Source organism: Bubalus kerabau, chromosome 6 (assembly GCF_029407905.1).
Source record: "Bubalus kerabau isolate K-KA32 ecotype Philippines breed swamp buffalo chromosome 6, PCC_UOA_SB_1v2, whole genome shotgun sequence".
Classification (NCBI taxonomy): Eukaryota; Metazoa; Chordata; class Mammalia; order Artiodactyla; family Bovidae; genus Bubalus; species Bubalus kerabau.
Genome location: NC_073629.1, coordinates 105,092,850 through 105,379,888, shown reverse-complemented (window position 1 = coordinate 105,379,888; position 287,039 = coordinate 105,092,850). Strand labels below are relative to the sequence as shown.

At 50.5% G+C, this 287,039-nt stretch overlaps 2 protein-coding genes and 1 long non-coding RNA gene across 4 annotated transcripts; 1 reads left to right on the top strand and 2 right to left on the bottom strand.

Annotated features, from left to right (window-relative positions):
* The first annotated feature begins 32,861 nt into the window (after positions 1–32,861).
* On the top strand, positions 32,862–47,930 carry LOC129656291 (uncharacterized). Of its 2 annotated transcripts, none has more exons than XR_008716312.1 (3): positions 32,862–32,959; positions 46,586–46,675; positions 47,156–47,930. It is a non-coding gene; the product is annotated as an uncharacterized LOC129656291 (long non-coding RNA). The 2 variants fall into 2 exon arrangements; XR_008716310.1 differs by having other exon boundaries at positions 47,123–47,930.
* Positions 47,931–63,912: 15,982 nt separating this feature from the next.
* Positions 63,913–69,107, bottom strand: EDN2 (endothelin 2). The gene is made up of 5 exons (XM_055587002.1): positions 69,050–69,107; positions 68,535–68,697; positions 66,933–67,055; positions 65,778–65,876; positions 63,913–64,006 (listed from the first exon to the last, which is right to left on the bottom strand). Exons 1-5 carry the CDS (start codon positions 69,102–69,104, stop codon positions 63,913–63,915), a joined length of 534 nt encoding a protein of 177 aa, XP_055442977.1. The 5' UTR covers positions 69,105–69,107.
* Positions 69,108–99,898: 30,791 nt separating this feature from the next.
* Positions 99,899–279,179, bottom strand: HIVEP3 (HIVEP zinc finger 3). Its single transcript, XM_055586202.1, has 8 exons — positions 279,098–279,179; positions 202,884–203,081; positions 150,272–155,871; positions 145,765–145,910; positions 114,161–114,336; positions 107,752–107,838; positions 102,605–103,503; positions 99,899–101,067 (listed from the first exon to the last, which is right to left on the bottom strand). Exons 3-8 carry the CDS (start codon positions 155,330–155,332, stop codon positions 100,258–100,260), a joined length of 7,179 nt encoding a protein of 2,392 aa, XP_055442177.1. The 5' UTR covers positions 155,333–155,871; positions 202,884–203,081; positions 279,098–279,179; the 3' UTR covers positions 99,899–100,257.
* Positions 279,180–287,039: the final 7,860 nt, after the last annotated feature.

The window sequence follows — 287,039 nt, the reverse complement described above, 5'->3', positions numbered from 1 at the left end:
GGTGGAGGTTCCCCCCACCCTCCAGGTGCCCTAGGTCTTGAGGTTGGTTGGAGGTCACCTCAGGTAGGTAGGCTGTTGGTTTCTCAGGGCTCCGGCTCACCTCCTGCCCCTGCAGCCCAGAATGGGAGCCCCTGGGTGGGCAGGGTGCTCCTGAACTCCAGGGGAGGGGGCAGGACCCTGGCTCTGGCCCAAGGTGTGGGAGGCTGTCATGTAGATGAGCCAGCCCCGAAACGTCTGCCTTCAGGGCCTTACTAGGATGTGAGTGATACAGGTTGAGCTGTCAAGGTCACCAGCCACCAGAGAACAGGGTGAAGGTGAGAGTGCCCACTGTCAGCCCGGGCACCGTGCCCCCTGACCCCTGCAGGCTTGGGCCCTCTGCCCCAGGCAGTAGCTTGCTCCTGGTCTCGTCTCTGTCCTGGTAGCCTTCCCCTTTCTCTCCTCCTTCCCTTCTCTCCCTGTCCCTGCCCTGGGGGCTTTGGCTCGGTGACTTCCCTTCCATCTGGACCCTGATGGGGACAAGGAGACCTGGTTTGAGCCTCAGCTCGTGCCCCCCTCACACCCTCCCCCTGCCATCACAGCTCCTGAGCTCTGTGACCTTGGACAAGTGGCCAAACCTCTCGGATTCTCTGTTTACTTATCTTCAGAGTGCAAGTCATAGATCCTATCTCCTGAATGGATTGACTGCTGGTTGAGCACTTATCCTGTGCCAGGCACCACGCGGGTGTTTTGCACAAATTATCTTAACTGTTTGGGGTAGCTACCATCATCACCCTCATTTTGCCGAGGCTCAGAGAGGAAACGGAGGTCCAGAGAGAGGGTACCTACTTGTTCCTGATCGTGAACTTGTATGTGCAGAGCTGAGCTCTGGAGTTTCAAGATCTGGGTTCTTTGCCAGGCACCAGGGAATTGGGGGAGGGTGCAGGGCCTCGGGCAGAGGTGACCTCACCAAGCCAGAGGTCAGAGAGACTGGGACCTGGGTCACATGCATATACACAAGTTAAGATGCTGCGTTTTGGAGTCAGGCCTTAGTCTCCTCACCTGTGGAACGGGCAAGGGGAACCCTCCCTTGGGGAGGCTGTGATTGGTAAAGGGCAGAGTTTGGGATCAAATCCAGCCTCCCACATGCTCACCTGCCCCAAACAAGAAGGACTTCGGGGTTGCTTCCATTGAGATGGGGCACAATCCTGCTTTATGGAAACGGTTGCGTACATAAGCAAATATTGGCACGTTTAATCCCATTTGTCCTACAACACTATTACAAATCCTGAGATCTCTGCCCAAGGAATGAAAATGCCTGCACACATCATTTGAAGTCCCCACCCCAGGCCCTGAACTTCCCTCTTCTGAGTCATGCTTCGGAACCCCATCGGAAGAAGCTGCAGCTTGGAGTGGGGCCCGGGCTTGGCCCAGATCACGCAGCCCAGGGTGGCCGAGGTCCTGTCCTGTCTCACCCCACATGGCTTTCCCTCTCCCTGGGGCCTGAAGCAAGAGCAAAGCTGGCTCCCCGACCCTGAGCAGCTGCCTTCATTAGCATTCTGGGGTGTACCCACCCAGGTTGCCATGTGTGGCTGAGAAGTTCACAGCTGCAGGTTCTAACTCACCCTAATTGACCCCGCAGAGAATCCTCCCAACTCCGGGGCTTCTACAGCTTATTGGAGCTTTATTTTGGCTTAAGAAAAATAGTGCATTTATGCCAAACGTGCAGCGTTATAAATTGATGCTGCTTTGACTTACTGCAAAAAGGCTCTCGTGCTGAGTGGCCAGGGCTATAGCGCTCCCCCGTGTGGCCAGGCTCTGAGCTCAGACATTCCCCCAATAGCCCCATCTTCTAGAAGCAGCTGAGGTTCGGAGAGGGCCATGGTGCCAACAGCAGCTGGCCTGTACTGGCCACTTACTGCGGTTGAGCTCTGGGTTAAGTACTTCGCAGACAGAAAGTAAAATTGTCCACGGTCCAGATGCTTGTCACCGTCCGGTCCAAAGGCCAGCTTGGCCAGGAAGAAGACGTTCAGCACAGAGCCCATGAGCTTGTTCTGTTTATGGTGAATCTGAGGCTCTTGTGGGATCTCCAGAAAGGAGACCTTGGTTCAGAGGCTGATCAGCTGTTTACCCTGGGCAACTCTCTCTGTGCCTTGGTGCCCCCATCTGCAAATTGGGGATAATAATAGTACTTCCTTCATGAAGTTACTGTGTCATGATTAAGTTACTTGGATGGAGTTGACCCACACTGAAGATGCAGTTGAATCCCTGGGCATGGAGACAGGCCTTGGTGAGTTTGGGAACATTGGTACCGGGGCAGAGGGGGCGGTGGTGTGGGATGATCATGTGGGGCTAGAAGAGAGCTCCATCCTCTGTGGGACAGGATGGCAGAGGGACCTACTGGGGGAGTAAGGAGCAGCCAGGGGAACTTCACTAGGGCGTGGGGCCATGGAGACGAACAGGGGGCAGGGAAGAGGGGGAGAGCAGGGCGCAGCTCTCTGGCTCCAGCCTGGGATGGGAACCCAACTCTCTCGGGATGTAGCAGGAGTGACAGATGAGAAGAGTTTTGGTGGACTGCGGTGCAGAGGGCAGGGGGCTGAGGAGGCAGAGATGGGCACACAAGTAACGCTTGAAGAGCTCCACCAGCCTGGGGAGAAGGAATGGGGCCCAGTTGGAGCCATGTGCAGGGCTAAGAGAGTAGCTTGGAAGATCATTATCAAGAGGTGAGTGTGTTTCTTGATGGAAGGAAGAAGTGGGGAGAGACAAGGGAGGGGGACCCTGGGGCCTGGGGACAGATGGGATCCTCTAGGAGGAACATTGTGGGTCTGCCCCAGGCTGGGCCTTTGCAGAATGGGGTGGGAGATTTTTGAAGGTTGGTGTGCTCAAGACTCTGGGTGCAGAAAGGTCCCTCGGGGTATAGGCTGGATAGGGAGGGAGTCCAGGAGGAGGAAAAGGGGGTGAGATGAGGTCAGAGAGCGGGGTCAGGAGAGTGAAGCCAGCCCAACAGGGAAGGGTGGAGGATGGTGGACAGAGAAGCCAGTCCTGGGTGGGAGGGGAGGAAATATCAGGGGGCGGTTCTGGGGGCAGGCAGTGTCCAGGGTGGGGATGGCTGGGAGAGTGCAGAGGAGGAGAGGGCTGTTGGTGCTGACGGACCCCAGAACTGAGGGGCAGGGGGTGGCTGGGCACAGGGGTACGAAGAACATCACCTGGGGGTCCTTGAACGGGGAAGTCTGATTCTCATCACTGCTGGCACGATGAGGGGGAGCAGCCTCCTCCATGGCCCCCAGGCTCCCTCTGCACCTCAGTGTCGGTGGCCACTGGTGGAGAGAGGTGGCTGCCAAGCCTGAGTCCTGCTTCTAGAACCACACAGGAGGCCCTGAGAGGCCAGGAGGGTCAGGGAGCATTGGGGCTGGCCTCTCACTGCCCCATTAGGGGAAGAGGGTCTCAGAGGGGCGCAGTGAGGTCCTCAAGTTGCCTCGAGGCACAGGTGCCGGCCCTGGGCTGGGCTCCAGGCTGGTGATGCAAAAGGCAGCAGGCTGGGACCCTGGCTGGTGCCCCCAATTCCTCTAGCCAGGCTCTGCTCAGACTCTGAGCTCTGGGCTCCAGGTGCTGCGTTGGTGGCCCAATGGTCTGTGCCCAGTGTACCCAGAGGGTGGTGACCCCGCCGACTCTGGTCCCCATAGAATCGAGGAAGCCCTAGGGGGTACCCATCCTGAGAGAAAGGCAGGAAGGCTGGTGGAGGGCCTGGCTCCATGAACACCCATAACCAATCACAACCCAGTGGCGATTCCTTGATGAGCCCACCATGACTTTGTGATGACCAGGTGCTGGAGGGTGCTGGGAACCAGCCTGGACTCGCCCTTGGGGTGCCCACTCCTCCTACCCACACGGGGCCAGTTTCTCCCAACTCACGAGCTCCTCCTGGGCCCAGAATGGGAGGCCAGCAAGGGCCATTGTGCTACATTTTTCCTTGCGACTCAGCTCAGTGGTTACCTCCCCCAAGAAGACCCTGACACCCCTGATTGGTTAGGGGCCCTCCGGCCCTGAATGAGTCATGTGCACCTTGTCTGTCTCCCCTTGGGTGGTGGTCGGTCCATGGGGCTGGGCCTGGTGTTCACCTCTGCCCCAACTGAATAGGTGGGAAAGCTGTTGGGTGAACAGGAGAGGGACGGAGGTGGCCAGAAGCTCCTTTGGGAAAAACAGTTTCCTCAGGACATAGCGTGGTGAGGGGAGGGTAGATTCTGGGGCCAAAGTACTGGAACTAAGCTTTGTGGCCTCTGGCAAGTTCTTAACTTCTCTCATGCCTTCCTCCTTCATCTGTGAGTCAGAGGACGAGGATGCCTCATGGGTGTGTAAAGGGCTCACAGCTGGGACCTCTTATTCATTAATGTAATTGCCCAGAAAAGGGTCTGGTCTTTATGGCACAGGGTGACCTGGGGGAGCCAGAATCAGGCTTGGTCCCTGCCCTGAGGACTTGAGTGCTGCTAACCCCCTGTGAGTTGGTGCCAGGACTCTCTCCAAAGCTCTGCCAGTACCCAGCACCAGAGGGAATAACTTGCTCCATACCTACTGCTGTGTGACTTAGGCAAATCACTAAACCTCTCTTGAGTCCATTCTCTTCATTGGTAAAATAATACATCACCGTTATCATTCAATTAGTGTGTTCCTGGAGAAGGCAATGGCACCCCACTCCAGTACTCTTGCCTGGAAAATCCCATGGACGGAGGAGCCTGGTGGGCTGCAGTCCATGGGGTCGCTAGGAGTCGGACACGACTGAGCAACTTCACTTTCACTTTTCACTTTCATGCATTGGAGAAGGAAATGGCAACCCGCTCCAGTATTCTTGCCTGGAGAATCCCAGGGACGGGGGAGCCTGGTGGGCTGTCCTCTATGGGGTTGCACAGAGTCGGACACGACTGAAGCGACTTAGCAGCAGCGTGTTCCTGCGCTTACTCTGCAGACGTATACTGAAGCAGGTAGTGTTGCCATAAGTTGAAAAAAGAGCTAAAGTGTGGATGGGGTCTTACCTGGGGATGGACGCAGGTAGCTGCATCCCACGCCCCGGGATTCAGTCCCAGCTCCCAGACCCTCTCCCAGGCACAGCGCCACCGCGGGCCTCAGGCCTTGGCTCCCTGCAAGGTGAGGCTCGGGCGCCCTCTTGTGGTCGCAGACCTCGGAGCACCTCCCCTCCCGAGGGTCCAGAATCCCTGTTGCTGGGTGTTTTGAGCGGAGGGAGGAGCCCTGGGCACCATCCCCACCTCCCGCCCCGCATGGACTGCCCAGAAGAGGCGCCTGAGGCGCTGGAAGTGCGGCAGCCTGTTCCGGGCCACACTGTGAGCGGAGGGTGGCCCTGGCCTCCTCCAGCCTGGCATCCTCATCCTCCCCTGCCCCTCCTCTGCCCTCCCCTCTGCCCAGACCACCCTCCTAGAGGCTGCCTCTTCCTGGCAGGACACCCCAGGGCAGCCCAGGCCCAGCATCCTGGCTAGCTGGTGGGCAGGCCCTGGAAACTAACAGCTGGTGCGAGTGGGCGATCGGCGGCACTGCCAGGCCCAGGCACTTGCCAGCTGGCAGCCACAACGCCACCCCACACCCCACTTTAGGCAACCCTGCCCAGGGGGGTGCTATGGCCCCCTGGGCTGCTCCTTGCAGTCCCAAGTGTGTTAAGCTCAGATGCCTCGTGATGGAGGCAGGGCACACACCCTCTTGGACCCTCAAAAACAGGTCCTGAGCTTTCTTCTTAGGCTCAAGCTGAGCTGGGCTGCACCGAGGGGTGTGTAATAATGGACCAACCTAAGGGCCCCCTCTGGCCCTCAGCCCGTCTGAGCCGCAGGTGGCTGCGTGTGCTGTGTGCCTCTCTACATGGCCGTGTCCCTCTGTAGACACTCGTACTGCATTCATTCATTCATCAAATGTAAATTGAGCCTGTCCCAGGCTCTACTCCTGCTCACAGGTAGAGACAGGCCAGAGAACCGACAGGTGGAGAGCAAGGTGTTACGGGGCTCTTGGAGCCAGAGGGAGGACCAGCTGCCGGGTCAGGTCACAGCCTGCAGCATGTGAGGCGGGTGTTGAGAGGCAGCCGGGAGCTGGCCGGTGCCCGTCGGTGCCATGTGGTATGGCTGCTCTGAGCCGGGCGCTCAGCATGGCCCCACCCTGGTGCCCCATGGGGTCTTCTTGATGAAGGTCATGGCAGCCTTGCTTCCTAGGTGAGGAAAGAGCTCAGGGAGGTGGTGTGACTCATCCAAGATCACACAGTCACCAAACGGCCCACCCAGGATGCAGACCCAGACCTGGCTGATCTGGAGCCCAGGGTTTAAGTTGCTCTGTTCCAACCTCAGTGAGGTGAGTGGGAAAATCCCCCCAGTCTCCAAGGCCAGGTTGGGGAGGGCAATGGTGCTGACCTGGTTGAACTTGAGTTTTGGAAAGATTCCCTTGATAATTCATGGGGCACATGCATGTGAGAGAGAGAGAGAGAATAGTGTGCAGACCAGAGAAATGGGTGACAAGGACTTAGCAGCGATCCAGAGGGACAGTGGTGGTCTGGATTGGGTGGGATGGGGTACAGGGTGCAGGATAGATAGATTACAAAGGTTCGGGAGGTGACTTGGGCAGGACTGGGGGTGGGGTGAGCAGGAGGGAGGCAGCCAGTGTCTGACTTGGGAACCTGGGTGGTTGATGGAGTGTATTCTCTGAGGTGGGAGGAGCAAGTGTCCAATGGGACCAGTAGTGAGCTCAGCCTTGGAGCAGACACTTGGGGCAGAGCTCCAGCTCACTGGGAGTCCCATGTTCTTCTCTGGGCTGCCGCACACACAGCCATCCCTTGCCTGTGTTCCTGGGGCAGTGCCCAGCCTGGCACTGACAGGGCAGCATCAGGGTCTGGAGGGCAGTGGCTGTGTGTCTGTCTCACCCTGATCGCACCCGATCACTGCCATGCCTGGGCTCCCAGTGTCCTGGGGGCTGCAAGGAGCAGGGGATCCTAGGTGCCACTCTATCAGAGACTTGGCTCTGGCTAAACCCCTCTGCCAGAGGGGCAAGGACCCCCAGCGCTGGAACTCTCAAGGTGGATAATGCCTCATGCCACCCACTCTTTTCTTCCAGATTAGGCTCAGGTCCTTTCCTGCAGCCTCAAGTCCCTTCCGATGTCAACCTGGGATCCCTCTGGCTTGACGGTACATTGCTGGCACCTTAATCTCTCTCCCTAGTAGGCCCCACCAGCTTTTCTAGGGCTGAACTCTTCCCGCCCCCAAGTAGCATCACCCCACTTTCAAAGTGCCCATCTGCCATGAATACAGCAGAGTGCATCCTTGCCCCCTCTGAGCCTGTTTCCTCATCTGTCCAGTGGGCTCAGTTGGCTGGACCTGGCAGAGCCATGGTGGGTTGAGTCCCTGTGATGAGGAAAGGGTACAGCCCACAGAATGGGGATGCTCTTGTCTTCCTGTCAAGGTTCTTCCCTGCAGTGTTGGGGGGCCCTCGTCCTGCTACCCTTCCCCTACTCCACCCCGGCAGGCTGCAAGCAGCTCTTTCAGGCTAATTATTTTGGACCGACTTTGGAGGGTGGATTGAGCTCTCAGCCATTAGCTGAGAGCTGTGATGGGTACCAACCCTAGGCCCCCACCCTGGTGCCTGGCAGTTCTGGAAATGCCAGCGAGCCCAGGCCTTCCTCTTGGCACTGGGCTGTGACTGCCAGGCCGAGGTCACCCTGGGTGGACCTGCTCATCAGGCCAGGTGGTGTCTGCTGACCCATCTCATGTCCTGGAGGCCTCCCACACCTGCCCTCCTGGTTGAGAAGGGCACATGGCTGTCCTTATGGGTGGGGTCAAAGCTGAGGCATCCCGGTGGGGAGACCCCAGGCCCCTCTGCGGCCATCCCATCTCTCTGCTTCGACCTTCCTGTGTGTCTGAAATGGCAATAAAAGCCCTGAGTCCTCACTTGCCACAGCCAGCTCCACTCCGAGAGGGGAGTGCCCCTGGGAGGTCTTGTTCCTGTTTGTTTAGTGGGAGCTGAAGCTGCCTGCCTTACAGGGCCGGGGGGGAGGGGTGGGCACACCGACCCGCAAGCTGGCCCACAGCAGCGTCGTGGTGAGGGGCTCTGTGTGCCACACTCTGTCACAGATGGGGCTCAAGGCTCAACGCTGGCTTGGGAGAACGGTTCTGTCACTTCTGCGGGCCTCAGTTTCTTCCTCTGTAAAATGGGGGTGATGACACCACCCTTGGAAGGTGCTGTGAGGTTTCAGGCATAGAGGCTGCCAGGTCTGGAGGAGGTGCCCACGAAGACCAGCCTGGGTCCTGGGCTTTCTGACTTTCACCCATGCCTGCCTTCTTGGGTCTTGCCTCGGGTCTCCCTGTGGTCCCTGGCCATGGGGTGTGGAGAGAGCTCCCTGACCACACTCCCAGGGCCCCCCCAGGCTCTGGTAATGTGATAGGGGTAGGGTCAGGAGGTAGGAGCAGGCCAAGTCGGGCTCCTTGGGAGGGAGTCCAGGCTGCCTTAAGCCCTTCCGGTCAGTTTCTGGCTTCTGGGCGGGAGCTGTGCAGCCACCACCAAGGGGAGTGTCGGGAGGGGCTTCTCAGGGCCCTGGAAGACACCCACTCCCATAGATAGGTATGCCCTCCTCCAGAAGCCCACCTCTGCCTCCACACCCTAACCCCAGGGGCAACTGCCCACACCTGTGCCACAGCCCCCCAGCACTCCTGAAACATTCCTGACTGCATCTGGTTTTATAATTGCAGGTGGGTGACTCATTGGAAAAAACCCTGATGCTGGGAAAGATTGAAGGCGGGAGGAGAAGGGGACGACAAAGAATAAGATGGTTGGATGGCATCACCGACTCAATGGACATGAGTTTGAGTGAACTCTGGGAATTGATGACAGACAGGGAGGCCTGGCGTGCTGCAGTCCATGGGATCACAAAGAGTCAGAGCGCTCACGACTGAGCGACTGAACTGGGTGCACATACACTCACACACACACACACACACACACACACACACACACTCACACACTCCACAACTCTCCACTGTGAGAGCTCTTGTACAGGGCAGGGCTGTGTATCCCGCCTCCTGCCCGCCTCCCTAAGAGCTCTCTCATCCCAGGCTACACCTTCACCTTGGGGAAGGGCCTGGACAAACTGGCATGTCTGGGTTCCCATTTGCTCTCCCCCTCTCTGTGGACCCCGAGCCCATCCACACCTCTGACCTTCACAGGCCAGCCTGGCCCCCACTCTGGTCACATCAGGCGTGGTGGACAGAGCACCAGGAAGGTGCCTGGTGATTCTCGATGCACCCAGGCAGCTGGGAGAAGGGGCCCTCTGGCCTGTGGATCTGCGGGAAAAAGGAAATTTACAAAGAATGAGCACCCACGGGGTGCACTGTGAGCTCACCTGCTCTAACAGGTCCATGAGGCTGAAGGGGAGCCCCCACTTTACAGAGAGAAGCCTGAGGGGCAGGAGGGCCAGTGGACATGGACACACAGATGGGAGTGATGCATCCAGGGCTGGACCTCAGCGCTGCGTGAACCCAGATCCTGGGGGTTGGGATGGGAGGTTTCTGTGGAAGTTGGAGCCAGCTTGTTGTGTAGAGCTAGAGACAGGCTTTGTCTTCCTGGAGGAGGCTGTACTAGCCAGAGCTGCCCCTGGGGCCCCATCCATAGATAGTGAGTTCCCACCAGAAGATTCCAACAACATGCAAAGTAAATGACCACCATGCCCTCTGCAGTTGACAAGGAGTTCCTTCTTATCCCAGCGGGCTCATTTGCTCCCTGGCAACTCTGGGAGGCAGAAATCATCCTTAGTCCCATTTAGCCCTGGAGAAATGAACACCCGGAGAAGTCAGAGGACACCTTTTGGACTGAAAGGGCTATGCAGCTAAAGTAGCCATCTGTGGTTCCAACCAACAGTTCATGGGGTCACAGAGAGTCAGACACGACTCAGTGGCTGAATAAGAGCAATGGTTCCAATGTGTTAGCCACGTACAGTGCTGTAGCCAACTCTGGGCTGAAGGCCTCACCTGCATCACTTCACTTCATGTGTACAGCCACTCGAGGAAAGTAGGTGCCATTATCATCTCCACTCTCCAGATGAGAATACAGGCTCTGAGAGGGGAAGTAACTTGCCCAAAGTCACGCAGCTAGCCAGTGACAGAGACAAGACCGCCATGTGTCTGACCGTGAACCCCAAAGAGAAATCTCCAGCTGATGGGCTGCTTTTTCATACATGAAGCAAACGAGAACCTCTGTCTCCTCAGGAGCCTCAGTCCTCTTTCCAGGGCCACTGGGGTGACACCCGCATCCTGTGGGCCTTGAGCAGAAGGGAAAGTCTCGCAGGTATGCCCTCTGGCCATTTTGGGGACAAAGAACGTGGAGGGCTCCCAGGTTGGGGGGCGTGGTCTCCAGCTCTCACAGGCTTCAAGAATCATCCTGTAAAGAGGATCTTCAGATGGACAGCCTTCATCCAAAGGGGATAGTTCAGAACGTGGGAAAAGCTTCCCCCACACACAGGCGCTCATGGCAGGTGTATTCAGAATAGCAGAAGATGGAAACGACCTCAAGACTGTGAACCAGGGAGCGGCCTTTGGGCAGAGGAAGGACTCAGAGTGAGAGGAAAATGCTCACTTTAAAATCTTAACTGTGCTGAGGGAGACAGCAGAGAGTGTTCTAAAGCCCGAGGACAAACGGAAGTCACTAGAAGGCTGAAAGTGTTGGGGGAGACAGGGCTGTGTGGTTTCGCTTTGTAGTTGCATTTTCCCAATTTATTCTGTTAACCAGCAATAATGTTATACTGAGGGGGAAATACACCCTCATACACGCACACACACACACATACCTTCCTTTTTATGCAACTAAAACTGCTCCGGATGCAAACAAGAACCCAGGGTACCACTCTGGCGACAGCACAGGTTTTCCAGCTGCCAGATCCCACCTGGCAAAGAGATGTTTAGCCACTGATGTTGTCCTTCTCTGAGGCACACTGGACGTCTTGGTGAAACATGAGGACACAGGCTTGCCAGAAATTTCCTTCCCGGGCACTTGCCGTCTGACCTCAGGCTTGGCTGTGGGGCATCCTGGCAGTTCTCTTCCACATCTGATTCTTTCTTGTTCTCTCCCCAAAGTCCTTTTTAATGACAGTACCTTCCCCCTGCTGGATCATCCTGCAGGCTGGGGAAGGGGAGCTGTGGGTCTGGCATTATAGCTGGCTGATTCTGTGCTCTTGTGAAGGCAATCCAGTTTATCTGATGGCTTGATCAGGGAATTTAATTATAATTTGAGCATCTCAGGTCTGGGAGTCCCTTCCAATTTCAGCTGAGCCTCTGACCTCCCTTGTGGCCAGGAGAATCCAGCAGTGCCAGTGACCAAGACATAAGCCCAGAACAGTCTAGGGAAGACTTCAGCCCACTGCGTCTCTCTGCCCAGACAGACGCAGGGTCTCTTGTTGTGTTCCCAGATGCAGAGCTTCCTCAGCTGGAAGGTCTGCTTCAAGGACCTGCAGGAAATCCTCAGGGGAAACTCAAGATACATCAGGAGGGCATCTCAGCTGAGCTCCTGCAGCCTCAGCCCCGGGCAGGGACTATGCTTCTGAGAAGTTGCAGCACCTTTCAGCAGAGCAGCTTCTTGCCATGTTTGTGTGGGCTAGTCTTATGGATTCCCTGGAGAGAGAAGCCTTGGGGTCAGTCTCTGTGATGGAGCAGGTGGAGGTGAGAAGCAGAGAAAGGCCCAGAATGCTCTGTGTCCAATGCTTAACTCCTCCCCCGCATTTAAGGAGAGGGAGCCTGGGGCTTGGTATGAGCCTTGGACCTTGACCTTGCCTGAGGTCATCCAGGCTGCAGCAGTGCCAGGGTTATCAACCAAGACATTAGGCTTCTGATGGTGGGGATCAGGACCCCAGAAGGGCCCTTCATCACTGACAGCTTTCTGTGAACTGAGGATTCTTTTGGTCTCAGATGAGCCCATTATCAAGAAGGAACAATCAATCTGCCCTGAGCTAGTATGTGCTCTAGAAAGAATATAGGCTTTGGAGTTTGATGGGCCTGATATATACTGTGTGATCTTGTGCAAGTCACTTAACTTCTCTGAGCCTTTCCTTTGCTGTAGCTGGGTACCAATACCAACCTCACAGGGTTAGTTTGTAGCAGAGGAGCTTTCTTTATGAAAGAGAAAGAGAAATCATATAGTAAATCATTTAAAGTGTTTCCTGTATTCTCCTCGTGGCATCTGGGACTAAGAGGGTGGAAAGGGACTTCCTCAGAGGCCCCGGGAATTAAGTAGAAAGCCTGGATGTGAACCAAGCCTTGTCAGCTCCAGAGTCTCTGCGAGCAGCGGCCTTTGCAGGGAGGAGAGCACAAGAGTGGGAGATGCCCACCTCTGCCGCCAGCCCACTCCCTGACCTCCAGCCTTCAAGAGCCTTTGACTGCTGAGTCACAGGTCATCTTACCTGTGGTGGTAGCGGGGCCTTGTGGCTCAAGTAGCCCCAGGATGTGTCCAACTAGTGCAAGCCAGGACGGGCAGAACCCGGCCCCACCCGCCTGGAGCCAGCAGGAGGTGTCACTGCCTGGGTCTGTGTGCCTTCTCACCTGACACTTCTGTGCCTGGTACAGAGCCTGCCAGGGGGCAGGTGCTTGATGAACGCTTGATGACTTTGTTGAGCAAATGAAGCAAACCTGTCAAGTGGCCAAGGTCCCAGCTCCATCGCTGGTGCATTGCCTGGCATTCTGTCCCTGAGGCCCCTTCTTCCTGCGCTGAACCCCCTCCGGCTCTGAAGGAAGTGGGTACCCACCCCAACCTGTATGGGAAGGTAAAGGACCCTGGGTCAGTGGCTGGGGGTGGGGGGAGGGCGGGTGTGGGCATCCTCCTGCCAGTCCTGATGTCTGAACGCATTCTTTGTTTTTTATGAAGGACTCTGTCCATTTACTGGGGACTTACTGCACGCCAGGACCCCAGGCTGGAAGTGCGATGAGCATCTTCCTGTTATGGAGGTGGACTGAAGATCAGAGAGGAAAAGACTTGCCCAAGGCCGCACAGCAGCAACCAGGATTCCAATTCATCTGTCCTTGCGGATTCTGAAGGCTGGGCTCTTATTTATGACACCATACCGGGCCCCCTGTGCTGGGGTCGTGCTTCAACAGCCAGGTCTGATCAGTGGGTGCCTCTTCATTCCGTGCTCTAGGATCATGTTCTAGCCCTGGACTATAACCTCCGGACTTGCCTTAAGGCCTTCAGGCTCCTTGCAAACCACATGCTTGGATTTCTGTTGCGCCGGCGCCCCCTGCTGGCCAGGACCCCTTCTGCTTCGTTCTTGTCCCCGGCATCCCCACACACATATTTGACCCTCTAAGCTCTGCCCCCTCCTTGCTATCCCTTGGGGTCTGCAGGGAAGCAACTGCTTCTGTGCAGTTGGGCCTTCCCACCACACCTCCAAATCCCAAGGTTCACAGGACAGGGTTGGCCTTCTCCAGGGTGTGGTTTCTCCAGGCTGGGCCAGCAGTCACCCTCCCGTGGGCCACAGGATTCCTGTTCCCTCCCCACCTGAACTGGCTGCTGCTTCTTGGTCTCGGTCCCCTTTGTTCAGGTCTCTTCTGAACAAAGGGACCAGAGAGTCCAGCACCAACGGGACTGCCCCCAAAGGCCCTGACAGGAAGATAACTGAATAGACAGGCACGATGCGGGCAGGGAAAGACCTCTGTCAGCCTTCTCCCTTCCCCTGCTTGGGCTCAAGAGGCTGCCTGGCTCTGGAGGTGAGGGCAAGTGGAAGGGTGAAGACATGCTAGTGGGGATGCTCAGGTGGCCACAAAGGCTCTCAGAAGCTTCCTGGCAGACTCAATACCATCCTTCTCCCCATCCCCTCGGGTCTGCACCCCAGAGGCTCAGGCCCACTGAGGGGTTGATGGGGGATAGGAGGGACTGGGTAGCCCTTGAGCCCAGGGCTTCTCACTCTCTACCTCCCCTAGATGTGTACTAAACCCCTCCAGTCCTTGGAGACAGTGAGCTGGGAACCTGGCACCAGACATCCCTGGCTTCCTGCATTTTGCCACAAACTCACCTTGACTATCCTCTCTCTGGGCCTCTCTTTCCCCAGCTGTAAAATGGGGGCAGCAGCAATACTTTGGCCACGTGATGTGAAGCCCCGACTCATTGGAAAGGACCTTGATGCTGGGAAAGATTGGAGGCAAAAGAAGAAGAGGGTGGCAGAGGATGAGATGGTTGGATAGCATCACCAATGCAATGGACATGAACTTCAGCAAACTCTGGGAGATAGTGAGGGACAGGGAAACCTGGCATACTGCAGTCCATGGGGTCTCAGTTCAGACTGAGCGACTGAATAGCAACAGCACTCCTTCTTGAGTGTGAAGGGCCCAGCAGAGTAAGTTTGTATAATGCACAGAAGGAGCGTGAGATTAGTGGCCCTGACCGTGGGGAGGTGGGGCCCTTGCTCATCTCCAGGCTGCCTTCCTAGCCCTTTTCTCCTCTGCAGGGGAAGCTTCCCACCAAAGGCCTGTCAGATGCTTAAAGCTCCCTGTAGTCCCAGCTGTGTATGTGGGTGGCTCTGCTTTCTCCTCTGGGCCAGGTTCGAGCCAGAGAGGCATCCTGGGGCAGCTTGAAGTGAGAAAAACTCAGGGAGGGCAGATCTTGGTTCTGCCACTGTGGAACTCTATGTAAACAGTTTTCCAGTCTGAGCCTTAGTTTCCTCTTCTGGAAAGTGGGAACAGCGGCACCTGTCGTGTTAAAGGAGCTACAGAGAAGGTGTGGCTCCGAGTAGCTGCTTCAGGCCTGCACTCACCACACAACCCAGGTGGCGTCTCATTACCCCCTCACCCCTGGTCTCTAGCTCCAATGGACGCCAGTCTCTCAGAAGCATCTGCAGCTCAGCCTTTTCCCCTCCTCCCACACTGCCCCCAAGTTGGTGGTTAACCCCCATCTCATTGCACAAACCAGAAGCCTGGCAGGGGTTATCTTGACTCCTTCCTCTCCCTCCACTCCGTCCCCAGCTTGTCCCCCACCCCTGTCCTAGCCCTGCCCCGGGAGTTTCCATCCTCAACACATCCCTTTCTCAACACTCCTTCCTTGACTACCCGCTGGCACAGTGCTGGTCCCGGCCACCATCACCTGGACTATGGAGGAACCTCTCGGCAGGCCCCGCTTTCACTGGCTCCCTTCCAACCCTTTCCTCATATTGCAGCCAGTGGCATTCCCTATGTACACAGTTCCCTTGCTGAAAACTCTACAGTGGCTTTGCAGTGCTTTTAGGATAAAGATCAAATGCCCAAGCCAGAGGTCCTGCATCACTGGGGCCCTATGGCCTCCCTGCTGGATCTCAGGCTACCTCCTCACTCAGAGCTCCAGGCATTCTGGACTTCCTCTGCTGGACTGTGCCCATGCCAGGCACCCTGTCTGGGACGTTCTTCCCTGCTCCACTTCATCTAGTTGCTGTCTTCCACTCTCCAGATTGCAGCCCAGGCCCAGCATCTCCAGAGAGGCCTGTCTTGGGCCCCAGGTTGGGTTAAATGTCTTTGTCACAAGGTTTCACCAGCCTGGGGCCTCTTTTTTTATCTTGGAACATACCTCTGGGTGATCCTGTGGCGGGTCCTTGGCTCACAGAGACTGTAAACTCCCTAAAGGCAGGGCTGTGTCTATGTCTGCTGGTCACAGCATTCCTGGTCCCCACCTGCAATCCAGAACAATGTAGATGCTGGATAAATGCGATGGGGTCCTTGACCCTTCTGCGGCCCTCAGTCTGTGTCCTTGGTTGGCATGTGATGACGCCTGGGCTGGTTATCGGTTAGTGAGCTCACAGGGTGGTGGTAAAAAATCCAGTCCCAAATGCAGGAGTCTCAGGTTCTAGTCCTGATTCTGCTGGGTGACCCTGGACCAATTGTTGCCCTCTCTGAGTCTGTTCCCTTACTGTAACACAAAGGGGTTGTGTTATGTGAGCTCAGAGCAATCCCTTCCGACATGACTGGTCCAGGAAGACTTCTTGGAGAGCAGTCCTTTGCATGGGCCGATGGAAGGGCAGGATCGAGTGAGTGGGAAAGGCCTTTAGGGTGGGAGGAACAGTTGTGCAAAGATGAGAATGAGTGAATCACTTGTGGTTGGACAGAGGTAGGGATGGGACCCAGGGGAGACAGGAGTGGAAACGGAAGGAAGAGTGTGAGACAGGGCTGATACCCCCTGCCAGAGTCAGCTGGGGCCTCTGACTGAGCAGTATCTCCATCCCCTTCCTGAGAACTCTGGCCCAGATTGAAGGCACAGTAATTGCAGGGCCCCTTAATTACCTGCCCTGCCCAGCCCCTCCTCCCCGTCTCTGGCTGGTGGGTTAATTTCCTGCTCCCTGGAGCTGTCCTGTGAACAGTCTTGCCTTCCTGTAACTGACAGCTCCCTCATCAGATAGCAGGGAGGACGAGTCCTCTGGGGGAATGGGAGGCTCCTGCCTGCCGCCCTCCATTGCCGGGGAGATGGCATCACCACCCAGGAACGCCGAGCCCAGCCCCACTCCTCGTTCCCAGCTCTATCTAGTCTGGGATCTCGTGTCTGGCTCTGCCATCTCCAAACCATGTGCCGCTCCTGACACCCCCCGCCCCACACACTGTCCTCCAGAGCTGGCTCCTCAGTTGGTTTGGGTCTAAAGGGCTGTCCAGCTTGGTGACTGGAGCCCCTTTGGACCAGGCTTGAACCCTGGCTTCTGGGTTGAGGTTGGAGTGGGTGCTGGGGTCTTGGCTGGGGGAGGAGGGGCTGAGATGCTGGGCTGCTTATGCAGGATGCAGCAGGCTGAGTTTGCAGAGCTGATTGAGATGGGCTGAGATTTGCTGCCAGAATGAACCAGGATCCTGAAGCAGTGGGGACTGGGGAGCAGGGAGTGAGTGTCTTGCTCTGAACACTCAGCTGGCCTTGGAGGCCCAGTGTCCAAGCAGAAGGGAGAGATTGGGGCAGGTGAGACCAGCAGAGTACCAGGTACTCTCCCCCTACTCTTCAGCCACACTGGCCTCCTGTGTTTCTCTGTAATTCCAAGTTTGTCCCTGCCTCAGGGCCTTTGCACCTGCTGGCCTCTAGCTAGGAACTTCTTCAGCCTGCTCTTTGTATGACTATCTCTTTGCTGCTTTCAGATCTCAGCTCACATGTCACTTGCTCAGAGAGGTGCTCCCCAACCACCAGTCATTCTCCACTGTGTCACCTGGTTTTTTTTTTTTTTTAAACAGCATGTGGAACCATCTGAAAAGGCTGCCCACACTTATTTGTCTGTTTCTTTTCTGTTCCCCCCCTAGATTATAAATTCCATGAGAGTGGAGACTGTGTATTTGTCTTATTTGCAGTATCTCTCCAGGTCCTACCCCTGCATCTGTGCAGAGTCTGTGCTCAGTAAATATTGGGGCCCCACATTCCGGCCTTGAAAGTCAAGATGATTTGTCTTTTTGCAAACATGGGGGCCGTTTTCCATCTCTATGCTTCCATACGTGCCATTCCTTCTGTCTTGAATGCTCTTCCTTCAGCTTTTACCTGGAAAAATGGCTTCAAAACCCAGCGCAAATGGACAAGAGAGAAGGTTCAGCTCAAAGTGCTCCCATAAGTGCGGTTGTGTTACAAAGACAGATCTCTTGTCAAGTCTGTGCCCATTTCCACCATCGAGGAGTTGATTACCTTCTGAGTTAGCCTGCTCCACTGCCATTAGGAAGGTCTGTCTTCTTTTGGGAGTGGTGGCAGGCTTCCTGACTGCCAGCTCTGCAAAGTCACACCCTCCTTAGAGAGGGGATGGTGGGAGAGGTGAAGGGTGGGGATCAGAAACATGAGGACTGAGTGGACTCTGGTTGCTGAAGGAAGTTGGTAATGGAGGAGCCTGTTTCAACAAGTAATGAGCTCCCTGCCAATGGAGGTATACTTTCCCAAGGGTCTCACTTCCCCTCCCCAGCCCCTCGCTTTTCCCCAGGAGGAAGGAAAGCCTCCCTCGTCTCTGTCTCTCCCCTGTAGGGCTTAGTAAATAACACGACTGGGGAAGTTTCTATTAGGGTCTAATTTTAGTGCATCTTTCTGTGGGTTTAGGTCATTTCTTCAGACTCTGTCCTCAAGCAAAGACAGTGATTGGTTTTATAATTTTGAAAACAGATAGTCATTCATTTATCCATTTGTTTCCTAAACCTCCATTGTAGGCGGGTCTTGGGTCAGGTCCTGAGGTTCCAGACGAGGAGGTGTAACTGCAGTTCTGGAGTAAGTCCTGGAGTAGCTGGAGGGAGAGGGTGGGGCAGATGACTCCAGACAGTCTTGGTGCAGGGGGCTCCTGCTGAGGCTGGTGTGCAGGTGATGGTGGGGACTCATGGGGACACTGGGCGACTTCCCCTAAGTGTAGAGGAAAAGAAGACACAAGAGTAGGGAGAGAGAAAGGGAAAGAGCATCTCAGGTAGGGACAGAGAGAGAACGGTACATTTATTGCACTAAAAATAATTCTGTGTGTCTGAATATATATAATTCAAGGGTTATAACAACAACAATAATAGTGATAATTAAGGTCTCTCTAGGGCTTCCTGGAAAAATCCCATGGATGGAGGAGCCTGGTAGGCTGCAGTCCATGGGGTCGCGAAGAGTCAGATACGACTGAGCGACTTCCCTTTCACTTTTCACTTTCATGCATTGGAGAAGGAAATGGCAACACACTCCAGTGTTCTTGCCTGGAGAATCCCAGGGACCGGGGAGCCTGGTGGGCTGCCATCTATGGGGTCACACAGAGTCGGACACAACTGAAGTGACTTAGCAGCAGCAGCAGGGCTTCCCTGATAGCTCAGTTGGTAAAGAATCCGTTTGCAGTGCGGAAGACCCCTGTTCGATTCCTGGGTTGGGAAGATCTCCTGGAGAAAGGAAAGGCTACCCACTCCAGTATTCTGGCCTGGAGAATTCCATGGACTACAGTCCACGGGGTCACAAAGAGTCAGACATGATTGAGCGACTTTCATTTTCACTTTCAAGGTCTCTCTGGCTCCAAAGCACCAGCACTTACACATGTGCGGCCCTTGACGATTTACAAATCCCCTTCCTGATCCTTTACCTTATTTAGTCTTTCATTCAAATATTTCTTGGGCCCATGCTATATTTCATGCAATTTTCTAGGTGTTGGGGTAACAGCACTAAGCAGATAGATGAAGTCCTTGACCTCACAGAGCCTACTGTCTACTGGAGGAACATTAGTGGTACCTTCACAAATAAATGTCTCATTATACATTGAACTAAGTCCTATCCATGAGAAAAGGAGGGTGTGGGAGCACAACACGTCAGTGAGGCTGGAAGAATGGATATTGTTCCCATTTTCCAGATGGTGAAACTGAGGCCCATCTAGAGATGGTCAGAGATTTGCTCAAGATAACACAACTGGGTCAAGTTGATGGTAGAGATGGGATTTCAGCCTGGCATAGGTCACGTCTAATTTAGTGCTAATTACCCTACAAATCCCATAAGAGAGCTAGCTACTCGCTGGTCCTCCTCTCTTCCTACCTGCATGCATGCGCCTGCACACACACACACACACACACACACTCACACACACTCGACTGCCCAACAGAAAGAGTGGCCTAAGGTGCAGGGTCACTGAGGATCATGTGGTGGGACAGGAGGTTGGTGGCGACACCCCCGGAGCAGCTCCCGAGGCATCATTCCTGTGGCAAGACCTCATCTGTGTCTCTCTGGATCCTGCCTGGTCTTCTGGCTTCTGCACAGGTTCAATGAACATCCTGATGCCTGTGTGGTAAGTGTATTTTCAGTGTATGTCAAACAGAATTTCTCTCTGTTGTTTGCAAACAAGTACCCTGATTAGTACAAATCTTGGTGCCATAATTAGGGTGCAGGCACAGACCCCGAGGGAATCCTGGGAATCTGGGATTGGCTCCTGCCCTAGTTAGGGCTGAAGGCTGGGAGATAACAGCTAGCACAAAGGGAGGAGACAAAGAAGCCCATGGTCCCCAGTGCTGAAACAGCTAATTAAAGTGTCCCTTGTGGTCACCTAAAATGAAGTACCCATGGAAGGCAAGCCATCAGGGGCTTGGACAACCTGTGCCACAGAGAAGAATAAAGGGCAGGAGGAATTTGAGGACTGTGGGGTGGAATGTTTGTTTTTAATGGCACTGGATAGCTTAAGGAAAGAAAATAATGAACAAAAGTCCCTAGAGCCTTGATTGAAGGCGTGGACTGAAATTCAGGAACTTGCTATGACTGGGAAAGAGTCTCATCTTTTATTGAGGCAGGGCTGGTCTGTTTTGGTGAAAGAGAAAAGTGTTAGTTGCTCAGTCATGTTCGACTCTTTGTGACCCCAAGGACTGTAGCCTACCAGGCTCCACTGTCCATGGAATTCTCCAGGCAATAACACTGGAGTGGGTAGCCATTCCCTTCTCCAGGGGATCTTCCCAACCTACAACCTGGGTCTCCTGCGTTACAGCCAGATTCTTTACCTTCTGAGATACCAGGAGCTTCCCTAGTGGCTCAACAGGTAAAGAATCCACCTGCAATGTAGGAGACACAGGAGATGTGGGTTCAATCTCTGGGTCGGGAAGATCCCCTGGAGGAGGGCATGGGAACCCACTCTAGTATTCTTGCTTGGAGAAGCCCATGGACAAAGGAGTCTGGCGGGCTACAGTCCATAGGGTTGCAAAGAGTCGGACGTGACTAAAGTGATTGAGAATACACACACCTGGAAAGGTTTGTTCTGGTAGTTGCTGAAGTCTAATGGTTGAATCCTCAACCTTTGCAGGGTTCTTCCATAAAATTGAAAAAATTAATCCAAAAAAGGTGAGAATTGAGAATCAAAATGGAGCTAAGCCCGAGAATGACAGACTCAACAATCCAGACTCCCAAGCCCCAGGAAGTCCGCCATGTTTGCCAGATTGGCCCTGCTACCCTAGTAGACAAGACTGGCCTTAGTTAAAGACTTCTTGTCTAAGGGTGTTATCTTACAAAGGGAAACCAACATTCCTCACAGTCCCCCAGGCTTATGACTAGATCAGATTCCAGTATGTTCCTGGGGACAAATTACAAAGGCAAACCTTAGTGGAGAGAGTTTACTCGCTGACAGAATTATAAGACTTTGCTAATTTATCTTGGCCAATTTCTAGGGAATATATGTGGGGATGAATTCTCGATCTGGATGAATTTCCTGATGTTGCTGAGCTCTGGATTCAGTGTTCTGGTTTTAGGAGCTGAAAGAATTTCTTGATGTAAAAATTCAGAAGAAAGAAGAGTCCTCCTACTCTAAACTTTGACTCCTAAGAAAGCCTAGGAGTCCCTTCAGCAAGACCTTGGGGGAAAACACTGATGAAGGAAGAGCCAACCCCCTTGAAAAAGCCCTCCAATGGCTGTGCTCTGTGAGCTAGGCATCCTGGCAGAGCCTGCCATAGCTGAATGGGTCCCTGGTATCAATGGAAATGGGAGGATCGTAGTGTGGCAGAGACCATGTGGTGGCACTTCGAGGTTAGAGGCTGGGTGTGTGACCGTCATAGTGAGCAGAGCCTCGTGGTAATTGGAATGGTTCAAACAACAGGGCACTCTTTATTTTTTGGACATAGTTAATGATCATGGGTTTAAGGCCAGAAGAGGTGGAGAGCCCACAAAAGTCCTATGTTGATTCATATGATAAAATAGACGTGCATCTTATGAGTAGAAAATAAGCTGAACTATCACAATGAAAAATTTTCAGAACCTCCCCTAGTCAATAAGCAGAAACAGTCTGTTGTATAAAAGAGGAGGGGACCCCCTTGAAGAAACACTATGTAATAACACATTGGTAATAATTTAATTCCTTAAAACTTCTCTTGTCCTTCCCCAAAGGGATATATGTTCATGTTTCAAGGTAACAGAGTACAGGCAAAGACCCTAGATATTTTGAGAATTAGTAGATACTAGCCCTGAATGAAGGGGCTTCCCTGGTGGCTCAGAGGTTAAAGCTTCTGCCTCCAATGCAGGAGACCTGGGTTCAATCCCTGGGTCGGGAAGATCCCCTGGAGAACAAAAGGGTAACCCACTCCAGTATTTCTAAAGAAATTAGTTACCCCTGAGACTGACCTGATTACATTAGGGATTTATTTGGATCAGATGATAAATGGAATGTTGATCTGAGCCTCTTCCATAGCGCACAGCAGTACTATCTGTGGTTATTTACCCAGATTCCAAGTGTATAGAGAGAATAGATAACCCCAGAATTGGCAGATTCACTACACTGGCTCCCTGACCCGTGGAGCCTAAGTGAAGGCCACTGTAGGTTTTCAAACAACATCAAAATAGTAAGTCAGTGCAATGAGACTTCTTTGGTGGGACCACAAAGCCTAAGGCTAAGGTCAAAATTTTCTAGTTTGACCAATGCGTAAGATAGATAAGTCTTAAAAATTAACATGGGATTGTTATCATTAATATATATTGGTAACTCCAATTATAGTCCCACGATGCTTCAAGTATGGTTTTGTGGCTGTAACAAATTAATGCAAACCTAACACTCAGAGAATACTTTCACTCCTCTACGGTAATAATCGGAGGACGTCGGAAGCGTGTAGACTTCTCGCGGCAGAACGGCAGCGCGCCTCCCACTTTGCCCTGGCACCGTGTCAACTCTAATTTCGTGTCTGGCCTCTAACGAGTTAGTTCATAGGGACATCGATCATTTCATCATTCATCTAGAACACTGGTGATTTTTTGGCTGCCCAGTGCATTATGTGGGATTTTAGTTCCCTAACCAGGGATGGAACCCATACCCCATGCTGTGGAAGCATACGGTCTTAACCACTGGACTGCCAGAGACGTCCTGGTGATATCTTATTCATAGGGCACAGAGATCATAAGATCACAAGTATCTTGAAATACAGTTGTATTTGGAGAGGCATGGTGAAGGAAAAAATAGTCTGAGAAAATACAGGGAACTCAATTAAGCTTCTGGGAAAATATCAGCCTGGGAAATTCAGAATATCCCCTTCAAAGTGAAGAATAGGCGTGACACTCTACACTGCGGATCAGTAAGAAAGGGGCTTATCACTTGGTGGGCTACTTTGGGTTTTAGAGGCAACATCTACCACACTTGTGTCTTCTACTTCAAGCCAGCTCCTGAGTGAGCAAAAAAGCTGTTGGCTTTAAATGGGATCTGAGCTAGTTAAGACTTCAAGCCAAGTTTTTATAATACACTAGATTCAAAGGTACTGAAAATTTGTGGCAGATTGAGATGCTGCATGGAGTCTTTTGGCAAGACCAGAGAGCAGCATCATGGTTGGAGATGCTTCATTTTTGGAGCAAGACCATGCCTTCTCTGGCAAATGTTCACCTCTTGAGAAACGACTCTTGGCTTGCACCTTGGCACTAACAGAGGCTAACCACCTGAGCATAGACTATGATGCAATCGTTTAGTCCAAGAGAACAACTGTGTTATCAGGTCCACCTACCCATTAAACTGAGCGCACCCAACAGTACTCCCTCCTTCGGTGGAGATGGTAAAGTGGTCTGGACCCAAGCAGGTCCTGAAAGCACCAGCATGTTGCATAAGAGGTGGCTCACACCTGCTGGATACTGCATCTTTCTCAGCTGACACTTAACGCTCTCACAGGAATTCCCTATAGCCCATGTATGGAGGAGAAAAGCATTCTGAGCCTGCTTAACAAATGGCTCTGCGTGTTATGCTGGTAGAATGTGAGGCTGTGTAATTATAGCCCCGTTCAGAGGTATCCCTGGAGGACAGAACAGAGAAATCCCCCCAGTAAGCAGCACTTAGGTGTGTCTCACTGTCTCGGTCTGGAAGAACAGAGGCTTATGTTCTACAGTGATTTGTGGGAAGTGGCTAATGATTTGGTCAGAGGGACAGGGACTGGGAAGAGACAGGACTGAAGGGTTGGTGAAAGAGAAGCTTGGAGAAAAGGCATGTGATTGAACTCTCAGAATGGATCCAACATCATGAGTTTACTTGTGTCCTATAAAAACACTCACTCTAACGAAGCCTCAAGACCCTGGAAGAAAGGGCTTTAAGAAACAGGTGGTCAAGATGACCTCCTGTGGATGCCTGTTAGTGTCTTTTCCTGGTCACCCCAGGGCTTGCTTAATGGACTCAGTGACAAAGCAGCTGTGGATATCACGTGGTGGGGGGAGGCGACATCAGATTCTTTCCTTCATGGGAGGAACAGCAATTTTTCTTCATTGGAACAGCTACTTACTCTGGATTTGGATTTGCTTCCCCTGCCTGCCATAATTCTTCCAGCAGAACCATCTGCAGATTCTGTGAATACCTCATCCACTGTCTTGATATCCCATACAACATTGCTGTAGATCAAGAAATCCATTTTACAGGGACAGGAGTAAGCCAATGGACTGAAGATAATTGGATCCATTGGTCATCCCGGGTACCCCATTAGCAAGAAATCAATGGACCTATAAAATTATGAAATGACCTAATAAAAATCTTGGTTCCAGAGCCAAAGGGAATTAAAAGACACTGTGATGTTGGTGGTGGGGAAGGGGCATCCTATAAGATGCTATATTCACTCTTAATCAGCTGGCTATACATGGTACTATTTCTCCCAGAGCTAGAATACAGGGCCAGGGGCTGAGCAGCAGAAGCAGCAGTGGCAGTGCCCACAGTCCCGCCTACGGACCTGCCCCTCAGACTTGGGGTCAGAAGTTTTGGTGCCCAAGGAAGGAATGTTTCCACTAGAGGATGCAAGAATATTTGCATTCAAGTGGAAGTTAAGAACGCCAGCTGACCATTGAAAACTCCTTATGTCTTTGGGCAAGCAAGTAGAAAAGGGGGTTTTGGTGTGACTGGGGTTACTGATTCTGTCATGGGGAAATCAGCTTTCTGATTCTCAGTGGGGGCAGTGAGTAACAGAGGTGGAAATTGTCTTAGGCTAAAAGTTAACTGAAGACTGCATCACTGATTCAATGGACATGAGTTTGAGCAAACTCCAGGAGATAGAGAAAGACAGGGGATGCCAGTGAAAGACAGTAAGCCTGGCTTACTGAAGTCCATGGGGTCACAAAGAGTTGGACACGACTGAACAGCAACAGCTGAAGACTGGGGTAGCCTTAGTTGGGCGGGGCCTCCAAGGTTTCAGATCTTTGGGTGATTTTTGTGGGTAAAGAATTCTGCCCAGGGAAGAAGGAAACTGATCAATCAATTTTAACTATTATCTCATGGCGAGCAGCAGAAGGAGATCTTTAGCATTTGCCTCTATTTCCTTTGTCCCTCCATGTCATGTGTATGTTAATGAGAGTTTCTTAATGTCTGATGCGCATGCAGATCCTCTAAGGACCTTGTTAAAAATGCAGATTCTGAATTAGGAGGTCTTGTTTGAGGCCTGAGTGTCTATATTTCCAAGCAGTCTTTCCTAACCTCTTTATGTAAAGTCAAGTCACTCTCTAATTATCGTGCCTTTTTCCCCTTTCATGTAAGTGATCACAGTCTGCGATTATTTATTCATTTGTTTATTCCCTCATTTATTGCTTATCTTTTATGCTGCAGGCAAACTACATGAGGAAAGAGACCTTGAATTTCTTACTCTGCATTTTCAGCCCTAGGACAATACGTAGCATATAATAGGCACTCTATAAATATCTGGAATGAATAAATGTGTATAACTTATGTAATCACTTGGACTACTGTGTATACCTAGAAACACACAAGGGCACACACATATGCATGGGCACATAGAGTTGGAATTAAACCTAGTTAGAAGCAAACACACACAGAAGAGTATAGATATTCATATACACAAACACACAAATATGTGATTTGCATATATACATATATGTACATTGCAGCATAATACAAATGAGCATAAATGTGCACTTCCCCGAGGAAACCCGGGCACCTGAGTCTCAGGTACTGCTGGCCGGTTGCGGCTAGATCCTTCTTGGCCACCTTCCAGTCTCTTCTGGGTGGTCAGAGTTTCCTTAACAGGGGCAGAGAAAGAGCTTAAAGCATAGGTCCTTCACCTTCTTTCTGGAAGTACTCTGCTGATCCCCCTACCTCCACTGTCTTTCCCTGACCCCGGGTCTGAAACAGAGTGTGTCAGTTGGTGCCACTGGGTGCAGAGTGTGCCCTCCTTCCTGGGTGTCTGGGAGGTAGTGCTGGCCAGGTACAGAGTGGATGTCCAGTGGGTTCTCAGTTTGCAAATGGGAAGCCTGTGGCCAGAGAAAGGCAAAGCCACCAGCATCATCACTGAAAGCTTCTGAGGCCAGAATCTTAGCTGTTCTGAATGGGACTCGTTCCTTGTATGACTCAGGGCCCTGCTGCCTGCTCCTGCATGCCCCATCCCAGGCCTTTCTCTTATATAAGAGGGGTTTGTAGCTGCTGCCCAGTCCCCGGTCTGTTTTGTTTGCAATTATCTGACCAGGAAGCCCAGAAGCTGCTCTGAGCAAGTTTCAGCAGACAGACCCATGTCTCTGCCCAGAGATCCTTGCTCCTGATAATCCCCCAGGACGCCCTGCAGCTCACCTCCTCTTTGGAGCCCGCCCCAACAACCTGCTTTGCTTTGAGTCCCTGAGCAGCCACCACTCAGGCCTGACAAGCCTCCTTTAGCTATGGCTGGAGTACTTCCCAGGTGGGGCAGGAAGGGATAGATGGTCAGGGTGTGCTTATACAGGGCAGGAGCCTCGCAAGGGGCTCAGTTTCCCTAACCATTGAGAGTCCTGCTTTCCAGCAACCCCAGTTTTGTGCCTCCCACCCCACCTGCTCCTATAGTTACAGGACAGCCCTTTAGAATTTGGAGATGGGGTCTTGTGTCTCTCCTGGATTTTCTCCTCTCTCTTATGATCATCTCAACTTTTCATGCCATCCAAAGAGGACATGCTTTCAAGTACCTGTTAACCATCTACTCAATGATTCCTTCAAACAATATACAGGGTTCCACCATGTGCTCGGCCCTGTGCTGGGCCCTGGGGCTCAGCGGTGCACACTGCACATTATGTGCTGTCTCGTGGGGCAAACGTTCTCCAGAGAGAAGCAGATCAAAGGAATTTTAAAACCACAAGTAAAAATGAGGTTATGATCATTATGATAATATTCTAAGAAAGGAAGAAATATTGTCCAGATGTATAGATGTCATGGGCGGGGGAACACACTGTAGGTTCTGGGGCTCAGCGGCCTCTTTGAGGAGGAGATGGTTAAGCTGTAATCTGAAGGATACGAAAGAGTCGGTATGAGAAGGGCTGGCCCTGGGTCCTCAGGTTTCTGTTCAATCTCGTGGGGCACTGAGCAGAGATCATTCCAGTCCCGGGTCCAACACTTCCCAGCTGAGTGAACTTGCATGTGTCTTTGACTCCTTGGAATCTCAATTTTCTCACATATTTAGTGTCTATAATTATGCCTGCTTGTTGAGCTGTTATAAGGAACCAACGAGATAGTCAAGTTCTATGCTGTAACCAGAACCATGCACCTCACTAGTTTGGGAGGACTGGTCTCAAGTCTCTTCATTTTCCAGTTAATTGCTCAAATATCTGCCTGTGGAATTTAATGGAAGTTCAGTGTCTCCTGACTGAAGCCATTGCCGTCCCTTGTCCAGAAGGACCCAGAAGGTTTCTCTGTCCCAAGGGAAGACTCCTACTTCCAGTGTCAGGAAGAGAGAAACTAGTTCTCACCAGGCCTTCAGTGCTAACTTCTGCTGCTAACACATGGAGGCGCTGTGGAAGACATGCTCTGCTCACCTTCACAGAACCTTGTTCTCCTTTTCAGTGGAGCCTGTGCTCCTGCGATCTCCACACTTTGGGTCCAAGGTTAGCACTTTCTTAGCCATTGGCCTCAAAGCAAACCACCATGCCAGGCCAAGAGAGGCTTCTACTTCAGCCACTTGGGAAACCAGAACCAGCTCTCCTACCAAAATCCCAGACATCGTGCAGAATCTGGTCCTCCTTTCAGACCCTCCCTTCCCTCATGGAGAGGGGACCAGCTATTTGGAGTCTTTTCTAGACAATGGGTTATCCCAACTTTTAAGACACAGTACTGATCATAGAAGGGTTTCCCTGATGGCTCATTGGTAAAGAATCTGCCTGCAAAGCAGGAGACGTGGGTTTGACCCCTGGTTAAGGAAGATCCCCTGGAGAAGGGCATGGCAACACACTCCAGTATTCTTGCCTGGAGAATCCCATGGACAGAGGAGCCTGGCGGGCTGCAGTCCATAGGGTTGCAAAGAGTCAGACACGACTAAAGTGCCTGAGCATGCATGCCCCACGCAGGCCCTGATCATGGAAGCTTTTGAGGCCCCATGCATATTTGCCCAGTGATGCTTCTGAGGCCAGCTCTGTAGCCAATGGAGTAGTAGAAGCCTTTGTCAGGCCACGGGGACCTCCTGGCTTTGTGTTTGGGGAGTTAAGAGGAGCGTGCTTCCTCTACCCTGGCCGAGGGAGATGTATCTGAACAAGGAAGGTCTGTTCTAAGGGGCACCTCTGTTAGTACTTTGACAGAGAAGTAGCTGGCAGCCTCTCTCACCGTGCACCCCTAACACAAGCTTCTTCTTTCCAGGTACTCTGCTGTGGATGTAGCTTCCCACTCCGTCTTCACAAACCACCCAGTGGAGAAGGAGCTATTGCCAAGATTGACTGGAATGACATGTGATTTGAGCCAAGGAGAGAGTAGCTGCCTACTGGATGGCAAGCCTTCCTGTTTTTGTTTTTCTCCCAGTGCTGTTGGGCTCCCCTTCAGCCCTGAGAGCACACCTCCCTTGAAGATTGCTGGAGACCTGCCTTCTCGAGCCGGTGCAGCGGCCTTCCACACCTCCCTAAGCCTTGCCCCCTGCCCAGTGTTCATCCTCTAGATGGACCAGCCAGGTCTTCCCCAGCCTCAGGGAGAGGGAGGGCAGTGAGGAAGAGGCATTTGGAATGGGTGGAAGCAGGGATTCCATTTGGCAGGCAGGTGGGCAGGCAGAGCCCCTGGGCCGGGCTAAGGAGAGGCCAGAGTGCGGAACTCAGCTGGAGAAGGGGGAGCAGACAGTGCCTTGCCTCCCAAGTCCAGGCTGTGCCTATAGTGAACCCAGCCCACAGTCCCTTCCTCAAGGATGGATAGCAAGTGGAGGCCAGGCTCCACCCTACAGCATGGTGTCAGCAGTGGCTGGGCCACCTCCAACTGGCGAGGGCCCATTCGTGAAAACAATGTCCATTTTTTTTAGTCGTTGTTGGCTTCAAGACCCCCTAATCTGTGTTCTTCAAGTCAAGGTAGGGAACCAACTCCAAGGTCAGGGGTAAGTGAGCAAACTCCCCTTGGTTCTCTGAAAGATGTCAGCGAAAGAGGTAAAGAAAAAAGCACTGATCTGCTGTATGTTTTAGCAAAGTCAGGCCACCTCTGCTGGCTGCAGTGTTCTCTCCTCTCACATGACCTTTGAGGTTCCTTCTGGATCTTATATTCAATGTTATTATAATAATAACGACAAAAATCATCATAATCATAGTGATAGCCAACCCTTTGATATCTTGTCTAATTAAATCCTCCTAGTACTAACATTGTCCCCACTCTATAGCCAAGGGAACTGAGCTTAGAAAAGGTAAGTCAATTGTGCAGCGTCACCCAGTGGGTTAGGGCCAAAGCCTGGAATAAACCTGAGAGTCTCTGAGTGCAGAGCCCGACACACTTAACCCTTCTACTATGCCGTCAGATTTGCCTTTGGAACAGTGCTGAGATGATCTGACCAATGCTGGTCCATTGCTGGCCTTTTGCTGGGGAAACTTGACCCATCCCTCACTCTGGTTTTGTGCCCTATGGCTTTAAAAAACTTTTCCTCTCTTTCTGCTGTAGTTTCTGAAGAAACTGGCTGAGCTGGCTCAGAACCACCAGCTAAAAGAACTCCATGTGTGTAAGTCAAGCAGGCTCTTGCCTAAGAAAGCCGATGTGTGTGTGGAGGGGAGGGACCAGGGAGTAATTAAGGTGATATCTCGGAGCGGGAGACGTGCCTTCTTCTTGGGGAATATGACAGGCCCATCTGTCAACAAGGCCTTCATGACTCCCTGCTCTGGGCTGGGCACCATGGCGGGTACAGGGATGTCAAGAGCTTAGAGATCCCTCCCATTCTGGATGCTCTGACATGAAGACATCTCACCACCTTCTCCCAGCACCACCTCCCCCATACCCTGAAGCTCAAACTCTGTTAGGAGAGATAAGATTTATACACATGAAAGTGAAGAACAATGAGATGACTTGTGCCAAGTGTGTGGTCTATCTATGCATTAATAAGCATTTATTGAGTTTTCTTGGGACCAGGCACTGAGCTAGGCAAAGGGGAAACAGAGATGAAAGGCACCCAGGCTCCCCTCTGAACATAGGACCTGTGGGAAGGACAGGTTCTTAACCAATTAGGGCATGATAGAGGAAAGGAGCTTGGAGCTGCTCGGTGCCAAGTGCTGGGCTAAATACTTCTTGTGGATTTCCTTATTTAATCCCTACAGAATTCAATGAGGTGGAGACTCTTAACTGTTCCCATCTTACATGTGAGGAAATTAGGGTTTAGCAAAGTACTCACTCAAGATCCTGAAGTTTGTAAGAAGTGCAAGCAGGGCTTGAATCCAGAAAGGCCAAGAATCCTTTAACGGCTAAGTCCTCTTGTGCCAGATTACTCTTGTGTGGGTGGTGGAGATCTGAGAGTGTAGGCCGCAGCCAGATTATGGAGAACCTCAAGTGCCTTGTAATTTCATCCTGAAGTTAGGGAGGATGTCTTTCAATCCAAAAGAAGATGGGCTGTGTGGTCAGGGAACAGAAGCATCATTGGAGAATGGTGAGCTTGAATATCATTAGAGAAAGAAGGATGAAGGAAAAATGGGGGGAGCAAAGGGAGGAGAGAGGAGGCTCCCCAGTGTGGATGGGGAAGGTAGGTGTGAGGGGTTAAGGATGGAGAGTTTTGGAAGGGTGAGGCCTTGAATTCCAGCCTGGAGTTGGTCTCTGGGGCAGTCAGTGCTGGCTTTGTGGACTGCGGGTAGCTTGGGCAGGTGGGGATCTGGGATGCTGTGGGCCTGGCGCAGTGTGGCTCTAGGATGAGCAAGACAGACATGGCCCCTGGCCTTCATGATTTGCAGTCCAGGAGCCCAGACAGACATGAATCAAGCAACCACAAGCTCCCAGGGGTGAACGCAAACAGCCTGGCAGCTGTCGAAATCCTAGAGGCCCTGGGGGGAAGGCGGGAAGCAACCCTTGGCCTCATCTCTTAAGGATGGGTTGGTGGGGGTGCTGAAGGAGCAGCATTCTGGACAGAGAAAACAACAACAGCAAAGCCCCAGAGGCAGGATGAAATACAACAAATTGAAAGAAAAGCTGAAAAGCCAGAGTGGTTTGTGCTCAGAGAGCTGGCCGGGTGTGGGAGGTGGGTGGGAAGGGTGCGACCAGACGCCAAACATCTGGAGGTTTCACTGGAGAACATTTGGCAGACAGTGATGAGTTTTAAGTAGGGAAATGACATGAAAAGATCTGTGTTCTAGAAAGACCCCTCTGGCTGCTGTGAGAATGCAGTGCAGGGTATCTGTGGCTTTGAGAGACCTGTTAGGCCTCTCCACTAGGGGAGAAGTAGGGTGTTTGGATTGAGGTCGAGGTGGTGGACTCAGGACGCCTGGACAGGTTGTACAGGCTTCTGGAAGATGGACTGAGCAGGATGTGGTGACAGACTGGGTGTGGGGGTGAGAAAGAGGATGCATCAGGGACTCCTAGGTGTTCAACTTCAAAGACAGGGTGGGTGGTGGGGCTGGATGTAGAGCTGGGGGCTTGGGAGGGGAGATGGTTTTCACAAAAGAGAATCATGAGATGATTTGAGATATGCTCAGTTGGTGCTGCCTTAGAGACACCCAGTAGGGACTAAGACTCTGCACTCCCAATGGAGAGTTTAATCCCTGTCTTGATCCCTGGATCAATCAATCAATCCGGGTTCGATCCCTGGTCAGGGAACTAGATCCCACATGCTGCAACTAAGTGCTCACAAGCCTCAACCAGGACCCAGTGCAGCCAAATAAACAAATAAATAAACATTAAAAAGACAAGAGACATCCAGTAGAGGCAATAGGGTGCCCAGGCCTGGGCCTCAGGAGACAAGTTTGGGCTGGAGGTGGACTCTAGCAATCATTGGCCAGAGATGGAAATTCAGCCTATAGGAGGCCAAGGGAAGGAGCATGGGAAGACAAGAGGACCCAAGACAGAACGTCAAGGCTTGGATGGAGGAGGAGCCCAACAAAGGGCATTGAGAAGTTACTGGCAGGGCTGTGGGGAGACAGTGTCAGACAACCCCCAGGAGAGAGCGCTCAGAGGGGAAACTGAGGCAGACAGATCGGGCAGATTGAAGGCTACCCAGAGCCCAGCAGACCTGGGGGAAATGGAGTCGCTGCAGACCTGAACAGAAGACACAGCAGAGGCAACCCCATGGGTTGGCGAGTAGGAGATGAAGCCAAGGAGATGGAGCCTGGAGATAACAGGTCACCACCAAGAAATGGGGCCAGATTGAAGGAGAAGAGGGTAGAAGAAGGTTTGCTTTGTCTGCTCCCTGGTTGTTTTTTAAGATGGGAGGAACTGGGAATAGATAAAGGCTTTGGAGAGGGAGGTTCTGGTTTTCTCTTACAGAGTAGACCCTTGAGGCTAAGAACAACAACACAATCCAGAAAGTGAGAAAAGGCAGTCAGCTATTTAGCTGAGCAGCAAAAAGGCAAGCCAGCATTTGCCCTTTGGCTCTGCCAGGGAAGGTCAGATAAAGGCCTCTCCAGGGATGGAGAGAGAAAAGAGGTGGGGAGAAAGAGCAGCTAGAGGAGTGAGCTTTGCCCACGAGGAGGAGGAGGGGGTGTTCTCTGAAGGTACATAGGAATGTTCAACGTGGGGCATTAAAAGTGAGAATAAATAATAAAGATTCTTATATGGAGCAAAGGTTTTTCTTCTTGTATACACTGAGACTATCGCAATTAAAGTTTGGCGTCTGAACTCGGCTTTTGGTAGTGGCAGCTTGTAGGGAAAGAGTTCTGGCTTGGAAATCAGGAGATGTGGCTTCTGGTCTGTTCTGCTGTTAGCTGGGCTTTGGGCCCTTGGGCCTCAGTTTCCCATATGCGAGTTGAGATGGAGGTGAGTGTTTCTAATATCATGTGAAGTTGGTTTGACAGACTTGTGACCTGCCAGTGGCCTGGTGCTTAGGATGCTTGCTGTGTGGGACTGCATGAAGTAATAACAGCACCGATCCTGATAAATAACAGCTAAAGTGAAAGTGCAAGTCGCTCAGTCGTGTCTGACTCTTTGCGACCCATGGACTATACAGTCCATGGAATTCTCCAGGCCAGAATACTGGAGTGGGTAGCCTTTTCCAGGGGATCTTCCCAACTGGGGAGCAAACCCAGGTCTCCCACATTGCAAGAGGATTCTTTACCATCTGAGCCATAAGGGAAGCCCAAGAATACTGGAGTGGGTAGCTTATCCCTTCTCCAGCAGATCTTCCTGATCCAGGAATTGAACTGGGGTGTCCTGCATTGCAGGTGGATTCTTTATCAACTGAGCTATCAGGGAATCCAATAATAGCTAAATAATAGCTCTGTGATCTGCCCTGTGCCCAGACTTTTGAATCCCATGAAGGGATCACCATTCCCATTTTACAGATGAGAAAAGTGAGACTCTCTTCCCCAAGGTCACACTTCCAGGAAGTGGTAGGGTTGAGCTTCCCCTCTACCATGGCCCCACTGATTGGGGCAGACACATGGGTTACCTGCCATTCAGAGGAAAAGCATGCCCACTACCTGGAACTCTTTCCTTGACCACATTGCTAAAGGCAATGATCAAATTGGACTAGACAGACCAAATTCAGATTGGAATGAGCAGTTCCTGTGGCAAGAACATCCCAAGAATGAGAGTCACGGTTGGGGCAGAGGGGAGCAGTAGGGTTTGAGGTCAGAAAGCAGATCACAGAAATGCTGAATGTCAAGTCAAGTAGTCTGAATGGCACCTTGTTGACATGGGGAGCCAGGGAGGGTTTGGGAGGAAGGGTGAGCACCACTGACGGGATGAGGCTGGAGTCCTGCAGGGAAGGAGGGAAGAAAATAAACCCAGAGGGGATTTGTTGATGCATTTGGATGGGGAGAGAATAGAAGAACTGAGGAAGGCCTTGGCCTCTCCAGGTCCAAGGCTAAGCTGCCCCTTTCTTGGAAAGGGATGAAAAATCTGAGTAGGCCAGCTCCAGATCTGAGCCCATCAGAGAGATGAGTTAGGACATGTCTGAGGGTGTTGTGGGATTTTGTTGTCTGTTTACAAACTGATCTCCTGTCTTTGGCTGTAGCTGAAAGTTTTTGAAAGCTCTTAACCTGCAGCTGGCTGTGTCTCTCAGCTTCGCTGCCTCTGGGGTATCTCAGTGGGTCACCTGGCCTCTCCTCTTTCTGCCACACCAGGGTTCAATTCCAAGGATGCTGCGGGCCTCTGTGCCACTGACTCTGCAGAGCCTGAGGTCCCTTAGACCCTGGTGGAGGCTTGTCCTGGGCTCAGGCTCCCTGGAGCCCCCAGATGCCACATCAGTGTATTCTCTGCCACCAGCCTTGCCTGCTCAGGAGTCAAAGCTGTGCATCACTGAGGCCATATAATGCTCTTCCAACCTGGGGAGACTGGCAGCTGAGCCGCAGGCCCTGAGCCCTGCCTCGTGGCTGGTTATTAAGCTAGAACCAGAGGCAGGGGTTCCTCCTGCCGCTGGGACCCTCCAGGGCTGGGCTGGAGAAAGGCCCGAGACACAGGACACTGGGTTCCGGTTCTGGCCCTGACATCCCCACCGTGGAGCCCTGAGAAAGCCATTCCTCCCATGGTGGGGGTGGAGGTGGGGTGGCAGGTGAGGAAAGGTGGATTGGATGATGTTTACATTCTTCTCAGTGCACAGCCTTTGGGAGAGTGAACCAAGTCCTTTGTCCCACAAACATCCCTTGGCCCTTCTGTGTGGCCGCCTATGGGGCTGGAGCCATGTGGGAGGCCTGCCCTCAGGGCTGGCATGACCTCTGCAAAAGGCCTGGCTCCCAGTGTATCCAGTCACAGGACATAAAGAGGGGGTACCCGAAGGTCACCAGGGTTGGTAAAGGGAACTCTGAAAAATGCCAAAGACCCTCTCAGCCCCTCTGTTGACCTCTTCTCCTTCCTCCCTACCCCGTCCCAAGCCTCGTTCTCATCCCATCCCCACCATCCACTATGTAAAACCATGCTCTTCACCCCTCCTTCTCGGGGTGCTTTCTCCTCTTCTCCTGGTCCCCCCAGCCTTTCCTTCCTTGCCTTCCTCTGCTTTCTCTTCACCAAGGTTCAGCATCTCCTTGAGGGGCTGGCAGGGAGGGGAGACACTGAGGCCGCGGGGCAGAGGCAGGCCCCACGCAGAGGTACAAAGGACCAGAGCAGACGCTGCCTGAGTGGCCCTTAGGCCAGGAGCAGGCACTGTGTGTTGGGGGACTGAGTGTTGGGGCTTCTTGACTTAACCTCTGTTTCCCTGCCCAAGGGCCCCTTGTCCTCCTCCAGTACATGTGTCTTCAAGCCCAGACCCATTGCGTCCACCCCCCCAGACCAGTGTGTGATGAGGGGTCAGCAGGCAGAGCCCAGGTTGCTTCCTGCACAGGGAAAACCCGAGATAGCAGTGTTCCTGGACTCAGAGACCACCAGAACCAGAAACATCTTCAAGTGTGCCCTCCCCCCATTTTACAGATGGAGAGACTGAGGCCCAGAGAGAATTGAGATGTGTCCTAGCTGAGGTTTGCAGCCAGTCCTTCTAACGTTCAGGCAAAGTTTCCTTTCACGGCAGAATGCTGTCCCGGTGGTATCGACTGTGAATAGCAGTATTACCCGTGTCGCCATTGTTATTGTTACCACTGCTTACGTGGTGACACCATGCGCAACAGACAATCTTATTCTCATTTTACAGATGAGGAGCCCAGGAGGCTTGGGAATGGTAAATGACTCGCCTGCAGTTTCCCAGTCAGTAGGTGGCAGTGTGGGGAAGTGGTCCCAGAGTGTGCAGTCCCAGTTCCTGTGGTCAAACTCCAGTTCTCTGCTTATCAGCCGTGTGGTACTGGGTCACTTACTTGCCTTAGCTTCCTTTCTTGTAGAACAGAGCTACCTGGGGTGTGGCTGTGAACAGGCCTGGCCACACCACTCACGCCCTGGCCCAACACTGGCTGTGAGCCCTCAGCCAATCCTTCACACTCTGAGCTTGGAGGCCTCGCCCAGGATGCAGAAAGCAACATCCACTTTGCAGGGTTAGAGTGGGGCTTACAGTGGAGCAACTGGCAAGAGCTGGTGCTCATAACCACAGTCCATCTGAGCTGCCTAATTTCTAAAGTGAACAGAGCCCTGTCGTTGGGCATGCAGATTTCTTCCAGTGATCCACCATATTGTAAATAGGCCCGCTGTGAACAGGTTTTTGGCTCTCTTGGATTATTTCCTACGAGTAAAGTCCTGGGGGTTGAGTGTTGCATGGGTCAAAGGGCAGGGCATTTATGCTTCATATGAGCTTTTTGTTATGAGCAGAGCTCTGGCATCAGATGGACCTGGGTGTGAATCCCCCAGGGGAGCCATTTCCTAGTGTGTGGCCCTGGGCCAGTGACTTCACCTCCCTAAGCCTCAGATCTCTTATCTGTACATCAGGGATAATAAAATTGCCTGTCTCAAGGGATGACTGCTTGACATGGAGAATGTGCTCATAAACCTCACCTTTTATTGTGCTACCGACTTGCTCTGATCACTGTCTCCCCAGTTAATCGATAGGAAGACCAAGGCTGAGGGAGGGCACCAGCTGCCTGACCAAGATCACACTGTGCACAGTTGGTGGCACAGATGTATTTGGGGTCTGCTTCAGGCCCTCCTCTGGGAGACTCTCTGGGACTCAAGCAAGGACTGGAATTGAGAGGAGGTGAAGCTCTGGCGGCCTAAGACCCTATGCAGGTGACAGGTGGTAGGAATGCGGGAAAAGGAAGGGGACACTTAGATAAGAGTTCCACGTGGCTCTCTGTGTCCTAAACATGCCTGCTGACTCCTCGCCATTTCCTTTCCCACCTCCATGCTTCTGCCTGCAGTTTGCTCCACCCAGAATGGTCTGCGGTGGGCAGAGTCCCCTTCATCTTTTTCTCCATAGGGGACCACGCTCCTCAAGGAATGTCAACAGAGTAGAAGGAACTTGGGCATTTTGAAGCTGGTCTGGACCCTGTCGCTTTCTCTAATGGAGAAATGGAAGCACTGAAAGGAGATGATGCCCAAGGCCCCATAGTCCACGCATCCATCTGTTTCTTATTGGCCTACTAAGTGCTCAGTGCACGTCAAGTGCTTGGCCAGGAAGGATGGAGGTGTGGCAGAAGGAACACAGGTTTGGGGATCAAAAGACGCTCAAGCCCCTTGTCTGTCATTCCTTTGCAGGGCTCTGGGCTTGTGATGGCCCCCTCTGGGCCTCTTCTCCACCTGTAAGATGGAGGTGATAACCCCACGAATTTCGTGAGGCTGCCATGAGGAAGGGGTGGAGACATGGTGCCAGTGTGTGGTACACCTGTGGATGGTGGCCTGGTGGAGGGGCGGGGGCTCCTGGGAGGCAGGTGCCCAGGTCAAGGCTGGAGGCAAGCCCTAGCTCCTCCACCTTCCAGCTGTGTGACCTTGAAAAAGTCACCTCTCCTCTCGGAGCCCAAGTCCCTCCCCTGTGAACTGTCACCTCCTTAGAGAGAGCTTCCCTGATTCCTTTATCCCCAGCCTCCTCCCATCAGCCCCTTCACTTCCTCCATAGCACTGATCACAAGTTGCATTTACCTTGTTTCTTTCTTTTTTTTTGTTGCCTGTCTTCCCCTTCCAGAACAGAAGGTCCACTAGAGTGGAGATTTTTGTCTGCTGTATTGGCTGCTGCATCTCTGGGACCTAGCACAGCGCTGGCACATAGTAGGCACCCAATAAATAAATACCTGTCGAATGAATGGAGGGATGACTAAGTGGATGCAATGGAGTTAGTCATTCCAGCCTCCCAAGGTGGGTGGGGGTGGTTATAGATGAAAAAAGACAAGATATGGAATGTGCCTAGCCCAGCACACAGTAGGTTCAACCTGTAAGGATGGTTGGAGCTGCCACTATCAAACTGAACGTAAACTTGGCAGCTGCCTCCCAGAGAGCTGGGCCCTGGTGGAGGGCAGGGAGGCTCAGCAGCTCTCACAGAACGGCTTCCACTTCCTGGCTTCAGCCAAGCCCGCTAATTGCTCCCGTCTCCTTGGCAGCCTCGGCAGCTGTCTAATGAGTTTGCACCCAGCTGGCCCCTGCCCATCTGCAGGCAGACAAAGGCCCTCTGTCCCTGGGATCTGCCTCCTGCCCACCCACTGCATCCCTCACAAACCGAAGTCCCAGTTGCTAAGCTCCACGTCTGCGGTGGTGGAGGAGCCCGAGACTCCTACATGGACCTGGGGCCCAGAGCAGAGTGAAAGGAACATCTGCCTGGAGAGGAGGGCTCTGGGCCCAAGCCCAGCTCTGTCCCAGCTGCTGGGTGATATGGGAGACCATGGGATGTCATGATCAAGAGCACAGCGTTTGAAGCCAGACAATCCGGGTGGGAATCCTGCCTTCACCACCCACCAGCTGTGTGACCCTGGGAAAATCACATATGTCTTTAATCCTCATCCTCAAAGCAGGAAGAGATGATGTGAGTGAATGGGGGTAGGTTCTCAGAACAGCTCCTGGCACATATGAAGACCCACCCGAATTATTGGAGACCACCTTTTGGTCCAGCATCCTCACAGTCTTAGTCCTCCCACCTGTGAAAGCAGGTTGCTTAAGGGTTTTCCCAATGGCTCAGAGGTAAAGAATCTGCCTGCAATGCAGGAGACCTGGTTTGATTCCTGTGTTGGGAAGATCCTCTGGAGGAGGGAATGGCATCCCACTCCAGTATTCTTCCTTGGAGAATCCCACGGACAGATGAGCCTGGAGGGTTACAGTCCATGGGGTTGCAAAGAGTCGAACACCATGGCATGACTGATCTTTTAGACTAGGTCATTCTTTGCTGTGAAGGGCTGTCCTGTGCACTGTAAGATGCTCAGCATCTTTGAATTGGTGGCCTCCACCCATTCAACTGGGAGGTTTCCTGTCAAATTCTGAAATTCCCTGATTTGCTTCAGAAACCCCAGGATCTTCCCCATGATCTGAACCATTATAAAACAATCTTGGCTTAAAAAAACCCACTTGGAAGTGTTCTCACCAAAGTAACCTCCCTAATTTGGGTGCTCCAAAGCCTCAAGCTGCTGGTGGTGAGTATTAAGGCTGGGAGGATGATGGTGACTGTGGAGAGAAGCCAGAAGCTCAATTATGCAACAGCTATAGCAGGACACAGCCCTGAGCACCCTAGAAACTCCCAGACCTGTTCCCCGTAGCCTCCCATCTTTCCTTCTGAGACACAGCGCCGCCAGCCCACAGTCCTTGTGCCCCACCCTGCTTACATCCTGCTGTGTCCCCAGCCCCAGCTCTGCCAAGCCCAACTTCTCGACCCCACCACTCAGGCCCTGCGTTCCCCATGGTCCCACCTCCACCACGCCCTCCCCCTGCACTCCTGTGTCTGTCGAAGCCACTGTGCCTTGGCTGCTGCCAGCCCTCCTGCCCCGGGTGCCCTTTCTCCTCCAGGCCCAGCCCTGAGGTCCCTCTTCCTGAGGCTCTCCCAGGCTCCTCCATCAGGCTCTGCCCTGCTGGCCCAGGCTCCAGAGCCAACCCTGAGCTCACTACACAGCTGGAACACATGTCTGCCCAGCATGGCATCGGGTTTATTTATGAGGCTGTCTGTCTGCCCCGGGTCCCGGGAGCCCTGGGGCAGTGCCCTGTCTGATTCATGGCCCAGTGCAGGGGCTGGCCAGCATCGGGAGCGCGTGCTGAGCGGTGCTGACGGCAGCTGGCTCTGGGAGGAGGCATCAGGAGGTCTGGTTGGCACAGAGCTCAGGCCCAGGGGTGGCGGGGGCTGGCTGCTGCCAGGGTTGCTGGAGCGGACTGAAACCCTCACAGCTCTCTCTCCTTCACAGGCTCACTCCCCCTCCCCACCACCCCAAGTCACTGACTCATTCACTCGGTAGCTTCTTCCCTTGCTCATTCATGCATCCGCCTGCTCCTTCACGTATCCCTCACTAACGGCAGCTCATCCATTCATTTCTCCACTCACTCCTTTATTCATCTGACAGATCGTTCCTGAGCTCTGATATTATGCCCAGCCCTGGTCTCTGTAGAAGCCCTGGACGCAGAGACCTGGGCCCCAGCCCAGTTCTGAAGATCTTCTGTTCAGCAGTGGAGGTGGTGGTAGAGGCAGGGGCCGCAGACAAATAAACATGTGGCTGCAGCGCCCAGTAGGATCACGTGACAGGCAATGTGCCCACAAAGGGATCTGAGCTGGCTTCACAGAGGAGGTGACGTTTGAACTGGGCTTAGAGATTAAGCGGAGAAGGCATGGCAACCCACTCCACTACTCTTGCCTGGAAAATCCCATGGACGGAGGAGCCCCGTAGGCTGCAGTCCATGGGGTCGCTACGAGTCAGACACAACTGAGCGACTTCATTTTCACTTTTCACTTTCACGCATTGGAGAAGGAAATGGCAACCCACTCCAGTGTTCTTGCCTGGAGAATCCCAGGGACGGGGGAGCCTGGTGGGCTGCCATCTATGGGGTCGCACAGAGTTGGGCATGACTGAAGTGACCTAGCAGCAGCAGCAGTTAGAGATTAAGAAATACCAAGGAAGGGCTGGGGAGGCTGGGCCTAGAGTCTGGGGAGGGCGAGGAGGAGAGATGACAGAACAGGAGAAGAGACAGCATCTGCAGGTCTTGGGGATGGTTTGGCTAGGTGACTGATAGGGTAGAAGGAGGGACAAGAATCCAGCAACCACCTTTCATGCACATCTAGTGAACCCACAAATACACTGTCAGTGCCCAGACAGCATCCCAGAGTCTGGGGTGTAAGAATGACCCAGATACTGCCTCCAAGAGCTTACACTCCAGTGATGGGAGCAGGTGACTGGAATAGCAAATCGAGCATGTAATGCTAGAGGGCGATAGGACGGTGGAGCAGGGGTTACTTGTTAAATCCTGTGAACAAGGAGGACCTCTCTGAGCGATGCTTCATCTGGCGAGGGCATCTGTACAGACCACTGCTGGGAACTTGACCTGCTTGTTGGGGAAGGGGCTGGTGACCATTCAATATCACGTCCCCAGCTGGCATCGGGCCGAGCAGCTGTGCGACCCATGGCAGTTACTGTGGCTGCTTTCATCTGGCCATTGGCCCACCTGCTGTCCCCTGCCCCCCACTGTCCTGCAGCAGGGACCTGCCTCATCTCTGAACCTGATGCCCAGCACAGGGCCTGGCGCATAGGGGTCTGACTGGGGCAAGAGACCCGGGGTATCTGCTGCCCATCCAGGCAGAGGTCAGGGTGGATAAGGAGGTTTGGGACATTTGAGGGTTCTGGATACCCATGGGGAACAGGATGTCTTCTAGTGGGTGCCCAGCCCTTAACGGAGGAGGTGAGCATGAAGGAATCCCAGACCTACCCCAGGCATGTCTGGGCAGGGGAGTGCTGAGGCCCCCTATACTAGCCTTTCTGAGAGTTGAGGTTCTAGAATTGAGGCTCGCACTGAGGCTTTTTCTGATCCTGGAGCCAGAGGCTTTAGAGAGGGATGGAGTCCAGGGACCAAGCACAGGGAAAGATCCAGGGAAGAGAGGGTGGTGGACAGGCGTGAGCGGGTGCTGGCAAATGGTCTCTTCTTCAGCTCTTTCATCTTTCTTTCTCCTCTCCCCATGCGTTGAGCCCAGAGCCCAGCCTCTCCAGCTCTTACTGTGGGGTATGGGGTCAGCCCTGCGGTTTCTTCTGGTCAGGGAAGAGGCTCTTTCCACTCACTCTGAGGTTCCTGGCTTCACCAGCTTGGGGGAAATGCCAGAGACAGGCCAGCTGAGCTCGGAGATTGCATCAGGACTAAGCCGTGAAGAGAACCCCTAGGGAGTGACGGGGACCCTGGGGCAGAGCAGGGGGCTCTCGGGGCACTGGGGGCTGGGCTGTGGTCTCTGGCCCCCAGAGCCTGGAGACCCCTCTGGAGATACTGAAGGTCCTCATCTCTGTCCAAGGAGGAGGTGGCATCCTTCTTGCAGGAGGAGCATAAACACAGGATTGGAGTTTGCAAGGAGGCCCTTCAGACCTCACAGAGGCATGCGCGCTTTGTGCCAGAGATCCTGGGCTGGAAGGGAGGAGCCAGACTGTGGCTGACTCAGAGCTGCAGCCCCCTCTCCTGACCCCAGGAGACACCAAAGTCCTGTTAACTACACCCTGGCAAAGATCTGGCAAGGGTTTCCTGTGGCGGGGAACATGCTCTCAGCTAGATCAGTATAAGCTGTTGAAACCAAAAATCTAAATTGTAAAGAAACATTGTGACTATTCTTCTTAAGTCATTGTCTGCTCCACAAATAAACTTTCTGCAGGATTGACAGCTGAGCCATGGACGGCACCTGGGGAATTCTGGATGCCTCGGATGACTCTAATCCTCAGGATTTTAAATTACAAGTGTAATACATGCTTACTCTAGAAATTCAAACATTACAGTGATACCAGCCTAGAAAGGGAGACCCATATCCCCCAAGTCCTCTTCAGCTGCTCCTGCTCACAGTTTAGAAGTTCTTCCCCCAGGTTTTTTGTGTGCATGTTAGGGTAACGTGGATAATTTCTTTGAAATACAGTAATGTGTATTTTTTCTCAAGCTTCCTTATGTGAATTTTCCTCCTATTGAGCCAGAGGCATCCATCTGCCTTAGGAAGGATTAAAAATTGCTACAATAATAATGTAAGAGGAATAAGGAACAATGCTTAGTTAGCTTTTGACTCCCAAAATAGGATCTCAAAACCCATAACAGGACAGTAGTCTTAAAAAACTGGCTTTGGCAAGTGGTATATTGGTAAGATGCTTTGGGATGCAGGTAGCAGTAAGTCTAACACACAGTGGCGTCAACAATGAGATGTATTGGCTCAGGTAACCAGATTCCAGAGACAGGGTGGGCTTCAGGACTGGCTTAATCCAGCAACTCTGGCCTAGAACTCAGCAGTCCTTGGCTATGCTCTGTCTGATGGCTTCATCCTGGGGTTGGCTCCCCTCAGAATTGCCAGGCATTCACCACCAGGACACCAAGGGAAAAGGAGAACATGTCCCTTCTGGTGGATCCTTCTAACAGCAAGGAAATACCTGTTTCCAGCAGTTCCCAGTATATTTCCCTTTGCATCGTGGCTGGTGTTGCATGCCTGTTTCTGTGGCCAGAGAGGCGCCCTGCACTGGCACTCAGGCTTGGGTTTCTGGACCACGTGGGATAGATTCCATGCCACCAGTTACAGCAGCCCCCAGAGCTAAGGTTGGGGTTAGCCTCACCTGAAGCACGTGGGTGATGTGAGGGCAAGATGGACTCGGGAATGAAAACTGGGGCATTTGAAAGAGATGGAGCAGGGAAAGAGAAGGTGGGTAAAGAATCAGCAGCACCTACTATAAGAGAGAAAGCAGAGTTGTCTGCTCCCAGGACTTCCTGCAGATGCCAGGCGCAAACTTGGAGGACTGAACATGGAGTTTTACTGTAAGGCATGGGTAGAAAGAATTTATGGTGCAGTGCAGGGTGAAATGCCTGCCCAGCTCGGAATAATGTGGGCAGAGCTTCCATTTTTCAGAGGAGCCATTAGAGAGCTGGAAAAACAGATTTGTAGGAGGAAAGAGTAATGCCAAGAGGCTGCCTGTGCCTCACCCTTCTCTCTGAGCCACAGCCTGGGAGCAGTTGTAGAAAAGCTAGAAACCCCAGAGGAGACTTCTGCCCACTTCTAGAACTCTGTAGGATGCTGTCTGGAGGGCTATTTGGTCCATACCCACAGTAGAGTAGAAAGGAGAGCAGGAAATGTGCATGAGTTTCTTGGGTTGCCGTAACAAGTGGTTTAAAAATTTATTCTTTCACAATTTTGGAGGCTAGAAGTCTGAAATCTCAGTACTGGCAGGGCTATGCTCCGGCCCTAGGGGGCAGTCTGTTACTTGCCTCTTCTGGCTTCTGGTAGTTGGTGGCATTTTGTAATGGCTCCATCACTCCAGTCTTTGCCTCTGTCTTCACATATTCTTCTCCTCTGAGTCATCTCTCATCTCTTCTATGTCACATCTTCCTTGGACTTTCTCTTGAAAGGCCACTTGTCATTGGGTTTAGAGCCTCCCCCACCCGCCTCCCCAGATAATTCAGGATGATCTCATCTTGAGACCTAATTTAATTATATCTGCAAAGAAAGTGAAAGTCACTAGTCGTGTCTGACTCTTTTCAACCCCGTGAACTATACAGTCCATGGAATTCTCCAGACTAGAATACTGGAGTGGGCAGCCTTTCCTTTCTCCAAGGATCTTCCCAACCAGGGATCGAACCCAGGTCTCCTGCATTGCAGGCGGATTCTTTACCAGCTGAGCCACAAGGGAAACCCAAAATACTGGGGTGGGTAGCCTATCCCATCTCCAGGGGATCTTTCTGACCCAGGAATTGAACCGGGATCTCCTGCATTGCAGATGGATTCTTTACCAACTGAGCTATCAGGGCAGCCCCATATCTGCAAAGACCCTTTGGCCAATTCACATCCACAAGTTCTAGGGGTTCGGATGTGGACATATCATCTGAGGGGTCAGCATTCAAGCCACTACAGAGTGTTCAGGCAGAGAGAAGACCAGGAATGGTACCCTCTAGTCTCACACTTGTCTCCTGTGTGATGCGAAGGGGTTGCCTTGGTTTCCCAGCCCCTCAGGGGACACAGAAAGCCACTGAGTTCTGGTGTGTCACTTGCCAGTCAGGACCCTGGACAGGGTCACAATGTCCCCAAGTCCTAGCCAGACTGCAGGGATCCTGATCAGCACTCCTCTTCTGGAGCATCTACAGTCTTTGCCAGGTTAAAACCAGCCCTGGGCTCTGCCTGCTGCACAGGTAATGGCAGCTGGGATGAAAACTGAGACTCTGAACCCATAGGATGAGGCATTATTACAAGAGAGGTGTGAGGCCAGGGAGAAGTTCTTCCCTGAAGTCCTGAAGACACCCCAGCTTCTAGTTCTTAGATGCCCAAGTTTCTAGTTCATAGCCTCCCAAGCTTATACTTCTTTCCTTCTTGGGAAATAGCTTGTGAAGGGGAAATAGCTCTGATAGGGAACTAAAGCTGGCATGGATTGAATCGTCCAAGGAGAGTGAGTTACTTTAATAGCAAATTGTTTTTGCCTTCCTTTCCTGTCCACCTCCCCCACCTAATCATATAAATGACAAACTTTTGCAAGTTATAGGACTGTCATATTATTTTTTAATGGGCATATGTTATACATATAATTGGGCAAATTGATTTTTTAAAAAACTTCACTTTATTGAGGTGTGATTGTGCAAAGTGCACTTAACACTTCATACATTAGACATATTTTTATGATGGTATATTTTAGAGCTACCTTACTTCTTTTTTAATCCATATATTATAATTTATTTAACCAAACCCCTATGGTTAAACACATTTGGGTGGATTGTCGAGCTTCATTGAATTAAACAAATCAAGTCGTGCAATGTGCAATATTGCCCATTCAGGCTGGAGTTGCAAAAATGCACTATTTTCTTCCCTCTCTCCTAAGTCCATATAACTCTGACCCCCATATTTCAACAAATGAAAAAGTAATTAATCCTGACTGTTGGTCAGAAAAATGCACCTTCCAGAATGCTCTGGGGAGTCAGGCAGAGGGCAGCTTGCCAGGACAGGTCTTCCAGTGGGAGTAGCATCCTGAACTCTTGAATGTAAGCTGCTGGCAGTGTTTACTCCACTTTGAGTCACTTAGTTGTCATTTGGCAAAGAAGGGCAGCATGACAGGGATCTTGGCCTCACTGCAACATTCCAATCACAAAGGCCCTTTTTAAAGAAACTCTGTGCACATCTCTGAGATATGAAGGTGCAGAAAGGAACACTGGTTGTGTTCTCACCCAGTATTTTCATCAGATCCTTTCAGACTGCAAGCATCAGAAAGCATGATGAAACATAAACACAGCAGGAAATGTGTTGGCTCATGCAAATGAGGAGTCCAGGAACTTCAGACTTGCTGCACCCAGGTGCTTAATTGACACCACAAAGACTCTTTCTCTCTCTCTCCATCTTCCAGCTAGGCCTGCCTTTTTTTCTTTCTTTCTTTTATTCTGGGCAGATTTTCTCTATCTTGCAAGCTGTCCACCAGCTGTTCCCATCTCTTCTTTACAGCTCAGGATCTCAGCAGATGAGAGAGTTTCCAGACATCTCTAGTAAAAGTCTCAGGGGAGACTCCTATTGGCCTGGCTAGGGTCATGTGTTTATCCTTGAGTCAATCACGGCACCTGGGGGTGGGGACATGGTTGGCCAGGCATGGTTCACAAGCCCCCCACCTGGGTGTGGGGAGACTGCCCTACCCAAGCCACACAGAGCAGGATTAGTAGGGGAGACATGACTTGCCAAAGTGTGGCTGGACTGACAGATACTCACGATGCCTGGGCCCTGCCAGGTTATACTTCTGCAGATGAGATGCCTGTTATTTGGATACAGAACTGGATGTGGCTGGACTCCAAGCTGATAGCTCTGCAGAGCAGTCAGAGCCTGCTCAGACCTGTCTTAGGTTCCCACTTCCCAGTTCCCCTCAGGTCAAAATGGTGGTTAGGGGGTTCTCATCCAAGCCCACAGCCCTGGGCCCCGCCTCTCCCTGACCCTCTGCCTTCCTGGTTTAGGCTCTGCAGACAGTGTAAACATGCACAGCTTTTCGGACCTGGGAGGACACTGAAGAGGATCAGCACAGTCTGAACTCAGGTGGCATGGGGGTAAGTATAAGTGGGCCTTTCTCAGGGCTTCAGGACCCCATACCTTAGCTCAAGGTCCTTTGTTAATGTCAACCTTGAGATCTGCCTTGACTTCTCTGATTCCCATCCTGTGGCCTGGGCCTCTGTTGCCCTGGGAACGCTGGTCCCTTTGTCCTTGCTCCGGCCCCCACCTGGCTTGCAGCCTCTCTGCTGGTAACTTCGTCTATGTCTCTGGCTATGGGAGACATTCTGGCATTCAGTGGTGCTTGCAGTACATAGTCAGGATTTGGGAGAGTCAGAGGACTGGGGGCCCTGGAAGACCACATTCTGAGATGGTCTCCAGTACATGGCCCAGCCTGGGTGTCTGAGCAGATATGCACATGGATGGTGCCTCATCTTATTGGACCTTCAGGGTACAGTCTCTGCTGACCCTGCCTTGGACTCATCCCTCTCCCCTTCCCTGTACAGCCCCAGACTGGACAGCATGGTTTCTCTCTCCAGGCCTTTGTCCACACCGTTCCCTCTGCTGGAATGCTCTCTCCTGCCTGGCCCTTCAGTATACATCCTTCAAAACTCAGCTTCAAAAGAGTAACCACTTCACTCAAGTGAGGATTCTACCATTACTAGCATGTGAAGACGTGCTGTGGCCTGTGTACCCGCAGCTCCGAGCCTCAGGGCTTCTGTGAGCCTGGGAGGCACCAGGGAGTTAACATCACCGCCCCCACCCCACACCCCCATACCTTGAAATAGGCCTCAACCAATGACCGACAGGAGTCGATGTATAAAAGTCCACCTCCCCAGCGCCCTGAGTGGGATAACTCTAGAGGGCATGGTTTATGTGGTTTCTCAGAATCTCCCCGCGGGATTCAACTCCAGATGCCCAGGGTGGCAACTGGCTTGTGGAAACGCACTTCGAGAGCCTCCTCCCGCATGCTGTCACTTCTTCACTCCCTTGTGAGTTTTCCTAGGATCGTCTGCTGTGATGGACTGAATCATGTCTCCCTACCTTCCCAAGTGACTGTATTTGGCCATCAGGCCTTTAGGAGATAATTAAGATTTAAACCAAGTCATAAGCCTGAGGCCCTAATGGTGTCCTTACATTGAAGGCAAGAGGAAGACACACCAGAAATATTGCTCCGCCTCTCTACACATGCACAGAGAAGCAACCATGTGAGGACTCGGTGAGAAGGTAACCATCTGCAAGGCAGGAAGAGAGGCCTCTCCAGAAACGAACGTGGATGGCACCTTGACCTTGGACTTCTAGCCTCCAGAACTGTGAGAAAATAAAGGTCTGTTGTTTTGACACCAGTCTATGGTATTTTGTTACAGCAGCCTTAGGAGATGAACACACCTGGCCAAGAAACTACTTGCTCTCAAATCCTTGTCTCAGGGTTGCCACCTAGGGAATCCAAACTAAGACAGGTGCTCAACTTCACTAGGCAGCAGGGAAATGCAAATTATTCCACACCTGCCCGAATGGCTAAAAGACAAAGCGTGCTTGTGCTTGTGCTAGTGAGAATATGAGGCTGCCATATACAGCTGATGAAAGTCCAAAATGGTAAAACATTTTGGAAAATCATTCAGCTCAGTTCAGTTCAGTCACTCAGTCGTGTCCGACTCTCTGCGACCCCATGAATTGCAGCACGCCAGGCCTCCCTGTCCATCACCAACTCCCGGAGTTCACTCACACTCACATCCATCGAGTCGGTGATGCCATCCAGCCATCTCATCCTCTGTCGTCCCCTTCTCCTCCTGCCCCCAATCCCTCCCAGCATCAGAGTCTTTTCCAATGAGTCAACTCTTCGCATGAGGTGGGCAAAGTACTGGAGTTTCAGCTTTAGCATCATTCCTTCCAAAGTGTTGCTGCTGCTGCTGCTGCTGCTGCTGCTGCTAAGTCGCTTCAGTCGTGTCCAACTCTGTGCGACCCCATAGACTGCAGCCCACCAGGCCCCGCCGTCCCTGGGATTCTCCAGGCAAGAACACTGGAGTGGGTTGCCATTTCCTCCTCCAATGCATGAAAGTGAAAAGTGAAAGTGAAGTTGCTCAGTCGTGTCCGACTCTTAGCGACCCCATGGACTGCAGCCTACCAGGCTCCTCCATCGATGGGATTTTCCAGGCAAGAGTACTGGAGTGGGGTGCCATTAGGGTCTAATAAAGCTGAAGATGTGTATATCCTATGAGCTAGCCATCCCACCCCTAGGTATACCCCCAGGAGAAATATGTACATTTGTTCATCAAAACTCAGGTGCAAAAAATGGTCAAAGCAGCACTAATTTGTAATAGCTCCTAGACCATAAACAACCCACCTTCCATCAACAGCAGAATGGATGAACACATTGTGGTCTATTCGGGTAATAGAATACTACATGGCAGGGAAAAAGAAGAAATCTTGTTACATGTCACAACATGGATGAATGTCAAAAATACAACGTTGCACAAAAGAGGCCATACATAGAAGAGGGCATATCGCTAAGATTCCAACACAAGATTCAAAAGCATAATATTCATATAGAAAAGTGTACAGATCATAAACGTACAACTTGAAGGATTTTCCCAAAACAAGAACACCCATGCACCCTGAAGCTATATCAAAAAATGGAACATGACTGCTTCTCCAGAGGCTCCCTTCCAGTTCCCTTTCAGTCACTGCCTGCCCTCATTCCCCCAAGGGAAACCACTTTGCTGAGTTCTGGCACCACTAAAACTGGAGATATATAGATGTATATGGATATAGGTATAGACATACGAAATCTTAAAGGATGGAATCTTGTTTCGTTTGTAAGATCATCTGTATGATTTTATCAGTTGTAGTTCAATGTGAAGAAAGAAAGTGTTAGTTGCTCAGTTGTATCCAACTCTTTTTGACCCCAAGGACCCCACCAGGCTCCTCTGTCCGTGGAATTCTCCATGCAAAAATATGGAGTTTGTTGCCATTCCCCTCTCCAGGGGATCTTCCTGACCCAGGGATCGAACCCAGGTCTCCTGCATTGCAGGCAGATTCTTTACCATCTGAGCCACCAGGGATCAATTTACTTATTCATTCTACTGTTGCTGCCCTTTTGCGTAGTTTCCAGTTTGAGACGATTATAAACAGTGCTGCTATGAACATTCTAGTATATATTTACATTTTTTAATTTTATATTGGAGTATAGTTAATTATATTTACTTCTAATTAGTTAATTAACTTCTAGTTAAGGGAAGATCCCTTGGAGAAAGGAAAGGCTACCCACTCCAGTATTCTTGCCTGGAGAATTTCATGGACCGTATAGTCCATGGAGTGGCAAAGAGTTGGACGTGACTGAGCGATTTTCACTTCACTCACTAATTATGTTAACTATAGTTAATTACATTAAGGAGTTTTCTTCCCTCATAGCACAGTTGATAAAGAATCTGACTGCAGTGCAGGAGACTCAGGTTCAATTCTTGGGTTGGGAAGATCCCTGGAGAAGGAAATGGCAACCCACTGCAGTATTCTTGCCTGGAGAATCCCATGGACAGAGGAACCTGGCAGGCAAGATTCGGTCACCACTTAGCAACTAAATCTACCTACCTACCTATAGTTAATTAACAAGGTTGTGTTAGTTTGAAATGTAAAGCAAAGTGATTTAGTTGTCCGTATACATACATCTATTCTTTCTCAAATTCTTTTCTCATTTAGGTTATTACTGTATTGCGCAGAATTCTTTGTGCTATACACCAGGTCCCTGTTGGTTATCTATTTTAAACACGGCAGTGTGTACATGTTGACGTCCAACTCCTCCCTCCAGTGACCATAGTTTGTTCTCTGAGTCTGTGAGTCTGTTTCGGTTTTGCAAAGAAGTTCATTTGTATCATTTTTTTCATCAAATAAGTTCATTTTTATCATTTGTATAAGCGATATATGGGTATCATTTATACCCCATATTAGGAAAATCATATATTTGTCTTTCTGTTTGTGGCTTACTTCACTTAGTATGAGACTACTATAAATAATGCTGCTGTGAACAATCTTGTATATATCTTCAGATGAACATATCTAGGCACTCCTTTGGGGTAAATATCCAGAAGTGGAATTGCCAGTCTGTTGCTTGCTTTGAGTCCATTTTTTCATTTTCTGCTGTCCTGATTCTTATGGAGGATAACCAAGGAGGCCCCTGGTTTCTTTTCCTGAATGAAATCAGTGGCTCTCAGTTTCTCTTTGTGACTGGGCCATGCCTGCCTTGTCTAGGTGCTGTGAGGCTTTAAGAGCTTCTCAGGATAAAGTCCAGGCCCTTTGACCTCTTGGCCCAGTTCCCAGCATTCCTGAGGCCAAAGGTATTTATCCCAGAGGAATGTTGATACTGAAGACCCAGCCCTGGCTAACTGTGGGCCAGGTGCCGAAACCGGGCAGTGGGTGAGTCTCGGGTCAGGGCTGGGCCAAACAGGCGGAGGGTGAAGTGGACAGGGCACAGCCCAGCCTCACAGGCCCCTGGCAGGGGGCAGCAGGCTTCTGAATCACTCTGGACCCACCTGAGCAGGAGTTGGCCGCCTTAGTGCCCATCTGCTCATCTCTGGAGTTACTTCCTCACCAGACTGAGGACTGAAGGAGACTGAAGATGCTTACCTGGGGCCAGTGAAAGTGAAAGTGGAAGTCGCTCAGTAGTGCCCAACTCTTTGCAACCTCATGGACTATACAGTCCATGGGATTCTCCAGGCCAGAATACTGGAGTGGGTAGCCTTTTCCTTCTCCAGGGCATCTTCCCAACCCAGGGACTGAACCCAGGTCTCCCGCCAGTGGACATTGTCAACTTATTTCACAGCCAAGGAAGCCAAAGCTCAGGATGAGGGGCTTTTCTGTCTCCAAGGATTTGAGCCCAGGTCTGTCGGGCTCTACAGCCTGTGCCTTTTCTGCTTCATGATGCTGCCTGTCTGAGATTTGACATGGTGTGATTTGAGGGAAGGCCAACCCCTAAAATCAAGCCATGTCTTATCCAATGCTTGAATTTCCACTGTTAGAACTTGATTCCTCAGGGTTAAGTAATGTGCGTGCATACTAAGTCACTTCAGTCATGTCTGACTCTTCGTGATGCCATGGACTGTATCCCACCAGGCTCCTCTGTCCATGGGATTCTCCAGGCAAGAATACCGGAATGCCATGTCCTCCTCCAGGGGATCTTCCCGATCCAGGGATTGAACCCACATCTCTTACATCTCCTGCATTGGCAGTCAGGTTCTTTAACACTAGTGCCATCAGGAAAGCCCACCCTCTTCTGAAAAGCGTGGGGAAGCAAGATATGCCACATCTAATGTTCTGTGTGCAAACTATTTCCTGGCAGAGTCAGAGAACAGGGGCCCTCTGAGGTGCTGGGATCCCTCCATTCACTTCCTCGGCCCTACCAAGGCCCTGTGCCATTTCTTGAACGGGAAGGACAGAGAGGCACAGAATTGTACAGATTTGCCATCTAGGACCTTCCCCAGGCAGCCTCCCTGCTCTGCCAGGACCCAGGCCAGAGGTGCTGAGCAGGAGAGGGCCAGCTGGGAGCCCTGGGGTTTTCCAGCCGGGGGTCTACCCTAGGGCTTGCCAGGGCACAGGTGTTCCGGGCCCATTTCTGCAGAAGGGAGGGAGGTGTGGGTGTGGTCTTGGGCCCTGAGATAAACCCTGTTCCCATCAGCTGCTGTGCTCACACCCGTGCCCTCTTTACCCTGGTGCTCCTGCGTCCTCATGCGCCAGCCTGACACTGTGCGCAGCTCTGGAGCTGCAGTCAGGCTGGCCTCCCGCCTGCCAGGGCTCCTCCCATGGGTCTGGACCTGCATGTGTCTCAGGGCCTCTGTGGCCGAGGCCTCTTTGCAAGAATGTCCCCCTGGCTTTCCCGGACTCACAGTCCCCATGGCTGCTGCCCCTTGGTCTTGGGTTGGGGTCCCCAAAGAAGACCTGGACTAAGATTCGAGGGCATGGAGTTTATTTTTGAGGTGATTCTAGGAATCCATAAAAGATGTGGAAGGGAGAAAGGAAGGGTAGCCAATACAGACAAGTTAATGAGCAACAGGTGGAAACAGGGCTTAGCCCCTCCAGAGACCTCCGGGAGAGGGTGGGGAAGCAGCCTTAGAGTTGCCCCACCCATGGTGCAAGTGAGCTGGCGTATCTACCCACCACCCCAATCCTTTATGATTAAGGGCTGTTCCTGAGAGAGGCTCTGAGGGCATCTTCCAAGCCCTTGGGACAGAGCCACAGACTCCTAAGTGCCAAGAATGTGGGCAGGGCTTGTGGCAGAGAGAAAGAACCTGGGGGGATGAGCCTGTAGGAAGTGCTGAGTCAGGAAGGCTTGAGTCCCAGCTCTGCTGCTGACTCACTTTCTGTGAGGGTCAGTTTCTGCATCTATAAAATGGGAATAAAAATACTGCTTACTTCTCAGGTGTGTGGTGGGGATCAAGTGTGTGGCTGATGCTGGCACCAGGTGGAGCCTGATAAATGACGCTTTTCCTTCCTCCTCCAGGGCAAGGGTCAGGCTGACTCACCCAGTCTTGGGGCACCCAACGACCTGCCGTGTTTACCAAACATTGCTGCACCCAGGGGCTCTCCCTTTCTTCTCCTCTTATCTCAGTTTCTAAAATCAGATAGTGAGTGATATCTAAGCTGTGCCAGGTTGAGGTGGGCTCTGGGGACCCAAGAATGCCTGAGCCTTCCTACCCCGGGAGTTCACAGTCCAGCTGGGATGACAATTGTACAGCTGGGCGGTGACACAGGCGTGGTTTCAGACCAAGGGGTAGAAGTTTGTGGGTCGGGCCTGTGGCAAGGAGGCAGTGCAGGCCAAGAGAGAAGGACAGGAGCTGGGGGTGGGAGGTAGAAATTGTTCTGGGAGGAGGAAGGAGGTAGGCTCATGACGGAGGTTATATTTTGAGGTTCTTTGAGAAACTCCAGATAGGTATGACTATCTTAGAGTTATAGGCCATGGAAGGGAGAATGAGAAGGGCCTTGCCTTGACTGGTTGCTGTCAGAGCTGGTCTGACATGCTCACTCCCTGACTTCCACTCAGGCCAGAGTTGGGGCCCTCTGGGCCCAGAACGATGTCTTGCTGGATGGAGGTAGGGGTGGAGGTCAGGTGTGGATAGCCTTGGAAATGGAGGCAGGGGCTCTCTGCTCTGGCCTCTCCATCCCTTGCCTTCCTGAGCCCTGTGTATACTTGGTCTTCAAGCCCTCCCACCCAGATTGGAGTGGAAAATCCTGCACTTCCATGCTTCTTGTTCAGATTCCATATGCATTTTGTATCTATAATATAGCCATTTTTGTTCTTAAAAGCAGTAAGCTTTATAATGACTTACTAATTACTAAAATAATTAGTCTTCCTGTAATTAAAGCAATGACACTGTCCTTCTGCTGGTTCCTCAGTGTGGGTTGAGGGGAGAGGTCCAGGCCAGGTGGGATGGGCCCTGGAGGAGATGTCATAGTTTGCAGACGCTGAGGTGGCCCCTCCTGGGTGCAAATGTACACTTGTGTGTATTCACTTCAACAGAGTTACACTGTAATAGTTCCATACATAGCTATGCCCATATGCACACTGAAGCCCTTCTAGATCCATACATGTGGATGCACTCCATCTACACTATGGATACTCTATGCATGTGTTTTGACATGTGCTCAGACACAAATGCACACATTAGTGTGTATGCTTGTGTCACTTGTGCACCCACACTCCCGTAATCTCTAATCATAGACGTGTGCACACATCCTGCAGGCTCACCCGCACCCTCACGCATGCACACGGATTTAGGCACATGTGTGCACACACATCTGGGCTTCCCTCGTGGCTCAGATAGTAAAGAACCCACCTGCAATGCAGGAGACAAGGGTTCAATCCCTGGGTTGGGAAAATGCCCCAGAGAGCCCACTCCAATATTCTTGCCTGGGAAATCCCATGGACAGAGGAGAGTCAGACGTGACTGAGCAACTAACACTTTCGCACGTTCATGCAGACACATCTAGGCAGCCACAACCAGGTGAAGATTTACAAGCTCAGGGGCACTCAGGCACACATGCGTGTATGTGTTGACACGCACAAGAATGTGCACACACATGGATTGTGTATGGACACTCATCACCTGAGCTGCAAACCTGAATGCCCAGACTTGAGCAGGAGGATCCCCGATTGGTGTACAAGAATGTACACCAAATGTACACGGTGTGCCCTGTGTGCCTGTGCTCACACACTCACGTTAGCCAGGCAGGACTCCACTGTGCCAGACTCACCATGTGGCACCAAAGTCGTCCGGAGGGAGCCTCCCTTCTCCTGCCTCCAGCCCCTCCCCTGCCCTCAGCCTGCCGACTTGGGGGTGACTCATGCGCATGGTGTGGCAAGTGTGGAGTCTCCAGAGGGAGCAGATTCAGCATCTACCCTGTAAAGGGATTCCCCCAGCCTGGCAGCCGGGAGCCCGGAGTCCAGAAAGGACAGTGACCTGCCTGGGTCTACACAGCAAGACCTGGGCAGAGGCAAGATCCAAATCCAGTCTTTTCCAAAACATGAGTTTGGATGGCAGGCTGAGAGGGAACCAGGATACCCCAGGCTCCCCCATTTGGAACATTTGTGGGTTCCGGTGCCCAGAGTCCCCCCGCCCCCAACACACACACACGCTTTCCCATGATGACGCTGTCCCCAGGAGCGCCTACTCAAAGACACATCTATTAGGGGAGGCTGGGGTCAACTGAGCAGGAAGACTGGCCAGCCCCTCCTCCATTCTTAGCTCCCTGAGGGCCAACCCCTGAGTGGGACTGAGAGACGGAGCCCTAGAGCCAAACAGAATCCTGGAGAGCAGTGCTGGAAGTCCCTAGAGGAGTTTTTTGCACCAGGGGACAGAGTGAGACATTGGAGCGTCTCCAGACCCCTCACCCTCCTCATCCTGGGTGGCATCAAGCAAAGCTCTTTTGCACATCGTATTCCTTATGAAGAAGTGGTTTTGCTATCAGGGCAGCAAACAATAAGAGATGGATAAAACCCAGTGCTGGAAGGCTTGTGAGGAAAAGGGCACTCATACCCAGTGGGAACAGGAATGCAAATTGGAATCTCATTCTCGGCAGAATACTTAAAATGTGCTCATCCTTTGACCTAGAAATTTTGTGTCTAAAAATCTGTCCTCTGCAGACAAAGATGTATAAACCAGGTGCTTATTGTAGTGTGTTTATGAAAACAAGAAATGCAAGCCATCCAAAAGGCTTCAGCGGGTGGATGGTCAAGTAACAACCGCCTGTCCATAACAAGGGCCACGTGGAGCTGTTAAAATTAAGAGGGGGGGTAAAAGCCTTGTATTGGTCTGGAAAGATGCCTTTGGTTGAGAAAAAAAGGTTGTAATGTAGAGAAACTTATGTTGCTGTGCATTATTTTTAATACCTCTAAAACGTTATATAGAAAACATATATCTGAACCCATAGAAAAAAGCTATTTACCCCACTCTCAGAGTAGTTGCCTTGGAGTGTGAGGCCCAGAAGAGACATTTTATTTTAGATGTTCCTATAGTCTTTTCATTATTTTAAAGCCACAAGCCTTTGTGTCTATATTGCCCCATTTAAATTGCTTTGTAATTAAAAAAGGAAGTATTAAGATTTCTTATCTAATTATTTAGTAGGTGGAGGCCTGAGGAGACAGAGACCCATTCAAGGTTCCATGCAGCCTCCACTGCAGCTCTGACCTTGACCTCACCCAAGAATGCTGCCTCAGTTATTCAGTGTCAGGGCCTTGGGGACAGGAGGGGAGCCATGACTTTGTAGGTGGGGGTGGGAGGAGAGATGGGCTCTGGGGCGCAGGCCAGAGATGTGCAGCAGAGGGGTCAGTGCCCACAGCCCCCCACCAAGTGTGGAGAGATGTCCCCATTGCTGGAAGAACCACCCGTGTGCTGAGATAGTCACTGTTATCACTGGCTGTCCAGACACTCTTGCTCCAGCTTCAGGCCCTGCCTGGCAGACCCTGGCTCTGCCACTGTCAGAAATGCTGCTGAGAAAAGCCACCCTCTGTTAAGTGCTGTGGGTGCTGACTTACACTATCTTACTCTGACTGAAGAGGAAGTGATGCTCAGTGGTTGAGGCCACTGTCTCTGCAGCCAGACTCTTGGGGCAAAGCCCACCACTGCCGCTCACTAGCTAAGTGACCTGCATGGGTTACTTAAGCTCTCTGGATGTCAGTCTTGTTGTTTATATGATGATAGGAGAGCACCTCCCCATAGGGTCACTGAAGGCTAAAGTAAAGTGCTTAAGCCCAAAGAGTGGAAACAACGCAGACAAATAAATAAACAAAATGTGATCTGTGTGTGTGTGTTCAGTTGTAAGTCATGTTCAACTCTTTGCAACCCTATGGACTGTAGCCTGCCAGGCTCCTCTGTTCATGAGATTTCCCAGGCAAGAATACTGGAGTGGGTTGCCATTTCCTTCTCCAGGGGTTTTTCCCGACCCAGGGATCGAACCCACATCTCCTGCATCTCCTGCATTGTCAGGGGAATTCTCAGCCACTGAGCCACCTGGGAAGCCTGATCTGTCTCTATAAGAGAATATTATTCAGTCATGGAAAAGCATGAAGTATTGACACCTGCTCCAACATAGACAAACCTTGAGGACATTGTGCTAAGTGAATGAAGCCGTACACAAAAGGCCACATATGTTATGATTCCACTGATATAAAATGTCCAGAACAGGCAAATCCATAGTGATTTGTGGTGTACAGAGGCCGGGGAAGTGAGATCTGGGGAGCAACTGCTAACGGGTGAGGTATTTCTTTTTGGGATGATGGAAATGTTCTGGAATTAGATAGTGGTGATGGTTGTATAACTGTGAATATATTTTTAAAAAAACCCTGAATTGTACACTTTAAAAGAGTGAATTTTATGGGGTGTAAATTATGCCTCAATAAAAAATATGCAGCAAAAAAGAATTAGGAATGAATATAAAATTTGTGTATAAATGTAGCACACAATGTTTATTGCATTGGAGGGAAATGGGACAAACTAAAATACACACCTACAGAGTAACAGATGCATATGTGCAGCCTTATGCTGATATGTTACAAAGCCATGAAAAAACCTTGCTTTGGAAATTTTTAGAAATTAAGTAAACTACTTCGGACAGTACCTGACACATGAATGAGCTCCAGGACATGACTATGGGGCTTCTCAGGTGGCCCTAGTGGTAGAGAACCTGCCTTCCAACGCAGGAGATGTAAGAAGCATATATTCCATCCCTGGGCTGGGAAGACCCCCTGGAGAAGGAAATGGCAACCCACTCCAGTATTCTTGCCTGGAGAATCCCATGGATTGAGGAGCCTGGGGAGCTACATTCCACAGGATCGCACAGAGTTGGACACGACGGAAGCAACTTAGCCTGCATGAATGCAGGACAAGACTATACAGTTAGTGCTCTTAGGCCCATACAGCAGATGAGAAACTGAGGCCCAGAGAAGGGCTGGGATGTGGCTGCACTGCCCGTCTCCTGCTCCGCTGCTGAGGAAGGGCAGAGCCTTGGCTTCGGGCCAGTCTGAGTGCCCATCTCGTCCTGGGTCTACCACTTTCTAGTTGGAAGGCCCTGGTACAGCCATGCGTGCACCATTCTGAGCCGCCTTGGAGGGGATGCGCTTCCGTGGAGCGGGTGGATGGGGGCTGGGAGGAAGCTGTGAGAGCATGTCGCCCAGCTGCCAGTGATGCCACCACAGCGCCACTGGGATGAAATGAGCAGAGATCCCAGGGAGGCGGCATGTCTTCCTCCAGCCCCATCTGCCTGGAGTAGCGAGTCACACGTCTCTGAGGATGACCTACGGGCTGAGACAGGAAAAGCCCTGTGAGAAACTTCAGGAGGAGGCAGTTCAAGCAGAGGACAGGGGTGTGGTCTTTCTTCCCTAGTCAATGTCCCAGGGCCTGTTTTCAGTCGGCCGTCCCCGGGAAAGGTATCGCTCCGCCCTGGGCCTCCATGTCCTCGCTGGGCTGGCTCAGCAGTGCTTATGACAACATGCTTGTGGGGCCCAGGCTGCCTACATCCCAATCCTAGCTTCCCTGCGTGTACTTTTTGATTGCGGGATTCCGGCCAGGGAAATTCATCCATCTGAGCCTCAGTTTCCTCATCTGCAAAATGGAGATCGTAACAGTTCCCCCTGTCACTGGTCCTTTGTAATGAATAGATGAGAAGTGAGTATAACAGGCTTTGCACAGAGTCTGGCACACTTTAAGCCCTCAAGGCCTGTTGGCTATTGTTACTATTATCGCACTATTTGCTGTTAAGGGGCTGGAGGACACGTGTGTACCTGGAGGCAAGGGGCTGGCCCCCTGGGCCCCTGTCTCCAGGCTTCCAGCCTGCTGTCCCCGAGCACTGAATGATAGACGGGCTGGGCCCGTGGCGTCCTGGCAGGCCTGTCCTGGCAGCTGCTCCCACAAGGCGAGGCCCTCTGAGCTTTGGAGAATTAATTAGGCCACATTCCTCTTCCAGGGCTCCTGGCGGGCCCGCACATGGCCCCCTTCCGAGCTGCTGAGGGCTCTTGGCTCCGGTCCCTGGCAGGCGGAGGCAAGGCCCACACTTTGTCTCTCCTGCGAGGGGCTGGGAGGGCCCCCTTGAGCTGGAAGCACTGGCCGGGGAGGCAGGAAGAGCCGAGGACAAGCCAGCTGCCCAAGGCCAGCTCCTGTCCTGGCTCTCTCCCCTGATCAGCCACCTTCGCTGGCTCCCCATCACTCAAGTTCAAATTCCTGGCACTGCATGCTGTTCCCAGCCTGGCCCTTGCCAATCAGGCTTGCTGCCTCTTTTCGGATTCTTCTATGCTCCGGCTGTTTCCCTCATTCCAGCGTGTGCAAACCCTACTCCTTCCCCAAGCTTTCCCTGTGAACCCACAATGCCCCTGGGATGAAATGAGCAGAGATCCCAGGGAAACAGGAAGGGCACACAGCTGGAAGGGCAGCCCGTAACCTACCCACCTCCTGTCCCTTCACTTTGCCTTGTCTGTCTTCCTTGCCAGCCTAGGGAAACCCCAAGGGGCGCAAGCATGATTTGATCCAAAGGTGTGTTTCAGGCATGGCAATATTCTCCAGGGGGACATTGTCTGAGGCTGTCACAGATTGGGGGTGAGGTGACAGCAGCTGTGGATTTCCCTGCTTGTAGCACCCCCCCTCCCCCACCCTGCTAGCAACCCCTCTCCAGTCTTCCCCATGCCTCCTTCTTTTGTTCCCTGATAGGGTCTGAGAATGGGCTTCCTGGGTAGCTCAGCTGGTAAAGAATCCACCTGCAATGCAGGAGACCTGGGTTCAATTGCTGGGTTGGGAAGATCCCCTGGAGGAGAGCATGGCTACCCACTCCAGTATTCTTGCCTGGAGAATCCCATGGACAGAGGAGCCTGATGGACTATAGACCAAGAGGTCCCAAATAGACAGGATCGAATGACTAAGCACAGAGAATATAGATCCCTTCCTACACACTGTTCCCCCTGCCTGAACACTCTGTCCACCCGCTCCTTCTCTTGATCAACTGTCACTTCCTCCAGGAAGCCTCCCAGACTCTCCCACCCGAGGGGCTCAATCACACTGTGGATCTACTTGCTTAGAGCAGCAGGACAGCAGACAGGCTGAGAGCCTGAGATTTAAATCCCAGCTCAGCCACATGCTAGCCATAGACTTTGGGTGAGCTGCTTAACCTCTGTTATCTCTTCTCTCAGTTGGGAATAGCGATGATAGAACCTGCTGTGCAAGGTTGCTGCAAGGATTCAAAGAATCCATGTTCAAGAAGAGCTTGATGAGCACTCAATAAATGTGCTTTCACTTCTACCTTCATAGTAACAGTGCTTTATTGAAAGGCTCTCCTCTTGGCCTGTGAGGGCAGGGGCTGTGTCTGCCTTGTTTACAGGAGTCTCTGAACGGTGATTGCTCATAATTGTTGAACGCATGGATGGCCACACTCCAATGATTCATTGCCCTGATAGGCAAATGACTTTTCTCAATTGAAATCCCTGAGGTTCAGAGAGAGAGTGAGATGGCAAGAGTGAAACTAGTTCCTTGGGGTTCTTTGCTGAATGACAGAGTGGAGGGAGAGGCAGTCCAGGACAGAAAAGGGCTGGTCTGTAGCCTGGATATGTATCAGGCTGCATAGTCCTGGACATGGAACCCCACTCCCCTCTGACTCTGCTTCCATGCATGCACGTGACCCGAATAAATCTGGGTCACCCTGTGCCCCCTTCTGGCCTATCTCTGCCTGGTGTTCCAGTTAAAAGGAACACAAGTTTAACTCAGAAAGCCTAAACCAACCCTGTAAGTATTTATGGAAAAGGCAGGAAAAAGGGACGATTTTGTCCCATAAAATCCAGATACGCTTTCTAAAATGTTGACGCCTTTCTTCCCAGGGTTCAGTTTGATTTGGCAACAGTTCTTCATAAATTTTCCTCTGCTTCTTCCAAACTCTATCCCACCTTCCCCCACACTTCTGAGGCCCCTGCTACATGGAATGTGGTTTAGAAGCAGGCTCAGACTTTGGGTATTCATGACCCCTCACCCTGCAAACTTCTCATTTGGAGAGAAAGATATGGCTGGCAGAGGGCTAGAGTGCAGGGCCCAAGCCAGGGGTCCCCATTTCTTGAGAGTAAGGATCCTGGGGGTTATAGTATCGCCTTGCCTTTACCTGCCTTCTGGGCCTCCCTCTAATTGTCTCTTACTTAATCATTTGGTCGCTGATTTTTGAACTCTGACCGGGGCAGTGAATGCCTAATTCCCTGGGCCTCCGACACACCTTCAACCTACATTCCTCTACCTGGTCTCGATCACTCCTGCCATGCTGGGGTTGCCCCACACCACTGCCTAGCCTGACCGTTGGCTGTTGCTTTGGGATTTCCATGGGGGCAGGGTTATTTTGAACAGGATGCTGGGGAGTGAGATTCACCTGGTGTCAGGCTCAGTGAGATTTGAGAGGTGTGCCAGAATCCTGGGTAGGAAGTAACTGTGTGGCTCCATCACCAACCCCAGCCACCCAGGCTGGATCCCTAAGGACCAGCGGTTGACTTGCTTCCCTGCCTTCTGTCTCCCCATTCAGGCTCCCCCTGTGTGGCCCTCTGGCATTTTTTCAAAGTCTGGCTTTACCAGGTCCCTGATGCCCACAGACATTTCGAGGGTCCCCATGGCCCATGAGAGAAAGTGCAGCCTCCCTACTTTGGCCTCCAGGGAGTCCTGGTTTCATCTTCTGCTGCTCTCCCCCCACCATGCTCCAGCCACATGGGATCCTCCATGGGAAACGCCTTTGTCACTCCCATTGCCAAAGTCTTTTACCCTTCCTGTCTGCTCTGTCTGGGGCTCCTTCTTCACTTTCCATCTACTGATGTGAGTCTCACTCTCCTTAGGCTATGGGAGTAGCACCTTAGTCATGCATCTTTCTCTGACCATGCCTCTGCACACCAGCCAGCCCCAATCTCCCCCCAGCTCAGGTCCTGCAGCTTTGTGCCTGTCCCTCTTGTTACATCATCACTTCTAATGGCCTGACATTCGGCCTTTGCCTCTCATCAGGCCCGGGACTGAGCCCAGCACCATAACTCATCCATTTAGGGTTCACGATCAGCTCTACAAAGCGGAAACTACTGTTTCCCATTTTATAGATTAAAATACTGAGGCTCAGAAAGAGGAAGATTTGTTCAAGGTCATACTACAATGGTGATCCATGAATTCAATCAACAAATATTTAGTCAGTACATATAGACACGTGTACTATACACTCTGGGTTCAAATCCTGATGCTGCCACTTACTTGCTGCGAGACCCCGGGAAAATTACTTGCCTTCTCTGTGCGTTAGTTTCCTCATCTGTAAAATGGGGATAATAAAAGTACCTATATCGTGGGATTGTCATGAGGATGAAGTGAGTTTATCTGCATAAAATGCCAGCAAACAGTAGGAGTTCAATATGCGTCAACATGTTCTTCTCCCAGGAGGGAGTTGGGGCTGGCTCCACGGACAAGGCAGGCTTAGAGTAGTGTGTAAATAATTATTTTTCAATAACTGGCTCAGGCCACAGCGTACCATTCCCAGCAGAGGCCTGCCAGGGGAAAGGGAACAGTTTGTTCGCAGGGGGATTTGGCAGCCGTGGAGGCTGTAGGTCTCAGGAGCTGCCAGCGGGGGTAGCTTCTGGCTGTCCCTGGGACTCAGGTGAGCAGCTTCCTGGGGCCTTGGCAGGATCGGCCAACCCAGTGCTAGAGCCCTGGGCTTCTTTAGTGACAGAAGTGTTGAGCGCCCCCAGCAGGGTCTGTCCAAGCCCAGGGTGAGGGACAAGGAGCAGTCTATGACTCCATCACAACAGCCATCCCCGGCCAGTAGGGCTGCCCACAGCCTTGGAACAGTACACGGCCCTCACTGGACAGGTTTGCTCTGAATCTCAGGGGTGGCAACCAGAGCAGAAGTGGGTCCTCGTAGTCTTGGCTCCTATGAAACATGCTCTGGGGAAAGGCCTGGCCAACACTTAACGGCCTGATAGAAACACAGATCCTGGAACCCGGGATATCAAAGCTGCAAATGGCTGTCTAGGCACTTGATAGGCAAAAGTCCAGAGAGGGTGGGTCAGCAGCCAGCGATGCCCAGCCAGGGCACAGGGGTGTGCAACTCAGGGCTCCACACCTGCCTCAGGCTCTTTCCCCGCTGTCCCTTGTTCCCTTCACTTCTAAGCAGCCCCTTCCTGAAAAGTGCCTCCCACCTCCTGCTCAACCAAGACCAAATGCTAGAGCATTATTTTGTTGTTTATTACAAACACAAGTTCGCAGGTAAATAATTGAGAGTCTAAAAAAATACGTTAAAATAAATAATCGGAATCGTCAAATTTCTTAGAGCAAATAAGTTATATACAGACAGGTGAAGTGGCGCAGGCCCTTCTCACCAAGAGTGCCCCGAGGGTATGAGGGGAGAATAAGGACATTGGAGAGGGAGGGCTGGAGGGGACAGAACAGGGGTGAGGGGACTCGTTTGGCCTCTGGGGCTGGCTTAGGTGTGAGTGCCCGCCACTGCACGTTGTTCCTGGTTCACAGCCGCCAGACAGGACACCTCCAGGTTAGCACATTCCGCATGCCATTCCTTTCAGCAGGGCCTTGGAACTGGAGCCAGTGTGGGAGGCCATGCTGCAGCCTGGGGCCTGATGACTTTCCTGGTGTCACGGAGCTGCCTTGAGCGAGGCCCCCTCCCCAGGGCGAGGAGGCCAGAGCTTGTGTCTGCTCCAGCAGCTGGGTTTTCTGGCCCAGGAAACAGGTCGGAAGGTCTCCCAGCTCTGGGATGCCCCTCTCCTCCTGTATCCACACAGGCTTCCTTCCCAAAGTTCTCCCAGAGTCGAGAGCTATCTCTTCCTCTGCCTGGAGTGTGTAGGTCTGGTCTCCCTCGTCGTCTTCTGCTGTTGCCTAGCAAAGTGGATCTTGGTTGCAGAAATAACCCTGAAATGGAAAGAGGTCAATTGAGCATCTCTGGAGATATAGATCACTTGAGAGTTCCCCATGAGAGGCAGCGGTCATAGGGTCTGGATTCCTTATTCATGGCCAGGAGGTCAGAGGGTAGTCACACCCGACCCTGAAAACAAGGTCTGAACCTCAAGGAGAGGCCGGGGCAGGTTAGAAGCTTTTCTGCCCACAAGGAGCTTTGACAAAATTGATGTTCAACATCAAGTGCCACCAGGGTGACTGGGCGGCCAAGAGTAGCCCCGTGGCTCTCCCCTGATTGCCCTCTCACTTCCACACCTCTATCCCTGCGGCTCCTCAGGCTGTTGACCTTCCACTCACCCCATACTCTGTGCCCTAAAATTCCCATTCTTCAAGGTTCAGCTCCAGATATGTATGGATCCTAGCAGTCCTTTGAATCTGGCTGAGACCCTGGTGGGGGCTCTGCCGTCATCTAGGTGGCCTCCCTCTGGTTTAAGGCGTTCTAGCCTGGGAACTGGGAGGCTGGTTCCCAGCTTTGGGAACTTGGGCAAGGGTCTCAACCTCTCTGAACCCCTTTCTTGGTCTGTAAAATAAACACAGGCCTGAACTGGTGTGAGGCTGAGTACAGACTGGCAAAAACACTCTTTGCTGATTATGGAATGCCAAGTACTTGCAAAGTCTTACCTTGAAGTTTTTCATCTTAAGACATTTCCTGGGTTTCCCTAGTGGCTCAGATGATAAAGAATCTGCCTGCAATGCGGGGCACCCAGGTTTGATCCCTGGGTTGGGAAGATTTTCTGGAGAAAGGAATGGCTACCCACTCCAGTATTCTTGCCTGGAGAATTCCATGGTGAGCTACAGTCCATGGGGTTGCAAAGAGTCAGACACGACTGAGTGACTAACACTTTCATTTTATTATTATTTTTTTAAGACAGTTCCTCAGTATATCCTGGGTCCTGCCTAGCCGGCCATCCTGTCTTTTTGCCTATGTTTCTGCCTCCTCACAGAGATGTGGACCCTTGAGGGGCTAGGCTGCACCCCGGCCCTGGGCAGCCCTGAGGAACCCTCAGGGACAGAGGTTGGGGATGGCTAAAACCTTCAGAGCTCCCGTAGGGCCTGGGCTTTCTTGGGGCTCTTCATGTATGTCAACTGCTCTAACAACAAGCCCGTGAGATGGATAGCAGCGGTGTCCCTGCCTCACAGACAGGAACCAGAAGCACAGAGAAGTTCAGTGAGCAGACCAAGGTCACAAAGCTTGCTCGTGGCAGGGCTGGGACTTTCTAGCTCAGATGCTGCCCCTTCAGCCACCCTGCCACGTGACTGGCTATAGGTTTCTGTTCTCAAGTCAGTTTGGTTGGACAAACGTTCATGGGCACCTCCTGGATGCCAAGCCTTGAGCTGAGCCGTGTTGTAGCTACCAGGGAGACAGTCCAGTCTGGGACCCAGGGAGGGAACAGGCTGGGTAGCATCCGTTTGGACCCCAGCATGTGGGAGATGCTTGATTCAGACACAGCCTGAATGAACACCTGGGAACCTTCCACAGTCACAAGCCTTGAAACCCTCAATAAAAGTCCACTTCCAGGCCTGGCAGTAACAAAGAGCATAGTGGTTAAGAACACAGGCTATTGAGTCAGCCAGATGCTGTAGCTTGCTGTGTGACCTTGGGTAAACACCTCTACCTGTCTGAGCTGCTATTGGCTGCCCCGTAAGGACCCAAGGCGTCATATGGAGAATAAGGGAAATGTGCAAGGCATACAGAAGGCATTCAATCAGTGTAGGGGCCCCTCACCTCAGCCGCTGGAGGAGCTCTCCTGCCGTGGCCTGCGTCTTGTCATCCTGGAACGCAGCTGCAGGGGACCCGCTGCCTGGGACTGCTGCCGCATCAGTCCTGAGTGAACAGCATTAGGGCCCAAGTGAGGGGCTGTCCAGGGCCCCCAGGCCGCCTGGCTGCAGGCCCAGCCCAGCCCCCCGCCCCGACCCGCCCTCAGGAGCAGATCCATTTCCACCCTGTGCACCTGGCACCCTTCTTTTCCCAGGTGGGGTGGGGCCTGAGGAAAACTGAGCCACTGGGAATGCGTTCTCAGCCTCAGAAAGAGGCAGTGGGGTGGCTGGCCTTCCCAGAGTCTGGCCACTTGCAGCCAAGCAGAGCCCTCGGCAGGGAAACTGAGGCAGGGCTGCAGCCACAGCTGAGGTCTCAGGGGAGGCATTTCCCATAGGCCGTCATGGGAGCGGGAGGTAGGGGAGGGTGAAGTCACTGTCTGCTTTCCCAACGCTCCGTGTGGAGGGAGGGAGGTCCAGAGGGCTGAAAGACTGGCAAAGGCGCTTTGTGACAGCTTGGGGACGGTGCCATGGCCTCCCAACTCGAGCTACTGCTTCTCCACTGAGAAAGTTCCAGAGTTCCCTGAGCCCCAGCGACTAAGGCGGAAGGCCCAGCTCTCGTCTGACTGGCTGTGTAGCCTGACAGGACAAGTCCTGTTTCCTCTCTGGACCTGTGCTGCCTCAGCTGTCACCTGGGGAGGATTCGTCCTGCCCATGAGTGGGGACGCAATGGTCTCAGAAGCCCCCAGAGCTGGGGGTAGTGGCAGGGGGGAAGACTCAAGGGTGACTGGCTCCCTGCAAGAAGGGAGGCTGCCCCACAGCCCAGGGCAGCTTCTGGACCCCCAGGACCCTGCTCCCCTGGCCCCTCCTCCACCATTTAGCCATGCCTCTGCTGGCCTCCTGGACACCCTGGAGAAGGGAATGGCAATTCACTCCAGTATTCTTGCCTGGAGAATCCCATAGACAGAGGAGCCTGGCAGGCTACAGTCCATGGGGGTCACAAACAGTCGGGCATGACCTAGGGACTAACGGTCCACCACTGCTGGCCTTCCAGACACCCTGCCCTCCAGAGCAGGTCCAGGCCAGCAGTCACCTCTGGCCCCTTGCAGGCTGGGTGCCCACTTACCAGGGCCTTTGATGGCAGAAGGTGGCACAGGCGGGGTCCCTGGCACTGTAGCACTCACAGCGTCTTGGCAGAGAGCGGCGCCAGCGTCTTGGCGGGTTTCCCAGGCCGTAAGGAGCTGTCTGTCTGTGGGCGGGCCGCCAGCAAGGTAGTGGTGTAGGGTGGAGAGAGACAGAGAGAGGATTAGATAAACCAGGACCATTGGCAAGCTGGGACTGTCCACACTGCACACTGGGATAGCCATCCATGCCACCAGGGTGGCAGCAAAAGTAACCAGCTCCTGCCCTCAAGAATTCCCACTGCAGCTTCCTCCTTACATGCCAGGGAGCCTCGGGCAAGACCCTTACCCTCTCGGGCCTCTGTTCCCTCCCAATTGCCCTGGTCCTGCTCAGTAAGACGCTCAGCATGGGAGGGAAGGGTGGAAGCTGTCCTCCCTGCCCCTCTCACTCCCAGACAGCAATTTGAGCTGACGGAGTCAGGCTGGTCCCCCTGTTCTCAAAGAAGACCCCTAGCTAGTCTGGAAGGAAGAGAGAGAGTGCCCTCTCACAGAAGTGAACACTCAGGCTCACAGCTCAGCTGCCTCCATCCGGTCACCACTTGCCTGGAAGGGTGACCCAAGTGTTTCTTAGAGTTTTGACTTTAAAATGGTGAGTGTGCCTGGCCTGCACGTGTGCGTGTGTGTGCATAGGTATGTTAGATTGGCTGAGATCGATTTCAGATTCAGTCTGACTGAGGCGGGCCAGGTGAAGGGCAGGGCCCCGTGGCCGGTTGGACCAGCACCACGGACGCCCAAGCTAATTTTAGACGGTGTGGTTGGAGCTGCAGAGACTCCAGGTAGACCCAGCACGCAGGGACTGGCAGGGTTCCCGCCCTGAGCCAGTGTTTGGATGCGGATTAGCTCCACACACGCTTACGTGCCGGGATTCTCTTGTCTTTTGCAATTTGGAGAAGAAAAAAAAAATACAAACACACAGAGAAACTTCAACTTGAAGTATGCAGTGGCCCGGAGGCGGTGCGGGTGCAGACAGAGCAGACAGCACTGGGACCCCACCCCGGCTCCGCCAGGTGACACGGGGCAGGTTTTTTGTCTGTCATTTGGGGACAGCAGCTGTCCCTGCTTCACTGGGGAGGATGGGGGTGCGTTCACGAGGTGATAACGCACCAGCAGTGCTTGGCATAGGGCCTGGCGCAGTCAAGACATGGGTGCTGTCATTAATCATATTATTCTTGGAAGATTATACAGAGGCAGCATGGCAGAGCCACTGTGCGCTCTGGCATCTGCAGACCTAGGCTGGAGCCTCCTACCTACCGCTTACTCTTCCTGTGTGACCTTGGAAAAGGCACCTAACTTCTCTGAGCCTCAGTACCCTGATCTGGAAAATGGAGCCAACACTTTCTGACCAGGCTTTTTGTGAGGATTTTCATGAGACAGCCCTCTGTCTTGCTCAGGCAGCCCCCACGTGAGAATTGAAGCAATAGCTGATTGCTATTGTTGTTAGCCCCAGACTCCAAGAGAGAGCTGCAGTGTGCCAGGGCTTCCCCAGCATGCCAGCATCCCCCACCCCTGCCCCCTGCAACCCCTCTTGGATCCCTCCAGTAGCTCACCCGGGAGTGTTCACCCAGATAATGTCCAGGTGGCAAAAGTAGACGCACTCCTTGTCGAGCCAGGAGCTGCAGGAGCAGCGTCGAGTCCGCAGGTGGGAGCCTCGGGCCCGGGGCAAGGGCGCTGGTTGCTCTGGGATGGGGGTGGTAGCGGCCTGGCTCTTGCCTGCATGCACAGGAGGGAGAGAAAAGTGGAGAGGTGGGTCAGGGCGCCTGACACAGCTGGGATGGGGGACCCGCCGGGCTCCTCCTCTTGCATAATCGAGGAAGTTGGCAGTCTCAGGGTTCAGGAGCCCTGGGCCAGCCTGGGGAAGCCCCAGCAGCTCTGGGTTGGAAGGACCGGTGGCTGCCCTGGGACGGCAGCACCTCTAATAGCACAGCCTCCTGCAGCCCCCAAGCTGCCTAACTCCTGCCCCTGAAGGCCCCCGGCTGGCTTAGGGGGCACAGAGCCCCAGCAGGAGACACAGACAAGCAGCCTCGGGGCTGCTGCAGCTGCTGAGCCCGTGGGGGGTGCTCACCTTCGTGCAGGGCCACGAGCAGGGCTAGAGCGATGGAGCACAAGGCGGTGGGCATCGCGACCACGGTGGTGAGGCGTGCTCAGGCTGGGCTGGAGTGTGGAGTGTGCCTGCTGCCAGCGTCCTGCTGCCAAGCTGAGCGACAGCTCCTTGCCTCGGTGCCCTGGCTGCCTCTTATAACACCAGGCATGGCTCCGCCCCTGCCCGTCCAGCCCTGCACCGGTGGGCAGGGAGCCAGGGACACCGCCTCCTCCCAGGGCGCCTGGCCCGCCCCAGCCTCTGCGGTAGGGAGGAGGGCAGGATGAGGGAGGAAAAAGGGGGGAGGATGCTCCCTCTGAGCCTGGAGCACCTCCTGGAGTCCTGAGGCTCCCCTGCTGTCCCCAGGGACCCCTTTCAGTCCCACTGGACCCCCTCAAGTCATCCTCCAAATGCTGCGAGCCCCTCCCCACTCTCCATGGGTCTTGCCCAGAGCTCAGAGTTGGGAGGGAGAGGTCCCATGGGCAAAACCCTCCCTTTCCTTGGAGGAGACCCTGCTTTCCTGTCTGCCTACTGCCAACCAGGTGGAGGGTGTCCCTTCTGCTGTGTGGGAGGTAAATGACCTACTCAAGGCTGTGCGGACTTGAGAGAGTCAGAGCCGTCTCTGGGCCTGCTTTCCTCAGGGAAGGACACAGTTCACCCCTGACCACTGACCAGCCTGGAGCTGCCTCCTCCCCACCTCCCCCAGGAAGTGCCCTTCTTCCCTTCTTCTTAACCTATGTGGCCCACAGATTTCCTTGATGCTAAGAAGGGGCCTTCAGAGCCCTTACCAGAAAGGTGGCTTGTGGGTATGTACACCAAAAGCCCCTGGGAAGACCTCCCATCTTGACCAGGACAGGATGTCTTGGCTCACCTCTGCGACTTTCTGCAAAAAAGGCAGAGTGATGGAGGGGCTCCCTGGGGGCCAGCATCCTGCTCCTCCCCCTCGGCTGGCTCAGAGTCCCTCCTTCTCAGGGATCCTGTCTCCAGGCACAAGAGGAAAGGCCCTCTCATTTCTTGGAACTCCCAGAACCCGTGCTCTCTCTCATGCCTGACTCATGACATTGGGCTTATCTCCCCAACAATCTTGAGGTCCAGAGCTCCAGAGAAGGCCGGCCCTGGAGCCTGTCTGGCACACAGTAGGAGACTCTGAGTGAGTGCTGTCCGAGGGAGGGGGCGGTGAATGAATGAAGGCCTGGATTTGAAATAGAGAAATTCAGGAACCCACTAAAGCCCAAGTTTTTGCTCCTGTGTTCAGTTGGGATTTTATCATTAGACATTTAGGAAGGGAGAAATAGATGACGGTGAAGAAACAGCTCTGTTCCTTCCCAGGGCATGTTCGTGTGTGTGCGCATGTGTGTGTGTGATCCCTGTAGAGCAGAGCAGAATCAAGGAGGGAGATGCCAGTTAGCATCCCCTTTCTTCCCTCCGACTGGCTCAGGCTGCAGTGGAAGCAGGAAAAACATTTCAGAGCACAAGTGTGTGTGCAGGGCACCAACATCCTCTCTCCTTCACAACCTCACACACAGCTGTTCTCATCTGGGTACCAGCTCCACTGCTGCCCAGGAGAAAACAGAGACTGACCAGAGGCCAGCTGGGTCAAGGTCACACAGCTGGTGTACGCAGGAGCCCACAGCGGAACTTGGGTCTTGTTCTCCCCAGTAAACCACAGTGACTCCCCGTCCAGTGCTCACACCCTCCCCCGTGTGGTGCCTCTCTAAGAATTTAGAAGAGTTATTTCTGGAATGAGGTGAGCAATGCTTTCAGTCATTTCTATGAGGCTCCGGGAGAATATAAATACGGAATTAAGCAAGGTTAGGGTTGTGGTGGCGGTGGTGGAGTGGGGAGAAAGAGGATTCAAACTACTGAACTGTGAAGAGATGACAGAGGAAAAGCAGGTCAGCGGGGAGAAGGAGGGGGTCGGGGAAGGGATGCAAATAAACAGGGAGGCTGATAAAGACAGGTAGGGAGAGAGAGAGAATAAGGAAGCAGAGCGCAGCGAGAAGGAAAGAGCTCGGATTTGAGAAAGTAAAAAAGACCATTGGAGTGAGAGTGAAGGTTCTAACCTGTCTAATCTTTACATAAATGCAAAGTGCCTGCTCAGGACAATAGGCAACCAGAGGCTCCGAGTCTGGGAAACATGATAGAAGAATTAACGAGACCAGGAGACAGGATCCCTCTCTGCTGTGAAAGGAGGATGACGACAGGACAGGGGCCACCGCCCGGCCTCACAGGGTCAGCTCGGGAGGCTGTGCCCAACTCCAGTTTCCCTCCTTCCCTGCCCGCTGCTCCAGCCGGCCGAGCAGGGCTCCTGTGAAATGGAGACGCTGGACCTGGGAACCTGAGCGAGCCCCGGTCTTAGCGGCTGAAAGTGTTCCGGGAACAGCACCACCTCTCTGGCAAGATTGGTTTCCAGGTAGAGAAAATCAAGCCGAGTTAAAAACAGCAGTTTTCTTTATTCCCTCTTCCCTTGCCTTTGACATGATCATGGTTTGTCTGCACAAGCCAACTGTTCCAATACACACATGAATTGCCTTTAGTTCCTGGCCCGTGGGCTTCACAGATGGCTCAGTGGTAAAGAATCCGCCTGCCAATGCAGGAGACATGGGTTCAATCCCTGGTTTGGGAAGATCTCCTGGAGAAGGAAATGGCAACCCACTCCTGTATTCTTACCTGGAGAATCCCATGGACAGAGGAGCCTGGCGGGCTTCAGTCCATGGGGTCACAAAAGAGTTGGACATGACTTAGCAACTAAGCAACAACAAGAACAACAAGAATATCCACCCTAGGTCTCTAAGCCTGGGCCCCGACAGTCACCTCTGTGCCTCTTGGCTGACCTGGCTGCATGGACCTTCAACCTCTTTGCTCTGGCTCCTACTGACTGCCCCCGCCAGCTGCTCTGCTGCACTGCCTCAACCCCACCTGGCCCCGCTCCCTGCCTGGGCTGGTAAAGGCTGCAGACTGAGGCACAGGGATTCACGGGAGGTCACCGTGTCAGAAGCTGGAGGAGTTGTTTTGCACACAAAATAATTTGGTCCACTTATGCTTGGCACCAGCCTAATCCAAGAAGCAGAGATTTGTGGGGAGGGCGGGCTGGCAGAAGAGGACAGTTGGGGTGTATTTTTGGGTGAAGAAATACACCATGCTAGGAACTGCCTTCTAGAAATTCTCTCTGGTTTTCACTCCCATTGGGCAGATGAGATAACTGAGGTCCAAGAGGAGGAGTAACTTGCTCAAGACAGTGATGGGCTGGACACACTCTCTGGGCTACTAATCCAGACTCACCCTTCCCTGCACACCAGTGTAGTTCCCAGGAGTCCAAGCTGAGCCCCCCTAGGTCCCTTTGAGAAGGGCTGTCAGGAAGGATCCCACTGGCAGGGAGGCAGGGACATTGGGATGGGCCTAGGCCACCTTCCTAGGGACCCCAAAGCTCCTTTGATCACCCCTGTACTAATGATAAATTTGGTCCCATCGAATAGCTGTCCAGTGGCATGGGATGGAGGATGTACAGGAGTGAGGATTAAACATCCTTCTGATGATGTCCAACAGGGCAGAAACGGGCTGGAGCAGCTACCTGATGTTGCAGCAGTGGGCAGCTTTGTCCCCAGCTTTGCTATTCATGCTGTGTGGCCTTGGGCAAGTCCTGTCCCTTCCTTGGCTTTCCTGGACAGCTTTCCTCTCTTCCCATCCACTGTGAGGGGCCTGCTCAGCTCAGATAGCCTATGACAGGCAGAATCAACCTGCCTTGAGTTTCCAGCTCCCAAAATGCAAGCTCTGCAGACTCTGTGACTTCATTGCTATCACTCCTGCTCCCAGCCTGGAACCCTTTGCTCTTTCACTTTCTGGAAAACCAGCCACTTCCCTGTTGTCACCTGGCCCCACCAGGTTTCAGGAAGCTCTCTTGTTTGCAGCCCCAATGGAAGGGACACAGAGTCTCAGTCGCAGGCACATACCGTGCAGGCAGCATAACAGAGCGAGCAGCTGGGCAGATAGGGCTGACCAGGGGGGATGTCTGGACCCTGCAAGGAATGGGGGTCTGGGGAGGGTTTGGCCTCGGCGCCAGCCTGAATTGGGGATTTCGGGACTGAGGGAGCTTAGAGATTCCCATAATGACCTGTTCCCAAGTTATGTCCTCAGGGCTACAGGTCAGGACTGCCCCCACTCAAGCCTAGGGCCACTCAGACTCAGGGCCTCTTTCTGGTGGGTGGTCTGGGCCTCCTGCCATCGGCCACAGCTCACCCTGAGCCAGCAGGGCCTGCCACCACCCACGGCATCGTCCCCACGCTGGGTCTCTGCAAGAGTAGCCTCGGTCCTGTGGGACCAGCTCTCCTGGTCTTTGCGGCTTCCCTGGGAGGACACCCCCTTCTAAATTCTCCTCCTCCCTACAGCTCAGCCCATTGGAAAGATTTGTAGCTCCCACACAAACCACTTTTAAAGGGATAATTCATGTGCCCAGTCTGCTATTAACCTAAGGGTAATCAGGACAGGGTCAGCGAGGCCCATGGAACTGCTGGAATTGCAGCCAAAACCAGACACTGTTCAGTCAAGGCACACTTGTCAAGAAGAATGTCAGTCCCACTGAACATTTTGAAATAAGGAAACTAATCCAGGGACTGAGCATTCAAGATGGAGGTCTCTAGACTTGAAGTTTTGGACTTTTCTTCAAAGTTCTAAGGGCGCAGTTCTGCACTTGGATACACATGCGTTTAATATATTCTGAGCTCTATGTTAGGTGGTTACATACGTTATGCTCATTAATTGTCATAACCTACCTAAGGGGTAGGTACTATAATTCGTTACTATTTTATAAATGGGGAAACTGAGGCTCATGCCTTGTCCAATGTCAGACAGCTAGGAAGTGGCAGAGCCAAGGCTGGAAGGCAGATCTACGTAACTCCAAAGCCCTAATCCCAAGCCCTGGGTGTCCCCTTGCTGAGCCTATTCTTATCCTGAGATGAATAACAAACAGGACACCTCAATTACTCCTTGACAAGTACAGCGTATGGGGAGCTTCTGGCAGCAACGCTTCTGCAGAGGTCACCTCCTTTGCTCCTAACCAGGCAGAGAACTCTGCAGGCTGGAGGAAGTGGGAAGCCTAGGAACACACCTGCATCCACAGAGGGGCGTCACTCCCACAGCAAAAACACCTCACGTTGCCTATGCCTGTGAGGCCACTGACTGAGGACTAGTCTCAGCCATTATGTAGGCATGGGCAGTCCATACTTCTTTCACTGGATACCCACAACAGACCTGGGATTCATGCTGGGCTCATGACTCTCACTTGATAGGTGAGGTCTTTCCAGACAAGATTCTCACTCTACAGCTAAAGAAGTGAATTCTTCAGGGTCACACTATGAACAAGAGGCAGGACTGGAACTTTCCCCTTATATTCATCTGCTGTGGGACCAGGAACCTAGATCACACATTCAATGATTCCCACTCCCAACCCCCACAATCTATTCACCTACTCATCCATTCATCCCTCCCTCCATCCATCCATTCAACCTCCCATGTCCACAGCCATCCATCCACCCTTCTATTGATCCATCCATTTATCCATTATCTGACATTTTATCCATCCTTCCATCCATATATCTATACAACCAATCTCTCACCCTTCCATCCTCCATCATGACAGATGTGGTTAGAGAGATTGGAAAGGTCAAAGAGCTTTGAGAGGCATGTTAAATTTGTCCTGGAAATATCTGGTTATTTCTGGGGGAGAGGTGTCTCTCCCCCCAAATTATGAACTCACTGAGACACAGTCTTCTTTGCAATCCCAACCCCAGGGCCTAGCACACAGGCCTGGACACATGGTCCAGGCCCAAGGCTGGAGTGAATATACAAGATGACTTAATCTCATCAAACAAAACTGCCCTTGCAGGGACACCGCTTAAGATGAAGAAGACTTATGTCCCCTTTTCTGCCTGATAACATCTTCAAAATGCTCTAATGATGAAGGCTTGGACATAATTTCTAAAAGCAAAAGACAGGCAGCCAGAGAGGGAAAGTCCCTTGGCCTACACCTAGATGAGGAAACTGAGGTCCAGGGAGAAGGAACAGCCCACCAGAGATCCTGGAGATCCAGAATGCCTGGATTCTCATCTCTGAGGCCCCTGCACTTGGAGGGGCTGGAACCCCAGCTTTCTCCTCCCTCCACTACCACCAGCCAAGACACGCAGCTGGTGGTTTTGCAGAGTCACACCCACCGTGTTGCCTAGAACCCATACTTTCCAGGGCGCACCCAGCACCTCACCAGGCGGCTGTCTTCCCTCTGGGAAGGGGTGAGCCACCCGGAGGCTGGGCCATGCAGAAATACAGTATTTCATTCTTCATTTAACAGCTATCCCCAAGTGCCTAGTTGCCTCTGACATCAGGCTGGTGAGGTCCGGGGTTCCCACTGTGACTCTAGGCCTACATTCCTGAGCAGAGGTGTGCCCAGGATACCTCCTTGCCTCGAGGCTTTGGCCCTGCCCGCCCAGCTCCTGGGAATCCTGAGCCATGACAGACTCAGAAGAGGCCTCGCTGGGCTCTGGCAGGCAGGAGGGCGGCCAGGAGCTAAAGCCACTGCCTGGGGTGGCCTCAGGGTGTGGGGGTGAGTCAGGGGCCAGCCCACCCCTGGAATCTCTGAGGCTCTGCTGCTCTGGCTGCTAGCTTCAAAGCCCTGTGACTCAGACTCCAATCCTCCGCTTACCCCCAGTGCCCAGCACTGTGTCAGGCCCTACGGAGCTCAGGGCAGGGGCAGCCAGTCTGTGCTTTCATTTTGCTGCTCACCAACCTTGGGACCAAGGGTATAGCACTGTTTAATTTTCCTGAGTATCAGAGGTCACATCCATCCAAGACTCCTAAGAAGAAAAGTCCTACCTCATAGCTGCGAGGAGGCTTTGTGGCAGAGCTCGTGGAAGCTTTGGCCCATTGCCTGGCACAGGAGTTTCTTTCAGCAGGCCTCTGCTATCCCTTCCTCCCTCACCTCAGGCTGCAGGGTGTGTGTGGGCCTCTTGGTGTGGACACACTCCTGCAAAAGAGTGATGTGTGCATATGTGTGTTGGGGGGATGTAGTAGAAACTGTGTGAATCTGTACACCATGTGCCAGCTGCACCACGAGCATCCCTTCCACTGCCCTGGGTCACACAGTCCCTCCAAGTGCTCAAGGCCAGCCTGGCTTGCTCCACTCACCCACATTTGCCTTGGCACAGTACCCGACGCCACAACAGACACGAGGGGTATTGAGACTTGGGTCAATGTTGCCTTCCTATGAAAACCAGGCTTCTGGAGTCAGGACCTGGCCTGGTGTCAGTGTGAAGCATCTTGTTCAGTCCAAATGCCCACCTGGCATAAGGCCTGCTCGGGACCTGACTTGGACCTATCATTCCTTCCTTTTCCCAGAGGCTTGTTTCCTGAATACACTGCACACTTTCTCGCCTCCCAACTTCTGTGCAAGGTGGGCCTCTCCTCCTCCTTCCATTCTTACTTGATTTATTTTGCCCAACTTCAAGGTCCATCACAAAGGTTGCCTCCCCCAGATGGGTGCGTGCATGCTCAGTCATGTGTGATTCTTTGTGACTCCATGGACCAGCCTTCCCAACTCCATCCAAGACATGAGATCTAACTCATCTCTGAACACCCACAATATTCTCATCCATAGCCACCTCTGCAGATGGCACTAGGGGTATAAAGAATTTGCCTGCCAATGCAGGTGACATAGAGATGCAGGTTTGATTCCCTGGGTCAGGAAGATCCCCTGGAGGAGGGCATGGTAACCCACTCTAGTATTCTTGCCTGGAGAATCCCATGGACAGAGGAGCCTGGCAGGCTACAGTTCACGGTGTCACAAAGAATCGGACACGACTGAATCGACTTAGCACACATGCACATAACCACCTCTGGCTAGGCTTTATTTTACGTCTCTGAGGGCTGGCTAGTAGCTAAGGGCTCTGGTTCTGGTGTCAGACCCCTTCTTCCCCATCACATATGCCCTTTCTTCCTTTTTTGAGCTCCAGTTTGCTCATCTGTAAAATGGGTATAATCACAGTAACATGGCTGTGTAAGGATTTAATAAGGAAGAGCTCCATCGGTGGTAGCCATCATTATTACTGACTATAACTATTTATGGGCTTCCCTGGTGGCTCAGAGGTTAAAGCATCTGCCTGGAATGCTGGAGACCTGGGTTCGATCCCTGGGTCGGGAAGATCCCCTGGAGAAGGAAACGGTAACCCACTCCAGTATTCTTGCCTGGAGAGTCCCATGGACGGAGAAGCCTGGTAGGCTACAGTCCATGGGGTTGCAAAAAGTCAGACACAACTAAGCGACTTCACTTTCACTTTCATCACTATTTACGGAGCCTGGTCACACTCTTGCTCTCACTTCATCTTTGCAGCATAACCCTTTGAGGCGTGTCAAGGCGTCTGCTTTCAGATGCGACTTCAGATTCTGAGAAGTTAGAGAGCTTGACGTGTAATGGTTGGGGTTTGAATTCAGGTCTGTTTGACGCCAGGGTCAGTGTTATTTCTATCCCCTCACCCTTCATGTATGTGACCTCCCCCAGCCTCTGTTCCCTCATTCAGATCACATGCTCAACACATCACCCGTTGAACTGGAAATGAGGAGATCACAGAAGTTTTCTCCTGGGTCCACTCCTCTTCTACTGGCGCCATGGCCCAAGGAGCTGCCTCTCGAGCATTACGGGGGAAGATAGAGACAAAGATAAAGAGTGTCCAGTGTGCGGACAAGCTCTGAGACTCTCCCAGAGTGCTCTCTGAGACTGGGAGGTGAGGGCATCCCCAGTCCAGGGATGCAGCTCCCAGGCTGCGAAGAGGGGGGACATGGAGGTGCAGGCTTGGGCTCAGCTTCCAGCTGGGTGGCTGCAGACAAGCCCCTTCCCTTGTCTGAGCATCAGCTTTGTCCTCTGTAAAGTGAAGTGCTTCTTGGGTGGCCTGGAAACTGTGAAGCCAGCCCCAGCCAGAAAGACTCTTCAGAGAGCCTTCTGGACCCACTGAGGGAAGTGGGGTGGTCAACCTGCAGAGGGGATGCTGGAGCTTTCCAACCTGGGAAGCCCTTCCCTGGTGCTACTCCATCATCTAGCGAAGAGCCAGACCATTGCTCTCCATCTCCCCATCAGTCATTAAAACCATCCTGGGATTACTTAACGCCTGGCACTTTTTTTTTTTTTTTAATTGGGGTGTAATTGCTTTACAATGTTATGCTAGTTTCTGCTGTACAATGAAGTGAATCAGCTATATGTATACATATATCCCCTCTTCCTTGGATCTCCCTCTGCCTGCCCCCTCCATCCCACCATCTAGGTCACCACAGAGCACTGAGCTGAGCTCCCTGTGCTATATAGCAGCTTCCCACGAGCTAAGTGTTATACACATGTCACTTTAAGATTTAATTACAGCTACTGTTTATCCACATAAATATTTACTCATGTTTGGTCCCTGTGTGCCAGACACAGCTTGACCTTTTTCATGTCTTATCACATTTAGTCACCACAGCAGGAGGGCTCTCTTCTTCTCATTCCCATTTTGCAGGTAAGGACCCTGAGGCTGAGAGAGGCAAAGTGGCTTACGTGAGGCCATACCACCATTTGAATCTAGAGCCACCTGCATTTTTAAGCAGGATCCTGGCCTCGGTGATGCTGTAGGAAATCTTCATGGGATGCAGCTGGTTTTACTGTTGCCCTCCTTCAAATGGAGGTACCTTGTACAAGGTCACCCATCTAACAAGGAAGGAGCTGGGATTTGAGCCCAGGTCAGTCTGAGCCCTGGGCCTGAGGCCTCGATCTCAATTCTAGATTTTCCTATCAAGGCCAGAGAGTCCCTGAAAGTAGGTTCTGGGGATGGACCTCAGGGCCGAAGTCTGGGGACAGCAGGAAAAGTGCCCCCACCCCTCAGCCTGGCTCCTGGGCTGTAGGGAGCGGAACCCTGGAAGCCTGGGGGAGGGGAGTAGTCTGTTTATGCGGTGAGCATTGTGCCAGGTGGTGAGGTGAGCAGTGACTCAGGGTGGGAGGCCCTGAGAGGGTGGGCAGGCAGCGGGAGCAGCCCTGGTCAGGCCAGACCATTGCTAGAGTTCCCTGGAGAAGGAGGTTTGGGGAAGGCAGGGCTGAGTCACAGCAGCGAGAGCCAACAGGGAGCGGGGATGGCCCAATGACCTCATGCTTCCATCTGAGCCTGGCAAGGAGCGTCGCGCCCAGGTGGGCCTGGTAGGTCCATTCTGGTAGGATGGGTACCCTTCCTCTTTGGCCCACCCATAGCCAGGGGGTGTCTGTGAAACCAGAGGGCTGCCCTGCAGGTTCCCTGAAGCCTGGTGTTGCTGGAACCCCGAACCCCTACCATCCTGGGGAAGCAGCTGTTCTAGGGCACAGAGCAGAGGTATGGGAGACTGAGCCTCCAGCCACCACTGTGCTGTGTGACCAGGCCAAGCAATTCCAGCTCTCTGAGCTTTGACTTCCTTCTCTGTCTTACATTCATGTGAAGATCTCATAAGTTGGTGACTGTTGTCCAAGCCCTGGTACAGAGCTGGTGTCCTAGGGTGTAGGAGAAGAGCGTTAGTAGCTCATTCATGTCCAACTCTTGCAATTCCATGGATTGTAGCTCACCAGGCTCCTCTGTCCATGGAATTTTCCAGGCAAGAATACTGGAGTGAGTAGCCATTTCCTTCTCCAGGGGATCTTGAACCCAGGTCTCCTGTGTTGCAGGCCAATTCTTTACCCTCTGAGCCACCAGGGAGGGAAAGAGAGAGGCAGCCGTCACCAGCCAGGAGGCCACAGGAGAATGGAGGATTGCAGTAGGTGGGCCCTGAAGACCCTGGCAGGGTCATATGCCTGTGTCCTGGCTGTTGACTGTGCTGTTTTAGGTGAGGGTCTTTTGATCTCTGGGCCTCATTTTTCTTATGCGTCAGATAAAAATAATAACTCCAGACTCTAGGGAGGATACTGCGAGTTCCACCACCTGGAGAAGGCAATGGAACCCCATTCCAGGACTCTTGCCTGGAAAATCCCATAGACGGAGGAGCCTGGTGGGCTGCAGTCCATGGGGTCTCGAAGAGTCGGATACGACTGAGTGACTTCCCTTTCACTTTTCACTTTCATGCATTGGAGAAGGAAATGGCAACCCACTCCAGTGTTCTTGCCTGGAGGATCCCAGGGATGGTGGAGGCTGGTGGGCTGCCATCTATGGGGTCGCACAGAGTCGGACACGACTGAAGCGACTTAGCAGCAGCAGCAGGTCAGTATCAAGGAGGGAGAGAACAGGAGCCATCCCTCTGGGGCCCAAAGCAGTGGGAGAGTCCCCCCACTAAGCACCTGGAAGACACACCGGGAGCCTTTTGAGGTCACTGCCTGCCCCCCACCCCAGAACTCCCCAAGGCTGGTCCAGAGAGGGTGACTCTTGCCAAGGTCACACAGAAGCCATTTGAATAGATCCACCATTCAAGGGGAGGGGGCCTTTATCTTCCCAGATAAGAGGCCCTGAAAGGGCCTGGAAGGCCTTGTGGCCTCAGATTTGGGTGACGCCTGGGGGTAGGAGGAGAGGGCCAGAGCTGGGCTGGCTCAGGCTGACCATAAAGCACCCACTTCTCCCAGTGCCTCAGCCTGAGTCAGCCCGGGCTGCGGCTGCTTCTGAGTTCATCGCCTGCCTGCCGGCCTGCTGCCCAGCCTTGGAGGCACCCCCCACCCCAGGCACAAGGCAGGTCCGTAATAATGACTCGGTGATAATGACAGCCATGTGGGGAGCTGTGCCCATGCACCAAGCATTCTCTCTGCCTTCATTCATTTGATCTTCCAAACAGGCCTGGGAAGTGGGTAAGGCAAGGCCTGGGAATGAAGAAGTTCAGAGAAGCTACAGAAGTTGCCCAAGGCCACACAGCCAGGAGCAGAAGAGATGGGACTTCAGGCGCCTTTGCTGTGCCTTTTGCCATCATGCAGTAGACAGGCTGAGCCTGCTCGGCAAGACCTGGGCTGGGTCTGTGGGTCTCTGTCCCAGTTGGGATTGGGGGGGAGGGCCCTTGAAGGCATGTTCTTGGAATATGGACCCGGGAGGGTCTGTGGGATAAGGGCCAGCGTGTGTTCTGTGTCAGTCTTTGTGTTGGCCAAAGAGGGAGGACAAAGAGCTACAGGACCCCAGAGGAATGAGTGCCTGCCTCTTCCTGAAAGGTCAGGATGGTTTTCCAGCAGAAGAGGCATCCAAAAGAGGCTCTGAAGGTGGAGAAGGCATTCCAGGCAAGAGGTATGGTGTGGGGAAAGGCTGGGAGGCCTAGAAGAGCATGGCACGTGCTAGGTAGGAGCTGGAGCAAAGAGTGTGAAGGACCCAGGGATGAAAGGAGCTTGGAGGCCAGTGTACAGGCCTTGCGCACCCAGCCCGAGCTGACCTCTTCCTGAGTTTAAAGTGGAGTCATTTCCTGGCTTCCCAGGTGGTGCAGTGGTAGAGAATCCTCCTGTTGATGCAGGAGATTCAGGAGCCATGGGTTCGATCTCTGGAATGGGAAGACACCCTGGAGCAGGAAATGGCATCCCGCTCCAGTATTCTTACCTGGAAAGTTCTATGGACAGAGGAGCCTGATTGGCTACGTATAGTCCATGGGGTTGCAGAGTCGGACACAATTGAGCGACTGAGCTCACAGAGTGGAGTCCTGTGCATCTGTGCCGTGGTGGCCCAGACCCGCCAGGACCCAGACCAGGCCTGGCTTGGGGGCTGGTGGTGGTGGGGGTGCTGAATTCCTTCTAGGGCCTTCTCTGGACTATCAGACAAGCCTCAGATGGGGGACACTACAACCTGGGTAAGAGCTGAGAACAAAGCCACCTGGTGGCCACCTCATTCCTACAAACTCAGGGCAAGCCTCTGACCCTGACACAGGACAGATCCAAAGAACTCCACCTTCTCTGAAATCAGGCTGTTGGGGGAGAGAGGCCAGGCTGGCAGAGGGAACATGGCAAGGCCCCTCCTGCTCCCTCACTTTCCCAAAAAGTACAGGCAACTTCGTGCTCCCCAGACCCCTGGGGAGGACCAGACGAGTATGGCTTGGCCTGGCTGGTGACCCCAGGCAGAGCTCGTCCCCTCTCTGTACTTTGGTATTGGCCTAGATGACTAAAGGTGGTTTGAAGGCTTGTTGAACCAAATCTACCTTTTCTTCCACAGATCACACTTGAACCTTCAGTGTAATTTCCCTGACAATCCCTTGAGGGCATCCTTCACAGTCACCCCACCTTACAGGTGAGGGATTAGAGGTTTAGTGAGGTGAAGTGAGGGACCAGGCTCAACCACCAAGGGTCAGGGCACAGTGAGAACACCTGCTGGGCACCAGACATTTCAATCCGCATTTTAGCATATAGGGGATACATGCAGATTCTGGAACCTTACAATTCATATTTAAATCCTAGCTCTGCAGCTGGCTAGCACTTGTGCCTGGGTGAATGCTCAGTCGTGTCCAATTCTTTGCGATCCCATGGACTGTAGCCCACCAGACGCTCTGTCCATGGAGTCTCCAGGCAAGAATACTGGAGTGGGTTGCCATGCTCTCCTCCAGAGGATCCTCCCCACTCAGAAACTGAACTCATGTCTCCTGCCTCTCCTACACTGTGGGCAGATTCTTTACCACTGAGCCACCAGGGAAGCCCACTAGCACCTGACCTCAAGCAAATCAGTGTCTGTGCCTTAGTTTCCCTACCTGTGAAATGATGATGATAACTATATTTCCTTACGGGGTTGGTGTAAGAATATGGGAAAAGAACTCATATCAAACGCTTAAAATGGTAACTGGCACATCCCCATTTTGCAGATGAGGAAACTGAGGCTCAAAGACAAGCAGTGCCTGCATCTATGCCTTATCCCCAGCCTGCCACCTGTGCCTGATCACGAGCCCTCCCCCATGGGGTGGCCCTGGCTATCCCAGGGACCGGCATGCTCCCCAGTGCCTCTTGCTTTCCTGCCTGTTTCGGGAAATCCTGGGACTGGGGGCTCCTGGAGAGTGCGGAGCAGGTGAGTGAGCAGAGGACCCCAGGCTGCCATGTCTGGCCCGCCCCCGCCTCCCGACCAATTTTGGGCAAAGCAGCCGCTGTGGCTCTACGTGCAGGCGATGAGTCAGCGTGCAAGAATGTGCAGGACGCTTTGTTCTCTGCTCTGCCGACTCTGAGAAGGAACGTGCTGGGGCCCGGGTGTGGTGGGCCTGACATCACCGATCGGGCAGCGCCGCCACGTGCCGCTGGGGACTCAGGTCTTAGCTGCCCTGCTGGGGACCCCAGGAGACCTCAGGGAGGCCAGCCCCCTTCCCAAGTCTCAGCGGCTCTGACTCTAAAAGGCCCTGGCAGCCCGAGCTCCCTGTGTGGGTCACAGGACAGCAAGCCCTGGGGGCAGGGCTGGTGGATGGGATGAGAGGCCGCTTAGCCACAGCGAGACCCCCAGGGTCCCCTGGGGACACTACGTGGGGTCCAGGGCCTGATCTCTCCATGAAGCTGGTATGGGAGAAGTCCTGCCTCCTTGTGTGCCTCCCCCAAGTCACTGCCCTTCTCTGGACCGCAGGTCTGTCCAGCTGACAAGTGGGGTGATGCTGGCTTCTTGGTTCGTTTTCCTCCCCTGAGTCTCGTGCTGGACAAGGAGGTCTCAAGTCCAGCTGTGCCTTGGGAAGGAGTGCAGAGGCCTAGAGAAGTCTCTGGAAACTTTGGGCGGAGGGGAGGCGCCTGAGAGGCTTTTTGTGCCAGCTCATGCTTTGATCTAAGTTCGATGCCGTCGGATGATGAGAACAGCCTTGAGTGGAAGGCATTGCTGTTTGAAGAACCAGAGGCGCAGAGAAGTGCAGTCATCTGCCCCGGGGGCAGTGTACCTGGGTCCCTGTTCTTCCGGAGAGTTGGAGGGCAGGCTCGGCTCCCCAGGGCAGCCCTGGGGAGTGTAGCGTGACGCCTTGAGGCTACGCATCTGGTTGTCCCCGGAAGCAGCGGTGGTGGCCAGTCAGAATGCTCTGCCCTGTGTGGCCTTGGGCATGTCACTTGCCTCCGGGTCCTCCCATGACAGCACTGTCATTTTCCCATTTTTGCTCCCCAGCAAGCAAATAAATGGCCAGGTCTGTAAACAGAACCTGCAGGGGGCAGGCAGTGTGGCCAGTGGAGTATAGGGAAGGTCCCCAGATGGACTTTTCTCAAGCACTGACTCCCTTCTTCCTTCCCTCATCCATGAGGTCCTGAGCACCAGGGCCTAGCATGCTCCTCCCCAGCAGTTCCACCCAGCGAATAGCTAGAGCTGGAGGGTGAGGGACGTAGTTGGCTCGGGGGCCTTTCACAGGAGGCCACCACTTGTCACCCTGGCCTCAGAGACTCAGGAACTGGAGGCAGGTCTCCGCTGGCAGCCCCTCTCCCTGCTCAGTCTCTTCTGGAACTCTTTGGTCTCTGTCCCTCTTAGGCCATGTTTTCTGTATGAAGATGGAGAATGACCTCTCTCCACCCCAGGGCTGAACTTGCAGAGGCCATGTCCCACCTTCGTGCCTGCCATTTCTTGGAACCCTGACATGTTCCCCAGCTTCAGCTGGTCCCCAGGGATGGGTGCTGCCAGAAGACGCCAAATGCCTGGATGGCTCTCAGCCTCCCCCTGCCATCTCTATGTAGCTGTGACCTGGGAGAGCCCTCTCTGCCACCTGGGCTGGGCTGCCCCTGCATGTGGGACAGTGGCTTTCATGTGCTAGCAGTGTTTCAGCCTCATTTGCAAATCTCTCCTCCAGGGTGTGAGATGTGCCCCTTGACAGAGGCCGCGTGGCCCAGTGGTTACGTACTGGTAACTGGAGTCAGCCAGCTAGGGCATCTGGGTAGGTGACGCCGCCTCTACCCCTCAGATTCCCATCTGTACATGGGAGCAGAGGCCCTTTTGTAAGCACTCAGGGAGCTGCTAGATGCAAGTGCCTTACCTAACATACACTGGCTGCTGAGTCAGTATGAGTCCTGCCTGAAGAGTTCTAGTGACTTCCACATTGTCTCCGTCATCTCTGACTTGAGCCAATGATGACAGTATGGGCCTAGAGGCTGTCATACAGAGTGAAGTCAGAAAAACAAATATTGCATATTAACATATGTGTGTGGAATCTGAAAATAATGGTGTAGGTGATCTCATCTATAAAACGGAAATAGAGACACAGATGTAGAGAACAAATGTATGGACACCAAAAGGGGAAAGAGTAGGGGATGAATTGGGAGATTGGGATTGATGTATATACACTATTGATACTATGTATAAAATAGATAACTAATGTAGAGTACATCATGAGAAACGCTGGGCTGGAAGAAGCACAAGCTGGAATCAAGATTGCTGGGAGAAATATCAATAACCTCAGATATGCAGATGACACCACCCTTATGGCAGAAAGTGAAGAAGAACTAAAGAGCCTCTCGATGAAAGTGAAAGAAGAAAGTGGAAAAAGTTGGCTTAAAGCTCAACATTCAGAAAACTAAGATCATGGCATCCAGTCCCATCACTTCATGGCAAATAGATGGGGAAACAGCAGAAACAGTGTCAGACTTTATTCTTCTGGGCTCTAAAATCACTGCAGATGGTGACTGGCAGCCATGAAATTAAAAGATGCTTACTTCTTGGAAGGAAAGTTATGACCAACCTAGATAGCATATTGAAAAGCAGAGCCATTACTTTGCCAACAAAGGTCCGTCTAATCCAGGCTATGGTTTTTCCAGTAGTCACATATGGATGTGAGATTTGGACTGTGAAGAAGGCTGAGCGCCAAAGAATTGATGCTTTTGAACTGTGGTGTTGGAGAAGACTCTTGAGAGTCCCTTGGACTACAAGGAGATCCAACCCAGTCCATCCTAAAGGAGATCAGTCCTGAGCGTTCATTGGAGGGACTGATGTTGAAGCTGAGACTCCAATACTTTGGCCACCTGATGAGAAGAACTGACTCGTTGGAAAAGACCCTGATGTTGGGAAAGATTGAAGGCAGGAGGAGAAGGGGATGACAGAGGAGGAGATGGTTGGATGGTATCACTGACTCAATGAACATGAGTTTGAGTAGACTCCAGGAGTTGGTGATGGACAGGGAGGCCTAGCATGCTGCAGTCCATGGGGTCGCAAAGAGTTGGACATGACTGAGTGACTGAACTGAACTGAACTGAATGAGAATCTACTCATTAGTAGTAAGGAGTAGGGAGCTCTACTCAGTGCGCTGTGGTGACCTAAATGGGAAGGAAATCCAAAAAAGAGGGGATATATGTATACATATTGCTGATTCACTTTGCTGTACAGAAAAACTAATACAACATTGTAAACCAACTATATGTTAATAAAAATGAGGAAAAAAAAAAACCACTCCTCTTCTGTTGATCTCTGCGGTCATAGATTCTTCTGGGTCATAGATTCTCCCCATAGATACTTCTGTGATCATAGATTCTTCCCCAGTGAGGAAGAAAGACCCTATGCCAAGAATGATCCCTTCCAGCTGAGACCAGGCCACTGCAGCCCAGAGACCCAGTGCTCTGCCAGGCAGCAAGGCTGTGCAGGTAGAGCTGACTGGCTGTCTTGGATGGAGAACGGTGGTCTGTGCAACCCTTTGGCCTCCAAGTCCTAGAGGCTGAGGACATAGGGTGATGAGAGAGGAGACTGGAGCAAGTTAGAGTCTGCACATGCCCCCCCGCACTTCCTGACACCCTAGGGCTCCACCTCGGCCTGGAACGCCTGCCTGGATTCCTGCCCGTGTGGTTTCCCCTGGGCCTCTCCCTCACGTCCGCTGGCAGAGCATCCCCAGCTGTCTGCATTCCTCTGCTGTGAAGACGGCCACCTGAGGGGCGGGCCTGGCTAGGACACCCCTGACTGTGGCAGCGTGCGTGCTGGTGAGGTGTGCAGGGACACACCTGTGGGCACCAGCCTCTCCGAGCTCGCACATAGCTGTGTGTCCATATATGCATGCATGTGTGTGTGCAGGAACGTGGAGAAGGGGCCTGTGTGGATCTGCACGAGTGCATGAAGAGTACAGGGGGAACTTGCGGATCTCTGATGGCCCCAGGGACCCAAGGGCAGGAACACGAGCTCATGCATGATGTAGGGGCTGGTGAGTGTTTCCCATAACTGAGAACCCGTGCATGTGTGAGGGTCTTGCACCCAGAGGGCCATGCACCTGTCCTGGGCTCAGCTCATAGCCACTGAGAGAAACTGGAGGAAACAAGAGAGGGGCTCAGGATGAGCTCAAGCACAGAGAGTCCATTTGCCTGGCTGAGCTGAGAGTTTCACACTTGTTCCCCCGTTTAACCCTCACACCAGTCCCAGGAGGGATAAAAGTGGATTTTGAGGCTTGGAGAGGGCCAGTTACTTGCCCAAGGTCACACAGTCTGTAAGTGGTGGCAAAGTGAAAGTCACTCAGTTTTGTCCAACTCCTACAGTCTATGAAACTCCGCAGGCCAGAATACTGGAGTGGGTAGCCTTTTCCTTCTCCAGGGGGTCTTCCCAACCCAGGGATCGAACCCATGTCTCCCACATTGCAGGCAAATTCTTTACCAGCTGAGCCACAAGGGAAACCCATAAGTGGGAGCCAACCTTCAAATCCATGTCTGCCTGACTCTTGAAGCTTTCAGGCAGAGCAGGGGGCTGCTGCAGGGGTCACAGAGCAGGAGAGACCAATGCACTGTACAGCTCAGGGCTGAGCTCCTCCCTCGGAGGGCAGTAGACTTGGAGACGCCCACCCATGCCTCTTGCGCCCAGGCCCCCACCTGCCCCAGTGGCTGCATCATCATAAACATGCATGTGGAGTCATTGCTCTGTGTCAGGCCCTGGGTAAGTGCTTTGTACTAATCCCACCTAATCCACCCCAACACTCTGAGAGGTTGGTATTGTTATTAGGCTATTATTATTGTAACGATATGTAAATAATACATGTACGTATATGTGCCTGTGTGCTCAGTCACTAAGTCATTTCCAACTCTTTGTGACCCTATAGACTGTAGCTCGCCAGGCTCCACTGTCCATGGGATTTCCCACTCAAGAATACCGGTGCCTATATGCATGGTAAGTCACTTCAGTCATGCCTGACTCCTTATGACCCTATGGACTATAGCCCACCAGGCTCCTTTGTCCATGGTATTCTCCAGTAAGAATACTGGAGTGGGTTGGCATCCCCTCCTCCAGAGGATCTTCCCCACCCAGGGACCTGAACCCGCATCTCTGTGTCTCCTGCATTGACAGGAGGATTCTTTACCACTAGCACCTCCTGGGAGACCCAAATGTGGGTAGACACACATGTCTACATGTATATATGTATCAATACCTATGTGTATATGCATATATGTACATGTATATACGTATACATATACATGTACATACATATAACATCATACTTGTGTTCAATTCTTTGTGACTCCATCGACTATAGTCTGCTAGGCTCCTCTGTCCACGGGATTTTAGTATTATGGACAGTATTATTTGGGCTTCCCTGGTTGCTCAGTAGTGCTAAAGAACCCACCTGCCAATGCAGGAAACACAAGAGACGTGATACAATCCCTGGGTCAGGAAGATCCCCTGGAGGAGGAAATGGCAACCCACTCCAGTATGCTTGCCCCAGATTTCCATGGACAGAGGAGCCTGGTGGACTACAGTCAAAAGGGTTGCAAAGAGTCAGACACAACTGAGTGACTAAGCACAAGAATACTGGCGTGGGTTGCCATTTCCTTCTCCAGGTAATCTTCCTGACTCAGGGATCGAACCCATGTCTCCTGTATTGGCAGGTAGATTCTTTACCATTGAGCCGCCCAGGGGAGCCCAAATAATACTGTATATATTATTTATTGTATAGAATAACAATTCTTATCATTCTCATATTAGAGATGAGAAAATTGTGGTGCCAACATGTTAAGAAACTTGCCCCAAATCTCATGGCTAAAAATGGTGGAGGGGGATATTGAGCCCAGGCAATTTGGCTCCAGAGTCCCAGTGCTGAAGCCCTACACGTGCGGCTCGGGCCAGCATTTCCTGTGCTTGAGCCTCCAGCTTCATCCCCTTTCTGCTGCGTGGTCTCCAACTCTACCCTACACGCAGGCTCCTGGGCGTTGAGGGCCGGGGGTACCAGGTCCCCACCTCACAAATATGGAAACCGAATCTGGGCTGGTGCAGTGCCTGGGCCTGATAAATTGACTCCCCCAGTGCAGCCCTCGTGTCACCAGCTCCTAACCCGCTGTGGGATGTGAGGCGGGTGCCCTGCTCTCTCTGAGCCTCAGTTTCTGTCCTGCCCCCAGAAGGCAGGCAGGAACGGCTGTCCTGAAGTTTGCAGGCGGGGTGTCCTGGGAACAGGCGGGGCAGGCCTGGCAGCAGACACCGAGGGGGCAGGCGGGTGAAGGTGAGACCGGGCCAGGGCTGAAGTTGAGGTTCGGAGCCGGTTTTCCCAGGCTGTGTCTGAGTAATCCTGTGTCTATATTTATCTCTTCCTTTCTTGGGTGAGCAAACAGAGCCCGATGCCAGCCTGGCCTGCCACCCCCCAGGCCGGCACGTTTCTCTCACCTGCCGGGTGGCCCTGGGGAGTACCGCAGTCTTGGCTTTGAGCTCGACTTGGCCCACGTAGGACACACAAGGATGTTGGAACCCAGTGAACTTTCGTGACAAATCTAATTGACAGTGGTGGCCTGGGACGCTCCGCAGGGGCTGCTGCATGCGTGGGCAACCTGACCAGGGCCTGGGCAATGGCCGTGCACTGGGGGCCTGGCCCTACCCAATTCAGGAACAAAGGGCCCCCTTGGACTTCCCTGATGGTCCAGCGGTTGGCAATCTGCCTGCCAGTGCAGGGGGCACGGGTTCGATCCCTGGTCCGGAAAGATTCTATATGCTGCAGGGCAACCGGGCCCGTGCACCACATCTACTGAAACTCGTGTACTCTAGAGCCTGTGCTCCACAAGAGAAGCCACCACTGTGAGAAGCCCATGCACCACAATGAAGAGTAGCCCCCAGTCGTCACAACCAGAGAAATCCTGTGCACAGCAATGGGGACCCAACACAGCCAAAAACAAAGAAAGAATAAAATGATACATATTTTAAAGAAAGGGTCCTCTTATCTCAGACAATGACTTTCTCGCCTCTATTCACACTTCAGTGTAAATGGCAGCCCCTGGTCCCTCCAGGATCAGAAATTTCTAGAGATCTAGAGTCAGACCACTCTGGGGCTGAATCCTGACACTCTGGTTTCAGACAAATAACCTCTCTGTGACTTGATTTCCTTGCTTGCCAAACAGGGCCAATAGTTTCCACTCCTCGGGGGTCCTGTGAATTCATAACACTCAGGTGTTATGCACTGACAGATGGGATGGGCTCCACTGGGCAGGGGTCACCGGTCCCCACCTGCTTCCACCATCCAAGGCCCAGATCCATGGCAGTGACAGTGGACCCCCAAAAGACCACAAGGGGGGCTGTATGTGCCTGACGCTTACAACGTGCACTTAGAAATGGACGCCCCAATTCTGAGAGGTGCATGCAGCTTCAGACCCTGGATGGGTTAGAGGAGTTGGGACTTGGACCCTGAGAAGACCTCAGAAGGGACCAGATACTCACTGCGCTGAGCCCCGTCTCCACAGTGAATGGGGAAGGATAAGCAGTCAGTCAGGCCAAAGGGATGATGGGAACAGAAGAGCATCTTACAGAGAGATACAGCTCAGCCTGGACCAGATCTGAGCTCCATCCCTGACCCCAGCCAGGATCTCCGATGCCCGGCTCGGTCTTTGCCCCGATTCTGGCCTCTGCCCTGGCAGTGCCACCTTCCTGACCTTGGGGAACCCTGGGCCCAGTGCACGTGCGCTGCAGCCCTGCCTGCTTCCAGGTTGGCTTAGGCAGAGTCCGAGGACGTGCCGGGCTGGCAGGCTCCCGGGCGGGGCGGCTGCCGACGCTGGGGCTGCCCTGTGGTGGCTCGAGATAGGGCTGCAGCAAAGCCTTGTATGGCTCTGGCAGAGTAGCTCAGCGGCAGCACCGATTGGCTGGGCTGGCACTCCTAGCCAGGGTTGCCCGGGCCCCAAACCACGGTAACCAGAGCCTCCGGGAGCTAGTGGATTAGCATGGCTGCCTGCCCACCCGCCTGCCCCCCACCAGGGCTGCTCTTTTCCTTTCCTAAAAAGGCAGATCTGGGCAGGTGAACCTGGGCCTGGGGTAAGGAGGGGTGGGCGGAGTGGTCCAGGTGGCTCTGCTGAGGGTTCGGGAATCCTAGCTCTGGCCTTGGGCCAAGCTCTTCCCGGCTCTGGACATCAACTTTCTCATTTATAAAAGGGGGAGGTTGGTAGCTGGGTCTCTGTAAAGTGGCTGAGGCTGGATGGAATTAAAGGATATGTCTGCTGGGGTCCCCCAACCCAGATTTCAGAACTAAGAGGTAGCCAAGAGGCCCAGATTTCCTTTCCATAGTCCCAACCACTCCCTGAATGTGTGGGCCTGGTTTTAAGTCTCTGCTCTGCCCCTGACCACTGTGGCCTTATGAGCAGCATCACCTGTCCAAGCCCCAGCCTTCCTCCTCTACAAAGTGACAAGGTGATAAGTCTCTCCCTGGGCCAGATGGCAGTGATGAGCCCCATGCAGGGCAGCCCTGGGCTGCTCCCTTCTCAGTCGCCCGCCTCCTTATTTAACTCTTCTTGCTTCCTGTTTCTCCCTGCTCATGCCCATCTCAGGCTGGCCTGCCTTCTGAGGCCATCCTGCCAGCCGTGGTTTGTCCCTGGGAATCTCTAGGAGTAAGCATGGTCTCTAGGTCTTAAGCCTAGAGAGGGTCTAGGCCTAGGGAGAAGGCCCAGCCCTGATGGGGAGTGGCAAGGCTCAGCCCAAACCTTCCTGAGGTTCTGGGTCAGGTGTGACCTGGGTCGGTGGCCCTGCCACTTGCCAGGGTGCAATCTTGGGATCTACTCTTCTGTGAATTGGAAGTAGGTGCCCTATCTCCCTCACTCCAAAAGGGAAATTGCCTCGTGAATTCAAGAGGCCATGGGAGGCCTGGTGTGAGTACAGGTGGGCCTGGGTGCCAGCAGCAGGCTGGGGAGTCAGGTTCTTTAGAGAGTTTGCATGCATTTGGCATGCTCTCGAGCACTGGAATCCCAGCCCCTGAGTCTGATGGTCCATCCCTGCACCTTCAGCCTCAGACATGGGGACACACGGGGCTACTCTGGATGGCTGCTGAGAAGCCAGGCAGCTGCTGGGAAGAAGCCTTGGCCTGGGCCTGCCTCCTCCCCTGGGTTCCTGGGGAGAAGGAGGTGAAGAGTCTGAGATCCAGGGCTCCCCTGGGGCCAGAGCACAGGGAGGAGATGAGAGGGAGGAACTTGGGGCTCCCAGAGGCGCTGCACGAGAGTCAGGCTAGGGTCAGTCTCACACAGCCTCTAACCAGCCCTGCATCTTTGGCTGGTGGGGGTCCTTTTGTTTTTAGTATTTCTTTCTTTATTTATTTGTATTCATTTGGCTGTACCGAGTCTTTGTTGTAACTTGGAAAGTGGATCTTTCCAGGATCTGCTCAGGATCCTGGATCTTCTTTGCAGCTTGTCAGATCTTTAGTTATGACATGTGGAATCTTTAGTTGCGGCGTGGAGACTCTCAGCTGGGACGTGCGGGATCTAGTTCCCCGAACAGGGGTCAAATCTGAGACCCCTTGTATTGGGAGCAGAGTCTTAGCAACTGGACCACCAGGGAAGTCCTTGGTGGGGGCTCTTTGGAACTTCCACTTTCTTCTCTAAAAATGGGGACCATAAGTCTCATCTCCCTGGGTTGTCGTTGGGAACTATAAGTTGTTGTTGTTTAGTCAGTCACGTCTGACTCTTTTGAGACCCCATGGACTGTAGCCCTCCAGGCTCCTCTGGCCATGGGATTTCCCAGGCAAGAATACTGGAGTGGGTTGCCATTTCCTATTCCAAGTGTTCTTCCTGACCCAGGAATTGAACCTATCTCTCCTGCATTGGCAGGTGGCTTCCTTCACTGAGCCACCAAGGAAGCCCAAGGACTATAAATAGGGCTTGTAAAATGCTGGAGGCCGGACTTGGCTCCATTCTGTGCTCTTCTTCTTCTGGGCCTTTTTGGGATTCCCCTTTCCCACTGGTCTCGACTGAAATTCAGGATCTCCTGAAGGACTCGCTCCCAGACAGCTGCTCCTTGCCTTCCACACCCCATGATCAAAATGCCAGGGGCCATTTCCTTACAGGTCTCCTTGCACACCATTATTTTTTTCACTCCCTGTAAAAACCCAGCACCTTTGAGGTCGATGCCATGAGGCCCTGTCCCTGCCCCCATCCCATCGCTGACATCTGCTCAGCCCTTGGGTGTTTCTGACACTGAGAAGTCGTATCCTTGTGTGACTGTTACACATATTCCTCATCTCTGTCACTAGGCACAGCAAGATGACCTGCTTTGGCAGGTGAAATTTGAAAGGAGAGATGTCTTTTCCCATGTAGAGCATTTAGCTGTCAATGCAACATTTCACAGCTCTCTCCTTTCTTCTGCCTCTGAGTCACAGGAACATGGGATAAAGCGTCCAGCAGCCTAGGTCTCCAAATGATGAGGATGAGTACACTTCAGCTGCTGACCCACATCGGACAGATGGCAGAGGGGAAAGTTCAACTTTCATTGTTTTCAGTTCCGGAGTTTCTGGTTGCTTGTTTCTGCAGCGTGACAGCCCATATCCCGGATTATGAAGCCTAGCTCACAGCCTGGGTTTCCAGTCCAGCCCTGTGGGCAGCAGAGATGAACATACAGGTCACTGGCACCATGGATACTCGCTTCCCAGCCTTTTCATCTCTTGTGCCCAGCACCCACGCCTGTGTGGTCCACACTGCCTTCATCCACAACTGTCCTGCCTCTGGAATAATGAACAAAGACAATTTTCAACCTTTTCTTTTCTGTTCTCATCCAAAATCCCCAGTCACTTGACCTCTGGCCTCTTTCTGTGTCAGCCACCCCTGTTGGCATCCTTCCCAGCCTGTGAATGCAGGGCCATCTGTAACCTCACCTCCTTATCGGCCAGTTCGCTCACCTCCCATACTCCACTCTTCTGTCCTGTGGCCGGGTAAACCTCCACCTGGAATGAACCTACCTGGCTGCCCTCTCCATGCCTTTGAGCACTGCTGAGCAAACCACACCATTTAGCAGGAGCAGTGCCACGCTGGTGATTCTCTTGCCCTGGCCAGCTTTTTCCTGCTCCCCTCTCAGGCCATTCACACTTTCTCAAGTCTTCGGTCCACACCACCCCCGCTCCGCACCCCCCTACCCCATACTGGAGCTTCCTCTTCCCCTCTCAGCAGGTGACAGAGAAAATTCCTTGGCAGAAATGTTCTCAACTTCCAGTCACTGTTGTCACTTGCACCTCTTCCCTTGGGTCACGCTGGGGGAAATTTCTGCATCTGGTACTTACATCTCCTCCTAATCAAGCAGGCTGGGGTCTCACCACCTCATTCCCATCTCTGTTCTTCCCTGGACTCCTTGCTGCCCTCCAGCTGCTGCCCAGCTCTCCCCTGCCCTCCCCCCAGGTCCTGGGGAGGATGTCTGGGTCTGCCGTCCCCACTTCCCTCTTCTCCTCACTCTCCAGTCTCCACCCCCTGCCTCCACAATCCATTCAGCACTGGCAGTATTTACGAAGGGCCTGCAGGCCGGGCGCTGGACCAAGCCGGCTTTTCCCCAAGTCAGCAATGATCCTCCTGCCTCTGAAACAAGCAGGCCCTCTTAGGTTCTTAGTGCTAAACTTGTGTCCAGCATTTTACCCCGAAGGCCTCTCTTGATTTGTCCACATACCTCTTCTTCTGTATGCTCCTATCATGGCTTCCCCTCTACTCCACCTCCACCTGCAGCCCTCCCCACAACCTACCCAGGCTCCAGAGCCCACAGGAGTTTTAGGACTTACTCTGTGTGAGAGCTTTGTTCTCCCCTGTAGCAACAACCATGGCCACTGGGACTGAGGAATTAATGATGTCATTATTTGCTTAAGGACGGCCTCTCCCATTAGAATGAAAGCTCTTTGAAGGCAGGGTTGTCTGTTTTGCTCACTGTTGTATCTGATGAGTAGTCCCTCCCTCACTGGTGCAGAGCAAGTCATCGTTGCATACAAAAGGTGGGGACCTATACCTGTCTTTTTCATCCTTGTAACCACAGCACCCTGTGTGAGGTCTGCTCAGAGGACACTTGTTGAAGCCTTACCATGTTCAAGGTTCTGTTAACCATGCTGTATACATGCTTCCCAGGTGGTGCTAGTGGTAAAGAACCTGCCTGCCAATGCAGGAGACATAAGAGCCGCAGGTCTAATCCCTGGGTCAGCAAGATCCCCTGGAGGAGGGCATAGCAACCCACTCCAGTATTCTTGCCTGGAGGATCCCCATGGATGGTGGAGCCTGGTGAGCTACACAGTCCATAGTGTCGCAAAGAGTCGGAAACGACTGAAGTGACTTAGCACTTAGCACATATACTCTCTCATTTAATCCTCACAGGAAACCCTCCACATAACAGGAAACAGAAGCCCAGAGAGGTTGTGTAACTTGCCCAGTGTCACACAGGCAGTGAATAACTGTCACGATCAGATTCCAGGTCTTACCTTGAGGGGCTCAGTGGTGGCCCCTCAAAGGTAAATCCATGTCCTAACCCCTGGAACATGTAAGTGTGACCTCCTTTAGAAAAGGAGTGTTTGCAGATATACCTAACTTAAAGATCTAGAGATGAGATCATACTGAATGAGCGTGTTCCCCAAGTCCAGTGACGAGGACCCCTTAGACAGCACACAGAGAAGGCAGCGAGAACGAAGGCAGAGGCAGAGACGAGAGTGCTGCAACGACAAACCAAAGGCCAAGGATGGCCTGCAGCCCCCAGAAGTGAGGACAGAGGTCTGGCCCAGATCCTCCCTCAGAGCCTCCCCAGGAACCTTGGTTTCAGACCTCTGGCCTCCGGAAACATGAGAGAACACATTTCTGCTGTTTTAAGCCATTTAGTTTGTTCATTTGTTCCAGCAGCCCTAGGAAATGAAAACAGACCCCAAACCACATGGCCGTGTAGCCGTGCCTCCTGCCAAGCCTGGAAGGGCGGGGCCCTTGGAATCCCAGGCTGTGTGACTATGGCCTGGCCACTCGCCTTCCCTGGCCCTGATTTCTCTGTAGCAAAAGAAGCACTTGGGACTCCGAGTGTCCTTCCAGCTCTGACATTCTACAGCCCTAAGAAAAATCATGAGCCAGGCAAGCAGGCCTCTGTTGGGATTTTCAAATTTATTCCAACGTGCTGTTTTTTTTAAAAAATATCCTCAGGCTGAACACTCAGCCAGAGCTATAATAAAGGCAATTATTATACTTGTAAAAACTTCTCATTCACAGTATAGATGTAATTTACAACAAAGGTCACACATCAATACTGAGCAGTATTTTCTTTTTGTACATCAGACTCTGTGCTTTAGACCTGTGGGAGTTTTTGTTTTTGTTTTTGTTTCCTTTTGCACTGATATATATACCATACCGACATTGCAAGATGCAAGTAGAGAAACTGGAGTTTAAATAAAGTTACAGGCAAAACTACCCCATCCCAGTGTGGTTGCTGTACATATCTACAGTACGATTTTTGGAATGTATTGCCATTTAAGAACATAGAAACTCTCTACAGACAATTTCACATACAGAATACATACACCTTTTAGGGGAAAAAAAAAAAGGCAAATTTCTATCTTACAGAGAGCGTGTTATCTTACATTTGCCTATACATTTCTTTTTTGTTTCTTTTCTCTTCCTTTTTTAACACTAGGCTTAGTAAAGTGATCATAAGTGCCGAAGCAGTTTTCTGATGGAAAGCAGACAGGATTCACGACTCAGGAGCAGAATTGGTGGAACAGGTCTTTGGGAACTTTCTCCCCTCGGTCAGTGCTGCAGATCTGTCTCCAAGGACGACTGTCCAGGCAGGACTTTTACTTTGAAGAGGTTTTGTCTGGAGAAAGGACTAGAAAGCAATTCAGCTTAGTTATCTTGCTTATTCTTATTCAAAAGGGTTGGGTGAGGATGGAGCAGGGGCTACCTGGACCCAGAAATTAAATCTTTCAGACTTGTTAACACAGAGAGAGGGGAAGGGACTGCTGGGCCTGGAAGTTGGGGGTGATGGAGGTGGGAGAGTGGGCAGCTCACTGCTGTTGACTTCCTGGAGGGTCTTAGTGGTAGGGGCCTTGGCGGGTGGCGGGGCAGGGGGAGTAGGCTTGTAAAAGGTGCCTTGGAGAAGAACAGGTTAGTGCCCAGAATGACCCTGAGCTTGTCCTGAGGGTGAAGGGCATCCTGGAGGGTAGGCCTGGGGGCCGGCTGGCTTGGAATCCACATGACAAGGGCTGGCTCTGAAACCCCAGCAAGTTGGTCTCCAGCCCTCAAGGCTGCCAACACCCGAGGACCAGAGCCAGCCTGTACCCAGGAATGACTGTCCTGCACATTTCAGCAGAACAGGCACAGGTGTCTGTGCCAACAATGAGCACTGCTTTCTCCACTGTGTCCCTTAACAGGGACAACAGTGTCATAGGCAGGCTGGAAATGTGCAAGTGGCTGGGAGCAGGGCAGGAGCAGGGTGTGACGTGAGAGTCTTTCCCTTATCATGCAGGTGTGCGTGCGGGCTGGCAGCTGTGTTTGGGGGAGCAGGAGTGGAATGAGGCAGAGGGGGTGAGAGCCATGCCCAGTGACATACAGCCAAGGCGGGTGGCATCAAGTCCATTTCTCTGGGTGCCTGTGCAGGGCAACAACCTTTTGGCCAGATTGCTTGCACATTGTGTCTGTCATTGAGAAATGGGTCTCTGGTGACTCCTGGCCCCCATCCCCTCTGCCTGTGCCTGGCTCTCCCCTGCTGACCACCACCAGCCATGACTAGGGCTCCAGGAAGGAAATCTTAGTAGGTGGGTGGGCTGTCTGAGAACCAGAGGAATGATGCTCTGGGGAGAGCTGTGGGGCAGGGCTTGGAGGAGGGGCCTGGCTACCCACAAGGTCAGGGGCTACTCTAGCAGAGCCCTGTTTGCTGCTCTGTAGGTCAGGAGCTGGAAGATCTTGCCCAGGAAGATTTCAAGCCTGGGCTGAAGCAATGCCCTTTATCCAGCTCCCAGGCCTCGGCCCTTGAAGTCTCCAGTCCTTAGGCAGCCACCTTCCCATGCCCCTCACCTCCGCCCTGGAGTAAGGTTGGAAAGCAAGGGTAAGGAAAAACCCAGCCTCTGGCCAAGGCTGTGACTGGGGTCCGGGGCTCCTTCCAGCTTTCTGCCAGGACCCACAAGTGCCAGCATAGCCAAGGCTGGGCTTGTTAGCCTTCTTCCAGGGGGACCAAGAGCTTCAGACCCTGGGTCAGGCAGCCAGGAAGTGCTGGTTAACCCTAGCCTCAGCACCCTGGGGCCCAGCCACCCCCTCCCAGGGAAGCCCGTCCCTATTGTCCCCTTTTTGTCTTAGCCAGAGGGAAATGAACCAGGTGGCCTGGCTAGTTTGTCCTGGCAGCAGAGTCCAAGGAAGGAAAAGTCCTGAACTGGTGGAAGAGGGAATTACGCCCAAGGGTAGGAGCCCACAGAGGTGCCTCTGCTTGGTGTAGCCCTCTGCACCTTATGGTGTCCTGTCTAAACAACTTCAACAGCCCAGGAGCCCCCTCTGGCCACAGGATTCATACAGCCTGGCTGAGGAATGAGGACCAGCCAAGGAGGTCCCTGCTCTGCGGCATTAGCACCTAGCCTGGCTGGGCTATGACCACAGTCCTTGTGCTTTCTCCCCCTGGTAGAGACAAAAGAAAATCATTTCTGGAGGTTGGGTAAAACCCCACCTATCCCAGGGCTGGGTAAACATGCTAGAGTTCAAGTTCTATATTTCAACTTGGGATTTTAATTTCTAGTCATGTTATTATTATTTATTATTATTTTTTACAAAGCAGGCTTTTGCCCCAGAAAATACAGGGCAGCTTCTTAAAGGAGGAGATGGGGATGAGAAATGAGGCACTAGTTATTCTTGATTGCTTTGGAGAAGAATTGAAATGACCTCGGACAATAGGAGGCTAGGGGAAATATCAAACACCATTCTCTTTCTATATATATATATATATGTATATATACACATATATAATTTTATTTTTTAAAAGAGATTTAAGCCAACCAATAGGAGGCCTGGGCAGTTCCCACCAGTCATGGTTCTGGGTACTTCCTGGGGATAGTAGAGGCCTGACAGTGTGTGACACGCCAATAGGAGGACGGGTCCTGCTGCAAAGAGGTCCAGAAATGAGTCCTTGGAAACTTCCAGTGCTAAGTACCGGAAAAGCCCAGTCATGGAGGAAATAGAGCCCTTTGTACCCCAGGGACCAAATGTGAAATGAAGCCCAAGCCTGGCCTTGGGAATGGCAAGGCAATGCACCTTGGATCTTGACCCCCAGGGGTTAGGCCTTGTCCCTTCAGCCTTGTGGGCAGTTACTAGAACAAAGGCGCAGCAATGGCTGGGGCCCTGAGAGCAAGGCCGAGGTCAGGTGCTCAGGAACCGGGAGATGGGTGGTCAGGGCTCCTTTCCCAGTCCAAAGGTTGAGGGCAGGGTGCAGAGTAGAGGTGCCGGGGTGGGGGGATTTGTCTATGGGTCAAATGCCATAATGGGATCACGATTCAGACCACCAGGGTATCTGCGAGCCCTGGGGACCCAACCAGCAACTACCTTCTACCTGCTCCAAATAGTTTGCGTTGAAATCCTAGGAAAATTTACCTTGTCTTTGGAAAAGGAAAGTTGGAGTTTTCTGGGCCTGCCCATGGAGTCTCCCAGCCTGTCCCTCTGCCTTGGGCCGCTGACCCTTCTGCTAGCAGCCAGTGGAGGCCACTAGCTGGGGTGGGATGAAGCAGCAATAAATAGGAACCATAAACTCTGTACATAGGCGTGCTTGCTTTTACATTTACTCATATATTTTTAAAAGTTTCTTTTTTTTTTTTCCTCTGTCTCTCCCTCAGTGCATCCCCTTTCTTTCAGCAACTGACTGCCTCTTGCCAGCTTTGTGCGGGGCTGCTGATCGCAGTGGCCCAGGGTGAGGTCCCATCTAAATATTCACAGCCTCAGTCTCCTCGTGGGATTTTTTTTATGTCTGTGTGTGTGTTGTTTCTTTTCAAGCAACAAAAGGTCATAGAAAAAGGCACAGGTAACTGCATACGAGGTGGGAAGATAAGACAGACGGGGGCTGAGCAGAAGCTGCTTGGAAAGATCAACAGATGGGACAGGGAGCCCGTGACAGCAAGATGACTCGAGGAAGTCGGCTGGAAAAGTCTGTTGCCAAACACCAGAAACCAGATGCTGAAGGGAGAGGCTAAGTGCTCCGGGGCCCCTGGTCCTCCGGTTGGTGTGGAGGTGCCCCGGACCCCCCACTTCCCGAGGGCTGGGGGGAGCCCTGACTGGTCCTGGGTTCCCCGGAGAGGTTCCTCCTTCGGGCTGGGAAGCGAGCAGCGGTCTCGGCCAGGCAGCCCACGGAACTGCTGCGGTCCAGCGGTGGGGTGGCGGAGGCCGCAGGGTTGGCCGGCACCCGCGGTGACTCCAGGTGGGGGCTCCGGGACTCTGCCCGGCGGCCTGGGGGTGCCCGGGGTGAGGTCTCTGGTGGGGTGCGGGGGCTGTGCGTCGGCGTGGGCTCTGTGGGCACTTGGGCCACACGGGGCTCCCAGTCGGGAGGTCTGCCCAGGCCCCCTCTCGTCCTCCCCCTCTCCATGGGGTAGTCCCTGGCCTCCAGCTCCGAGGAAAGTGTGAATTTGGAGACCTTGGCCACAGGGGACACAGAGGCTGACGAGCTCTCGGTGGGGCTCCAGCGGCCTCGCTCCTGGGCCTCCCGGGACCCTGTCAGGTCGCTTCCGCCCCCCGAGAAGCCGCTGACCCAGGCCGAGCTGGGCCCGGGGAGCAGGATGGGGTGGGCCCCCGGCCGGGCCTGCACCATCTGGATTCCGCCGATGGGAATCAGGGGGCACGGGGCGCGGGTCAAGCGCTGGGAGTGCAGAGGCAGGTGGCTGAAGATGTTCTCCGTCCGGGCCGGGCTGTGGCCGTGGAAGTCATGGGGGGCCGAGAAGGGTCGGGAGAAGAGAGGATGAGCGGGAGCAGGTGAACAGGACGGACTTGGCGACTCGGCCTTCTGCTAGGGTCAGAAAAGAAGACAGAGGAAGGCGAGGGTTACCTGCTGGGCACCTGGAGACCCTGAGGACTAGAGTGAGGAGGGGGCTTGGTGAGATCACAGAGCAGGTCCTGGCTGAGCTGGGCCACCATTGAGTCCCAACCCTTGCCTACAGTGCCGCCCTGGGTGGGTGCCCTCTCTGGAATGGGCCGTCTCCAGCCCTATAGTGGCCATAGGCACACTCAGGAACCAAGGTCCCCACGCTCTGGCCAGCGCGTTCGTCTTCAGAAAATGGGGCTGCGCATTCTGTTGGCTTCCATGCGCTGGCCCTTTCTCTTGGTTCTGCTGTCTCTCTTGTTCCTTAAACAATACTGACCCAACTTTACCCTTGAACATGAGTTCCCACCCCAGGCTCTTAACCTCCTCCCACCACCAAGAATCCGCCTGCAATGCGGGAGACCTGGGTTCGATCCCTGGGTCGGGAAGATCCCCTGGAGAGGGGAAAGGCTACCCACTCCAGTATTCTGGCCTGGGGAATTCTACACAGTCCATGGAGTCACAGAGTCGGATACAACTGAGCGACTTGCACTTTTTCACCACCAGGAATTTTAACTTGAGCCCCAAATTAAAAACCAAGTTAAGATTCCTGGATGGTACTACTCCTGGAGCTTGAATAGCTTGAGTGATGGTGCTGACGCTGTTGGCGGTGAGTAGAGGTGTTGGGTCGTGACGCTCCAGTGACAGAAAAGGTGTTGGGAGGGGAAAAGTAAGCGGACGATGATAATGGTGTCGGTGCCGGGGGTCGTGGCCGTGGTGGGGGCAGTGATGCTGTGACAGCAGTGATCAAGCTCATGGGGTGGCTGGACTGTACGGACGGCAGATGGCACTGCTGACGCGACAGTGATGCTGCTGAAGGGAAGAAGGGAAGGAGCTGGCTGAAGGGACTCGGAGGCTGCTGGAGGCAGTCATGTTGGACACGTGGAGATTTTGGTTGGGCTCTGCCATCTGCTCAAAGAATACGTGGAAATGGGGTGGGAGGAGATGGCACGAGTATTTATACCACATCTAAAGCCACACTGCTCGTAAGTGACAGAACCCGGATTTAATTCTGGGTAGTCCAGAATTAAAAACCTACCAGGTAGTCCCTGGTGGCTCAGACGGTAAAGAATCTGCCTGTGATGCCGAAGACCTGGATTCGATCCCAGGGAGGGGAAGATCCTCTGGAGAAGGGCATGGCAACCCATTTCAGTATTCTTGCCTGGAGAATCCCATGGACAGAGGAGCCTGGCTGGCTACAGTCCACAGAGTTGGACATGACTCTGCAACTGACCCTTCCACTTTCACTTTCTTTCAGTCCAGCTCCGCAGTCCATGCTCCGCTGCTGTTGACACACAGCTGACTGCTTTCAGGCACCCAGCACAGTGCCTGGTGTAAGTGGTGCCCAGTGCACACCTTATTAGTAACCGCTGAACCGGCAGGGGTCCAGCTCTGGGTGTGACGCTCAGGGAGGTGTGAGCTCGCGGCCCCCCACCCATCAGCCACTTGGGGGACAGCAACTCACCCACGTGGAGGTGTAGGTCTCCGCTGGGCTTCTGCCGAGAAGCTTGTGAGGTAGAGGCGCGGGCGGGTAGAGAGCCCGGGGGGCCAGCCCTGAGCCTGGGCCACGCTCGGCCGCCAAGGGGCTGCCCGGCCCTGCCAAGGCCCACTTCCCTGGCAGCGCTGACCGTGGTGGTGACTCGGCCTGGCCTGGAGACCATCTCCTGGTGGGCGAGTGTCTGGGGGGGCCTGGGTCTGCAGCGCCCTTGCGTTCGGGGGGCAGGCGCGCTCGAGGAGGCAGTTCCCTTCCCAGGGGGTGGAGGGCAAGAGGAGACAGCTCGAGTCTCGGGGACCCGCAGGGGAGAGGGCCCTTCTGGGAGCCAGGCGGACTCGGGGCTGAGGCCAGTGGCTCTCGGGCCGGTGAATGTCGCTGGGGAGACGAGTCGCTTTTGGTTAGTGAGTGTTTTGGGGTGAGTGGTAGGTGGCTGCCTGCTTCTTTGCTTGGGGACCACGGCCTCCTCGGGGACAGGGCCTGGGAGCTCAGGGCCGAGCCTGTGTCCTTCTCCACCGGGCCCCGGGGGGCCGGTGCCAGCCGGGGGAGGCACAGGATGCTTTGGCTGGATGTGGAGCAGCTGCCGGGTGCCGAGCGCTCGGCTTCTGAGACTGAGCTGCCCCGGGTGGCCTCTGTGGGCTGAGGGCCCTGAACGGGTGAGGAGTCTGCGAGCAGCGTGGCTGGCGGGCCAGGCGGGGGCGCCTCCGAGGACAGGCCTGATGGCTCATCCTGGCTCTCCTCCTCATCCTCATCCTCGTCTTCGTCCAGGTCCGAGTCCGAGTCCGAGTCTTCCAGGTCTGAAAACTGGTGCTCTGCCATGGCCTCTGCGCCCTCTCGCCCTTCCGAGTCCTGGAATGGGTCATCACTGGTTCCTGAGGGACAGACACAGGAGGCCCGAGGTTACAGCCGCCCCCCACGCTGCTCTGTGCCACAAACCCCACCTGACAGCCAAGATCGTTGAGGGTACGGGAACACTTTGTAAACAGCAAAAATGACCTTGTATCTACCATGTTAAGGTTCAGCTCTAGAGCCTGCATGTGCGTTAATTCACCTAATCCGCAAATAATCCTGCCCGGTCGGCACTATTCCTATCTTCATGTTACAGACAGGGAACTAAGATGAGACAGTTTACCTCACCTTGCCCAGGTAAAGTAAGTAGTAGGGCTGGCATCAAACCACAGCAAACAAGACAGGCCTTCCTTTCTTTTTCTTTTTGGTTAGTATTCAGTCCTGGCTTCACCAAGAGCAAGTTAAGTCACTCTGCTGGGCCTCTGTCTCCATCTTTGCTAAATGAATGTGACAGTCTCATCTCATAAGGTTTGCTAGGAGGAGGAAACACAAGCCTGGCACATATCAAGGGCTCAAATATTAATAACTGTAGCCACTCAGCACATTCATGGAGACATCTATTATTCTGGAATACAGCAGCCATGCTGGCGGGGCCAGCAGCACTGGGCACGGTCAGTTTACATACACACCTGCCACTGTGGCCACGCTGCTGATGCCTGGCACAATAGCATCTGGCAGGTGGCAGGCCCTGTTCCCTTGGAAGGTTTGGCTAAGCTGACCTCAGCCTGCGGAGAGGGCCTCTTCCCAGCCACTCATGTCCAGAGAAGGTGCTTGTAGAACCCCTGGTGCTCCCAGCTGGGGAAGAGAGTAGAGCTCTGAAATACCAGCCTCCTGGTCTGACTTCTGCTGGGGCAGCCCCACCAGCGGGGTCAGCTCTAACAGGACGCAGGCCTAGTTTGGGCATCTCTGAAGTTGGCAGCAATCAGGACTCTGGGGAGAGCTCCGCTAACATCTCGCCCACCTGGCAGGATCCTGGGGATTTGGGTCCTGCTGGCCCAACACTAAGCTCATGTCAGCACCCACTCAACTACTAACTAAGAGAGCTGGACACACGAGCTGACTCAGGTCACTGGTACCACCATGGTTCTCTGGACCCCACTATGCCAAGCTGCACCGGGACCAGAAAGCCCAGCATTTGTGCTTTCAAACAGCTCAGCACTCAGCAGTACGAGGCACACAATGGATGACAGTCGGCATGCAAGAGGATGTAGATAAAAACTGCGGCGTGGAGCTGCCAGGCGAAGGGAGGCCAAGGGCATGACCTCCTGGCAGCTGGGAGCAGAATGACCAGAGAAGGGGAAGGGGCTGGGGACCACAGAGCAGGGGCCGTGAGGGGGGAGCAAAACATACCTTAAAGCTTTACCCTAAGACTTTAGCCCCAGGAGTTCACCTAGCCTCACCTCTCGTCAACCTGTGGGGAAACCCATGCCCAGAGCAGGCAAATGTTTCCCCAAGGTCACCCAGAAAGTAATGGCTGAATCAGGACTAAGGTTTATAACCCCTACATCATTACACTGCCAGTTTAAAAATGTTTTTATGCACCGAGAAGCAGGAAATGGTCTGGGTTTGAATCTCAGTCCCACCCCTTCCTTACTGAGCAATGTCGAATAATTTACTTTTTCTCTCTGGGTTCAGTTTCCGTGTCTGTAAAATGGGGGGGGGGGGTAAGAATAATAAAAGCCACGTCATGAAGCTGCTGAGAGGATTGTGAGGGTCTGACACCCAATAAACCTCAGTAAGTACCCAATAAACCTCAGCTCTTCTCACCCCAAGTACCCCACAACCTCAACACACAGGCAGCACGGCCAGCATCTCATGCTGCAGTTGAAGGTCAGAGGGGTAGTGCTACCAGTCAGGGAGTCAGGATCAGCGGCTCCTGATATTCAGCAGGAAAGATCCTAAAGTCTCTTTGTAACAGATGAAGACGCTGAGGGACAGAGGGCTGGTGCCCTGCCCTAGGCACCCAGCTCAGGAGTGACGGAAGCCAAGAGTCCCCTGCCCAGCACAAGGTTCGCCAGGCCCCCCACATCTGGGCTCTTGCAGAACTCTACGAGAGGCCCCTGCTGATCAACAACTCCTAATGCCCCTCACTGTCAATCTCCACAAAGTCCCGCCTCTCTGGAGCCAAGGGACGGGTGGAACGAAGCGCGCCGGGGCGCTGGGGAGGTCTGGCCACACGGTGGCGCTGGTGCTCAACCTCCTCACCCTCAGGGGCGGGGCTGCAGCGCCGGCCTGGCCACCTCCCAACCACTTCGCGTCTAACAGACAAGCTCCTCCCCGAATCTTCATCATCGCGGGAAATGGCAACTCCATCCTTCCAGTTTCCTAGGCCATTAACCTCGGAAACCATCCTTGGCTCTTTTATTCTTATGCGTTCATCCTCCACCTCCCCCCGCCCTGATGTGTCAGCAAAACCTAACAGCACGTTTCACGTGCTCAGCCTGCATCACTGCCTCCAGCCGCGCCCCCTACCGGCCATCCTCTGCGTACAGAGTCAGGGCAGTCGCTCCAGCAGGCGGCTAAATCCATCCCTTGACCTTCACAGCCACAGCTGTCTCTGACTTTCCGACTCTTGTCCTCGGGGGCTCTGCACCTGCTGTTCCACCTGCAGAGAGAGCCCTTCCCCAGGCTCCACATGGCTTCCTGACCCCCTGCCTCATGTTCGCGGCTCACATCACCTGAACAGAGAGGTCACTCCCCACACTTCCCTACCTGTCTTGGATGCTTTATTTCATACCCAAGGCCCTTGCCCTATTCCACATTTGTTCACTACCCGGCTCCCCTCTAGAATGCAGGCTTCCTGAGGACAGGAACTATATTTCATTCATTGAAGAATCTCTAGCACCTAGAGTAGGACTTAGAATAGGGCTGGTGCTGGCAGGAATTATTTCTAGAACGATTGCACTGATTTCATGCATTCTCAAATAAGGTCATCTGGTCATCATTTTCGGCCTCATTGGGAAAATGAAGCTGAACTTACCCAGTGGACCCCTGGTGCGGTGCTAGTGAACACACCCTGCCTCCCACCCAGGCAGGGCTCTGGGCTTGGGTGCAGCTCCCCTGTCCAGCCCACCAGGCACTGGAGTGGCATGGAGCCACATGGAGTGGTTTTTGTCTGACCTCAGGCAACTTCCATAACCTGTTTGAGCTTTACTAAATGTCTTCAGTTTAAAAAGGAGTGACACCAGTTTCTACCACAGTTATGAGGACTTAATAAGACATCTGTAAATGGCTTGACGTGCTTTCTTGATCAACTCAGTAACCCCGCATTCTCATTTTGGAGGCCACAGCTCTGAGTTCACTGTATTCTGTTCAATAAAGCTGATTCATTTCACCTAAAAGGAAATATGACCTAACTTGTTTTTAAGACTGCACATACATTCCCAAATCAGATAAACAGAAAGAAACAAGACACAGGAACACACACCTCTCTTTTTCACACTCTCTTGACCCTGATTTTAGGGGATCTGGCCAAAGGTTTGCTCACTGCAGAAGGAATATCTCTGGTTGCTTATCTACCCGCCAGAGCTGCTCTGGCCTCCTTCTTGGATGCTGAGGCCCGACAGGGCCCAGCCAGACATGCTGACTTGGACTCACCTTCCACTCTGCCTTGTCTTCACAGAAACTGGCCCTAATATGGCTCTAATCTTGCTACTGGGGGACTGAGGCTGGGGTGTGGTGCTGGGATGTGGGGTGGGATTGAGAGGTGATAGGGGGCTGTCAGGTCTGCCTGGCTTTGGGTCTCTTGAAAGCCCCTAGCTCTAAAAGACCTGAGCACCAAGCCCATGTCCAGAGCGTGGAGGTGTGAGTGTGGGTGTGGAGCATATAAAAGTATGTACCTCACTGTGTCATTGTGAGGGTTTGCCAAGATAACCACGCACGTGTCTAGAGTATGCCTGACAGGGTGGATGCTCAATCGATGTTGACTATAATACTCATGTATTAATGTAACCACCATACATTCACTGAGCACCCACCGGGTGCCGGGTGCTCTACCTGCGTGACAGTTAGCAATGCTCAAGTGCTCTGGCTCCAGGAGCGTGCTGTAAGAAGGAGGGGCGTGGGTGCCATCGTTCCGTGAACTTAGCCTTTGTCTCTTTGTATTTGGGAAGACTGGAGAAGAGGGTGAGGAAGAGGGTGAGGAGGGAGAAGGGGAGGGGGAGTAGAGGCAAGGAGGACAGAAAAGAGGGGGAGGGAGGGCAAGGGGGCCAGGGGAGGGAGGGGAAGGTGGGCAGAGGGGGAGGGGGAGGAGGGAGTTGGCAATTCATTACCTTCTTCGGCTTCCAGCTCCTCCAGCACCCCCGTCTCTTGGCACTTTTTGCTGTGGGCCTTCGACTTCATATGCTTAGTCAGATTCCCTGGAAAGGAATGAGAACAGACTCAGGTATGGCTGGAGGGCAGGGGACCAGGGTGGTGCCTGGCGGCGCCGGGACATTACTCTGCCCAGGTGCTCAGGTCAGGGGTGCAGCCACGGCCGCCGTGCACGATGGTACAGAGGAGCTGGGTAGGGTGGGTGAGGGGCTGTGAGCGGACAGAGGGTATAATGAGGAAGTGAGATGCTGGTTAAAAAAAACAAAAGGAGATTAAAAGACAAGTCATATGCAAAAGTTTTTCTGATTTAACCCTGGGCCCAGGAGCTGGTGACAGGATTACTGACCATTTCAAATGCTGCGATGAGAGCAGGGACCCAGCCCATGAACTAGCATGGGAGTGGGTGCTGAGGATGTCCTTCTGGCTGAGGCCACTGCTAGGCCAGCCCACAGGGAGGGATCTTAGGGTTTGGGAGGAGGAACCAGGACAAAGTTACTGCTATTAATAGACATGGAGAAAGGGCAGAAGGCATAGTGAAGTCTGCTAGACAGGGACCTAGGGGCCGCAAGGCTGGGGTCCAAGTCCTGACTTCCTTAGAGAGTCATGTCCCCTTCCTGGGCCTCCAAAGTCACTGCCATGCAGACATGGCCGAGGGTGGTGGACACAGGGAAGGCTGAGCAAAGGCTCCATTCTCCCCATGACTACAAAGCCCTCGGGGGGTGGCTGACTCTGTCCACAGTGGGCTGAAGAGCAGAGCCAGAAGCTCTGTGGAATCAGGGGAAACTCTGCAACACCGATTCCTCCTGACATGTGCACAGCACTTCACAGGTCACAAAGCCCTATGGGCAGGAGGGCTCTGCAAAGGACCAGCAGGAGAGCCCCAGCTCGCCTCAGGATGCTGGCCAGATGCCTCACGATGTTCCTTTGGGCTCACCAATCGCCTCCAACTGTGATGTGCTCACTGTTGCTCTAGGGATGGCTATATTTCCATGGTCCTTCATATAATAAATCACAAGGCCCTTGAGTCAGGAACTCTGTCTCACTCATCTTATTAGCAGGTTTGAACAGATAGATGGAAGAGAGAAGAAGGGACTCCAGGAACAGATGCATAGAACGATTGGTGGACAGATAGATGGATGGATGGAGAAGTGGGTAAGAGGAAATATGGAGTGACAAACAGGATGAAGAGGAAGAATCCAGACAGACGGGTGGGATACTCGATGAGCAGATAAGCAGATGCACAGACAGATGGAGGATAAAAATAAATAGAAGGATAGAAGGGGAATAGATCCCTAAACAGATGAGAAGATGGAGAATGGGAGAGAAGGCCACCTGGGCAAGGGGGAGAGGGCTGGCTGGATGGAGGGATGGAGTCAGCACACCCAATAGGGAAGGCAGACAGAGAGGGGGATGAAAGGACGGGCAGGATGGAAGGGTGGATGGTGGGAGGACAAAGGAGAGAGGCGGAGAGGCAGACGAGAGGGGAAGATGGGAAGACGAGAGGAAGACAAGCTCTTAGGATGCGAGGATGGGAGACATGGATCAACGGGAGGATGGGTGGGTGACTAGGGAGACAGCACCCATGCATGAACCAAAGGGTTTTTCTTAATTATTCTGAGAATTTTAAGGAACCTTAAAGTTTTGCTCAGAGGTAACAGGAGCCTTAAGCTGAGGCTGCCTGAGGTGTACAGGTCAAGGGCAGCAGTGATGGAGAGAAGCTGTTTCCTGCCCCTTCCCTCCTGCTCATCCTGGTCTGTGACTCCATCTTTCCCTCAGATTTTCTTCCTTTAACTGGACAGAAAACTGGATCTTCTACTGGCCAAATGGGGAGCACAGCCATAACTTCCAGAGTCATGCCAGGGCTGGGGGACCCCCAACGTCCCTGTCCAACATCATGGGCCTCTGGCCCCACTGTTGTGTGTAGGCAAAGCCTGAGCAGGATGTCAGGGGGCGGTCAAGGCAGCTGCAGTGTTACATAGGCCAGAGAGACCAAACGTCCCCTGAGGTTCTGAGACCAGCCTGCCATCCCCTGAATACCCCAGACCCCAGGGGACCATGCACACTGCTCATTTTGGCTATGACATTATTGTTGGACCTGTTCTGTCCGGAAGGGTTGGGTCTCTTACTCAACCAAGTTAGGTGCTGAGCACACTATGGGTGCGTAATAACCGTGAGTGGGAAATGTTCTTCTCATCACAGAAGTAAAGTGTTGGGAGGAACCTCACAGACCATGTGACCCACCCCCTACCAGGTCCAGGGTCTTCCTGCTTCTGTTCTGACTCCTGGCCCTGGTGCTAATGATGTCACTAGACGAGATAATCAGCTGTCTGAGGTGACGGGATGCTCTGGGACAGCTCCTGTTCACCATCACGGAGAACCAAACAGCCAAAGCCACGTTGCCAGCTAGCGCAGAGCCCTGTCTGGAGCCGGGTCTCAGGACTGCAGGTGCCTTGTGTGCTCCATACTGGTGGGACAGACCAAGACATGTAGGAGCTTGGTGGCCTTGGGTCTGAGTCTGGGCTCTGTCGCTTGCTAGCTATGTGTTCTTGGGCATGTGGGCAACCTTTTGAGCCCCAGTTTCTGCAACTGTAAAGTTGTACCTACCTCATGGGGATGCTGGGAGAAGTGGACGAACAAACGCGTGTAGAGTGGCAACAGAGCGTGCCTGGCAGACAGCAGATGCCACTGCGTGGAACCTCCCTCCTTCCCATTCTGTGTGTCCCCTCCACCCCAACGGTCAGTGTTCACTGAGCACCCGGGAGACTCTGCCACAGCCACACGCTGGTTGTGGAGGAGAGAGAGATGCTGAGATGATGGCTGAGATGTAAATGCCTCCACCAGTCTGTCTGGGCTCAGCAATCCCAGGAGAGGGCGCCAGGCAGCCCCTGGGCACCAGCTTCTCCTCTGCCCCTGCCCCGGAGGCTGCAGGGAGGAGCTGGGAGTCTGAGTGGCTGCCGGGATAGGCCATGGGGACATAGGGGCAGATGTGCAGCCCTGAGTGTTACCCAGCACCCTCCCTGAGTGTCCCCTCTGTAGGCCTGCCTGCTCCTCTGTGAATTGAAGGAGGCAAACCAAATGGCTGCAGGTGTCTTTTTTTGGCCTGGACACCATTTCCTTGTCAAGGGTCAGAGCCTCAGCTTTCCAAGCAGAGTTCACAGCTTTTCACATCATCCCAGCCCCCTCACCCCAAACCTGACCATCCTGGAATGAAGGAGGAAAGGCAAGTGGATGGAAATGATGGGCATCTGGAACACAGGTGGATCCTCCACCAAGAGCATCAGCTGAAGACCGTGTCTACCCCATTTGGCTTTGGGCTTTGACCAACCACCCTCTCTCAGCCCCTGAGGTCTGCTCCACACTGCCAGCTCTGTCCGCAGGCGATCGGCGCAAGGGCCTGTACCCACCACAGCCCTTCTGCTGGCCTCGGGGAATCTTCTCAGAAGAGGACGCATGACCCCAGACCTCCATAGGGACATCCCAGTGGGCCTTCCCCGGCCTCACTCACTGAGACAAGCCGGGGCTAGCGCCCAGGACCGGAGCTGCTGTCACAGCGCCTGACACAGAGACGGAGACACAGACAGGCAGACAGACGGACAGGAAGGCTCCGTAGCCGGTGCAGACAGGTAGTGGCGACGGAGGGCCCTGAAGACCACCGGGCCCAGCTTCATCTCTCATGCAGCCTGGCGAGTCTGAGCCCAAGGACAAGGGGACGGAGGAGACGGAGGCAGCTGGACGGAGGCAGGAGCCCTGAGAGGAGTAGCTCCTTTGGTATCTGGGCTGATGGCTGAAGGGTCTGAGGAGTCAGGGGAGCTTCAGCGTCTCATGGCTTCCCTCACTGTCCTGCCTCATGCAGAGAGAGCCAAGAGTGAGCTGGCTCTGCTTCCATCTGTCACCGCCCATACTAGCCCCTCTCTACCTCCCAGAGTTTGAGATTCCACTATCTCAGATGCACTCACTGCTCTGGCTCTGGAAGGTTTTTGTCTTTGAGAAGGGTCTAGGAGCCTTGGCAGAGAGCTCAGCACATGCCCCATCACAGGGTGAGAGGAAACCCTCCTGGGTGGGGCCTTCAGGGCTCCACCCCCAGGTTTCATCCCAGGCTCCACCCCCTGGGCACTCAGAGGGCCCACTGACACTCCATGCAGGTTATGTGCTCTGGACCCTCCAGGGCTCAGGGGGACCCAGGAAGGGACTGCAGATAGCTCAGCTATGTGGCTTCCAATGCAGGAATCTCCTGGAAAAGGGGTGTTCTTGCCAGGGACCCAGACCTCTTTCAGACTTGGCAGAAAAAGAACAGGCCTTTGCTCTCAATAAAGCCAGACAGAATTGAATAGAGATTGCTCTGGGAGACTGCTCTGGCTGGGGACTTGGCTCAATGGATCTTTCCAGTCTCACATAGAGGATGATGGCTCCCCGAGGTGGTGGGCAGCTCTGTGTGGCCCTGGGCTGGGTGGGGGTGGGGGTGCGGTGGAGGGGGCGCTCTCAGGACTGGGCTCGTCACGCTGAGAACAGAATGGTGTGGTCCCCTGGACAGCCTGGGAGTTGGGCCAGCAGTGATCCACTCTGGAGGCCACCTGATTTTGCCAGTCTGTCCAGACAAGGGGAAGAGAGGAAGGTGGTGGGGGTTATGCCCCAGAGGCAGGGGTCCTAGCTGATAGTTACAGCTCCAGCTTTAACAGTCATTTCTGGCTTGGGCAGGGGCGGGGGGGGGGCTCATTTTCTTTACCTTCATGGTGGGGCTTGGACAAACAGCTTTTGGCATTCAGAGTCAAAGACCATTATCTGAATTGTTCGTCAATGGCTATCCAATTGTTGGATCTCCACCTCTCTCCTCCAGAAACTCCCAACTGGCCCCCTAAGGCCAGAGGAAGTGGGGCTGAAGGGGGTGTGTGGGGCACGGAGCCCACGACTAGGACCGAGGCCTGCTAGGCGAGCTGTCCTGCCCATGGCAGGGCTGCAGGCCAATCGGTCCTCTCTGGGCCTCTGGACTGTCGTTGATGAGACACCAAGAAAGAAGAGGGTCAGGGCAAGGAAGGAGGATGGTCGCCTGTATTCTAACCAAAACCTTGGCGGAAAAGTTCGAGTTCCACTTGGGAATGATGGCGCCGAGGACAGAGGAGGACAGGCTAATGGTGTCAGCAGACCAGAGATGAGCACCCAGTCAGAGAGGGGGCCGTGAGCGAGGGGGTGAGATAAACTGCCCCCAACCTAGCACTGAGAGAATGGAAGGGATCAGGAGGAAGAAGAAGGAAGACTCAAAGTCCGGAGGGGCCTCCTCAAAGCCACCCAGCCTCTCTCTCTGGGAGCAGCTATACCCACAAAAGGAAGGCTAATGGGCACCAAAGCCGAACCTGCTCTCAAGTTGCATCCACTGAAAAGCCACGTGGCCCTGGAGGGGGCTGTCGTGGAGGCCCCCAACTTGCCCGAAGGGGAAGGCAGGACCCTCGTGCCCAAATCCTGAGCCAGAAATCTGCCAAGCACAAGAGGCTGAAGCCACCAGGGTTACTGAGAGCCCAGGCCTCCCTCTGAGGCACCTTGGTCTACTCAGCTACCAGGAAAGAAGAAGTGGGCCAGATGCCTTTCCTGCCCTGTAGGGGCAGCCCGTGGGAGGATAGAGAAACACTCTGTCCAAGCCTCGCAGACTCAGTCTCACTGGTTCACACCTGGGTCCTGGGTGGCTGCAGCAGCCGTGGCTGCCCGCATCATCCGACACAGCCCTCTGGATTCATACCCTCACTGGCCAGTCTGCCTTCCTCTCACAGGTGACTGTCAGAGCCTGAGCTGACCTTGAGGTGCTGTGTGGCCAGGGCAGAATGACAGGGCTGCTGGTCAGGGTGAGGGGAGAGCCGGGCCCAGTGCTGAGGGCTGTGGAGAAGCTGGGCGGAGCGGGAACACAGTCTGAGTGGTGAGGCGAGGTGGAGGCAAAGCCTGGCATGAGAAGTGACCATGCGAGTGTGTTAAGTGGCTCGGGGTGGAATGGATTTCCAAACTCAAGAGTGGCAGTGACCAGTGTGGATGCTGGAACTCATCAGGTCGGTGGATAAAGGGCTAAGGAGACATGCAAAAGGAAGCAGGGTGATGAGATCAAATACAAAACCAGGAGCTGTGCGCTAGAGTGCCACCGCCTGGCCGTGGTGGGAATCGCATGGGTGGAGGGTGGATGGGGCCAGTGTGGGATCTAAGAGGACAGGCTGGGCAGCCGACGGTGCCACTGCCCCGTCTGCAGCGGGCTGCTCTGTAACTGCGGAGCCTGGAAATCAGGGCTGCTCAGGCCCCAGGCAGAGAGGTCCAGGCCCCGGGCTCTGTGCTGGAGCTCCCAGAGGGGAGCTCCCTGCAGCGGGCAGGGCCAGCGCTCCGCTGACCGTCTCTTACCTTTGGTTTTAAAAGCAAAGTGACAGTGCTTGCACACATAGGGCCGGACGTCAGTGTGGGTGCGGATGTGTTTCTTCAGCATGCTGGGCTTCTTGCAGCGAATTCCACACTCCTCACAAACATATTTCCCTCGGCCGCGGCCTCGCACATATACATACTCTTCGTTTGATTTGTACCTATGAGCAACAGGCGTCATGGTAAAGGAACAAAACAGGAGGAGAGGAGGCAGGTTCCCACCTCAGAAGATGCACGCGCTTCCTGGCCACATCCAGCTCTTAGGGGCAGGGGGAGAGGGGGACGCGGAGCAGAGAGAGCCAGGGGTGGGGAATCCGCCTGGAGCCCTGCACCTGCCCTGACCTCAGATGGGGGCAGGGGGTGCACCCCCTCCTCTCCCTCAGAGGCAGCAGGCCCTGGTGCTCCGGGCCGGGAGGGAAGCCACAGGGGCACAGAGGGTCTCTGGCCCAGATCCAGCCTCAGCACCAGCTTCTGCTTCCAAAGAGCAGCCACTCTGGGCCACCGTGCAACAAAGAGACTAAAACAGATGACAGCCACAGCTCCGGCAGCCACCACTGAGCCATGCTCACCCTGTGCCGGACACCTGCCCACATTCAGTCACAACCTCCACAGAGAGCCCGAGGCTCCCACAGCTAGAAAGGGACAGAACTTCTGCATCTGCCTGCCCCAGAGTCTGCCCATCCCCCACGAGGGGCGACCAGCACCGAAACAGTCCGCTGGCAGGCCCGCCAGACGCGCACGTGACGGGAGAGCAGAGGGCACTTTATTTCCCGGTCCTCAGAGTCAAGACACCCGGGGCCCGAAGCTCTCTCCCCAGTCTTTTCCGTCTTGAGCCGAGTGGGAAGCTCTCAGGACCCAGATTCCAGCCACCTGGCCTCTTTCCAGGAATCACCTGGGGTCCTAGCAGGAAGTACCGACAGCTTGCAGGAGCCTCCTGGGGCGCCGGCCTGCCTGCTGGGCCTCAGGGCTACTGCGCTCTTGGCCGTGAATCAGAATGCTCTTATTTCCACTTAGAAGGAACCCATGAGTCCCACAAGCTCACTCGATACTATCCTCGTCAGAACGCCACGTTGGCCTAACGCTGTAGATGTGCGTGTGAGGGTCTTGGCAGGGATGGGAAGGCTGCGGCAGGGCCCATGGAGGGAATCCTGGCATAATTCCAGGAGAAGAGCTTTCTGACTGTGAGACCCAGGGTCCGAGGGCATAGGCGCCTTAGGAGAGGTGCGGCTTTCTCAGCCTGCAGAGTCTGCCTCCTATGCCAAGCAGGAGGCCTGCCTGTGCCCACACTCACCTGTACATCTCCCTCCCACCCAGCCTCTGGGTGGGGCTTCAGAGAGGCAGGGAGGGGACTTGGGGTAGGGGAAGGTGAGGAAGTGACAGCGGCTGGGACTCAGTCCTGTTCCGCTGGGACCATCAGCTCACAGCTGAGAGGATGTCACCAGGATGGGCCTGCAGGAGGGGACTCTGAGGGAGGGAGCCGGCAGGCAGAGGCACCGTGTTCACCAGCGCTCACGCTCAGATGCACACACACACCACACCACTTTCACGCTGCCCTGCTTGGAGGTTCCATGACAGCCTCTCCCCTCTCACTTCCAACGACGATGGAGCCTATGGGTCCCCTGTCTTTCACCCCCTCCCACCCAGGCCTCCAGCTGCCCCAATTTCTACCACATGTGCACTTCCCTTGGTACATAAGACAGCTCGGAAGCAGGCAGACAGTCCGTCGACCTTGGCTACTCTCAGCCCCTTCATTCTCCCTCAGTAGTGAGTTTAAACCACAGGTGGGTGCCCAAGTGGAGACACACACGTACACAGAGAAAGGACTCTGCTCGATCCCCCAAGGGTGGTGCTGTGACTTGGGGGGTGGGGTGAGAAGGCAGGTACACAACCCCGGACGCCACTTTGTCACGCTGCATGGAAAGTGCACAGCCTGCTGGGACACAGCCTTGGGTTGGGAGAGGCTAGAGAGGATGCCGAGAGATGGAGGCAAGAAGGCAGGACTCCAGCAGCACGGGCTTCAGTGTTAAGATGCCTGGAGAGTTTGTGGGCCGGGCAGACTGGATCACCATCAGCCTTGAATGCCATGCCAAAAAGCTGAGACTTGGTTAAAGTTGTCTTAAAGGTAAACATAAAGTCTCAACAGAAGATACTTCCTTGGTGCCATGGCGAATGGTCTGCAAGAGGAGAAACAGTCTGGATTCAAGGCACACGTGTTGTATGACAGGGATTCGAAGCCTTCTGGATGTAGAATCTACAAACCCTGGTGGCCGTCTGGATGATACAGGGGGCACCAGGCAGGAGGAACAAAGATTTCAACTTAGCTAGCTCAGGTGGTACCAGCCACGGCTTAGAGAGAAATGGTACAGGAGTCTAGTCCTTAACTACTGAATGTGAGATGCTCATGAGAGAATTGAAGAAATGTCCACACACAACCAGAATTCCATGGGACTCAGGATGGGACGTGCAGCTTTGTGAGGAGGCAGGTGACTACTCAAGAAAGTATGAAAACAGAAAAAGGATAGTGAGAGGGCCCAGGAAGCACCCAAAGGTAAGGGTGGGTAGAAAGATGGTGCCAAAAGCCACCCCCAAGCAGAGAGATCCTGATAAGGAACCAGGAGAGAATGTGATTAGGGAGCCAGAGAAAAGAGGTGAGAGGAGGAGGCAGTCAGGTGATGGAGAGCAGGGGAAGGGTGGCCCCCGGGCTCCCAGGACTTGGAGAGGGCACTTGGGGTTGGCCAGCCTGGAGCCTCTGACTTCTCTGCTCCTCAAAGGCCAGTACTGGGGTTGTGCAGCTTGGTGGTTCCCAAAGGACCAAGTCCAGGGACAGGTGTGGGGCAGCTGTCCGGTGTTGGCTGGGTCCTCCTCCCCTTCCCAGCCCGGGCTCAGTCCCTCCAGTCTGTGCTGGAGGTTGGATGGTCCCTTATAGGGGTCTCCCTATAAGATCCCACCCCTTCCCCTGCAGCTTCAGGCCTCCACCTTTGGACACATCCCACCACTGTGCGCGGGGGCTCAGTCCTCTTGGTACCAAGCAACAGCAGCCCCCGCCCCCCAGACCTCAGCCGGCTCCAGTGACCACTCCATCTGCTTCCCTTCTCAGCCCAAGTCTGGAAAGGGCCGTCCTGCTGGCAGTCACGCCTCCTCGCCACCCCAGCCCAGCTCCCCTGCTGACTGTTCCTGTCAATGTCACGGGCTGCTAAATCTGAGTGACAGTGGCTTTACCCTGTCAGCCCCGTTGCCTACCATCTGGAGATCCCTGCTGGCTTGGTGACCGGGTCTCCTCGGCAAGTTCCTTCTCTGCACCCCCACCCTCCCTGCCGGTACCAACCTGCACGCTTCTCCCCTCACACCTGCCTCCAGATGAGCTCCTCCACACACACCTGACTTTCCCCCGGATGCTGAAGGCTCCTCTTGTCTCTCCAGCTCTGACCGCTCTGCTGTACATCCAGCTGCCCTCTTGGCGTCTCCCCGGTGGTCTTCAGGCACCTTGCAGCCCACGTTCCCAGAATCCTGTTTCCATGACTCCCACCTGTACCACTGCCTCCTGGGTCCCCGCATCAGTAAATGGCATGCACACCCGGTGTGGCCAGGCCAGCATCCCTGGTGCCTCCCCACCCTTCAGTCTTCTTGGTCAGTCCATCACCATGGCCTGTCAACGCCACATGCGACATGTGTTCCAGGGAGGCCCACCTCCGGGCGGCCACAGGCCAGACCATCCTCTCTCCTACCCTGCTGCATACCGTCTTCACAAGACAGCCAGAGGGGACTCTCCCCAAATACCGCCCATCCTGCCGCTCCTCCCAGCCCAAGGGCCCACTCAAATGCTCCTCCCACTGCGCTCCGGTAAAGCCCCGCCCCTCACTCAGCGGGTGCTGAAGGCCCCGGGGCACCTCCTGGTCCAGCTACCCCTCCAGCTCTTCCCTTCACGGCACTTCTCCGCCAACCACACCGAATGTCATCCCGTGCCTCTGAGTCCCTTTCCTCTGGCCTTCCACCTCCCCCTGCACTCCCTCCCCCGATCCCCGCCAGCCACCGCCGGCTACTATCTGTCTGTCTCCTTCAGGGCTCTGCCAATGGGCCCCTTCCTTCAGAGCCCTCTCTCACACACCCGTGGGCCTGGGGGTCCCACCCACTCCTCCTTCACGGCACCTGTCGAGCTGTGTGTACTGTTGTGGCCTCTCACAGGGTGGTCCCCGTTAGCCCCATGGAGGGGGGGACACGTCTGCCTCATCCACTGGTGCATCCCCCGGGCCTAGCACATTGCCTGATGCCCTGCAAGTGCTCGGTAGGCATGGCTGGACAGACGGGAGCCAAGCCAGGGCCTTCTTTCCTCATGTCTGCTAGAGACCCTCAGCCAAGATGCTCTCACGAGTCCCTGAGCACAAGTTCAGCCTGACACTGTGGGCTCCCCACGGACGCGGCACACAGCCAGTCCCTCCCAACCACGGTGGACGGGCTGCCAGAACGCTCCCCACTTTCTGGTAGGGACCTCTCTGTGCATGGAGAGGTCAGCATGAGAGCCGGATCTGAGTCCTGGCTCCTGCGTGAACGTGCTGGGCAACCTTGGAAAAAGCACTTCCCTTCCAGCGAAAACAGTCAAACTTTGCCCTTAGGTGCACCAGTCACTGCCACAGGCCTGAGGTCATTCAGCCCTCCCACCAGCCCTTGGCCACTGTTCCCATTTTGTACAAATGTGAACCAAGGCCCAGGGAGTTCAAGTGATGTGGACAAGATCACACCATCAGCGACTTTTCCACTTTGTCCCCCTGTCCCTGCACAGACGCTGCCTGGATGCTTTTAGGTGATGCTGACCAAGGTTTCCTTAGCACCTTCCTTCTCTGGGGTGCCCAGGGGCCTGTACGACTGCAGACAGAGGAGAAGAGCACTGCTCTCCTGCAGCCCTCCTGAAAGGCTGCCAGCGCTGGGTGGGACTGAGGGTGTTGACAGCTGCAGAGAAATGCCCTGCAAAGAGCCAGGGAAGGAAGCCAGAAATGCATGGTGCGGCGCCCAGGGGCATGGTCCTGCTTCCCAGGTCTGCTGGCCCCTCCACCCTCCAGCTGAGGCAGCCCTTCAGCCGCAGAGGAAGTGCCCTCCCGGCCCCCTGCCTGTGCCTAGCCTGGGTACAGCTGACTTACGGCTGTCTGAGCCCCACCACCTGCCTGTCTTTTGCTGCTCTGACGAGCCAGGGATGTCAGCCAGTCTGGAAAATGCTTAGTTTTGTCTTAAAAAAAAAAAAAAAAAAAAAGCTGTTTCTGTGGATTCCAAAATGTCTTAGAGAGACCTTGAGCTTGACTGCCTGAGGCCCAGGGCTGTGAGGGCCTGAGGTCACTACTCAGCACCAGGGGTCCTGAACCCTCGCCTGGAAGCAGCTTTCCTGTTCCACTGCCCTGGGTCAGGAGGGGAGTGAGGCTCCCAGGAGGGGAGTGGAGCTGCCAGAATCTTCTGGGTCTGTTTTCATTCTTATGCTGCAGCTCTGAGACTCACGGATTCAAAGGAAAAGAAAGAGAATCTTGCACAATCCCTTCATCATGGGAGTCTTATTATTTTCATCTGACAGAGAAGGAAACATGTGGCCCAAAGCCACAAAGGCAGCTCGAAAGTGGTGAAGCAGGAACCGGAACCCAGCTCTGACCCCAGTGCTCTTACGGATGACACAGTCTGACCCCCTGCCTTCAGCAGCTTCCCCTCCAGTCCTGCCACTGGAGATGCTGAGCTGCCTGACTCTGACCATTCAGCACGTGACCCCTTGGGTAGTGGCTCCAGCCTTTTTGTAGGCATTTCTGAAACCTGAAGTTTTGCCCAAGCACTTGGGAACTCAGCGCACAGCTCTGAAAGGAGATGGCATATCCCTCTGCTCTGGATTCCAGAAGAGGGGATGCAGTGGAAATTAAATGGCATCTCAGGCAAGGTGATAGGTGAGCTGTTGTTCTTGGATCCTGCATAAGATGAAGACTCAGCAGTGAAGCTGCCCTGTGAGGTAGTGAGCGGCCTGTCACTATTGCTGTTCACCCAGAAGCCAGGCCGGGAGGCCCTGGAGCAAGAGAATGAGTGGTTATGGCAGCTCAGAGACAGAGGGGCAAGAATACTGGAGTGGGTTGCCATTCCCTACTCCAGGGAATCTTCCTGACCCAGGGATCAAACCCGGGTCATATGCATTACAGGCAGATTCGTCACTGTCTAAGCTACCAGGGAAGCCCTGTTTACCCTCTAAATTTATCCAATAAACAGAAATACTGCTTCCTGACCAAACAGGGGGCTCAGGGCACTAGAAGGGAGGGAGCGTGTTGGGGAGGAGTGGTGAGCTGGCCACACCCACTGAGTGAAACAGAGGAGGTACAAGGAGGAGGGAGAGGTTGAGAGCTAGAAGGCAGGGCACAGACTGTCTAAAGGGGGAGCGGCTACACCTTTCCAGCCAAGTGTTGTATGAGGCTGTCAGATCTTCCGGGTTTTCAAGAAAACCACCAATCCAGATTTAAAATAATAATAATAATAATATTAGCATACCCTTAGATAGCTCCTACTTGGTACCGAACACTATTTTAAATGCTTTGCATACCTTTCCTCATTTAAACAAGGTAGCCCCATGACACAGGGAATTTAATCATCCTCCTATACACATAAGAAAATGGAGTCACAGAGAGGCTCAGTAACCTGCCTGAGGTCACAGACAGCAGGTTCACAGAATCAGAATTTGAACCAAGGTCACATGTTACAAAGCTCAGGCACTTAATTGCTATGAAATTTTTAGACTTAAAAATCTCCTCTTTAAAAAAAAACAGTTTCAGGCAAGCAAAATAGGAGAGGCAGATTTAGCCCAGAGCTAAACTTGTAGCTCAAAGTAAATTCCCCAAGGTCATGTGGCTAGTAGATACCTGTCTTGACCTTTAAACCCATGACTTCTCTTTCCACCAAGCTTCATTTTTCTCTTGAATGAGGGGGATAAACTCAATGACCTCAGTGTGACCTTCCTAATTTGAGCTCTGAGGAGGCTGTTCTGAATGTATATTATTGATGTTTCATATATTGCTAATATCTTATCCTAAAAATTCTCAATTCTCCTCCAGATTTGGATATTTTAAAGTCTTGTCAAAATTCTGATTGTATTATGATCTTGTAGCCAAATATGCTTTCCCCCAGGGGCACACAGCCTGGGTATGATCATGCAAAAGGAGAGGAAGATGCGACCAGAAATGTGCTCACTGTTTCTCTGAGGAGACCCATGTTTGCGGGCAGTCTGTGTCCCATGAAGTGAGGCTCAGGGTTGGTTCCCGGCGGTCACTGGCCCCCCAGAGGTCCGGCCACAGTGAGCCCACCAGCTCATCTGCAGTGACTCGTTGCTCTCTGGGTGAGGCTCAGAAAGGAAGGGATGTCTGTGGAAAGAGGAGCAATGCCAGGTGGCACTGAGCTGTGTATCTGCTAAAAATATTCTGTTGCCAAGAGGTTGGGAACACACCCTTTGGTGACAAGGATACTGGGGAAGCTGAGCTGTGGGTCATGGGGGAAGTTCACACCGGGTTCTGGGCACATTACGGACTCTCATTTTGTCAGGGTTCTGTGAAATCATGTCACATCACCACATCTGGGGTGGTTGTTGTTTAGTTGCTAAGTCATGTCTGACTCTTCTGCGACCCCATGGACTATGAACTGCCAGGCTCCTCTGTCCATGGGGTTTCCCAGGCAAGAACACTGGAGTGGGTTGTCATTTCCTTCTCCAGGGATTGATTGAGGGTCTCCTGTATTGGCAGGCGGATTCTTCACCACTGAGCCAGTAGGGGTGGGGGGCATTTAATGCGGGGTCCAGGGACAGACCTGCTGTGCCAAGAATTCCTTGGCACATGTGTAATGCAAGCATAGGCTCAGAGCCTGACAGAGCAGGGTCTATTTTAAGCAGTATTCTGTGTATTTACTCAATAATACTTACAAAGGCCTGGTCTGAGCCTGGCCCAGAAAGGCAAAGCTAAATAAGACTCTGACCTTGGTCTCCAGAACGAATAACAGGTACTTAAAAGATGGTAAAATAAAGACAGAGAACCTGTAACACGGACAACTCACAAAGTACCATGGAGGATCGGGTGGGTCTTAGGTGGCTTTTGTGGGTGAATCGGGTCTGACTGGGGAGACTCCTGTTTTGGGAGTCCCCATCTGGTGCAGGGTTGGGGATGGAGTGGGCTGGGAGGCCTGGAAGCTGGGGTATGGTGGTGTAATTGTATGGAGCCCAAGATGGGGCAGAGGCAAGGGCGAGAGGAAAGAGGACACAGATTCCAGGAGTCCAGGCTGCCTGACAGAGACAGGAGGGGAGGGCAGGTCAAGAAGCCTTCTTTTACACTTTTCAGAAGCACTCCCACCACAGAGGCCAGTCCATGTGTATTTTGCAGGCTTGCCTCTGTGTCATTTGGGCTGTTTTCTCAATTTTTCTGGTGTGATTTGTCATTCTAGGTGGACAACGGCAAACAGCATCAGCTGCCCTGAAGACAGCAGCTCAGGGGTCTGACACACAGCACTCAGGTCTAAAAAGAGGAGGTGGCTTTCATTCTAAAGGAATCAATACGATAACTTGAGACGCTGTGCAATGAATGACTGAGTGCAGAAGCCTAAGAACCACCGAGCAGGCACCCAGCCTGGGCTGAAACCAGCTCAGGCCCAAAGAATGCAGCCAAGGCCCTGTTTCCGACCAGACAGTGACATTAGGGAGGGAGGCAGGATGCCAGAAACTGGGCCTGTTGTGTTCAGAGAAGTGAAACTACCAACAAGAAATGCACTTCTTAAAGGTGCCCATTTACATGGGGGTGCCCCAGCCTTTAGCAGGCCCTGACTTGCAGGGCCTTTCACGCTGTGCTCAGGACTTATGGAAGGGGAGGCTGAGCAGCAGGGTTCTGGGCCCCCATGTCCCCCATTGCACTGAGCTGTTTTTCAGAATAGGAATCTATTTGTAAAAAAGAGTTCTGTGAATTTAAAATCAATTTGAAAATCACTGTTAAAGCACATTCATGCTGGGAAGGACCTAAAAACCTTCAACTTCCTGGGTGGGAGGGGCCTTGTGCACCCTCTGATGAGGTCATTCTTAGGGCAGCCCATCCACACCCCTCCTTGGGCGCGTCCACCTCTGGCACCTGGGGTCTCATGGTGTCCCAGGCAGCACCTTCCACTCTGGGCAGAGCTCCCCTTAACTAAGCTAAAGTTGACCTTCTGTAGTCTGACCACAGTTCAGTGCAAGCCCTCTTGCACATGAGGGTCCCTAAAGGATGCTGCTCTAGCCAAGATTCCTCTGCTCCAGGCCTCAAACAGATGTGCTCAGGATGGATTCCAGATTCCTCCCCAGACCTTCCAACCCCTCCAGGTTGTCCCTCTTAAGATGGGATGGCCCAGAACACCCAGAGGCCCCCTGTTGTGACTGGAGCCAGTCCAGCCTGATGCAGGACTATGGTTGGCTGGTTCTCCCAGCTTCACTTCCTTGTTCCCCAGACAGGAAACAGGTCAAGAATGGGGAAGTGACCAGATCCTGGAGACTGGATGCATGTTTTACTCTTTACTAAAAAGCACAAAAAGAACGTCAGCCAGGATCAGAGGTGTTTCTTTTGTTAGGGAAAAAGGAACAGCTAGCATTTGTGGAGTGTTTACTCTCTGGTAGGCATGTATTATAGGAATTATAATCAAGCCTTGGCATGATTCTATATTGCAATTCTATATGGCAAGAAGCAGGGATGGAAGCTGGCTTAGACAAACCTCAGGGGCCAGTACAGAAGCCTGGCCTGAGTCTTGCAGGCAGAGGGGATGGGGACGGTTACAGCCGTGCTCTGGAAGCACCCCCTGAGGCTGGCATGCAAGGGCGAGTTGAGGGGAGCCTGACCAAGGCCATCTGTGATAGCAGCTGATGAAATATGTGTAGACACTGGGTGCCTGATCAATGCCTACAGGCCAATGGCTATAAGGCGCCATGCCACCATGCCCTGGGGAACCTCAGGGTTTCCTCAAAGCTCAGAGATTCGTATGCCTCAAGATGCAAATAAGAAAAGGCTGTGAACTATATCAGATTCCCACAATGAATGTCAGGTGTCTCTGTGCTGGGGAATAGCTGTGAGGCAATGACAGCAAATTGCCAACATCCACTGGATCATGGAAAAAGCAAGAGAGTTCCAGAAAAACATCTATTTCTGCTTTATTGACTATGCCAAAGCCTTTGACTGTGTGGGTCACAATAAACTGTGGAAAATTCTGAAAGAGATGGGACTACCAGACCACCTGACCTGCCTCTTGAGAAACCTGTATGCAGGTCAGAAAGCAACAGTTAGAACTGGACATGGAACAACAGACTGGTTCCAAATAGGAAAAGGAGTATGTCAAGGCTGTATATTGTCACCCTGCTTATTTAAGGGTGTACCCTTCATCCCATGATGCACAGTACATCATGAGAAACATTGGGCTGGAAGAAGCACAAGCTGGAATCAATATTGCCGGGAGAAATAGCAATAACCTCAGATACGCAGATGACACCACCCTTATGGCAGAAAGTGAAGAGGAACTAAAAAGCCTCTTGATGAAAGTGAAAGAGGAGAGTGAAAAAGTTGGCTTAAAGCTCAACATTCAGAAAACTAAGATCATGGCATCCGGTCCCATCACTTCATGGGAAATAGATGGGGAAACAGTGGAAACATGTCAGACTTTATTTTGGGGGGCTCCAAAATCACTGCAGATGCTGATTGCAGCCATGAAATTAAAAGACACTTACTCCTTGGAAGGAAAGTTATGACCAACCTAGATAGCATATTCAAAAACAGAGACATTACTTTGCCAACAAAGGTCCGTCTAGTCAAAGCTATGGTTTTTCCAGTACTCATGTATGGATGTGAGAGTTGGACTGGGAAGAAAGCTGAGCGCTGAAGAATTGATGCTTTTGAACTGTGGTGTTGGAGAAGACTCTTGAGAGTCCCTTGGACTGCAAGAAGATCCAACCAGTCCATTCTGAAGGAGATCTGTCCTGGGTGTTCTTTGGAAGGACTGATGCTGAGGCTGAAACTCCAATACTTTGGCTACCTCATACGAAGAGCTGACTCATTGGAAAAGACTCTGATGTTGGGAGGGATTGGGGGCAGGAGGAGAAGGGGTCGACAGAGGATGAGATGGCTGGATGGCATCACCAACTCGATGGACATCAGTTTGAGTGAACTCCAGGAGTTGGTGATGGACAGGGAGGCCTGGTGTGCTGTGATTCATGGGGTCGCAAAGAGTTGGTCATGACTGAGAGACTGAACTGAACTGAATGACAGCAAGGCTTTCCCAAATATTTGAAGGCACCAGGGTAGCTACTGCAACCCATCAGACCCCTTTTCAAGAAGGGGCCAGCTGGCATTACCAGCTGCTTCAACCTGCAGAGCACACAAGGGGGCTGTGTATTTGGGCCCCAGACTTACAGACTCAAATCTTACAGGGGAAGAGAAGAGAGTTCCATTCTAGTTGTCCCATGATGGCAGGCACCTTCTTGGCTCTTGTTCTGAGCAGATCTGCTCTCTACCAGCTGGGAGTAGAGGAGAAACCAGGCTCATAGAAATTTGTCCACAAATTCCTCGGGTCACAAGTACAATTAATGCAGTCTCCTGGGAGGTGGTTCAGTCCACAGGCAAAACCAAGACAGGTAGGAAGATCTGGGTTCATTTTAAAATAGAATGTTCCAACCCCAGAGCTACAAACTTGGAGCAAAGCAAGCTTGAGTGGTAGTGAGCCCCCCACCATGGATAGTGTGTAAGCACAGACTAAAAGTCAGGTTTTGGGCAAAATAGATTCCTATGGTAGAGAGGCTGGATTTGAGGTGGGCCTAGTTGGAATCTAAATGGCCAGTATCCAACCTGGAGTTCCAGCCTCAAACAGCCTGCAGGGGGATAAGGTGAGAAAACAGGAAGGAAGGATGTGGTCATGGCTCAGAGGGTGAAAGGACCTGTCTGAGGTTGCACAGCTACAGTGTGGTGAAGTTGGGATCCACTTGCTTTGTTTGGGATGCTGCAGAGTGCAGTGGTTAGGCATGGGTTGGGGGGTTGGTAGGGTCAGACTGCTGGGGTTCAAATCCTGCCTCATTGCCACCAGCTGTTGGCCCTGAGCATGTTCCTGCCCCATGGCAGGGTTGGTGCTGACGACTCAGAGCAGCTCACCGTGGCTGTGGTATGGCTTTATTATTATACCTCTTGGCTGAACCCCTAGCTGTGTGATCCTGGGCAGGTTACTTAACCTCTCTGTGCCTCAGTTGCTTCATCTGTAAAATGAGGATCCTGTACTGTTTCTTGACTTGGGGGTAACTGGACATAATTTGTATAATTATACAAAATTATACATCATTTTGTCATAACTCATAGACTGTACTTTTATGACTTGGATTGCTTTTGTGTGTTTGCTGCTGCTAAGTCGCTTCAGTCATGTCCAACTCTGTGCGACCCCATAGACGACAGCCCAACAGGCTCCCCCGTCCCTGGGATTCTCAAAGCAAGAACACTGGAGTGGGTTGCCATTTCCTTCTCCAATGCATGAAAGTGAAAAGTGAAAGTGAAGTCGCTCAGTTGTGTCCAACTCTTTGTGACACCATGGACTGCAGCCCACCAGGTTCCTCCATCCATGGGATTTTCCAGGCAAGAGTACTGGAGTGGGGTGCCATTGCCTTCTCCGTTTGTGTGTATGGTCTGTTTCAATTTTTTAAATTACTGAAAGTAACAGTGTATACTCACAGGGTTATTGTGAGGTTAACTTTGTTAGTCTAGGTTATGTGCTTTGAACTGTGCTTAGCACATAGCAGGGGATCAATCAGTATCTGATCTGCTGTCTAGCGCTCTGCATTGAGAGCGCTCATCACAGTTAGGTTTAATTTTCAACAATATAAGGAGGGACTTCCCTGGTGGTGCAGTGCTTAAGACTCTGTGCTGCTAATGCAGGGGGCCTGGGTTCGACCTCTGGTCAGGAAACTAAGATCTCACATGCTGTGTGGTACGGACAAAAGATTAAAATAACGTAAGGAAAACAAATGTCCCCAATTTTGATAGACTGTGAAGCATGGAGATGTCCTTCCCTCCCAACTCAAAGGGGAAGCCATGGTTTGGGGCTAAGATGCCAGTGGAATGTCCATCCCCGGCATATACCGACCAGCTGATACAGGAAGCGGTAGGGCTGAAGCTCCATCATCCACTCCTCCACCCCAGCCACAGGCAAATTTACAAAGGAATTCAGAACATGCTGATGAGGATGCTGAAGCCCTTGGAAGCCCTCTGCAACCATAGGCAAGAGGATGATGGTGAGGACCAAATTCCAGTGATGAAGATGGAATTGCTGACTCGGAACATGAAGCATTCCAGCATCCATACTTGGATACTGAATACATGGCTGAAGGCAGCATTTGTTCCTCCTACAACACATGATCCGCCAGACAGGGAGTTTGTACCACATACTCTAGCAGTCCATGTGAGACAGCTTTTGAAATCAATGTGAAATGGAAATCAATGTGATGAAAGATCAAGACCCAATAAAGAAAATGCAGGGTCAATAAAAGCCTCAGTGAAGTTAACCAAACTGTCAGATTTATATCAGGATGATAGAGGTGCAAGATGGTGAACAGATTTAGAAGAAATTCTGAGTTTAAGAATAAAGAGATTTGATTTTTTGCACTTTAAAAACAGAAAACAACGCTTCCCTGGAGGCCTGGCAGACTGGACCATGTGAGCTTTACGTTTACAGGTAGCCTTTCAACAACCTGTCACCTTAAATGACTGACCGAAGCTGCAGCCATATGAGGGTCCTCACCACTGGAGGATGGGGCTGGGGTCACGGCACATCCACAAGCAAGAATGGTCCCTGGACAGCTTGAGCTCCTGCTGGCTGATCACATCTCATCTTCTCTTTGGTTAAAAGCTTTGAATGCTTTGGAGAGTTCTTAGCATGATAGAAGGGACGGGCACTGCATAGAGGGAGGCAGGGTGAGAGATGTGGCTGCTGAAAGCTTCCAGAGCTCATACATTTAGTTCAGACTGTTGCCACCACTAGCTCGGTTATCCTTCAGAAATGCCATGTCTATGAAAACTTGTCAGATCTCATCTGCCTCCAGTTCGGTGAACCTGGCCATGATCAGGCACTGGACGTGAAAAAGCAAACCCAGAGAACGAACATGAGGTGCTGGCCGCCAAGGACACGGCTCTTTTGGAATCATCTAATGTAAAGGGGAAGTAGACGCTTCTGAACCTGCCTGAAGATATTTTTCAAGGACTGGGAGTTACACCCCAAGCACACAATGGGCCATCTCCTTGAGGCCTTCCTCCTGTTCCACTCTCCTCGGCCCCGCCCAGCCCTCACCTTTTGGAGCTGGTTTCCTCACTTCTGTTCATTCCACTGCTCACCCTGGGGATGCAAGTCTCAAAAGATTACAGCTTCTGACACAGCCTCCAAAGAGTCTTCTTTATGAGAGGGGAGAGGATACCTCCCCCTGCCAATTCCATCCTTCACCACGGGCCCTGGGGCAGCACCGCCAGCACCAGCACCAGCACCATCATCTCTATCCACAAACACTCAGTGGGGTCCACGCAGGGGCACGTGCAGGGGCAGGAACAGGATTCAACTGGGATTTGCCATGCAGGTGACTGAGAATCAGAAGATGCAGAAAGCAGGGTCCCCAGTTAGTGGCAGGGGGTTGTGAAAGGAAGAACCCAGGATCTGGAGCCACAGAGGTTTGAATTTGAATTGTAGCTCTGTTCCTCACTACCCAAGTGACCATGGTCAAGTTCCTTCGCCTCTCTAGGCCTCAACCCCCTCATCTGGAGAATGGGTGTATGTGTGTGTGTGTGTGTGTGTGTGTGTGCGTGTATAAATATATATATACACACTATTCATCAAGGGGTGATGGAATTAGAAATTATATTTGTGAAGGGTTTAGTGCTGAGTTCTGTACCTGGGGCACAGCAAGCCTTCAATAGGCCACGGCTGCTATTATTGCAGAGAGGGTGGGAGAGGTTGATGGGAGGGTAGGCGGGTGCAAGGGAAGGACAGGATGGTGAGGGGACTGTTGGAGCGGACAGGGCTCAGTCCAGGGGGCCATGTGCTGCATTTCAATCAGTGGTCACCAGAGATCAGTAAGTTGCCTGAGGTTCCCCCTCAAATTCACACAGGCATTAACAGCAGAGGGCTTCCCAGGTGGCTCAGTGGTAAAGAATCTGCCTGCCAAGCTGGAGACTCAGGAGACAGAGGTTCAATCTCTGGGTTTGGAAAATCCCCCAAAGAAGGAAATGGCAATCCACTCCAGTAGTCTTGCCTGGGAAATCCCACGAACAGAGGAACCTGGCAGACTTCAGTCCATGGGGTGACAAAGAGTTGGACATGGCTGAGTGACTAACATTGACAGCGGAGCCAGGACCATGTTGGCCAGAGACTCCCGTCTCCAAAGTGGGGCTGGTGCTGACGGGACTGGGTGTGACCTCCACAGAAAGGGCTGCTCCGTCCCAATGAGTCCACACCTCCCTGCACCAGTAGAGAACTGAGTCAGCGCACAGCCTCTCCTGGAGGCCTGAGGACAGCTCTCTAGCACACTGGCCCTGGAACATCACTTACATCAGCCGTTCACACCACGTGAAGTGCCTTCCAGAGCAACCGTCGGCAAGAAGGCAACCCTGTGATCAGAATGACACCCAGACGAGATGTAGAATCAGCTCAGAGTGGCTGGATGAGAACACAGCCTGCTAAGGTTTCCCACAGCTCTCCTTGGTGTTTGCTGAGATCATGTCCTCCAGCCTTCTGGCTTCACAACAGCCTGGGAGGTAGAGACGGCTGTCTGTGCTCCAGAGATGGAGAAACTGAGCCCAGAGACGCACAAAGACCTGCCCTCAGCCACACAGCTAGTGAGTGGCACCACCGCATGCCAAAGATCATTCTCATCAGCCCACTGCCTACATTTTAAAGTTTACAGTTGTGAACTGTACATGCATTTTATGAAAAGGATTTCCCCTGCCTGTGGGCTCTAAGGCTGGCCATGAGGGGCGAACATGCATTTGTCTGAACCAAACAGAAAATAATGCAAGTCAAGATAAGGTGAGACAATGGGTCTGGGGGGCTGCGGAAGAAGAGGCAATGTATGGCAGGCAGCAGCAGGGTGGGGAAAGGTCTGGGAGACTCCATGGAACAGGGCCATTTGACCCGAGCTCTGAGGACAGTCCACTGTGGGGATATGGAGCTAAAGAAGAGGAGAGGTTCCTCTAGGTGGAAGGTGGAGGGAACATCAAGATAAAGAACAGAGGCAGAGAAGCCTGGGATGTCTGGAAGCTTGGGCTGGGGCACCTAGGGAAGTGGTCTGGGGCCTAATCAAACACGGGGTGCTCTGGAGAGGACTGGGGAGCCAGTCAAGGTTCTTTCTGAGCCAGGCTTTCCGGCCAATTGTCTAATGGAGTTATAGGAATAACAGGGGATTTAAAAATAGCCCCAGTGCATGGACTGTCTATAAAATTTATAGTTATTTTTTCATTTATGCGTTCCCATTTAAAAAAAGGGATGAATAATATGGCCTTTTCCATTTAATGGAAAAGTGACAGAGGTCCTTCCGCACCCCCACTGACTCCTGTGACCCCATGACCCCATCACAGGCCCCTCCATGGCTTACTCATCTCCCACTCACTGCAACTCCTGTCCCTCTCCAGCCTCGCCAGCACCACAAGCTTCTAGCCTTGGGCCAGTTTGTCCATCTGGAAAAGTCTTCCCTCCTCCACCTTCTGCCTTTGTTACCTGCCCCTCATCCTCAGCTCACTGCTGCACCCTGAGAGGTGCTTCCCACGTACCGCCCAGCCTCCTGGTCAACAGCTGTGTGTGCAAAGCCGGCCAGGAGGTGCCAGGAGCGGAGCTGTGGGACTCACCAAGCTGCCATGTTTATGTGTTTGGTCCTTAGAACAGCCCTAGGTTGTGTCAGCAGAGCTCTCCCCACTTGGCAGATGAGAAAGGGGGCACTGAGGGGCTGAGCCACTGCGCCAGGCCACACACCCAGCAGTGATGGAGAAGGACCCGGCCCCAGAGGCCACACTCCTGATCCCTCCCGGCTGCCACCATTCCTGCTTCTGTCCTGCCTGACCAGCGTCCTTCCAGGCGTGCCAGACTCCATCTCTAGACACACTGGTTCCATGCCGCTGGGGCGATGCGATCGAGGCTTTCTTATTTAATCCTCACCTCAACCCCAGGAGGCGGCGCTATTCTGGTCACCCCCCAGAAGAGGAGCAGCTGCACAGGTGGGCTAACAGTTCGTCCCGGATCAGACAGCTCGTCGGGGTAGAGCCAGGGTGGCTCCTGGGTCTGTCAGGCACAGTAATCTTCCTCGAGACCGTAGATGACAACCCAGACCAGCGTGCCCAGCCTCCCTCCCAATTATCCCCCTACCCGACCCACCCACCGGAAGTGATCTTCCCAGGAATTGCGTAAAGGCCTGCAGTGATGCTTCTCTGAGCCAGGTGCCTCAGGACCTCCAGGTATCTGAGCTCAGAGACAGGCTTGCCTGAGCAGAAGCCCAAGGTTCCTGCCCCAAGGGCTCACAGTCACAAAATCACAGGTTTCACACGCTGATTACGTCTTCCTAACACACATTAGCATAAAACATGACAAATATAATAAGGAGCATTCGTGGGAGCCGCCTGAAATCACCCCAGTGGTTTGTATCACAGCCTGCAGGAGGTTCTCACTGGGTAGTGGCTATGCAGCAGGCCGAGGTGGGTGGGAGCCAAGGGCCCAAGAGTCCAGGGAGGGGACAAGACACATGAAGGATTCTTGGGAGGATGGAAGCAACCTTCCCAGTGTGGTGTGGGTGAAAGCACCCTGATTCCTCAAGAGGAAAGGGGTGGCACCCAGGCCCACCCAGCAGGTGGCATGTAGAGAGGGGTCCCTATGGTGCATGGCCAGGCCTGTGTGCACAGCCTGCTGGAACTCCAACCTCCTCCTTACTACTTCCTGCAGGAACCCAGTGCTTGACCGCATCCAGGAGTCTCATGGTTGTACTAGGGAGACGGTCCAACACCTGGGGAGCCCAGCTGGCTGCTTTCAGTGTGTTGTCTCCGCTGGGAAGGCCCTTCCTGGCACACCAGGCAGAGGAGACCCAAGGAAGAGGGTGAAGGGGTAGGATTCTTTGGTGAGGATTTGAGCAAGCATGAAGGATGCCCTGTCCTGCTGGACCCCAGGTGAGGCCCCGTTGCATTCACAATAGCCTCTCCCCTCAGGTAAGGGCTGGCTGACTAAAGGCACTCTGGCCCCTAGAAGGGGGAAGGAAAAGAGCCTGGACCAGCATGGGGACATCCGTGGGTCACTGCTGGGCCTTTTCCTGCAGCAACAAGACCTCACGGGCACCCTGCTGGAGTCCAGGTGGGGGTCGGCCCAGCCTGTATGAATCCACAGCACGCTGGCTCCTTCAGCCTCAGCTGGAGCTCCTGGGTCACCGCTCAGCCTATGGCTGACTCCCCAGGGACACTCTGTTCCCCAGGTCCAGACCCATCCAAACCACCACCTCCTCTCAGCCCCTCCCCTCCTCCTTCCCGACCCCTGACCACCGAGAGGAGGACATGCGTCCTCAGCTGCCCTCCTCACAGGAAGGGTTCACCACTCGTTGGTGAAATCAGAACCAACAGAGGGCAGACACTGGGAGGTGACAAAGCTCAGAAAAATCGTGGTTTGTAGGGTCTGGGCCCAAGCTCCCGAGCTAAGCAGTCTCAGACGCTTCCAAGACACAGCCCGACTGCTGCATCTGCTGATGTTTAGAAAGTTGATGGGAACTGGTTTCTTCCTCTCTGCTAGGGGGTGGCTCCTCTTCTTTCTGAATCAGCCTAGGCTCAACTGGACTGGGTGAACACATTGCCCTCCCAGGCCCCTAAAGGTCCTGCCTCCCAGCTGAACAGCACAGCCGGCGGACCAGCCTCTCCGCCCTCTGCCCCGCCGGCTGTCCCTACTCCTCGCAGCCTTCCCTGGGAAAGCGCCCTGTCTGCTCCTGGCTCCAGTTCCCAGAAGCCCGGCCTGGGCTCTGGCTGGCCGCCTCCTGGCCCCAGTCTGCCAGCTGCATTGCCAGTGGGTCATAAGGCCTCGCTCACAGCCTGGCTCCTCCCTGGCTGCCTTAGGTTTGTTTTGCCTCCTGTGTCCATCCTGTCTGCTGTCACCATGTTCCTGGGAACAGGCCTGCCCAGCACGCCCGCCGCCTGGTACCCAGGCTCCAGCCCAGTCTGCCTTCTGCTGGCTGCTGTGCCCCGGGACCCAGCTCCCACCAGCTGGGCTGTCCGTCTTTGGTCTGCAAGCCGCCTATGGTGACAGAGGACGCCCATCCACTGCACAGATCCAACATTCTGCTTGGAGTTGAGACCCGGCTCTTTCTCTGATCTGATGCCTTTAGCTCCCTTTCTTGGCCTTGGCTGATTCTGCTTGTTCAGAGCTCTGCCCGGCAGCCCCTGACAGCCTCTGCCCTTTTAAACTCTTTCCTCAATTCCTGGCTTCCCTGGTCTCCTTTCTTCTGAGCCAAACTAGTTCGTTTTCTTTTTTAAGTTTTTATTTTGAAACAATCACAAACATGTTGAAAGTATAGTTCTAAAAAAATTCTTTTTTTCCGGAACTGTTTAAGAGCAAATTGCCAACCCCATGAACCATCAGCCCTGAATTCTCCAGGGTATGCTCCTTCTATCCAAGGCCACGTAAGGCCTCTCTGTCTGGTCGGGCTCTAACTCTCCATGTAGGGTCCACCCCATGGCGGGGGGAGGCCCTCCTTAAACCGCTAGGGTCTGTCTCCCCAACCAGGCCACCCTGTTAGCTCTTGAACACAAGGGATCCTCTGGAGTCAAACGTCTCTTTTCATGGGAGCTGAAAGTACGTCAGAATCCCAGCCTAATTCACCACAATGCCACCTCCCTGCCATCAGCATGGCCGCAGTGAGATGGCACAGATCCTGTGCCCTCATACACACTCAACCACACAGCCTTCCTCCCTTCTTCCTGTTGGCATGTTCTGAGTGAAGGCCAAGAGGCTGGCTTCTATTATTCCTATGCTGTGTTAATGCCTCCCTGGGCTGTGGTTTCCTCATTGGCAAGGTGAGGAATTTGGATCAAATGATTTCTAGGGATCCTTTCAAAATAATGATAACAGTGGACTTTGATTAAGTACTTACTACACACCAAGCACTGCCAATGCTTTACATGTGGCTTCTTAGTTAAGCCTCATATGGACTCTTTGAGACATAATTGCTATTATCGTCCTCATCCTGCAGATGAGGAAGCTGAGGCACAGAGCAATTACCTAACTCACTTATGATCAGCTGGTTGCCATGTTAGAGCCAGGGTTCCCACGCAGGTGGTCTGGCTTCAGTGCTTACTCTACCACAGAGCGCTTGAGGAAGAGAGAGACACCAGCTGACTCCTCACTGGAAGAGGCTGTCATGTAAGTAAATACCAATCATTCATGGCAGATTAAGAGGTCCAACACTATGCTGGGCACATGATATACAAACATCATTTCCTTTAATTCTCAGCTTTGTTCAATAGGTGCTATTATTATTCCCATTTTTCAGATGAGAAACCTGAGCCATAGAGATGTTATGTGATTTTCTAATCAGTAGCAGAACCAGAATTTGAACCCAGGTCTGGCTGATGCCAAAGTTATGCTCTCGTCACCATGTTCTGCTGAACTGAGATGCAGGGCTCTGCTCAGGGGGTGGGACTGAAAGGTGCCACTCATCCCCTCTGTCTGGCAGTGCAGCAGGAGGGGCTGGGCCAGACCCTGGACAGCTGACTCTATTTAATGGTCTGATTCTATTTAAGATTCACAGTGGCGCGGAGAGGTACCTCCACTTCCAGGGAGGCACTGAAGAGCATGATTGAAGATACTCAGGTGGGCGGGCACAGGAGGCAGGATGTGGCCTCTGGAGGGTATCCCGAGGCTGGGCCTTCCCCACTGTGGGCAGCAAGGAGCAGCTGATGCTTGCAGGGGACAGACCACAGCAGGGACCCCTCCTCCAAGAGATTCTGGTCCAAATCTGTCTTAATTTTTCTAAGCTCCTCATTTTTCTGGCAAGTTCTAGAGATTTGATATGTCTGTTGCCCCCCTCATCTCCTCACCTGTGTATGTCCAGGCAAAGCAGTACACAACACCCAACTCTGGGCTCTGAGAGGAAATTCTTCCCAACAGATATCTTATCTCAGGCCGGGGCACAACGCCCAAGACTCCTGCCCAGGCAGGGGCACCCTGCAGATGAGCTCGGCTTAGATTTCCTGACCTTTAGAGAAGGCAGCTTCTCTGAGGGAGAGACAAGGACTTGCAGCAGCCTGCATAGGCCCTTCACTCAGACCCCTCCCGTAAACTGTCTCCGAGCAACATCTTCCTCAAGTACTGAGTGCAGAGCTGAAAGAGCTCACTGACTGACAAGAGCTGGAAAGACCCCGCACATCATGAGAGCCAGAGATGGTTCACCCAAGCCGCACAGTGACCATTCATGCTACAGATGAGAAAGCCAGGTTCACAAAGAGCAAAGGCCTACCCAAGGCCTCAGCGCCAGTAAAGGCAGAGTCAGGATGCAGCTCCCAGTCCCGGACGCCAAGACCCAAGCCCTTTCCCACATCCTCCAATTACTGAGGGAGAGACTGCAGTCCAGAGAGAAAAGACGATTTGCCCAAAGTCTCCAGCTCTGGGACTCACCCCACTTACCTCCCTCCCTCCGACAAGGAAGCCTCATTTCAAACAACGCCCAAAGATGGAAAAGGCAAAATTTCCTATGATTTGCAGATGATGAAATTCAGGTGGACCCATGCTCAACCCCAGAGTCAGACTTTCCACCTTCCCAACCCAAGTGTCATTTCTATTTTTTGATTTCATTTTCATTGTCCACAGATTAGTCTCCAACTCTCACCTTTTTGATATACTGTTCACACACAGCTGTTAGAGACAGAGCCTGGTTAACACCTTCAGCAGCTCTCTAGTGCCTGGGGAGCAAGGCCACTGGAGCCTGGGGAAGATCATGGTCATGCTGGAGAGGGAAGGAGGTGGGAGGAAAGGAAGATGGAAGGAAGGAAAGAACAGTGAAGGGGGAAGGAAGCAAGGAAGGCAGAGACCCCTTTGCTAAGCACTTCCTATATGCCACAGTAAAGAGCCCATAGAATCTTACCATTTAGTTCTCACTAAAGAACCTACTTTAGGGACTAGCCAGTAATTGCCAGAGGTGGGCCTAGAATCCCATTCTGTCTCAGGCCAACGCCCAAAGACTTCCCAGATTTTCTTGAACACCAACACCTTCCCCTGTGCTCCTCTGAGCCCAGAAGTTCAAGGAAGTGCCACAGGGGCTCCAAGGACCTATAGGGAAGGCTGCAGGGTGACCTTCTCAGAAGACCTATTTGGAAGAATGAGTTCTGTGCCTAAAACATTCTAAAAATCAACCCTACTAGTCGCCTGTTATTAAAGATGGTGGGGAAACAGTATTTATATTTCTTTTCCCCTTGCTTCTCTCTCTCGGCATAATAAACACACAAAGAAGGGAAGAGCAGGAGAGGGTACTGGCAATGCAGTTTTGGAAGCTGGAAAGAGATGGATGGCTGAACAAGACTTTGCAGACCCAACAGAATGGAATCTAAGTTGACAGCAGGTTATATGAGAATAAACTCGACTTATGCCACAGGGCCCCTCAAGGACTCTGGAGGTGCATACGGGGAGAACCAAGATAAGGACAACTAGTGGAAAGTCCTGTTAGAAGCAGTCAGACCTCACCCCTTCCTCAACTCCAGCAGCCAGATCACTCCTGAAAAAGCCTGGAGGTTTATTCTCTGCAAAGGGTAAGATGGAAGGCCTTTGAGGGGGTTCAGGCCAGGTGATGGCAGGATGGGAATTGCAAACAAATGAAGGGATGGAGTGAACGCATCACTGGAGGCTGAGATCCCCCTTCACTCTGCCTCCCACCTTTTCCTTTCTGTGGCTCTCAGCCTATGGGAAATGAACCCTGCCACCTTCAGGTGGGAGGCCGGAGTCTTCATCCAAGAAGAAAGACACAAGACTCTGCCACTGCAGCCTCCGCAGTAGAACAGCCTAGTCTCGGGGAAGCCTTGCTCTCACACTCAGGTGCCCGGGCATCTTTGAGCCTCTCGCTCTTAACATGAGAAGACACCAGAGGTTATCAGATACCTGAAAGAAGAGACTAAACAAATACAAGGGTGAAGGCAACCTGAAGGAAACAGAAATCAAGGGAAAAAGAACACTAAAGACAAAACAACTGACATTAATAGCCTCCGAGAGGCCTGGAATCAGTCAAATAAGAATAGGATACTTGGTACAAATGAACTTATTTACACTCCAGAAATAAGGCCACAGATGTGGAAAACAAACTTATTGCTACCAGGGTGGCAAAGGGGAGGAGGGATAAATTGGAATCTTGGGACTGACATATGCACACTACTATATATAAAATAGATGACTAGTAGGGACCTACTGTATAGCACAGGGAACTCTTCTCCATACTCTGTAAAGACCTAGATGGGAAAAGACTCTAAAAAAAGAGTGGATATATGCATACGCGTAACTGATTCACTTTGCTGCACAGCAGAAACTAACACAACACTGTAAATCAATTATACTCCAATAAAAATCTTAAAAAATCATTCAACTTAAAAAATAGAGACTACTTTAACTAACAAAAGTACATAAATAAAGATATTCTCAATAAAAAAGAATAGGATACTATTAATATAAGAGGAACATGCAAGGAAAATTAAAAATGTGATAGCAGAAACAAAAACACGAATTGTTGGAAGACAAAGTAGAGGTCCCCAGAAAGGAGAGCAAAAATACGAAGAGATGGGGATTCTGGCAGAGGCATAGAAATTAGAGGAACAAGCCAGGACTTACTCAACGCCTGAATAACAGGAGTACCGCAGAGAGAAGAGAGAAATCCAGAGGACAGAAAATCCTCAAGGAAACCATTCAGGAAAGTTTCCTAAAGCAGAAGTCCCTGACTTGCCAGATTGAAAGCATCACCGAGTGATGAAAACTGCCCCACACCGAGACCCATGCTTGAGAAGTCGCCCCTCTAAGCAGGAAGAGAAGACCCTCAGACAGTCACAGAGGATGGAACAAGAATCAGGATGGACCTGGAATTCTTGAGAACAACCCAGAAGCTTGAGGAGAAGGGAGCCACACTTTCAAAACTCTAAAGGAAAATGACTTCCAACACAGAATTAGACACTTGAGTCAACTGAGGAACACAATAAAAACACTTCAATCCATTCACTCATGCAAAGCATTGAAAAAGCTCACCTCTCACAGGCCCTTTCTCAAGAAGACCATGCTGAAGGATGGTCTCTGTGAAAATGAGGAAGTAAACCAGGAAAAAGGAAGATGTACGGCTATGAGGGGATCAAGCATAGGAGGCAAGAGAATCTCTAGGGTGAGAGTGAGGGAGCCCTGGGGTGGCAGCTGTGTTCCAGGCTGAGGGAGCAGCCTGTGTGGCCTGGAGTCCACAGGATCCCTCAGGGAGGGACTGTGTCTGCAAGATGATTTACAGAGGACCCGACGCATCTGAACGTCTTCAGGGGAGAGTTGTGAAGTGAGAATTTGGGGGTTGAATTAACAATAAATATATAGACAACTGGGGCTCCCCTGGTAGCTCAGCTGGTGAAGAATCTGCCTGCAATGCAGGAGACCTGGGTTTGATCCCCAGGTTGGGAAGATCCCCTGGAGAAGGGCATGGCAACCCACTCCAGTATTCTTGCCTGGAGAATGAACAGAGGAGGCTGGCAGGCTACAGCCCATGGGGTTTGCAAAAAGTCAGACATGACTGAGCGACTAAGCACAGCACAGCATATAGAAAACTGATGAAGTTAACACACGTACAACTTTTATTCCTAGAGAAAATAAAAGTTGTATAGGAAAGCAAAAGTATCATATAACATAGCTGTGAAGCATAAATGGTATGACTCTGATGAGGATGGGGGATGAGGGATCACGTGTAGACTGGGGAAAGGCTTGTGAGTCACTAGCTGGCACCTAAAGCTGAAAAGCCCAAGAGTAGCAACCCAGGCATATTATTCAGAGAAAAGGTCAACCAAGATAATCAGCTGGAAGAGATGAAAGTTATTGCTTCTGGGGTGGGGGTGGGGCAGGGCAGAAAATGTAGGGGAAAGAAGGGTACTATCGTCTTCCATAACAAAATTTATAGAGATGTTTGGCTTTTCAACTCTGTGCATGTAAAATTTAGATAAAAATAAACACAGTGGCTAGGACTCAGCACTCCCAGTGCAGGGGGTCTGGGTTCGATCCCTGGTCAGGGAACGAGATCCCACATACCGCAACTAAGAGTTCATATGCCACGACAGAAGCTCTCGCATGCCACAACTAAGACCTGGCACAGCCAAATACATACACGCATAAAAATACATTTTAAAAAATAAATAAAAAAATAAAAACTGAAAGAGGGAGAGTGTGTGCCACTCTTTGCTAAGAGGCCGCTTCCCCCACAGGAGAGAAGGGGATCCCCCAGGACAGGGAGGAGGCAGGAGGAGACTCAGGCAGATGCGGCCCAGGCCCAGGGGATGCCCAGTGCTCATTGCAGCCGCCGGCGGCCATCGCACGCTGGGGTGGGGACTCCACTTCCCCACCCCCATCCCCTCAGCTGAGCCTCTTGCTGCCTTAGACCCCATAGCAACCAGAGGCCAAATCCGCTTGAGAAATGGATTCTCCTTTAAATTTTAATAGGATGCATTTAGGTCTTCCCTGACCATCCTCAAGACCCTGGGGACTCCAGCCCCAGCAGACTCAGACACTCAGTCTGCCCCTTGATCAATATGTCTTTTCTTTTTTCTTTTTCTTTTTTTTTACTGTCGGTGACTTGGGTTTCACAGTGACATAATCAGTTTTGTCTAACGCCTGGAGTGAGTGTTCCCTGTGAAGTCCTCTGAGCGTTCAGTAGAATGATGCTAGGCCAGCATGGAGAGTCGACCTAACTAGACGGCTTTACATCTGAGATATCTATTTGGAGGATAATCTTTACAAAGGAATAACTTTCCCAAGAATCTAAGTGGTTTCCTAGAAACAGAACAGCCATTCACAGATCTGTTGTTGAGAATGTAGGTATCTAGGAACGGCGAGAAGAGGTCTGGATGGGGGCTGAGAGAACCCTCCCGGCTTCCCCCATCCAAACCATCAGTTCTGCCTGCAGTGCGTCAGCGTCTGTCTCCCCTCACCCCACACCATTACTCTAGGAGAGGCACCAGCTTCTCATCAGTGCGTAGCCCCACGCCTTGCACCTCCTCTAGGACTCTGCCTGCACTCAGCCCCTTCTCTCCCAGCATCATCATCTGCCAAGCCCTCCCCCGCCCACCACTGCTGCCAATCATTCCTAGCAGCACAAGCCTAAGGAGGATCTCTCCATGTAAATATCGCCTGCTCAGCCTCACACACACAGGTCCGGGTCCTGCTCCTCACCTCCTTGTGATTCCCTCCTTCCCCCCATAACCAGACTCTTGGGACAGGTTTACATGCGCCACCTTTAGAACTCCATCTCCCTAAAGAGCTCCCATCAAGGTCACCAATGACCCCCATGTGGCCATATCCCATGGACACTTGCCTGGCCTCCCTGTCCTTGGCCTTTAAATGGCCCTCAGCACAGCTGACCTTGAACTCCCTCTGCCCTTGTCTTCCAGGATTTCTCATTCTGCCGGGTCTCTTCTATTCTTTTGGCTTTTCCTTCTCAGACTTTTGCAGCTTCATCTCTACCTGTCCTCTGGCATATCCCGGCTCCGTCCTGGATGCCCTGTTCTTTTCTTTCCATTTCCCCAAGTGATCCCCCATCCAGTTGCATCCTCTAAATAGCATCTATGCACTGAAAAATGTGAATATCTACACATATCTCAAATGTATCTTTCCTGTCCTCTGAAGGCCAGGCTCAGATATCCAATTGCCACACGCCTTCCTGAACACTTGGATGTCTGACTGGCATCTCAAAGTGAACACTGTCCACCAAGCTTTGACCCCTCCTTCCCCAAACCTCTTTCTCACTCTCCTTCCCATCCCTGCCCATCTCCGTAAATGGCAGCTTCATATACCCTTGAGCCAGAAACGTGGCAGTCATTCTCCATTCCAAGCTTCTTATCCTTACCCTTTGTATTCAATTCACCAGATGTCCTCTAGCTCCACCCCCATCTCCACTGCCATCTCCCTGGTCTGGGCCATTGAATGTCGCACCTGTACTTTGCAATATCCCACCCTCCTCTGTGTCCACAAAAACCCAGGTCTTCCCTAGGAGAGATGGAACAACAGGGTTTGGGAGAAATAGAAAGAGAACTAAACCCAGTGTGGGAACATGTGATAGGAGCTGGACAGCTCACTCCTGGCCCAAGGGGCCACACTCAAAGCTGCACATCTATACTCCAGGGAGAAGCCTGAGCATTCAAGAGAGATCAAGGCACTGAGCCAGAAGGAAGATACGGCCCTGATAGCCTGGACTCACCCAGGAAGGACAGCGGCCTGTCTCCAGAGTTGGGTGCCCAGGACCACTCCTCTCTGGCCCCCAGGACAGAAAGGATCTACTCGAGCAGGCACTGGCCAGGAAGCTGGTAACCCATGAGCCAGCCCTTTTTGGAATCATGTTTCATTTTTTGCCTGTAACACTTGCAGGGCAGGTCAGCAAGCAAACAACCTTGACTCCCAGCCCCAGGGTGCTTGCCCCATAGCCGAAGCCACCCGACTTCACCTTCCCAGGCCAAGTCTGACGTCAGGTTGGTGGGTTGGCCCTGACTCTCTGTCCTTCCTCCTTCCTGAGACCCAGAGTCTCCACTGCTCATGGATTCTAAGGGCTGCTGAGTTCAGGGAGGTAAAGGGAGATTCCTTCAGTTAATAAACATTCACCAGCGCTGCCTACATGCCAGTCACCATTTTCAGCACTGGGGATACGACAATGAATAAAGCACAATTCCTGACCTCTCACAGGGTGTATGTTCTGGAGGGGGAAACAGAAGTAAACTAGTGACTGGGGAAAAATAAAGCAGGGAAGGGAAGCTGGATAAGAAATGCTGGAGGAGGATACAGAGAGGAGGGTGATCTGACAAGGCTTCTCTGAAGGGTGACTGAAGGAAGTGAGGGAGCTGTGGGACTCTGAAAAAAGTGTTCAAGGCAGAGCGTGCAGCAAGTGCACAGGCCCTAAGGTAGCAGCATGTCAGACAAAGAGATCCTTGGCTGGAGCACAGGAAGCAAGGGGTAGGAACCTGCCAATGCAGGGGACACAGGTTCAGTCCCTGGTCTGGGAAGATTCCACGTGCTGTGAGGCAACTAAGCCTACGCACCACAAGTACTGAACCTGCGCTCTCGAGCCCATGAGCCGTAACAGGAGAGGCTGCCACAGGGAGAAGCCTACGTACTGCAACTAGAGTGTGGCCCCTGCTTGCTATAACCAGCGAAAGCTCATGTGACGACCAAGCTCAGTCAATAAATACATAAATAAAAAATTTTTAAAAGACCTATTTAAAAGAAAAAGGAGAAGCAAGGGGTAGAGGGGCAGGCAGAGGTCAGGGAGGATCTGGGGCTAGAACACGCAGGCTACTGGAGGTCTGTGAAGGGTGCAGAGTGGGAGTGACAGGGTCTGCTGATGTTAAGCGGGATCGCTCCGGCTGCTGGGTTAAGAGTACATGATAGTGGGTAAGAATGGAAGCAGGAGATTCTAGCAGGAGACTGTGATGATCCAGATGAAACTCAGCACCGGTTTGAGCTGGGACGTGGGAGAAATGGGCAGATTCTGGATACGGTTTCACAGGGTGAGTCGGCAGGATTTGTTAATGGAGATGAGACAGAGCTGTTTTGAGCCTAAGGATCTGGTTCCTAAGGTGGAAGGAGATGCTGTTGGTGGTACCTGTAGAGCCTGGTCAGCACATACTGAGTTTGAGGTGCCCTAGTCTTCCAGGCAGAGGTGCCCATGAGGCATCAGAAGCAATGGTCTACAGTTCAGGAGTAAGGTCCTAGCTGGAGATTCAGATTTCGTGTCCTTGGTGCAGGGATGAAGTTTAGCCAAGGAAGCGGACAACACTGACTAGGGAGAGCATTCAAGGCCACAGGAAATGAGTCCGACTGACCAGGTGCATGAGTCACCAGGACACCCAGACTGCCATCTGACTCACCTTTCCTCTCTGCCTGTCCCGGTCTCATATACCCTCCAGGCCCAGCCCACCTCCTCCAGGAAGCCCTCTCTGGCTACTCTGGGCCCAGAGGTCCCCACACTTCAGCTCCAGGCTTTCTGCTACCTCTGAGCCAGCCTCCATGAGAGCAGGATCACAGTTGACCCTCCTGGCTCTGGCTATCTTCTGGTACAGAGCACTTGTAAGTTCTGTGACAACCCCAAACTTTCAAGTCCACATTTGCAAACTCTCCTGGAGGGTGACACAAGCCCCCAAAGAACCATAAATATCGAGGGGTCACCAGAAGCGAAGGTGGGAGGTACAGTGGGGGCCAGATGGGACAGCGGGGCTGTGGGAGAAGATGACCTGACTGGTGGCATTACATAACCCCGTTCCCTCTACCAAAGTGACAAGTGGAGAGAGTGAGGGTGATGTTCTTCACAGTCGACAGAGTGAGATTATCCTGGAGGGGATCAAAACAATGGACACAAAAATGAAAAAAGTACTCCAATACCCATTTGTTAGCACCATGAACTGAGCTGGTCTTTATATAGGGCAGCACAAGATCCCCCAACAACCCACAAAGTATGTAATTACCCCTTTTACCGATGGGAGGCAGAGCTGGAGAGGTGAGGAGACTGTCCCAGTGGAACAGGTTAGTGGGAGAGCCACTCTGGGGCAGGGATGCTGGACCTGGCAAGACAGGGAGATTCTGAACAGAGCGGGTGGGACTAAGTGATGACCTGGATGGAATGGTGGGGGTGGGTTAGAGTGGGGACCCCTGGCCAGACTGCAGAAAGAGGACTCAGACGTGGCCTTCACCTCTCAGCTGAAGGTAGACCATGTGGCAGAAACTCTAGGAGGCGGCTGGAGCTGTGAACTAACTGGGCTGGGGAGAGGCTCCTGCCAGCTGCCCTTTCAGGGCTCAGAACAAGGGAACTGCCTCAGGGAACCAGATCTCCAGTCTGGGGACTGTTGCCTCTCAAGGCAGAGGCAGACCCCTTTGTTCACACCAGCTGACATTCAGCCGCCCCTGGGACCCCACAGATGGCCCTTGAAGCTGCGGGGAGAAGGCTGTGCCTGATCCACCAATCCTGGGGTGAAATGTTACGTGGCCTTTGGAGGATCCGATGATGTGCGAACACAGAGACACACGGGGGCGCTCTAACCAAGTAGCAGAAGAGGAAACCCGCCAGTCCCCAGGTGGAAAGACAGTGTTTCGAAAACCCGCTGGTCTAGTGTTTCTCAATGGAGAAGTTACGGGAACTCTGGGCAAGATATTTCTCCCCTTTGGGGACGTGTCCTTGCCACTGAAGGATGCTTGCCATCCCTGACTCCCCTCCCTATTTCTGTGACAACACAAGTCCCCAAGTTCAGTTTTCAAATACCCCTTCTCCTGGGAGACCCTGCTGGTCAGTGCCGAAGGATGCCCACCAGTGGCCTCGGGAGCTGGGCACTGTCTCCTCTCCCAATGCTCCAGAGGAACCTGGCACCTCCCACTTTGATCTTGTGAGTTGGGCACTTGCAAGTGCTGGAGGATTGTAGGCTCCAGTGACATTCCATGTTCCTGGGAACATGGGTTCCTAGGGACCCTCCTCCCTGGGAGGCAGGTTTTCCTCCATGCCATTATCCCTCAGGACTGGGTAGGAAGAGGGCTGCGTTGATTACACTGGGGACACAGACACAGGACCCTGAGACAGACACCACGGGACCTGCGTACAGACACCCACATCCCGGGGAGCACGCACGTGGTCACACAGAACACAGCTCGCATGACACTTCCACAGAGCAGGCCTGGAAGCAGGCAGCCTTCTGGGAGCCCCGAGAGCCCCACAGCTGAGAATTCTGAGATGTTTCAGTCATTAGGTTGACAAACACAAAGCACCAAAAGTGAAAAACCAGGGGTGTTCCTCTAAATGTTTACAAACCAACGAGTCCTGGACCCGGCCAGTCCAAGAAGAGACCCAGAGACCGGTATGTACAGCTGATGCGTGCAGAGCACCATCAGCCCTGTAAGCATCCCAGTTGGCAGAGCCCATGGGACCTCAGACCTGTCACCGTGGCTGCTTAGGCAGGACAGAGGTGACTTCTGCAGAACATGCACCAACATAGACGGCAGTCCGCATAGGACCCGGGAGGGTCACTATCAACCCCAATGTGGGGTCTAGGAACCCAGCCAGCATCTGAGGCAAGAGGGGCTGGGGGAAGACCCAGACTGTTCCAGTGCCCAGCATATACCTGGTGTCCCCCAGCCCCCACCAAGGAGCCAATGTTCCTTAACAGAGGTGGCCAGCAAGTCCCACAAAGATGGCACTTCCTGGAAGGTGGAAAGCCCAGGGCTCCTGTGGACACAGCCTTGCCCAATGAGATGCTCACCACCTCTGAACACAGACCACCGTTCTGAACACAGAAGGCAGGCACCACCCCCAGCCTGCGGGCGGGCACGAGTGCTTACTGCGTGGAGAGCAGACACTGCAAACCAAACATAATTCTTACCCTCCTTCGAAGATTTTGATCCTCGCCGGCTCCCCTCTCTTGGAGGCGGGAGCGTCCTCCTCCGGCTTCCCTCTCTTCTCCTCTTCTTTCTCCACTCTAGCTATCTCTTTCTGTCCTTCCAGGGAAACCAGCGAAGGGAGGCGAACCTGGCCCACCGCAGGAACAACAAAATCACTGCTGGTTAACACGCCGTCATGGAATGATGCCCACGCTTCACCATGGCTCACTTCATTCATTCTCCCTCTACCCGGTGACAAGATGCTACTTGCCCCACTTTACAGAAGAAGGGAAACGAATCCCCAGAGGTGAAGTCAGAGCCAGGGCTCTGCCCAGGCCTTTCTCTGGGGAAGACCAGGCCTTCCCACGAGAGCTGTGTTTCTTCTCTTTTTTCACACTAGTCTAGGGGCTTCTGGGGACAGGTCCTCATCTTGGTCTCCTGGATCATGCCAACCTCAGAGAAGGTGTGTGAGGAATGCTGCATACAGAAATGAAGACTTCACCTTTGAAGATTAACTGGCCCAATTCTCCTTTATACATCAGGAAGTCAAGGCCACACAGCAAGTCAAGGGCATTTCTAGGAGCAGAAAGCAGGTCTCCTGAAGGCCCTGACCCCACCCCCGACTGCTGCCAGAGCTGGACACAGAGAGGCTGTGCTGCCCACTGATGGGCATGTGTCTGGGGGGTGGGCATTTTAGGGAACCCATTCTCTGCATGAGCTATAGGCCTTGGTGTTAAGAGCTGGGTGGATAACCTGTCCCCTAGATCCTCTTATGGTGGCAGGGATGGGTGCACCTTTAATAGGGAGCAGCGATGCTGGGCTGGGGGCTGGGGGCTGGGGCCGGCAGTGATATTCTCATCCTGCTTCATGCCATTTCATTAAGGTCAGGAGGAACTGCCCTGTTTATAGCCAGTAGGAGCAGCAACTGTGTCCCCTGGTGCTGGGACAATCTAAGGACAGAAGTCCCTGCTTCAGCCACTACACCTGCTCCTACAAGGGGCTGAACAGAAAAGTACATGATTGGAAATCAAGGAATCTGAGTTCTTGCATCACATAGGCCACTGCAAACTGAGCCAACCTTGGGTGGATTAATTCACCTCTCTGAGGCTCAGAGTCGAGATTAGACCATCTTAAAGATTCATTCCAGGATCAGCTTCAGTGATTCAGTGACTCGCTGACAATCTCTTCCAAATTGGAGATGGGGAGTGGAAACCAAGAGAAGGTATGGTGTGCCGCTTCAGCAAAAGATCGCTGATTTTATGCAATACTCAAAGGTTTTCAGAGCATGCTGTTTTCACTTCCATGTCAGCCTGCCATCCGGGCCATCCATGGAATGACCAAGAGGCCTCCCTCAGGCTGATAGCTGTGATGTCAGAGCCAAGCTGGAGGAGGCTGGTGTTGGTGGCAGCAGACACTCTACCAGGAAACATGGTTGGACTCGAGCAGGGGACCAGGGATCCACTTTAAGTTTTAAAGATAATAATGTGAGTAACTGAAGATAGTGATTATCAAGTGTCAGTGTGCCAACCACTGTTCTAATCACACCTTGCATATTTTAACTCATTTAATTATTTCCACATTTCTATGAGCTACATATTTTCTATCTTACAGCTTTTTATCTCTGTCTTACCAATGAGGAAACCAAGGCACAGAGAGGTTAAGTAACTGACCCAAAGTCAATTAGTAAGTGAGATCGGGGAACTCAAATTTGGGCAATCTGGCACTGAAGCCCTTGTTCTTAATCTCTTTGCAATAGTGCATGTGGTTGTCAAAATTATTGCCAAGGAGGAAAACGGAAGGAGAAACTTGGGGAACAAAATGTGGCTGCAAAGTGAACTCTTGTATAAGCTTGGGTTTCCCCATGGTTTACATATGAAAAAAAAAAATGTATGTGACCAAACTCAAACCTGACTGGGTGGTCTATTCCTGCATAAAGATGGTTAGGAAGAGCTTTGAAATCCTGATATCACCCAAAGGGCCTTTTCAGAGCTACTAACAGTGAATGGAAGCTATGGGATGACCAATGTCAGGTCAATATAATAGGGAACTTTTTTAAAGCACTGCCCAAAGATGGGTTGGATTGTACTAAGGGGTGGTGAGCAACCTATCACTGGAATGCAAGCAGAGACCAGAGAGAGGGATGATTGCAGAAAGGCATCAAGCAGTGGGCTATGCAGTTACAGTAATGTACCAGACTGGTGAGCTTCTGGTAGGAAACACGCTAAGTTTAAGTGTTTAAGTGAAAGTCTTCAGTCATGTCTGACTCTTTGCGACCCCATGGACTACACCATCCATGGAATTCTCCAGGCCAGAATACTGGAGTGGGTTGCCATGCCCTTCTCCAGGGGATCTTCCCAACCCAGGGATTGAACCCAGGTCTCCTGCATTGCAGGAGGATTCTTTATCAGCTGATCCAAGTGAACCAAATGAGATATTCCAGGAAAAAGTTGCAGCTTATTTTAGGAAGGCAGCATTTTAAACAAATGGTTGTCAAACCCAGTTAAGCCAAATTAATTCTTTGTTTTTCTTAAACCACCTTTCAGTGTTCAGTCATTAAAACAGAGGGGCAGTTCAGATCATCCAAAAGAACTTTAGAGTGAGATCTAGTTTTGAATCCAGGCCATTTACTACGTTTGGGACCTTGTGCAAGTTACCTGACTTCTTTATGCTTTGGTCTCTTTATCCATCAAATAATGATATAGAAACCTATCAATGTGGTTGTGAGGGAAAAAGTCATGTTGGGCATAGTACTTGGTACATAGTAGGTACACAATAAGTTCTAAGTATGACTATAACTACCACAGCGTCTTGGGAGTAGCCACAACCAGTAAGAGACACTGGAGAGAAAATCAGTCGTGATGTGTATAGCAATAGTGGAAATCTCATTTAAGGATGTCTGTAGACTGACAACGGAGAAGGCAATGGCACCCCACTCCAGTGTTCTTGCCTGGAAAGTCCCACCCACGGAGGAGCCTGGTGGGCTGCAGTCCATGGGGTCGCTAAGAGTCGGACACGACTGAGCAACTTCACTTTCACTTTTCACTTTCACGCGTTGGAGAAGGAAATGGCAACCCACTCCAGTGTTCTTGCCTGGAGAATCCCAGGGACGGGGGAGCCTGTTGGGCTGCTGTCTATGGGGTCGCACAGAGTCGGACACAACTGAAGCGACTTAGCAGCAGCAGCAGCAGCAGTAGACTGACAAGGATATTTAGAGAATAAATTTGGGAAACAGTTTGGTGCAGAATATCCAGGCGAGCTAAGGAGAAATTCAATGCACAAGCATCACTCAATAAAAGAGGAGGATGCAAATGCAGAAGTTAATGAACATAGTTTGTTCATTTATCTACAATCAGGATTTAGTTTAGGGGGATTTATTTGGTCAAAGGATCTGTTCTAAAGACTTACTAATGAAGATCTTTAAATTTGCAGTCACTTTTACAGTCTTCTTTCCTTGAATAATTGAAAGAAGAAAATGGACTCTCTGGAGTCAGACAGGTCTTGGTTCAAATTCTGGGTTTGCCAAATAGTTGCCATGTGCTCTGGACCTCTCTCACCTTCTGACTCTCAGTTCCCTCATCTACAGAATGGAAATGGTACTGCTATCTCACAGGCAGTGATGAACATCAACTGGATTCAAGTGCCCAGAACAATGCCTGGCACAGTGAGGCTACTCAACCAATAAGGCCAACTGTTATTCCACAAATATCAAGTCAGCACAGCACATCATGACTTGAATCCTTATGCTGCCCTTGTCACCTGACAAGGTGACACCAGGATATGGAGGTGTCACCAGTCCAAAACAAACTTGGAATTATCAAATATCAATCTTCCTGAACTTGCAGAGATCAAGATTTCATGCCTCCTAATGCAGCCTCAAGTCAGAGGCAATGGAGGAGAAAACATGAGCATTGCCAGTGTTGTGCACTACCATCAGCAAAGATGAGTCAAGCTGTGGAACTGTCACCTACTGGTGAAGAGGGATACTACAGTTAAGGTGTATTTGCTCTTCTACTCACATAAAAGAAAAAAGGAATATTTCAGGAGTCTTTTTTGTCAAACTCTAGACTCTCTGAGAAAATCTCAAGTGGCACCAGAGAACAGAAATAGTAGATGCAGAGAATACGAAAAGCAGGAAAAGACTAACACTGTAAGGAAGAAATATATGTTGGAGTGGCATAAAATTTTCAAACTGTTGCAGGCATTCCCATCAGCAAGGTTTACGAACTCAGTCTTTTGGATGAGATTGTTTCTTTGATATTTCAATAGAAGCTAATGGGAAAGTGGGTCACTTTAAAGTTCACTTTATTGAAATGCATCTAGCCCAATGATTTGATGGACACTGACAAAGAAATCCAATAGATAAGGTGGCCAGTCACAGCTGATAGAGAGGAAATCTGTCCACTCAGTTGGCTCTCGTTTTGCAAATGGACCTTGAGGAGAATGTGGCTTTAAAAGCTCAGCAAAGGCTTTTCCAATCAGGGAGTCGAAGAAAAACAAGACCGAACTCACCTCTGTCATGCGGGGCTTGCGGGAGCTGGATGGCACAAGCCTTCCTGTCTCAGGATGTGGAGCTGTGGCCATGGTGTATGTCTCTTTGCTCACCTTCTGCTTAGACCTCAGGAGGGACAAAGCAGCTTTAGTGGAAACCCCTGGAAGGTTGGGGTTGTACAAACTTATGCACCAACCAGCGTAAACAGAGGACCTCCTATCTGCATGCTGGATGTGATTTGGCTTAATGTAGTTTAAATAGCACCAACTGACATTAGTGGTTGTGTGGAGGCTGGGGAACTGCAGTACCTTCTTTGAGTCCGTACCTTCTTGCAACTTGGCTGGTCTGGGGGCTGTTTCTGACAGAGGTTGTGAGCTGGGAGGTGCCAGTAGAGGGAGGTCAGCTTGTTCCTTGGAATCTTCTTTCTTCACACTTGATGGGAGTAATCCTCTTCGGTGAGGTTTACCAGATGGTTGGGCATATTCCTTCAAAGCCTCTGAGCCTGAGGCTGTCACATGGGGCAATGAGGGCTGAGGAAGGGGAGGAATTTCCTTTGGGTCAGATGGATCTGAGGACAGGCTGGAGAGTGTTTCTAGTTCCCTCCTGCCCTGGCCCTGACTGCCCAAGTGGGACTTCTCTGATCTCTTGCTATCCTCGGTGCTGCTAAGCACCACGCTACATGGTTTTACAAGTTCAAATTTTTCATCCGCCTTAGAAGCCTCCTCTTCCTTCACCCTTTTTTGCTGCTGGGTTTCCATGGTAAGTTCAAGGCTGCCAGCTGGTGAAAGGACACGTTTGCTTCCTCCCACTGTTGATGAACTCCCCTCCAGGCTCAAGACACTTTCTGATGCCAGGGAAGTGCCTTTTCTTTCAGGTAATGTCACAGGCACTCTCAGGAATGGAGTCGGGAAACCTCTGCTCTGTTCTTCACTTACTCCAGCCAGTCTGGGCCCCACCTCGTATGCATCTGTCCCACACACAGACGTCCCTTTGCATGAGGGCTCCTCGAACTTGGGAAGAGCCACAGTTGCTGAGCTGCCTTGAGATTGGGTAACCAGGATCTGGGAGAGAGTGGTGTACATGGCACTCCCATAGGATGGCATGTTGGTCTGGATGCGAACGGGCACAACTAGAGACACCATGGTGTCTGGACAGGCAGGCAGGGCCAGTGGAGGGGCTGATGTGGGTGCTGAGCAGCTGGATGCGGGAGCCACAGTGGGCAGCTGGATGTCACTGCTGTACTCTGTGCTGGGGGAGAGGCCAGGGGTTCCTGTTGCCAGTGTGGCCAGGCTAGTTTTGATCTGGGGCACGTGGCTTTCCACTTCACCGGGGAGCTGAAGGGTGAACTGGGATTGCAGAGGCAGGAAAAACCCAGAAGAAAGTGCTGAGGAGGCAGGGTAAGGCATGGGGAGAAATGAAGGGGGTTGTCGGAATGGGATGTTGGCCGGGTGAGGCATGAGCTGGGGGAGGTGGAGTTGGCCCGGGTGTAGAACAGTAGGTTGGAGAGGAAGTGGGGGAGCTTGAAATAAGGAGGGAGGAAGGGGCGGCATGGAGTAAGGTGTGGAGAGCAGGCTGGACATGGCCTGGGTGGGGAAGAACTCTGAAGACTGTCCTGGCTCATGCTGTAGGAGGTGCTGGAAGGAGAAAAGGGAGACAGGCGGGGGCAGGTAGGGTTTCTCCTGCAACGGGAGCTGAGCAATGGGGTGGGGGAACACCTGCAATGCTTCTGTGTAGGGCGGAGTGGCCCCCAGCGCTGGTCTGTCTTGCACCTGGCTCTTGCCTCCCGGGTGCCCGCTGTGCGAGGTGGCTGCAGAGGAAACTGGGAGCAATGCGCCTTTGGCCAAAGATTTACTGGATGAGGGTTTTGGTTCCTCACTCTCCTGTCTTCCCTTGGGGGTGGCCTCTGGCTCGGTTTCAGGAGGCCTGGTCAGAGAAGCCTGTCTCACCAAAAAGCATTTTCTTCTCTCTGGTGGGGCTGCTGAGGCCACTGGAGCTGCTGGAGTTGGTGCCGAAGGGCCTGTCAAGGACAAGCTGCCATAGTCGAAGGATTTGCTGCGTGTCTCGGTCATATGGGTGGAGTGGGAGATGTTGGGGCTCTGTTCTGAGGCTGACCTCCGCATCTCACGGGCATGCGGGTGGTGGCTGGGGACGGTCAGCATGTGGGTGCCCAAGGGTTTGGAGCGTGTGTCTGATGAGGGCCCGGCGGCTTCGGCTTTTCCGTGGTCATCTCTCTCGAAGGAGGCAGAGCGGCTGGACCCACTCAGTGAGACACTGCTCTCCTGGCTCGGGCTGCGAGACAGAGGCACGGAGGACTCAAAGCTGGACTCCCCCGATGACTGGGCCATCTCTGCCAGGCGCAGTCTCTTCTTCTTGGGTGGCAGCTTTTCAGCTGGGAGCTGGGCAAGTGTCTGGCTGCGCTGGGGCCACTGGAACTCCTCTGTCTTCTCTGGCTCCTTAGGGGGTGGCTCCGGCTCTGTGTCTGGCCGGTCGGGCTCCTCGGTCACCAGGATTTCGGGAACCTGAATGTTGGGCTGACGAACCAACCTGGGCTGCAGGGAGTGGGCCGAGCGTCCGTGCGGGGCAGGCGGGGGTGATGAGAAGGGGGCCGCAGACTTGTCTTCCCCTTCCAAACTGCCGGGCTGCTCCAGAGAGTCAGATTTCTCAAAGGAGCTGGTGTGCTGGATGACAGAAATTTCTTTGGACATGGTTCTCCTCTCCTTCCCTGATTCTGAACTGGACCCCGGCTTAGGAGTCCTTGGCTGGAAGCCTGCGGATCCCTCCAGGGAGGGCACTGACTTACTCGGCTCTGCTGGTGACTTGCTGGACTCCAAGGGAAGGTTCCGTGCAGCCTCTGAAGGCCCAGGGCTGCCGAACTGACTCTTTGTGGACTCAAAGCCGGGCGGCTCCTCCTCATCCCCAAGGCTCTTCTCTTTCCTCCTTTTCCTCAGTGGAGTGAGTTCCAAAGTGGTCCCCAGTTTGTAATGCATCATCTGGGACCAGGGCTCATGCTCGGCCTGGCTCTTTTCGGCCTCCGAAGACACATGAGCACCCACGGTGACTGGCTTTGCCAACTGAAGCTCTGAGCAGTAGTACTTTTTATGGGCCTCATAGTTGTCCCTTTTCTTGTACCGAGCACCACATATGTTACATTCATAGATCACCCCTTTCGTTTTCAAACCCTTCTTGGTCTTTTTGGTGAGGTCGCTTTCCCTGGGTTCCGGTTCATCTGCAGGCTTGGAGGCTGTGTCTTTGCTGCTGGGCCCTGCCTCCTCAGAACTGTACTCTCCGCCCAAAGGTAGTTCGATGGCCGGCTGGCGCTTGAGCATCCGGGGGTGGGAGGTAAACAGTTGACTGCTGCGGCTCAGGGCTTCCGAGTCGGCGACGTGGTCGTCGAAGGAGTAGCTGCCTCGGAAGGTGTGGTGGGGGGTACTGAGGGTGCAGGTGGCAGAAGGCATTGAGTGGCTTCTCAGCAGAGGCACAGGGGGGGTGGTGCTGGGCGGGCGCTGGAGGCTCAGCAGTGATTGTTCGGGCTTCGCTTTCTCACTATGGGAGGACAGTGGCTCCCGGTAGAGGCTGGATTTGGGTGACTCCATGCTGCTCCGCCGCGACAGTGAGCTCCTCCTGGGCTTCACGCTGTCTATCTCGCTGGTGTCCACCACGGCCTCATTGATGGTGATGAGTTTGGTGATATGCTCAATCACCTGCGTCCGGGGCACAGACAGAGGTACCAGGCTGGGCTTGTCTTCAGTGGACAGGGGCAGTAGGGGCTGGGTGGAGGTGGCCGTCAGCATGGCAGTCCGCTGCCCGATCCTCCCACACTTGCCAAAGATGATCTCGGCGTAGGACCTGGCGTTGGTGTTTGGGGGGCTGACCTGCTGTTCGGCGCTCTCAGAGCGTGAGAAATACCCAGATTCGGTGCTGCCTTTGCTGCCCGGGCTCAGGAACGCCTGCTCGTCGATCACCTTCTTCCTCTCGCTCAAGCGGAGGGCCAGCTTCTGCTTTATCGTGTGGGTGTCTTCAGGTTTATGGCTCAGGGGGTGTTCGGATGAGGGTTCCGCAAAGGGAGCTGGGTCCTCGAGCGACGGGGCCGAGCTGGACTGGGACAAGGAACAGCGTTCGTGGCTGGAACCCTGGCTCCCGGAGCTGTACAAACTGCTGGACAGGAGTGGGTGTTTGGGCCTCGGGGAGAGCTCTGTGGGGTGTGTGGAAGTGGTGCCCGTCTCCTCTTCTGAATCTGTGCTTTCTCCCTCGGTGGGCTCCTCAAACTCTTCCCCAGGGATCCTCTCCATCTCCAGCCCTGGGGGATACATCTCGCCACCCATTCCCGAGGCCAGGCCGGCTTTGATGCGGTGAGCATGGGACTTCCTGTGCTTGTAGAGGTTACTCTTGGTCTTGAAGGAGAAGCCACAGGGGCCGCAGGGGTAGGGCCTCTCGCCTGTGTGTGAGCGGATGTGTTTCTGGAGCACACTGGGCTTGGCACAGGGGCGGCTGCAGTATTGACATATGTACTTGCCGGGCTTCTGTGGTTTCCTCTCCTTCTTGTGTGCCTCTTCCGTGGGCTTCAAGGAGACCTGGGAGGGACGGGACACAAAGACTTTGGGGATGCCAGGCAGGTCCTCGGGAGGAATGATGGAAGCATGGGAAGGGAGGAGCTGGCTTTGAGGATGGAGCCCAGGGGTCACAAAAGAGCCTGAGGGTCCAGGTCTCATTGGGTCGACCAGCTGCCATGTGGACCCCTCCAGGAGATGCTCGGGTTTGCCGGGCGACATGAATGCTGGTGTCAGAGGGTGCTGCGGAAGCTGGGAGATGTGGACTGAGGCTTCAATGGAGGACCTCTTGGGGGGCTTCTGTGGCTGACCAGTTTTCTCCTGAGAGCCTTCCCTAAGAACCGACGAGGGGCCTGGGAAGGGCTGCGGGGCCAGTAGCTCTTGGAGGGGGCCCTCTTGAGTGGCGGCTGTGCTGCTGCCAGGTTGCGGGGCGCTAGATGAGACACTGGTCTGAATGGCCTCTCCTTTGGTCAGCCGCTTCCGGGGACTTCCCTCAGCCTTCTTGGTGCCCTTGACACTTTGTTCAGGATCCATGACCTCCACAGGACTTCAGATGCTATTAGGGAGGGTCAGAGCAGGCCGCATTTATGAATACTCCAAACGTCCCGAGGAGGCGTCTGGCTTGGGTAACATTGGTCAAGAGCTACGGAAGTCAAACCCAAGGTGGTTTGGGGAGTTTTTAAAATTTTTTTCCAAGTGTCACTGGCGGCAAGTGGACTCAGGGCAGGTCATCAGGGCCCAGACTATTCACATCGGTGAGGCATGGCCCTCTACTTCACAGATAGAAAATGCACCAGCACTTTCTGCCTGAATGTCTGTCGTGGAAACGTCATGAAGGATGTCAGAGTCGCCATCATATTTTTTCAGTTGGCAGTGGCAAGTGGCCCCCCACAAGTCCCCCGTGTGCTATGCGATCCGTGGACGGCTAGAGATGGCTGTGTGCATGGTCCAGGCATCCCTGGTCCCGGCACGAGAGAAGCCACGCTGGATGCCGTGGGCAGCTCCGTCCTACCTCTTCTGCTCTTTCGTCCCGTGTTGGAGATGAACAGTCGCAGAGGGGAACTCACGCTCTTCTACTTGACCAGAGCACACACACAGAAATACACAAAGAGAAGAGAAGAGAGGGTTACTGTAACTCATCCACAGCTCATGCAGCTCCAGTGAGACCTAGGTGATCCCTAAAGGTTAAGGAGGGAGACTCAACCCAAACCCACAGTCCCGGACCCTGTGCACCAGAGCACTCTTGGCACCTCCTTTGCCCACATTTCCAGAGGTGCCAGTGACTCTGAATGTCCACTGTGGTTCTGAGGACTGTGACTCTGTGGGGTGTCAGGAGCAGAGTAGACTCTGGGAACCATGGGGCACTTAGGAATGACGGGCTTGGATTCCAGTCTTTGCTCAGAGAGCAACTCTGAATGGGTTTCAGCTCCCGAAGCCTCAGTTGCATCACCTATGAAATGAAATAATATCTATAAATAATAGCAATTCCTGGCTCAACTCCATCCCGAGCTGCAGTGCATCCAATGTGAAAATGGACATGGATGCCACTGGATGAATGCTGACTGGTCCCATGGCCAGTGCAAGAGTTGGGGCTGGTCGATTATCTGGAGATGAGCTTTCTATGAGAGGGACTGTTCTCAGGTTAGTATTTCTCTCTCTATCTGGCACTGGGTTCTGAAGGTATCCAGGCTTATGGCTTTGCAAACCATTGCTAACCCACCTTCCAAGCCTGGTGTTTAATGAAAAAGCTAAAACCACCACCCATGTGGTGGTTCACAGTCTAACACAGGGTGACCATCAGGGCCACTAAGCAATAGCTAGAAGGTCATTCTGGAAGCTTCCTCCACTTTCCAGCCTTTTTTTTGTCTAGTCAGTGGCCCAGGGATACCCTAGAAGTGGCTCAGAATAGAGGTCCTTGTCAAACTGAGGGGCAAAGCTGGTCAGAGTGGAGCCCCAAGTATGTCTGCTCTGCCAGGGTCAGCTGAAAGTTGGGCAGCCAAGGCCTCCTGGGCTCTGAAGGCATTGCAGGGTCCTTTTCCCCAAGAGCACAGACAGAATTTCAAAGCTGGAAGTCACTGTGAACTCTGTCCTGCCAGCCATCTTACTTTCCAGCGGATGAAACTAAGCACTGCAGGGGGAGAGGGGCCTGTTAAGGTCCTGTGTTCTTAAGAGGTAGGGCCTGCACTTGAATCCAGGCTCCCTACTGCCAGATTTGATTCCCCAGCCACCTCGCAGGTGTCCATACCCAGGGTGAGGGTCTGGGAGACTGAACGGTGCATCTCTATAGCCTTCTGCCCTCTCCTGTAGGCATGCTCTGCCCTTGGCATACTGACCGCAGGCACCCTTCATGACCTCACCTTTATTTTCACTGAGTATTTGCTGATACAGCCTTGAAAAGTTCCCACTTTCTACTTTCATAGAACACTCTGAAAGACTCAAATAATTGTTGCTCAAATGGCAGGACCTCAGACATAGTGACATGCCATGGAAGGGCAAGGAGTTCAGCAACTAGCCAAAAGGTATATTCTATATATTCCTTTTTTGTTTCCTTTTCATCTTGGTTCTATAAAAACTTCAATATCATTATAATAAAATTTTATAAATATTTTTAAAAGAATGACAAGCTATGAATCCAGATTAAAAAAATCAGTAAATAAGAATGACAAATCAGAACAAAGGAAAGTGTAGATAAGGTAGGAGGTCAGGACTGGTGAGATGGAAAGAGCACTGATATAACAATCATGAGGGCTTACAGTGCTTCTACAGTTCAGCTATACACTGATATCTGAGATTCTTGGCAGCCAAGGAGAAAAGGGAGACATGGTCCCTTGTAGAGTCATTATAAACCCACTCCAGTGTTCTTGCCTGGAGAATCCCAGGGATGGTGGAGCCTGGTGGGCTGCCGTCTATGGGGTCGCACAGAGTCGGACACGACTGAAGCGACTTAGCAGCAGCAGAGTCATTATAACCAGCGAAGAAGAAAATATGTAAGTTCCTTGCAGGAGGCAAAGCATTACCTGAAAAGAACTTTTTCATATGGTACTTCAGACAGGGGCAGCGAATGATGCATGAGATCACCTATGTCTTCAAATAATATCCCTCCAGCAAATGCTATGACTAACCTAGACAGCATATTAAAAAGCAGAGACATCACTTTGCCGACAAAGGTCCATATAGTCAAAGCTATGGTTTTTCCAGTAGTCATGTATGGATGTGAGAGTTGGACTATAAAGAAAGCCACGCACCAAAGAATTGATGCTTTTTTCCCTCCAACTGTGGTGTTGGAGAAGACTCTTGAGAGTCCCTTGGACTGCAAGGAGATCAGACCAGTCAATTCTAAAGGAAATCAGTCCTGAATATTTATTGGAAAGACTGATGCTGAAGCTTAAACTCCAATACTTTGGCCACCTGATGTGAAGAACTGACTCATTGGAAACGACCTTGATGTTGGGAAAGATTGAAGGGAGGAGGAGAAGGGGACAGCAGAGGATGAGATGGCTGGATGGATCACTGACATGATGGACATGAATTTGAGCAAGCTCCGGGAGTTAGTGATGGACAGGGAAGCCCAGCATGCTGTAGTCCATGGGGTCGCAAAGAGTCCAACACGACTGAGCAACTGAACTGAATTGAACTGAACTGAGCAAATGCAGTGATTGAGTTTCTTCAGTGGAAGGCCACAACTCAGCAAAGGCTATTCTTTGAGCAGTCAAAGGCCTCCTCTGACCTAGGCAGAGAGCATCCTCCCAAAGCAGGATGAATGTGGGAAAGGCAGGGGAACTTCATTTCATCATATTACTGTCAATAGGGTGGCCATGTAAGATGTCACCCAAACTAGGGCACTCTGGAGAGTAAAAGGGGTACAATTAACCATTCTGGAGGAGCAATGGGAATAAACCAGGTCATCTCAGGCAAACCAGAACGAATGGTTACCCTTACGATCAATATTTACCTTCTGATCCAAACCAGGCACAAGCGCCATCTCTGGGAGTCTGGCATAAACTTTGATCTCTGCTATGAGGACTGAACTGACACCATGGTCTCCTATGGATCCTTAAGGACTGGGAATCTAGTCTCATTCCCTCACTTGACAAACGAGGAGACTGAGGCCTAGAGAAATAAGGTGATTTTCTCTAAAGACTGCAGAGTGATGGTGGCCAAGGCAGACCACCCTGTGCCACCACCCGCTTGCTGGCCAGAGTTCATCCCCACCTCCGTGAATAACTGGGCACCATAGCCTATGGCTCTGTGGCACATCGGGCACCATAGTCTATGGCTCCCTGTTCTGTGAAGGCACCAGGTTGGCCCCACAGGAGGTGGCTGTATCCCTAGCGAGGAGTGACCACAGTGTCCAGAGGCTTAACAGTCAAGGGGCCCTTTCAACTTATGTCCTAACCTCGCTGTGGCTCCTGGATGGGAGAAATGGGGAGAAGACTGAGGCTGGGGAGTCCATCCTGGTGGCATTACCCCAGGCCTTGTTTATCTAAGCTAATGTGGGCAGAAGCTCTGAGTCATGGAAAAGTCAGATGAGAGAGAACTGTGCTCTGGGCTGGTCTGTGACTCCTGGGCTTGGCTGTTCCTGTGTGAGGGGAGGAGGCCCCTGGGTGCTGGATGGATAATAAAGCATTGACTCTACTAACTATGTCTATTGACCCTTTCATGCAAGGATCTTAATGTACCCCCAAAATACTAGCTAGTGGTGAGCTTCACTTCTTCTGATGGATGGATGGGCCCCTCTGCATGACTGAATGGGGAGTGATCAATCTGAGTGACAGTCAGTTGGCCAAGGAGGACCCTACACTGTCGAGTCCTGTGTTTCTCCCTTCACTGAGCCACAGGGGTGGGTGGGGAAGCGCCCAGAGGCTGGGGCTTGGAGCATTTCCCAGGCCAGGCAGGAGGGTGGGGTGCATGAGGGAGACAGTCAGGTGACTGTTGTGTCATTAGGTGACTCACTGGGCCAGCACCACCTGCCTGGGGTCAGCACCTGCCTGGCTGCACCTGTGAGCAGGGCCTGGCACTCTTCTGGAGAGGGCCCTCCTGCTGGCAGCCTCTGGGGCAGGAGCAGGCAGGACACATCAGCACCATCAGCTGCCTAGATCATGGAGTCAGGGAGGCCTGAGAGCCGAAAGGCCCACCCCTCCATTCTGCACAGAGGGCACCTGAGCTGCAGGAGACAATGACCGGCCCAGGAAACACAGGTCCTTGGACTCCTGGGCCAGTGCTCTCTGCTGCCTTGTTCCATACCTCATGACACGTCAGAGGTCCTTAATACAGGAGGCAGTGGGAGGGGGCAGCTGGGACTGGCTGCAGAACTGGGGAAAACCTACAAGAACTAAGAAGGCTTCAGGCTTGGAATGGGTTACAATTCACACTGGCATCAACACTCTTTTACTTAACTCTTTAACCCCTTTAGAAGGACCATTTCCAATCTCTGGGACCAAGTGATGCTAAGAAAATGGCTCTTTTCTACATTCTGTGCTTCTGAAGGTGTGTGTAAAATTTTAATACTAGCTAGAGGTAACAAGGAGAAGGCAATGGCGCTCCACTCCAGTACTCTTGCCTGGAAAATCCCATGGACGGAGGAGCCTGGTGGGCTGCAGTCCATGGGGTCGCTAAGAGTCGGACACGACTGAGCGACTTCCCTTTCACTTTTCCCTTTCATGCACTGGAGAAGTCAATGGCAACCCACTCCAATATTATTGCCTGGAGAATCCCAGGGACGGGGGAGCCTGGTGGGCTTCCGTCTATGGGGTCACACAGGGTCGGACACGACTGAAGCAACTTAGCAGCAGCAGCAGCAGAGGTAACAAAAGGAAAAGTTGCCTCTGCAGAGAACTGGTGAGCATACCTGTAAAAATCACCAGTGACATGAGGTCAGAGGTAGGGGGCTTTCCTTACAGGGCCCAGAAGCTGGGCCAACAGGAGTCTGAGCCTCAGGCCAGGGGAAAGATGGATGTCCTCTGCTGATGGTGGCAGAATGGACCTGGAGTCCACCTTGCCTGCTACTAAGGTCACAGCCCTCAGAGCTCTGGCTTAGAAACCAGCTTAGAACCATGAGCAGAACCTGAGTTTTAAGAGCCAGCTGGCTAACGTATCAGACAACTTGGCTCTCACTTCTGGAGGCTTCCATAGGTCTAGCTAGTAGGATATCCCAACATGGAAAAGAGTAGGGTGCTGGGGCTGGAGCCACGAAAGCCTCAGGGGAGGGGTATGAGGGGCAGGAAACAGGGCTGAAGCCTGAAGTTCTGCAACCAACTAGACACCACTTCTGGATCCAAGGCGTGGGGACAACAAGGCTGTTGCCCAGACCCCCACAGAGGGAAGATAGGAGGTGGGCTCTAGCAGGTGGTCAACTTCACTAGTCCTGGTAGGAGGCAAGCCTGAGTCTGCATGAGCTGTAGACTAGGGAGCTTGAATCACCAGCGAAGATAGATGAGACTCAGGCAAGACAGGGACAGAGGCCTAGTGTTCAGAGGGCTATTAGGTCAATCCGTCCCAGACCTGGGGCATAAAGTTCTTATAATTTAGTTACATATACCCATGGATGCATGCACCCCAATATCCCAAAATCAGGTAAAAATTTTACTGACCATAAGTAATAAAACACACTGATGTTAAAAACACCAGGAAAGTAAAACTTTTGCTTATTTTCAGAAGTGGAAACCCAGCACAGAAGGCCACAGCCTAGACGGGAGGCAAGTAGTGTTTTCATTGAAGAACCCAACATCAAACCAGTGGCCCTTCTGAGAATCTGTGTGTATGGCACTGTCTGTGTGTGTGTGAGATGGAGCAGAATTCTTACGCAGCAAACAAAAGTGAAAGTGGCTCGGGGCTCAGATGGTGGCAAGAGAGGGTAAGTGTGAAGATTGGGTCTGGAAATTAACAGGAGAGGTTGTCCGAGAGCCAGTGAAGGAAGTCTGGACAGAGAGTGGCCAAAGCCAATGGTGGGGCTCTGGCTGGTAACGGGGAACAGGGCAGAGCCTGAAATGTCTCCCACTAGCCACTCCCTTTTTTGTTTTAGCAACTGAAGCCCCTGAGCATCAGCTGAGTCTCTTGTCACCCACCTAGGCTGCATCTACCAGCATCCTTTGCAGCTAGTGCTGGTCAACAGCTGTAGTTTGCAGGTCACGGCCAGAAAGAACAGTGTCTGCCCTCCACGTTCTCATTTGCTCAGGAAGGAACCTGGAGGCAGTAGTGGAGGCGAACCTGACTATATTTCACGAGGCTACAGCTTCCATAGTAATTCCTCTAATGGATCTGAGCAAAGGAAGTTGAAAACCTTCTGGAAAAGATTCACCATTCTAGATGCCATTAAGAACATGTGTGGTTCATAGGAAGGGGTCAAAATATCAAAAGGAGTTTGGAAGAAGTTAATTCCAATCCTCGTGTATGGCTTAGACTTTATGGAGAAAGTAACTGCAGATGTGGTAGAAATAGCAAGAAAACTAGAATTAAAAGTGGAGTCTGAAGATGTGACTGAATTGCTGCAATCTCATGATAAAATTTAACAGATGAGGAGTTGCTTCCTAGGGATGAACAAAGAAAGTAGTTTCTTGAGATGGAATCCACTTTTGGTGAAGATTTTGTGAGGACTGCTGAAACAACAATAAAAAATTTAGAATATTACATAATCTTAGCTGATAAAGCAGCAGCAGGGTTTGAGGGGACTGACTCCAATTTTGAAATAAGCTCTATTGAGGGTAAATTCCTTTCAAAGAGTACTGCATGTTACAGAGAAATCGTTCGTGAAAGGAAGCAGTAAATTAACGCGGCAAACTGCTTTGCTGTCTTACTTTGATAAACTGCCACAGCCACCCTATCCTTCAGCAACCACTACCCTGATCAGTTGGCAACCACCAATATCAAGGCAAGACCCTCCACCAGCAAAAGATTATGAATCACTCGCTGAAGGCTCAGAAGAGGGTTGGCATTTTTTAGCAATAAAGTATATTTTAATCAAGTTATATACATGGATTTTTTCCCGACATAATGCTATTGTATACTTAGTAGATTACACTGTGTGGTGGTTTAGTCACTAAGTCGTGTCTGACTCTTGCGATCCCACGGACTATAGCCTGCCAGGCTCCTCTGTCCATGGGATTCTCCAGGCAAGAATGCTGGAGTGAGTTACCATTTCCTTCCCCAGGGGATCTTCCCAATCCAGGAATCGAACCCGGGTCTCCTGCACCGCAGGCAGATTCTTTACCGACCGAGCTACAAGGGAAGCTACAGATTACACTGTAGTGTGAACATAACTTTTATATGCACTAAGAAACCAAAATATCTGTGACTCACTTTATTGCGGTGACCTGGAAGCAAACCCACATCTTCAAGGTATTCCTCTAACTGGCGCACAGCTGATGCTCAAGAAATAAGAACAGATGTTGAATCTAGAGGTCAAAGCAGGGTCTCCAAAGAAGTCAGTATGATGCTGAGCCACCCAGCTAGTGGTACATCCTTTCTAATTTCCCCAGACAAAAAATACATTGGTTCCCGAGCTGGGCAGGGCAGTGGGGTCAAAAGCATAGGCAGGAGATGCTGCCACTGATGGTGGCAGATTTGAATTAAGGCAAATTGGAAGTGGTCACAGGAGATGGCAAGAGTGAACATCGACATTCTAGGAATCAGCGAACTAAAATGGACTGGAGTGGGTGAATTTAACTCAGATGACCATTACATCTACTACTGTGGGCAGGAATCCCTTAGAAGAAATGGAGTAGCCATCATGGTCAACAAAAGAGTCCGAAATGCAGTACTTGGATGCAATCTCAAAAATGACAGAATGATCTCTGTTCGTTTCCAAGGCAAACCATTCAATATTACAGTAATCCAAGTCTATGCCCCGACCAGTAACACTGAAGAAGTTTAACACTGAATGGTTCTATGAAGACCTACAAGACCTTTTAGAACTAACACCCAAAAAAGATGTCCTTTTCATTATAGGGGACTGGAATGCAAAAATAGGAAGTCAAGAAACACCTGGAGTAACAGGCAAATTTGGCCTTGGAATATGGAATGAAGCAGGGCAAAGACTAACAGAGTTTTGCCAAGTAAATGCACTGGTCATAGCAAACACCCTCTTCCAACAACACAAGAGAAGACTCTACACATGGACATCACCAGATGGTCAATGCCGAAATCAGATTGATTATATTCTTTGCAGCCAAAGATGGAGAAGCTCTATACAGTCAACAAAAACAAGATGGGGAGCTGACTGTGGCTCAGATCATGAACTCCTTATTGCCAAATTCAGACTTAAATTGAAGAAAGTAGGGAAAACCACTAGACCATTCAGGTATGACTTAAATCAAATCCCTTATGATTATACAGTGGAAGTGAGAAATAGATTTAAGGGACTAGATCTGATAGAGTGCCTGATGAACTATGGATGGAGGTTCGTGACATTGTACAGGAGACAGGGAACAAGACCATCCCCATGGAAAAGAAATGCAAAAAAGCAAAATGGCTGTCTGGGGAGGCCTTACAAATAGCTGTGAAAAGAAGAGAAGCGAAAAGCAAAGGAGAAAAGGAAAGATATAAGCATCTGAATGCAGAGTTCCAAAGAATAGCAAGGAGAGATAAGAAAGCCTTCCTCAGCGACCAGTGCAAAGATATAGAGGAAAACAACAGAATGGGAAAGACTAGAGATCTCTTTAAGAAAATTAGAGATACCAAGGGAACATTTCATGCAAAGATGGGCTTGATAAAGGACAGAAATGGTATGGACCTAACAGAAGCAATAGATATTAAGAAGAGGTTGCAGGAATACACAGAAGAACTATACAAAAAAGATCTTCACGACCAAGATAATCACGATGGTGTGATCACTTACCTAGAGCCAGACATCCTGGAATATGAAGTCAAGTGGGCCTTAGAAAGCATCACTATGAACAAAGCTAGTGGAGGTGATGGCATTCCAGTTGAGCTCTTTCAAATCCTGAAGGATGATGCTGTGAAAGTGCTGCACTCAATATGCCAGCAAATTTGGAAAACTCAGCAGTGGCCACAGGACTGCAAAAGGTCAGGTTTCATTCCAATCCCAAAGAAAGGCAATGCCAAAGAATGCTCAAACTACCACACAATTGCACTCATCTCACACGCTAGTAAAGTAATGCTCAAAATTCTCCAAGCCAGGCTTTGGCAATATGTGAACCGTGATGTTCAAGCTAGTTTTAGAAAAGGCAGAGGAACCAGAGATCAAATTGCCAACATCCGCTGGATCATGGAAAAAGCAAGAGAGTTCCAGAAAAACATCCATTTCTGCTTTATTGACTATGTCAAAGCCTTTGACTGTGTGGATCACAATAAACTATGGAAAATTCTGAAAGAGATGGGAATACCAGGGCACCTGACCTGCATCTTGAGAAACCTATCCACAGGTCAGGAAACAACAATTAGAATTGGACATGGAACAACAGACTGGTTCCAAATAGGAAAAGGAGTACATCAAGGCTGTATATTGTCACCCTGCTTATTTAACTTATATGCAGAGTACATCATGAGAAATACTGGGCTGGAAGAAGCACAAGCTGGAATCAAGATTGCCGGGAGAAATATCAGTAACCTCAGATATGCAGATGACACCACCCTTATGGCAGAAAGTGAAGAGGAACTATGCCAGTCCAGGTTTGATGCACGATACTGGATGCTTGGGGCTGGTGCACTGGGACGACCCACAGGGATGGTATGGGGAGGGAGGAGGGAGGAGGGTTCAGGATGGTGAACACATGTATACCTGTGGCAGATTCATTTTGATATTTGGCAAAACTAATACAATTATGTAAAGTTTAAAAATAAAATAAAATTAAAAAAAACAACAACAACATTCAGAAAATGAAGATCATGGCATCTGGTCCCATCACTTCATGGGAAATAGATGGGGAAACAGTGGAAACAGTGTCAGACTTTAGTTTTTTGGGGGCTCCAAAATCACTGCAGATGGTGATTGCAGCCATGAAATTAAAAGACACTTACTCCTTGGAAGAAAAGTTATGACCAACCTAGATAGCATATTCAAAAGCAGAGACATTACTTTGCCAACAAAGGTCTGTCTAGTCAAGGCTATGGTTTTTCCAGTGGTCATGTATGGATGTGAGAGTTGGACTGTGAAGAAGGCTGAGCGCTGAAGAATTGATGCTTTTGAACTGTGGTGTTGGAAAAGACTCTTGAGAGTCTCTTGGACTGCAAGGAGATCCAACCGGTCCATTCTGAAGGGGATCAGCCCTGGGATTTCTTTGGAAGGAATGATGCTAAAGCTGAAACTCCAGTACTTTGGCCACCTCATGCGAAGAGTTGACTCATTGGAAAAGACTCTGATGCTGGGTGGGATTGGGGGCAGGAGGACAAGGGGATGACAGAGGATGAGATGGCTGGATGGCATCACTGACTCGATGGATGTGAGTCTGAGTGAACTCTGGGAGTTGGTGATGGACAGGGAGGCCTGGCATGCTGTGATTCATGGGGTCGCAAAGAGTCAGACCCGACTGAGCAACTGAACTGAACTGAACTGAACTGATGGTCTGGGACACTTATCAGATTGAACCTTTCATACCAACCTAGGGCTTAAGCTAGAACTGAAGACACTCATGGATTAAGTCATTATAGTCTTGACACGCAGATTGGCTGGCCCATCCCCCTGCCTCCACGCTGCACTAGATGGTTCTCCTGCTGAGGCTGGAGATTCTGGAGCCTCCAGTGTACCTCGTGGTCACTGGTTTCCTGTGAAATGATGACAGGTCAGTGAGGCCCAGGGCAGGGCAGCTCTCAAGGGGCCTGAACCTGAGCTTCCATTACAGTCAAAAGGATGAATTGCATGAGTACATCCTGTCTTCACACTCACAGCACTTTGTACCCATCATCTTCATTTGCTGTTGGGAAGAAACTGAGGCCCAGAGGAAAGATGCGATCTGTTCATGGAGCGCCAGCAAGGAGGTATTTGGGCCAAACTGGAGAAAATTCCTGAGCCCTCCAATTTTCTGTTTGGGGTCATGTACCTTGAATGGCAGGGATGTCTTGATGCTGATTAAGCTTCCCTGGGAGCTCCCCAGGGGCAGACAGATCTGAGCTGCAGGGAGGATGGCAATTAGGGCACCTGAAGAGAACCAGGGGGCAGAATAGCAGGACTCCTCAGCACGGCTGGCTTGCTTCCCGAGATACCCGCCACCTTTCTCAGGATCTGTGAGTTCCCTCCAGCAAGGGCAGAGGAAGAGGCCTGGAGTCAGTGCCTGTCATGGGACCCCGTTACTTGTAGAGGAAGCCCCTGACACAACTCTGCTGTGTGACCCTCAGCATTTTCTTGTTTTGTCCACCTGCGAGAGGTTGCCTACACTCCTTGGCACCTGGCCCCTTCCATCTTCAAAGTCAGCAGTGGCTGGCTGTATCTTTTCACACTGAATAACACTGACTGCCCTATCTCCCTCTCACCCATAAGGGCTCTTGTGATTATCTTGGGCCCTGCCTAGATAATCTATAGGGCTTCCCTGATAGTTCAGTTGGTAAAGAATCTGCCTGCAATGCAGGAGACCCCAGTTCGATTCCTGGGTCAGGAAGATCCACTGGAGAAGGGATAGGCTACCCACTCCAGTATTCTTGGGCTTTCTTTGTGGCTCAGCTGGTAAAGAATCCACCTGCGATGTGGGAGACCTGGGTTCGATCCCTAGGTTGGGAAGATCCCTTGGAGAAGGGGAAGGCTACCCATGCCAGGATTCTGGCCTGGAGATTAGATAATCTATAAAAATCTCACCACTTTCACATCTTTGATTTAATCACATCTACAACATGCCTTTTTTCATGAAAGGCAACATGTTCATAGGTTCCAGAGGTTAGGATCTGGACATCTTTGGGAATCATTATTCTGCTTATCACAGTGATATCTCAGTATTTTTTAAGTCTGTATTTCTTGTTCTCTAGTGATGGAATTCCAGTGGAGCTCTTTCAAATCCTGAAGGATGATGCTGTGAAAGTGCTGCACTCAATATGCCAGCAAATTTGGAAAACTCAGCAGTGGCCACAGGACTGCAAAAGGTCAGGTTTCATTCCAATCCCAAAGAAAGGCAATGCCAAAGAATGTTCAAACTACCGCACAATTGCACTCATCTCACACGCTAGTAAAGTAATGCTCAAAATTCTCCAAGCCAGGCTTCAGCAATATGTGAACCATGAACTTCCTGATGTTCAAGCTGGTTTTAGAAAAGGCAGAGGAACCAGAGATCAAATTGCCAACATCCGCTGGATCATGGAAAAAGCAAGAGAGTTCCAGAAAAACATCTATTTCTGCTTTATTGACTATGCCAAAGCCTTTGACTGTGTGGATCACAATAAACTATGGAAAATTCTGAAAGAGATGGGAATACCAGACCACCTGATCTGCCTCTTGAGAAATTTGTATGTAGGTCAGGAAGCAACAGTTAGAACTAGACATGGAACAACAGATTGGTTCCAAATAGGAAAAGGAGTATGTCAAGGCTGTATATTGTCACCCTGCTTATTTAACTTATATGCAGAGTACATCATGAGAAACGCTGGACTGGAAGAAACACAAGCTGGAATCAAGATTGCCGGGAAAAATATCAATAACCTCAGATATGCAGATGACACCACCCTTATGGCAGAAAGTGAAGAGGAACTCAAAAGCCTCTTGATGAAAGTGAAAGAGGAGAGTGAAAAAGTTGGCTTAAAGCTCACCATTCAGAAAACGAAGATCGTGGCATCTGGTCCCATCACTTCATGGGAAATAGATGGGGAAACAGTGGAAACAGTGTCAGACTTTATTTTTCTGGGCTCCAAAATCACTACAGATGGTGACTGCAGCCATGAAATGAAAAGACACTCCTTGGAAGAAAAGTTATGACCAACCTAGATAGCATATTCAAAAGCAGAGACATTACTTTGCCAACAAAGGTTCGTCTAGTCAAGGCTATGGTTTTTCCTGTGGTCATGTATGGATGTGAGAGTTGGACTGTGAAGAGAGCTGAGCACTGAAGAATTGATGCTTTTGAACTGTGGTGTTGGAGAAGACTTGAGAGTCCCTTGGACTGCAAGGAGATCCAACCAGTCCATTCTGAAGGAGATCAGCCCTGGGATTTCTTTGGAAGGAATGATGCTAAAGCTGAAACTCCAGTACTTTGGCCACCTCATGCGAAGAGTTGACTCATTGGAAAAGACTCTGATGCTGGGAGGGATTGGGGGCAAGAGGAGAAGGGGACGACAGAGGATGAGATGGCTGGATTTCATCACTGACTCAATGGACGTGAGTCTGAGTGAACTCCGGGAGTTGGTGATGGACAGGGAGGCCTGGCGTGCTGCGATTCATGGGGTCGCAAAGAGTCGGACACGACTGAGCGACTGATCTAATCTGATCTGATCTGAGTGAGGCTTAGAACTTTGCATAAGCTTATTAAGCAATTATTTCATTCAGTGAATTATTTTTCATATCCTTTGCTTATGTTCCTAATGAATTATATATTTATTTCTTTATACAAACTCTTTCAATATTGGGGATATTAATCTTTTCAATATGAACTGCAAATATTTCTATCATTAGTCTTTAACTTTGCTGAACAGGAAAATTTTGTTTCTATGTGGTCAAATGCATCATCAATCCCTCCTTTTATGACTTTTAGGTTTTGTGTCCAAGATTATTTGTTTAGAATGCCACCCCCTTTTCTTCTAGTCCCTTTATGATTTATTTTTTTCTTTCCTCTCTGTCCCGCCACCCCTTTGTTCCTCTTTTCCTCCCGCCATCCTTCCCTCCCTCCCTTCCTTTCCATTTCTATCGTGGCTCCATCTGGCATTTATTTTTGTGTAAGGAGTGAGGTAGAGATAAAGCTTAGTATTTTTTTTTTAATATTGTCCTAACAGTATTATTGGATAGTCTACCCTCACTCTGCTGAAATATCCTGGGGCATCTAAAAGCCCAGGTTCTAGCCCCATTCAGATCCACTGAAGCAGTATCTATGGGAAAAGGGCCCCAGAATCTATATTTTATACAAAACTCCCTATGTAAAAATCTGACATAAGCGTCTCTACAGTCCACTATTTGGGGAAACTGATGGAACTCCTCTAATTACCTCCTCTAACTAATCACCTTGCCTCTAGGTCCTCAATGTTCCTCCACTCCACCCCACCATTTATTGCAGAATGAGAAATCTCTTTGGTTACCAACCTCACCAGGCCTCTCCCTCTGCCAAGAACTCTCAATAGCTCCCAACCACATGGAGATGCAGCCAATGGCGTTTCAGCCTCATCACAATCAGGCCCCTCCCAGCCTCCTCTCTCCACCCTACACTTCGACTTTGCATCAGCTCAAACCCACATGCTCTGGACCTCTCTGCTTAATCACATTGCTGTTCCCCAGGAAACAGGCAGAGAAAGGAGCCTAGGAGGCTAATTCCACAGAGGAGTCAGGGAATGCTTCCTGAAAGAATCTGTGCTTGAACTGGGCCTTGAAAGATGGGGACAGTGTTGATGGTTAGACTTGAAAGAAAAGGATTCTAGTCTAAGAGGGAGGTACAACACATGCAGAGTTCAGGAGGCTGGAATGTGGTCACAGGGAATGCTGTATTTGCGGCCTCTCTTCCCTCCCAGGCTTGGGGCTCCACGTGTGCAGGCAGGGGCCACACACCATGGTAGAGGTGGGATTCAGGGCAGGGGCAGAAGTTTTCACAAGTTCCCTCCTAGGCCCTAGAATGACAAGAAAAAGCCTCAAACAATGGACACTTGTTTCTGCCAAACAGATCTTCCAGCTGAGCAGGGGTGAGTGCTGACCCTCAGAAAGCAGGGAGAAGGCACAGTCTGGTCCTATGGGGTGGCCAGGAGCAGGTTGCTGGGCTAGATCAGGTTTCCAGGATGACCAGTCCCTCACAATAACTCTCCAGCCCGGATTCACTCATGGAAAAACAGGCACTGCCTCGAGTCTGATGGATTGCCTATGCTAGGAAGAGAAAGTTTTCCACTAATCCAACAGGTCAAATAGTGCTACTTCCCTGAGAAGCCTGAGACATCTGCCTTGGATCAGACCTGTGTCTAAACCAGTTCATCAGCACCTTCCTGGGAAATTTGTCTCTCTCTGGACTGGGCAAATGCTGGGCCTTATTTACCTTTGTATTTCAGTGCTGGGCACTGGACTCAGCCTTAATAAAATATTTAAAATACTTTAAAAATACTTAAGTGAGTATCTGCTGCATGCCTAAGCTATATTAAACATGAACATATTGATCCTCATACAGGTCCCCTTTTGCAGAGGAGAGGCCAGAGGCTCATAGAGATGAAGCTATTTGCTTCAGATGATACAAGAAAGGGCAGAGGTAAGATCTGAACCTTGAGTTTAGACCACGGTCTAGAAAACCCCCAAGAGTGCTGACCTTGGTCAGAAGGGCCCAGGTGGGTTCTGCCTTCCTTCCCAGCACCCCAGTTCCTCCAGGAAGTCTTCCCAGTTAACCACAGTCATCTCCACTTGCACCAAAGTCTCCTCCCTATGTGCAATCACCCTGCATGACCCTGTTAACCTCAGGGCTGAGTTTCTTGATACATGCTTTTTATCAGCTATGAGTGGTAGATTATTCACTGTCTGGGCAGCTCCTAAATCATTTCCCTTGGATGATTGTCTGTGTTCCTACTTTCCCTTCTCCTCCTCCCTTCCAACTCCAAGACCCAGACAAGGTTTGAAATTTATGCACACTGGTTGAGAAGCAAATTCTATTTATAGCAAAGAGAAACCTAGGTAACTCCAGGTGAGTTATATCTGGCTAATATTTGTCTTCCTGTTAGAAAGCCCAGGGATTGAGGGGGAATTAACATCATGGGGGAAGCACTGGTCTCGAGAAACATCCCCAGGAGGGGAGAAACAGGTTTTACAGTCAAGACCAAGCAACAGTGCAGTCAGAACTCCACTCTCTCCGACCTGAGGAAGCCCAGACTTAGCACTGTTTATTTGTGGTTGTGATAAGTAACGCAAAGATGGTCCTAACAAATGCCTTGTATCTAAACCAAACAACTGAACTTTTAATATGTGTCAGGGCCATTCTTAGTGTTTTACACAATAACTTTTATCAGGCAGGGATCATGATCATCTGCATTTTACAGATGAGGAAACTGAGGCACAGAATCACAAAGTTGGTAACGGCAGAACTGGAACGTGAGCCTGGGCCATCAGTGACCTATGCCATGGAGAACTTCAAGGCAGCTGGGGCCATGCCAGCCTTGTGGACAGGACTTAAGATTGAATCGCTTCTAACACTTCAGGTCACCAGACACTGTTCCTAGCGAGTCCCTCCCATCCTGTGGACTAGCCTTAAGAAGAGCTTTTTTCTCCCCTTTCACTTACAAGAAGTATCTACTGTGTTTAACTCTTGTTCCCACTGAGACTAAAAATGAACTAAGGTCAGGAACTGTAGCCTGAACTCAGCAAGGGCCCAGTGAAATCTACATGATTGTAGTTAATTAATCTATGAAGATATCTACTGTTAAAAGTCTAGTTATCTATCCACCCACCTATCTTGTTATTTATTTATAACCTCCTTGTTCCGGTAAGGATTAAAAGAGCCTCCTGGACACCTGTGAGAACTTCCTGAGCTTCTGAACTTAACTCAACCTGCTTATCTTAAATGGTCCAGGAAGTACTTATGGGTGAAAGAGCCTGAAATGAAAGCTGAGCATAGTCAGGCAGACTTGTCTTCCAGCCACTCACATCCTGCCAGTCGCTCATGGATGCCGCCTAAGAAACACCTGTGCTCCTTGTTTGTCCCAGTGGCCTCTCTCTCGTTGGTATATCCAGCAGGTCTAGCTGTTCCTTCGACGTCCTCTTGTTTCTACACAAATGTCCATGGCACAAAAGGAACACCTGCCTACAAGCTTCCTAGGGAGTTAACTAGGTCCTTTGGTTCACTCTAGAGGGTAATATATAGAACACGCTACAACACACAATACACATTATAGAATCAGTTCTATAAGGGCAAATGACCAGAGACACTGGGTGACACACACAGTGTATTCCAAAGTGGACGATGACAACATAGGGACTACCTATGGCCTCCACCATTCCTGCCCACGTGGCAAGATGGCCATAACTGTACTAGTAATGATGAAGCAGCTATAATGATTGCTTTGAAACTCATTTATTCATTACTCAAGTATTACATGGACCTTCTCAATGCCAGGCCAGTAATACGAAAACAGACATAAATTATAGACCTTACTATCCATATAAAGCTACAGTAATCAAGATAGTGTGGTCTCAACGCAAGAGAGAGAACAACAACAACACAATCAATGGAAACAACAGAGTAAGAAAACAGACCCCAATATACACAGTTACCTGATTTATAACTAAGGTATGACTGCATTTGCTGAGGGAAATGTTAGTCTTTTCAATAAATGGTGCTGATGCAATTGGATCTATATGGAAAAGAATAAACCTTGGCTATACCATATACAAAAGTTAATGTGAAAAAGATGATTGGCCTGAATGCAAAAGATTAAAAAATGAAGCTTGTAGAAGAAAACACAAAAACATATCTTCATGAACTTGAGGCCAGCAAAGATTTCTTACACAGTTCAAAAAAAGCAAACTCACATAATCATAAAAGAAAGTATTGGTAAACTGGGCTTTATTAAAATGAAAAATGTCTACTCATCAGAAGATAAGAATAACAGTAAAAAGACAACCCAGAGACTGGGAGAAGATATTTGCAATACATATTCAACAAAGGACACATCCAGAGTTAAAAAAAATCCTAAAAATTAATTTTAAGAAGGCACACAACCCAATTAAAAATGGCCAAAGTTAACCCCAAATGTAAGAGCTAAATGATACAACTATTAGAAGAAAACACAGGGGGAAATCTTCACGACATTGGATTTACCAACAATTTCTTGGCTATGAGACTAAAGCACAGGCAACCAATGTGAAAATAAACTGTATTTCATCAAAATTTAAAACTTTTGTGTACTAAAGGGCATAATCCAGAGTGATAAGGCAGTCTACAGAATGGAAGAATATATTTGCAAATCATATATGTGATAAGGGGTTATATCCAGAATATATAAAGAACTCCTACAACTCAAGGAAAAAAAACAAAACTACCAAATTAAAACATGAGCAAAAAACTTGAGTTCCTCCAAAGAAGATAAACTAATGGTCAAGAAGCACATGAAAAGATGCTTAGCATCACTTATCATTAGGGAAATGCAAATCAAAATTATGAGATACCACCTTACACACATTAGAAGGGTTACTATAAATTTTAATAGAAACCCAGAAAACAATAAGGATTGGCAAGGATATAGAGAAACTGGAATCCTTATGCATTGTTGATGGGAATTCAAAATGGTGTGGCCTCTACAGAAAGCAATCTGGTGGTCCCTCGAAATTTTTTTCCTAAATACAATTACCATATTACCCAGCAATTCCACTTCCAGATACATACTATAAAATAGATTTTCAGAAGGATACTTGTACACCTTTGGGCTATTCACAGTAGCCCAAAGGTAGAAATAATCCAAGTGTCCACTGATGAATGAATGGATAAGCAAAATGTGGTATATACATGCATAGACTATTATCCAGTCTTCAAAGGGAAGGAAATTTGACCCATGCTACAATATGAATGAATCCTGAGGACATTATACTAAGTGAAATAAACCAGTTACAAAAAGACAAATAGTAAACAATTCCACTTATATGAAGTACCTAGAAGAGTCAAATTTGTAGAGACAGAAAGAATGGTGGTTATCAGTAGTTGGCAGAGAAAGGGCAAGCAGATTTTTTGCTTAATAAGTACAGAGTTTCAGTTTTGCAAGATGAAAAGAGTTCTCGAGATTCACTGATATTGCACAACCATGCAAAAATACTTAATATTACTGAGCTTAGAAAGGGTTGAGTGAAAGTCACTCAGTCATGTCCAACTCTTTGCGACCCCATGGACTATACAGTCCATGGAATTCTCTAGGCCAGAAAACTGAAGTGGGTAGCTGTACCCTTCTCCAGGGGATCTTCCCAACCCAGGGATCGAACCCAGGTCTCCCACATTGCAGGCAGATTCTTTACCAGCTGAGCCACAAGGGAAGCTAAAAAGGGTTAAGATAGCAAATTTTATGTTACGAGTATTTTACCAGAATTTTTTTAAATGGCAAAAGATTTCAACAGGCACTTTTTTTAAAAAGAGTTTTTATGTGGGCCACATTAAAAAAAAATGTCTTCATTGAGTATTTTACAATATTGCTTCTGTTTTATGTTTTGGCTATGAGGCATGTTGGACCTTAGCTCCCTGACCAGGGATCTAACGCTCACTCCCTGCACTGCAAGGCAGAGTCTTAACCACTGGACCACCAGGCAAGCTGCTCAACAGGTAATTTACAAAGAGGTTATCTAAATGGTCAACAAGCATATGAAAAGTGATTAACACCATTACTCATTAGGGAAATATATATCAAATCCGCCACACATTCACCAGAATGACTAACAGGAAACAAAATGACACGAAATGTTGGGAAGAATGTGGGGCAAATGGACCTCTTCCAGTACATTGTTGGTGGGAAGGTAAGTAGATGCAGCCATCTGGACAATTGAATGGCAAAATCTTCAATGGCAAATATAGACCTACCCCATGACCTAAAAATTCCACTCCTAAGAATATTTCCTACAGAAACGCATATATATATATACATATATATATATGTATATGTATATATATCTGCTAAAAAACACAAGAATGCTCATAGTAGCTTTACGTTATGAAGCAGCAAAAACCTGGAACCAACCCAATGCCAACAACAAACAGAGTAGATAAATAAATTGGGGTATATTTACACAAGGATTATCACACAGTAATTAAAAAGAACAAAGTACGGCTACAGACAAAAATGGCTCTCACAGATAAAATAATAAGCAAAGCAGTTCAGATACAATAAACTATATACTGCATGATTCCATTTTCCTAAAGAACTGGCAAAATTAATTTTATTGTAGTAGAAATGAGCATAGTGATTAGTTCTGGTGGGGCAGGTAAGTATTGATGAGGAAAAGGCACGTAGGAGTTTTTGGGGTGACAGAAATGTTCTACATCTTGATTTGGTTATATATATTACATGAGTCAGACCTTTTTCAGCAAAGGTCCATATAGACAAAGCTTTGGTTTCTCCAGTAATTATGTATGGATGTGAGAGTTGGACCATAAAGAAAGCTGAGTGCTAAGAATTTATGTTTTTTAACTGTGGTGTTGGAGAAGACTCTTGAGAGACCCTTGGACTGCAAGGAGATCAAACCAGTCAATCCTAAAGGAAATCAACCCTGAATATTCATTGGAAGGACTGATGCTGAAGCTGAAGCTCCAATACTTTGGCCACCTGATGCAAAGAGCCTACTAACTGGAAAAGATGCTGATGCTAGAAAAGATTGAAAGCAGGAGGAGAAAGGGATGGCAGAGGATGAGATGGTTGGATGGCATCACTGACTTAATGGACATGAGTTTGAGCAAGCTCCGGGAGATAGTGAAGGACAGGGAAACCTGGCATGCTGCAGTCCATGGGGTTGCGAAGAGTCAGACATGGTTTAGCAACTGAACAACAAAAATATATGTAAAATCTATTTGAGTTGTAACTTTGTGCTATGTGTTCAGAATTATATATGTTATGCCTCAATTTAAAAAAAGACATGGACTTTTACACTTGAAAAATACAAAGCTTATGAAGAGAGAGACACAAACAAAAATAGATTATAAGGTATGATAGGCTCTGTGATAGAAAGAGGTTCTGAGTATGGGCTGGGGATGGGGAGGAAGGACTCATTGCAGGGAGTCTTTAGAGGAGGTACACTGGGCTCTGAAGGACGCAGGAGATTTCACCAAGCAGAAAAGGGGACTAGTGTGAGCACAGGCAGGACGATGAGGGGGGAACCTTGAGTGTGTGAGAAGGCAGCTCAGTGTGGTTAGAGGGTTGGGGTGTACAGCATCGTTAGCAGAGGGAGAGGAAGCTGAGGACATGAATCAAGTTAGTCTTCAGATTTGTTTATTTAAACAAGCTCCCCCAAAACACTTGCTGAGTGAATGAGTGAATGAATGAACCTTCCCACAAGTACGGCACATCTGATCATCTGATGCCTGGGGTAGCAGGCATGGCATGTTTGCATGGCAACAAGTAGTGATGAGATACAGCCCCAGTGCGGTTGTGCAGCCCATTTCTTCTAAGATTGTTAACTTCCCCAAAGTTCAATACCTTCTAGGTCCCAGAATTAGAAAACATCCTCACTCAGTTAACTGATTCTGCTACAAACGCTGAGGGTTTTTTTTTTTTTTATAATTTACCCTCTCTGCCAACTTCCTTCCACACCATCTCACCATTTTTTATAATTATATATTTTAGGTTGTTTTGGCAGTTGCCTTTAACATCTTCCAATAATATACTTAAATTGCTATTTCCTGGTCTGTCAACTTTTGACAGTATCTATTCATTTCTATAAACAATGAAGAAATTTGTGCATAATCCCTCATTCCTACCTGGTTTCTTCTGTCCACCTTTAAATTCCTGTTAGTTTAAAATTTATTATTCTTACATCGTCAAGTTTCATAACATTTACATTCTGTTCTATATTATCATTGAGTCTAGTCTATAGGTTAATTCCTATAGTCCTTCCCTGAATATTCATTGGAAGAACTGATGTTGAAGCTGAAGCTCCAGTGCTTTAGCCACCTGATGAGATGAGCTGACTCACTGGAAAAGACCCTGCTGCTGGGAAAGATTGAAGGCAGGAGGAGAAGGGGATGACAGAGGATGAGACGGTTGGATGGCATCACTGACTCGATGGACATGAGTTTGAGTGAACTCTGGGAGATGGTGAAGGATAGCAAAACCTGGCATGCTGCAGTCCATGGGGCCAAGAGTTGGATGTGACAAAACGACTGAACAACAACAACAACAACAGGCTAATTCTAAAAATTGAAGCTAATAAACAATACGATTGCAAAGAGATTATTTCCTGAGGAACCACTTCATATGAACAGTCCCCAGAGAAGGAAGTGTAATTCCACATGACTAAGACTTTGTCATAAGAAGAAAAGTCTTCCACAAGTTAAGAACCAAGCAATCCTCCTACACAGTAATATATGCCTTCCTTCACTTGTCGCAATCACATCATCATCTTTTTGGATTGCTTTTTTGATTGACAGAAATAACTCCAGCTTTTTTTCCTTTCAGTGATACGGATGACTGAGTGATAAACTTTCTGAACACTTACACATAAAAAGTCTTTATTTTGCTTTCAGAGTTTGAGGAGATAGGATTCATAGTTCAAAATCACTGTCCTCCAGAATTTTGAAAGCACTGGTAGACTCTCCTTGGGCATCTTTTTCTTTTTTTATTGATGACACTCTGATGTAAGTTTTGATTCTCTCTGGAAGCTTTTTGTTTTTTCATCCTTGATGTTCTGAAATGTCAAAAAGATTGAATGTCTAAATGTTCCTTTTCACTGATTCCTGTCCTGAATTCAATGTGATTTTTCCATTAAAAAAATCTGTGCATGTTTCTTCAACCCAGGGAATTTTCTTTTGTTACATCTTTGTAACATCCTTCTCCCTCTGTCATTGTCTGTCATCTTTGTTTCCAGATTTCCTATTTAGTGGATACTGAACATTCTGGATCCATCCGCCAACTTTTTCTCCTTGATGGTTTGCTCTACATTCTGGGATATTTCCCTAGTTGGAACTTCTGGATTATCAATTTGGTATTCCTCTATATGGGCTTCCCTTATGGCTCAGCTGGTAAAGAATCCGCCTCCAATGTTGCAGACCTGGGTTCGATCCTGGGTTGGGAAGATTTCCTGGAGAAGGGAAAGGCTACCCACTTCGGTATTCTGGCCTGGAGAAGTCCATGGATTGTGTAGTACATTCATCTATATTGATTGAGTCAGTTTACCCACTGTGTTTTTGTAAAAGTCATATTTTAAATTTTCAATAATTATTTCTTTTTCTCTAATTGCTCCATCTTCATAGCAACTGATTCCTTTCTATTAAATGAGATGAAATACCAATGATAATTAATTTTAGGCTTCTCTTACATTTGAAGTCTCTGTTTCCCTTGGAGTGAGCTCTTCTTTTTCTCTTTTTTCCATTTTCTTCTTGGTTTTCTTCTAAAGCTTGGTGACCTTGGTTGTCCATGCTTAGTCGCTCAGTTGTGTCTGACTCTTTGCAACCCGATGGACTGTAGACCTCCAGGATCCTCTGACCACGGAATTCTCCAAGCAAGAATTTCCTCCTCCAGGGGTGGGTTGCCATTTCCTCCTCCAGAGGATCTTCCTGATCCAGAGATCAAACCCCTGTCTCCTGTGTCTCCTGCATAAGCAGAAAATTCTTTACCACTGAGCCACCCGAGATATATATTTATAAATGAAGAACTGAGTTGTGAAGACAGTGTATGTGTTCAGTCAGTCAGTCAGTTCAGTTGCTCAGTTGTGTCCAATTCTTTGTGACCCCATGGACTGCAGCCTGCCAGGCTTCCCTGTCCACCACCAACTCCTGGAGCTTGCTCAAACTCATGTCCATCGAGTCAGTGATGCCATCTAATCATCTCATCCTCGGTCACCCCCTTCTCCTCCTGCCTTCCATCTTTCCTAGCATCAGTGTCTTTTCCAATCAGTCAGTTCTCTGCATCAGGTGGCCAAAATATTGGAGCTTCAGCATCAGTCCTTCCAGTGAATATTCAGGACTGATTTCCTTTAAGATTGACTGGTCTGATCTCCTTGCAGTCCAAGGGTCTCTCAAGAGTTTTCTCCAACACCACAGTTCAAAAGCATCAATTCTTTCCGGGTCTTCCTTCTACAAAGTCAGCTACTATATGTGGCATTTCTGGAAAGCTGATTACAAAATTCTTTACACAACAGTTGAGTTGTAACTGGGATTCCATTCTTTTTTCTTATACCTTTCTGATAATACTAGAAAGCCCAACCCCCATCCTAGGAAGAGATACTCTATATAAAATGTAAGCTTCAAATTTCCCTTCAACGGGCTCTTGCCTTCATCCCCAGCCTCTTCTCTTCCTTCTCTCCTTTATGTATTCTGGCTACAGGGAGCTGAAAAGTTCTCAGAACACATGTCTTTCCTGTCAATCCAAATGCCCTGACCCTTCTAGACATGTGAAAAACTCCTTCAGATATCCCCTAAACCCACTGCAATGGTGCCTTGGCTGGGCCATTGTACCCAGATGTATGGTCAAACATTATTCTAGATACAGGTCTCTTTTAAATGAGCTTATCATTTAAAGCTGTAGATCTTGAGTAAAGCAGGCTACTCTCCATAATGTGGGTGCTGCTGCTGCTGCTGAGTCGCTTCAGTTGTGTCCAACTCTGTGCGACCCCATAGACAGCAGCCCATCAGGCTCCCCCGTCCCTGGGATTCTCCAGGCAAGAACACTGGAGTGGGTTGCCATTTCCTTCTCCAATGCATGAAAGTGAAAAGTGAAAGTGAAGTCACTTAGTCATGTCCAACTCTTAGTGACCCCATGGACTGGAGCCTACCAGGCCCTTCTGTCCATGGGATTTTCCAGGCAAGAGTACTGCAGTGGGTTACCATTGCCTTATCTGTAATGTAGGTGAGCCTCACCCAATCAGTTCAAGGCCAACCAGAACAAAGAGTGACCTCTTCCAGCAAGAAGGAACTCTGCTAGCAGACAGTCTTAGGACTCCAACTGCAGCTCCCCTGGGTCTGCACTCTCCCAGCCCACCCTGCAGATCTGGGACTTGCCAAGCCTCCACAATCATGAGCTGATTTCTTAAAATAAATATCTCTCTCTATATATTTAAGTCTTGTTGGTTCTATTTGTCTGGAGAAGCCTGACTAATACATCACCCCAGACAGCAAATCCTTCAGCAAGCTTTCTGCGACCCTCATGCATTCAAACACTTCTGTACTTCTCACACCATGTTGTAATTTATTTATGAGCTTTTCTCCCCCTAAAAGACAGACTTCTTTTAGGCCAAGAGCCTTTCTCATTCACCACTGTATCCCTGGTACCTAGCACAGTGGCAGGCATACAAATATACAGTTCTTAATAACTATGTTGGGCAAAGGGTAGGTAAATTAGTGAGAAGAAGAGAGGGTCAAGGCAGGTGGAAGTCTTACTGGATAAGGGAATCAGGTCAGACTCTTGAAAGATACCCTGTAAAATGGTCCAGAGAGGGACAAGATAACTAGTTCCCGAAAACCAGGCTCACAGCACCACTCCTAAATACAGGTCATCATGAGGGCCTCTATGAGTTTAACCTATGGGAGGACTCTGTATGGCAGCGTACAACCAGCCAAGCTGCTCCAGTCCCAGGGAGCTTGGCTTAATTTAATACTGACTAAATTCTAAACTTAATCTCTTGTTAGGAAGTCTCACTTTGGGGCCTGATCTGAGTCTTCCTTTTTTGATGACAGCCAAACTCTGTAAGCGCTGGTGGAGGGGCACTGTTGCGTCCTGGAGGGTCACCTTCTCTAACCCCCATCCCTAGATCACTCATGCTCTGTCCTCACCGAGCAAGAAGATGTAGTCAGGTATAATTTTCTGAGACTCCATTACAGATAAAAAGGCTTTTGCAATCTATACATCCTTTTCTCCATCTGCACCAGATGATTTTGAAAATTCCACCTGGCAGAAGATCATGGACTGAGGGTGCAAGACAGGAGGTGGATTCTTTGGGAATCTGGACTCTGTGCTTCCCCAGAGTCCAAGCACAGGTTGCTGGCTCCCAGTGAATCAGGTACAAACGAATAAGTGAATGTATAGAACAGACAGATGCTAAATTCAATGGATTATAACACGTCCCAAGTTCCTCCCCATAAAACAAGCTCAGGCCAAGAGCATTTAACTCAGGAAAAAGGAAAAGAGCCAGAAGAAAAGATAAGTTGGATATCTTATCAAAGGTATTGGTGGTTTAAGAAAGATGAATCAGATCTTGTGACAAAGAGAGAAACTGGGGATCAACTTGGATAACTTCAAAAGCTGATGTTACTAAATGCTATGCACCAGGCACTCTGCTAAGCACTTGAAATACACTGTTCCGTGAGGTAGGAATGTTTTTAAGTCCACTGGACAGATGAGGCAACTAAGAGGCACATATTCAATAAAAGGTGGGTTGTGGCACCAGCACATTTAATCGAGGAAATAAGGAAAAAATAGAATTCTGCTTAGGCCAGAGGATCTAGAGACATGACTTTGCCCCCACCTCACTGAGCTACCAGAGCAGGTCATCCCAGATCTGTGCTATCTGTTCCCATATTTGAAATAGAGGATATAGACCATAGTTGGGCTCGGGGACCTTACCCACCCTGATATTCTAGATGCTTCTGCTCCCTAACCTGGGTCTGCCAGCTGCTCTGAGCCCCACTCTCCCAGAAGGTCTGAGTCTGGTCCTTCCCGAGCCTTCTGCCAAGACCTGTGTGGATAGAGACCAGCCCCTACCCTTTCTGGACACTCGGCTTCTTTACAGCACCAGACCCTCCTGCTGGCTGAGATGCTCCACCCTGAGCCCTATGTCCTCCACCTCTTCAGCTTCCCAAACCCCTACTTCCACTCCCTCCCACATCTGTCCCCCTCCCCCAACTCTTTCTGCCTCCTGGCTGGGGCTCAAGGCCCCCCTCAGTCCCGCTGGCTGGTTCCTCTTCCCTTCTTTGTCCGGTCAAATCTTACTTGTCACTATTGCCAGCTCCTCCCTGGGGTCTCCAGGGTCCCTGACACAACCAGATCCCCTCCCTTTCTCTGAGTTGTGCTTACACCTCTACTTCAGATAATAATATGAATAACGCCCCCTTGTATGAGTGCCATGATGATAGCTCAGTAGGGATTTTTATAGTCGTTCTGTTTTCTGATTTTACCAGGTTCTTCTTGCAGAGACGACCTACTGTTTATGCTACCTTTCCCAGCTTAGATTGTAAGCACGATGTCTGAGCATCACATCACAATGGAAAAGCTCCTCAAGAGTGCCCTCTGTTAGGGCCTTATCATCACATTTTGCAGATGAGGAGACAGAGGTTCAGTAAGACCACCGGGCTGGAAAGTAACCAGGAGGAATCCAGAGCCCAGGCCTCTCATTTTCAGACCAATGCTTCTCGAGGGTACCTTACTCCCTGATATGCACCCAGGATCTGACTCAGTCCCATATTCCTATCCTGTCCCCTTAGCTCTGACAAAAAGCTGGTGTTCTGAACTCAGGAACCAGGAGCAGTGTGTTGATATGAAAAATTAATTCATGAGGGCCTAGAATCACCTTCCAAGTGCTTCCCTTCAGAGCCCTATGATGCCAGCCCCACCCCTCGCTTCTCTTTATGCCTTGAGAAGATGGGCAAAGGTGGGACCTTGAGAGTCTGACATCCTGGTCCCTTTTTACTTCACCCAGAACTTCAGGAGACCCAGTGAGTGGCATTTCTTGTTTGTCATGCAGAAATAGGGTGGCTTCTGTTTGTTGTTCCCTTGAGTCTGGCAGGATTTATAGTATGTCCACTTCCAGGACTCAGGCTGAGAGGCTCTGGGGTGCCTGGAAGGGGGAACTCCAGGGATGCCCTGGGGAGGGAGTGGTGGAGGTCAGCCAGGACCACTGACTGCTGAGTCACCTTCCAGGGTTCCAGGCAAGACAGAGCCCGGCTCACTGGCCTGCAGGGACTCCCCATTCCCTTCCCAAGAACTCCAAGTCCTTCTAACATGCCGCAAACCTCTCCAAATGGGTTTCATAATCGGTTTTGGCCCAAGTGAGTGATTTCTTTTTCCCAAACAGGATCATATCCCTGTCTCCCTGCTAGGTCACTCCTAGCTCCCTTTGCCTATGGCAAATACTGCTGCCAATTCTTGATTGCTCAGTACATGCTGGGCTCAAGACAGTTTCTGTTGTATCCCTCACTGTACTGATGGTTTCACATGTCATATCCCCAGCTATAGATTTTAGAGAGCAGAGCTGTGTTTTAATCCCCTTGATGTTCTCTGTGCCTGCCCAATGGTAAACACTTATGGGTGTTCATAAGTGAAAGAATGAATGAAGTTTTAATCATGGAAAACCTTAGCTAATGGATAGTTTACAGAAGTCACTTTGATTCCTTTCTGGAAAAGAGGGTATATTCATTTTCAAGACTAGAGAATATAGTCAGGCCGATCTGTCCATGGGATTCTCCAGGTAAGAATATTGAAGTGGTTTTCCATGCCCTCCTCCAGAGGTCTTCACAACTCAGGGATAGAGCCCATGTCTCTCATGTCTCCTGCATTGACAGGGGGCTTCTTTATCACTAGCAGCACCTGAGAAGCCCAGAGAATATATTAATCTATTAATAAATAGAATTTTCTAAACTTTGAGTGTCTCTGTCATGAACATGCTCTATTTGGAACTTACTTTTTGGAACATACTCTATCAGATGATCTCTAGTATAATTCATATACAGTAAATTTCACCTTTTAACATGTGTGATTAAGTGGTTTTTAGTATATGCATGAGATTGTGCAACCATCATTGTGCAATTTCAGAGCATTTTCACCATTCCAAAAAGAAAGCTCATACCCCTTAACAGTCAATCCACATTCCCCTCCCCTCCACTCCCTGGCAACCGCTAATTTATCTACTTTCTGTTTCATATAAATGGAACCATACAGTATGTGGTCGTTTGTGTCTGGCTTCTTTAACCAGCATAATGCTTTTAGCCAATTGCTTTAAAAATATTAGTGTTTATGGTGCTTCTCAGAGCACCCTGGCCCCCAGAAGTTCTGAGGCCATAATGCCAGGGAGATTATGCAGTTTGGAGGGGGCACTGTGGGCCATCAGGACAGCATGGGGCCTGGCAGCAGATCTGTGGAGACGAGAAGTGTGGGAGTCAGACAGGAGATGGTATCACAGCCTGCACAGTCTGGGGTCAGCAGCAGAACCAGTGGGAAAGAGCCAGTTACACAGGGGGCTCGAAGCCCTGCAATGTACTCAGGGATGCCTACGGGAACAGTTGCCTGCAAACTCCATTCTCTGGTGCAGAGAGAGGGGTGTCCAGCCCCAAATCTGGAAGGAGAGTCTCACTTCTGAGGTGGCTTCAAAGCTTAACTCCTTAAGGTGTGAATCCCCAGGGCTTGGCTGGTTCAGATCTAGGGGTGCAGGACTGGCAGCGGCCACCGTCTCTGTGTAACCCAGGCATAGCTGGGAAGCAGCGCCTCCTGGCAGGAAATCCCAACAGGCTAGGTGGAGCCAACAGCGCTTTGGTCTTAAGCAGCTTGTATAGGAATTGATTAATTCATTAATTAGTTGTTTCATTCAATTTTAACTTGCCCCCAATTTGAGGTAGTTTCCACAAACAAAACTGGAGCTCAAGTTAAAGTTGACACAAGGACTAAGGGAAAATGGAATACGTAAGGTCTAGAGCAGAAGGGGGTGAAGAACACAGCGGAGAAACTTAGGAGCCCCACGTGCTGGCTCTGTTTGGGCCCCAGGTCAGGGCAGGGCTTCCTGGCAGTAAAAGAAGTAAGGACAACACAGTGAGTCGTACCTTCCCAGTCTCCGGACGATAAGCACAGCAGTTTCTCAGAGAAAGCGCAGCCCTTCTTGGCATTAAGATCTGAAGGGAATTTCTCTCATCCTGTTTCAAATAGGGAGCCGTTCATGGAGTCATTCCTCTAATACTTCTTGGGCTGTGACGCGCCAGCTCCGGGCTGGCTCTGCTGGCCTCTAAAGATGCCAGGTGGGCCCCACCCTTTACATCATTAGTTCTTGTTTGGGAAATTCTGTGCCATTTGGTGTCCACTGTGCCACATTTCACCAGAAACACATACCATCTGTACTGTTATTTATATAAAACTTTAATTTACATTGACTTGAATCTGACTTGTTAAAACACAGCCTCATCATAGTAATAGGGATCATAGGTGTAATTGCCAACTCTAGGTTTTTACTGAACTGTTTTAATAATACTAAGAAATTACTCTTAAAAATAAGGGATTTCATGGTGTATGATTTGTCTAACGTGCTGGTGGATTCTGTTTGCTAGTATTTTGTTGAGGATTTGTGCATCTGTGTTTATCAGTGCAATTTGTTTTTTTTGTGATATCTTTGTTTGGTTTTGGTTTCAGGGTGGTGGCCTCATAGGATAAGCCTGGGAGTGTTCCTCCTCTGAACTTTTTTGGAAGAGTTTGAGAAGAGTAGATATTCACTCTTCTCTAAATGTTTGATAGAATTCGCCTGTGAAGCCATCTGGACCTGGACTTTTGTTTGTTGAAAGATTTTTCTTGGAAAGATTTTTAAATCATAGTTTCGATTTCATTACTTGTTATTGGTCAGTTCATATTTTTCTATTTCTTTCTGGTTCAGTCTTAGGAGATTGTATAAAAACTGTATGATCATCTCAATAGATGCAGAAAAAGCTTCTGACAAAATTCTACACAAATTCTGACAAAATATCTACCCATTAATGATAAAAAAAACTCCCCAGAAACTAGGCATAGAGGAAACCCACCTCAACATAATACAGGCTATACTCAACAAATGTCAGGAAACATCATTCTCAATGGTGATAAACTAAAAGCACTTCCTCTAAGATCAGGAACAAGATAAGGATGTGCACTCTCATCACTATTATCCAACATGGTTTTGGAAGTCAGGCCACAGCATTCAGAAAGAAAAAGAAATACAAGGAATCCAAATGGAAAAAGAAGCAAAACTGTCACTATTTACAGATGACATGATACTATACATAGAAAATCCTAAGAATGCTACCAGAAAACTGCTAGAGCTCATTAATGGATTTAGTAAACTCACAGGATACAAAATTAATACACAGAAATCCCTGGCATTCCTATACACTGACAATGAATGATCAGAAAGAGAAGTTAAGGGGAAAAAATCTTGTTTACTATTATATCAAAAAGAATAAAATACCTAGGAATAGATAAACCTACCTAAGGAGGCAATAGAACCATACACAGAAAACTATAAGACTCTGATGAAAGAACTCAAAGACAACACAAACAGATGGAGAGATATATCATGTTCTTGTATTGGAAGAATCAATATTGCAAGAATCAAAATGACTATACTGCCCAAAGCAATCTACAGATTCAATGCAATCCTTATCAAATTACCAGTCGTATTTTTCACAGTACTAGAACAAAATTTTTTCCAATTTGCATGGAAACACAAAAGACCCTGGATAGCCACAACAATCTTGAGAAAGAAAAAAACCGAGCTGGAGGAATCAGGCTCGCTGAGTTTGGACTATATTACAAAGCTACAGTAATCAAAACAGTATGTTACTGGCACAAAACCAGAAATATAGATCAATGGAACAAGATAGATAGAGATAAACCCACACACCTGTGGTCACCTGATCTATGACAAATGGAGAAAAGACAGCCTCTTCAATAAGAGGTGTTTGGAAACCTGGAAAGCTATTAATGCATGTGAAAGAATGAAATTAGAATACTCTCTAACACCATGAACACAAATAAACTCAAAATGGATTAAAGATCTATTTAGGCAGAATACCCTTTGACATAAATCACAGCAAGATCTTTTTTGATCCACCTCCTAGAATAATGAAAATAAAAACAAAAATAGACAAATGGGATCTACTGGAGCTTAAAAGTTTTGCATAGCAAAGGAAACCATAAACAAAACAAACACACAACCCTCAGAATGAGAGAAAGTACTGGCAAAAGAAGCAATCAAAAAGGGATTAATCTCCAAGATATAAAAACAGCACATGCAGTTCAATATCCAAAAATCAAATAACCCAATCAAACAAGTGGACAGAAGATCTAAATAGAAGTTTGTCCAAAGAAGACACATAGATGAACAAAAAGCACATGAAAAGATGTTCAACATCACTAATCGTTAGAGAAACACAAATCAAAACTGGAATGAGGTATCACCTCACACTAGTCAGAATGGCCACCATCAAAAAATCTACAGACAAGAAATGCTGGAGAGGGTGTGGAGAAAAGGAAACCTTCCTACACTGTTGGTAGGAATGTAAATATAGCCACTATGGAGATGAGTATGGAGGTTTATTAAAAACCTTAAAATAGAACTAACATGTGACCCAGAAATCCCACTCCTGGATATATACTTGGAGAAAACCATAATTCAAAAAGATACATGCATCCCGATGTTCACTGCAGCATTATTTACAATAGCCAGGACACAGAAGCAACCTAAATGTCCATCAACAGATGAATAAATAAGGAAAATGTGGTATATATATATATATATATATATATACACAATGGAATATTAGTAATAAAGAGAACAAAATAATGCCATTTGCAGCAACATGCATAGACCTAGAGATTGTCATACTGAGTGAAGTAAGTCAGACACAGAAAGACAAATAACATGATACTTCTTATATGTGGACTCTAAAGAAAAACGGTACAAATGAACTTATTTACAAAACAGAAGTAGAGGCACAGATGTAGAAAATAAACTTATGGTTACCAAAGGATGGTGGGGAGGGATACTTTGGAAGATTGGGACTGATATATACATACTACTATATATAAAATACATAACTAATAAGGACCTGCTGTATAGCATAGGGAATTCCACTCAATACTCTGCAATAACCCATATGGGAAAAGAATCAAAAAAAATAAGAGTGGATACATGTATATGTATAACTGACTCACTTCGCTGTATACCAGAAACTAATAGAAACGGACGGTATAGAGCTTTTCTATTTTTGGCTGCAAAGAACAGAATCAATCTGATTTCAGTATTGACCATTTGGTGATGTCCATGTGTAGAGTCTTCTCTTTTGTTGTTTAAAAAGAGTGTTTGCTATGACCAGTGCATTCTCTTGGCAAAATTCTGTTAGCCTTTGCCCTGGTTCATTTTGTACTCCAAGGCCAAATTTGCCTGTTACTCCAGGTATCTCTTGACTTCCTATTTTTGCATTCCAATCCCCATATGATGAAAAGGACATCTTTTTTGGTCGTTGTCAGTTCTAGAAGGTCTTGTAGGTCTTCATACAACTGTTCAACTTCAGCTTCTTCGGCATTAGTGGTTGGGGCATAGACTTGGATCATTGTGATATTGACTGGTTTGCCTTGGAAATGAACAGAGATCATTCTGTCATTTTTGAGATTGCACCCAAGAACTGCATTTTGGACTCTTTTGTTGACTATGAGGGCTACTCAATTTCTTCGAAGAGATTCTTGCCCTCAGTTCAGTTCAGTTCAGTCACTCAGTCATGTCTGACTCTTTGCGACCCCCTGAATTGCAGCACGCCAGGCCTTCCTGTCCATCACCAACTCCCGGAGTTCACTCAACCTCATGTCCATTGAGTCGGTGATGTCATCCAGCCATCTCATCCTCTGTCATTCCCTTCTCCTCCTGCCCCCAATCCTTCCCAGCATCCGAGTCTTTTCCAATGAGTCAACTCTTCGCATGAGGTGGCCAGAGTTCTGGAGTTTCAGCTTTAGCATCATTCCTTCCAAAGAAATCCCAGGGCTGATCTCCTTCAGAATGGGCTGGTTGGATTTCCTTGCAGTCCAAGGGACTCTCAAGAGTCTTCTCCAACACCACAGTTCAAAAGCATCAATTCTTTGGTGCTCAGCTTTCTTCACAGTCCAACTCTCCCATCCATACATGACTACTGGAAAAACCATAGCCTTGACTAGATGGACCTTTGTTGGCAAAGTAATGTCTTTGCTTTTGAATATGCTATCTAGGTTGGTCATAACTTTCCTTCCAAGGAGTAAGCGTCTTTTAATTTCATGGCTGCAATCACCATTTGCAGTGATTTTGGAGCCCCCCAAAATAGTCACCCTGCTTATTTAACTTCTATGCAGAGTACATCATGAGAAACACTGGGCTGGAAGAAGCACAAGCTGGAATCAAGATTGCCGGGAGAAATATCAGTGACCTCAGATATGCAGATAACACCACCCTTATGGCAGAAAGTGAAGAGGAACTAAAAAGCCTCTTGATGAAAGTGAAAGAGGAGAGTGAAAAAGTTGGCTTAAAGCTCAACATTCAGAAAACTAAGATCATGGCATCTGGTCCCATCACTTCATGGGAAATAGATGGGGAAACAGTGGAAACAGTGTCAGATTTATATAATGGTCATCTGCCTTAAATTCACCCATTCCAGTCCATTTTAGTTCACTGATTCCTAAAATGTCGATGTTTACTCTTGCCATCTCCTGTTTGACCACTTCTAATTTACCTTGATTCATGGACCTAACATTCCAGGTTCCTATGCAATATTGCTCTTTATAGCATTGGACTTTACTTCCATCACCAGTCACATCCACAACTGGGTGTTCTTTTTGCTTTGGCTCCGTGTCTTCATTCCTTCTGGAGTTATTTCTCCACTCTTCTCCAGTAGCATATTGGCACCTACTGACTTGGGGAGTTCATCTTTCAGTGTCATATCTTTTTGCCTTTTCATACTGTTCAGTAGGAACAGTACTGTTCATACTGTTTCATATACCACCCTTATGGCAGAAAGTGAAGAGGAACTGAAGAGCCTCTTGATGAAAGTGAAAGAGGAGAGTGAAAAAGTTGGCTCAACACTCAACATTCAAAAAACTAAGATCATGGCATCCAGTCCCATCACTTCATGGCAAATAGATGGGGAAACAGTGGAAACAGTGAGAGACTTTATTTTCTTGAGCTCCAAAATCACTGCAGATGGTGACTGCAGCCATGAAATTAAAAGACACTTGCTCCTTGGAAGAAAAGCTATGACCAACCTAGACAGCATATTAAAAAGCATAAACATTAGTTTGCCAACAAAGGACCGTCTAGTCAAAGCTATGGTTTTTACTGTGGTCATGTATGGATGGACTATTAAGAAAGCTGAGTGCTGAAGAATTGATGCTTTTGAACTGTGGTGTTGGAGAAGACTTTTGAGAGTCCCTTGGACTGCAAGGAGATCCAACCAGTCCATTCTGAAGGAGATCAGCCCTGGGTTTACTTTGGAAGGAATGATGCTAAAGCTGAAACTCCAGTGCTTTGGCCACCTCATGCGAAGAGTTGACTCATTGGAAAAGACTCTGATGCTGGGAGGGACTGGGGGCAGGAGGAGAAGGGGACGACAGAGGATGAGATGGCTGGATGGCATCACTGACTCGATGGACGTGAGCCTGAGTGAACTCCGGGAGTTGGTGATGGACAGGGAGGCCTGGTGTGCTGCAATTCATGGGGTCGCAAAGAGTCGGACATGACTAAGTGACTGAACTGAACTGAACTGAGAAACTAACATAACACTGTAAATCTACTGTACTCCAATAAAAATTAAAAAAAAATAAGGATTCCACCCATGTTTCCCTAAAACCACCTAATATTCTACTAATGATTTGTGTCCAGCACAAGAGCCCCTCCTCCCTTTACATTCCCAATGCACTGGGGTGCACCCCTTTCATGAAAAGCAAAGATGCCCATTATCCCCTCTGCCTGCCAGAGTGATGGAGCCAGTCCCCCGGCAGATGTGATTTAGGTTCCCCCATCACATCCCATAATCATAGAGCTGGAAGGACCCAAGAGTGTAATCCTATTATAAGCCCACGTGTGACAGACAGACATGCAGGGGGCCAGGGAGCAGAAGAATTGCCCCGATCACAAGACTGGTGATGGCAGTTGTCAGGACTTCTTCCAGCCTCGCCTTAATCATTGCCCCAGATGGACTGGTGACCATTTACATAACCAAAGACTGATGCTCACTGAAGCCCTCTATGAGAGGGACCGGGGTCTCACCCAACTCCACAGCAAGCCCTGTGAGGGTGGGAACCGTGTCTGTTTTGTTTCCCAGGGTGAAGTCTGCTGGGCACATAGTAAGCGCTCAGGGAACAACCTTGAGATGTTAACACCAAGGTCTGCATGATCGTCTCCTCTGGGGGTTTGGGCAGGGAAGGGTCTGCAATTGCAAAGAGATATGCAGTACCTTCTGCTTTGTTTGTTGAAGTCTTTTTAAGTGGGATGATGAGTTTACTGCTGTTTTTCCTATTATTTTGTGCTTTGTTGCTGTTTGAAATGTTTTTTAAAAATTAAATATATTTGTTAAATATTAATACATGAATAAATCAGTACTAAATGGCAACCCACTCCAGTATTCTCGCCTGGAGAATCCCATGGATGGAGGAGCCTGGTGGGCTGTGGTCCATGGGGTCACAGAGAGTCGGACACGACTGAAGTGACTTAGCAGCAGCAGTCTTATAGCAAAAGTGCCTTCTCTCTGCTAATATAATGCTCTGTGCCCACCTCACACCTCTGACCCCTCTTTTCCAAGATGACCCTTGGGATGGTTGATGACAGTCCACTTTCCCAGTTTTCCCAAGTGTCCCTCTGATCACTGGAGAAGGCAATGGCACCCCACTCCAGTACTCTTGCCTGGAAAATCCCATGGATGGAGGAGCCTGGTAGGCTGCAGTCCATGGGGTTGCTGAGTCAGACGTGACTGAGTGACTTCACTTTCACTTTTCAGTCTCATGCATTGGAGAAGGAAATGGCAACCCACTCCAGTGTTCTTGCCTGGAGACTCCCAGGGGCGGTGGAGCCTGGTAGGCTGCTGTCTATGGGGTCGCACAGAGTCGGACATGACTGACGCGACTTAGCAGCAGTAGCCTCTGATCACATGGTTGGTTGTCCCCTATGGCTGGTCCAGATACCTCTTAAAGTGCAGCATCCTCTAGAATGACCTCCTCCCCACTGAAACACACACACACACACACAGAGGGGCAGCATTTTTGCTGGTGCGAACAGTGCAGGAGGAGAGATCCAAGTCAGTGGGGGTTCAGAGTTCTTATCTCAGTTTCCCCCAATTCACACACAGGCCTTCCTGAGAAAGAGGCCCTTTGTGAAACATTAAAGGACAGACCAATTCTACCCTCACCCAATGAGAAAATGGACTTATTCTTCGCTTAGAGAAAATGCCAATAATTTTGGAGCCAGATAGAACTTCACATATCTTCCAGCTCAATACCTTATTTTATGAAAGAGCCCTGGAGGGCAATGACCAACCCAGGTTCACACACCGGGTTTGCAAAAGCATCTCTTTGAGCCAGGAGCAAGGTCACTGGGGGGCACTTTTCTCTAGCTTGTCTGCCTGCTGGTTCCTAGGAACTCTCTTACTAGAAAGGCGTAGTGTAAATATTTTGCTAAGCAGCCAAGAGAGGAAACTTACCCAGGCTGAGTTGCCCTGTGCTGGGTGCTGGCCATAGACACAATGCTCAATGAGGGCCATTATCTGGGAAGGGAGGCTGTTTGTTCCGCTACGGGTCGGTGCCAGAGCCCGGAGCCACCAGGCTTGCCACTCTGGCTGCCACACAGAAGAGTCTCCTTGCACTCAGCAGACTCTGCGGTTATGCAATGCCGGGCCAGGAGGTGAACTCTCCCCGGACAGCAGCCAAGCCTTGTTGCTTCCTGCCTGAGTGTATCCATCTGAACAGGCTCAAAATTGAGGGCCTCAGTGTTTTCAGAAAATGCTCGGGCCCTGAACCTGCTGGTTTATTCCAGAGGGCACAGCTTGCCCATCCCTGTAGCCCTGGCATCCTCCTCACGTGGTCCTGGGCCCCAGCACCACTCTCTGGCCTCATGGCCATGCTTACTAGTCTGTGTTCCAGCCACTTCCTCTGCCCGGAACTCCCCTCTCCTGTCTCATTCTCGGTCAGTTGTGTCTGGTCTAAGCCCCCGTTTTAAAGCCCAGGTCCCACCTCACATTCTCAAAGCCTTCCCTGATCACCCTAGCCACCAGTGACTTAAGCTGAAGTGGTGAGTTTTCAAGCCAGAAGAGACCTGGAAGTCATCGATCCAATGGCCCCATTTTCCAGATGAGGAAACTGAGGCTTAGAGAAGCTGACAAGCCTGAGAGAAACGTGAGCAAATTCGAGCACCAGCAGGGCTCTCCTGCCCAATCTCCTTTTCTCACACTACACCTCCCATCTGTTGATGGATCACGTCGGCTCTGCCTTCAGACTGCACGCAGAATCCAACCACTTCCCAAGGCTGCCACCCTGGCCACACTATCACCTCTTGATGAGAGCACCAGCCTGCCATGCTAACCTGGCTTCCTGCAGTGTGGTCTTCACGCGTAGACAGGTGGCCTTTCTAGAACATTCAGCAGACCAGGCCACTCCAGGGCTTGGACCTCCAGTAGCTTCTCAATTACCTGCACACGTTCACCCTCTGCCATCACTTCTCCAGCCTCTGTTCCTCCTCTTTCCCCACCCCTACCCTCCAGTCACACTGGCCTCCTTGCTGTTCCCACCTGGCAGCTTCCCACCTCTGCCCAGAACACTCTTGCCCGGATGCCCCAGGGCTCACTCCCTCACCCCTTTGCTACTGCTTGTTGTTTACTCACTAAGTCATGTCCAGCTCCTTTGGAACCCCAGGGACTGTAGCCTGCCAGGCTCCTCTGTCCATGCCCAGGTCTTTGCTCAGATGCCACTTCTCAGGCAGGCCCATCCTGGCCACCTGATTCCTTTCCTGATGCCATCTTGTTACTGTCAGCACACACTTTATATAAGTAAAAGATAATATCTTTATACTTCTTTTATAGATAATAGACTCGTATCTTTAATATCTCATAAAACAGTGTGTGATAAGGTGACAACATATTTGTCTATTTTCCCCCTGCAAGAGGCAGGCATTTGTGTGTTTTGTCACCTTAAATGGTTGTTGCTGTTGTTCTTGTTCAGTCTCTCGAGTCATGTCCAACTCTTTGTGTGTCTTAACGACTTGGTGACTCTTAAAACAGTACGTGGCAACTTCTGTCCAGGCAAGGTGGGTTTTAAGGATGATATACCCCTGTTAGGGTGGATACTGGTGATGGGGGTCCTGGTGTCCTTGTGGCATAGTGTGTGTGAGTGTGTGCACGTGTTAGGAGTTGGGGGAGGGGATGAGTTTAGGGGCACATGCAGGATCAGCGAAATGAGAGACACTGAAGGTTCCCGGGAGGCCAGCTGGGAGACGGCCCAGATGCTATATTTACAGGGACTTAAGGGGGAAACACCCAGATACCCGGGCCTCAGTGCTTCCCCAACCCGGCCCAGGCAGAGCTGACCCAGAATGGCTCATTCACAGAGGCAGCCACACAGAGGCTGCCCAGACGGGGGTGTGAGGGCCCAGGCACACTGGCTCCTCCCTGCTTTGAGGCAACTTGAATCTGCAAGCCCAGGAATCTTTCTGTTTCTTGAAGCTCTCCAGTGGGTGAGTGGTAGGCCCTACTGGGGTTGCGGGCCTCAGCTAAGATCCTCTGCACAGAGCTCTATTCCCCCAAAGAAATATCTGTCGAATGAATAAAGAGGGAAGTGGAAGGGAAGGGGAACAGTTAGGCATAGGAGAGGAAGGTGAAGGCTCCGAGCAACAAAGGGAACCCCAGAAAGCATGCCAACCAGAACCGGCAGAGCCCAAACGGCAGGGCTTGTCCTGACAGGTGGGACAGGCGGGCCCAGGATTCACTCGCTCGCCCATACCTGCAGCTCCGCTGGCTGGGAGCACAAATCCCAAGCAAACAGAAACTCGTGATTTGGGTTTCATTTGGATTGACATTTTTATTTACCTATGGCACAGTTTCTCTGAGGTTGGCTGGTTTTATTCTAAAGAGGGGCCCAAGCTTAGCTACCCAGGTGACTGACTGTTGAAATCTCTCTTTTCTTTGTCTGCCCTGGCCCATCCTGACTCTGCTCCTGGCCCTCTGAGCACTTCTCTGACTCTTTCATCCGAGCCTTTTCTTCCTGGATGCCTGTGCTCAGTCCTCAAGCTTTGGTCCTTAATCCCCTACTTGTCTCTCTAGACATTTCTCACCTTGTCCCACCAGAAGCTTCCATAGCTGCGTAGAACACCAGCCCTGTTCCTGGAACTCCCCAACCCTACATTTCCAGTGGCCAGCATCTTGGCTTGACATCCCGCTGGCCTCTCAAACTCAATATGCTTAGCACCAAACTCATCTTTTCTCCTCCTCTGCCTCTGGTATTACCATTCTCCTAAACCTCCAGGCTTGCAACATCAGAACTACCTCAGAATTCCATTCTCCCCTGCCCCCATATTGTCCATCCATCCACCTGCCCCACCCATTCCCTCATTTGTTCAACATCTGGGGGCTTCCCTAGTGGCTCAGATGGTAAAGGATTTGCCTCCCACGCAGGAGACTCAGGTTCAATCCCTGGGTTGGGAAGATCCTCTAGAGAAGGGAATGGTACCTACTCCAGTATTCTTGCCTGGAGAATTTCATGGACAGAGGAGCCTGCCTGGTCCACGGGCTCACATAGAGGGGTGCACAACTGAGAGACTAACACTTTCACTTTCTCGCTGACTTGTCACTGGGGACAGTCCCCATGAGTCCTCCTCCCTCTGTGAAGCCTCTAGGACCACCCCAGGCCATGTTCCAAAACTAGTCAGGCCCAAATCTGCAAGTAATTTGCAGTGTGACCTCAGGCAAGTCCTTTGCTGTTTCTGAGCTTGGATGTCCTCCTCTGCTTTGGGAGAAGATAAAAATTCCTACCTGGCCCCTCCTAAGCCTGGCGGTGATACCTGCAGGTGATGTCCATGAGAAGATCATCAGTTTATGACCATCACCCCCAAACATGTTGCAGCCTCTTATAGACCATGGCCTCAACCCCCCTGCAGCTCCTAGCCTCCAGTCGGAGACAGAATCCCAGAAGCTGCATTTTAAAGTAACAGCCCAGGAAATTCTGTTCGAGTAGAGAGAGAGCTGTGGATCACACTTAGGGAAATTCTGGCTCACAGGAGAAAGTCCAAACTCCCTCATGACCCACCCCAGCCCCTGATCAGACCCTTACCCTACTGGTCTGTCCATTCATCACCCTGAACCCAAAACTGAGTCTGATCTTCTCCTGCCATTTCCCCAGCACAGAAAGCCTTCCTGACCTCCCTATCTTTGATAGTCTTTTGTCTACACCGTAAGGTCCAACTCAAATGCCTTCTCCTTCCTCTGATTTGTAATCAGTACCCTGGCTGGCTTTTCACCAGCTCACATTCTAGCTTCCTAACCAGCCCGTAAGCTCCCCGAGGGTACCCATCTGTCTCACAGATATTTGTGTTCAAACACAAATGCTTATTGAGCATCTACAAAGACCGAAGCTTCACTGCAGTGTCATAGGAAGGAGGAAGGCAGAGTCCCTGCCTGGGGATGCCCTCTCTAACAGTGAAAGCAGAGTAGACATGAAGACAGGGGACCACAGACTCCCAGAGCAAAGATTCCTAATGCCATGGGGGAGGGTCACACTGGAGGCAGAGGAGGAAAGTCCAGAAAGAATGTGCAAGGGGTCAAGCATGAGGAGTTCCACCAGAGCCGGGAAGGAGGAGTAAGAGGGATGGAGAAGACAGGAACCACTGGGCTGGGAATGCTGAGCTAAGGAGTTAGACTCGTCCTATAGGTCAGGGGTTGGCAAATCCAGCCTGCTGCCTGTTTTTGTCCGTGAAGTTTTACTGGAATTCAGGCAAGCCCATTCTTCTACACATTGTTCATGGCTGCTTACATGTTACAATGGTGAAGATGAGTAGCTGCAAAAGGCTGTACGGGCGGCCAAGCTTAAAAGATTTAAATCTGGCCATTTTGAGAAAGCTCTGTGGATCCAGGCCATAGTGGTTGAAAACTGTGGGTGGATTTTAAGCAAGAGACAGCATGGTCAGATTGGCGCTTCATCTTTTTATTACTCTGCGCCAGCACAGGGATGGGCTGGAGCAGACAAGCCAACAGGAAGGGAAGACAGCTGGGAGACTGCTGTAACGAACTGCCCAGGTGAGGAGATGGCTATCACAATTGCTGTTGTTGATTAGGAGGGTTATTAAGAGTTGCTGTGTACCCGCCTCAGGTTAAGCCTTTTACATGTACTCCCTCACTTAATCTGCACAGCCACTGCAGGTATCCCCATCTCACGGATGGGGCACAGAGAGGTGAAGCAGCTTGCCCAAAGTCACACAGCTGGGAAGCAGCAGAGTTGGGATGCAAAATGCCAAGCTCAAGGTCTCTGGGCTCAAGCCTGTTTGCTTGTTGACGGATTCCTTCAAGCTTAGCTGAGAATTCACGGAACACAAGTCCTCGGCAGGAGAAAATCGATCCTAGTCGAGTCAGGCAGGAAGTGGGAGGCAGGCATGTGGCTATTTTGGAAGAGCGACACGAAAAACCACGAAACTTCCTACCTGTCCCGTTTTGCTCCCATCTGTCCTCGGAAACAAGGCTGCCCCTCTCTTAGATGAAAAGGTGTTTCTCCCCACACAGTGGCTCTGCTGCTGGTGGTGGGAGAGAGCACTAAGCTTAGCACACGCTGGCTATTTTTAAAGGGCTATATAAACAAACAGGGCTATGTAAATAAGAAAAAAAATGAGGTCATCCTTTTAAAATCTAAAAATGTTCTTTTTCTATGGGGTGAGCAGCAAAACCTCAGAAAGAACTCAGGCTTTTTTATCTGTGAGAGGCCTTCTCCAGCCCACAGCCTCCCAAAGCCACCAGCCTGCCCCTCCCTTCTCTGCACCCACCCAGGGAAGGCAGGGGGCCTGAGAGCTGGGACTCCTGGGTTTTATTCCTGGCTGTGTGGGCTTTGCCTCGAATGCTCAAAGTCACTGTCCAGCCCCAGTCACCCACTCCTTGGGGCCTTGACATCTGTCCCCATTCAGGTCACTGGCAAGTATCACCCATGCTCACGTGTCTGCCTCCTGCATAAACTGATTCAGTGAGCTGACCTGGAGGACCCCTCTGCCACCCCTCTTCATCTCCCTTGCTCCCTTCCCCTGTCTTGATCTGCTGACTGGCCTCAAAGGTCCTCAGCATGATGATTAGAAGCAAATTTGTATATGCCTTCCACATCCTCCCCTACCATTTCTTGGAGCATATTTTAATCTTCTGGACCTTTCTTTCCAAGCCTACGGCTGGAAGCTTTCAGAGCAGCCCTGGGGAACTGTGTTTAGGTCATCAATTGTTAGGAGACACCTCCCAGCTTCAGCAGGGGCTCCTGGACTTCTCTGTGTTTCCCAAGCACTTTTTCCATTACCGATGCCCCTCCCCTGCCCCCTGAGCCTCTCCGCCATTGACAGCATCATCTCGCTTCTGTCCTCAGCCAACTTTCACTACTTCCTCCTCAGCCTCCCAACCCCAACCCTTAGCATCCTTGGCTGCATCCTCTGTCCTTCGGCACAGAAAAGAGAACCACCAATATTTGCCAAAGGACAGGTTTTCAAATCGTGTTCTGCAGAGGTGTTTCAGAGGTTCTTCAAATGTCATGTGACAATATAGTTTGAATCCTGTTAAAACTGTTAGGGAAATGGACCTGCACATCCAAAGGTGTTCAATGGCACACTCAACAATGGGTGTGGCCAGCTGAATGTGGTTTGTGCAGATCTTGGTGGATCTGGAACTTCAGGATTGAAATGTGTCTTCAACTAGAAAGATTGGAGCTCTTTACTGGGCATCTTTATGTTGTTGTTTTTGAAATTCAGGACGATACGTACCTCTGTAAAACCACACAAACAAGTACATGCTAAAGCTTTCAGTGATATGAGAATGGATTACATGAATTACCATGAAGATGTCACAAATGACTGTATGCTTCCTGAGTGTTGTAAGAAGAAGGAATTCAAGCAAATGTTTGATACTGTTAGTGATACAAACCAGAATTCCCTTCTCCTCATCCCCAAATGTCCACATAACATTAAACTAAAGGCCCATCCTGGGCTGCACGGTCGGCTGTGACAAATCTGTTACCAATTCACATCGTTTTAATGACATGATTTAGAACTTTCTTAATACCATGCAACCAAGCCAAACAAAACAAAAAAAGACAAAGTGATCCTGGATGTTACAGCTGATATACCGATTCAACGACCATCTAGAACAGGCACCAGAAAACTTCTTCTATACAGGGCCAAAGAGTAAATATTTTTGGCTTTGTGGGACAGACAGTCTTTGTCACAGCTCTTCAACTCTGCCATTAGAGTGGGAAAGTCGCCATAAATAATGTTTAAACGAATGGCATGGCGGTGTTCCAAAAAGATTTCGTTTACGCAAATCAGGCAGCAGCCTGTTAGGTCCATAGGCTGTAGTTTGCTGATGCCTGATCTAGACCCTGAGCTTCTAATGTTTTTATGCATCAAAGCTGAATCATTGCTCTGTTAATGGATGCTCATAATAAATAGATGTTAAAATTTTGAACTTAGAAAATAAATGGGTGTTAATAAACTACCACTTTAACTTGGCATTCCGTGCAGGATTTGACTTTTTAAAATGGTTTCTAAAACTCCAAAAGCTTGAAAACTACTAGCAGAAAGCTTTGCTGCTGAGAAAATGCTTTCATACCCATTTCCAAATTAGATTCACCCTCTAATCACTCATTCAGAAATCACATGTATTCTGGAGAGAGCCCCAGTCCAGGACTATACTAAATGTGAGGGGCCACGACTCCACAACTATGTAACGTAACATATTCATTTCCAAGCCTCAAATAGTGCTAATTACCACCCCCCCATACCCCCCGGCCCCCTGCCCCCCGCCCCCCGCCCCCACACCGCCAGCACGAGGGATTCTGCAAGGCCACTGAAGGCTGGCACATGGTTGGCTCCTGCCTGGCACCCCTGCCAGCCTGGGCCTGAGCCCTCCACCTCACTCAGATGCCAGGTATTCCAGCTTCCCCGCTGGTGGCTGGGGGAAGCTGTGCCAGCAGTGGGCCCCGTGTGCCTGGGCACTCCAGAAGCACTGAGTCAGCGTAGCCGCATATGCTTGTATTCCCCAGAGGCAGCGCGGGAAGGCGGGGGGACGAGATCTCTCGCTGGAACTGATAGCTCGTTTCCCTCTGGGTCAGTCCCATCTCCTAATGATTCTTCCATGCAGCTGGCAGGGACTCCGTGGACAGAAAAAGAGAGTGTCAGAGTAAAGTAGGAGAGGGCTAGTGCCAGGTCTGGGGAGGATTCTCCATCTGCATTCCCCACGACAGTGTCCCCATATCTCTGCCTGCAACCCTCAGGAGTTTCTATTTCCGGCTTAGTTCAGATATCTACTGTACACCAAGCTGCCTAAATCCAGACCCTGCCCTGAGACTGCCAGTGTACAGAGCAGACCATGTACAGCTAACCGCGATGGATATGAAAGGAGACAAATGCTAAATCAAGGTACCATGAGGTGTCCCAGGATGCCGAGGAAGGGGGCCCCATTCGTATGTATTATGGTCCTACTGATTTCTATTAAAACACAGATATCCCTGGGGCAGGAGTCAGCCTTGAAGCTGTTACTGCCATTCTTCAGGAAGCATGTTAGTGGAGAAGAAAGCACTGTATCTTTTGTAGCCAGAGGCTCTGCTCCTTGCTAGATGTGTGACTGTCTAAATTACTGGACCTCTCTGTGCTCAGTTTCCTTATCTGTACAAAAGAGGCAATAGAACCAGCCTCGCTGGGGTTTCTGCAGGACTAAATCTTGTCTGCAATGTGCCCAGGCCCTGTGTGCAGCATCGGCCCTTAATTTCACCCTGACTCTCTCTGAGGAACTCAGGCATTGGGACTAGGAAGCACAGCCTGGCTGACACATACAGGGCCACAGTGAGGAGGGCGGAGTGGAGCCAACCTGCTTGCATGAGCTGGAGGGCTGCCCATCTTGGGGAGCCCTGGCTAGGTGTCTGGCAACATCCCAGGGCCTCACCGGTACCTCCCCAGCAGCCCTGTGCGGCAAGGGCCACGACTCTCCTATTTTCCAAGCAAGAAACATGAGGCAGAAACCAAGCAACCTGCCTCCCAAACCAGTAAATGCTGAAGCTGTGATTTGCACTTGGGAAGATCCAGAGTTTCCACTATTAAGTTCCACATTTACATATCCCCTCAAACTGAGGCTCACATGCCAGGACACCCTTCCTTAGAGTCCGGGGGATGATTCCTCCATCTCTGCTGGAGAACCCTGATCATAGCCTGGGTCTAGGAGGTCCACGTGGCACTGCTTAGCTGTGTGCAGAGGCCCAGGCCCAGGCCCCCCACAGTTCAGGCAGCTGTTTCTGAGGGTTTCCAGAGGCCCTATCCTCCTCTCTGTACGTGGGAAAACTTTTGATTAGAGGAAGAGAAAGAGCACTGCTCATGGCACATCAGGCTGGGAAGCACCGGCTGGGACTCACAGCTGAGCCCACAGACCCAAACACAGGACAGGCATCACCAGGGGCCCTGGAGAGAGGCCCCAAGCCCCCAGACCTTGGCTAGACCAACATAAAAATACAGATCCCTGTGTCCCCAGCCCCCAAGAGCCTGATGCAGAGAGCATGTCTGGGTGGGCCAAGTAATCTATTTTCTTCCTTTTTTTTTTAAACCCAGGCACTCCCTCCCTCCCTCTCCTCCCTGGATGATTCTGATGTACTCCACGGCCAGACAAAACATCCAAAGATTTATATTCCTGACCTAAAGAGCTTCTAACAGTACACACCTAAACTGAACCACAGCGTGAACTTATAACCTGAAATCACAACTCATACCTGAAGAGCTAAAAATGAATTAAATGGATATAGATATAGATATAGATATAGATATAGATATAGATATAGATATAGAGAGAGCGCGCGCCTAGCCATGCTGGGGCCTTTCCCAGGCCCATTTAGTCAGTCTCTCTGAAGGTGGGGCCCTGCCATTGGAATTTTTAAAAACTCCAGGTGATTCTCATATGCAGGCCAAACCAAGAACCCAATATCCTTTCATTTCTTCACATCCAGGAGGACCCTGAAAGATGCTGCTCTGTTGTGATCCTCTGACTAGGCAGGGGGTTTTTTAGGCAAGAGCCATTGGGGGGCAGGGGGCACAGAGAAGTGGGTGGAGCTCCGGCAGCAAGAGATACAATGAGGTGCGTGCGTAGGGAGACTGTGGTCCCTTAAGAGGAGTTGTTGCCAAGGACAGACTGGAAACTGAGGGGCTGGAGAGACAGAACTGCATCTGAGGGGAGACAGTGTGTGGAGCAAAAGAGTGTTGATTTTCAAGGTCTCTGCTGTACTCCTGACCACGGAAGTCCCGAGGAGGTCCAGCTTTCATGGAGGCTCAAGGGAGGCGTCACCATCAACCCTCATCCCCATCATCATGACCACCATCATCACCATCATCCACTATAAAGAGGAAGACTCTAGCAAGCTCAGGCAAGAAAGGCCGCGTGGAGCCCCCAGCAAGCGTATTTGAGGACCGCCCATTTCCTACCTGTGTTGAAGGCACCACTTGCGATGACCAAAACTAAAACGCTGTTCTCTTTGAAAACCAGCGTTCATGTCCACTCCTGTGGCAGCTGCCTCCTCTCACACTCTGTTCTTCCCTCTGCAAGGGAGAGCTCGCCTGGCCAGTATCTCTCGAGACTCCTCCATGAACTAGTTGGAGGCTGCCGGGTTCGTGCTTCGAATCCTGCAGGGGATGGTCAAGAAACATGATCAAAGAGTTTGCCTGGTCAACTTCTTTACACACAGAACACCGTCCGCCTGGTCCCAGAGGGCCCAGGCCCCCGGCTCCTCCCAGCCTGCTTGTCTTGGGGCAGGGACAGATTCCTAAGTGGCCTGGGAGATGGTGGTGGCCCCAGTGCCTACCATGTTCTACCTTGTATCAGACACCGAACTTCTCTGAGCCTCTATTTCCTCATCAGCAAGCAGGCAGAATTCTAAGATGGTGCTTAGGTTTCCCATAGCCCTGGGGAACACATCCTGCATGATCCTCAGTACTGTGAATATGATGGATCTTACTCTTAAAATTAGGTTCTGTTTTAGGCACACTTGACCTTAAAATAGGGAGATTATTCCATGGGCTTGACCTAATTGAGAAAATTCTTTAAAAGCAGGGTTGTCTCTTATTGGTCACAAAAGAGGAAGTCATAGGGCTCAGAATCAGGGGAGGGATTCGCCATGCATTTGCTGATTTGCAGATGGAGGAGACCATCTGGTAAGGACCTGAGGGAAGCCTCTTGGAGCTGAGAGCAACCCCCTGCTGAACTCCCACAACTCCCTAGGACATGGATTCAAACAAGTGAATGAGTCTGGAAAAGTGAAATTTCCCTCTGAGCCTCCAGATGAGAACTCAGGCTACAAATACCCTGATTGCAGCCCTGTGCAGAGAACCCAGCCACTTTGTGCCAGACTTCAGAACTATAGGACTTCGAGCTTACAAAGGAGGCTTGTTTTTGGCCACCGGGTTGGAGGTAATTTGTTACACAGCAAGAGAAAACCAAGACAACCTGCAAAAGTGACTCATAGTGGGGCCTGGGTGAGAATTAAACACAATAATAGACATAAGAGCTCATTGTATTCCCCAAATCACCAAACAAAACAGAGCATTGAGGGCCAAGGGAGGCTACGTTTACTGCATCAGTTTTTAATAACCAGCTTACCAGGCTGATTTAAGAATCAAACAAGAACATGCAGAGGAACGTGTTTCAAGATCTAGAAAGCCTAGGCATTCTAGTTGAATCTAGAGTCACCACTCTATACTCTGGTGTGTCTGCTGGAGGCAATGTGGACTGGCAACTGAGAACGGGTATCCTGGCTCCTAGGGCCAGGATACCTGGGTTCTACTTAAGGCCTTCTCCTCATTACTTCTGCTTTGCAAAGTTGCTGAGCCTTGCTGTGCCTGATAAGAGGGGCTAAGAATGACAAGTACCTCCCAGGAGATTAATGATTCCATACACCTGGAAGGTCTGGACCAACGCCTGGTGCGTGGCTCAGTCCATGTTATACTATGGATACTATTTCATTACTCTAGTAATCTAGGTCTAAGGTAACCTGCATGCAGGTCTGGGGCACTGCCACCTTCCTTCTTTCGGGCACCATGTTTTTATTGACACAGCTTTGGGATAGTTCATGTTTTGGCAACTACATCCTACTGCTGATTCCTATGAAGGCACAGCTAAGCCCCTCTGCTGTCCCCTCCCTGCTTTACCACTGTTCTCAAATCCAGCCAGCCCCATCCCACACTCCGGTGCAGCGTCACACCACCACAGAGCAGGGTAACGGAACTTGTGCTGTGGCTCCTGTCTAGTCTTCCCTGATTCTGTTGCCAAGTCATCTAAACTTTTCACGACTTCACATTTTTCTACCATCCCCAGATCCAATCTCACGCCCTCCAATAGATCTCAAATTATTAATAAAAAGAGCTAGCTCTATCCCTCCCAGTATAGAAACACCAAGGTCTCAGAGCATGCTATCCTGTAAACACAGTCCAGGCTCTCCCACCTCTGAACCTAGTTCAGTTCACATCTACTCCCCTCCCCATAACCATGTCTCTCTGGCCAAATCCTCCCCACCTTTCTGAGAAAGCTCAGCCAGCTCACCCCAAACTGGACTCAAGCCCTGCCTCCCCAGAATACCCACAGCACATTTGCTGGCCTCTCGGAATATGTAACAGCACCCTCTCTGCCCACAGATTCCAGGAGTCTTAAAAAGCCTTGGTAGGGCATCCCAGGCAGCACAGTGGTAAAGAACCTGCCTGCCAACGCAGGAGTCACAGGAGATGTCGGTTCAATCCCTGGGTCGGGAAGACCCCCTGGAGGGCGGCATGCCCACCCACTCCAGTATTCTTGCCTGAAAAGTCCCATGGACAGAGGAGCTTGGCAGACTATAATCCATGGAGTCACAGAGTTGGACAGTACTGAGCAACTGAGTATGCATGCGCGTGCAAACACACACACACACACACAGCTGGGGCGGGCCATCTGACTCATCCCCCTACCCCTAGAGCTGGCATGGTGTGTCACACACAGTCAGCATAGAACAATTCTCTTTAGACCCTAATTTGGCTGTTCATTCATTTAACTGATGTGCATTCACTGCCTACTTGGGGCCATGCTGGGTAGCAGATCCTGGAGATTAAAGACAGCAAAGATTCAGTCCTTCCCTTCTAGGGGATCACAGCTGGGGGTAAGGACGTGGGAGGGGCAAGAAGTCAAAGGAATGCCTTATAGCATCCCTGGTTCTAAGCTGTGCGGTAAAGGTGTAAAGGAAGGAGCAGTCAGTTCTCATGGTGTCGAATGTGTGAGAGAGGGGCATTTCAAACAAAGGGCGATCCCCCAAACTGACCGAACGTTCAAGAAATTGCACTCTGTCCCTCTGGTTAGAGGTGAGGGGCAGTGATAACTCATGAGGGGAGAGTTGGGAGGGAAAGACCCTGGTATATGTGGTAGTCTGGCCTTGATCTTGTAGGGGAGTGAGGTCACTGAACCGTTTTAGTCAGTGAGGTAATGCGGTCAGGCCTAGGGGTGTGGCTGGAGGAGAAGATGGGGTGAGGTGGGAGGACTGAGCCAGAGCTCTCCTCGCTCTCATTCAGCATTGCCTCAATGCCACTTTGGCCTCTAGTGGCCAGTGGGAGAGCCAGGTGGACGTGCCTGCATCAGGGTCACCAGGAACGTTACACACACCTGAGGTTCTATATGGCAAACCGGGCTCATCCGTCTCCCTCCTCTCCCCCAAACACCACTGAAATGAAGAGAGACATGTACGAGAAAGAAAAGATCCATTGCAGCATCCGCTGGCCAGCAAGTCTGAGGAAAAGCAGATGAGTAGGAAGGACAGAGAACCTAATCAGAGCTCAGTCAGTCTCACCCAACATGGACAAGGGAAGGCCCACCTGCCGAACACCCAGGAAACTGGCCCAGAGGCAGGGCAGGGCGGGAAGGATGGGATTCCTGAGAGCCACAGATAATGAATGAATGCTTCCAGTTGCCAGAAACACCACAGTTGGGGCACAGGGCAGGGGACAGAAGCCACCAGCCGAGACACCTTACTGCCTTCGTGAGCATGATTTACTTCCACGGGACTCCAGCCCTGGCAGATGGATTGACTGTTCATTACAGAAATGTGCCGAAGGCTCCATCAGCTCTTCTCTCATTCTCTTGCCTCATCTCAACATTCCTCATCACTGTTTCCACCGGTCTGGGACTGCTGTAGTGTATTCCTTACACGATCCTAGTCAAGCCCTACGTTGACATACCTGTTTAAGAGACTTCCAACGGTCAACAAAATCCAGATCTTGCCTCCTTCCTCCAGACATGCCAAGACGCTATAGAAGAGTGAGTGATGCACTCACCCTTACCCAGTGAGTGATGAACTCAGCTTCCTCTCTGACAGCCTCGATACAAATTTTGAGAATCAAATTGACTTTGGGCTTGACATCTACATCATTAACTGCTAGAGGGCAACAGAGCCAAGACTACAGAGATCGAGGGGAAACAGTTAAAACCCTGAGAACTGTTACTCAGCCGAGTCTCAAAGCCAAACAGAGAAGCACTAAAAATAGAATGCCACCCACTTATCTTTTCTTTAAAAAAAAATTACTCAAGGAATTACTCCAACAAAATAAAAACTGTATCAGAATAAGTAATTCAAGAAAGGTCAAGGCAGGATATGCAGGAAACAATGATGAACAGTGAGAGTAGAAAAATGTACAGTCGAATCTAAACAAATGTGGGTAATATTGGTCTCATCTTATTGGAAATTAGATAATGTTTAATTCTTGACATTGAAATAGAAACACGGGTTTTAGTTTTTTATTTAAGGGTAACCATTTCTAGAAGGAAGATAAGATACAGGCCTTTGTAAACCACTGTGGGGGAGGGGGGATAAATTCAATTAATCCAGCAAGAGTTGGTAAAGGGAAAAGAAAACAAGAAAGGAAAAGTATAATAAACAATAGATATAGAGTAAGATGAAACATCATAAATACAAGAATGTAAACAAATTAAATAACTTTAAGACAAGAGATTATGTAGGGGAAAAAAAATCTGGCCATACACTATTTATACAAATTAATAAAGGTTGAAATCAAAGAAACAGCAAAAAGACATCAATAGGCAAAATAGTAACAAAAAGAATGCAGGTAAGTCGGTATTAATACCTGACAAAATACAGATATGTTAGAATAAAATGGGGCATTTTATATTGCTAATGAGTCTTTCTCCAAGAAGAAACAAAAATCACGAACCTTTACCTTCACCCTGGACAACAGAACCATGAAGTGTATGAAATAACATATTCTTAGCACTACAAAGAGAAGGCAAAAGAAAAACAAAACAAGTTCATGACTCAAGATTTGATGGTACAAGTAACCTTATATAAGAAAAACACAGAGGATCTGCAGATAGTAAGCTTAACTTCATATATACTCAAGAAACCAAACACCTTTTTCTTAAACGCTCTTGTACTAGACTACAAGAAAGTCTCAAATTCCAACATAGATATCACAAAGTCAGTTCTCAATACCATAGAATTAGAAACTAACAAGTAGCAAATAATAAAGTAAATCACACAGGAAGACTTTAAGATGCTTTGCTAACTAAATCTGAGTCAAAGAGGACAGCAAAACTGAAAGTGCAGAATATGTATAAACATACAAGACTGAGAATCCTACTTAAAAAACCTGTGGAATGTAGCCAAAGCTGCATTTAGACCTGAAATACTTTCACAACAAAAGAAGGAAGACTGAAACTAAATGAATCAAGCATCTAATCCAAGAAGCTGAAAAATAATAAAGCAAGATAATCTAGAAGGGAGAAATGAACAAAGTTGAAAGCAAAAACGAATGAATGAGAAAAGTACAGCAACCACAATGAAAGAAATTGGTTCTCTGAGACAAACAACACGGAGAAACCGCAGGCTAATCTGACTAGCAGTGAACAGTAAAATCACAAATGAGCACTAAGAAAGACATTATTAACACGTATATTAATACGGCTTTACATTTAAGGGAATTTAAGAGAAATTATTTTAAGTTTGAATGCATAATTTGATGTCAATGAATTTGAAAACTGATGACTTTTTAGAAAATTATAAATTGTATAACTAAAGAAGAGGGAGAAAATCTGGAAAGGCCAATAACAATTGAAGAAACAGGAAAGGCTACCAAAGATGGAATTCCAAATTAGTGAGAAAGAATGGAGTATTTAAATAAGATAACGGTGACCACTGGCTGGTTGTGTATTCATTTGACAAATATTTACTTAGTGTCTACTATACGTTAGGCATTATTCTGGCATTGCATATGCGGCAATGACCAAAACAGTAAAGGTCTCTGCTTTTGGAGGAGCTGAGGGTCTGGCCAGGGGAGATGAGCAGGAAAGAAACATGTAGGCAAAATAAAAGGTGTGACAATAAAGTGGGGTACAGAGTGAGGGAGGATGGAGAATTCTACTTTAAACAGAGTACACGCACCACACTTACAACAGAATTAAAGATAAAAACAAAACATACAAGCAAATCCACGAAAACACCAAAACTATTAGAATATTTGTACAAATTAGTGTTGGAGAATAACATTCAAAGCCTGAAGCAGATCTCAGTCCTCTTATAGGAAGAGATTAACAAAATTGACTACACACAAAAAAATTAAGCACTACATATAACAGAGGACCCTGCTGACGGTTACCAAGTAAATGACAGACAAATGTCTGCAACATACATAAAACAGGGTCAATATCTATAATATGGAAAAAGCACCCATAAAACAACAAGACGAACAGCTAATGAAATGGAGAGAGGAAATAAACAGATCATTATTCAAGAAATTAAAATGTGTAATAAATACATGCAAAGATGCTTGGCCTCATTAATAATCAAAAGATATACATTAAAAGTCAATATCACCTTTTGCCCATTTGACTGGCAAAGAGGAAAATGACTGCTCCCATCCAGTGTTGGAGAAAAGCAGTGATCACAGTTTATGTTGATCCAGCAGCTTCACAAGTGCACGCACACAAATACACACAAATCATCTTACACAGAGGCACACATGATGCCGGCAGCACCATTTTTATTGGTGAACATGGAAACGACCTTAATACCCATCAGCAAGGAATTGGTCTAATAAGTAAATGATGATAAACCCACCCAATGGTATAATAATGGGGCAATATTTTTTCTTAATTAAAAATAAATACATACTCTGACTGATGACAGAAATTCATCGTGACTTTATGTGTTGAGTATTGGGTGACCTCCCTTACTTGTCACAGCCTGCTGGATGGAAGGCACTGTTGCTGGTCCCACTTTCCACATGAGACTTAGTGAGGAAAAGAGACCTGACAGGTGCTGAACCTTGGTTCCTGTCTCTGTCCAGAGCCTACACACTTAGCTGCTACACACACTTTCCCTCAATGCGCGTGTGTGTGCATGCTCAGCCGTGTCCGACTCTTTGCGACCCCATGGACTGTGGTTCGCCAGGCTCCTTTGTCCATTGAATTTTCCAGATGGGAAAACTGGAGCTGGTTGCCGTTTCCCACTCCAGGGGATCTTCCCTACCCAGGGACTGAACCTGCATCTCCTGTGTCTCCTGCATCGTTAGGCAGATTCTTTACGACTGCACCAATGGGGTGGTGTGCAAAAAGGGGGAAAGCAGCATCTCAGACACAGGCATATCTGTGTAGCTGTTAATGCTACAGAGGACCTGTGGGATGAGGTTGTCAGCACATCCTAGGGGTGACACCGCATGAATGGGGCTCAGACCATGCATTTTCTTCCTTACATATTCCTATACTCCTTTCCTTTTTTTTTTAAATCATATATGGCTTTTAGAATTTAAAAATTGTAATTTTAAGATGATATAAAACTGTCTTCTTTTTAGAAAGCAGCTGAACAGGGCAGGTCTTACTAGGGCAAGAGGGGCCAATCTGCAAGGTGGTATCCACCCAGGGCAGGAAAGACCAGGGCCAGCTCTTCTGCCGGCCCCACCCAAAACCACAAGGAGGGAGGCCCATCCTCTCCCCTCCCCACCCTCCTTGTGGAACCAAAGCATCAGAGCATGGCCTCTGCTGGCAGGTGGAAGGCGCCCCACATCCGGCCTGGGCACTGGAGGTGCATCCCTGCAGGGGAAGTTCAGCTGATGAAGAGTTAAAGAAAAACCCCAGATGCCCATAGGGGCCAGCCTCACTAGAGCACAACAAAGCCACTTTCTAAGGGCTGGCAGGGAAGCCTGGGGGCCTGGGATTCCAGCAAGGGACCTCACACCCTGATCCCAGAGGAAGTGGACAAGGCCAGCTCTGAGGCCACGGCTGCCCTCCTGACACACAGCCTGTCCTCCACTGTGAATCTGCAGACAGGGCTGGCATATGGATAAGCTGAGTCTGATCTGCTTGGGGCAGGGAACTGCGGGATGGATCGCTGTTATTTTTATTTCTGTTATGGTGGTCTGTAAATCAATTAAGAAAACCCCAAAATCCAGGACACTGGGACACACATGCAGAATCCCATGGAATAATCTTGGGAGATCATGAGGAGCTACTTAGCAATCGGGAGGGGAAATGGAGAGAATTACTGCCTCATTTACCTAACATCAGAGAAGTAGCACAGGAAAAGCTCAGAGAGTCAGCCCTGATATCAGAGGAGCTTGGTTTCAGACAGACCCTGGTTTCACTCATTAATAGCTGTGCAACCTCGGCTAAATTACTTAACCTCTCTGAGCCTCTTTCCTCATGAGTAAAAAAGTGAAGAATATCACCCCTCCCAATGTTTGTTGTGAGGACTGGATGAGACAAAGTGTGAGAGATCTAGTGTGGACCCAGCTTATGAGAGACACTCGGTTAATGCCTGTGCTCTTCTTCAGGGACAGTGGGAGACCTTCCAAGCCATCCTCCCTGCTGTCCACCTCTCCTCGTTCTGGATCCTGTTTTGAGATCGGCTCTGTAAGTTTTCCTGCCTCCTTCCCTGTGGTCAGGCTTCAAGCTTTAGGCTGACAGACTTCAGGCTCAGCTCCCTTTGCTCAGATGCACACCTTTGCTTCAAACGCGTGCTTTCCAGTCTGAGAACACTGCCACATTCACTGGGCCACCCCTGGATCCTTCCTGGTTCCTGACCCCATTCTCCAGACAAGAGCTTCTCTCTCTCATGGAGTAATGAGGTGACCCCAAACAAGGAAAATGAGCAGAAAGAAAGGCAGGGGAGCTCAGAGCCTTTGAGATAGACAGGACATGCTTTGAGAAGTCCTGGGAAATGTTTTCCAGTAAAAGCAGAGTTTATAAAAATAGAGGATGGTGATATATTTCCACTTGTATTGAAGATAGAAAAAGAGGAACTTCAAGTGCAGGGTAATGGAGTCCGTTTAGTGATAGGTGAGACTATCTGGTCCCACAAACTATTTGGGGATTAGGCAGGAGAAACACCCATGGTTTTCAGATACTGCAGGGAATGGGGAGAGAGAGACACTGAATGCATGTGGAGGACGCTCAGCCCAGGAGTCTAGGAGAATAAAGAGTGGCAGGAAGAGGAGGTACAGATGAAACCCTAGGGACTGCACGTGAGGTTGAGGTGTTGAGAGCTGCCAGGGGTAGAAGGGTAAAGGGCTCGTTTCCTGCCATACCAGGCCACACCTAGTGGAGGCCCTCTTTCACCGGAAGTCTCCTGCAGCTGGGTACAATAGACAGCCCATTGGACTGGTCCACATTCGAGGGCCAACTGCACCCAGCCACCATGGACAAGACACTCCCTGTCACTGGGCTAGACCCTAGGGTGCAAAGGTGAAGAAGGACTGGCACCTGCCACAGGGTATTCTCCAACTAGTAGGGAAGCTGGGCCAGAAAATCAATGATTACCACCCTTTCTCCCGAGGAGCCCCAGACTTGGGCTGTTTCCCACCCTCTCCCCACCTGGAAGGCTCATCACATACCTCTAGTCTGCAGAGACAGGAAAAAGGCGCAGGGAAGGAAACTCGCGTTTGCTGAATGCCTACCATGGGCCAGCGTCAGTCCTATTACCTTCCTGTCACACTGATGCTACCATCTGACAGCTGAGGAAACACAGGCATGTAGACAGTCCTGCACAGCCGAAGGACAGCCCTAGGCTTTGGTGTTAGACTAAAACCAGGCACCACTGGTCTCTGTTGCTGCGTGGCTTCAGGCAGGTCACTTAACATTTCAAGTCTTCATCTTCTCCTCTCTAAAGTGGGAGCAATAGTGCGTAGCCCGGGTGGGTGTAAGAACTGAATGATAGCCGGCCAGCTTTCCAAAAGATGACCTTCTCTTCTTCCTCTTTCGGTTATTACTGATCTTTTAGCTTTACTTATATTGACAATGGTTTTGTGTGGTAAGTTAAGATGATTTCAGATTCCAAGACTATGGCAACTTATTGACAGGGATGGCACAGGAGGGGGAAAAAAAAAAAAAAGAAGCAGGTTGAGGCCCTGGGAGACCTGGGGACTGTGACATCCCAACCACTGGCCCACAGTGGGGAGGCATCACAATCAAGGCCCTCAGGGCAGAATGAGAAGCAGGGTGTGTGTTTGGAGGAATTATTGCTTTCTGCATCCACATGGCTGCCCCCGGAGCTAAGAGGGGAAGGCTGATGACCCCAGACCCCCCAGGGATTGTGCGAGCTTCTGGTCTAGCTCTCCATCTGCCCACTGCTGCTGATCCCCTCCCCCCACCAGCTCAGGAGCTCAGGCCAACAGAAAAGGCTGTGCCAAAGGAAGCTGTTTGCTACAGAGCCCTCTGGGTCTGCTCTGCTGTTCTTCCTTTTTTTGGACTTTGCGGCTGTTAGAGCGGGTACCTTTTTCCATAGAAAGTTTCCATTGCATCAGTTATTTACATTGTCACCACCTATATACGTAGGCTGTTTCGAATCGGTGAACCAAATCACGCCCAAGCCCAGGCCCCGCCCTGCCCCCCACAGGGGGATGGGGAGCACCAGGGGCAGCCCTCAGAGCCAGAGACCCCCACCGGTCCGGGACTGGGGGTCTGACAGGTGGGAGGACCTGTCTCAGCCCCGGCTGGGCCACCTTTCATTGGCTCAGTCCCCTTGGGAAACTATTTCTAAGGTGGAATTTAAGAGGACAGGCCCCAAGTTCAAATCTCTGTCTCCTCTACATCCTGCTGTGTGATCTTCCTAGAGATAGGTTACTTACCTAACATCTCTGAGTCTCAGTGAACTAATGTGTAAAATGGGAAAAACTGTAGCACCTGCATGGCTGGACTAAGCGGAGATTCAGTTTATCCACATAAAGTGTTTAGAACAATGCCCAGCCTAAAGCCTCAATAAAAGTCAATAAATATGGATAGAGTCCTCTTTTTCCATCACCCTGTAAAGACCTCAGTGGTCATCCCCTCCTCTGGACCAATACACAGCAGCTTCTGAACTGTCATCCTCTCCATAAGGTCAGATAAATTGTCCCAACACTCAGCTCTTACCATGCCCTTTCCTGTCCCAAAGTTCTCAGCGGTTCTTCCTGTAAAGTCTATACTTGGGATCTCCTCCACTAATAGCCTGGTTGCCCCTGACTTCAATGCTCTCCTAGACAACCCCTGCTCCAGCCAAACTATTATGCTCACAGTTTGTCTGTTTCTGTACAGCTCTGTCTGTCTGAAACGCTCTTCTCCATTTCACTGTGGCCAAATACAACCACAATCACCCAAGTGAACCTAGCTCATATGCCACCTTCTCCACGAAGCCCTCCATACCCTTCCCTCTCTGGCCAGAAATGACTTCTCATTTACAGCACGTCCCTTTCCTGTGGCCTTTCCCTTTTCTCCCCTGTGTTTGTGGAATATAATACTGATACAAATATTTGTCAGCATCACACACAAACCACACGACCTTTGGGGACAGGACTAGAATGTGTGTGATTCATCTTTGTATCACACACAGAGCTTTGAGCATCATTCATAAAAATGAGTGAGAAGATATACTCTGAGTTCTCTCACTTGACCGCCCCTGGGTGTAGGTGTGCTGGTGAAGATGAATCAACAACTCCACAGCATCCACGTGTTCTTCCTGAGGGAACCAGCGGACGAGCCATCAGTCAGGACCTCCATGGGCTCACAGCTCCAGCCCAGCCCTAGTTCCACTGCTGAGTCCCAGGTAAGCAGCCCATCGCCCTGGACAGGACCCTGAGCCTCGGCACAGGGACCCCACGAGGCATCCTGAGAAGTCCAGGAGCCATGGCTGACTTCTTCCTTTTCCACACCCCCAATTTTCCCCAGGTTCCCAGTGAATTCGCTCTGTAAGAGTCTCTCAAGCCCCTGGGCTCCTGTGCACCCAGTGCCCCTGGCTCTACTCTCCATGCCATGCAGAGTGGTGTTCCTACGTTGCAGAGTAAGTGGGTATCACGGCGTACCATAACCACTTCTGACGCTTGCTGACTACCCTTAGAAATCCAGATTCCTTAAGAAAGTGTCAGACCCTCTTCTCCATATGGTCCCCATGACCTTCCAGCCTCACTCATCACATGACACTCTTGCTCACTCCTTACTCTTCAGCTACCTAATACTTGGACACACCACCTTCTACCCAGGTTCCAAATTCTGTTCAGGAAGGTCCTCCCTCCCCTCTCCGCCAGGCACACTCCTACCCATCCTTTGAAAGCTCAGCCCTGGCAATGCCTCCTTTTCCCTTAGCCCTTCCAACAGCCAGGCACTGCGCTGGAACCTCGTTCTCTCTTGCCACTGACCCTCCACCCAGAGCTGTGGTGCAACACTGGCCCTATTACGCAGTGATATTATCTTCCCATGAGTCCATCTTCCCTGCAGACAGCGAGTGCCTTTAGGGCAAGAACAGCGTGTACCATCCGTGTACTTCCATGCTTGTTAGCACAGCGCTTGGTGTGCGGAGTGAATGAGTGATGAGAAACAGCCAGTAAACAACCCCTACTGGCCTGCCTTCCAGGGTGTTGCCCCTGACATCATCACATTCAGGAACTCACTTTCCAGGACAAGCAACAGGTGACTCTGCCAAACCAGCAGGCCCAGGGTCCACTGAGACCAAAGGGCTTTCCCAGGGTCCCCAACATCTCTGTCTATGCTGCAGCCCCAGACCCTGGACAGCCTATGGCTTGCCTTTGTGGAGGCTGCACATCCTGGGAACCTGGAGTTGGGCTGAGGCTTTGGGGCACTTCCAGGAGGAGGAGATCTAAAGGGTGTTCTGCCTCTGGCTACTCAGAACCAAGACTGTACATGCTGTTGCCTCCCTCCTACCCAGCCTGAGCACTCCTGTCCATACTGTGCCCACCCTCTAGTCCTCTTACTCCTCACGGGGGCTACCCTCTTGTTTCCCTGCCAGGCTGAGTCTACCTACCCATTCTTTAAACAGCTAAACTCCCAGAATATACGGGAGGGTGGGGGGCGCACAGGAGGTGGGCAGGACCTGAGCTCTGCCTTTAACTGGCGATGTGACCAAGGAGAAGTCACGTTCCCCCCAAGCCCCCAGTTTCCCCTCTGTCAAAGATTAGAACAGGCCCACCTCTGAGGTCCCCTTCTGTTTCAACTCCCTGCCAAGGAGTTGAGTTATTTACTAGTCAGAATAACTCTTCCTAGTAAAAGGAAAACAAGCAGAGAAAACATGTGTCTTTCTCGGCGTCCTGTAAGGCAAGATGGATCTCTCACTCTGGAAATATGTTATATTGTCCTCTGATTCTTGAAGGAAAGCCCTTACTGGGTGGCAATTTCTATGTCCATATAAACCAGGGATTTAAAACGCCCTTGCACACATCGATTCTTCCTTTTGAATTTAACAGTTTGGTGAGATGGGTCTTTCTCACTCTCATCTAACGGATAAAGTGAGGCTCAGAGAGGTGAGGGGATGGTTAAAGTTCCCCAACTCGTGTGGGGGAGGAGTGGCACTGGCCCCCTAGGATGTCACAGCACGGCTGCCAGGAAGCTGGCCTTGCCCGACAGACAGCCAGAACAGTTTAGAAAAGCAACACCCAGCTGCCCATGCTTTTCCGTGTGCTTCCTTCACACATGTGGACACATTCAAAGATGTGTGGAGTACAAGGCCACACAGGATGCTGGTGGGAGGGAGACGCCGAATTTCTAGAAGCCAGGCCCCTTCCAGGCCCACTATTCTAGAAAATAGATGATGCTGAGAGCTGGACAGACAACTCTTCCAAGAAGAGAAACCTTTATTTCTGAAGATTCCAATCCCACCTGCTATCACTGGCCTCCATGCCTTTGAACCCTGTCCAGGACAACAGAATCTCTGCCCCCCAAGATCAGGCAATGCCTCAATCCTCCTGGTCTTCCAGGCCCTCTGGATGCAAGGCTCCTCCCCTGAGACTCCCAGTGAGAGCTTGACTGCATGTGATCTGATTATCAAACAGGGCGGGAGAAAAGGTGGGGGCCCAGAGCCCTGGGGAAGAAGGAATAAGTGCTGCAGTTCTGGCCCCGTCTTCCAGCCTGTTTTTCCCATTTGTCATCCATGATCTTGTACCGGTGCTTTAAGGATATACTGGTCTGGTCTTCCAAATTATACTGGAAACTCCCATTGCAGGCCCCTTGGAAGGACCGCTATGTGCAGTTGTGCAGTACGCAATCTGCACAACCATCCACAGCTCACAGCTTCCGATCAGTCCCTGCATAGCATTCATCACCACTATAATTAAAGACCTAACTCATTATTCTTTCCTCACAGAATATGCATTCTCAGGGAAGGACCATACTGTTTGTCTTGTTCCCAAGCTGAAGCCCAGACCCTAGCATCCTATTAACACAAAATAAGTTCTCCATAGATATGTGTTGGAGTAATAAAGTCATTCAGCCACTCGCTGGTGCATTTAATTGGAAGAAGAGTGGACCTGCCCTGGAGCTGCAAGTGAGAGAATTGCATTCTGGTCCCAGCTCTACCACCAGCCCCCATGTGTCCTTGAGCGAGGCCTCAGTTTCCTTGTCTATTAAGGGAGGGTAGGTTAGATGTCCCTGCCACATTCGCCTGATGCTGAAGGTGAGGATCTCTGGAAATTTTGCACCCTGGGCACCTCACTCGCCTTACCTACATCCCGACCCTGGTTCTCTATGTTTTGTGTGGGCTCCCCCAGGTCCAGGAGTGCAGGAAGTGTCTAAATCTAGGGGAGAAGGGCTCCAGGCAGGGTGGAGACAGATGTCACAGTGGGGGAGGGGAGCTATTCCTGCTGGATTCTGCCTGGGACAGAAAAGCAACACTGATAGCCACACTCACCGAGACAGCAGTGTTGTCAGAGGCTTTCACACCGGCCCTGTTTACCTGCAGCCCGTCTGTGAGGAGGGAGGGAAGTGATCTGGCCAGGGCCGAAGGTCCCAGGCACCACAACCAGGACCAAACCCCGGGCATCCTGTGTTCAAGTCTGGGCCCTTTCATCACGCGGCACAGAACACAGCTTCTACTAGTCGGGGGCACGACTGATTTCAACAGGCAGAAGTCACTCGTTCTTTTTTTTTTTTTTCAAAACGTTTTATTTTGTATTGGAGTATAGCTGATGAACGCTGCTGTGATAATTTCTGATAGTTGCAGGTAAACAGCAAAAGGACTCAGCCACACGCACACATGGATCCATTCTCCCCCAAACTCCCCTCCCGTCCAAGCTGCCACATAACAGTGAAACTCGGCTAGAAGTCACTTATTCTTCACCTAGGTTCTGGCAATGCTCTAGGCCTGTGACTGTCGGCGGGGATGGGTGGTGGCGGGGAGAGGGGAGGGTAGAGTGTGGGAGGGGCAGCAGCCTGCTGGTGGTTAAAACAGACAACGCAAGGTCCTCAAGTGAGTGACATGATTCTAAAGTGTGTTAGTTAGTTGTTCAGTTGTGTCTGACTCTTTGCAACCTCACTGTAGCCTGCCAGGCTCCTCTGTCCTTAGAATTCTCCAGGCAAGAATACTGGCGTGGATTGCCATTTCCATTTCCAGGGGATCTTCCCGACCCAGGGATTGAACCTGGGTCTCTTGCATCACATATGGATTCTTTACCATCTGAGCCACCAGGAAAGTCCATGAGTGGCAGTAATGTCAAAGGAAGGAGAAGTCAGTTAGAGAAGACAGGATAGGGGGCCTTCAGGAACTGGAGGGCTTATGGAGGGACATGGGGGTGGCATTCCGGATTGAACAGATGGGCATCTGCACAGGCCGCTTGCAGGAGACCTTACTCTGGGGTCTGAAGAGCTGGGTGCTTAATGAGGGGACAGTCACTTTCCCCTCAGAGAGCAAGCTAGTCAGAGGGGACCTGCGTCCAGAGTGAAGCAACAGGCAATGATCAGACCCCAAGAAAACAAAAGATCATGCCTGCAGCTTTCCTCTCTGAGGATCTCTCCCCATGGTAGGCTCAGTCAGCCTCCCGCGTCACTGCCTGCGGCCACTGTAACACGCACCCATCAGTGGCTTAAAAAGTGCAAATGTATACTCTTCCAGTTCTGGAGGTCACAAGTCCAAAATGGACCACTGGGCTACAGTCAAGGTGCTAGCAGGGCTCTGTTTCTTTTGGAGCTTCTTGGGAGAGTCCACTTGCTCACCCTTTCCAGCTTCTGGGGTCTGCCTATACTCCTGGTATTACAGCCCCCTCCTCCATCCTCAAAGCCAGCCAGGGCAGTGGAGCCTTCCTCCCATCACATCCCTGACACTGAGTCCCTGGTTTCCCTTTCCACACCTAAAGCCCTCTGCGATAGCACTGGGCTCAGGTGGAATGTGTGTGTTAGTTACTCAGTCGTGTCCAACTCTTGCAACCCCATGGACTATGCCCACCAGGCTCCTCTGCCCATGAAAATTTCCAGGCAAGAATAGTGGAGTGGGCAGCATTTCCCTTCTCTAGGGGATCTTTCTGACCCAAGGATCGAACCTGGGTTCTCCCACATTGCAGGCAGATTCTTTACTCTCTGAGCCACCAGGGAAGCCAAGATAATCTCCCTACCCAAAATGCAGCTAATTAGCAGTTATATTTCCATGTGAAATTTTAATTCCTCTTTGCCAGGTAGAGTGATGTATCCACAGGTTCTAGGGTGAGGACGGGCTTCCCAGGGTGGCTCAGTGGTAAAGAATCCACCTGACGATGCAGGAGCTGCAGGAAACGTGGTTCCGATCCCTGGAAGAGGAAATGGCAACCCACTCCAGTACCCCCTCCAGTATTCTTGCCTAAAGAATCCCATGGACAGAGGAGCCTGGTGGGCTACAGTCCACGGGGTTGCAAAGAATCGGACACGACTGAGCACACGTGCACAGAGATGAAGCAGAGGATGTCCTCTAAAGGTCATTGTTCTGTCTACCTATCACACTGCAAGGAACACATCTCCCCTGAATACAGCTCCAGGAGAAAGGCGGCCGAGGCCGAGAGAGAAGGAGATGGGGGAGGGGAGAGGCGGGCAGACACACACACCCTGCCAGCGGTGGCGGCAGCTTCCTGGCCGGCTGGTTAGTGTACATCACCCTTGAAAAACTCGTCATGTTTCTACACTGAACCGGGCACGTGCAGTTTCCACAGTGACTGCAGAAGCAGAGCCAGAAATAGCCCCACTGAGATGGAAAACATCCCCTCCTCAGAGCCACTCACTCTCTCATACTCACAGTCCCCACCCCGTGGCACCGTGGGCACAGGAGGTTCCAGAAGGCCCCTCCATGCAGTGTCCCAATCTTTCCTTCTCTGACCTCTTGCCACGAGCCATTGGGCACCCCCTTGGGCCTGAAGCCCATGGTGCTCCAATCTGGCCCCATCCTCAGGCCTCTAGGATGGGGCTGGGCCCTGCCCCAAGATAGCCGGCAAGTGACTACTCACACCAGCCCAGCCTCTGCTCCGGGGCGAGCCCCGCCAGGCTGATCTGTGTTCCTGCCCCACGACTCCCACTTGGGAATCTTGATCGAAACCCTGCCCCTCACCCCCTAGGGAGTTTCCCCTCTTAGAAGAGCTCACCCCCTTCATGGGCTCAACATTTTGCTGAAATATATAGACCCGCAAATATGCTGGCCTCAGCGTCCACACCACTCACTCATACGACATGGTATTTTTAGGGCCCTGGGAAGTCTCAACCATGCTGGTTAATTTCTCATGTGGTAGGTCCTATCCTGTCAAAGGAAAACAAAAGTCACCACACCTTCTACCTGCAAGGCATGGTGCTAAGCAATCTGTGTGCACTAGTTCATTTTATCCTCACCTCAACTCAATTACTATCACCCTCACTTTGCAGAGGAGAAACTGAGACTCAAAGAAGGGAATCAATTTGCCAGGGTCACAAAGCCAGAAAGTGGTAGGGCCCAGTCTGAGCCCAAGGTGCCAGACCTCAAACCTAGGCTGTAGCTACCAGTCATGTCGAGGGGTGGGGTGAGCAGAGGAAGCACCCAGATGATGCATGCTAATGCTACAGGAGATGTCCCAGGTTGCCTCCTAGAAAGCTCTGAGCCACTCCTGGCACCTCCAGTTTTGTCTCTGTACATATTAAATAAGATTTTATTGGGGCCATGAAGAAGTGACGGTGAGGGAGGTGCCACTGGAAATCACTGACTGTAGCCAACCCTGTCCCATATTGATGACCAGCCCAAGGCTCAGGAATAGAGGCGACTTGCCCAGAAGCAGGGCAGACCTCCAAGCTGAAACCCAGAGAAGTCCACATTCCTCCTGGTCCTGGGGGGGATCAACCATTTTCTTCCCCTCAGCCCCCTGCCCTCCTGGTACAGAAGTTACAACCAGATGTGGTGTGGGTCATGGCCCCTGCTTTGACAACGTGGCAGACTTGCTGGCTGGGTTGTGAGATCGCGGTCTCCGTTCCCTCTTCTGTGAAGCAGGGCATGTGTGGAAGCATGAGGGCAGGCACAGGCCTGCGGTGAACCCATCACGATGGAGCACAACAGCTCTCAGCCCTGAGACACCGCTACCCAAGATGGCAAGAGTCCTTCATTTTGAACTACAAGCCTCGAGCCAAGTCCCATCCCACTTTGATACTCGCCCCTGTGTATACTGAGCCACCCACACAGAGAAGATGGACTTTTCTGAGTCTTAACTCTTGGAGACTACAGTGTCTTGGTAAGGGGTCGGTAGGAGTTTGAAATGAGACAGCACGTGGTAATGCTGGAGGCACAAGCATTCCCTCGGTGGTGGAATGCAGGCCGGTGGTGCTACAGCTGTGGGGTAGGACCCAGGAATACGCATTTCCCCGCCCCCACCACCCCTACGGTGATTCCACTGCAGGTTATCTGCAGACCACGCTTGGAGAAATCGGCCTAGAAAGTGCTCAATGTGTGTTTGTAGAAGACAGGGATCTGTGAACATCTGTTGAGCTGCACATGGCTGCTGGAAGACATGGGCTGGAGGAAATAAGTAATTTTCTCCAAATACACTTCCTGTGAAGCCCAAATGATGGGAACTAGGTTGAGGATTCTAGGACTGAGAAGATGACGCAATAACTCCCTTCCCCGAGGAGCAGACTTGAGTGCTTCCTGTCAGACAGAAGAGACCTGGCTGGAGAGTCAGGCTGGGGTGGAGCAGGGGTAGGTGGGGGTGGGGGGGTGCTCAGGGTCAAAGGTAGGGAGGGGTGATCCCGGGGGCCCCCAAGGGACTCATTCCACAGCCCGGTCTCTTCAGCATCTTCATGCAGACAGGAAAGAAAGAACTGAAAATATGCTCATTAAATCTGCATCTGGCACCCAATTTGGCAGGGTTGCCAAAATTCTGTAAGACTAGAATTAAATTAGCAAATTGGAAGTAAAATGATTTTAAGCAGACATGATGGAATTCATCAGAGCCAGGTGGAAGCTAGTGGGGGAAGGGACCCAGGAAAGCCCGCACACCCGCCTCAGGGTGGGAAAGCCTGGCCGTGAGAGGAGACAGAAAAGAAATAAACCTGTGAGCAGACCTGATTCAGATGATTAGAGTCACCCTTGGAATGTGCCAGCCCCATGCTGCGAGGTGGTGAGAGGCTCCTTCCAGGAGACAGGAGGTATGGCCGGTAGCAACCAGTGAAGGAAAGCAGCCTTTCACAAGAAGACCAAGAAGAAAGGACCCAGGGAATGGCTAGGAAACGAGACAGGCTGGGTTCCCCAGACCAGAGGTCCCAGGAGGGTAGGCACCGGGGTGGTGCACACAGCGCCCTGTGTGCTGTGCAACCGGTAATCACCACTGTGTGTTAACTGAGCTCGTGGTTTTCAGAAAACACCAGGATGGACTTGGAGAGGCAGGGGTGGCACAGAGTCTATGCAGGGATAGAAGCATTTATTGGGTACTTAGTAAGCATCAGACACCATGTTAGATGTTTGCCAAGCATGACCTCATTTCATCTTCTCAATAATCCTGTGCTATAAAGATTAGTCTTTGCTCTTTATTTTCCTGGGCTTTCTTTTTTGCTCTCTTTGTTCAAAAATAACTTTAAAAAAATACAGAAGTACATAAAGTAAAACGTGGACCAGTCACCTTTTACCCACACAATTTCTCCTCCCCAGATAAAAGTACCACTAAGAGTTCCCTGGTATTTTCCCATGTTGTTTCCATGAACACAGAATCTCATCTACACATGCACACACATATACAACTGTTTAACAATTTCTGCATAAAAATGGGATCTGGTAACACAGATCACACAGAAAACCTTTTTTCCAGTTAAGAATATGTTGTAAACGTCCTCCCACATCAGGACCTACAGATGCACTTCTTTCTTTTTAAATGGCCGAAAAGTATTCCGTGGTGCAAATTCACCATAATTTTCTTAAGCATTGCCAATGCTGGACACTGAGGTCATTTCCAAGTTCTCTCTATTGCAAACAATGTGCAAGGGAACACCCTTTATACGTGTGTGTGTGTGTGTGTGTGTGTATACACATATATACATATACACATTTGTGCCCGTGTACTCAGTCGTGTCTCTTTGTGACCCCATGGACCATAGCCCACCAGACTCCTCTGTCCATGGGATTTTCCAGGCAAGAAGAGTGGAGTGGGTTGCCATTTTCCTTCTCCAGGGAAACTTTCCAACCCAGGGATCAAACCTGAATACGTGCCTTTATCATTTTCATTGACACCAAATTAAGCTCAAAGTGCCCTTGACCGTTGCCAGCACTAGCTTGTCTCTATTTTTTTTTCACATTTTTGCCATCTCTAACTATTTTAATTTATAATCCTTTGTTTTTTAGTAGGTAGAGCATCAATCATATGTTTATGAGCTATTTTCACTTCTCTGAATTACCTGTTTACATCTTTGCACATTTTTATTAAACTTAGCTGAATTTTTAGTTGATTGATGAAATTTGCATCATAAGGATAACAACTAACACTTTCTATGCACCCAGCACTGCTCTAGGCTTTCTGCAAGCTTCACAGCATTGAATCAAAACTCCAATAGGGAAGTAGTAGCGTCAGTCCACATTTACGGTGGGAGAAAGAGAGGCTTGGAGACTTCAAGTGACGTCTGAGGTCATGCACATCCAATGAGGAACAGGCCAGTCTGAGGAACTAGCTGAACCAACTATTTCATCCTCAAATGAGATACTTGAAAAGCCGCTCCCTAACCTACAGAGAAAGAAAATTCCCTCTTTAAATTTTCCCTCTTTCTGTTATTTGATCTTCACTTTATCTGTGGAATCTAAGTGCATATTGATTTACTATTTCAGGTAGGAAACTGAAGTTCAGTTTCTAACAGAGGCAATAACAACATGGAATTAGACCAAGTACCTTAGGTGGGACAGGGAAATGTTGAGAACAAGCCTGAAGTGAGGAGCAGGATTTGGGTGGGGGCAGGATTTAAGGCAATGGCAACGCACTCCAGCACTCTTGCCTGGAAAATCCCATGGATGTAGGAACCTGGTGGGCTGCAGTCCATGGGGTTGCTAAGAGTCGGACACAACTTAGCGACTTCACTTTCACTTTTCACTTTCATGCATTGGAGAATGAAATGGCAACCCACTCCAGTGTTCTTGCCTGGAGAATCCCAGGGACAGGGGAGCCTGGTGGGCTGCCGTCTATGGGGTCGCACAGAGTCGGACACGACTGAAGCGACTTAGCAGCAGCAGCAGCAGGATTTATGCACAGGGGTAAGTGTCATGGGACGTGGATGTTGAGGCAGGACCCCCTTCTGTGAAGGGCTCCAAAGGGCAGGCAGGCAGTTTACAGGACTCTACCCCGGGGGCAACATGGGGTGAGAAAATCTGGGACCAGGGAATAGGGTGAAGATTAGCTTAGCTAGAACTCATCACCTAATCAAAGGGTGATCTCACCCAGCCCAGCATGTTCAGCGACCTGGCACTAGGAACAGTAAAGATGCTCATATTTCAGGGTGACAGACATATCTGTGTATGTGGAAATGCTGGGGATCCCTTGTGTGAAATCCACTCTTGACAGAGGCAGACTTTTGGGGTTTAGTGGCACTTTTAATGAGGTTCTTTTTTAATTCCCCAAATACCAATGTTGCATGTGGGTTTCTGGGTTAGAAACCTACCACCAAGTTGTCACATGGCTTGGCTACCCTCATCTCAGGGAACACGCGCAATACTTTTCACTTCCTTGGATACAACACACAGTGGAGAGAGAAGGATCATTTGCATGCCATTTGCCATTTTTCTTCTGAGAAAAGAGAAATTAAGTTAACAGAATAGGAAAAAATGTGGGAAACTGACTTGCTAAAACTAACATGCAGAAACAAGTTTTAGAGGCACAAATTAGCATTCTTTTTTTGTTGCTGTTGTTGTTACTGTTGTTCAGTTTTGACCTCAGATAACTTTATCATTCCCCAAATATTTTTGTATAGAACTCTAGTTCAGCAATCTTATATATGTGTACATCTTCCTTATACACACACAAACATATAAAATCTATTCCTTATATGTACAGATATAAGTATATATAAAAAAACCATATATACTCATATGTATGGGCTTCCCAGGTGGCGCACTGGTAAAGAATCCACCTGCTAATGCAGGAGATACAAGAGACATGGGTTCAATCCCTGGTTCGGGAAGATCCCCTGGAATAGGAAACGGCAACCACTCCAGTATTCTGGCCTGGAAAATTCCACAGACAGAGGAGCCTGGTGGGCTACTGTCCACGGGGTCACAATCAGGCATGACTGAGCGTGCACACACGTACTCATATATATATATGAGTTCTTTGATTAATCACGCTTGGAAAACTGCACACAATATCTACCTCTACAAACACACACACACACACACACACACACACTTTTGGGGAGATTTTCAATGCTCTGTCACATATTAAAGACTCAGAATACCTGTGGTGGATTCATTTTGATATTTGGAAAAACTAATACAAGTATGTAAAGTTTAAAAATAAAATAAAATAAAATAAAAAAATAAAGACTCAGAAGTCCTGCAGTGTATAAGGGTCTATTGATTTGGCTCTAGCACTTTTCTTTCCATCCATGGCACTTGTGTTCTAGAAAACACACTACAGGAAATGCCAGACTTTACTTCACAAGATCAGAGCCTGCTTAAAGAGTCTATCTTGGAGTGACTGCCCTACTCTTTTGAACATTAGATACTTTCTAACAGACTCATGGTGATGGTTTCCTGTTCATTTGAGCATCTTCTGCCTTTCCTATATTTCAGAGTGACACCAAATGCCCACATGCCAAGCCACAGGCCCTCTGGAACCTGCAAGGAGATCAGGTCACCCAGATAGGCTAAGCTGTGTCTCCCAAGCAGTTGCACAGAGAAGCTGGACCAGTCACTTGCTCTGGACTCAGTGGTTTTCAGCTGGAGGATCCCCAGAGACTCACCTAAGGTTGCTTGCTTTGTGAGTGCAAAATCACTGCAAGGAAGCTCTTGATTCTGGTCTCTTTCCTTCATTCCAAAAGACACTGTTCCCAGACCCTGATGTTTTCTACCATGAGAGAAAACTAGTTTAGGATTACACCTTCCCTCTCTGATTCTATTCTGCCTCACACCACTCCTTCACCGCCATTAGTCACTCCGATTCATATAATCACATGAGGTAGCCCTACGAATAAAACTAGGTTTCCATCTGTCTGCGACAGCATCAATTGAAAATGAGTTAGTGAACTTTCATCACATGTAAAGGGCATACTTGGTATAGCCTAAAATATATGTTATGTGGTACAGGAGACATTCACCTGGGAGCAGTCTCCAGGGGAGATACCTCCCAGGAACATTCCTCCTTCATCATGGTTATATGCATTGGATTATAATTTTGCTCCTTCTCACACAGGCAATTCTAGGGGTGACAGTAGCCTTAGGGATTCAATTACCTGATGACCCTTTATGACTCTCCTCATTAACCCTGAGGAGGCCAGCTAGTTGGAGTGTATGTGGATTTGCTCATTTATTTTTCCATAAAATTTTCACTTTGGAATAATCCTATATTGACAGAAAAATTGCAAAGACAGAGACAGTCCCCATACACCGTTCACCCAGCTTCCTCTAACGTTCACATCTTGCATAACCAATGCAGATTTGTCAAGTGGAAATTGACACTTGTAAGTTACTATTAACTCAACTATAGACTTTATTCATATTTTACCAGTTTTTCGGCTAATGTTCTTTTTCTGTTCCAGGGTCCAATTCAGGATCCCATATTGCATTTAGTCATCATATCTTCTTAGATTATGGATTTGCTTTTGTTTTCAAAAAAATAAATATCATCCTCTACTGCATGCAAGGTGGTATGCTGGGTCCCCAAATGCCCTGTCGGGAGAAACACAGATCTGCTGGGCAGCAATGTCTGGATCTGACTGCCCACTTTATCCCTCACCTGGGGAGTGGCCCTGGTCTCGCCACTCCATATACAGAGCTCTTGAACCACAGCTGCAACGTGGAGATGGTACCTTTTCCTTGTTAGAAGCTGACAGTCCCTGCGGACAGGCATTTTGAAGGTTTAAAGCCCAATTCACTTAGACTACTATCCAGCCTAGTGTTATGATCATTGACAGGGGGATCATGAATTAGGCTTGGTATCCTGTATCTAAAGCAGGATGGTCCAGAGTCTGAGCTGCCTGGCTGAGCTGACCATTTCAGCCGCAAATGAGATCTTTCCATAGGCTCTCAGGTACACCATAAAGAAAGGCAATTCTACTTAAACTAGTCTATTCATTTCTATACTTTCTTCATGGCTGTGCTCAAATGTCACCATAGTGATAACTTCTCCAACCATCCTACATACATCCTGGTATCCTTCCCTTGGCATTTTCTTACTTCTTAACCTATTGGTTTCTCCTTCATGGCACTTATCCCATTTGATATATTACACATTCATGCACTCCTTTGTTCATGGTATGCCTCCCTCTGCTAGTCTATAAGCTCCAGGAGAGCACTGATTGTCATCTGTTCTGATCACTGCTTCATCCCTGGTCTGAGGACTTGGGAAGCATTCGACAGATATTCAGTAAATGACTGGATCTCCAGGGTCACCCTGCAACATTTTGCGTCCATCCCGATCATCTGTAAACAAACTGGTCCCCATCCAAACACACTGTTGAACTCGAATGGGTAAAAAGCTATTTGGGAAGCAGGTGGCTTAGAGCCTTCTAGGTCTTCTTTAAGGCGGGAAAAAAAGGAGTAATACCCTTCCTTTAATATAATTTCATGCCATTAATGTCCCTTCACCTACCTCCCCTCCCATGAGCAGTTCTGCCAATTAGAAACCACAGTCTCTTCCTTGTCCAGAGTCTGCTGGCTTCTCTACACAATCAATTCCTGTGGAGCCCAGGCTGGAAGAAGCTGGTGAAACCCCCACAGCCCGCTGTGGTGCTCCATTATTGAGACTGTTCAGCATGCACATCAAAGGCCCACAGGCGTGTCGGGGCAGGGAGATGCCAGGGGATCTGGAAGACTGGCCTTAGTGAGGACAACGAGATTCAGTGAGGAGGGGTAACAGGAAATGGACACACAGTGACCTCGTGGCAGGTTCCAGACAGAAGCCAGGGCTCCTGGCTTTGCATCCTGGTCCTGCTTCCTCTCGGGCTATAACCACCTCCCCAGTCACCACGAGGGGCAGGTGCCTATTTCCTTGAGCACCAGGCTGGCTGTCTGCCTGCCCCTGCCTGACCCTGGGGACCTGATGAGCATGGGCAGCAGTGGGGGGAGGTCTTGTTCCAGGAGCAGCAAAGCACAGGACAGTCAACAGCCAGATAGAAAGGAAATGGGGGTCACATTTGCTGAGAGCCAGGTCCTCTTTATCGTCGTCTCACCTCATTCTCACAGTACCCCGCGACAAAAGTGTCATAACCACATGAGATAAGCAGGGAAAAGGAAACACAGAGAGGTTGAACAATGAGGCGAACTGCACAGCAAGCACATGGCAGAACCAGAAGCAGAGGGGAGGTCTTTCTGGTTCCGAAGCCCTGGCCTTCGCCCACCAGCTCTAGGAGGGACCCTGAAGCCTCAACAGCACTCTAGTGAGGGACAGGGCCTCAAAATACCAAACTATGCCCCTGGTGAAGAAGCCAGAACAATCCCATTCTGGAGATGAGGAAACTGAGATCTGGAGAGGAAATGCAACTTGTCTGTGGCCACGTGGCTAGGGAGTGGTTGGATCAGCTAGACTCTTGAGTTTCGGGAGGACGCAGGCACACTCCTAGAGCTTAGGCCTGCGCTGAGCCCATAGAAGGACTCCACCTACCGTCTGTGAATACATGAGTGTATGACAGACTTGGTACAGCATCCTGTGACTCCCACATGCCATGTTCTTGCCCCTCAACTGTGACCTCAGGGATTCAAGACCAGGCTGATGCAGGCAAGCACCACCTGAACTCAACAATGACTTTCAAACCCCATGTACCCCTGTCTGGACCCGCGCATCTATCAGAGGCATGGTTAGTGATGCTGGCGGTGGTCCCCATGCAGCCTGCGGCTCCCCACCAGAACTGGAACTGAGCCATAAAGAGGGGCGGGAAGACAGCCGAACTGGTCCTCCTTTGGCCCAAGGACTGGTGTTTACAACGTGGACTGGACACTCTTCTCAAAAGTCTGGTATTTGCAGCAGTCTAATTTTAGTGAAACTTTCTGTCACTGTTGTTTAGTCACTGAGTCATGTCCGACTCTTTTTGTGACCCCATGGACTGTAGCCCACTGGCTCCTCTATCCATAGGACTTCCCAGGCAAGAATACTGGAATGGGTTGCCACATCCTTCTCCAGAGGGTCTTTCCAACCTAGGAATGGAAGCTGTGTCTCCTGCATTGGCAGGTGGGTTCTTTACCACCAAGCCATCAGGGAAGTCCAGTGAACCTTTTAGTGCCAACCAATTCACAAATACTGCAATTGTTTTTATTACTATAATTCATTTATCATAATAACCGAAACTATTGTTTCCTGTTCACCTACTACATGCCAGGCACAGATATCTCATAAGATATCTAACGTAAACGGCCTCCTGTAACCCATTCAGCCACCCTGTAGGGAAGAGTGAGGATTCCCATATTACAGATGAGGACACTGAGGCTTGGGAGAGGTAAAGGAACTTGGCCAAGGAACATACTAGAAAACAGGAGACGCAAACTTAGGTCTGTGGGGCTCCATAGCAGTGTTCCTCCCATGTGGCTGATGTGAGCTGGGGACTGGGGGGTTAGAGCCATAGCTGGAGAGGCAGACTCAGGGCCTGCCAGGGTTCCCATACATACAGCTGGCCAGACTTCTCATCCCCAGGCTGAACTTCTAGCACCCGGGGGCTTCTCCATATGCCCAGAAACCATCCCTAGAACCTCTCAATCAGACAGTGCGGGTATAGCTAGGAATTCTTATGTTACAAGCCCTCAGGTGACAGGAAAAGACACCCATGGTTAAACCACTGCTTTCAATTCTCAGGGGGTCATGCTTTCACATCTACATGCTCTTCCAGAAGGTTCCAACATGTTTCTTAAGATATTCATTGTATTATTTACAAAGGATACCATGCCTCAGAACAGAAGACCTTACAATTCTAGAATTCTCAACAAAGCAACAATAATTCTGATCATCCACAGATGGGGTGTGAAGATCTTTGTTAACCACGACAATTATTCCCAAAGAGTGTGATGCTGACAAAAAGGACTTGGGAGCCCAGAGCCTTGGGTTTGAGTCCTAGCTTTGCCCATTTTTTAGCCATGCAGCCTTAGGCAAATCAGTTCAACAAAATAGTTATTCAACACTCTGGGCTGAAAGAATGAAGACACAAGAGTGGACCAGAAAAGACATAATGCTCTTAGCTCTGAGTTCCTCATCTGTAAAATGGGAACCAACCACTACCAAGTGTATATGACAGTGTGCAGGCCCCCACATGCTGATGGGTTCTCACTCACAGCCCCAGGGCCTCAGGAAGCAGGCTTTCCTGTGTCCTGCTTTGCAGGTGAGGAAGCAGGGATTCACGGGTGAAGTGGCTTGGGTGAGCCTAAGCAGCATCTGTGGCGCTATCTGTGGTCTCTCTGCCCACCGCCACCACCGCCCCCCTTCTTAACCATTCTCCACTTGGCAGATGAGTCCACAGAGTGAGTGGATAACAGGAGAGAATGCTCTGCAGTCCATCAGGAACCGCACAGATGTATGACATCATGGTTATTAATAATGGAGGTGGCACAACAAATTCGCCATCCCTGCAGAGGGACCACCTGAGTTGTTGCAAACCTCCCGCACACAGAGCATCAGATTCTGTCATGGGAGAGCTGGGAGGGGTCTTAGGAGTCCAATCCTTTCCTCATTTATAGGGGTGGGGAGTGGGCAAGATGGGAGGGCAGCCCTCTCAAACAGCAGACGGAGCCCCACATCCCAAAGCCCCAAGTGTTTCGAGTTTGGCTTTTGCGACTGAACCACCAAGATAATCAGACACCAGCACTTGCCCACTCCAAAGGGTGCTGGGAAGCAAATCAGCAGTGGCTGTAAGTGTGGCCTCTCCATCGACCTTCAACCCAGCTGCAGGGCCTTTGTACCTGTTGTTCCTCTGCTTGGAGTACTCTTTCCCCAGATCTTGACATGGCTATCACATGTTCCTGAGTCAGGTCTCAGGTCAGCTCCTCAGAGAGGATGCCCTAGACCCCAGCTTTGGCTTTCCCAGTTTCTCCCTGACACTCCCCATCGCACAGCCTTGTCTTCATGGTGTCTTCACGGTGTGTATCACCGGTGAGTATTATCTTGTCCATTACTCTTCATTCTCTCTTCCCACCGGAATGCAAGCTCCATGAACAGAGGATTCACTCACTTTCATTGTCTTAGTCCCCAGAATGGTGCCTAGGTCCCAGCAGGCACTTAGCAAACATGCTCAGCGAGTCCCCCTGGATGTCAGCCTGGGTCACGGGCATTCTAGCAGCCAGCAGTCCTTCACTCACTTGCTCACTCACTCACTCACTCACTCACTCATTCAATAAATGCTTATTGAACGTCTCCTCTGTGCCAGGCATTCTCCTAGGAGCTGGGGATTCCAATCCAGCTGAGACAAAGCCCTTGCCCTAATCAAGCTTTGACAGTTGATTAAAACAATCGACACAATAGAAGCCAGAGCTGTTTCGGTCACATCATGTGTGACCAGGCAATAGCTGACCGAAGGAAAGTGGGGGGAGAAGTATGGCAGAAAACGGGAGAAAGGAGAAGACACTGGGGAAATACAAATAGACTGGCCCTGCCAGGCCCTCCCATGTGCTCAATACAGTACTCATCTTGGGGAGCTGGTGCCAGGCAGCCCCCCACCACCCCAACTTTGGGGGCATGAGGACAAGGGCACATGCCCATTGCCACAAGTGCCTCCTGGCTGCAGCCTGGAGCACAGCAAGATGGCTACACGTGAGAGCATGGACAGGAGTGGGTGTGAGGGAGGTGAGACTGGTGAGTGAGGGTGTGTATGCATGTGTAGGAGTGTGTATTCATGTGCAGTGGCACATGTGTGAGTATATGCAGTCAAGTGTGTAAGTGTGTGGACGGGTTGAGTATGTGGGAGTACACATGCGTGTGTGTGTGTGTGTGTGTGTGTGTGTGGACTCTGGCACCATTACTCTTCAGCACAGCTTCCACATCTGGTAGAACTTTACCTGCTCAAGATCCCCCCTCCACCCCACAAATGACGCATAGTAGGGACCCGATCATCATCGAATCCATTTAAGTCTTTATGTTTGCCAAATATATTCCACAGAGTGTCCACATAAAGCAGCAAGACTGGTTTCAGAAGAGAAGCGTCAACTTCTGGCCGTAACTGAATGGAATGAGGCATTGGATGAGGAGTCTGGGTTTTGTTGCCTGCTCTACTGCTGACGACTGGGTAATCCTGGGTCACTGTTCAGCTGTATCTCAGGTAAGGCACTCAGCTCCTCTGGGCCTCTGTTTACTCTTCACTCAAGAAGGCAAGTAGAACTCAGGGACTGGATGAAAACACATCATATCCACTGGTAGCTACAGAAGCACTGCTTCCTGGGAGAGCATGTGTGACCCGAAAAGAGCAACAGGATCCACCAGAGAAATTCTGGGTCGGACAAAGCTAAACAGGTTCTTTTACTGCAGCACTTCTCAGAGCCTTTAACTTGCCAATATGAATTGTGACTGGCTAGAAGGGTTATAGAGAGCTTGCAGAATTTGCCAGACTTACTAGCACAGGGAAACCTAACTCACGGCACAACTTTTAGAACTAATGTTCCACAGAACCTACTTTGGGGGATCTGCTAGCAGGCACATGGGACATTTCTCAATGCCCCCTTTCTTGCAGATGACGGCACAGAAATGGTGTTCAGTCTCCCTAAATCAGAGAGCACAGCCATGGCAAATATCAGCCCAGAACCATCCAAACCACAGCAACTGGCTTGTATACAAGGCTTTATATCTAGAGAACATTTTCGCTCATATGATCTCAGTCTTCCCTGACAACATTCCGCTGAGGACCTTCATCCCCATTTTCCAGAGGATAAAATGCAGCCCGAAAGAGATTAAGGAATTTGCCCAGAGCCACTAAACGATGGACCCAGTACTTGCCTTTATCCTTTTTCTCTATGACCTTAATCAAGCTGTCAATAAATACGTTCTATATTTTATAGGTAAGCAATTGCAGCCACTTTGCAGAGCCCCCTGCCAGAGCCGAGGCTGACGGACCTGCACCTGTTCTGCAGCAGCCACCGCTGCTGTCCAGGATCCCCGGCAGCGGCCCTGGTTGAGAGGGGAGGGGAGGGCGCTCAGAGAAAAGCCCAGGGAATGAGAGCCGCTCTGGAAACACCCAGGCTAGGAGGCCGGGAGTCACTCTCTGCCGGTGGCCACACCCTCCCCACCATGCCAGGTACATTCCCCTCAGGGCTATACCCGCCGCGCCAGGTGCCACTCTGCAAGAGGGCAAGAAGAGCCAGATCAGTGCCAGTTTCACTCACTCCCAATAAGCCGGAGGAGCCCAAGTCCGATCTGCTCTGACAGTCTGAAACTGCCAGCGCCTCCAGGGGGAATCGTGGCCAGGACGGCCAAAGCCATTCAGCGGTTCACACCGGGGTGCCTTGTCCCGCCTTGTCCGGCCGTGAGAGGCCCGAGAGGCGGGGCGGGCTGCGGGGCTGCTCCGGGCACAGAGGCCGAGTGAGGCTGTGCCAGGCGCTGGTGTGCGAGAGAAGTGTGAACGCGGGAACGCTGGTGTCACCCCGGGTTGGTGACAGAAGTAGCGTCTGGGAAACGCAGGCGAAGAGCGCGTGCACCAGGCAACCCCAGGCTGCGGAGGCGTCCTGGAGGTCCGGGGAGTTGGCCCGACGCGCTCCTGCACGCGCCCGCGCCCAGCCCTCTCTCACCCGCTCCGCTCCCGAGGGTGGCCCCGCTGCGGGCCGGTCTGGCTGCTGACGCGCTTGGTGGTGCCCGGCTCCCGGCTGCCAGGCCGCGGCGGGGCGCGGGGCGCGGGCGCTCGCTGCTTACCTGCGGGTGGCCGCGACTCCGCGGCTCCGGGCTGCGCTGCGCTGGGCTGGTCTGGGCTGCGCTGGGCTGCGCGCCCGGCCTCCGCGCGGCTCGGCAGCGCCCGCTCGCTCGGCTCCGCCCGGCTCGGCTCCGCCCGGCGGTGCCCGGGGCTCTCGCTGGCGGCCCACGCGGCGCGGGGTGGGCGCGGGGCGGGCTGGCGGGCGGGCGCCGGCGGCGGGCGCGGCTCTGGGCCGCCCCGCGGCCGCTTGGAAGCTCCTTATTTGGGCAGTGATGTCAGGGGAAGTCGCAGGGGCCGGACCACCCACTTCTTTCCATTCACTCCCCAGAGTTTCCTGTCGCCGAGCCCGGGGGACCCCGGCGCCCGCAGCGGGCGCCTCTCCGGCCGGCTCGGCCCTGGCGTACAGAGCTTTGCTGTCGGCCGCTTGGGGGCCCCGGCGCGGCCGGGTCCAGGAGGGCGATCGGGCAGGCTGCCGCCCGGGAGGGTCTGCGTCTGGGGAATCCCCGGCTCCCGGCGGCCGCGGGGAGGGTCTGTGCAGCGGCCTTCGCGGTGACAGGCCGTGTCACTCCGGGCGCCGCCCCTCCCTCCGCGCCCGCCCCGGCTCCCGCGCTGTCATTTCCTCCCGGGCCCTCCGGGAAGGGCAGTCAGGGAACCCCGGTCGTCGCCACTGCTGGGGCCGTGCCCCTCGGGGCCCCGTCTCGGGTGCACCCGGCCCAGCGGGCGTCCATCGCCGTCCCCAAAGTGCCGGGTCCCCGCCTTGCTCCCGGGTGCCAGCCCCGCTCCGGGAAGCCCGTGCCTCCTAAGGCGGGAATATGCCTTCGCGAGTGCTGGGCGGGGCGGGCCTGGCCGGGCTCCCTGGGCTCCAGCCTGGGGGTGGGGGTGGGGATGGGGGCTCCCCGGGGCTTCCCAGTGGCCTGACTTTGCAGAAGCTACCGGATCCAAAGGCTTGGGACCTGAGTCACTCTGGTCCACCTTTGCACCAGCGCCCACCAGGGCCCCCACTGGCCTGCTTCCCGAGGGAGCAGAACTGGCCACCAGGATTTATATTTTACAGATGCGGCACACTGAGGTTCTGACTTGTCAGGTGTCTTGCCGAAGGTCAACTCTGCTGAACCTGGGCTGACCCTGGGTTTGGCTGACTCCAGGGCTGGCCTCTGCTGCCCGGGAATAGCCTCAGGAGGTTGTGGGGCCTGGGACCAAAGTCAGGACAAGAGTCAGGCAAACTGAGTGCCTAGAGTGCCAGCTGAAGAGGCACTCCCTCTCCAGGTCACAGAAGTTCAAGGACCCACAGGGTGACTGACAAGCTGACCTGGGCAAAGCTGCTCAGGGCTTCCAAAAAGGCCTTGGAGGCCCCAGGCTTCCTCTGGCTCTGAAGTGATGGCCTGAATTCAAGGCTCTGCCTGTCACAGGGAGTGGGCTTCCTCTAGGCCCATGGGACAAGCTAGTGGCCCTGGGGATTTCTGTGCCGTCCTCATACAGCAGCTTTCAGCAGAGCCTCTTCCCTCCCTCCAAAGCCAGGGTAGAGCAAACAAGCCCCTCCCAGACCACCAGCTTTAGTAGAGGAATGGCAGCTTCCACAGGGGAACCTCACTCCTAGGTGCCTGCAGGAGGAAACCACAACTCCATGGCTTGCAGGGGGTGGAGGGAGGTGTGATCACAGCTGGACACTCACTGTGCCTGCACACTCATGCGTACAACTGCATACCCGCTGGCCTGTTGCCAAGGCTCCCAGCTGTTCTGTTGATCACCACCACTTCAGTCCTCCCCATCTTCCAGTAGCGCCCAGAACTCCATCTCAGCTCCAATTGGGTCATCCTCTTTCTGACAAAGCTCCAAAGGGAAGGACCACACTCTCTGATCTGGCACGCAAGGCCCCTCAACCAGCTGCATCTCCCGGGGTTCAACCGTCCATGTCCTTTTCCAACACTCTCTTCAACCTTCCACCAGCATTCACTTTGCGGGGGCGGTCTTTGCATAGATTTTCCTCCGTCTGAAATACCCTCTCTACCCGTCCTATGTCATTGACACCCCGAATCAAGCCTGCCTTTGACATAGTCTTCCTCTTAATTAGGGAAAGTGAGACAGGGTACCCCATGGAACAAGACCTTGCCCCTCACTCCACTCCTGTCCTTCCCTCTTTGCCCAGCTTACTGTCTCTGGCTGGGAGCAGCTCCAGGTGGGAGCAAGTGGGTGTCTTGTTATAATTCATATGCCTGGAGGGGTGACATTTTGTCACAGGCAGAAAGGCTCAGGTGACAGGCTTGTTCCTACCCCAGGATGAGTACCTTCTCCACCTTTGAGGGGTGGCCTGACCAGTGGATTTAGTCACCCTCCTTTGTTGCCACTGGCAGCTCAATGCTTCCTGCCCATCACCCCAAGCTGCAGTCAACTGAGAGAGACCTCCCCTCTTTCCAGTCTGGAAGCTGCCAGGAACTTTCCATCTTGGTTCTTCTCTCCTGCCAAGACTGAGAAGTCTACAAATGTTTGTTAAGTGAATGAATGATCCTGGGGGTGGGGGTGGGGTGGAGGGAAGCAAATGGAAAGATAAACTAACCATAGGAGTGGCAGAATGATCCAATTCAGAGCTGCAACTGAGATTCAGGGGCCCTGGCTAGGGTCCTGGGGTGGAAGGTGGGTTCTCAGACTGGACTGGATGCTTAGGAAGTGGGCCAGTGTGCCAGCCCTGCAGAGGCTGCCCTGCCGAGGCCCTTTCCTTGGACTGCTCCTTTGTTCCAATTTTCTGTGGCTTGGGATTTGTCTTCCCCGCCCTTCTCTCGGTAAACTTCAGCGCCGCCCCATCAAGGCAGGCTGGGACATTCCCATCCCAACCTTCAGACATATAGTCCAGACTGGCTACAGCAAAGTAGAAAGGAAGGCACGAGAAAAGTGTTTTATTGAGTGCTTTCATTGTGCCAGACACAGTCACTCTGGATTTTCTGGAACTCCCCCCAAAGACCCTGCTTTTTACCCACCAGGTCACACTTCCCAGCTGGTAGCCATCCTCCAGGCCAGGAGTGTCAACCCAGAAGCCCTCCCTCAGCTTCTCCTTCAACCAGAGCTCCCAGTCTCCTGTCTTAAGGTTCAGCCTCCACCCCAGTTCTGGTGCCAGTTCTCACCCAAGGCCAGAAGGTCTTCAAGGCTCCAGCCTCAGAGCTCAGGGATGTGGGAGGCAGGCAGGCAGCGCCGCTTCAAGGCAGGGAGCCGGAGCCCAACTCTGCTCCGTGAGCCATCGCCCCCACCCTGGGGCCCCAGGCACCTTTCCCACCTTGCAGCTGGACGGGCCCCAGGTGAGAAGGCAGGTGGTGCCAGGTGCCAGTTCCTTCCTGTCAGCCCTTCCCCTGCATATAGCTGGGCCAGGTCTTGAGAAATCCCCAGAGCTTGGCCCTGGGGGCTTTCCTACATTCCTTCATTCCTCAAACATGAATCAGGCTCCTTCTCTGTTCTGGGAACGTGCAACACTCACACAAACCTGTGTGCTAGGAGCTCCATCCAAGGATGGAGACTAGCAGGTAAACAGATCATCCCAGTGCAACTTGCTAACTGCTAAAGCACTGTTTGCCAAGCCTGGGGCAGAGCAGGGGCATATGAGGTGAGAGAGAAGATTTATTCTACTTCTGGGGCTACAATTCAGGGAGATTGTGGTCCAGGTGTCCCAGGCTAGAGTGCTGAATGCTTGTTTCCATAGAAACAGTACACTACACACACACACTGGGCTTGGTTCTGCTGTGAAGCCAATATCATGCTGTAGAGAATTTATAAACCAAAAGAGATTGGAGCAGAGGAGATGGTTGGCATCGGATCTGTCATCTAAGAGGCTGTCTCTGTGAAATTTTCTTTCCAACTCCTAACAACCAAATTACAGATACAGTTTTGGAACACACCACAATTCCAAAAGGTTGGGGACCGCCATGGTCTCGGAGCTTTCAAGGTGGAGCTAAGCAACTCGCCCAGTAGGCTCTCCAGGTACTTTATGTTTGGGTTTTGTACTTACTTACCAGCCACCCCTCCTCCACCTCCTTTCCTCCATGGCTCTGATTCCCTGGACTCGCATGCTTTGTGTTGTTTTACTGTTTGTTGGTGTATGTGTGTGTTTGCCGGGTGCTCTCTTGATAGATCTGTTACATCAGTCCTCACTTCTCACAGAGGTAGCCATCTCTCTCCTGGGACAGAGGCTGAGGGACTCTTACAGTTTATGGAGATCACCTCCAGGGGTCCCAGAGGACTCAGCCCCAACCTCCCTTCCCAGCCTGAGAGCTGTGTTTCCGGCTTCCTGTCTCAGTCAGGCATTCACTTCATCTTTCATCTGATGCTGTGGGTAACAGCATGGGCCTCAGAGCCACATGGATCTGGCTTCAGCTCCCAGCCACACTAACTGTGCGATCTTGGGCATGTTACATGACGTCACTGATTTTGACTTCCTGATCCTAAAGAACTGCTGTGAAGATGTGACAAGAAACCGCAATAGAGCCCTTGATGGAGTACCCAGCATCTAGCAGGTGCTCGATAAATGGAAGTAACGATTGCTTTATATTGTGATCCAGAATCCTGCTCCTCCCATATTGTTTATCTTCACCAGTGGGGACACCCGTCATTCCAAGCCTGAACCAGAATCCCTTCTCCATTCTTGCTGCCCGAGTCCAGGCCACCATCACCTCCCAGTTACAACAGCCTTCTGTCCGGTCCCCCTGCCCATTTCCTGCCCTCCCCCCACCCCCATCCCCTGTGTCCATTCTCCACATAGGCAGAACTCTCTAAGACAAATTCAAGTGGGTACCTATTCAGCTAACTTACCCTGTCTATTAGTGCCTCTTTCAACAGCTTCAGTTCACCTGCCCAAGCCTCCCTCTCTCTGCACACCCCCCATGCTCCCATTATACAGAGCTGCTCCCTGTTTCTGAACCTGCTGAGTGCATTTTGTGCATTCAGTCCTCAGTACTGTTCCCCTCATTCGTATTGCCTGGCTGGCTCCCATCCAGCCTTCCAGGTCAGCTCAGAGGCCACTTCCCTTGTGAAAGCCTCCTGGGCCCTCCAGGGGGCATTGGCTGCTTCCTTCTCCGTGAATCTCCAGCCTTCGGAACAGATGTTCTGGCTTGTGCCCCATTGTATGCAGTCATTTCAATGATGTATCTGTTGCCCCTTTAGTTTCTGCAACTCCATGCACAACCACGTCTTATTCAGTGTTAGGAACGTCACAGGTATGCAGAGCATGCCCAGGATAGACTTCTGTGCCACTGGCCATCCTATCCAGTAGGCAACTACAAGAGGCCACGTGGCCTCCAGGCCACTGACCAGTCTCCCCCAGATGACAAAAATGTCCTCTTTTCCTACACTTCAGACTGAGGTTTTGGCTCAGTCTGAACCCCAGGTCTGCCTCATTCTGGCTTTCCACCAGCATTTCTGGGGACTCCCGCAGGGCCCACTGAATCCCAGGTGGGGAGGGTGGGGCCTTTGGTTCCAGGAAATCAGATTAGTCACTCCCCCGGCAGCTGTGAGAACAGGTTTTCCCCAAGCCTAGGGGCTGACTTGCAAGATCATCAATAGCAAGCACTATTTACTCTGAGTATGGCTTCATGTCTGCCAATGGGAGGTACATCAGGAGAGCATCAGCTTCTGAGGCTTGGATTAAGACAGTCTGTGCGCAGGTCCTGGCTCTGACACTTACTAGCTGCTTAACTCCGAGTCTCAGTTTTCACAGCTGTAAAATGGGGAGGATAACACATCTCAGGGAAGGATGAAGAGCGAATGAAAGTGATGAAATTAAAGGAGTCGGTGCATTGTGAGTATCAAGTAGCTGGCCTATAGTAGATGCTCAGTAAAGGGAGCACCTCCCCCACCTCCATTCAAGCTCTTTGGAGGGTATCCTGTAGTAGCTCATAAAGTGAGGGAAGGGAGGAAATGAGAATTTAATCAGGCCCCGTAGACATTAAGACAAGATAAACTGTAACAGGTCTGACAAGAAAAAGTTTCAAGAGCAGCAAGAAGAATAGGGGAGTTCTGGGACTGCCATAAAAACATCTCCCCTTGTGTGAATTTTATCCAACCTATATTGCCAGCAGAGTCTGAGGGCCTGGGGATGGGCAGGAGACGGTCAAGGAGGAGCCCCCAGGCAGGACCAGTGAGGTGTGATGGGGCCTGTGCCTCTGCCAGTCTGGTTCCCAAGAGGACTTGCACACTCAGAAAATAATTGTAATAACAGTGAATAAAAGCAATGGATGGTGCAGAAGGGATGGGAAAGAGAGATACATATGAGAGAGTGGGGCTTGTCCTGAAAGCTAATTTTTGTTAGATGAAAGCCTCCATCTAACTACTATAAAGAAATCTAGAAATGGTCTCACTCCACCCCTGTTCAGGCTCCCTCCCATTGTGGTCTTTCTGATCTCTCAGGGCAGGTGGTGAGAACCCCAAACCTCCATCCTTTGGTCTTGGAGTCCTCCTGCAAGGAGAGCCTGGCAGGTCTAGATCATTCACTAGTTCCCCAAATGCAACAGGAATTCTCACATTCCATGCCTTGGCTCATACTGTTCCCTCTACCTGGAATGCCCTTCCTTCTTCTCCTAGACTGCCATCCACTATTCCCTTTCAGCTCTCCTATTAACTCTCCTTGACTATTTAGTGAACTCCTCCTGTAAGGCCTCCTTCAAATGTTCTATTTTTCAATTTTTTTTCTGACCAGCTCCTACCTTCAGTAGAATTAAAAGACCACCTCCCTCAATGTTCCTGTAACTTGCTTTGCACACATCATCAGAGCATCTATCATATAATAACAAAGCCTTTGTATCTCACGCCCCCACTAGGTTGGAAGAGCTCCAGGGGTCTATGCCTGGCAGTGCTTGACATATACAGGACCTGGACAGCTTCCTTCCATACCTCCCAGAACTGGGGAACACGGCAGCATCTTCTATTCTGCCTGGGTGTGTGGACGGAGCCCTGTTGATCCCTTGGGAGCTCCAGACTTTTAAAGCAATCAGCCATGCTCCTTCTAGCCTGAAAATGAGCCCTCTGAGGGCTGTCTCCCCAGGACTTCCTGTTGACTTTGTGCAGTCCACTCTCAACCCTACCCTGAATCTGACTGGATGAGAATCCCAGCAAGTATCCTGGGGCAACTAGTGGGTGCCACATAGAAGGAGCTGAGTCAGGGGAGTGGGAGCAGAGGCAGTGTCTTCAAGGGCGGCAGACCGGAAGAGCTGGGGACCTGGGGAAGGAAAGGTGGGCACGTGGATTTGGTGGCTGGTTCTGAGCTTGGAGGTGAATGGTCAACAGCAATCTGGAAGTGGGGAGGAGGATGTGATGGTTAATTTTATGTGTTAGATTGACTGGGCCATCAAATTCTGGGGTGCCCAGAATTTGGCCGAACATCAGGGTGTTTCTATGAGGCTGTTTCTGGATGAGATTAACATTCAACTCGACAGACAGGGTAGAGCAGATTGTCCTCTCCAATGTAGGGGGCCTCATTCAATCCATTGGAAATCTGAATAGAACAAAAAGGCTGAGGAAGAGGGAACTCCTTGGCTGCCTGACTGATTGAATTGGGACACTGGTTTCCTCCAGCCTTTGGACTTAAACTGAAACATCAGCTCTTTTTGAGTCTCCAGCCTAGAGGCTTTCAGACTGAAACTTATACCAGCAGCTCTCCTGGGTCTCCAAGTTGCCAACAGCAGATCTCAGGACTCCTCAGTGCCCAGAACCACACAGTCAGTCCTTACAATAAGTCTCAGTCTCTCTCTTGTGTGTGCCAGTACTTTATAGGAAAGAAAGTTATTCCCTTAGTCATTTGTGTCTGACTCTTTGCAATCCCATGGACTGTAGCCTGCCAGGCTCCTCTGTCCATGGAATTCTCCAGGCAAAAGTACTGGAGTGGGTTGCCATTTCCTTCTCCAAGGGATCTTCCTGACCTGGGGCTTGAATCTGGTATCCTGTCTTGCAGGCAGATTGTTTACCCTTTGAGCCACACTATTTCTGATATATATGTGTATATGTGTGTATGTATCTTGTTTTCTGATTCTCTAGAGAACTCTAACTAATACAGAAGGTGAAGGTATAAATTTCCCAAATCTCAGGAGGGTCCCACATTTCTTCTTTGTCCGACAACTCTCTAATAAATGGGCATTTCCTACCTTCCTCACACTGGAGTTGGCCTAATTAGTCTAGGAGAGCCTCTTTGCAGCTGGGGACACAAGCTGTCACTCCTCTGGGGACCCCCAGTGCTCAGTACGGGCCCAGAGCCCAGTGGGTTCTCCATGTGCTAGCTGAACAAAACAGACACCTTACACGGATTTGGGCCAGTTCAGTTCAGTCACTCAGTCGTGTCCGACTCTTTGTGACCCCATGGACTGCAGCATGCCAGGCTTCCCCGTCCGTCACCAACTCCCAGAGCTTGCTCAAACTCATGTCCATCGAATTGTGATGCCATCCAACCATCTCATCTTCTGTTGTCCCCTTCTCTTCCTGCCTTCAATCTTTCCAAGGATCAGGGTCTGTTGGGTAACTTTTGATAGATTTGGGCACAATAACACCTGGTCCTTCATGTCATTGCCAAGGCTCTACAAGAGGCAGGAGAGGGACCATCAACCCCTGTTGCTGGATGAGCAAATGGAGGCCCAAAGAGGGCCTAGAGGTACCCCAACAGCAGAGGGGCCAAGGAAGGATGCAGCCCTGGGCCCAGGTGCCATGGCCTCACCTGAACACATGCAGCCTCTAACGGATGCTCAGTGAACACCTAATACAGGCTAGGCCCTATTCTGGGGGCTTAAGAATAAGTACCTCAGTAAACAAAAGGGACAAAAAGCCCTGCTCTGTAGAGCTTACATTCTAGAAGGAAGAGCCAGATAATAAAGAAACTGAATAAATAAGTGAATCATATAACATGTTAGCAGGAAGTATATACTATGGAAAGTACAAGGTAGAACAGTTAGGGAATCAGGAATGCAGGGGTGGGAGATGGGCCACAAATTTAAATAGGGTAGTTAGAGTAAGCCTCATTGAGGAGGTGGCGTTTGAGCAATGACTTGAAGCAGATGAAGACTGAGTCCTGTAGATATTGGGGGAAGATCTTTACAGGCAAAGAGAGCAGCCAATGCAAAGACCCTGAGGTGAGAGAGCATCAGGCATGTATGAGGCCTTGAAGCCCATTGTGAGAACTGTAGCTTTTGGAGAAATAAAGGCTACAGCTGGGGGCTGGGCCCCCTCAGCAGGTTTCCAATGGGTACCCCTCTTCCCAGAGAGCAGGACCCAGCTTGGGATGGCAATGAAAGAGTTTGAGGATGTCTGTAAGGAGGAGGGAACAACAAAGAAGAGGCCCAAAGAGGTTTTCCTTGATTATCACCTTCCTTGGCTTCAGCCAGACAGCTGGTGACTTTACCTGCATCATCCCTATGGGCCTGTCTTCTTGATGCTGGAATTTGATGTTGGGTTCCAGAGCAGCTTGGACTCTCCCTGGTGGGGATGATACTGGACAGGTTAACCTCCTAGGGGAAGCATTCAGAACCAAAGTCAGAGAGACCCAACTTCTAAGGGCTGTTTGCGAGGGGACACAGCCCTCTTGGGGGATGTGGGAGGAGTCAACCAGCGAGGGGGCGGGAAGCACTCCAGGTAGACTGTACCATGCTGGCCCCTGGCTGGCTGTCACATCGCCACTCAGCCTCGACAGGGAGGCAGGGGCTCCGCTTTGCCTCCACTACACAATGACAGATGTAAGAAGCAGATCCATGCATGCAGCCTAGATGGGAGTCACAGTCAGCAGCCTAATTTTAGATGGAGCATCTGCTCTTCTGTCCCAGAGACTTAGCTCTGTCTGGGATTCACTCCGTCTGGAATTGCCAGAGAAACAAATTCTGTTCTATAGGTACAGACATGGGTGGCGTCCAGATCAGAGCTGGCCAATGGGCCCTTGCCATGGGGAGGCCCCAGGAGTCACGCTGCACCAGGGCACCTGTGTCCTCCTGCTGGCCTCACGTCACATACTGACAGCCATGGAGTCCTGTGAGTGCCATCTTGGATTTCCAGTCTGCCTCCCAGCAGGTGCATCAAGTGTGGGCCTGCCAATCTCCTGAGGCTTCCTGGCCATCCTCCACCCACTGCTCCCAGCATAGGCTCTCAGGAGTTCATCCCAAGTACGTACAGACTACAAAGACCAAGACCAGGAAAAGCACTAAGGAAGGTGCTATTGTTTTGCAAATCTTCCCAGAAAGGCTTCTCAGAGGAGGTGATTTTTAAGTTGGACTTTGAAGAATGGGTAGGTATTTATCAGGGGAAAAGGCCACCATGACAGGGGAAACAGGTGAAGAAACAAAAGCTCAAAAGAGCATTGAATGTTTGGGAATGACCCAAGGGAGAGAGGAGGGCAAAGTGGGGATTCCGGGTGTGTTGGGGACCCTGGACTGAACTCCAGGCTGAGGAATTGGGCTGGTGCCTGCATGTGGAGCATGTGGAAGAGACTTGGAAGGGGCCTCTGGAGCCTGGGCTCCAACAGATGAGTGTGGTAGCTTTCAGGGCAAAACCCAGGGCCTTTGAATCTGGGAGGGCCACCTTCCTTGTTCCCTTTTGTTATGGCCTGTAGGGTCCTTCCCTACGACCTCCCCCTCACACACCAAATGCAGGGAATGCTGGGCGTGCCTACTCCCCTCCCAGACTCCCACCTGAGCGCTGGGCTGAGCATCTCCAGGCATCATTTACCTCCTCCACTCCCCGGCCACTATGGTCATTGTTCCATCCCTGCCTCAACTCCCAAGTCCTGTGGGTAGGTTTCCCCTTGGCTTCTCTGGACTCAGCTTTGCCACCCAGTGCTGCCATCTGAGATTCCTACAGAAGGACCCTGCGGTCTGACATGGCCTGCTCTAACCTCAGCAATGCGATGTGGTACATGGGACGGCAGACCATGCTCTCCAGGCTACGGGCATTGTATGCTTCCTTGTCTAAGTCCTCTAACAACCTTTTCAGATGTTTATTACGTATCCCTTTTTGCAGGTGAGGAAGAAAAGCTTTGATGAGGTGAACTAGCAGCTGATCACATAACCAGAAAGTCGTGGAGGTGGGGACGGATCCCAGTCTGTCCTTCTTCCTTTCCCACCAGCGTCCTCCCAGCCCTGAGGTCAGGACCTGGGCAGTCGGTGCCCAGAGCATAGGCGGTCACAAGATCTCTGGCCAACTTGGGTGGAGAATGGAAAGCTGGCATTAAAGGAAGCCTCTCTCAGAGATCCTACCTTGATGCCCTTGAGAAAGAAGGAGTTAAGAGCTTATGTAAAGAGATTTGCAAATAGAATCTACAAAACAACATTTGGATGATTTAAGTGTTAAGGAATCAGAACCATATGGATTAAATGTCCCTGACGTTACGTATGGTTTTTAAAAATTAGAAGGAAATGTACTAGGAACACACACACACACGCGCGCACACACACACACACACAAATATGTAAGGCCAGACCACACTTTTAGCTTTATGGACCTGGAGATATTTGAAAAACATGACAAAACGCTCACCTAACTGCTCCCCAGCTGGCCCTCCCCTCTGCCCTCCCCAGCTTCTGTCTTCCCCGCCACCAAACAGGGCTCAGTCCTGCCCTAGGGTCCTAGCCTGAGAAAGAGGCTTCCCAGAACGGCTGGCCTGTTGCTCTAACCACAGGACAGTTAGTGCCAAACAGCTGTGCTGGGAGCGGCTGGGGTCTCCCAGAGACCAGATGGGTGGTCACAGGTGGCAGGAGGCAGAGGGGTTGCCAGTTTCCCAAGAGGGAAAACTGTAGGTGCTTTCTGAGAAGACGCTGTGAAGTGCTGGGGAGTCAGGCACTCTGAGGTGGGGTTTCCGTTCATAAATGCTTCTGAACCTCACTCAATTCTCCCACCCCCGCTTCATAGGAGGGGAAACTGAGGCTCAGAAGGGCTGGGTGCCCCACACAGCTGGCAGGCAGGAAACCAGACCGCAGCCTGGATTTCCTTGTCACATGCCCAGGGCTGGTCCCACTGTACCTCCCTGCTTGAAGCAAACTGAACACGGGCGCCTGGGTCCAGTTTAACTCTGAAAGTTTAAAAAAAAAGCAAATCCTGATTGTGTCAGCTGCTTAAAGTTGAAGGGTGTTTTGGGGGACTCCCCAGATACAAATATATCAGGTTTGGTTGTGACTCTAAATTGCACGTGGTGTTGAGCTAGGGGGAGAGGGTCTGTGATGCTCAAATGGGGAAAACTTAGATGATCAGAAATTGCCAGGTCTGGTTCTAGGGGAGAAGAGAGAAGATGAGAAGGAAAGCCACTGCACACTGTGGTAGATGCCAGGAGCGTGGCACCTCCCTGGACCCTCACCCTGTCTAGAAGGCAGAGTAGAGTTTCTTCCCCAGAGAAGGACACCCAAGTGCAGAGTCGAGGTAAGGCTCCCAAGAGTACACTGCTGCATTCCTAACCCAGGCCCCTCCCACAGTAGGCCAATGCCCTTGTCCTAAACTCTTACTCTCTCCTCCCCCAACCCAGCCAGGGCTTAACCAGAAGCAGGCTTGTCAGGAGAATTAAATGCTACACAGACACAAGCCAGGCCCAGCATCAAGAGGGCTGGCACTGAGTCTGTCCCATGCACAGCCAGGTCCCTTGTGTCCAGTCTCGCTCCTAATGTTTGTTAAATGAGCATTAAACATATCAGTGGGCGAAGAGGAAGGGGGCATCCTCACCCCTTCTCTTTTCTCCATCCCTCACACCATTGTTATGTGGATGTAGGTAAAGGCCTTCACACTGATGTATTTATTTAGGTGACACTTTAGTCTTGTCAATGGGACACATACTTACATCCTGTCCAGAGCTCTAGGGGTGCTGATTTTAAGCTTCAGTTCAGTTCAGTCGCTCAGTCGTGTCTGACTCTTTGCGACCCCATGAATCGCAGCACACCAGGCCTCCCTGTCCATCACCAACTCCTGGAGTTCACTCAGACTCACATCCATCGAGTCGGTGATGCCATCCAGCCATCTCATACTCTGTCGTCCCCTTCTCCTCCTGCCCCCAATCCCTCTCAGCATCAGAGTCTTTTCCAATGAGTCAACTCTTCGCATGAGGTAGCCAAAGCACTGGAGTTTCAGCTTTAGCATCATTCCTTCCAAAGAACACCCAGGGCTGATCTCCTTTAGAATGGACTGGTTGGATCTCCTTGCAGTCCAAGGGACTCTCAAGAGTCTTCTCCAACACCACAGTTCAAAAGCATCAATTCTTCAGTGCTCAGCCTTCTTCACAGTCCAACTCTCACATCCATACATGACCACTGGAGAAACCATAGCCTTGACTAGACGGACCTTTGTTGGCAAAGTAATGTCTCTGCTTTTGAATATGCTATCTAGGTTGGTCATAACTTTCCTTCCAAGGGGTAAGCGTCTTAATTTCATGGCTGCAGTCACCATCTGCAGTGATTTTGGAGTCCCCCAAAATAAAGTTGGCCACTGTTTCCACTGTTTCCCCATCTATTTCCCATGAAGTGATGGGACCAGATGCCATTACCTTTGTTTTCTGAATGTTGAGCTTTAAGCCAACTTTTTCACTCTCCACTTTCACTTTCATCAAGAGGCTTTTTAGTTCCTCTTCACTTTCTGCTTAGGATATTCTAAGGATGTGGAACAAATTCTCAGGGCAGGAACCAGGGAGAAAAGGAGAAAGGGCTCATGGATGGGGCAGAGCAGGTATGACTCTCCACTCTGGAGCTTCCTCACTCTCCTATACCCAGCACTCTCTGGAAAGTCTGCAGAAAGGTCTGTATATTGATGGATTGCTTATAATGGCCTGTTACCAGGTATCTTTATAACTTGTCTCATCCCAAGCTGACCTGGCCACAGGCCACAAGGGCTGTGTCCTCCTCTTGAGATCAGATCAGTCACTTTCCAAGTACCTCTGGGGAGTGTCTTTGCCCTCAGCCCTTCTCATGGTCAAATTTGTTGGGGAAACATGATAAAACCGATTATTACACAGACCTCCTGGAGATTCCCAGGGTACACCCACTGACAGATGAAAATGCAGAAGGGAGCCGGTAAAGAAAACAGCTCATCTTTAATCTACTCTTATTAGAAAAGAACAAAGATTCCTCTTCCCCCCACCAGAGGCTCCATCCTCTGCACCCAATTTTTAAGCACACAGGGTTCTTGCAATTCTCAGCACGAGTTGCCTAGAAGGCCCCTCTGAGATCCATCTTCCCATGGGCATCCCTGTTCTCCCACCAAAACCCCAAATGTTCTCTCTTCCAGGTTTTAATCCACGTCCCTCATGGGCCCCAGGCCTGTCCTGCTTAAATCTTCTCAGTGGCTTCCTTTTGCTCTTGAGACCAAGACCACGTTTCTTCCTTCAGGGACCGCACCTGCCTTTGTTGCCTCATCTTCCCCTTACTTTACGCAAGGCATTCAGTCTCTTCTGCCTCAAGGCCTTTGCACGTGTCATGTCCACTGCCTGGGATGTTCTTCCTGAACAACCCTTCTTTACCAGTTAACTCCTCTCCAAACTCCCAATTTCACCTTGCACATCAGCTCCCCAGGAAAGCGCTCCCTGACCCGATGTTCAAGTATACACCCTCTCTACATACTATCACTTCCTGGATCTAGCCATGCCTAATGCTCACCCGCTTGTCCATCCAGTACACCTGTATGCTCTCATACCCTGCATACGCTTGCTCAGCATCACATGCTTCCTCTTCAGAGCCCAGAAAGTATCAACATTTGTAACTTCTTTTTATTCCTGTAAGTTTTTGTCTGATGACCAGTTCCCTCTCTGAAATATAAGTGCCATGATTTGGGTGATGTGTGTACTCTGCTGCTGCTGCTGCTAAGTCGCTTCAGTCATGTCTGACTCTGTGCGACCCCATAGATGGCAGCCCACCAGGCTCCCCCTTGCCTGGGATTCTCCAGGCAAGAACACTGGAGTGGGTTGCCATTTCCTTCTCCGATGCATGAAAGTGAAAAGTGAAAGTGAAGTCGCTCAGTCATGTCCGACTCTGAGCGACCACATGGGCTGCAGCCCACCAGGCTTCTTCGTCCATGGGATTTTCCAGGCAAGAGTACTGGAGTGGGGTGCCATTGCCTTCTGCTCACCACAAAATCCCCAGAACCTGCCACGGTAGCTGCTGGCCCACAGGTTTTCCCAGCATGGCCTGAGGGCAGCAGGGGATGGTGAGAGGGTCACAGTGACCTCAGTCTCCTCCCTGTGCCGGGTGAGGTGGAAGAATAGGGGACCCAGACTCCAGCCTTGTGTGTTTCAGAAATTCACCTTGAGAGAGTTACTAGGTAACAGAATGCTTCTGAGCCTGTTTCCTAATCAGCAAGATGCAAAGGATGTGCCAATGCGGAATGACTCCCATTTTTGTATCACGTTATTAACTCAGCTCTTTCTTCCAATCTCAGGGTAAGAGGCACCACTGCTGGGTGTCTGTCTGGTATCCTTTCTTCCCTTTCTCCTGGTAAGAGCTCCTCAGAACTGTCTTCCTCTTCAGTCGTGATTCTGGCAGGGGTCCCCATCACAGGACCCCACCACCCTGTCCATGGCAGGCAGCAGCCTACCTACTTGGCCAAACACTATTGTCCGCTGGACCAAGAGTAGTCAGATGACCCAAGCAGGGCCAGTCAGAGCACCTCCCTGGGATTCCTCCCCTTGTAACCGCTTGGAGGAAAGGTTATGTTTCTATCTTGAGTCACAGGCTGGGACAGTGAAGGCTGGAAGCCTATCACCCTTCACTGCCTCCCACCGTGTCATGCTATGTGGAGTAATAAGCCTAGAGACAGCAGATATGACTGAGGTCAGCACGAGGAAGAGTAAATATGAGAAACGTAGGGAAAATAGGAGTCTGATGACCTGATGACATTGTATCACTTCCTGGATCTAGCCATGCCTGATGTCCATCCACTCATCCATCCAGCAAAATGAGATGGTCAGGCAATACCCAATCTCTTTCCAACTCTCTATCTTTTAAGGCAGATGGAATTCTGTATCTATTACTTTTGAAAGAATGCTGCCTAATACACCCAGGTCCAAAGTCATCCCATAGTACTAAACAAACAATCTCTGATAAGGACAGCCGTATGGCTGTCTGGGGAGGCCTTACAAATAGCTGTGAAAAGAAGAGAAGTGAAAAGCAAAGGAGAAAAGGAAAGATATAAGCATCTGAATGCAGAGTTCCAAAGAATAGCAAGAAGAGATAAGAAAGCCTTCCTCAGCAATCGATGCAAAGAAATAGAGGAAAACAACAGAATGGGAAAGACTAGAGATCTCTTCAAGAAAAGTAGAGATACCAAGGGAACATTTCATGCAAAGATGGGCTCGATAAAGGACAGAAATGGTATGGACCTAACAGAAGCAGAAGATATTAAGAAGAGGTGGCAAGAATACACAGAAGAACTGTACAAAAAAGATCTTCATGACCAAGATAATCACGATGGTATGATCACTCACCTAGAGCCAGACATCCTGGAATGTGAAGTCAAGTGGGGCTTAGAAAGCATCACTATGAACAAAGCTAGTGGAGGTGATGGAATTCCAGTTGAGCTCTTTCAAATCCTGAAAGATGATGCTGTGAAAGTGCTGCACTCAGTATGCCAGCAAATTTGGAAAACTCAGCAGTGGCCACAGGACTGCAAAAGTTCAGTTTTCATTCCAATCCCAAAGAAAGGCAATGCCAAAGAATGCTCAATCTACCACACTATTGCACTCATCTCACACGCTAGTAAAGTAATGCTCAAAATTCTCCAAGCCAGGCTTCGGCAATACGTGAACCGTGAACTTCCAGATGTTCAAGCTGGCTTTAGATGAGGCAGAGGAACCAGAGATCAAATTGCCAACATCCGCTGGATCATGGAAAAAGCAAGAGAGTTCCAGAAAAACATCTATTTCTGCTTTATTGACTATGCCAAAGCCTTTGACTGTGTGGATCACAATAAACTGTGGAAAATTCTGAAAGAGATGGGAATACCAGACCACCTGACCTGCCTCTTGAGAAACCTGTATGCAGGTCAGGAAGCAACAGTTAGAACTTGACATGCAACAACAGACTGGTTCCGAATAGGAAAAGGAGTACATCAAGGCTGTGTATTATCACCTGCTTATTTAACTTAAATGCAGAGTACATCATGAGAAACGCTGGACTGGAAGAAGCACAAGCTGGAATCAAGATTGCTGGGAGAAATATCAATAACCTCAGATATGCAGATGACACCACCCTTATGGCAGAAAGTGAAGAGGACCTGAAAAGCCTCTTGATGAAAGTGAAAGTGGAGAGTGAAAAAGTTGGCTTAAAGCTCAACATTCAGAAAACGAAGATCATGGCATCCGGTCCCATCACTTCATGGGAAATAGATGGGGAAATAGTGGAAACAGTGTCAGACTTTATCTTTCTGGGCTCCAAAATCACTGCAGATGGTGACTGCAGCCATGAAATTAAAAGATGCTTACTCCTTGGAAGGAAAGTTATGACCAACCTAGATAGCATATTCAAAAGCAGAGACATTACTTTGCCAACAAAGGTCCATTTAGTCAAGGCTATGGTTTTTCCAGTGGTCATGTATGGATGTGAGAGTTGGACTGTGAAGAGAGCTGAGCACTGAAGAATTGATGCTTTTGAACTGTGGTGTTGGAGAAGACTCTTGAGAGTCCCTTGGACTGCAAGAAGAGCCAACCAGTCCATTCTAAAGGAGATCAGCCCTGGGTGTTCTTTGGAAGGAATGATGCTAAAGCTGAAATTCCAGTACTTTGGCCATCTCATGCAAAGAGTTGACTCATTGGAAAAGACTCTGATGCTGGGAGGGATTGGGGGCAGGAGGAAAAGGGGATGACAGAGGATGAGATGGCTGGATGGCATCACCGACTCGATGGATGTGAGTCTGAGTGAACTCCGGGAGTTGGTGATGGACAGGGAGGCCTGGTGTGCTGCGGTTCATGGGGTTGCAAAGAGTCGGACACGACTGAGCGACTGTACTGAACTGAACTGAACTGAGTGAAGACGAGCATGCATTAAGAACTTTGTACCACTCTAACATGCCTCATGTGTGCCATCCTGTCTAATCTTCACAACAAGGCTACACAATAACAGAGAAACACCATGGTGCGATGGGCATTAGGAACACTAGAACAGGGTGTTAAAGACCTCAGCTCTAATCTTGGCTTTGGCAGGCACTAAGTGGGTGATACTGAGCTGGTTTCTTAAGCTCTCGGAGTTTACCTTTCCTCCCCTATGGGTGGCGATGCCTGTGTGGAAAGCTGCCATGAGGAATGATGAGAGACAAAACAAACAAACAGCGTTTCTGACTAGGAGAGCCTTCATACACATTAGCTGAACCTGGCAAATCCAGAAGTCGTTTCTAGAAGGATAGTTCTATATGTCTCACTTATAAGTAGTGTTGGTCATGGGTAAAAGAGGAGAGGCGTGTGTGAGACCCTCCCAGCTGGAGTTCAGTATCTGGTGAACGTCTGACATTGGCCACTGGCTGCCAACTGTTGGGGGCACAAGGTTGGCTGATGGGTCTCCTTCCTCACATGCTGGGCACTCAGATGTGTCCATAGAGGTGGCAGCTCCAGCTGAGTGGTGACAGGTCGCCAAGGCAAGGAGCCTGTTTATGGCTTCCACATGGGTCTAAGCTGCTTCCAGTTTCTCTGGACAGTGGGAAAGGATGGTCCAGGGCTCTGCAAAGGCTGAATTGACCCTGATTCCCCATCTAATGGGTTGTTGGCTTTATTGGAGTGAGGGTAGGGTATGCCCCTTTGGGCTGGGCTGTCTGGGAAGCTGGACAATCTGTGTCTCCTTCCAAAGAACAATTCTGAAAACTGCTGCTCCGAATAAATATTTTGGTTGCATTTTGCGATGTGACTGTGGGGGAGATTTCCATTGAATGTGGTTTGCAAGGCAATTCTCTTTGGTTGTTTACTCCCCGAGATCCCCACGGCTGGTTCCTGGCAAGCAGCTGTGTCTGCTGCACTCCTGGGCCACTGGGACCTGGATACTCCTCCTCACAGAGGCTGTACCGGCCGGTCCTTCCTGGGGGTCGGATTACAAAGATGCCCTAGTCACCAGCCACCAGACCCTCCCCAGCTTCCGGTTCCACCTTGCCCTCCTTTGCCAGTGCTGGCCAAGGCTGGTGCTCTCCTAGGAGCCTCGTTCCCACCAACTAGGGGGAAACTGTAATTAGCTGAGCTGCTCTGGGCCAGGGGCTTGGAATTCCTGCGGGCCTAGAGATGTGGCCTCGTCTGTTTCCTCTTCCCAGGGTGGCCTCCTGCTCCTGCTTCTCTCCACCCACTCACCTCTTCCCTGGAGCCACAACCACAGAGCAGGCACCGTGCAGTCTGAGCAAGGCCACTGTCTCCCATCCATCCCCCATCTGTCCGAGCCCTCTTGAGAGAAAACCCATCCCCAAGGGGCCAGAACATACCATGTCTCTTGGTTACAGTATCTGTGACAACTGTCCTACCCCTCCGAGGCCAGGTTCCTAGGGCTGCCGAGACCCTGCATGCCTGGTGTTTGTGCGCGCTCAGGTCACAAAGTCCTCCACCCAAGAGGTCATCTCTAATTGCAAAGAGGAGGTAGGCAAAAGTGGAGGCATCAGGCCCGCTTCTGTGCCAGCTCACCCTAGCGCCTGCTCCCAGCCTCCTGCTGGGGCTGGATTTCTGGGCAGAGAGGAATTCGTGGCATCAGGGTCTGGCAATCAAAAGAGAGAAACAACAAAAATGGGGGGGAAGGACATTTCCAGGTATGAAGTAAGGTGCTTGTAGTACAGGAGCCAGGGAGAAGATGCTTCACCAGGGATGGACCGTGAGGATCCTGGTTAGCGGACCTCATGGGGACCTAACCTCAAATGACTAGGCATTTGGAACGTTAAAGACCCTTGTAGGGGAGGCATCCTTGAGGCTGGGTGGATATTGTTTTTTCTCCCACTAATTTTTTCACCTCTCCAAAACCACTCCCCAATTCCTTTGACATGCATCCATTTCTGGACGGTCCAAGATTTACCGTTATATGGACCTTTCAGAACTCCACCTCACTTTGTGGGTGAGAAGCTGAAGCTTCCGGAAACCAAAGTTTACACCCAGGGTCCCAGAGTAGGATGAGGCAGAGCCTGGATTTGGACTCATGTATCAGAACTCCTAGACCCAGGACTCCTGCCATGGGACCATGGCTGCTGTCAAACAGAGAAAAGACAGAGTCTGTCTGCCCCGCTGGGTGCCTTGGGACTCTTTTGTGCCTGTACTTGCCGTGAAAGTTGCTGGTCTCTCCCCACCCGCTCCTAGTGGTCCAGAGACCAGTTGCAGGCATTTAGGAAGGGGCTGGTGGGGGCGGGGGACAGCCTGCACCCCTGGAGCGGCAGGGAGCTGACCAGTCCACACGGCACTGATGCTCCGCTGGCAGTCTGCAGACCAAGGTGTCCCTCCTTCCCTCCCAGCGCCACTCAGCCCCAGGCTCTGGGCTCAGCACCTGAAGGTCCAACCCCGCCCCTCGCCGAGCTCCTCCTACCCCAGACTGGGAGGATGTGGGGAAACCCAGTTCCACCGAGGGCTAGAATTAATTTTCTCACCATAAGCCACATGCCCTGTGGTGCCCTGGGCTTGCCTCGGCTCACCCGTCACGGTCTTATTTTAGTGCCTTAGGGGCAGGGGCGGAGCATCTCCCTGGGGGTCTGACCTGAGGCTGGTCCTGCTGCCCTCATCACAACTTGAGTCCAGCTCACTTCACGGAGAGGCTGGCACCTGGGCCTCATACTCATGGCGATGAGGCCTGGACGCTGCCGTGAAGGGAGAGGGGCCAGGACTGCTGAGTCCCCTTCTAACAGGCACCGATTGTCACACTTGAAGCACACACACAGGCCTGGACAGCCACGGCTGTGACAGCAGCATTTCTCTGCAGGCCATCTTGGGGAGCAGGCCAGAGACCAGGCCATGCCTCTCTGGCCTGGGGAGGGGGAGACCCCCCTACCCACCAGGTCTCCTCAGTGTTGAACAGGTCCACAGTGACAAAGGGGTCACTCTGGCCTTGACCTTGGCCCTGTGCTCTAATACTCATCATCCAAACTCTAACTGCAGCAGCGTGTCGCTCAGAGTGCCAACATGGCGGGAACAGTGGGGCACTGAGCTACACCCAGGCATGAGATGTACAGGGTCTCAGCCTAGTCACCTGGTCTGGCTCAGCCTATAGATCCAGGCCATGTTCCATATTATTTTTCTTTGAACTGACTGCTGGGCTGTCTGAGTCCCAGCCTGGAGAGAAGGGATATCTTTTCTGCTGGTCCAGGAGGTACAACTTGCCCTTCTGTCCAGAAATGGCTTTGTGCCACCTCATTCTTACGTTGGTTACTTACCCCGCTACCCCAATCTTTTAAAACAGTATGTCAGTATGCAGAGTATAAGTCCAAAAGACATGGAAGCTTGCTTTTTATGGAAATAATCACTGCACCAATTATGGAGCACTTACTATGTGCAAAGCTCCACGCCAAAATTTCACCTGTATTGAACCCTCACAATAATAGTCCCAGGAAGCAGTACTAATATTATTCCCCCTTTACAGGTGAGGAAAACAAAGCTCAGAGTCCATATTTAAAACTCTGAAGTCCTGCCCATCCCCCAGGAGCTGAGCACTGACCTGTGTGTTTTATTGATGGCCTTTGGGGGCTGTTTCTTGGGAACCGGGTGGTGATTCAAAGTGATAATGCTAAATTGTGACGTGCTCTCCCCCAGCAAGCAAAGCAGAAGTGCTCATCCGGCATGCACCTGCTTCAGACCTCCTTCCCACCTGACCCTGGGCTCAGGTTAGGAGCCACAGGAGACAGGAGTCCTTGCCCTGCCTTCTGCCACGGACACAGCTCACTCAGCACATATCTTCTGGGCCAGCCTGGTGCTGAGTTGGCCTCTCCCCACCCACTGTTCCCAGAGACCACCCTAATGGGATGGGCAGAGGCTCCAGCTGGCTGGGGCACCTGAGAAAGGACAAACCAGGAGAGAGATCCTGTGTCTCAGTCCATGTGAATCCCATTGTCACAACCTGTGGCTGATGTGTATGCTCTTCTTGACATGGTCTAGCTGCCCCAGCTTGCATATTCTGACTCTCTGCAAATCTGGTTCATTTATGAATCTGCTCCCAGCTCACCTCTGGGAACGGTGGAGCCCTGCTCAGACACATCAGTTTTCCCTCTCAGGCTCTCCCAGACACTATCTCCCGAGCTATTACATAATCAGGGGAGCCCAGCCCCCACCCAGGTCTTTAATTGGAAAGCTCTTTCCCAAGGGCATTGGGGAAACTTGTGCCAGCCCAGGCCTTCCTACATCTCAACCCCCACTGTGGTCTCTCTCTCTCTCACACACAGACACACCCAGGCACCCTGGAGCAGCTGAGGCCACATCTTCTGTCCACGCAATCAGCCATGCCCAGTAGCTTACATGCTTTGTGCTGATGGTGAAATACGATGCCCTGGGTCATTCAGGCCCACTCGCACCAGGAAGTCTTCTTTGACCACTGGCTCATGGCTGGTCTCCTCCTGGCTCCCACAGCACTGTGCACTCCCCGTGGCTGCATCTGTCTGCCTAAGGAGGCTATGACCTCTCCAGGGAAGGGACCAAGTCAGATTCCTCCCTGTGCCCCCAGCACCTGAATCTGTCTGGTCCTGAGTGGGCACTGGGAAAGTGGATGAGGGGCTCAGTGAATAAAGAGAAGGATGCCCTGTAATAGGTGGCCTGGGGAGCACTGTAAAAGCAGCCTTATAGACTTCCCAGAAGCACCATATAACATCAGCTCTAGAGAGATTGAGAAATCAATCCACTTTTCAGGGCAGAAACTGAAGCCCAGCTGGGGACAGGTGGTGGCTAAGGGTGCCACCTGTTTGTGGCAGAGCCAGGGACTCGACCCAGCTCCCCCCAGGCCTCTCCGTACTACCATGCTTCCCCTGAACCTTGATAACAGGCTCTGGGGGATTCATTTCCTCAGTAATGAATCCACCATCCTGGGCTCAACCTGGGACACGAATGCCACCAAGACCCAGTCTGGTGTTCAAGTTGCTGTGCAGACATATACCTAAAGAACTACAAAGTAGGGTGAAAAGGAAGCAACAGAAATTCATACAGAGGGACCACCCAGGGGGATGCGAGAGGTCAGGAGAGACATCTTAGAAGTGACATCCAATTTGAGTTTTAAATGAGAATTTACGAGAAGGACTCAGTCGGAGATGAGAGAGAGGAGAGGAAGTGGTGGTCCAGTGAAAGAGAAATGCGCAAAGACACAGAAACATGAAATGATACAGCAGGATGGGGAACTGCACAAGCCCAGTGGTGAGGCTGAAGCCCTCAGTACAGAGGGAACCTGCCCTCGGAGGCTGGCACAGGAGTCAAGGCACATCAAGAGGGGCTCGAAAGCCATGCTCATCCAACTGGACTCCAATTTGCAGGTAAAAAACCTTATCTCTGGAGTTCATATGCCCCACAATCCCCCTTCCTTTGTCCTTCCACCATCTCCGGTGAGGTAGGATGCTATAACCTTACTCGGTCATTTACCCAGGCAGTCCCTCAGGGCCAACTCACAGGTCCTCTTCTTGGCCACAGAGAGCCTTGCATCTTAGATGCTGGAGGAGCTGTGCTATGCTAAGAATTGCTACTTGCAGAAATGAGTTGACTTTAGAATATGGTGTTCTTAGGGATAAGCCTGCCGGGCTCCCCTGTCCCTGGGATTCTCCAGGCAAGAATACTGGAGTGGTTAGCCATTCTCTTCTCCAGGGGATCTTCCCAACCCAGGGATTGAATCCAGGTCTCCTGCATTGCAGGTGGATTCTTTACCGTCTGAGCCACCAGGGAAGGCTAGGGATAATAACCACATCAACAGGTTTGGAACTTTAGCCAAAGCAGCTTCTCTTGAGTCTGAGTGAATGAAAGAGTTATTGCATGGCCCAGGGCTCCAAGGGGATTCTGTTTGGAGCTGAGAGAAGGCCCACTCCAGCTGTGCATTTCCCTATAAGATCGTACCTACACAAGAATCCTGGAGGAACTACTTGGAGCTTCATCAGGCTCCAGGACTCAGTAAAAACTCAGAAGCATGAACCACAGAAGACTGGCAAGGGATGGAGCTAGGGAAGAAGAGGCTTCGGTAGCTTTATGGCTGGTATCCCGTGTGGCTATCACCATCCCAGCATTTGGAGGGTCTGCCCACTACTGCCCTCCTGGCCTCAGCTCCTGATGGTGACACCTGGGACCCATGCAGAACCCAGCAAATTGAATGGGAACAAAGGGGTGTTTCCATGAGGCCCCGTGGCTCCTTTTTTTCTTTTTCTATTTTATTTACTTACCTTTAATGTGGGTTATTGTTAAAAAGTCTTTACTGAATGTATTACAATATCACTTCTGTTTCATGTTTTGGCTTTTTTTGGCCATGAGGCATGTGGGATCTTACCTCCTCGACCAAGGCTCGAACTTGCACCCCTGGCTTGAAAGGTGAAATCTTAACCACTGGACCACCAGGGAAGTTCCTCTTTTTTAAAAACTGAAGTATAGTTGATTTACAAGCTTGTGTTAGTTTCAGGCATACAGCAAAGTGATTCAGTTATACACACACATATATTTTTAAATCACACAGTGATTATCCAATCCCTACCCAATCCTTAACTGCTCACCAGCTGAGTGACCCTTTGTCCTAAAACGTCTTCCAGGAGGCAATGCCCTCTGAAAAAGCCCTTTTCCTGACTCGGGAGATCCAGTCAGGCCTCCTGTGTGACAGATGTGGAAACTGAGCCCGGGGAAGGGGAATGGTTGCCTAAGGATCACGCGGTGAGGAGACTGTGAGGGTGCAGGAGGACCCAGGGCTCCTCACTCTCCACCTCACCACCCCGACTTCCTGGAGGTGACTCAGCAAGACAGTCGGCACAGGAAGGAAGTGGGGAAGGGAAGCCCAGCTGGATTCCAGGTCACCACTCTGTTCGTCCAAAGCCACCAACCACCTTGGCCATGCAGCTCTGCCTGGTGTCCGTGGCCTTTCAGCCCTTCCTTCCCAAGGCCACAGCTGCTGACCATTTCCTCCAGGGTGAGACTCACTTGACCTCTCTGGGGTCTCCAGGGACTCCCGTGGTGCTTCCCTCTGCTAGGTCAGGGGGTCACTTCCACAGACTTGGCGAGTGGCCGAGCCTGTGTGGGTCAAAGGCTCATGAATGAAATGAAACCAGGAGGAATTACAGCCTCGTGTTTTGTAACTGGAGCTCTGGAGCCAGTACCCTGGGCTCATCGGCTGCTGTCTCTGGGTGCTTTGGTTAACTCAGTTTCTTTGTAAATCTGTTAAGAAAAAGTGATCCCACCTACTTTGTCAGTTGCTTGGAGGATTAGCTGAGATCTTACCTATGAAGCCTACCATAAACTGAGCCATTCACGGTACCCCTGTCATCGCTGTCTTTGCTAGGAAGATTGCCACACATCATCTCATTTAATTCTCATGGTAAGCCTGAGAAGTCGATAAATTATTCTTACTTAACTGGAGAGACACCCAAAGCTCAGGGAGGAGTGGGCACCTATCTCATGGCTGGTGGAGATAGAATTTGAATCTGGTACAATCTGATTCCAGGGCCCAAGTGTTTCCCCACGAGTTACAGCACCTTCTCTTGGTGTTAGGTGTTCTTTGCTGGTGTTTGCACTCCTGGCTACAGGCTTGCATGGGCAGGGCCTCTGTCCCCTCCCCCAGGGCTAGAGTCTTGGTTCTGCCACTTCCTAAGACTGAGACAGGGAGTCTCTGAGCCTCTATGGTCCCATCCACTGCCTGGAAATTGGCTCTTTCCTGGCCCTCTTCACACAGGAGGAAATGAGATGCCCCAAGCTTGCAAACCATGCTGTCTGAACTCACAGTGTTATTCCTGCAATCAGAAAAACTACTGGAACTGTGATCAGTGCAGCCTGAAGCTGGGGGTTCAGGAAGACCAAGCCTCGAGGAGAGTCTATCTTGGTCACCAACAGAAAATGCCACAGCTTCTTTAGCCTGGGGGCTTTCCATATGCTGAGAACAGGCCTCCGAGAACAAGGAGGAACAGACTGTAAATACATCACAAGTCTCTCTGCTTCACTGGACTAGAAGTTCCCCAAGGGGCAGGACCAGCTCACAGCACAGGCCTTGGATGTTGGATGGAGGACAGTCTGCCCCCAAGCTCCAGCCACATGGGCCACCTGCTGGGTCACCAAGCAGACCGTCACCACCACCTCTAAGATTCCCTGACTCCCCAGGGAGAAGATAGCATCCCCTTCTTTGTGAGCCCCCATCCCCACCTCAACTGCAGCATATTATCATACCGTATGTCCTATTTCAACCTAGAATTCTTGTTGAAGCAAAGGGAGGATTTGAATAAATAAATACACTTAAGCTTAATTGTTTTCCATCTGTTTCTCTTGCTGGATTGCAAGTCCCTTGAAGGTTCATTCTGTGTCATATTTATAATTCTCAAAGACCAGCACAGAGTGCCTGTGGGGGTTGGTGGTGCGGTTCTCCCTTCATCCACGCAGCCTGTGTCCTATTTCACCATCTTCCCATACCCCCAACTCCCACAGGCTGGGCATGTATCAGAATGATGAATAAAACAGATACTGATAGGTTCCACTACTATCAAAAGAGCTGGTTTATATATATATCTATCTTGACACATTCTGGGCTTACTTTTGGGTTCTGGGCTATATTTTCAAAGAGCAAAGTCCTTGTTTAAGTAATCTTTTGCAGAAAAGTGAGCTGATAATGAAGATCCATTGTGGGGTGGCAAGAAGGAGCAGGGGCTTCCCTGATGGCTTAGTGGTAAAGGATCTGCTTGCCAATGCAGGAGACGCAGGTTCAGTCCCTGGGTCAGGAAGATACCCGGAGAAGGAAATGGCAACCCATTCCAGTATTCTTGCCTGGAGAATCCCATGGACAGAGGAGCCTGGTGGGCTACAGCCCACGGGATCACAAAAGAGTCAGTCACGAGTTAGCAATTAAACAACAAGGAGTAGGGATTCATCAAAAGCCCTATAAAGTTTTCTTTTCTCTTTTACTTTGCTCCTGAGAAGAATGACTGGCCACTTCTAGGACATACCAAACACTGTCTGACCTGCATACAGCTGGACTGTGAGAGTTTGCTGTGGCCTTTTAACTAGTGACTACCATGCACAGACCCCGCCTCTTGTCTGACTCAAGGAACCCTGGGAAAAGCGGTATCAAAGGCTTCCAGGGGTGGGGGATGGGGAGAACAAGCAGACAGCAGGAGTTTCTTAGACCCCAGAGCCAGGAAGTGGTTCCAAGCTTCTATGAGTCTCTGGTTTTCACCTGGGAAGAGGGAGACTCAAACCCTCCCTGCAGAGTTCCTACAGGACCAGTATGAGATGATAGGATGTTCAAACAACTAGCTCAGAGCACAGTAAGCATCAATTTAGTCATTCCACAAACATTAATTTAGCATCTACGATGGGTCAGGTGGGCTTCCCAGGTGGCGCTAGTGGTAAAGAACCCGCTTGCCAATGCAGGAGGAGGAGATGCAGGTTTGATCCCTGGGTCAGGAAGCTCCCCTGGAGGAGGGCATGGCAATCCACTCCAGTATTCTTGCCTGGAGAATCCCATGGACAGAGGAGCCTAGTGGGCTACAGTTCATGGGGTAGCAAAGAGTCAGACAGGGCTGAAGCGCCTTAGCATGCATGCATAGGCCAAGTGCTGTTCCTGGCACCAGAAGTAATATACAGACAATGGCACGTGAGTGCATTAAGACAAAGAAAGCAGGGAATAGGATGGGGGCGGCAGGAGGCATGGCCCCTTTAAATAGGGGCCAGAGATGTCTTTACCAAGACTTCTGTACATTTCAGTAAAGCCCTGAAGGAAATGAGGGAGTGAACCCTGGGTACACTTTTCCCAGCAGAGGGAACAGCAAGTACAAAGGCCGTGAGGCCAGTTTGAAGAACAGTATAGGGGCCAGAGGATATGGGGTGTTAGAAGTTATTGGTGGCTGCATCACTGGGCCTGTGGAGGCATTTATAAGACCTCTGGCTTTTACTCAGAGACAGGAAGCCACTGGCGGCTTTCCAGGTCGACACAGCCTGACTCTTATAACTGATCAATACCTTTCTGCCACACCTTCCCTTCAAAGCCTTATTCAATACTCAGACCTCTACCACTCCAGGTCATAGGCTTTCTCCTTTCTCACGTTCTTCCAGCTTTCTAAATCGACCCAAACCAGGAGGACGTCCACTCGTTCTGCCAAACGTGGGCTGGAAAGGGGCCTTGCAGAGACACTGTGGTTGGAAAGAGAGAGAAACAGAGAGAAGCCTTAACAGGGGATTCTGCTCTCCTTCAGTGCTTGGAAGGCCTCTGGGCCTGGTTCAGCTTCAGTAAGCACACACGCTGGGTGCCCAGTGACGCCAGGGACACTGGCGGAGTCCCCACTGTCACTGAATCATCTGAGACATCTCGGCACAGAACTAGGAATTTCATGTAGTACTTCCTTGCCCTGTTTGTTTACCAAAAGGTGAAATCAACTGTTCTAAAAGAAACAATTCCCATCTCTATCAGTGCTTCCTTAACCTTTTGTGAGTCACCTGCCCCTTTGAGAATCTGCTGAAAGCTATGCGCTGTCTCTTCAGAAAATGAACACAGAATATACATTCATTCTCTTTTAACTTCAGGGCTTTCACAGATCCCTGAAAATTCAGCAATGAAACTAATGTCTATGCTGACAATTTCTGTCTGTAGTGCCAAGGGAATGAACGAATGATGCAATGAAAGAACAAGTGAAGAATAAAGGAGTGGCATGCGCTTGGGGGGATGTAAGGCAGGACAAGGACAGACACGCAGCACCTCTGGACACCTGGATTCTTGCTGATGGTTCCTGTAGGCTTCAAAGAGGCCAACCGAGATGTATTAATAGCATGTGGCCAATTTTTACTGGATAGGTGTCCTCCAGAGAGAGCACCTCATTTCCTTGTTGTTGTTCAGTCGCTAAGTTGTGTCGTCTGACTCTTTGCAACCCCATGGACTGCAGCATGGACTCTTTTCCTTAAATTTTATCTATCACTCTCGTCCAGCCCTTCTGAGTGACCATCTTTCTCAAAGGTATCACACACTTTCCTGCCATTCCCAGGGTGCCCTACACAAAGAAGAATCTTTTCTGGGTAACTACGGGGCAACAGGGTAAGCATAAATTCAGACACGTATAGGTAAGCCATTTCTTCTTCCTGACATACAGCTGAGCCAGCTGAGACCTGGAGCCCCAAGTCAGTCCTTCCCCATCATCACCCTCCTGCTGGGACCCAGGCTTCCAGCCTCCCTCTTCATTTTATTTTTCTGATATATGTTCTAAAATGCTGGAATGAACTTTCAACTCATTCTTAATAGCTGCATCTCTCCCTGTGAGGCTTTTAACATAATCTCATTTTCTTCCAATCACTGTACTATATTATGACAGAGGGAGACCTTCAGATGTGACTGGAGTGAGTAGGGATCTCTGCCCAAACATGCAGTAGCCCCAGAGAGTTCTTTTGCTAGAGCAGAGTCTCCAAGGCCCCAGAGACAAGGCTTTGAGGGGCCCCCCACTTCTTCTCTCATAGGTCTCCCTCTCTGCCCTTCTCTTCCCCCCACCCCACCCCACTGCTCAGCACCAGGCTCTGGCCACCTGAAGCTGGGAAGTCCCCAAACAAACCCGCTGTTTCCCAGCTCTCTTCCTTTGCATGTGCTGTGGCTGCCACCTCACACAGAGGCCACCACCTGCTTGCCTTCCAAGAGCTCCCATCCCTCTGTGCAAGCCTCACCTTCCCAACCTCCTCAGAAGATCTGTTTCCTTCCTTTGCAAATCCAGGGTCCTTACCTCAACCGTGGCACCTGGGACACTGTATTTCTGAACTCAGCGCTTCTAACAATGCATTTCCAACCTCTTTTTTGAAACTTTTTCAGGGGAAACAAAGGTAGAGCTTAGATAAACACAACTGTTTACCTGTTCATCCCGTGACCTGTGTCTTATTTATCTTTATTTCCCCAGCACACAGCACAGGGTACACACTGATGCTTCAGTACATATTTGTTAATAAATGTGTCCTTTGTAGAGTTGTTCTCTCTTTACCCTAAGAGCTGGGTTGTCGGTTGTAATCTCAACCCCCTGCCCTCCCACTGCCTCCACTTCCATTCTGCTGGGAACTTGTTAGAACTGTGTGCAAACCACGAGGAAATAGGCACTAAGGGATTCTCTTAGGAGGAAACTGATGGACTTCTGTTATGGACTTAGGTTATTGTGCCTTAAGTGATGGCCGTTCTGGTGTAGTTGTGCCTTCTGAGATCCAGTGGGTGAGGTCACTGGATGGGAAAACTCCTCCAGTCAGTTGTCATAGTAACCATGACTTTCAATTTCATGCAAGCGAGTCCCTGAGAGGAAAACACACCAAGGGGTGGGGGAGGAGTGGTAGGAATCCATCAAAGGCGTCCCAGCATTGTCCTCTCATACCCTTTTCTTTGCTTCTTGCTGGTTTACACGCTCAAGGTAGATGCCATTATGTGTGGGCATCTGAGTAGAAGCCGCTTAAAATAGCCACCCGACTATTTCAGGGAGCAGTTGAATATGCATGAAGCTATTTTAGAAAAGATGTGCCCAGCCCAGCCAATCCAAACCCCATCCTTTCCCTTGGAAATGCCAAGAGGAGCTGAATGGGACCTTTCTTAGTCTTCCCCACTGGGGTGGGGGTTTTTCAGAAGCCACAGAAACAACACCTGGGCTAATGTTGGTCTAGCAGCCCTGTCAGCTCTGCCTCCCGATCCTGCGGTCACAGAGGCTCCAGGCCAGACAGCTCAGCCTTCCAGAGTCCTCCAGAGCCTTGGCAGCCTTCAACCACAACTGTGTTACAATCCAGTTGGCCTATATTTGTTCATTTATTCCTTTAACACACTTTTATGGATAGATGAAATAAGACAAGTTCATTTGAGGGGGTAGATCGACAGGTGAGCGGGGATGACGGCCTTGTGGTTCCTAAATAGAGGGGTGACCTGAAGAAGGAGCCCTCGGTTCTTCCTGATGGCTTGAGAGAGAGGGGGATGGATGGATATGGCTCGGGGTGGGATGCCCTGTTGGGAGGGAGGGTGTGCCTGTAAGAAGGTGAGAAAGAAAGGGGAGCCAGACTGTGGGGGCATGGAGTGCTAAGCTAAAGCATGCCACTTTCTCTGAGCCCCAGGCTGGGCCAGGAAGGCTCCCTTATGAGCCTATGGCGCTGTTACACCCCTGTTGCTGCCATCAATCCAGACTGGAAGTCCCTTGGTCAGATTGTCCTGGGCATCTATGCAACCCAGAGCCAGGCTAGGCACTGAGCAGATGCTCAGAATTTTGGTTGAAAGCGTGGATTCTGGAACCAGACTGCCTGGGTTCTGATCTGAACTCTGCTTCTCACTAGCTCTGACCTTGGGCATGTTACCCGCCTCTCTTTGCTTCAGTTTTCTCACCTTAAAATGAGGATAATAATAGTACCTATCTCTTTTGGTGAGAGGTACATGAATTAATATATGTAAAGGGCTTAGAAGTCTGTGGGGTGCTTGGTAAGAAACATCTAAAACTATTAGCTGCTTTTATTATTCTACCGAATCTGGCTTTTATCTTGACAATGGAAAGCCATCAGGGAAGAGGTTTTCTTTCCAAAATAAAAATAAGTTTACTGCTTTGCCTGATTTTACTTACACATGTCTACCATAAAAGTTGAAGCGTTATAAGTACAAGGAAGAAAGAGGGAAACTACCTTTCACGCTGACCCGCAGATAACTATCATTAACATGACTGGTGGTCCAGTGATTGAGGATCCACCTTCCAATGTAGGGGACTCCGGTTTGATCCCTGATAGGGGAACTAAGATCTACATTCCTCAGGGCAACTAAACCACTTGCCACAACTAGATAAAGCCTGAGTACCGCAACAAAAGATTCCCCCGTGCTGAAACAAAAGATCCCACATGCCGCACCTAAGACCTGACACAGCCAAATAAATTAATAAATATTTTCTTAAAACATGACTAACTTTTTTAGATACAGTTGACTGTCATTATTCAAGGACTCTGCATTTGCAAATTCACTGACTCTCTAAAGGTGATTTAATCTCGAAATCAACACTCACAGTGCCTTTGCGTGTTTGCAGACGCACACGGAGCAAACGATTTGAGCCTCTCTACGCGCATGTTCCCAGCGGAGGTCGAAAAGGCGACACTGCCTGTTTCAGCTCCCCTGTGTCAACAAGTGTCCCTTTCACAGTCTATTTAGTGCCATTTTTGTGCTTTTTGTCAGTGATCTCACTGTGACGTGCCTTACAGAGACAACACGTGTGTTAGATAAGCTTCTTCCAGGCAAGGGCTATTCGCCATGAGTTCAATGTCTTAATATTTATATATAGAGAGAGAGAGTTCAAAAATATATATTAAATAAAGTGTATTTGATAGAAACACACATAAAACAAAGTTACGTATTGACAGGTTGACAAAAATGTCCAGAGGCTCCCAGGCACCTAATGTTATATTTCCCCTAGGCGCGATGGTTCAGTGCTCACTGAGTCAGTGTCTGTGGACCTTTATAGAACTTAACAACTGTGAATAACAAGAATCAAGAGAACTTTTCTAGATACACAGATGTATACCATTTGGACCATACTTTCCACATAATTTTGACAATCTAAAAAAAAAAAAAATAGTAATCAGGACATCCCTGGTGATCCAGTGGTTAAGAATCAGCCTGCCAATGCAGGGGACACAGGTTCGATTCCTGGTCTGGGAAGATTCCACATGCTGCAGGGCAACTAAGCCCTCGAGATGCAACTACTGAGCCCACACACCGCAACAATCGAAGCCTGTGTGCTCTAGAGCCTGTGCTCCATAACAAGAGAAGCCACCCCAGTGAGAAGCCCACGCACTGCAACAGAGAGTAGCCCCCACCCAAATCAACTAGCGAAGGGCTGCATGCATCAATGAACACCCAGCATAGCCAAAAATAAATAAATAAATAAAATTTAAAGACTATATCCTATTATGTGAAAAGCAGCTTTCTGGACCCATAAATACATACAGGTCTCTAGATGGCTGCATTTCCATAGCCATTCTTTTACTTATTAACCTACTGATGGACGAATTGATTGCTTCTGATTATTCACTATTATAAACAACACTATGATAAACAGTCTTATTGGTAATAATAAAATAGTCAACATTTATTCAGTGCTTACTCTGGTATGCACTCGGGTATTCAGTGCTTACCCAGCACTCTGCTATGAGTTTTATAAGTATTATGTCATTGAATTTTATTTATAATAAGTATACATATAAATTGGAGAAGGCGATGGCACCCCACTCCAGTACTCTTGCCTGAAGAATCTCATGGACAGAGGAGCCTGGTAGGCTGCAGTCCATGGGCTCGCTAAGAGTCTGATACGACTGAGCGACTTCACTTTCACTTTTCACTTTCATTCATTGGAGAAGGAAATGGCAACCCACTCCAGTGTTCTTGCCTGGAGAATCCCAGGGACGGCGGAGCCTGGTGGGCTGCCGTCTATGGGGTCGCACAGAGTCGGACACGACTGACGTGACTTATCAGCATACATATAAATTTACATACACATATATAAATTATATCTATGGCATTTATAAGTGTTATCTCATTGAATATTATCTCACAACAAGCCTATGAAGGTGGTATTATTATTATAACCACTTTACAGATAAGGGATCTGATGCTTAGAAAAGTTAAGTAACTTTACAGGATCACAGGGCTTAAAACCAGGTCTCTCTGACCTCTGATGCCTCTTTCTTAACCAGTATGCTCTGCTTCCTTCTTATATGCACGATTCCAGGCACTTTTGGACTGTTTCCTTAGGATATCTGTTTAGAAGGGGGCTGATGAGTTGAAGGCTGTGCACATTTGCAAATGTTGATACATATTGTTAAATTCAATTCACAATCCACCAACAGTCCTCCAGCACCCCTGTGTCCCACTCCTCACTTCCCTAGGTATTCTCACACTTTGAAATAGGCAACTAGAAGTGCATCTTGATTCTTTAATGCACATCCTTTGACTACAGGTAGCTACCCTTCATATGCTTGCCACGCCCTGTGTTTTGTCTTTTGCAAACTGCTTATCCATATCCTCTGCCCATTTTTCTACTGATATGTCTTTACCTGATTTATGAGCTCTTCTGTCTTAGTGCTACTAACCCTTTACCCATCATACACATGTTCACCCATCATACATACTTTTCTTAGTTCATTATTATTCCTTAACCCCAATTACTGTGGGATTTTTTTTTTTTTTTGCCATGGGTCTTTAATTATTGATATTTTATTTCATGATTTCTGGATTTAGTTTTCTACTTAAGGAGGCATTCTCCATCCCAACAGGGTATAACTATTCCCTCACTGTTTTTCTTCTAATACCTTTCTGGTTTCATGCTTTTTCTTTAGCCTGGAAGTACTTTGATGCAAGGACTGAGATTTGGATCTAGTTTTATTCTTTTATTTTTCTCCTAAAATAGCTGACTTGCTGTCTTATAGTATGTTAGGAGTCATTTGCCTTTTTGTCTCCAATTTTAAACACCATGCTCACTTACATCTACTTTTGGGTGCTCTGTTCTTGTTCACTGATCCACAAGCCTATTCCTTTACCAACACTGATTTTTTTCTAGGCTATTATTCCAAGTTTATCTTTCCAGATATACTTTATAATAATTTAATGGAAACACTTTATTGGAATTGGAATTGGAGTTTCATTTAACTTATAGACTAATTCACAATGCCTTCCCAAGTTTATTCTTGGAATTTGGTATCTTTGGAGACTGGAGTCTTTTCCCTATGCTTTTCCCAGCTGGCTCATTCTGATGCCACCTTCTGTTCTAGCCAACCCTGCAGGAAGCAATCACTTTCTCCCCCAACACTTCCATGTCACTCTTACATTTTCACCCTAAATGACAATTACTAGTGAGACAGCGGGCTCTTGGAAGGCAGGGTCCCTGCGTGGTCTGTTTGTGCACCTCTCGCCATATGTTGGTAGATGGTCAAGGCCATTGAGATATTTGCAGAATGAATAACTGAATGAATCAATAAGTGAATGAGGACTCCCCTGGTGCTGCAGTGGATAGGAGTCTACCTGCCAGTGCAGGGGACACCAGTTTGATCCCTGGGCTGGGAAGATTCTGTATGCTGGAGAGCAACTAAGCCCACACGTCGCAACTACTGAGCCTGTGCACTGCAACCATCGTGCATCTAGAGCGTTTGCTCTGCAACAAGAGAAGCCCCCGGAAAGAGAAGCCCCCGGAAAGGGAAGCCCCCGGAAAGAGAAGCCCCTGGAAAGAGAAGCCCCATAAAGAGAAGCCACCGTAATGAGAAGCCCCTGTAAAGAGAAGCCCCCAAAAAGAGAAGCCCCCGTAAAGAGAAGCCCCCGAAAAGAGAAGCCTGCACATGGCAACTAGAGAGTAGCCCCCACTCACCCCAACTAGAGAAAAGCCCACACAAAGCAATGAAGACCCCATGCAGCCAAATATAAATAAAATTATTTTTAAAAAAACAAATGAAGGAAAGACATATTCCTAGAAAACTGAAAGTGAAGTAGATTTTCTATCCAAAAAAAAAAAAAAACAACAACTCTACTTTGCCATAGACTTTCATTAGAAAACAAAAGCTTTGTCTTAAGCTAAATTCCTGAGACCACGCCAGAATCAGAGAAGTGGTGGCTGCTAGGGTGATGTGTCAAGTGCAGCCTGCCCCAGCACCTCTCCCCAGAGACTTCCACCCTTGCCGAGAAGCCTAGGCACTTCTCAGGGAGACTCTCAAGGCCTTGCGGACTTTCCAGAAGGAGGAGAACAGGCATTCATGAAGTGCCTGCTTGCACTTTCCTGGAAGATACAAAACTTCCAAAAGGTTGGTATCACTAGTCCCATTTTGTGGATGGAGAAACTGAGGCTCAGAGAGATGGAGCCCTGATCTAGTAACTTGACAAGACTGGCAGGAGCTGAAGCTGTGGAACTCTAAGGGCCTGGCCTCTCCTACAATAATGTCCAGAGCCCAGAGTCTGAGAGGCTAAGGGGCCCAGAGAAGAGTCCCACATGGCGTCAGAGAGAGAGGATCCTGCCTTCACTGGCCAAGATAGTCCCTCAAGAATTTTCTTCCTCCAGAGCAGCAGTGATGCCTATGGGCTGTGCCTGAAGAGCATTGAACTCCAGTCTAAGAGCCAGTGTCCAGGCTGGGGATGTGTTACACTGGCCATGCTGTCACGCTGAGACTGGGGAGGGGACCTGGGGTGGAGGTGGAAGGTTTGCCATGGGGGAAGGGGCTGGTCTCCAGCACACATCTGGGGACGCCCTTCCGTTTTCCTCCTCCCAGTCTGCCCAGGGTTGGTGTTTCTCGACTTGGCCCTGCAGGCCCCTCCTGGGAGTCCGGCCAAGCAGCCACTTCCTTATGGGGCTGGCAGCTGCTGGGCCAGTCTCAGCTTACTTCTAAGCCTGGATCAAAGCTCCAGTTTCTTATGAAGGACTGTGGGTTGGGGATCGATACATTCAACTGTCTTGGCACTGTGTCTGACCCCATGTGGGCCCCAGGGACGTGGAGATGAGTAAGCCACTGGCTTCCTCCTTTGTGGCTCCATTCTGCTCAGGAAGCAGAGTGTGCGGAAAGTTTCTAGCCCCACCTTGGTGTCGCGGTAGAGATATCTGAGTGCTGGGGGAGCCTAGATGGTGAGAAAGTGGGGAGACGATTCAGCAGGTACCAAGATGTGAAGGTTAGATGTCAGGCTATGGCATGTGGACTTCACCTTGTGGACAAAGGGAGCTGTCCCATGTTTTGAAGCAAGAGCCTCCCACAAACAGGTTTGTGCTTCAGAAACACACCAACCAGGTGTGTGTGTGTGTGTGTGTATGTATGTATATATGTGTGTGTGTGTATATATATATGCATATATATGTGTGTGTGTATTTCTTAACATAAATTACCTATTTTAAATTAAAACAATTATATTTTCCAACAAAACTTTAGAGAGTGGCATTATTTTATATTTATATATTATTTTATATTTTGGTAATGTCTTAAAGAAAGTTGGATTTTTGTATATGCCCCTACACTTGATCTTTATTTTCAATAAACATGTATAGTTTTTAAGGTGAAAATTAAAGCATCTCCATTTTGCAAAAATAATACCAAACCTAAGAGAACATAGAGCAGATGGATATGAACCCAGATGAACCGGTGACCCATATGGTGCCTGGGAATGGAAAGAACCCTGGGCTTACGGTTCATGGTCAAGTTCATGCCGCTGACACGCTGGATTACTGTGAGCAAAATTACTTCCCCATCTCAACCTCAGTTCCTTTGCCTGTAAAATGGGAATTCTCTTACCTCATACACAGGGCTGCCATCAGGACAAAATGGGATGTCAGAGGACACTGTATGTTTGTACACATTTGACAAAGGTCAAACAGTAACGTGAGGGTCTGGAAGGTTCTCTCTACATGCCCACAGATGTTTAAGATACCCTGCTGCAAACTCACCACCCATCCATTTCTTGAGAAGTCTCTCTCTCAGCTGTTTCAGCTCAAACTCAAGCCTGTCCTGTGAAAACGTGGCCCTGTCCAGAGAAGCAATCATTCATGTGTTCGGTGGGCCACCTGCCCACCAGGTCCGGCCTGCTGGGCTGGGAACGTCAACATCGGCCCCTTCCTGGTGAGAGAAGGAACAGGGAGCCGGCTTGTTCTCCAAGAGCAGAAGACTGGCCGGCGAGGAGGAACATTTTAAGGTGGGACGCTTCCTCCTGCACCGTTGGCAGCTGTCTACATAAGGCATCCATTATGCGCTGCCCCTAAGGCCAGTGGGCCTGAGAGGCTAGGCTAAAATTAGTGTAAAAATGCGCACCCGCCAGAGACACAGAACATCCGAAGGTCAGATGCCTGCAGCCAGCCACCCGGGCAGGAGCCGGGGAGCGGGCACAGAACAGCTGTGGCAGCATCGGCCTCCGCTTCCTCTCGGGCATGGGGACGACAGTCCTGCCCAGAGTCCTGGTTCCACAGCTCGGCTTGAGTTGAAAAATAGGATGCAGAGTACAACCCCAAACATTTTTTTTTTTAAATCTGTGTACATTCATAGGAAAAAAAGGTGGGAGAGGAATTACTAAATATCCAAGAGGCAGTATCAAATATGGAATAGTGGCTGAATTTTTTTCTCTTCCTGTACTTTCCAAAACATGTTCAACAAATACATACTAATTTTTCAATCAGAAGAAAACACAACTGGACTACCCTGGTGGTCCAGTGGTGAAGAACCCACCTGCCAATGCAGGGGACACAGGTTTGATCCCTGATCCAGGAAGATTCCACATGCAGGGCAACCACTGAAGCCTGTGCACCCTGGAGCTCATGCTGTGCAGCAAGAGGAGCCTCTGCAATGAGAAGCCCACACATCACAACTAGAGCAGCCCCCACTTGTCACAACTAGAGAGAGCCCGCGCGCAGCAGCGAAGGATCAGTGCAGCCAAAATAAATACATACATACATATATAAAGTTTTTTTTTAAAGAAGAAAACACAACCAAAGATGTCATCCATTATATGTTTATATTAAATATAATTTTGCATATATCTTAAATTTATAAAAGTGATTAAATTGTATACATTTATAGTCATATAAACTCCCTGGTGGCTCAGACTATAAAGAATCTGCCTGTAATGAAGGAGACCCGGGTTCAATCCCTGGGTCAGGAAGGTACCCTGGAGAAGGGCATGGAAACTCACTCTAGTATTCTTGCCTGGAGAATCCCATGGACAGAGGAACCTGGTGGGCTACAGTCTATGGCTCGCAAAGAGTTAGACATGATTGAGTGACTAACACACACACACACACACACACACAGTCATATAGCACATACGTGGCTGCAGTCCACTGATGTTCATCGCTTTGAATTCCAGAATATCAAGCCTGACTGGCATTAAAGAGAAACATTGTCCAAGTCTTCCTTTTATGGAAGAAACTGAGGTCCCAGAAGCAAAGCAGGATGCTGAGAAACTACTTTTCGCGGATCTTCATTCTGACAGGAGTTTCCCCAAATCTTGCCCACTTTAATTCTGTTGTTGTTTTTACTCCCACTTTGTGGAGATAGAAACTGAGGCACAGAATTGATCACCCCACAGCACCCAGCTAGGGAGCCACAGAGCAAAGTCCCAGCCCTGCCTTCCTCTCCGGAGCCCAGGGAGTTGGAGGGAAGGGCCTGTGGAAAACACTGGCTCCCTATTGTAAGTAGCGCTGCAATGAACGCTGGGGTGCATGCGTCTTTTGGAATTATGATTTCCTCCCAGGATTAGGATTGCTGGGTCATATGGTAGCTCTATTTTTAGTTTTTCTTAAAAAAAATTTTTTTTATTGAAGGATAATTGCTTTACAGAATTTTTTTGTTTTCTGTCAAACCTCGACATGAATCAGCAATATAGGTATACATATATATCCCCTCCCTTTTGAACCTCCCTCCCATCTCCCACCCCATCCCATCCCTCTAGATTAATACAGAGCCCCTGTTTGAGTTTCCTGAGCCATACAGCAAATTCCTGTTGGCTATCTCTTTTACATATGGTAATGTAAGTTTCCATGGTACTCTTTCCATACCTCTCTCTTCCCTCTCCTCCCATCTACCCATGTCCATAAGTCTATTCTCTATGCCTGTTTCTCCATATTTTTAGTTTTTAAAAGAATCTCCACACTGTTCTCCATAGTGACTGAACCAATCTACATTCTCACCAACAGTGTAAGAGGGTTCCCCTTTCTCCACACCCCCTCCAGCATTTATTGTTTGCAGATTTATTGTTGATGGCCATTCTGACCGGTAAGGACATGGAAACAAGCTTTATGTCCATCATTAGAGGAAGATGTGGTCCATATATACAATGGAATACTACTCAGCCATATAAAGGAATGGCATTACGCCATTTGCCAAGATGTGGATGGACCCAGAGCCTATCACACAGAGTGAAGTAAGTCAGAAAGAGAAAAATAAATATGGAATATTAACACAACTATGTGGAATCTAGAAAAATGACACAGATAAACATATTTGCAAAGCAAAAAAAGAGACACAGAAGTAGAGAACAAATGAATGGATGCTAAGGGGACAAAGGGGGAGGGCGGGATGAATTGGGGGGTTGGGATTGACCTATATACACTGCTATGTATAAAATAGATAACTAACGAGGACCTACTGTATAGCATAGGGAACTCTACTCAGTGCTCTGTGGTGACCTAAATGGGAAGGATTTAGGGTCCAAAAAGAGGGGATATATGTATACATATAGTTGGTTCACTTTGCTGTACAGCAGAAAGCAACAGAACATTGTAAAGTAACTAGCCTCCAATAAAAATTAAAAAGCAAAAAAAAAGAAAAAGAAAAACCACTAGCTCCCTGAAGCCTCAAGCATTCAGTAAGCCATCCCACACAGGAACATGTTTTGACTGTCTTTCCTGAGACCTTTGGGTGGTGCAGGCCTCCCCAGCCTCTGGGAGCCTTTGAAGGAACAAGTGCACAGAGTGGTGTGGGACACAAAGCCACGGTGCCCCCTTTCTCCATGTGGGTCAGATTGGGTGGGGAAGGTTTGCAGGCGAAGGCAGGCAGGTGCCAGGTCTTTGGAACAGGAAGAGTCAGCCAGGGAAGCTGACTCTCAAGCTCTGCATTCCTTCACTGGCCCCCTCCAGCTTTCCAGTGTTCCAGCTCTGGAAATACCTTGACGCCACTTCACGTGCTGGTATCTGAGGCTTCTGCTCCAGCTACAACGTCTGTCTGCAGCGCCTGTCCCTGTCTCTAATTACTGCCCCTGCTCTTTCAGGGCTCGACACATCCCTGCTGAGTGCCTACTGGAAATGGCAACCCACTCCAGTATTCTTGCCTGGAGGATTTCATGGACAGGGGATGCTGGCGGGCTACCGTCCATGGGGCAAAGAGTCGGACACAACTGAGTGACCAACACTGACACTATGCATTAGAGCAAGACACAGTTCCAGCCCTGGCGGTGCCGAGTTCTTAGAGAAGGCTTAGTGTTCAGGCTGCACCAGGTCATTCAAGTGAGGGCTCTGAGGTCAGACTGCCCAGGTTCAGCCTGACTCAGCCACTTCCCAGCTGTGTGTGCCCAAGACAGTCACTCGGCCTCTCTGCATCAGTTCTCCTCGTCTGTAAAAGAGGATGATAAATGCCTGCCTCACAGCACTGTTGTGTAGGTAGAGTGTAAATCTATATAAAATTCTTAGGGCCTATTATACAGAGTGAAGTAAGTCAGAAAGAGAAGCACCAATACTGTATATTAACGCATGTATATGGAATTTAGAAAGATGGTAACGACAATTCTATATGCAAGGCAGCAAAGGAGACACAGATGTAAAGAACAGACTTTTGGACTCTGCGGGAGAAGGCGAGGGTGGGATGATTTGAGAGAACACCACTGAACCATGTAGATTACCATATGTAAAATAAATGACCAGAGCAAGTTCGATGCATGAGGCAGGGCACTCAGAGCTGGTGCTCTGGGACAAGCCAGTGGGATGGGGTGGGGAGGGAGGTGGGAGGGGGGCTCAGGATGGGGGGACATGTGCACCCATGGCTGATTCATGTCAATGTATGGCAAAAACCATCACGATATTGTAAAGTAATTATTCTCCAATTAAAATAAATTAATATAAAAAATAAACTTGGATTAGCTCTTAAAAATATTCTTAGAGCAGTGCCTGGCACATAGCAAATGCTCAATAATCATTCATTATTATAATTTTTCTTCTTCTTATTAGCATATTTCTCAGATTCCCTCCTCATGATGGCCCTTGCTTCTGCCTTCTAGCTGCCCCTCCTCTACAGCCCCGTAGAGCATCAGTAGCGATATGATACGGGCCTTGAGGACTGTTCATCCTCATATTCCTGTATGTGGTGCAGGGACCATATTCATTCCTCTCCATCCCAGGCCCTGGCACAAACACAGCAACAGTGTCTCCAGGGCTACTGTCAACTCAGTGAGTAACACATGGCCTCAACTCCAACCAAGAAAAGTCTCAGAAGCTCCTCGCTGCCTGGGTCCTAGAGGAGGCACATCTGGCCATATCTCAGAGCTCACTGATGTTCTTCAAACTGTGAAGCCTGCCCTGGATCCGACCCTCCTGAGCTGACACGGGAGCAGGTACCAGGCTTCCTAGAATGCTTCTCTGTGTTGGGGAGCTGGGGAGCTCTGCAGGGCAGGTCATCCTAAACACCAACACGGATGCTCCACCAATCGGGATATTTCCCATGGCGATGCCTTTCTACCTACCGGTCCTCTTGCCTAGAGTGCACTTTTTGCCTTTCACAGTCCTTCTGATCTGATGAACTCCTACTGATCCTTCCACGCCCCCTCTCCCACAGCGCTTTCCCTTTCTTACAGGGTGTTGTTATTTGTTTACACACCCCTTCTGGAGAAGGGACCATCTTATTCCCGTCGGGGGCCCCAGTGTCTGCCAGTGCCTGGAACAGAGGAGGTGTCAGGAAAGTTCTGCCAACCTAAATTTTCAAAGAAAAATCTAGTCCATTGGTCTGACTGCCCATGAAGGCACAGGTGAGAACTGCCACACTTGAACCAAGAAAACCCACAGGCCTTCCCAGGACACCTGCTTCATCGCTGGGATGGGAGCTGGGGGAGCAGCCCAGAACGTTAAGTGTCCCATGTGACGGGCAGCGGGCTGGCCTTTCACAGAGCTCCGGCCCCTGATTCTGGAACCACCCGAGGAGGTGGGTATGTGGGAGATGAAGACACCCAGGCACAGGCGGTTACACTGCTCCCCGAGGGAGTGACAAGACAGGGCTGGAGTCCAGTGCTCTGGCCCCCAGAGCCTACTCTTCCGTCTCTCCCAGGAGACAACAGATGTGAAGGCGTTTCGAGTCCTGCCAAGAGAGGAAACTGCAAAACGACACAATTGCAGAGTGTTACCCGCCACACTAAAACGACTCTAGGGCGGGAGCCACCTGGGTATGTAGTGGAGGGGGGAGGGCTGAGGAAGAAGGGCTTTAGGAACAGTACTGCATTCTTTCTCTCTTCCTTTCTTTTAAATATTTATTCATTTATTTGGCTGCATGGGGTTCTTTGTTTTGGCACATGGACTCTCTAGGTGTGGGATGTGGGCTTGGTTGCCCCACGGCCTGTGGGATCTGACTGCCTAGACCGGGGATCAAATCCACGTCCCCTGCATTACAAGGCAGATTCTTAACCAATGGACTGCCAGGGGAGTCCCTGAATTCTTTTTTTAAACAAACAGTTCTTTTTTTGCATTTTTAAAATTTTCGCTTTTTATATTTTGGGCTGCATTGCATGGCATACGGGATCTTAGTTCCCCAGCCAGGGATCGAGCCAGCACCCCTTGGATTGGAATTAGGGAGTCTGAACCATTGGGCTACCAAGGAAGCCCCAACACTGCATTCTTACAGGGCTGCTGTCTGGGGGGAGGCGGCCCAGCGTTCTTCAGGGGCGGGGGAGGAGGGGAACCGGGTCGGTTGGGAAGAGAGGTTCTGATGGCAATCCAGCAGCCCTCCGCCAGAGAGGCCCCCAGGGTGCCTTGTGGCTGCTTTTCACTAGGAGATCTGAAGGGCCCCAGTGGGACACAGACAGCTCAATGAGGGGCTCCTGTGCTGGGCCTCCCATGGCTGATGTTCAAGTTTCTGACACAGGCATCTCCTTGCTGCTCTCAGCCTCTCCCTGGGGCCCAGAGTCTTCTCCTGGCACCCCAGACTGACCATCTGCTTTCCTTCCTCAATCATATAGGGACCAACCCAAGCTCCTTAATCTGGCATTCAAAGGCCCAACTGCTTCTCCTAGGCTCACTTCTCCCTACTCTTTCTCTGCACCTACTAATCCCAGTTATTCCACCTTTGCATGTATTGTCTCCTTAGTCTGGAAGGCCCTTCTTCCTATTTTGCCTGGTGAACTCCTATTCATCCTTCAAAGCCCAGTTCAAGTTTCGCCTTCCAATGGTCCTCCCTGAACCACCCCCACAACCAAACCCAGACAGAATGGACCCCTCCCGCCTTCACAGGTTTCCTCTACCATCGCTATTTACACATTGTCTCCTCCTTCAGGTGGGAAGCTTTTTCAGACCAATGATGTGCTTTATTCTTCTCTGAGCCTCAGTGCCCTCTGGTCTCATCTCCTGGGCAGCTCTCCTGGGCTTCCTCGCAGATCAGCCGATAAGCTTTGGCCTTGCACTCACTCCCACACAAAGAAAGGTCCTGCTCTTAGGTTAACCTGCTCTCCCACCCTTTGTAGTCTTTCACCCAGCTTGATCTTCACACCCACACTCTGCTGTGGGCCTGCCCATGCTCTCCGCATGTGTGGGCTGCCTTCGCCCTTCCCATCTGGGCACTGCAGTCTACAGTGACCATGGTGTGCTATGCAGCTGTGACAGGGCCCATGCAAGGCTGGTGACTGTCCATGTTTGAATTTGACTTCAAGCACAGTTTGCTGGAAGGGACACAGGTCCTGGCCCCCAAAGCACACATGCATACACAGGGCACACCTGAAGCCCAACCCAGGCTCCACGTGGACGGGAGGTCCACGGAACAATCAAATAGGAGGTGAGCCCTAGGGCAGTGGCAGACAACTGCTGTGCCCGTGGTCCCTCCTCCCAGCCCAAGGCCTTGATCAGAGCCTGGAAGAGCTGACTTCTGGCCTGCCCCATTCACTGAATCCTATTCCCTCACATTCACACAGAAAAACAGAAACAAAGAAAGGCAGGTTCCGTCTGAGATTTTCCTGAGTAGTGAAGGCTGACATGGTGTCAGAACCAGTTCCCTGGCTCCTCTCCCAGGACACGTTCCTAGCGCCATATGCTGCCATGGGTAGAAATGCCAGCTGCAGGACTCTGGACAGTTGGCAGTGTTTTCCTGAAGTCTTGGTAGAGTGTGGGGCTCCATTCTCCTGCCAAGGCTGGAGGCAGCCCCACCTCCCTCCTGGCCACACACATGCCCATGGTCTTAGGGTTGTGCTGAAATGGCTCCACGTCCCATGGTGGGAGGGAGTGATGGGGAGCTTACCTGCTAAGGGCCAGCCGTGGTCTCATGGTCGAGATATGTCAGAGTTTTTTAAGAGCTTGCAGGGTTGTGCTGGAGGGAGGCCTGTGGGAAGCAGAGAATGTGAGAATATTATACCACCGCCATCTGTCAACTTGCACTTGAGTTTGAAAAATGCATCCCCACATGGTGAGCACAGCCTCACTGAGAAGAGCTTCACAGCTGAGCTCCAGCCACCACCGCTTCTCCAACAGGGTCATCCCAGGGTCAAGATCAGACTCCCCGGGGGTGCCATCCTAGCCTCCTGACCCCACTCCCAGAGCTGGAAGTCTGGAGTCAACAGCCCCCTCTGGAGCTTCTGTGTTCTATTTCTGCTTCCCAGTGGAGGAACTCTCACTTTCAAGCACTCCTTGAGAAAAACCTCCCCTCACGGGCTCCCAGAGCACCAATCATTGTAACTCATTCTTTCTTCCATTATCCATTCATTCATGCCAGCATTCCCTAGCCACTTGGGGAATCTCTTACTGCTGCTGTGAGGTCTTATGGAAGCAGTCGTGGAAAGGGACAGCTCAGGCCTCGTAAGTCACTTGTACACCCAGTGCAAATGCCACAGCTCCCAATCCCCAGCCTGGTGGGCTCCCCTCTCCAAGTGATCCTGTGCTAGACATTGGGCAAAGCCCTTACACTCCACGCAGGACCACAGGATGCTTCCCATCAATTTTAGCACGAGGACTCCTTTTCAGGTGAAAGTATTCCTCAAAACGCCCCACCCCTCCACGGTGCCCTTAGTATCTCTTCTTTGAAAAAGATACAAAAGCTACAGGAATGTGCTAAGTTGTTCCAGTCGTGTCCGACTCTTTGAGACCCTATGGACTGTAGCCTGCAAGGCTTCTCTGTCCATGGGATTCTCCAGGCAAGAATATTGGAGTGGGTTGCCATGTCATCCTCCAGGGGATCTTCCCAACCCAGAGATCGAACCTGCATCTCTTACGTCTCCTGCATTGGCAGGTGGGTTTTTACCACTGGCACCACCTGGAAAGCCCTACAAGAACATAACGCCTTGCAATTAACTTGTTTTTTAGGGATTACAGCACCACGACTAGTTAAATAACGGTTATCCACGCTCGACACAGTTATTTCTGTCTTCCATGTTTAAGGCTTTGACCCCTGGGGGATCCATTCATTCAATATTTGTTCAATGGGTATTTAAGGGGCATCTCTGGGATGCCTGGCTCCGGGGCCACAGGTTAGGGGTCCAGGTAGGGGAAAGAGCAGTGGCTCTGCATGGTGGGGTGCTTAAGCTCAAACCCGGTACAGACTGGATGCGAGCCCTCGCAGGCCATGTGTCCTGTCTCTAGCCCAAAGTCCTTATGAGTAAAGTGGAGATGATCACTCTGACCCTGGAAAGTCATAATAGGATGAAATGAGATAGAAAGCACCCAGGTCAGGGCCTGGCATAAAGCAGAAGCTCAACAAATGGGCACCAGAGGATTTGCATCATCATCGACCATCACCCTCATCATCATCATTGCCTTTATTATCACCACCATCGTTGTGAACGTCCTCATTGTCAGACTGCCACCGCTGCCACCATCACATCATCCTTTCCGTCTCTTGCTGAGCCCCAAGAGGCCTGCCCTTGCCCCTCCAGCAGGATACACTGTAGTCTCCACCTTATAATAGAGAGATGTGTATGCACATTTTCTTTCTCAAAGTCATGTGCTGCTCTATAATTTCAGAGCTGTGTGAAACTGGGTAAGGTACTTAACCTGTCTAAATCTGTTTCTGCATGTAAAAATGGGACAAGTTTTAGTAACTCATGGAATTGCTGCAATATAAATGCATATAAAAACTCAACACAATATCTGGGATTTGGTAAATGCTTAATAATTGCTGGTCATTATTACTGTTATTATTACACTTCTCCTCCTAGCCTCTGAGCCCCTGCAAGCAGAGACCATGCCAAATTCATCTCAGTCTCCCCACAGAGTCTAGCACAAGACTTTTCTCCCAACAGACATTAATGAATGTTTGCTAAAACAGTCTTGGAGGCTTACACAAAATCAGATGCAAAATAACTCAAGGGCCAGGAGCATGGAACATGGTCAGGGAGAGAGGAGGACAGAGCCCTGATGAGACTCTGAAGACTTCCAACAGATCTCCTGAAGGGAGCCATTTGTTACCTGGGGAGCCAATCTGCAGGTCTGCTAGGACCTTCAGCCATCCATTCATTCATCAAGCTGACCAAAATCTCATTTGGTTCAATAACAAATCCTTGCCCAGTGTCTTCCCCCTATTTTAAATCTTACTTCCATCTGGCACACCAGTTGGTCTTCACAGAAATGCTTGCAGGCAGTTAGAACAGGTATGAACAATCCATTTTGTAAATAAAGAACTGGAGACTCAGAGAGGTGATGAGACTTGCCAAAGGGCACATAACCGTCAAGGACATGGTGGAAAGTAGACCAGGGTCCCATTCATGACATTGACTCCTTCCCACTGGCCCCATGATGTCAAGCACTTTACAAATCTGGAATCGCTCATTCTCACTGCCCACTTTGCTTCTCAGTAAACGAAACTGAATTAAGTTATTTTAGTGCTATTTTAACATGACTGTTGGAAAAGAAAGATGAGAAGTTCCGTGAGTCAGGGACTATGAGAGCCACAACTGTATAGGGGCAATTAAATGTATGGATGCTGATCCCAGATGGCTTGGGTTCAAATCCTGACTCTGACATTCATTAGCTGTGGACAGAGCTAAAGGACAGAGCACTTGACAGAGCTCTGGACAGAGCACTTAAGCTCTCTGTGCCTTGATTTCTTCATCCATAAGGAAAACTCATTCCAGCTACCTGCGGGACTGTAACAGTTAAATGAACTAATTTATGTGCAGTATCTAGAACAGTACCTGGTACATAGAAAGGGTTAGTTGTAATCACTATTATATTTTTTAATACTTTTTATGTTATACAGATTTATATCTTAATATTTTAAATTATTTAGTTATTTATTTATGACGGCACTGAGCCTTTTTGCTGTGCACGAGCTTTCTCTGGTTGTGGTGAGTGGGGGCTCCTCTCTAGTTGCAGTGCGTAGGCTTCCCACTGCAGTGGCTTCTCTTGTTGCAGGACACAGGCTCTAGGTGCGTGGGCTTCAGTAGTTGTTGCATGTGGGCTTAGCTGCCTCACAGCATGTAGAATCTTCTTAGACCAAGGATCGAACCCATGTCCCCTGCATTGGCAGGTGGATTCTTACTGTATCACCAGGGAAGTCCTATAATCATTATTATTCGTGATGCATGCTCTGCACCTCAAACAAGGCCTGGCACAGAGAAGATCCCTAAAAAACATTTATTGGATGGTTTAATGCATGAAATACTCCCTGGAAAGAGGTAGGTAGCTGTGCCTCCAGGATGGATAAGTCAGTCACAAAGGGAGCTGGAGTTCCGGTCTCAGAGAACCTAGGGTCCCCAAGTTCCTAGGCCAGACGAAACCAGGAGGAAGGAGATTGGTTCAAGAGGTTTTATGTCCAATGCATGTCAGGCTGTGCATGTGCTGTGTGCTCAGCTGCTCAGTCGTGTCCGACTCTTTACGACCCCATGGACTGTAGGCCACCAGGCTTCTCTGTCCATGGGATTTTTCAGGCAAGAGTACTGGAGTGGGTTGCCATTTCCTCCTCCAGGGGATCTTTCTGACCCAGGGGTTAAACTGGAGACTCATGCATTGGCAGGTGGATTCTTTACCACTGCACCACCAGGGAATCTCTATGAAGAGCAGTAAATATGACTAATAATAGTTAAGAATATGGGCTCTAGAGCCAGATACTGAAATTCAAGCCCTCACTCACTCTGTTACTACTAGTTGTGCCTTACTTCCTAATATTGCCTCAGTTTCCTTATCTATAAAATGGGGATACCTACCTTGATGGAAAGTTGGGTTGATCAGATATCCTATGGAGGAGGTAAAGCCTCCTATACCCAGCCCTGGCTCCTAGAAATACTGATGACGAGCCCAACAAGGTCAACAGCAGCTGACCATGATGGAACTTGTCCCATGGGCCAGTTCATCCTATGCCAAGTGCTGTTCTTACCGTGCTCTCCCTCATGTGGGCTTTGCATCCCTCTGCTAAGGCTGTGATGTGTTAGAAATGCTTAAGCTGCACCCTCGGCCAAAAGGCTGCTGAGAAAAGGCAAATTCTCTATTTGGTCCCAGCGCAGATTGGGCCCCATGGAGGTGACATGGCTCCTTGGGAAACGGTCCCCCGGGAAAGGTGGTCTCCAAAGAGTCCACCTGGGGCGCCCCCCCCCCAAGCACCAGTACAAGCATCTCACAGTCAGCGTGTCCCAGTCCCAGGGGTGCAGACCCTGCTGTGCTCAGTTTCCCTGTTCAAGACCCCCAGCCTCACCAGTTGGCCTGCTTATGGGAAGGAATGGACATTTGTTGAGCCAGAAACTTTACAATCTTGATTTCATGTAATCCTCACAGCAAGCCTGCAGGTGGGTACCCAGAGGTCTCCGTGGACCAGCTACAAGACCCTGAACAAACTAGTCAATCACCCATGCCTCCGTTTTCTCATCTGTGAGCACTAGGTAAATATCCTTATTCAGTAAACCTGTTTTGCAGAGAAAGATGCTGAAGCACTGTGGGGAGGGAGGTGCTCTGTCCAAGGCCATATAACTAACAAGTGATGAAGCTGGAGCTGTATGACTTCACAGTTCCACCCATTCATTCATCATCAATTCTGTTTTGAAGGCCCACCCAGTACTGTGCACTAGATCCAAACTCCCTCTCTTTTAAAAAAAACATTCATAGATGGTATTATGGTATCATACTGAAACTGTATTTTTAATTTTCTAAAACCACAGTGACTTAACAGAAGTCAATATATTTTTTATCTTTGAATAAAATTGTATTGACAGGTTCTAAAAAAGTTTTTGCTTGTTTATTTGTTATTATTTATTTCTCTTTTTGTAGATTTTTTTTTTAGAAATAAATAATAAAACCATTTGGAGTTTGACTACAATAAATAAGAAATAAAAAGTATTCATGATGCAGTGGGACAGAAACAGTATAAGCCCAAAAGACTAAATTATTTACTATCTGGCCCTTTATAAAACAAGTTTGCTGACCCCTGATCTACTTGAAGTGACAAATAGATTCAAGGGATTAGATCTGATAGAGTGCCTGAAGAACTGTGGACACAGGTTCATGACATTGTACAGGAGGTGGCGATCAAAACAATCCCCAAAAAGAAGAAATGCAAAAAGGCAAAATAGTTGTCTGAGGAGGCCCTAAAAATAGCTGAGAAAAGAAGAGAAATGAAAGGAAAAGGAGAAAAGGAAAGATACATCCATCTGAATGCAGTGTTTCAAAGAAGAGCTGGGAGAGATAAGAAAGCCTTCCTAAGTGACAATGCAAAGAAATAGAGGAAAACAACAGAATGGGAAAGACTAGAGATCTATTCAAGAAGATTAGCGATACCAAGGAAACAATTTCATGCAAAGATGGGCACAATAAAGGACAAAAATAGTATGGACCTAACAGAAGCAGGCAACATGGACCACAGCCTTGTCTAACTCAACGAAACTATGAGCCATGCTATGTAGGCCCACCCAAGATGGCCATGGTGGAGAGTTATGACAAAATGTAGTCCACTGGAGAAGAGAATGGCAAACCACTTCAGTATTCTTGCCTTGAGAACCCCATGAACAGTATGAAAAGGCAAAAAGATAGGACACTGAAAGATGAACTCCCCAGGTGGGCAGGTGCCCAGTATGCCATGGGAGATCAGTGGAGAAATAACTCCAGAAAGAATGAAGAGATGGAGCCAAAGCAAAAACAACACCCATTTGTGGATGTGACGTGATGGAAGTAAAGTCTGACGCTATAAAGAGCAAAATTACATAGGAACTTGGAATCTTAGGTTCATGATTCAAGGGAAATTAGAAGTAGTCAAACAGGAGATGGCAAGAGTGAACATTGACATTTTAGGAAATCAGTGAACTAAAATGGACTGGAATGGGTGAATCTAACTCAGATGACCATTATAGCTACAACCGTGGGCAAGAATCCCTTAGAAGAAATGAAGTAGCCCTCATAGTCAACAAAAGAGTCCAAAATGCAGTACTTGGGTGCAATCTCAAAAACGACAGAGTGATCTCTGTTTGTTTCCAAGGGAAACCATTCAATATCACAGTAAACCAAGTCTATGCCCCAACCACTAATGCCAAAGAAACTGAAGTTGAACAGTTCTATGAAGACCTACAAGACCTTCTAGAACTAACACCCCAAAAAGATGTGTTTTTCATTATAGGGGACTGGAATACAAAAGTAAGAAGTCAAGAAATACCTGGAGTAACAGGCAAATTTGGCCTTGGAGTACAAAACGAAGCAGGTCAAAGGCTAACAGAGTTTTGCCAAGAGAATGCACTGGTCATAGCAAACATGCTCTTCCAACAACACAAGAGAAGACTATGCACATGGACATCACCAGATGGTCAACACCAAAATCAGATTGATTATATTCTTTGCAGCCAAAGATGGAGAAGCTCTATACTGTCAGCAAAAACAAGACCAGGAGCAGACTGTGGCTCAGATCGTGAACTCCTTATTCCCAAATTCAGACTTAAATTGAAGAAAGTAGGGGAAATCACTAGACCATACAGATATGACCTAAATCAAATCCCTTACGATTATACAGTGGAAGTGACAAATAGATTCAAGGGACTAGATCTGATAGACAGAGTGCCTGATGAACTATGGACGGAGGTTCTTGACAATGTACATAAGGCAGTGATCAAGACCATCCCCAAGAAAGAGAAATGCAAAACACCAAAATGGTGGTCTGAGGAGGCCTTAAAAAGAACTGAGAAAAGAAGAGAAGCTAAAGGCAAAGCAGAAAGGCAAAGATATACCTATTTGAATGCAGAGCTCCATAGTAAGGAGAAAGCCTTTCTCAGTGATAAGTGCAAAGAAATAGAGGAAAATAACAGAATGGGAAAGACCAGAGATTTCTTCAAGATAATTAGAGATACCAAGGGAACATGTCATGCAAAGATGGGCACAATAAAGGACAGAAATGGTATGGACCTAACAGAAGCAGAAGATATTAAGAAAAGGTGGCAAGAATATACAGAAGAACTATCCAAATAAGATCTTCAAACCCAGATAACCATGATGGTGTGATCATTCACCTAGAGCCAGACATCCTGGAATACAAAGGGAAGTGGGCCTTAGGAAGCATCACAATGAACAAAGCTAGTGGAGGGATGGAATTCCAGCTGAGCTATTTAAAATCCTAAAAGATGATGCTGTTAAAGTGCTGCACTCAATATGCCAGCAAATTTTGAAACTCAGCAGTTGCCACAGGACTGGAAAAGGTCAGTTTTCATTCCAATCCCAAAGAGAGGCAATACCAAAGAATGTTCAGACTATCACACAATTGCACTCATCTCACACTCTAGCAAAATAATACTCAAAATTCTCCAAGCTAGGCTTCAATAGTACATGAACTGAGAACTTCCAGATGCTCAAGCTTGATTTAGAAAAGGCAGAAGAACCAGAGATCAAATTGCCAACATCTGCTGGATCATTTAAAAAGCAAGAGAGTTCCAGAAAAACATCTATTTCTGCTTTATTGATTATGCCAAAGCCTTTGATTGTGTGGATCACAACAAACTGTGGAAAATTCTTAAAGAGACGGGAATGCCAGACCACCTTACCTGCCACCTGAGAAATCTGTATGCAGGTCAAGAAGCAACCGTTAGAACCGGAGAAGGAACAATGGACTGGTTCTAGATTGGAAAAGGAGTACATCAAGGCTGTATACTGTCACCCTGCTTATTTAACTTATATGCGGAGTACATCATGTAAAATGTTGGGCTGGATGAAGCACAAGCTGGAATCAAGATTGATGGGAGAAATATCAATAACATCAGATATGCAGATGACACCACCCTTATGGCAGA

Coding starts and splice junctions, on each gene's coding strand:
- EDN2 (XM_055587002.1), bottom strand. CDS start 69,104: ATGCCCACCGCCTTGTGCTCCATCGCTCTAGCCCTGCTCGTGGCCCTG. Junction 67,056..68,534: donor ATCTGGGTGAACACTCCCGG/GTGAGCTACTGG, acceptor GCCCGCCCACAG/ACAGACAGCTCCTTACGGCC. Junction 64,007..65,777: donor GAGCTCCTCCAGCGGCTGAG/GTGAGGGGCCCC, acceptor TTTCCATTTCAG/GGTTATTTCTGCAACCAAGA.
- HIVEP3 (XM_055586202.1), bottom strand. CDS start 155,332: ATGGATCCTGAACAAAGTGTCAAGGGCACCAAGAAGGCTGAGGGAAGT. Junction 107,839..114,160: donor CTTTGCTTTTAAAACCAAAG/GTAAGAGACGGT, acceptor ATTCCTTTCCAG/GGAATCTGACTAAGCATATG. Junction 101,068..102,604: donor AGACCTACACCTCCACGTGG/GTGAGTTGCTGT, acceptor TTCTGACCCTAG/CAGAAGGCCGAGTCGCCAAG.